The sequence below is a fragment of the Ambystoma mexicanum genome, chromosome 12 (assembly GCF_040938575.1).
Source record: "Ambystoma mexicanum isolate Mex_15411 chromosome 12, UKY_AmexF1_1, whole genome shotgun sequence".
NCBI classification, from domain to species: Eukaryota; Metazoa; Chordata; class Amphibia; order Caudata; family Ambystomatidae; genus Ambystoma; species Ambystoma mexicanum.
The window spans coordinates 31204578-31492935 of NC_090936.1; the positions used below are offsets into that span (position 1 = coordinate 31204578).

Consider the following 288358-nt stretch of genomic DNA (forward strand, 5'->3'; position numbering starts at 1 on the left):
CTGAATGTAAGAGGATGGCTGCAGGATCTACTACATGGAATGCAGGGGGGTGAGTTTATAAATACCTCACCCTCCCAGGAGAATATACACTAGATTCATTTAAAAAATCAAAACAACCATTGTTAAAATATATGTTGGGCTTTATTTTAGATTTTAATTAAACATAAATAATAAACATTACACATTGTAAAGTTGAGGTTGCAGCACATCGAGGGAAAATCCGCGGTATTGTCCACTGTCACTGGGGAAATGTTGTCTAATGGCAAGTACCGCACAGGCAGGTATTACTCTCCGAACGCGGTGTCCGAGCCTCCCGTGAAGCCACCAAGTGAAGCAACGATAGGCCACCAGCCTGTACCACCTGTGAAAAAAAAAGATGCAAACTGTATTAAACTGACCAAACTTTCTTATCAATGTCGATTCAGGTAACACATGTCATTTTTCTTAGAAAAAAATTATATCTAGAAAATGCACTATATGGAACAAATTTACATGCGTTCGAATGATATGTAAATGTAATTTTATATGTGGGAGACGACCATGAAATAGTGGTGGCATCACTGACATCACAAACAGAGTATACTTACTCGTTACTCGGATTACGCGGACGAACAGTGCCGCGAAGTTCGTGCATAAGCACCATCATCATCCTCAACACGGTCCGTGAGAGGCAGGCTTCCCTGAACTCTGGCAGCTCGGTGATGCATTGCGGACTTTGCTCGCCTTCCTGCAGACTTTGCTCGCTTTCCGAAATGTAGGCCAAGCACCCGGAATTTTCACGGCAGCAGCAGTTCTCCTCCTCAGTTGGCATTAGCTCGCACCGATTGCACGTGCACCAGGTGGAGACGCCGTCCATGCGACATGGTCCAGGCTCTTCATCCGTTGACTGGTCCTCCCAACTGCCGTCCGAATCCCCATCGTTTTCGCGTGCTTGACTTTCCAGTAGTTCTTCCTCGGTGTACTCGGGCTCGTACATATACGGCATTATTGTGGCCATTGTGCGGTAAAGATAGTAAAATAATTTACAGAGATGGTACAGGTGTTCACACGGGCTACAAGCGGCGAAGGTAGCTGACCAGAGCACTGAAATGAGTCACAGAATACTCAAAGTAACACAGAGAGAGGAATGGAATCGAAAATCTGCTGCTGTGTGTTGTGAAACGGTCTGTTTATACTTATTGGGGAAAGAGGCGTCCTGCCATTTCCATGGCAACACGTCAATAGCTGAGGCGCAGCGATTGTTGACACGAGACGTGCTTGAAATGGGCAGTACGCGTCTGCTGATGTCAGGCTCAGGGGCGGGGGATTTGATTTAGTGCCGCAAAGGCAGGTGAGCCAGGTCGATGCGGCGGAATGATAGGATTATCACAAAATGGAGGCTGATTTCGAGTGCGATAATGGGCGAAAAGTCGGGTAAGGTCCATAGGAAAGTTTCCTACGATCTACCGATTTATGCTTACAAACACATGGCCGACCCGTAGGGACAATAAAAAAAAAGTCCCGGAACTCTCCTTTAAGGTGTTTACACCCCTGTGCCCCCCCCAACATATTGTTTAATGATATGACAACCCAAAAAAAGATTTAGATGCTCTTGAAACAATCTTCATATAGGAATGCTGGCATGTGGAAAGGTTGCAAAAATACTTCTTATGAAATACAAAGTCTCCCTGATGCTCGGGAGGATAGCTCAGATGCACCGTGCTCCCCTTGGAAGCAAGACGACACAGAGCAACACAGGTTCGATCCCTGGGTCCACGCTTAAAAACCTCTGGGTATTAAGCGTGTTATAAATAACCCATCATATCATAAATTAATACTATGTTCTGCTTGATAAGCTATTTGAATGAATTTTACCGGCGGGGCCCTGCTAGCTCATGATGGCCAGAAAAGTAGGTTGGTCAACACAGATAGACAGCTAGATTGATCTTGAGAATCATAAGCATTTGGCCTCTGCACTGGCATATAAAAGCTTGCATTTGCTGCAGAAGAGCTCTCTCGCCCACCTAAGCTCCCTTTTACCCCACCTCCCAAAGAGTGCAGGCCCTGTGAAGAGAAATACCAATGGTAAATAGATTGTACCTATGGGGGAATCTAGTATTTTACAATGGGCCTTCGAGTATTTTGTGAAAAGTGTCTTAAAACATCATTAGCATACTAGAATGTGCTTGGTTCGCATGGACAGGGAACTGGTTGGTTCACTGCCAGTTTGGGCGAAATTATGCATAGAAATTACATATAAGATGACCCTAATGTATAGTGTGTACCTAAATTCTGCATGCTCGTGCACTGGTGCAACTCCCACAATATTTACCTTCAACTAAAGTATTCCCTGAAAAGATGGCAGTTTACTTGAGAGAGCTGTTTCATCAAAAATATGCCCTCTAGTAAGTTACAGGCAAAAGATCGGGTGAGCAGAAAAGGCAATTGATTATAGATCTATTGAACAAAATACCCTTGACTCCAACTCCCTGAATGTTAACTTTTTTTGGCAAAAGTAAGATTAGCCTCTGGCTAAAAATAAATGTTTATATGAATGATTTCCACCTTTTAAAATGGCCTCTTAGTATTCCAGGGAGCTTACAATAACCCTTGGCTCTTCAAATGTTGCCCGCAGGATCTGTTTTGGTGGTATAACGGAAATTATTTCATCTGGATCAGGGGATGCGTGCGCCCTATCGATCAGGTTTGAAATCTGCTCCTCATGGTCCTCATATAGAGTGCTAATGTGGAGTATTGGATGTGTCTGATTGCGGTTAAAATTAGACATTGCTTCTGATTTAGACTGATTCAGGATTGCAGTGGCCGCAGCGGCATTCTTGGCTACAAGACTGTGGTTGCACGTAAGGAACGTGACAGGAGACGGAATCGTTAGACAAGCCTCAGAGAGAGAAAGAATATCTTCATCAAGGTTCTTCCCAGGCAGGGAGGGATCTGCAAGAAAATATAATGTACGTTAAGAAGTTTCTCATCTGCTATGTGCCTAGTGATTTTGCTTCAATAGACTTTTCAAAATATCACTAATGGCAAAAAGTTCCCATGCTATACAATTTAAAACGATAACGCCAACTAAAATAAAAAAAAAACGCCTGATACATAACCAATACACATTGAAAACAAATATTTTAGTAGGGCAAAAACTTTCACCATCCTTTGGATTTCATAGCCTAAATTTTGCTCGAAGGGAGCTTAACTTTAGGTAAAGTTTTGAGACATGAGTAGATGATAGTGGAGGGCCTTCACAGGATCAACTTATATCGACGTTAAGACCAAGAGACTTGTACCAAAGCCATCCCGAATGACAGTGACCATCCAGTTAATTGAATTTCACATTTTGGATAGCAGGTTGTTATAATGCCGTAATAAGAGATTTTAGTTAAAACCACGAACAACAGTACCTTAAAAAGAGCACTTAGTGTTTAGGAAAATGTGATGAATACATTAATACAAGCTAATGGAAATCTCCAATCTCTTTAAACCAGCAGCATCAGAGTTTCTGTGGTGCTCAAAGTTAAAGTTGACAATACATAAAAATAGTCTATATAGAAAAGAGTGTAAATACTGGTGTTATCTAACTGGCATAGCTTATAAATAACATACAGTACAGACATGCAGCACTCTTACAACCAATGCAGCAGGATAGAGGATGCTATATAGTGGGTTAGGGGCCATCAGAGAGCTTATTCATGTAGAGTCCAGGGCAATGTGGCGGCATGGAATGAGGAGTATGATCAATCAGTGGTATGGTGGTTGCTATAAACTTATTTTAAAGCATCCGATGGACTCGTCACTGATTCCCCGGTGGTGACCTCCTCCCATGTGGCCAGGGGACGGCAGTCGCTACTGTGATGAATCCTGTGGTGTCATCACTGATCACCAGTCTGAGATCTTTCTCATGTGGCTAGGGGACGGCAGCTGCTACCTGATCCTGCCCATGGGGGTGATATTATGAGGGAGGATCACATGTGAAGAGATGGCGGTTGGGTAGAAGTGGTGACCACATGGCGAGGGATGTGGTATTCTTCGCTTCCATGTATGAAAACCCTATAATTCCTAGATTCCTGATGGCATGTTGTCATTATAGCAATCCTTCCAGTAGTACAATTCTAAGACCTCTTATTGCCAGACATCCTAGGCAGGAAACCATTCACACTTCAAATGTACATAATGCTCACTTAACATCTACTAGTTCTGACAGTCTTAATTTGAACAAAAATACAAAGCAATACAGCTTTACAAAGTCTAAAACTCCAATGGACTCCAACTCCCATAAAACCTACAGTACTGGGCCGACAAAGAGGAGAAAGGAGTTCATTTGGACTGGAAAATACACCACTCTAATTGTGCCGACTAGTTGTTGTAAAACAAATCAGCTGTGCAGGACATTTTTTTTAAAATATAATTTTATTGGTTTACTTACAAACCTTTAAAATGAAGCCATTCCTTATTACTCATTACATCTGTTTACAACGTGTTCAATTTCTCAACTCACAGATTTATCTTCTGTTATTAAGGTCTCAACGGACACTACTCTGAGGCGCAGATTAGCGTGCCTACAGCAGTCAAGAATATCTTAGCCCAGTAGCCGCTTTTCAATTATCGCCAAAAAGTATGTCAGAGGCAATATCAGTTTCATATCTGTCCCATTGAACATTTGTTGCCACCAATCTTCCGCGTTAAGAGACGGGTGAGATTCGCTCCAAGAGCCCAGGTATCGAGTTCTTTCTGTTTGCAAAATAGCACTAAATGTTTTAAAGTTTCAGTTTCTTGTGTGCACCAGCGACACATCGTATCCAAATCCACGTTAACCGACTATGCTCGTAAGCGTTCCTTTGTTTTGAACGTGTTAAGTCGGAAACACATGAATAACCGTCTAGCATTTGGTTTTGGAAATAGGTCAATGTATTTTTGCAAGCTGTTGAAGGCACGGGCCTCAGGTGGGATCTCGCTCAGTGAATTAGATGCGCCCCTTTTAGTGCAGGTCAGCTCCCCATCCATCCGCCAGATTTTCATTTTTGCTGCGTCTGGATTGCCATGAAGCAACTCTGGAGAAATATCGTATTCTGCCATCAAATTTTCACATCGTTTCAGCCACATTGCCATTACACCTAGAGCTGATGGAGTGGCGCTGTGAACGATTTCAAATTGCGGAATTTGTTCGCATGCTTTTGTTTTCCGATATAACGATAGCAAGTTCCAACAAACTCGTGCATGGATGGATATTAACGATAATTCATATAGAATGGAGGCGGTCGATATTCCCTTCAGTAAACCTAATACTTTGGTCCAGTAAATGTTCTCAAGCGTGGACCAGACCTCCCACAAGCAACCCAGGGCATTTTCAGCCCCGTACGTTAGTACTGGTATTACCTTTTGTTGATAAAATCGTAGCACAGCTTTTAGGGAGAACTTGCCAAATCTCTTTTTTAGCACTAGGGCCTGGATCGCCAGTTTGTGTTTTGTCGCCATTATCCATGGTTCATCATTAATACAAGAACTAATGGTCATCCCAAGGTATTTTACACTGGATGCTATCTGCAGCTTTTCATATCCCGTAGACCAAGATAGGCGCATTGACCGTCTTGACCTCCTCCCTTTGAGGTTTTCAAGGACAAGGATTTCAAATTTCTTTGTATTGATGAGCAGACGATTTTTAACGACATATTGATGAACTGCGTCGATTTTTCTTTGCAAACCAATTGGTGTCAAGTCCAGCAGTATGAGGTTGTCAGTGTAAAGTAGCCAACTCATGTGGGATCTATGCATTTTTGGGGGAAACGATTTTACTTCCTCGATGGTGATTCCAATGTCCGATATGAACAGACTAAATATCGCAGCTGCCAAAGGACAGCCCTGCTTAACTCCCTTGAATGTTTTGACCGGTGCTGACAGGGTGCCAGATTGATCCAAACGTATCCTGATAGAAGTTTCAGTGTGCAATTCGTTAATTGCCGCCATTAGATCTTCCGGGCAGCCCCACGTATGCATTTTGTTCCATAGTAATCCCCGATCAATAGTATCAAACGCATAGGAGAAGTCAATGAAGGCGAGATATATTGATTTTTCAGCTCTTATCGCCTCCATTTTCAATAGATTCAGCAGCAGCAGGTTCAGCGAACAACCAACCTGCTTAACAAATCCAGTCTGTCTGACATCTGCATGTTTTGAAATTGTGGCCCATTTTACTACTTTACATTGTAACATGGTTGCATAGATCTACCCTAAAACATCAAGTAACGCAACTGGACGGTAGTTTTTCGGGCAAGTTATGTCCCCTTTTTTAAACACTGGCACAATAACGGCAGATTTCCAAGACTTTGGTGTCTGACACTGGTCATTTACTCTTTGAAAAAGGGCCACACAGACATGCCCATAGTTCTGGCTGTTGCTTGATCGTGTAATTTGTTAAGCCGTCTGGACCAGGGGCACGTGAATCATTTGCTTTCATGATTATTCTTATGATCTCGTCTTTGGGAAAAGTTAAAGCCCATTTTTTGGTAGTTGGATCATACGAGTTTGTGGGCCTTGCGTTTTCTTTATATAGCTCATTAAAGTGAGCTATCCATGCTGTTTCCGATACCATAGATACTTGTAGAGCCGCTTGGGGGGCTTGTGTATCGTTAATAATATTCCAGAAGGCTCTAGTGTTCTTGTTTAGGAGACATTCTAACATTCGCTCTGAGTCTCTTTGTAACATTAAACTTTTGTGTGATCTGATCCAATTTGTGTATCTTTGTTTGGCTGCCTTTATTGTTAGTCCACATGTGTCTTTATCAGCAGACCGAGCATGGCGAATTGTCCGTCTCAACAGTCGTGTTTGAACTAATATGTCCAAATCAAAACAGTGAAGACGTTTCGTGTTCGCATGTTTGGATCCACCATTATTTGCTTTAAAGTCCGCCAATAAGTGTGCATATATTCGAGCGTGATTCCACCTCTACAATATTGGTTCGATATCTGAATTACCTTGTCTTCAGCTAGCCTCAGCCTCACTCTACTTTGATCTTCTGTGACCATTTTGCTTTAGCGTTTCCCACAATATTCATGAATTCCATGATCAACATGTCGTGGTCACTATTTTCCTTTTGGCACACTTTTAGTGTTTTCAAACGTTGATGGAGATCCGCCGATACAAAAATATAATGAATTGTGGATCCATGATTCTCACGATTCCATGTCAGAGCCGGTGGTATGTCTCCTAATGTACATCCATTTAGCATTTGTAAATTTCTTGCACTCATTTCCTTCATCCATTTTGACGATATTTAGTCTGAGGTGTCTTCAAGTTAAAATGATTGATATTCAAGTCACCGCAGAGTATTATATTGGAACCCTTTTGTTCTACAAGTAGGCAATCGATGATGGTTGAGACTGCATCGATAAACTCTTGTTGCTCCGCTCTTCCGTGGTTCCAACACACATTTATTATAGTCATTTGTTCTGTTATTTGGGACTTGTCGTTCAGTTTTACAGTCGCTGACTCTTGGATGAATGAAGAGTGATTTACTGAATTCAGGATGTCAAAACCTGTCGAGCTTCTTACCAAAGTTATCAAGCCCGCCATGGGGCACCCCTTTTCTGGGAGTATGGCTGGATTTACAGCAATCTGGAAGACTAATACTGTTGGAATTGCACTTAGCCAGGTCTCTTGTAGGCAAGCAATGGATAAGTCACCCAGCCACTCTCTGTTAAACAGATGACCAAAACCTTGCGTGTTCCAAGAACCTAAGGTAAGATAATGCGGGGCCTGTTCCTTCTGGCATTATTGTGGTTGATTGTTGTTTAACGTTACCACCAGCCATTGACAGTTTTTAGGTGTTTCTTGGGTGTTGTTGTTTAGCAGGGGCTTGACCATGGATCCATCTGTTTGTGTTTGGCCTTATATAGTAATACTTACTTTTTCAAACTCATCTACTATTTCTGGACTTTGATCTTTTGCAAATGAAACTTGTTTCTTTCTAGTGGTCATATAAGACTAATGGGGGGGATCCCAAAATCCCTTCCTTAAACGGAGTGGATACCTACCTTGGTTTTGGGAAAGACAAATAGTTACTATAGAGAAAGGTAGGAGAAAGGTTTTGGTCAACAGTTATACCCTATTACGACGAACTACATGCGTATTTTACAAAAATATATTTATTTTAATAATTTCAGCATAAAATGTCTCATAAAATAGAGAAAAATTCATTACATTCATCATCACACTCTAGAAATAGAATAGATTCTAACAGACAAAGCACATACATACAATAATTCTTAAAAAACAGATAAGCAGCAAATGTATATCTCTCATTGGTAAATAGATCGGTCTATAGGACAAATCCTATTAGGACTCAGTTTTAGATCATTTACAATCACTAGGTAGTTGTGAATAGTCTAGTATTAATTCTAGACTACAGACTTGACATGTTTCAGTCCTCTTGATGGTGGTGGGACTTTCTTCAGGAGTAGTCAATAGTGAATTTTTAGAGTAAATGCATTGCTGTTATAAAAAATCTTCTTTTAATGAGGCTTCACTCAGTATTAAGAAGGGTAACTGTTGACAAAAAACCCAAAAAAGAACAAGAATCAGCACTTGTGCTCGTATTCTTTAAACACTATGAATGTGTAAGGGAAAATTTCAGCGTTAAACCAAATTTACCTGAATTCCCATGTGTAGTAGAGTGTTAGGCGATCCTCTGCACACCGATCCACTGCACACCAGAACAACACCTCCCTCCAGGGTTCGAGGCTCATGTGATTTGGTTTTCCCAAAGGACCGAAAGCTCCGTACCAGGTACGATTTACGGGCTCGATTGCAGCCCTTCCTGCACTGACAGTTGCCATGGAGAATATACAGCAGAAAGGGCGGCGTTACACCTCCACGCCGATCGTTCACCTGCTCACGTGATCCAGAGTGGCGTTTCCCACGTGACCTTGGTGGACGTCACATGACCCCGAAACGCACAGTATATAAGGCTTGATGTGCGGAACACTCATTGCTTCTCAGCTGTCTTCAGACCCTGGTTGGCGCTACGTTTGGATTACACTACTGGTTTACCTTGATCTTGGAACTCTCTCTTGGACTCCTTCGGATTACCCTTTTGTACCTTTGCCTGGAACTGTTTACCTATTGCGGGATTTCTGACACGCCCCTAACCTGTCTTCGGATTGTCCCTTGGTACCTTGTTGAACTTCTACGCTATTTCTCTTTTTGGGATTCAAGTCACGGCTTCAGTTCTACAGGTGGTTTATCCTGCATCCACGCTTGCCCGCGGTCCTCTTGTTCTAGGGACCGCATCATCTGAGTCTCAAACCTCCTTCCTAGGTTTTCTGGGTTTCCCAAACACCAGATAGGTAAGACAATTCAGATCATTTGGTTATTGTGATATATTTATTGTAATTGCCTGGTCCTTAACCTCGTTCTTTTTGACAGCAGCATCGGTGTTCCAGAGATTCCGTGGATCCGGGAAGTAACATCTCCCACCTGTGGCCCCAAAGGTCGCACAGCGGGTTTCTTTTAGTTCCCCTGTGCGTCACTTGAGGACGGAGGTTTCATCGGTCTACACGACACTCAAGTCAGAACAGACTGAGAAGCCGTATAGTCGTGTTAGACAATGCAGGGATCCACGGAAGAACCCATAGCTGCTTTAGTTCAGGCGATTACAGTATTAAGGGCAGATATGGCCGCCGCTAATACGGTGATTCACCAAAGGTTAGATACCATACAGAGTGTTCAACATTCTCTTCCTGCAGACCCTGAATTCGGGGATGCTAGCACTTCAACCACACCTCCTCCATTGGCAAGTACCCCAGCTCCAACTTCGGTGGTCCTCCCAACCCCTTCCCCTTTGGCCGCTCCTGAACGTTATCAAGGTGACCCCAAGAAGTTCAGGACCTTCATCAATCAGTGCAAGTTACTTTTCTTGTGCAGACCTCTGGCCTTTCCTAATTCCACTGCTAAAGCCGCCTTTTCCCTTTCCCATCTGGCTGGGACAGCTGCCGCTTGGGCTAACCCTTTATTGGAGAACAATAGCCCGGTTCTCTATGATTTTGATTTTTTAGTTTTAGAGATGTCTCGAGTCTTCGATACCAGACATAAGGCACAGTCTAGGGACTTGGAGTTGTTAGAACTAACCCAGGGCAGAGGGACCTTGATAGAATACATCACACGGTTCAATCAATTGGTCGTCGAGACATCATGGCCAGAAAGCAAGCGGGCGGTTATATTTTATAGGGGGTTGAATAACGCAATGAAAGATGCCTTAGCAGTGATTCCTTCCATGCCCACTCAGTATCAGGAACTAGTGGATCTTGCCCTGCAGGTAGATGCACGTCGATCAGAGCGCAGAGCTGAGTTGGGGGTTTCTACCCATCCTACAGTTGTTAGTACCCCTGCTTCTTCTAGTACTGAAGAACCTATGCAAGTGGGAGGTTTGCGTAGTCCTATCACGACATCTGAGAGAAAACGTAGAAGGGTGGATAATGCATGCTTCTATTGTGGCACCACGGGACATTATGTGAAGGAATGCCCTCGACGTCCCAAGAAGTCTCAGGTTTTTCGGACAGCTCGACCTTAGATCCGGAGACCAGGTCGAGTGTTCAGTCTTCATCTCCGGGTTCCACTCTTGCTTTTGCTCGTGTCCAGCCCATCTTTGTACAGGCCACTCTTTGTCCCTCTACGGGTATCTCTCATGCAGTCACGATCATCATTGACTCAGGTGCCACTGGGAACTACATAGACATTGCTTTAGCCCATTCCCTCAATCTACCTTTAGTGGTAAAAACCCGACCTGAACCTGTTCAGGCTGTAGATGGCACTGCACTAGTCTCTGGTCCCGTTAGACATCAAACTGCTCCTCTATTATTGACCATACAAGATATACACACAGAGACGCTAAGTTTTGACTGGATCACCACACCTCAATTCAGTATCATATTAGGAATACCATGGTTACGTAAACACAATCCTTTGATTAATTGGCAATCAGGCACGGTGCTCTTTGAGTTTGATATTTGTCAGAATTATTGTCTCCCAACCCATCTAGCAACAGATACTCCTTCTCGGGCCTTGGGAGCTCTTGCTCAACTCACGCTGAATGATGATGGATCAGAGGTTGTGAATTCCCACACCGTTGGAGGGGTGGTTTCCGGGATTCCATCTGAGTATAGAGAATTTGAGTCAGTTTTCGATCGTGGTTCTTCCGAGGGACTTCCTCCACACAGACCATATGACTGCCCGATCGAATTAATCCCAAATGCTACCATTCCTTCGGGTAGGATTTATTCTCTGTCCCCCTCGGAAGAACAAGCATTGAAACAGTATGTACAGAATGCCCTACGATTAGGACATATCCGCCCCTCTACTTCACCAGCTGCAAGTCCCATATTCTTTGTACCTAAAAAAGAAGGGGGCTTACGTCCTTGTGTAGATTATCGGCGTCTTAATGCCATCACGAAAAAGGATAGATATCCAATTCCTTTGATCACACCTCTTCTGGACCACTTATCCCATGCCTCTGTTTTCACCATCTGGATCTTCGCGGCGCATGCAACCTAGTGCGCGTTCGCGAAGGCGATGAGTGGAAAACTGCCTTTTGCGCCCGTTATGGCCTGTATGAATACCCAGTCATGCCCTTCGGTCTATGCAACGCCCCGGCAACATTCCAGCGTTTTATGAATGACATATTCAGGGACATTCTGGATGTATACATGGTTGTTTATTTGGACGACATCTTGATCTTTTCACGGAATCTTGATGACCATATAAAGCATGTCCGGGAAGTCTTATCCCGTCTGAGGGAACATTCCCTATTTGCCAAACCCGAGAAATGTCAATTCCATAAAACGTCTGTTGAGTTTCTGGGCTTCCACATTACCCCTGGGGCACTATCCATGAACGAATCCAAGGTTAAGGCAGTCCTAGATTGGCCAGTTCCTCAGACACTCAAGTCCTTGCAGGCCTTTCTGGGCTTCGCCAACTTTTATAGACGCTTTATTTCATCCTTTTCCACGATTGTTGCCCCAGTTACGGCCCTGACCAGCCCTCAGGTACTCTATCGGTGGCAGAAGGAACATCAAGAATCCTTTGAGGCTTTGAAAACCGCTTTCACCACCGCACCGGTGCTCCAGCACCCCAATCCCGATCTTCCCTTCATAGTTGAGGCGGATGCCTCTTCTTTTGCCCTTGGTGCGGTGTTGTCTCAGACATGTCCTACAACAGGCAAGCTGCACCCGGTGGCATACCACTCTCGTAGGTTTTCCAATACTGAGACCCATTATACTGTAACGGAGAAGGAACTTCTGGCTGTCATGGACACCTTTCGTGTCTGGCGCCATCATCTTCTGGGGGCTAAACATCCAATCACTGTATACTCAGATCATCGAAATCTACAGGATCTGGCCTCCTTAAAGTGCATCAATAGCAGACAGGTCCGGTGACATCTTTTCTTTTCCGCTTTTGATTTCCACATTATGCATCGCCCTGGAAAATCTCATGGAAAGGCGGACGCCTTGTCATGTTCTCCTGGTGGGGTCGAGTTGCCAACCTTCCCCGATACTGTACGTTTATTGTGATGGTTTGCCTTTTGTACATGAGCGTCTGTTTCTTCCCACGCCTGACACTCATAACCTGGCCCTTGAGTGGTCTCATGATGCTCCCGTTAATGTCCATCCCGGCCAAGAGCGCGCTATGGATCTCCTGAAGCGCTGGTGTTGGTGGCCCTCTATGAAGCGCGATGTGGAATGCTATGTCAATTCATGCGCTGTTTGTGCTCAGGCCAAACATCGAAGAGGACGTCCGGTTGGGCTACTGCTCCCGCTTCTGGTACCTCCAAGACCTTGGCATACACTGACGATGGATTTCGTGACCGATCTCCCCAAGATACGAGGTTTTGACACCATCTGGGTTGTGGTAGACACGTTCACAAAGATGGCTCGTTTCGTTCCTTGTAAGGGAATCCCTTCAGCCCCAGTCTTGGCGGACTTGTTTTTTGAATATGTGTTCATGTTGTTTGGGCTTCCTTCGGTCATTATTTCCGATCGGGGGTCACAGTTTACCTCTCGTTTTTGGAGATCATTGACTAAATTACTTGGCATCGATACCAGGTATTCTTCGGCCTATCACCCTGAGACTGATGGGCAGACTGAAAGGACGAATCAATCTATGGAGCAGTATCTTCGGTGTCTTATCTTGCAGCAACAGGCCTCCTGGTTGAGTGCCTTACTACTTGCCGAGTTCGCATACAATAACGCGGCTCATTCTGCTACAGGTTTTTCTCCTTTTTACGCCCTCTATGGGCAACACCCCAAGGTCTTGCCTGTCCCTGACGCCTCTGTCTCTTTGAATCCTGCGGCCACGGCATGTCTTAGGGATCTGTCTGCTGTTCATGCTAGTACTTTAGTCCATCTTACCGAAGCAAAGGCTTCTATGAAAGCTTGTGTTGATGGCAAGCGCCTGGCTGCTTCTCCTCTTGTGGTGGGTTCTAGGGTGTGGTTGTCTTCCCGTCACCTTCGCCTGGTGGGTTGCCGGAAACTGCTGCCTCGTTTCGTTGGCCCGCATGTGATCTCTCAGGTTGTAAATCCGGTGGCTTTTCGTCTAGTTCTTCCGAGTTCTTGGCGAATCCACCCTGTCTTTCATGTCTCTCTCCTCAAGCCTTGTCCTGATTCTTCCCGCCTTCGGGCCCCAGCAGCCCCGGTGTCCTTGGCCTCCCCTGATGTTTTTGAAGTGTCGGCCATTTTGGGTTCCCGTTGGTTTAGGGGTAGGCTCCAGTATTTAGTGGATTGGAAGGGTTATGGACCAGAGGAGTGCTCCTGGGTTTCTGCTTTGGATCTTGACGCCCCTCGGTTGGTAGCCCGGTTCCATAAGGATCACCCGTCCTGCCCACGGGGTCGTGGGCCGTTGGGGGGGCTATGTTAGGCGATCCTCTGCACACCAGAACACTGCTCACATTTCCCCAACACCTCCCTCCAGGGTTCGAGGCTCATGTGATTCGGTTTTCCCAAAGGACCGAAAGCTCCGTACCAGGTACGATTTATGGGCTCGATTGCAGCCCTTCCTGCACTGGCAGTTGCCATGGAGAATATACAGCAGAAAAGGGCGGCGTTACACATCCACGCCGATCGTTCACCTGCTCACGTGATCCAGAGTGGCGTTTCCCACGTGACCTTGGTGGACGTCACATGACCCCGAAACGCACATTATATAAGGCTTGATGTGCGGAACACTCATTGCTTCTCAGCTGTCTTCAGACCCTGGTTGGCGCTACGTTTGGATTACACTACTGGTTTACCTTGATCTTGGAACTCTCTCTTGGACTCCTTCGGATTACCCTTTTGTACCTTTGCCTGGAACTGTTTACCTATTGCCGGATTTCTGACACGCCCCTAACCTGTCTTTGGATTGTCCATTGGTACCTTGTTGAACTTCTACGCTATTTCCCTTTTTGGGATTCAAGTCAGGGCTTCAGTTCTACAGGTGGTTTATCCTGCATCCACGCTTGCCCGCGGTCCTCTTGTTCTAGGGACCGCATCATCTGAGTCTCGAACCTCCTTCCTAGGTTTTCTGGCTTTCCCAAACACCAGATAGGTAAGACAATTCAGATCATTTGGTTATTGTGATATATTTATTGTAATTGTCTGGTACTTAACCTCGTTCTTTTTGACAGCAGCATCGGTGTTCCAGAGATTCCGTGGATCCAGGAAGTAACATCTCCCACCTGTGGCCCCAAAGGTCGCACAGCGGGTTTCTTTTATAGTTCCCATGTGCGTCACTTGAGGACGGAGGTTTCATCGGTCTACACGACACTCAAGTCAGAACATAGAGCCCTCTAAGGAAGGAGAAATGCCCACAATAGTTGGACAGTTTTCTAATAAGAAGACAATTTCTTCTATGGGTTCCTATGAAAAAATTCATAAAAATAGAAGGATCAGTGGAATTGGCCAGGTTATCCATATCAGTGCTCTGGAAATGCTCGATCATAGGTTCCCAATATATGACCATAAGTCAAATATATAAAGTGGCGGTTCTTTTTTTTTATAAAAACACTTTTGCTAAATAGGTTTACTTGTTGACTCTGCTAGATTGTTTGGAAACGTATTATTTCTTTTTGGGGCTAGAATTTCTTACCTCCGTATGATGAGTCTGGTAAATCTGGGTCTCTTTTGTTCAGTTGATTCAGGTATCTATTCTCGTAGTTACAGGTATTACTAGTGTAAATCTGTCAGTGAACAAATCATACATAGACTATGGTCAATGACTGTTTTTTAATGACAGTTTTTTGAAAAAACTGTTCAGAATTTTAAATATTTTTAAATAGTCCGGATGTATATATAATAATAATTCTACATCTCTGTAGTAGTTTGGAATGTTTTTTGTATATTATTGTCATCTCTCTTTGGCAATAATCTATGGCTTTTAAAACCTCTATCGGCATTTAGGTAAAGGCTCCCGCTTACCTGTGTTTTCAGCGCGGTCTCTTTTGAGTGTTTGCGGCAATATAGTTTCGCTCAGTTGGTCTTGTTTCCCGTTCTGAGCTTTCTGTTAGTGGGGCTCCTTTAGTGCCCGAACTAACCATTTCATTAGTATAGCGTAGATCTATTGGGTGGAAAGACAGATTTTTCATCTCGACTCAGGTGTATTCAGTTTTTTTGGACTATAAAAGTTCACACTTAAGTTGTTTATTAAGCACCTGAGCGGTTATTGACATTTTTTAAAATCTTAGTTCCGCGGACTTCAAATATTCTCTCATTTTGAGTCTCTCACTGGGCATACAACTCAGATTTTTAACCATTCTGTAGATTCATTTAGCCCTTCTTTATCACTTTTTGTCATAAAGATTAATCTTTGTTCTTTTTCGAATAATATTTTACTCTTAATGTTGTGGTTACTGCCTGTACTGCCAGGAGTACTCTCCATTTAATCAAAATGATGATTGTTTTCAATGAAATGTTTAACTAATGGAGCTGTTAGAACCTTGTTTTTTAAGCAACTCTTGTGTTCAAGCATTCTTACTTTTACCTTTCTGTTAGTTTTTCCTATGTAGTATTTATTACATGGGCATGTGATCATGTAGATCACGTATTCTGAGTTACAGTTTGTCATCTGTTTTTGTTGCCACGGTTTCAAAAGGCCTATGTTGACTTCTTTAGTTTTTTCTGTAAGTTTACATACTGCACAGTGCCCACATGGATAGTGTCCATTTATTGGTGCAAGGCCCCAGGAGCGGATCAGGCTGTTAATAGTTGGTATTTTTTCTATTAGTTTACTACTGCTTACCCAATTTCCGATGGTGATGGATTTTTTATAAGCAAACATAGGTATAGGTATTCCTGAATTTGAATCTTGAAAAATTGTCCAATGTTTTTTTACAATTTGGCTAATTCTCAGACTGAGGTTAGTAAATGTGTTCACACGTACTAATTGATCTCTTTGAGGCTGTTTGGTTTTCTCTTCTAGAAGTGCATCTCGATTATTATTGGCTGCTCCTTTTACTGATTTTTTAATCCGTTTTTTTGGGTAGCCCCTTTGTTTTAATTTGGATGTTAACATCTTTGCCTCTTCTTCAAATGCTGTTGTGCGACTGCTATTTCTCTTGAGGCGGAAAAATTGACCATAGGGTAAATTGTCTCTTAAATGTTCAACATGATGACTTTCATAATGTAGGAGAGAATTTTGTTCAGTTGTTTTATGGAATGGTTTCACTAGTAGCTTGCCATTATCATGAAAAATAGTTAGATCTAAGAAATCAATTGACAGTTTTTGAATATTCATAGTAAATTGAAGATGTTGATTACAATTATTAAGCCAAATTAGGAAGTCTTGTGCTTTTTCTGCTGTGCCTGTCCATAACATTAAGACGTCATCAATGTATCTCGCCCACGATAATATGTTGGGCGAGAACGGGTTCTGTGTGTAAATACATTTTTTCTCAAAATATTCAACAAATAAATTTGCTAAACTGGGTGCCATAGTGGCTCCCATGGCCGTTCCTTCGATTTGTTGAAAGAATGTGCCTGAGAATTCAAAGTAATTTCGACTCAGGGCTACTTCTATACACCACAGAATAAACAAGCTAGGAACTGGGTCGTTGTCTAGTCTGGTGAACAGTATCTCTTCGATAGTTTCCAAAGTCGCCTGTTGGGGAATGTTTGTATATAGGGAGACTATATCTAGGCCTATTAGGTAGGAGCTCTCTGGATCGTAAGGTAAGTTTTCATACTTCTTTATCACTTCTTTTGTGTCTTTTAGATAGGATTTCATATTAACCACACAGCCTTTTAAATAATGGTCAGCTGTGGGCACTAAGCAAGGGGTCTACCTCTGCCTTGCTCCTTTCATTGCCTGCTCAGGCCCTGCTGCCACAGCTTCCTGACAGCACACGCTTGCATCCTGGCCCCCAGGCAGGATCTTTCTCGCCAGCTTTCCTCATTGCAGGACGTCAACCCTCTCAGGCCTGTTTCTCCCAGCGTGGCGTCTCTTGCTGGATTCCCCTCTCATGCTTTTGGTCCACCCTTTATACACCTGTGTCCTGCTAACAGGTTGCAGGTGTGAGCCTCTGTGTAGAATTGCCTGACTATAATTAGTGTTGCTCTTGGGACATGCCTGACCCTCACAACAGTCTTCAGGCCTCTTCCTCACCTCACTACCAGAGTGGTGAAATGACATGTTGATGTGTAGTACTCCTAGTCGCCTCTTCCTCATCCCAGTACTATAGTGATATGAATTAGGGTAAATTAAGGGAAGTGATTGACAACAGCCTATGAAGACAGGGAAGGGGAAGGTTGGTTATCGCAAGGAAAAGGGGATACCATGTCTTGCCTGTGGATATCCTCCCCCCAATCCCCAAGGACTTTCCACCCAGGTGATCCTCCCTCGCATCTCCACCTCCAGGGTCAGGATCCAAAAGTGATGGCCTTTCCCTGGACACCTGAGAAGAGAATCCAAGGGGAGGAGATGTGAGGATACCCTCATATTTCTCACACTGGCCACCCGATAAGAAAATACCGGGGGGAAAGAAGTGAGGACGTCCTCAGGTTGCTCACATATCCTTCTACTATGCGGGTTGGACCTCAATGTTTCACAGGCAAACTCGCAGAAGTCGTCGATATTTCGCTGGTCTTGACCCTTTCAGTGTTCGACTGTAAAACAGTATGGCTGAAGGTCCAAGAACCATCGCATAGTTCCCAGGTTTGTCTCTTTGCGTTGGCTTATCTGTACTAGGGGGAATGATCGGTAACTAATCTGAATTTGCGTCCCAACAGGTAATATTTCAGATGGAGTATGGCCCACTTAATTGCCAGGGCCTCCAGTATGATAACTAAGTATTTATTTTCTCAGGGAAATTACTTTCTACTGATGTAGAGTATGGGGATGTTCCAGTCCATCATGATCTTGAGAGAGAACAGCTCATAATCTCATTAAAGAGGCATCTGTTTTCAGAAATCTGCTACCTTTAAAATGGGGCTCTGACAAAGTTTATTTTAATGTGGTATAACAATGTTGATCTTCCTCATCCCACTTGGCCTTTTGGGGCTCAGCGTTTTTCAATTTATCTGTGAGTCTTGCAGTTCTACTACAGAAATTGGGATGAATCGGTGATAGTAGCCGCTCAATCCAAAAAAGGCTCTGATGTCTTTCTTGCTTCTTGGTGTTTGGGTGTCAAGGCCGGCTTTAACTTTTTTCTGTTGGGGGTGTACAGTGCCATTACCCAAAAAAAAACCTAGATATTTAACTGTCGACTAAGCACAGTTTGAATTTTTGGGGATTTGCTGTTAAACCTACTTTTATCAATACTTGCATGACTGTGTAAAGAAGATAGAGGTGATCTTCCCAAGTTTTACATTGTATTACAATATCGTCTATATAGGCGTCACAAAAATTGAAATATGATTGTAGGATCTTATCCATCAACTGTTGGAATGTGGCGGGGGCTCCATGCAGTCCTATTGGTGTTGCTAAGGCAGTTTTTTCCTTGTCAGGACCGTATAACGGAACCTGCCAATAGCCTTTCGTAAGGTCTATGGTAGAGAGATAGACAGCATTACCCAGCTGGTAAATTAGGTCATAAATACGAGGCATTGGGTATGCATCACAAGCAGAGATGGCTTTGGCTTTCCTAAAGTCAATACAAAACCTCCAGCTCCCATTGGGCATTGCTACTAGCACGATGGGAGAGGACCAGGGGCTAGTAGATGGTTCAATAATATTAGCCTCAAGCATTTGATTGACTTGCTGGATGATGGTTGCCCTTTCTAGATTGAGGTAATCTGTATGGTTTTTAAGGTACCACTTTGCCTTCAGGAGTGCAGGTATGATGGTAGATATCCTTCACTCTCCCTGGTTACTCTCTAAATACATCAGGAAATTAGAGTATGAGGTCATGTAGATCTTGTTTCTGGTTATTACTAAGTTTGGGTGGAATTAGGACGTCGTTATCAGAGTTTTCAGGCAACAAACAGGATAGAATAGTGGCAGTAACCTCTGTAGGATTTCCTTCCATTCTTTTAAAAGATTCACATGATATACCTGGGTCTTTAATCGTCAGTCATGTTGGAAAATGTTGTAGTTAGTGTCCTGTTTGTTCTAATACCTCATATGGTCCACGCTACTTAGATATTAATTTATTTCCAGAAGTCGGCAGCAATACCAAGACCTTTTGGCCTATTAAAAATTATCTTAAAGTAACCTTTTTGTCATATGAGGTGTTCTGCTGTTGCTGGGCCTTTGCCAGGTGGGTTTGAAATGAGGATCTAACTACTTTCACGTGTTCTTTTAGTCGGTTTGTAGTTTGGTAGATTGGGATTGGGATTTCTTCCCTTTCTTCCCACGTTTCTCTCAACATATCCAGGATATCTCTAGGTTCCCGTCCATTAAGTAATTTGAGAATCCCGTAGAAGCCTGGGGAGTCTTGCTAACAGCAAAGGGAGCCCACAGTATCATTTGAACCAAATTCCTGCCATCCTGTTCCATTAGTTCATGCAACAAGGTTTTCGTGGTCTTGTTAAACCTTTCACCAAAGCCATCTGTATGTGGGTGATATATTGAGGTTCTTAAAAGTGATATGTAACAGTTCTTTCACTTCTCTCCTGAGTTTGATCATAAATGTAGAGCCCTGATCTGTCAAGATTTCTTTGGAAACCCCTAATCACGAAAAGAAAAGAAGGTGTTTCAAGATATGCTGGGTGGTGGTGTTAGCTCTAAGGGGAAAGGCCTCTGGATATCTGGTGGCATAATCAACTATTACTAAGATGTACTTGTTCCCTAATTTTGAGGTTTCTAGGGCCCCCACAATGTCCATGCCAATTCCTGAGAATGGAACTTCAAGGATTGGAAGTGGCTGTAAGGGGTCTCATGGTAGTATGTGTGTACTGGTCTTTTGGCAGATTTCACAAGACTGAACACAGATCCTAATGTCAGCATGAATTCCAGGCCAGTAAAACTTATACAGGATTTGGCCCTGAGTTTTTGTGTGTCCTAGATGACCTCCTGTCTGATTGGAGTGAACTATTTCTAGGACCACTTGCTTGTGATTTTAGGGATAACTAGTTGGGTGTATACTATGCCTTCTGGAGTAGTGTCTCCCCTATACATTAGCCCATGACTCAAAAAGAAAAAAGGTCCTCCTCTCTCACAGCCCTCTTGTTCAGGTACACTTTGCAAAAAGGCTTCATCCAAGAATGGGTCATTCCTTTGGGCTAAAGCTACGTTGAGAAGATATTGTTTCTTTGTCCTGGAATCTTCTGGGTTCAGGGTCTTGAGGGGTGTCTGTGAATCATCAGCCTCCCCGAAGCCTCAGGTACCTTGATCTTTCACCTCCTTCCTGGCCCCTTCCTTTACTCTAGGGAACACTGCCCAGTCAAGTACCCATTGTGCAATGTTATCCCCCTGATGGATCTCCAAGGAGTCTTTCCCATGATTCTTTAATAACTCTTTGATGTCACCCCAGATGTCTAGGTCTATAACCCCTGCTAGCACATCAATTACGAATGTCCATGCTAGTCCTTACTTGGGAGCCAATCTGATGTAGGTATTTGGGGGTGGAATCATAATCTGATCAGTGGGTATTAGTCTTCCTTCGCCTGTCGGAATAATCTCTTCCCTACTGCTGCAAATATCAAACCCAATAGAGCTCTTTGTGGCTACCGAGGAGTCTGATGCTCTGGGACTTAACTTCTCAAACTTTAGAGTTCCCCAACTTGTATCGGTACAGCCGAATCCCAAAACTGACACCATTTTCTAAGGCATCATGAGTCAAACACACACAACAGGTTAAAGTTTGTTTAACAATTTTATTTACTGAAAATGCAGGATGAAGTAATGCCTAACTTGCCCTATTATAAGGTGGGATTTCCCTACATAATGAAACCTAAGGATAGTCTGCATCAGGAAGTCCAAAATAATGATGTGTGTGTGTCCAAAACCTATGCTTGCCCGCACAACTTACTTCATTCAATGTGTAGGGATGTCAGCATCAAAATGAATAGTTTTCAAAATAAAGTTCAGAGCCGATTCCAAGATGGCAGCGCTGAGGTGAGCAGCACGTCTCCCGAGCTCCCACGCTGAAGTACTCACAACTGGCTCAGAAAGCAGCAGATCCAGCCGTCCCCAGGGGTCACTGCTTAGTATTTGCGGCACTATGATGAGGCGAGTCGGTGGGAGACAGCCTGGGCCATCCGGCTCCTCGAACGATCCGGCCCACGACCACTACGGAGAGCGGCGGCCCCTGCGTCCAGCCGGAAGGTTTCCTGGCGGGAAAACACCGACGGGCAAAAAAAACGGCATATTCCGCACAGCCTAAGCAGCGGGGCGGACCGGCACCCTGCTATTTTATTAATTTATTTTGCATTTTTAAAGCGCTCACGCAGCCCGGGGGCATCGAGGCGCTGTTACAGGACTATGTCTTAGTTGCGTATTTATAATGCGATTATTAACCAGAGGATTCCAAGCACAGACCTGGGAATCGAACCTGTGTTGCTTCATGTCTTCTTGTTTCCAAGGCGAGCACGTTGCTGCTGAGCTATCCCCCAGGACGAGAGGGAGGATAGCTCAGCTGTCCTGAATAGTGCCTGCTACAAGAGCAGGCACCATTCAAGACAGGCCTGGGACGGGTGGCGGTGCCGTGACCCTGGGCGGACCGCCGTTCGGAGCACAGCCCCTCGGCGAGGACAACACGCGGCGGTCTGGCGGGGCCGAAAAACAGGACTCGGTCCTCCTTACCCCAACGCTCCTGCGGGGGCACTCACTCGAAGCTTCAGTGTGACCACACATGGGAAGACTGGAGCGCCCTCCTCCCACCATCCCCTCCTCGCTGAAAGCACCATCAGGGGCAGAACAAAGTGGAGCTCGGGGAAGACCGGTGCCTCCCAGGCCAAGCGGCTGCAGACCATCCGCCGGGTGGCGGCCCGGCAAGGTTGAGATCCAGCTTCCCTGTGCGAGGGGACGTGTCGGGACCTCTTCTGTGTACTCGGTGGCCCCTCTGCGGGCAGGCACGCTAAGTGCACAGCTTTCCCTTCCATCTCTCACCCCTGCAGTTTACCGAAGGTGTCCAGGGGTTGTGGCGCTGCAGGTGTCAGCCCAGGCCTGGGGCGGCGACATGGAGGGGGCGCACCGCAGGAGAAACCAACCTTGCCTGAGCAGGCCACCACAATCCGCACTCAGGCGCAGCGGCATCTCCGACAGCAGGAGCTCCGGGCGACCCGATCCTGTGACTGTTTGCTCCCACACACCCCCCTGCTACCAGAAGCAGCAGACAGTGGCCCAACAGGGCGTAACACCCAGTCTTGACAGAGGCAATTGGAGGGCGACATCACTGGGCAAGCACCAGATATCTCCGGCCAGGGACCAGAAGACAATTTCCAGCAGCCCTGGGCTACCCAAGTAAGTGCAGTGAAGGGCCTCAGCAACCGGGGTTGGGGGCCTGGGAGGGGGCCCACCCTCAGCTGGTGAAGTAGCACCAGCCTAGTCCAGCTGAGCCCCTGGACCCCGCCTGGCCCGGGGAGAACTTGACTGAGCGCCCAGCGAGGCCCGGACCACCCCCGTGCCACTTCACCTCTTTCCCCCGAACTCCAAGGATCTGGGGGTGGGAGGAGCCGGGACCCGACTCACTGACTCTACATCGGCATCTGATGGTTGCTCACGGGCCCGTCGCAGCCGCTGCTATGCCTGGAAAGCCCTCTGGCATCCCTAAGGGGACCCACATCACTACCAGCGCCTCGGCGCAGTGCTCCACTCAGCTCCGGAACCACCTGGGGGGCCCCCTCTACACCACATATTCACAGGGGGTCATCCCTCCAACTGCTCATCAGCCTCCCACTCACCTGCCCACGGTAACGGAGGGGGCACCTAGAAGAACCAATTAGCAGACCAGACACAGCCCCCAAACAGGACCCCAATACAGGGTATGGCCCTAGGGAGACTCAGCAGCAGGGGTCCAGGATCAGACCACAATGATGTCCAGGAACAGAAACAGGGACAGCCCTGTCCCTCCAAAAATGGCAAAGAGGACCCAGGAGGGGACTCTCGCGCAGATCTGGGCCAAGGACACAGACACAGTAGAAGCCCATAACAAAACCGACTCGGGGGCAGAAGCCGCTACCGAGACCAGAGAAGAGGACCAGGAGAGGCCGGTCACATACGCCTCCCTCAAGGGCCTGCTGGGTGAAATAGTGGAGAAAATTAGGGATGCAGGGCAAAAACAAATGGACACCCTGAGAGAAGATCTGGCTGAAGGAATCCAAGAAATTAAAAGAGACATCATAAGGCCGAGGAAAGGGTGGACACTAATAGGAGGGCTATACAGGAACTAACTGAACATGCACACAAAGCAGATACCCTATTGGAAACCCTGGCCGTTGCCACCCACAACCTCGAACTCAGGTCCGAAGATCTCGAAAACAGGTCCAGGCACTCCAACATACGGGCCAAATGCCTGCCTGAATCTATCCCAGGCCAAGAGTTGACCCGAGTCATGCGGTCCATCTTTAGTGACCTGCTGGACACGGACCAGAGCGCGGACATCCGCTTTGACAGAATCCACAGGGTGGGCCCGAGGCATCAGGAACCAGGGGCAAGATCTTGATCGCGTTCCACAGCTACACCCTGAAGGAACAGATTCTGCAAAAGGCCAGGAAGGCAAACCAAATTGCATACAACGGCGCAGAGATCCACTTGTACCAAGACCTGTCCGAGTCCACACTGCTCAGAAGACGACGCATGGCCACGGTCTTGACGTTTCTACGGGCCCAACAGGTGGCAGAACCCATTTGCGCGGAGTTTCAGCTTGCAGGGGAAACAGCATAAAGTTACGACCTGCGAGGAAGGCGCAGCCATTCTGGGCATCAAAGAAGACACCCAAACTCTGCGCTCCCCACCACTAAGCCAGACGGGAGACCCTGGGAATGGACAACAGTAGAACCAAAAAAACAAGAATGGGGGGGCGTAAACCCACTTGTGGAGGCCCGGACTCCAATGCTCGCTCCCTCAAGCCAGGGCAGACAGAGTCGCAGAACGGATGACCTAAGATTGGAGGCGTGGACTTGACAATTCAGATAACCCTGGGAAGGGCATACATCGTTATGGTTTACCAGTTAGATCCACGTTGAAGGCAGTCCAAAGCACATGAGCAGGAGGGAGGGACGCATTGGAATGGGAATTCCTGCGTGGGGACACTCTGGGCATGTATCAAGGTCTAGCTCTTGTGATCTCACGAGGGAGGCTGGGTGCCAGCTAGACCAACCCAGTGAAGGGAAGCGGGGCTGGGGGGGAACAGAGCGGTCAGGTAGTCACAAAGATGTTAAGGATTTTGGGGGGCTTAATAGAGGAACAGGCAATAGAGTATGGCTCACCTCTAGGAAGCTCTGGGCCACTGACCTAGAAAATATGCATCACAGACACTGACAGTGCCACTACCTAATCGATAATAAGAATCCTATCGCTCAACCCTCACATAATCACACTGCAAGAGACACACATTCAGACGCGGGACACTCACAGGATTAAAGTCTGGGGGTACGGGAGAATCTTCCAGGCCACACAACCACGCAAAAAGGGGGGGGTGTTTATAGCACTGAGAGATGGGCTCAGACTAGATGTAACAGACACGGATAAGGACAACCAAGGTAGATACCTAGCAGTGGCAATAGAAGAAAGGGGGATGCTTACATGCTCGTAACATTCTACGCCCCGAACACGGGCAAAGACTCGTACATACAGAAAGCGCTCACACGTCTAGAAAGATTTGCAAAATCGCCCATCATTCTCACAGGAGACTTTAATATAGCTGGGAACCCCACTGCAGATAGAAGCACCCAAACTCAGTGCGCACCTGGACAGCCCTCCGTGGACCTCAAACGGAAAATACAGCAACTAGGCCTAGTGGACACCTGGAGGATGATGCAGAGGGGCCAAGAGGGGTACACCTTTACTCTGATGCCCATAGATCACACTCCAGGATCGATTATATCTGGCTGTCCAGCTCCCTGCTGGGCAAGGCCACTGATCTAACGCTAGGGGCAATGACCCTTTCTGACCATACACCGATGATCTTAGAGTTACAAAGACAGGGAGGGGGCACCAGGGATCTGGAAACAGAGATATCCAGCACACTTTTTCAAAGACACATCCCTAGTCCAAGAGGTGTCGGAGGAAATTGAAAGATTTGCCAAGACCAATACAATTGGAGACACCACCTGGCAAACTTGGTGAGACGCACTAAAAGCGACAAGATAATAGCTATCAAACCGAGGCGCTCATGGGAACTGAGGGGTAAAGAAGCCGACTTAGAAGCCAAACTAAATCTAACGAGCAAATTAGGAACAAAACAGATGGCAGATCTCAAAAGAGAATATAGGGTAATACGGGGGCAGCTAGGCACCATACAGACCAGAGTTGCGGAGCGCAACCTGCTTCGTCTTAGACAGAGGTTTTAAGTGAAAGCCAACAAATCGGACCATCTGCTAGCTAGAATGTTGAGGAGGGAAGAGAGCGATAGGACAATCCTGAAAATCAAGCTACATAAAGACCTAATCCTGCACCTTACCAACCTGTACAACCATATAGAGCAATCCAAAACACTGCCAAAACACTGCCGAGGTCAATGGAGGAGGCCAAAGTCATTTTAATCCCAAAAAAGGAGAAAGATCCGACCGAGTGCGGGTCGTACCGCCCCATCGCGTTAATAAACATTGACGCCAAAATACACACCAAAGTCCTGGCTAACAGACTAGATACGACCCTACCTAGGCTATTCCACGCGAACCAGTCAGGGTTTGTGAGGGGTAGACAGACAGGCAACAACATACGAAGGATAGCCCACCTGATTAAGAAAGCCCAGAGGAGAGACATCCCCGCTCTACCTCTAGCAGTGGACGCAGAAAAAGCCTTCGATAGAGTGGAGTGGGGATTCCTCTCTGGCTCTATGAGGAAGATGGGCTTCGGACCGACTTTCCTATGGAGAGTCGAAGCTAACTATTAGCGCCCTCTCCTGCGGCTAGAGATTAACAGGCACATTTCTGACCCGATTCAGGAAGAAAGGGGCACAAAGCAAGGCTGCCCACTGTCCCCCATCCTATATGCCCTGCATTTGGAACCCTTCTTGGCGGTTGTAAGGGAAAGCGAGAACATATAATAACATATTATTTTTATTATTTACTATTTGGGGAGGGTCCCTTATAAAATAGCTGCCTTCGTGGACGATATGATCATGTCCATCACGAAATCAGACACCTGATTAGGGGCATTGCAAAAAGAACTAGATCGATTTAGGGCAGTGGCAGGGCTAAAGGTCAATATAATTAAGTCAGAAATCCTTAACCTCAAACTACCTCCCCAGGTGGTGCTTAACCTTAAACACAAATTCCAATTTCAATGGGTAGACAAATCGATCAGGTACCTAGGGGTAAATTTGACTAGCACAGTGGGCGCCTTGAAGAAAGCCAACCTTCTGCCCCCATTAGAGGAACTCAAAACAAAGCAAGTAGACTGGGGACTACTGGCCATTTCCTGGCTGAGCCACATTAACGTTCTGAAAATGGCGGTCCTCCCACGGATCCTCTATCACTTCATTTCTCTCCCGGTCCTAGTACCACCCGTTTCTTCAAACGCCTCCACAAGACAATGGAGGAAGGGGGGCCTGGGAGTGCCAGACTTTAAAGCTTATTACATTGCTGCACAAATAAAGGTAATCAGAGACTGGCAAAAGGACAATAGGGGAAAAATATGGAGACCAATGGACGGGGCCGTTGTGGGAGAAGCACTGGAAGATGTTCTGTGGAAGCCAAGGTCAGACAGACAGACCAGCACAAATGTATACAAGCCCGATTACCGAAACGGTGGGTAGGGGCTGGGACTCTGCGGTCAAGAAAGCCTCTTTCCCTTCTCCCTACATGCCACTATTCAGAAATCCGCAGTTCTCCCTGGCCTCGACTCATCCACATTCCAAGCTTGGCAGCAAGAAGGCTGCTACAGGGTTAGAGACATGTTTGCGGGCCCCCAGACCAAATCCTTTGAGCAATGCAAAGCAGACTTGGGCCTGGAGGAGAACCAACGATTCCCCTACGTCCAATTGAGGCACTGGCTTTCCCATTCAGAACTAAAAATTGCAGCGAGCTGTGACCTTACACCATTCGAGAAATGTTTAAACACAGACCCAGGAAAGAAAAAAGTAGTAGCAAATATCTACAGACTCATTAAGGAGGGCTAACCTCAGCTGATCAGGAACTACACAGTAAAATGGGACGTCGAGACTCAGACAACATCATCGGCGGCTGAATGGACTAAATTATGGAGCCTGACAACGAGATTTACGAGATCAATTAAAATCCGAGACATCTGGATGAAACTACTGACTCAGTGGCACCTCAACCCGGTCAGGCTCCACAAGATATACCCAAAGGTCTCACAGGAATGTTGGAGGAAATGCGGCCAGACCGGCTCCTGGAGCCATATATGGTGGACCTGTCCGAAACTAGTCGAATTTTGGGGAACGATCCATGCAGCAATCGACCAGGTGTTGGGGATTAAAAGCCTGGGAAACTGGGGCCTAGCCATGATAGGCCTGAACGGGGTCCTGGAGGAAATGAGATCTAATTCCAATCGGAAACTCATGATGATGGCGCCCCTACCGCACAAAAGACCACAAATGGGTTGCAAAGATATGGTCTCTCTTCGCGATGGAATGGCTGACTTACTCATTCCAAGGAGACCATCTTAAGTTCGATGCAGAATGGTCAACCCTACTGCGCTACCTTAAGGACGCAGAGCATGGAGCCCGAGGGCTATGTTCCTCCTGGGGATAATACCCAATCAGGAGGATGACGATCTACTATGAGCACATAGTTCAAGGCCTTACCTCTCAGGATGGAGGGTTGATGTACAGATGGAACAGGCTGGACACATCGATAGAAACTCTTGTGAGCCGCTCTGCATTAAGGAGAGGGGGGGGGAGTAAGATGGAGGAGGGAAGGGTCGCGTGTTGATGTTGTGTTCTTATAAAATTTTTATAAAAATGTATTGAAAAAAAATAAATAAAGTTCAGAGCTTCTTCTGGCTCTTGGCTTGTAATCAATTTCCCCTCCCCAAGTTCAGAATAGTTCTTAAAGCACAGGGGTTCCCTTCCCCAAGAGGTCAAATCTTCCAGCTTTCAAAATAACACTTGACTTCAAAATCACCTAAAAGGTTATTGAAAAACACAAGCTACTTTATGGGTGTTTTCCGTGGCTTTTACATTCACGGGCCCCCCTGTTCTAGGAGCAGTTGTCATACCACACGGTCCACCCATTACAGGTCACGCAACTGGTACGCCATCTTGACTGCTTTTCCATCAACATCAGTCCACTGCTTTCCCTTAACAGTAATGCTTGCTTCATTCACATGTGTCACACTCTCCTGGGACTGTACTGTGGCTTGGTTGGCCACCATGCACTTGTTACACTTGCTTATGTTCTCTTGGCTCTTGCCAATTCTTGTTTCCTTATAACATATAGTTCCTTGAACTCTCTTGGCTTTGGTTAATGCTGGATTTCTCATATCGTACAACTCTTTAAGCTCTCTTGGCTTTGCCTCCACTTGTTTCTCAGGTAATAGGGTTCCCGTTCCTTGTAATTTGGCTATTGCCCATGCTTGGTTTCTTGTATAATGCAGTTTACTGTTACAGTACAGTTCACAAATTTCCTTTCATTAAGATTCACAATCTTCCTTTTACTCGTCTCAAGGTTAAAGAGTGTTCACAACTTGCTTTCATTTCGTTCGGTATTCAAATTGCTGTATACCTGCTTTCATTCAAATAGCAATACATGCTTTCATTTAAATCATTGTCCATTGCTTGGTTTCTATGTCTGCCTGCCAGCCCGGTGTTCCCCCTTCTGGTTGCACTCACAGGTCGGACTTACAGATTCTTACGAGGTCCTCTGGTGCCATTGGTTCCTTTCTCTCTGTGCGTTATCTCGTGTTTTCTCCCAGCGGTCCTCCGCAGCTCACGCTCACCCAACAGTGCTTCTTCTGTGACTCAGGACTCACACGATCGTTTCCCTCGGTCATGCCTGTCTCCTTCCTACGGCTTCCCACAAGCCTCAAGCATGCTGTACCATTGCTTCCTACTGCATAAACTCTGCACTTTCGAGCGCTCTTCCTGCTGCACCGCTACACTGGAGGGGTATTCCTGCACCCAGCAGTTTGTGGGCGTTCTCCCACAGCTGACACTGTTTCCATCTTGATACCAGCTGTTAAGGCTACCGCCTCCATGCTTATGTTACACTTCGGGCTTCCCTGCGGTCTTCCCTGCAGAATATGACTTCTTTACAAGCTCCTCTGTGGACCAGATACCGGTTGCCATGGCGCCTGTACAAACTACGACGGACTTCGTGTCAGCTGACACATCCTGTACGTGGAAGACGTACGGCAAGACACGCCCCCATACGGCTATAAAACCACTGTCTTGCAAGGGGCTCGTTGCTGCTAATTAGCGTTACAAGCTACAGTGGTTATGTCCGTTACTACTTCGTGTCTCCTTCACACAAATTTTCTCATCCGCGTTCCTGGTTTTGACCCTTGCCGACTTCTGGATTGGTTTGCCTCCTCCTTTATTCCTGCCGTGCTCGTCTGGCTTTTGACACGGAACATTATTGGATTCGGCTTCCTGCTGTCTCTTGCGGTACTACATTCCAGTTTGCCGCTCCTGGGCGCGGAACCATAAAACCTTCCTCGCAGAGGACTTGCTGTCAACAATTTGGAACTTTTTCGCTACTCTGGATGCGTGTGTGTTCAGGTACATACTTATCATTGATAAATCCTCTCTGCTATTATTCCTCTCCACGACCTTGTTTGGATATTTCTCTTTTGTTGGATTCTGGGACATCGAGTGACTATATTGTGAACTTGTCTTCAAGTGCATATAAATGCTCTGCTGAAACTGCACCAACCCGGAACTAGTGCGACCCTCGTGCCGTTCGGGGCTACTTCCCTATACTAACATTCCTGTTTGTTATTTTCCCCTTTCGTTGTCTCCTGTTTTATGGACTACTTTCCTCAAGATCTCCTTATTCAGGTTAGTTGTTATTTGTTCGATATTTAGGTGGATTGATACTTTAGGAAGGCTCTTTAGAATATTTCCACTCATTGTGTTTATTAATATTTTTTGTAGATCCACCCCGGGAAAGCTCCACTCCAATACTTATCTAGGTAGTTTCCCGTAAAATACAACTGTTCTCTTTTGGAGATGTTGAGTACAGAGCGGAGGGCATTGTTTTGGATTATCTGCATTTTATTGATGTTTTGTTGGGAGGTACCTGCAAAGAAGACATTACAATAGTCTAGTATGGCCCCAATTACAGCTCAAGCAATGGAAAGGCAGCTGGAAGGTATCAGGAATTGTCTGGCAGCATTGATCAACTTGGTTGTGCAGGCAGATGATGAGGCGATTGAGTTCACTTGCTGCGTGAGGGAGAGAGTGGTGTCCAGATGGAATCCAGGCATTTTCACTGCGATAGAAACCGGGATCAGATTTCCTACAATAGTGAAGGAAGTGAATTGAAAGTCTTAGTTACTTACGTGTAACTGTATTTCTCCAACATTGGTATCTTTCATAGATTCAGATGCCTGAATATTCCCCGTCGTCAGACTGGGAATCTTCGGTGATAAAAATAATTATTAAAAATGTTTTAAAATACATCCATTATTTAATAGAGAATGCATGTAAATTCTCCATTATGGCCTACGAGGCATTCCATTGTGTAGTCCCTCCAACTCACTTTGGTCCTTAATGGCCCCAACCAATGAGGTGGCAGGGCTTAAGCTCCGCCCAGTGAGCCATCTTCAGATTTTGAACCGTAGGAACTACAGTATGAGTGCCGAGTGTAGGAGCAGCCTCTCAGGGGAGGCGGGTGGGCGCATGTGAATAGAGGGGGCTCGTGAGGCCCTGATTATGTCCCAGCAATCTGCAGGGAGATTGAGATTCATCAGCTTACGCTGCGCAGGAACCAAGCCTTGAGGGAGAGGCTCGCTGGGTCTTGGTGAAGGACTTTGTGGTTCTGCTGCGTCAATAGATATTGATGGCTTTGAGGCGAATCGGAGGACATCGGGATAGGTGCTGTAGAGTCGAGTACCAGATCTGCCGTGCCCAGTCCAGCGCTATTAGGATCATTGAGCAATCCTGTTCGTTCAGTCCGCGTAGAATTCTCACTATGAGGGAAATGGGGGGGAAAGGCATATAGGAATTTCCCTGTCCACTCCACCGAGAAAGCATCTCCTACTGACTGATGCTCCAGGTTCCTTGAGGCGAATTCTTGGCTTTTTTTGTTGGCTCTGGTGGCAAAGAGGTCGATCTGAGAATGGCCCCATACGGCGGAAATCCACTGAACTTCCTTCTCGTTTAGCTTCCGTTCGTGAGTGGACGTGTACTCCCTGCTCAGTTTGTCCGCTAGGACATTGTCCACTCCCGGGAGATGTTCCGCCTTGATTTGGACTCTGTGGTGCAAGGCCCATGCCCATAGCAGCTGAGCTTCTTGTGACAAGATCTCTGATCTCGTGCCTCCTTGTTTGTTTGTGTAGTGCATGGAGGTTGTATTGTCGATCTGGACGGTCAGTACCTGTCCAGCTACTACTGGAAGGAAGGCTTTCAGAGCCCACCGTATCGCCCTGAGCTCTAGAACATTGATGTGGAGCTGGGATCCCTGGGCTGACCAAGTCCCTTTGGTTTGGAGGTCCGCTAGGTGAGCTCCCCAGCCCGACAGTGACAAATCTGTCCTTAATAGAAGAGCAGATGTTGGTGTCTGGGATGGCATTCCTTGTAGCAGATTCTGCGGAGTATTCCACTACCGAAGTGCCTTGTGTATTGTCGTCGGTATCTGGACTAGATCCTCCCATGAACCTATAAGCCTGCTTCCATTGGCGGTCCAGGGCCTCCTGAACTGGTCTCATGCAAAGTCTGCAATTTGCTATGAGAAATATACATGAGGACATCATGGCCAGGAGGGATTTGAAAGAGCGTAACGTGGTTGTCCCCTTTTATAGGAACCATGAGGTCGAGCGATGGATAGCTGTTACTCTGCCTGCTGATGGTCTTACCCTGGGAATGCTGGTGTTGAACTCGGCCCCCAGGAAGAGAACCGTATTGCTGGGTACTGGGCAGGATTTTATGTTGTTTATCAAAAAACGTAACCCTTTTAGGAGGTTTACAGTTTTCAAAACCATCACAGGAGCGTGACTGGAGGAGCTCGCCCTCATTAACCAGGCGTCCAAATATGGAAAGACTTCCGTTCCCATCCTTCTGAGCTTTGCTGCTACGGGCGCCAGACATTTGGTAAACACTCTTGGTGCTGACTTTAGCCCGAACGGGAGCACCGGGAATTGGAAATACAGGACTCCTACAGCAAATCTGAGGAACTGTCTGTGGGCAGGATGGATTGGAATGTGAAAATATGCGTCCTCCAAGTCCAGAGTGGCTATGAAATTGTCTCTGTTTAGCCACGGTAGGTCGCCTTGCAGGGATATCATCTTGAATTTGATGCGTTTGATGTATTTGTTGAGCGCTCTCAAATCCAATATGGGTCTCCACTGGCCATTTTTCTTCTTGATCAGAAAGAAACGGCAGTAGAAACCTCTTCCCTTCTGAGGGTAAGAAACTGGCTCTTTCGCTGCTTTCTGCAGCAATTTTTGAACTTCGGACATGACGTGCCTTAACATATGCACTTTGCGAGGGGTGGGAGCAAGGGATGGAGGTTGGTGTAGGAATTCTATGGTGTGACCCTCGCGGACCACCTGTAACACCCACTTGTCCGATGTTATCGAATGCCAGCGTTTAAAAAATTGGCTTCCCCTTCCCCCCACAGGAGTGTGACGTAGAGGGGGAAGACCCGATCTGTCAATTTTGTTTGTTCTGGGCTTTACCTTGGGCTGAGCCACGCCTTCCTCTCTGGGAATACTTGTTGGAGGATTAGTATTTGTTGTCCTGGAATGTGCTTCCTTGCGTTTTTTGACCATAGGAATAACGATTATATCCTCTGTATTTCGAGGATGAGCCTTGAAAGGGGCGAAAAGACCTACATTCTTTATCTTTATCTTTTAAGGAACTGATGGCTCGAGCTGTGTCCGTGTCCGTCTTTATTCCTTTTAGGTGGTCAACGATTTTCTTACCAAATAACTCTTCCCCATCAAAGGGCCTGTCCAATATTTGCGCTTGGACCTCAGGTCTGAAATTCGTAGCCTTCATCCAGGCAGGTCTCCTTAGTACAGTGCCGTGGGCCAACTGCCTGAATCCTGACTCAGTCATATCAATTGCCGCATCGATCATGTGATCTGAAGTAGCCTCTCCGTCTGCTATGATTGACCTGGCTTCTTCCTGAAGCTCCGCAGGCAGATGTTTGGTCAGCTTGGACATATGAAGCCATAGCTCACGGTCAAACCTAGCTGTCATAGTTAGTGCGTTGCCCGCTCTAATAGTGAGAGATCCTGAGGAAGATACCTTTCTGTCCACGGCCTCCAATTTACGACCTTCCTTGTCTGGTGGTGCTGACAGTGGTGATGAAGGGTTGGCTAGCTTCTTTCTGGCTGCTACTGTGATGACAGAATCTGGTTTAGTATGACCCCTTAGACAAAGCGGTGCTGTATCTGGTGCCTTGTATTTCTCCTCAGGTCTTGAACTAAAGCAGGAGTGGTAAATGGTGTGGCCAGTATCTTTGACCCAGACTGCCATATGGTGTCGAGAAGAGGAATGGTGGTAACCGTTCTTCTACGCTTGTCCCTGTGCTCATAGAGCACTGACTTATTTTCTTCCGATGTAACTTGTAATTTGAACAAGTCTGCAGCTTTGCCAATAGTAGTATGAAACAATACTAAATCGTCCGGTGGTGAAGAATCACCTGGAGAGTCTTTCCTTCTGAGCTTCTCAACAATATAATCGTCCCATTCACTAGGCGCACCAGGCTCCTGTGTGTTCTCACCTTCCTTAGGGTCTAAGAAATCCCTGAAAGGGTCCTCTTGCCAATCTGAGACTGACACAGACGATGGAACCATAGTCGGATCTCGAAAAGGAGATTGTGGTCTATGTGACGATGCTGGAGACGGGACCCTTGTCAGTGACGCACTGAGTGTCGTGCTCCTGGATCTGCGTAGAGGCTCAAGTGATCATGCTCTTTTCTGTAGTCTGCTCCTGGAAGGAGAATGTCTTGGCGTGCTATGCCGAGGTGAGATGTCCCTCTGGGGGGATCTTGACTCCTTCCGTACAGATTACCTATTCTTTTCTTTTTGACGTCTGTTGAATTCATCGATGATCCTTTGCATCGATTCCATGAGCGCAGGGTCATAAGGATCAGCAATGACCTCTGTAGTTGGCTGCCAGGGAGGGCTGTGTTCTTTGGGGGTTAGAAAAGGTTGCTCACCAACAAATTCTGTGTCCGAGAGCTCCTCTTGAAGAATGATGTCAGGGAGTTCTGTCATCTCTCTTAAAGTTGATAATTGTACTCCCACTGGTTCAGGGGCTTCTGAAGCAGGAGGCGTTGTTCCGATTGGCTTGGGGAGATTGCTCTCATTGGATGGTCTATCCGTGGCGTTTTGGGTCCTATTTCTTCCGCATACGAAGAAGCCTGCGGTGTCGTTGACAAAGCTTTTGTTGACGGTGGCTTCGTGGACGAAGGCTTTGTCAATGGTGGCTTTGTGAACGATGACTTTGAAGATGGTTGCCGGTCCTTATCCGTCGACGAGAGCTTTGTGGACGAGTGATGAGCTTGCTTTGTGGATGTTTGCTTCAACGACGAGGATTTGGTCGTGGACAATGAGGTTTTCGTCGATGGCTTGGTTGTCGATGGACCTCTATCTTTGCTGTCGCTCGTAGAGGGCTTCTCCGTGGACGACTGACCCCCCCACCCTCCCACCCCTCCCCACAGTTTTTTTAAACCACCTCCTTACCTTTGGAGGTTTTTTCTTCAGGATGCCGCATCTTGTGGTCTCCAAAGCCCAAGTGAGGCATGGAAGAAGTGGTTTCTAGCTTCCTCTTTGAGTGGGAGAGGAACTCCTTTCCACTGAAGAGGCACTTCTCTAAGAAGTTTGTCTCTTAGATGGTTTGCTAGAAAGTACAGGAGCTATTTTGGCAGACTCCTCGTCAGAGGACAGACCATTGGCTTCTAGATGCAACAGAAGTCTCCTGTGTCCGTCTTGCAGGGTTTTGGTGGAAAAAGACCTGCTAATGTCACATTTATTGATGTCATGTGGGTATAGGCAGTAGATGCAGTGGTCATGTGGCTCTTTCACGTAGACCAGTTTCTTCCTGCCCCTCGTGCAATCCCTGAATAGTGAAAGCTTCTTGGCAGCTTGAAGTTCAGCCAGGCTGAGGAGAAATTCACTCGACGAATTTGGGGTAAGAAAAAAGATTTTCAGAGCCCAAAAGTTCAGAGTAGAAAACCCCTATGCAGGGGAAAACAGTAGAATATATTTTGAGAATATTAACTACCTAAAAAAGGAGAATAATATTCGGAAGCTCAGAGAGCTGTAGGATTCCCTCTGTCTGTTAGACTGCGGTGAAAAATCTGAAGATGGCTGACTGGTGCGGAGCTTAAGCCCTGCCACCTCGTTGGTTGTGGCCATTAAGGACCAAACTTAAGTGGAGGGACTACACAATGGAATGGCTCATAGGTCATAATGGGGTATTTACATGCATTCTCTATGGAATAATGGAGGTATATTAAAAAAAAAAAAAAATCTTTTATCACCGAGGATTCCCAGTCTGACAACGGGGAATATTCAAGCATCTGAATCTATGAAAGATCCAATGCTGGAGAAGTTGAGTTTCCTCAGTGTTGCTGGTGATCCTACCAGTAGGATCTCTGTCTTGTCGTCATTGAGGCCTAATTGGTTTATGGCCATCCACGCCTGGACTGTTGAGTACATTTTGTTGATAGTGATGGAGTCATTGGGCCTCATTACGGGTGGGGCGGTCCGGAATCAACAGTGGCGGTAAACCCGCCGCCACTGTTAAATTTCCGGACCGCCCGATCCCGAGTCCTGCAGGCGGGAGGTAATCTTCCCGCCAGGTCAGCACCTCCCGCCTGCAGGCGGAAGTGGAAACACCAGCTTCATCACAAGATGGTGCCAGTATTTCCACTTCCCCATTCCCATTGAGTCCTGGGAATGGGGATTAACACCATTCCGCCTCCGTGACTCCCGGGACACCGGGGCTGTAATGCCCTGGTAATACGGGGAGTCACGGAGGCGGAATGGTAATACGAGTCCGGCGGTAACCAGGCGGTTTTACCACTGCGGTTACCGCCAGACTCGTAATGAGGCCCTTTGTCATAAATGCCGGTCAAGGGAAGAAGGATCTCGGTATCGTCAGCATCATTTGTGTACGAGATGCCAGTCGAGTCCAGGAGGTCGAAGAGGGGTTTGGTGAAAATGTTGTATAGGGTGGGGGAGACGCAGTACCCTTGGAGGATCCCACAGAGAATGGGAGCGGGAGGGGTGCTGACTATGTCTGAGAAGACTTTCATTGATCTTCCTTTAAGAAAAGGGGCAACCCAGGTGGAGGCTTCTTGGGAGAAGTTGGCAGCTGCTGTAAGGTGGTTGCAGAGTATATTACGGTCCAAAGCAGCCAACAGGTCAAGGAGGAGAAGTGCAGGTTTTCCCTCGTATGTAAAATTGTCAAGTTGGTTTTTCAGGTCTAGTAGGGCTGATTCAGTGCCATGTCTTGGCCTAAAACCTGATTGTCATGAACCTAGGATGTGGTTGGTCTCCAGGAAGTATTGTATTTGAATGTAGGCTGCCCTGTCCAATAGCTTTAGTTTAGCAGGAATGGGACTGTGGTGACTGGGTGGTAGTTATTAGGCAGTGCAGTATCTAGTGATGGTTTATTCAGTAGTGGGAGGACTCAGGATTCTTTAAGGTTAGCAGGAACCATGCTAGAAGTGAAGGAGGCGTTGATGTATCTTGTGATGAAAGGTACTAGGGTTTCGGCGCAGTCTTTGACAATAGTAGGTGGACAGATGTCACCCTTGCATCTTGATATTTTCCTGCTCGAGAGTTATTTTCTTCTTTAGCGTGGTATTCCACCAGGCCGTGGTGTGTGACTGGATGCCGTTATTGATACAAGGCACAATTATTTTTTAGATTATTTTAATTACATTTTATTTTCCTTGTATACCCTTTGAGCAGAGGGTGCCTGGCATCACTTACTCGCCGCAGCTTGCTCGGCGGTCTACTTGCCTCATTCAAAGGCATACATGCACTCCTGTGCCGTAGTCTTTTTTTCACTGACTTCTCACAGCTTGTTGAGACCGCCCATTCACAGGGCTTATCTTTTCGGTCCTCTGTGTCTCAAGCGGATTTGTCAGGTAGGCAGTTGCCCCCTAGGCATTTTCTTTTACTTTATATTGCTTTACTGCACGTTTATTTATTTACCTTGCAGGCCTCGGCTGACTACACCGGGCTGAGGCATGTGACTGGACATAGTTATTGATACAAGTCACGATTATTTGTTTAGATTGTTAATTTAATTACACTTTACTTTCTTTGTATGCTCTTTGAGCAGATGATGCCTGGCCTCACGTACCCGCCGCAGCTCGCTAGGTGGTCTACTTGAGTCATTCAAAGGCATACGTACACTCCTGTGCTGTTGTCTTTTTTTGCTGACTTCTCGCAGGTTATTGGGACCAACCTTGGTTATAACAGAACCCTTGGCCCGGAAGCGCAGCAAACTAGCACAGTGGGCACGTAGTGGTCGTGGCAAATTTAAGCCCGTCTGCGCTCGTTGCAGGACGGGCCACGAGCCCCTGATTATCAGCAAGAGTCATTTGTTACCTATTCACGTGATGATCTCCTGTCTCTAACCCCCCTCTGGTACGGTCTGCACCACAGCGGATTGCCCCTCGATTCCTGCTATGCTCCAACCCTCAGGTAACATTAAAGGGCTATTGATTAATGCTCGATCATTGGTAGCTCACATAGCTTCTTGCAAGGATCTCCTGGTTGATCTCAAGCTAGATTTCCTGTGCATCACGGGAACTTGGCTGACTGAGTCATCTGGACCATCTGTGGTTCTGCTACTTCCGGGAAATTATGATATTTTTTCGAGCTGACCGTTTGCCAGCTCGCCATGGGGGGGAAGTACTGCAGTGATCTTTAACACTACCCTTCCTACGGTCCTCATCCTTTTTACTCATGTGCTTAGAATGGAGGCCCTTTTAGTTAGAAGCTCCCCTTTGGCCTCCTTCAGTTTTCATCTTTTTACTGTCTATCGGCCCCCGGGATCTGATGCATGTTTTTACGATCGTTTCTGGTGCTAACTGCAAGCTTGCATTTAAAGTTTGCTAACTTAGTAGTCATCAGAGATTTTAATATTAAATGTAACTCTCCATGCCCACCCTCATCGCAGTTCATCGAGACTATGGTTGACCTTGGCTTTATTCAGTTGATCTCTGACCCTACAAACTTACTAGGCAATACATTGGACCTAGTCTTTGCGATTAAAGCCCTGATTATCACATTCCCTCCCTTTCCAGTTCTATGGTCAGACCTAGCCATCCCGTTTACAATAAATGCTGAAACCTCTTCTCCCTCTCAGGCTCCACAAAGAATATGGAAACGTTGTTGGAATAGAGTATCCCGGGAAGAATTGACATCACTGATACAGAAAAAATGTCTTGGTCTAGATACAGTGGACCTTTCTTCTTTATCACGGGTTTGTATTTCAGCGGCCGATATGGTGGGCCCATTAAAACTTTGCAAGGTTACCGGCCGACCTTCCCGGCCTTGGTTCAGCGATGATGTGAAGCTGCTACGCCAAAAGCGTTCAGCAGAAAGAAAATGGCGCTCCTCCTATTCCTTGGTGGGCAGAATAAGGTTCATGCTCACCACTAAGCTTTCTCATTTGGCCAGTCAGAAAGCAAATACTTCTTTCTATACACTTAGAGTGGAAAGTGCTCTAAACCAGCCCAAAGAACTGCTCTCTGTGGTGCGGGCTCTTTCTCCCTGTAACCAGCCCGCTGGGGGAAGGGCCCACACGAAGGCCCTCTGCGATGCCCTCTCAGACCTTTTCATCGATAAGCTCAGCAACATGCGCGACCGAATCAGATTATCTGACCAAGGGGCCTGCCCGATAGTATTGGGCCCCGCCCACTTATCTACTTCTACCACCTCATAGCCAGTCTTTCCTATTTTTTCAGTGGATGACATCTTGGCAGCTACTAAGCGGCTTAAGTCCACCTCTCCGTCTGATGCCATTCCTCTTGGGCTCCTGAAAGAGATTATGCTGGTAATTTCTCTGCAGGTCACCCAAGCAGTTAACACTTCATGCTCCCTGGACTCGATCCCTGAGGAGCTCACGCGATCAGTGGTCATTCCCCACTGGAAAAAGCCCACGCTTGATCCTTCTGTTCTTGCCAATTTCCGGTCTATTTCGGTTCTTCCTTTCTTCATGAAAATACTTGAATCAATAATCTCTCCTTTGCTCACTTCTTTCCTAGAGCACTGTAACTTCTTTCAGTTTTTGACAATCTAATTTGCATAGTTCCAGGGTGGAGTGGGGGCTTTGATCCTTCTGGATCTATCAGCAACATTTCACACGGTAGATCACTCTGTGCTGCTGACCGCTCACCCTGGCAGGCCTCTCTGGACAGTTTGTGATGCTGGAAATGCATTCGAGGGACAGGGCCTCCATGTCCTTGTCCAGGACTCCTTTTTATCGTGTGTGTTCTGTTATTTTATGCACAGGAGTCCATGTAGGTCTCCTGGCAGTGCAGCTCCTCCTCTTTTTGGTTGTGGTGAACAGGCCCCTATGGCACCCATGGGTGGGGGTACAACCCTGTACCCCTAGTGTATGTTTTGGGCACCTATGTGTGACCCAGAGAGCTAGGTATGGGCTGTTGGCAGCTCCATGCTGAACTGAATTTGACAGGTGCTCCGAGTATCCTCCATTTTGGGATACCCGGGCCCTGCCATTGGAATCAGTTGATTTCTGATAGGAGACAAGATGGCCCCTGTGGCATCTTGCTTTCTATTGCCTGTTACCTTGTTTTCCCAACTGTCCTGGGAAGCCCTGACTCTGTCCCTTCGCCAGACTGGCTGTTGGGTGGAAGTTCCATATTTGGTATTGTGGAGATGTCCAGGCCCGACAGGCTGGAGCCTTCCCAGTGACTGTATGTTGTGGGTAAACCCTTGGGGTGGGACCTGGGTGAATGGAGTGTGTGACCAATATACATTTCATGTTATGGGTTTCTGGTGTGTAACACAATGACTGAGACAACCCTGTCCGAAAATGGTATGAATGCAGTCTGGAGTGCTGAATGGCTGGGTACTTGTCCCAATCCACATTCCTTGTTGTGAGTGTCTGGATGGAGAAGAATGGCCTGAATGCACTGTGAGCCTGATTGGCTGCCTGCCTGCATGAATGCCGTTCTGAATGATTTGCTGCTGAGCTTGTCCCAGCAGTGTGAATGAGAGACAGAACACTCTATCTGGGGACCTCTCACTTACTGGAATTGTTCAGAAGCTGTAGTCGAATCTTGATGCTTGATCTCGAAACCGAGCCGGAAGAAGGAGGTTTACTGCTGTTTCCCTTTGACGCAATATGAAAGCTGCCGTGCCTTCAAGAAACTGATCCAAAAGAGGACCTGTTTAGGAGACCTCTTCCCGAGCTACGAGCGACCACTGTGCACCAGCTAACCTTCACCAAGGCTCCTGGAAGTCAGTCCTCGAAAGGCTGCTGACCAGAGACCGGGACCGCCAAGGAATCTGAAGTGAAGCACTAGGACATCGAGGCCATCGACGACCGCCACTGTCGACCGAGGTTCGGAAGAACGCTGTAACCTTGTCGACCGGAGCCGCAATGCTCCATTGCCTAACACGCTTGAATCAAGGACTCCTTTGCTCATCACCGTCGACTGCTTTCTCCCGCTGGAGAAAGTCAAGGATGCTGACGAACTGAGGAGTATCCGCCGGTGGGTTTCCCACCACCCGAAGTCCTCAAAGACGCAGACGAAGATCCGAAAGCCAGCCGTGGTCGAGTCCCGATTGGCGACGCCAAACACTGACGACCTGACGCCCTTGCTGGGCCACGTTCTTCATTCACTCTTTGCAGCCACTATCATCGTCAAGGTGCATTTATCATTATAGTATTGCCTGAGCACAAAGTGTGTATATAACTTGAACCGTTTTTATATAAATAACTGTCTTATCACTAACATAGTGTGTGGACATTCCTTCTTTGTGGGGGCTTGGGGACTACAGTGTACTGAAGAGCCAGCCTGCATCCCCTCCTGAGATCTTAAGCCTTGATTGCTCGTCCAACGTTACCAAATAGAGAATCTTGGATGGGGTGCTCTGTGCTTCTGCTCTGCCGTATAGAGAGCAGGAGTACAGATACCCCGTCCAGTCTTTACACAGGTCCTATCTTGGTTTACATCTTTCATCACAGCCCAAAGCCAGACACTCACCCTTTTGTATTTCTCTTCAGTGTTTACCCTTTTTTCTTGTGGGGTCCCTGAGGACTCCACCTTGTCTCCAGCTTTATTTTTAACATCTATATTCAGCCTCTTATACTGCTCATCCGTGCCCACAGCTTCCGCTGCTACTCCTATGCTGATGATACACAAATCATTGTCCAGCTGGACTCTGTCCAGTCAGACACAGTGTTTCAGCGGAGGAGTTGGATGGCGGCAGTGGGTAATTGGATGTGCTGCAATTGGCTGAAATTGAACCGAGGTCATGGTTGTTGGCCCCTCGCACACTTTGCATTCTAGTGTGTTTTCTTCGATCTCTGCTTGGTGGCCAGTTTTCTGGCCCCCTGAGCTGGGTCCTCGTCCGCTCCCAGTGCTGGAGGTGAAAAATCTGGGATTTAGATTTCAATCTCCTCTATTCACCTCAGTACAGGCCAGCACTATTTGCAAGGTCGTTTCTTCTAGCTCAGGCTTCTACGCAAGGTCCTTCCTTTCCTCCCTGTCCTCCCTGATCAGCTGCATCCTCTGGTGGTGGCTTCTCTTATTCTTAGTCGGCTGGACTACTGTTATGTTAAGTTAAAGGTACTTATATAGCGCACCGTCACCAACGGAATTGGTCCCCAGGCGCTCTGGTGGATCTATAAACAAGAAGGAGGGCGGGTAGGGTTAGTCAGGTGGAGGGAGAGTAGGAGAGTGGTGTGCTGTTGCAGCTTCAGTTCGGTACACACTGTGTGCTGAGCTTTGGTGAGAGTATTGGATCGGGCGAGACCTTGTGTGCTGCAGGTGCGGTTTATGTGTTGCTTGTTTGTTGTTGATGCAGTGTGGTAAAGTGCGTGCAGGTTGCTGGGTGACAGATGGTCGTTTGAGTTTTGGGTGGGTTGAGTTTGCAGAGATTTGAAAGTTGAGTTAATGGGGTCTGTATCCTGGTTCTAATACGTCTTGTTCCGTTTGACTGCTGTAACTCTTTATTCCTTGACCAGCCTCTTTATCTGACTCGTCGCTTACAGCAGCTACTCAAAAATGTAGCTGCCCGGCTGGCCACTGCGACCGCACATGATCTTCATGTTTTGCCTGTTCTTCGCTCTATCCATTGGCTGCCTGTCTTGCAACGAGTCTGCTTTAAGTCTCTGTGCACTGTACATAGGGCAGTCTATTCCCAAGGGCTAAGTATCTGCAGGAAAAGTTCTGTCCATATGTACCTAACGGGACCCTTCCGTCTTTAGATGCCTGTCTTCTTCCTCTCCCACGCTATCGGCTGGAAAGGGTTGGCAGTCACTTGTTCTCTCTCTGGTGGCCGCCAAGCTTTGGAACTCAATTAATTTCCCTCTGCGAGCCACGAAAGAACATTTGGCCTTCCGCCGCGCTCTGAAAACCCACCTTTTTTATTCTTGTCCTGTCCAATCCCCTAGCGCTAAAATGCAGTTGATGTGTGCACGCTTTATAAAAAAAGTTGACATAACATTCACAACACACAGAAAACATCATCTATTTCTGACATTTCTGTATGTGATGTTTCTGACCAACATCGTTTGGGGAATTCAATTGCATTCATGGACTTCAGCTCCCATAATGTCTCAAAATACTGAGAAGAAGAAGAGGAGGAGTGAAGAATTAATGCAGATTAAGCAAAGTCCAAAGACCAACGCGCAGACTAGTTGTTCAATTCAAACTAAATTGTCCAGGAACTTGAAAAATGGCCACTGCAGCATTCAGAAGAGCATTATGTGAGAGAACTGTAGAAGGGAAGACTGGCACATTTATGCGGCGGCTGAGCTGCGGCTCGGGAACGTGAGTTACAGACACCAGCACAGCGCGAAAGAGGATGAAGCGCAGCAGGCCTACCCGAAGGACTGCAGGAGCACCAAGAAGCACAGTTGAGGTCATGGAGGTACAGTCGAGTTGGAAAGCGCCATCCTCCGGTCCTGTCCACAGAAGGAAGCCGGCCAGTACACATGGAGCTGCAAGGAACACTGAAGAGACTCCCGCATTGCCTGGGAAACCAACACACTGCAGAGGCACGCTACAAGTTGGGGATGCCACAAACCACCACTGAGTCGGCCCAGAGCCACTGGGGACCTCAGGACATACTGACAAACAGGCAAGCAAGTGAATGAAGTTTGTGAGATTTAGGATAATACGTAAAGACGATTTGAATGTAAACAAAACCTAATGTTAAATAAAAGTTGAAAGGAAAGAAGATTTGAAAAATGACAAGAACAAGTGCAACGAGATCTGAATAATTATATATGCCTGAGATGTCATTGTGGGGGAGAACTGAAACAAGTGTTACCCTGAGAAAATTTAAATCGTCTTTACGTATTATCCTATACGTTGGTATCTTTAATGGATTCGCATGCTGTGAATATTTCCTGTCGTCAAGCTGGGAAACCTCAGTAACTTTAACATAGCAGTTTTCCTATGGAAAACTTTGACACTGAGTGTCCTATTGTGTCATGCACCAGCCCTGGATGTTTGTTCACCATTGGAAGTGAAGTACTACTAACATGGCTGCCGGTTCCAAGTCAACGGTCTAGTTTATTTCAAAAAGCCAGACGGAACCTATAACATGCAAACCAGACCAGCGCTCTGCGCGTTGTATCGTTTCACGTTACGTGCGCTGCCAGTCTCTCATAGCGACTAGCCTTTCAGCGTATCTCCCTTTTCCCATCTTTTTTCTTCTTTCCGCTATCCTTACACTTGTGGTGCCTCTAGGTTTTCAGGTAAGGTGACCAGGATCCTTCTTACTGTACTTTCAGTCACAACACGTTACTTTCCAGCAACTATGCATCTTCCGTGTGTATGTCCATCTCGGCTACCTCTCTCAGCCTAAGCGATTGGCATTAATGTACGCCTTCGTAGTTTGTTGGTTTCTTTGATCTGTACTTACCTGTTTTTTCCCAATACCTCCGTTTCCTTTTCTGTGCTGTTTACCTGTTATCTTGATCGGAACATCTCTCCTTCATTCCGTTGGGTCACTCTATTCCTAATTTCCTGTTTGTGGTTCTACACGGAAGACTGTGAGACCGCACTAACACTTAAGGTCTTAATTCCTCCCTTTCTATCTTACTGGAGGAACAATTAGAACAAGTTGCCGGTTTTGATCCACACGTCTTCTGCAGCAGTGGGAATCGTCAATCCAGATCATCTTCAAGCAGCAGGACTCCTTTCCAAAGACGGACTGAATTCAGATGGGGTTTTTTGCCTGTTGGCTTTTTCCCCGCTTTAGGGCGTGCTCCTCGGGTATCCCCCGGGTCTGCAGTTATTTCAGATCACGGAGGCCACCATAGGGAGCGCGTCCCTACCTACGTAAAAAAAAAGAAGATACCAGGTGAAGGAGTAAAGATCAAGAAGAAGGGTGCAGCCAGGTTGGAGGAAGTACCTGAAGAGACAGGTGAGGAGGAGTTAGGGGAGGAGGAGATTCAGTCTCATATATGACAATGCATTACTTACTGTAAAAGCATTTCTGATGGTTGTATCTGCTTAGATTCACATGCTGTGCATAGGTCCGACATCCAGTGGTCACTGCGGAGTATTGCATTTTGTTTTTCGTAGTCGAAAAGGGGACGTCGACAAGGCGTGTCTGTAACACTATCCCTATAGTGACGTGCGTTGTACCCACAATCCCTCACGCGTCGAGGTCCCTCTGTTTGTATTTTTCTGCCCTGAGGGAGCCTTCTAGACGTGAGTGAGTACAGAAAAGAGAGAAATATAGAAGATGTCTATGTTCCTTCCATCCGAGCGGGGAGGAAGGGTGGGCGCATGTGAATCTAAGCAGATACAACCATCAGAAATGCTTTTACGGTAAGTAATGCATTGTCTTCTGATGTTTGTTAATCTGCTTAGAATCACATGCTGTGCATAGACTAGCGAGCAGTACCCGGAGTTGGCGGTGGGTTATGAGAAGGAACAGTAGAGAAAAGATGTCTTAATACTGCCTGTCCCACCTGGGAGTCAGATCTAGAGTGTGCATGTAGACAGTAGTGTTTTGTAAAGGTGTGCACAGAACTCCAGGTAGCCGCTTTGCAGATGGACTCAAGGGGAACATTTGCAATGAATGCTATGGACGCCCCCGTGCCTCGAGTAGAATGTGCTCTTGGCCTAAAGGGCAGTTCTCTCTTAGCAAGAGTATAGCAGAGAGTGGTGCATTGGACAATCCATCTAGAAATAGTGGACTTTGAAACTGCATCCCCTTCTCTTCCTGCTGCCACCGAGACGAAGAACTGATTAGTCTTCCTCAGTGATCTGGTTCTTTCCATGTAGAACATGACCGCTCTACGCACATCTAGTGTGTGCAGAGTCCTTTCTCCCAAGTTGGAAGGATTTTGAAAGAACGCTGGTAGTTCTATAGACTGGTTTACATGGAATTTTGAGATGAATTTTGGAGCAAACCTTGGGTGAGTGCGTAGAACCACTTTATCTTTGTGAACTGTAACAAAGGGGTCTAGAATAGAAAGAGCCTGTAGTTCACTTACTCTCCTGATGGAGGTGATAGCTATTAGGAAAGCAGTCTTGAGAGTGAGGTCTTTAAGAGTTGCTTTGTGCATGGGTTCAAAGGGTGATCCCATGAGTTTTGTAAGTACCACGTTAAGGTCCCATCCGGGAGCTGGGTCAGCTATCGGGGGGTGTATTCTTTTTACTCCCTCCATGAAGGCCTTTATAACAGGGATCTTCCACCACGACACTTTGAGTTGGGAAGTGGTGTATGCAGAAAGTGCCGCTAGGTGGACTTTAATGGAATTGAACACTAGACCTGAATCTAATAAATGGGTCAGGTATAGAACAATATGTGTGGGAGAGCAGTCAATTGGGTTGATGCTCTTTCCTCTGCACCAGATGACAAATCTCTTCCATTTGCTAGAATAGCAGTGGCGAGTGTTAGGTTTTCTGGCTTCCCTGAGGATGTCCATGCATTTCTGCGGGAGCTGTAGGTGTCCAAATTCTACGACCTCAGGAGCCAGGCTGCTAAGTTCATGTTCTGGGGGCATGGATGCAGCGTCCTGCCCCTGTCTTGTGACAGCATGTTGTACGGGCAGGGGAGTTTCACTGGGAGAGATAGAGACATCTCCATCAAGTGAGCGAACCATGGCTGTCGGGCCCACATTGGGGCCACCAGTATCATGGTTACTTGTTCCTGGTGCATCTTGTGCACCACCTTGTTGAGAAGGGGAGTTGGGGGAAAAGCGTAAACAAATTTCCCTGACCATCGAATCGACAGACCGTTCCCCTTGGATTGGTTTTGGGGGTACCTGGAGGCGTAGCTTTGGCATTGTGAGTTCTCCAGGGTTGCGAACAGGTCTATTTCTGGGAATCCCCATTGCGTGAAGACGTCGAAGACGATGTCTTCGTGCAGTCGCCATTCGTACTCTTCGGGCAGGGGGAAATCTCTGCTGAGTTTGTCTGCCAGCAGATTGAGTTCCCCTGGTACATGTTGTGACAGGAGGAACATATTCTGTTTGAGAGCCCACTTCCATATGTTCTGGGCCAGTTTGGACAGGCCTGGAGAGTGGGTTCCCCCCTGCTTGTTGATGTAATACATGGCTGTGGTGCTGTCTGTAAGGACCATCACTGTCTTGCCTTGTAGGTGTTCCTGGAAGGCTTTTAGCGCCTTGAACACCGCTAGTAGCTCCAGAAGATTGATGTGTTTGGATGCTACGCTCGGAGTCCACTCTCCGTGAGCAGTCTGATGGGAAGGTGAGCCCCCCATCCTGTGAGGGATGCGTCTGTGGTTAGAGTGGCTTCCGCCGCGGGTGTGGCAAAAGGTTTCCCCTTTTCTAGGTTTTCTTTTGTCCACCACCGTAGCGAGAGAACTAAGGCCTGAGAGACCACTAATAGATCGTCCCATAGTCCGCTGGCCTGACACCACTGGCTGTTGAGCCACTCCTGCATTGGGCGCATGCACAGGCGCGCGTGAGGTACCAAATAAATACACAACGCCATCATGCCTAGCAAGCGCATTGCTTTGCGTACCGTCACCTCTCGACCGGACACATATTGAGGGATCTGAAACAACATGTTTTGGACCCTCTCTTTGGAGGGGAAGACAAGGCCGTCCTTTGTTTGAATTAGAGCCCCTAGGAATTGTTTGATTTGGCTGGGGTCTAGGCTGGACTTCTTTTCGTTGATGGAGAAGCCCAACTGGAACAAAAGGTCTACCGTCTTCTGGGTATTGGAGAAGCATGTTTCGTAAGAATCCCCTGTTATGAGCCAGTCGTCGAGGTAAGGGTAAACTGGGATGGACAACCTGCGCAGGTGGGCCGCTGCCACTGCCAGTACCTTCGTGAATACCCTCGGTGCTGATGCTATGCCGAAGGGTAGCACTCTGAACTGGTAGTGTTTGCCCTCTATCATGAACCGGAGGTACTTTCTGTGCGCTGGCAACATTAAAATATGAAAGTATGCATCTTTCATGTCCAATGTTGTCATGTAATCGCCCTGAGATAGCAGTGGGATCACTTCCTGTAGGGTCACCATACGAAACTTTTGGGGTTTGATAAACTTGTTCGCTGGGCGCAGATCTAATACAGGGCGCATGGTTAGATCCTTTTTGGGTACAAGGAAGTACACTGAATAAATACCTTCCGTTACCTGAGATAGAGGCACGACCTCTATGGCTCCCTTCTCCAGCAGTTGCTGTACTCCTTGTAGAAGGATGGCAAGATGTTCCGGTGACATGCGTCGTCTCCTCGGGGGTCTGTATGTAGGGGAACTGTTGAATTCGATGCAGTATCCGTGGGCTACGGTGGAAAGTACCCAGCGGTCTGACGTTATACCCTCCCATGCTGGAAGAAAGGAAGTTATCCGGCCCCCGACCGGCGTTGCATGGGAGGGGACGCGAATCTTCGCGTCACTTGGTGTTGTTAGGGGCTTGGGAACCTCTGGGGGTGGACCCTCGCCCTCTTCCTTTGCCCCGACGCTGTCCTCTTTGACTGTACTGGCCACTACTGATCTGGAAGTTGGTGGCAGGGTACTGTTGCTGCTGGTTTTGTTGTTGGCGTTGGCCACGAAAAAAGCGTTTATTGCCATATCCGCGCCTGGTAGCAGGCTTAGAGATTTGGTCGAGTTTTGATTGTATCGAACTCTTTTTTAGCCATCTCCAGAGCCTCATCCACCGCCTTCCCGAAGAGGTTGGAGTCTTCAACAGGTTTATTTATTAAAGACGCCTGTGTCTCCGGTTTGAACCCTGAGTTGCGCAGCCATACGTGTCGTTTAAGGACTATTCCCTGAACTAGGGAACGTCCCGCCGTTTCTGCCGCATCCAGAGAGCTCTTCACAATACTCTGGTTGACCTGGGTTCCTTCGCCAATAGTTGAAAGCAGGCGTGTACGTAATGGTTCCGGCGCTTCTTCGGCGTCTTTGCGCAGTTTAGCCCACTGCGCGTCCGCATAGCTTGCGAGCAAAGAATTGTTGTTGGCAATTCTTGCCGAAAAGGCGGCCGAGGATGTAATTCTCTTAGCAAGGGCATATAACCGCTTGCCCTCCTTGTCAGGTGGTGCCTCACTGGTGGAGAGTGGTACCCCTGCCCTCTTTCTTGTGTTGGTTACTACCAGGGAATCCGGAATGGAATGTCCCCTGATGTACAGCGGGTCTGAGGGTGAAGGAGTGAAAAGTTTTTCAATTCTAGGATTGACCCCTCTGATTAGTGCGGGTGTGGACAGCGAAGGGATGATTCTTCTCCTCACCGAAGCGAGGAGGGGAATTGTCTGACTGACCGGGGGTTTCTCCTTAATTACCCTTTCTACAAAGTCTAATTCAGGAGAGAGCTCCCCAGTGTCTAGTTCGAAGTGTGCTGCTGCTCTGCGCAACAGGGCATTAAATGTGGGTTGATCGTCGATGGGAGACGTGTTTCTAACCGGTGAAATGTCAGGAGGATTTAGATTCAGGACATCAGTGTCGGAATATATTGATGGTGATTGCCAGGGGTGAGAAGGTCCTTCTTCTGGATTTTCTCCGAGGCCTTCTCCTACCGAGTCTGGGCTGTCGTCCAGACCTTCCTCCTGGTTCCGACCGTCTTCCTCGTCCATAAAATCATCCTCTTCCTCAAAATAATGTTCTTCCCCAGTGAGGTCATACACACTGTGGAAGTCTGAGGCTGTGTCCTGGTGGGGATTGAATAATCTTGGAATTTTGGCCCTGGGGTCCTCCTGAGGCCCTTCTCTTATTCTCTTTGGAGTGGGAGGGTTTTGGGCATTCATAAACCTCTCCATCCTTTCCATGCAGAGATGGAGCCTTTCCATGGTTTCATGGGGTACCCCTGAGCGGTCTAGCGGGGGAAAATTGGTGTCTTGTAGCTGAACACGGCTCGACCTCTCCCATAGCGTCGAGGACAGTGTCCCGTCGCCTTCCGAAAAGCCTTCCGGTGTGTCTTTCGACCTTTGCGTAGCGCTCGACGTGTCTTTCGGCGTACGCTTTTGGGCGTCGGCTACCACGATCCTCGCCAAGCTCTCAGCGACTCGTTTGTCCGCGGGGAGCTGTGGTTTCGACGTTATGGGTGTCGAACGCTCTACGGCGGCATGCGCTTTCTGCTGATGCGCTCCGGCCGATGATTTGGGGGCGGCGCCCTTCTTTGCCGAAAGCCCAGTCGCTGGTCGCGGCTGCGAGGGGCTTCGAACCCGAACGGTCCGAGGAGGCCGCCGGTGAAACCTGCGTCTCCTTGGGCGCTGATGCTCTCTTTGCCTTCGGCAAAGAAGAGCCATGGGTTGTGTGCTTATGTGTGGTCTTGTGTGCGTCAGTGTCGCCGGGGTGTTCATCCCCATAAGCAGGGCGTGAGCCGAGCCCGTCGGGGCCGGGGACAGACGACGAAGCGCGTGTGCGCTCTCTAGGGGGGTTTTCGACTTCCGTAGCGGAGATCGTGGTATCACGTTCCTCGTCACTGTCGGAGGTAGCGACTGTGGGTGGGGCGTCGGCCTTCGACATAGCGTAGGCCGCCCACCTTTTGACCCTATGGTCTTTTAGAGTCTTCGGCTTAAGAAGCCGACAAGCCGTGCAACCCTCCTCCTTGTGATCGAGGGGCAAGCAGCGGTTACACCGTGAATGCTTGTCCTTCCAAGTAAACTTGCCCTTGCAAAGCGGGCAAAACCTAAAGGGTGTCCTCTCCATAGCTGAGGCAATAAAACGTGATAACCACCCCAAAGGAAAGGAAGGGGAAAAGGAAAGGAATTCTCAGAAAAGAATTAGAGATGTCCCACGACCCCCACTCTCCCTACTGTATTTGGCCTGCGAGGCCAGGCCACGTGTTCGGCAACGCCGAAGGATCTCCTCCGCTCGTCCCCTCCGTCGAAGATCTTGCTCGGCGGAGAAGCTTCCAACAGCGTCGAGGGGAGGATTGATATGTTTTATATTATATAGGAAAAACGACCAAAGGTCGAGGAGATGAAATCTGCAATGTCTCTCTTTAAGCTGCACCAATAGGATGTCCAGTATAAATAGCCCCACCCCGCGGCTTTCCTTCAGATTTTAACCTCACCAAACTGAGGGAACTCGAATAGTCAGTTTGCCTGAAGGGGAGGGCCGGAGGGCGCATGTGAATCCATGAAAGATACCAATGCTGGAGAAATGGAGTTATAGGTAAGAAACTACTCCCAGCAATTGATCTTTCATGGATTCACATGCGGTGAATAGACTACATATCAAGGCGGACAGCTGCAGGACAAAACACAATACCACCAACCATTTGTGCTACAGCAGTAGGCTCGAGGAATTGAAACCAGAGCTCACTCAAATGGTCTCAGGATTCAATCACTAAAAGGAAGTCTTAGTTACTTACCTGTAACTGTATTTCTCGAGCATTGGTATCTCTCATAGATTCACATGCTTGAATATTCCCCGTCGTCAGACTGGGAATCCTCCGTGATAAAAATGAATTATTAAAATGTTTCAATATACATCCCTTCACTCCTAGAGAATACATGTAGATACTCCATTGTGGATAATGAGCCACTCCATTTTGTAGTCCCTCCACCTCACTTTGGTCGTTTATGGCCCCAACTAATGAGGTGGCAGGGCTTAAGCTCCGCCCCAGGCAGCCATCTTCAGATTTTGAACCGTAGGCACTACAGTATGATGGGTGCTGAGCATAGGAGCAGCCTCTCAGGGGAGGCGGGTGGGCGCATGTGAATCTATGAAAGATGCCAATGCTGGAGAAATACAGTTTCAGGTAAGTAACTAAGACTTCTCCAGCACTGGATCTTTCAGAACCCCTGCATGAAACGCTACTGATGCCGCTCTTTCTCTGGTGGAGTGTGCTGAAGGCGGTTTGGAGAGGGGGTCGCCCTTCAATTGATGACAACGGGTAATGCATAACGTGACCCATCTTGCCAGACTTTGTTTGGAGATATGTTGTCCTTTCATGCGACCCACAAAGGCAATGAACAGTCTGTTAGATAATCGGAACGCTTTAGTTCTCTTCAAGTAACATTTCAAAACCCTAGTCACATCTAGGGAATGTAAAGCTCTTTCCGTCTCAGAGTTATGGTTCCGGAAGAACAATGGTAGAACAATGCACTCTGAGTGTCATTTCTGATAAAACCATGGGCAGAAATTTTGGGTGTGTCCTCAAAATGACATGGTCTTGCTGAAACAAAGTAAAAAGAGGTTCTGAAGATGAGGCTTGTAATTCACTGATCCTCCTGGACAAAGTCATGGCTACCAGGAAAGCGGTTTTCCAAGATAAGAATTTTATTTCACATCTGTGAATGGGTTCGAAAGGGGGTTGCATGAGAGCCGTTAGCACAGTATTCAGGCTCCAGGAAGGAACTGATGAGGGCGTAGAAGGAAAAGTACGCATCAACCCTTTCAGAAAGATCTTGATGGCTGGAAGAGAGAGCAATGACTGCGCTTCTGCAGTCGTGTATGCTGATATGGCCGACAGGTGAACTTTGATGGAGGATAGGGAGAGACCTGCCTTAGCCAAATGTATTAAGTAAGGTAGTATCTGTTCTACCGATGCTGCAAGTGGATTAATTGCCGATGTTTCACACCACCTAGAAAAACGGGTCCATTTTCGCACATAGGTGATCCTTGTTGAGGGGGCTCTAGAGGCCCCGATTATGTCCCAGCAGTCCACCGGAAGATTCAAGTTCATGAATTTGCACTGCTCAGGAACCAGGCTTTGAGGGAGAGGCTCACTGGGTCGTGGTGGAGGACTTTGTGGTTCTGTTGAGTCAAGAGGTATTGATGAGCCTGGAGGTGAATTGGAGGCCACAAGGATAGATGTTGCAGAGTCGGGTATCAGATCTGTCGTGCCCAGTCCGGCGCTATTCGGTTCATGGAGTAATCCTGCTTCTTCATTCTGGACAGAACTCTGGCTATCAGTGGAATTGGGGGAAAGGCATAAAGGAACATCCCTGTCCAGTCCACCGAGAATGCATCTCCTGCTGATTGATGTTCCGGGTACCTTGAGGAGAATGCTTGACATTTCCTGTTGATCCTGGAGGCAAAGAGGTTGAACTTCCTTTTCGTCTAGCTCCCATTCATGGGATGAAGCGTCCTCCGTGCTCAGTTTGTCTGCTAAGACATTGTCCACTCCCGGAAGATGTTCCGCCTGGATGTGGACTTTGTGGTGCAAGGCCTCTGACCATAGAAGTTGAGCTTCCTGAGATAAGATCTCTGACTTCGTGCCTCCTTGCTTGTTTGCGTAGTGCATGGAGGTTGTATTGTCTGTCTGGATGGTTAAGACTTGACCCACCACTACTGGAAAGAAAGCTTTTAGAGCCCATCTCATTGCCCTGAGCTCTAGGACATTGACGTGGAGCTGTGATTCTTGGTATGACCAAGCCCCTTTTGTCTGAAGGTCCGCCAAGTGTGCCCCCATCCCGAAAGGGACGCGCCTGTCCTTAAGAGAAGAGTGGATGTTGGTGCCTGGAATGGCATCCCTTGGGAGCAGGTTCCGCGGCGTGTTCCATCATTGAAGCGCCTTGTACACTGCCGTCGGTATCTGGACTGCATCTTCCCATGAACCATTGGCTTGTTTCATTGGTGGTCCAGGGCCTCCTGGATCGGTCTCATGAGAAGTATGCAGTTTGGTATGAGAAATATACATGAGGACATCATGCCCAGGAGGGATTTGAAGGATCGTACCATGGTCGTCTCTTTTTCTAGGAACAATGATGTCGAGCGGAGGATGGCTGTTACTCTGTCTGCCGATGGTCTTATCCTGGGAATGGTGGTGTTGAACTCGGCTCCCAGAAAAATAACCTTCTTGCTGGGTACTGGGCAGGATTCTACGTTGTTTATCGAAAAACCTTACCCTTTTAGTAGTTTTATCGTTTTCGATACTGCCAATTGAGCTTGACTGTACTGCCAATTGAGCTTGACTGTAGGAGCTTGCCCTTATCAACCGGTCGTCCAAATATGGAAAGATCTCCGTTCCCAACCTTCTGAGGTTCGCTGCTACGGGTGCCAGACACCTGGTGAATAAGTTTATATGATTTTAGCCCAAACGGGAGTACCCGAAATTGGAAATATCAGTCTCCTATAGCGAACCTGAGGAACTATCTGTGGGCAGGATAAATTGGAATGTGGAAGTATGCATATTCTAAGTCCAGAGTGGCTAGGAAGTCGTTTCTTTCAGCCACGGTAAAACGCCTTGCAGGGATATCATTTTGAATTTGATTCGTTTGATGTATTTGTTGAGTGCGCTTAAGTCCAATATGGGCCTCCATTGACCGTTTTTCTTTTTGATTAGAAAGAAGCGGGAGTAGAAACCTTTTCCTTTCTGGGAATATGGGACTGGCTCTATAGCTGCTTTGTGCAGTAACTTTTGAACATCTGCCATGACGTTCTGCAGCATGTGAACTTTGTGAGGGGTGGGGGCAAGGGATGTAGGATGGTCTAGGAATTATATGGTGTGTCCCCTGCGAACCACTTGTAATACCCACTTGTCTGACGTTACCGAATTCCAGCGTTGAAATGGTCAGTTCTGTTTCTTCTGGGACTTTCCTTGGGAAGAGCTGCGCCTTCCTCTCTGGGAATACCTGTTGGCGGATTGATATCTGTTGCCTTGAAATGTGTTACCTTGCGACTTCTGACCATAGGATGAACGTGTGTATCCTCTGTCTTTTGACACTGCACCTCGAAAGGGCCAAAAGGATCTGCGGTCTTTATATTTATCCTTCAAGGAACTGATGGCTCAAGCTGTATCTGTGTCCGTTTGAATTCCTTTAAGGTGGTCATCTATCTTCTTGCCAAATAAGTCTTGCCCATCGAAGGGCATGTCCAAAATGTGCGCCTGCACCTCAGGCCTGAAATTCGTGCCTTTCATCCATGCCTGTCTCCTTAACACTGTCCCGTGGGCCATTTGTCTGAAACCTGATTCAGACACATCGAAAGCCACGTTGATTCTGTGGTCTGAAGTGGCTTCTCTGTCCGCAATGATGGATCTGGCTTCCGCCTGTAAATCTGCTGGTAGATGTTTGGTCAGCTTGGACATGCGAAGCCAAAGCTCGCGGTCAAACATGGCTGTCATGGCTAATGCGTTGCCCGCTCTGATAGTGAGAGATGCTGAGGAAGACACCTTTCTACCCATGGCTTCCAGCTTACGGCCTTCCTTGTCTGGTGGTGCTGACAGTGGTGATGATGGGTTGGCCAATTTCTTTCTAGCCGCTACTGTGATGACTGAATCTGGCTTCGTATGACCCCCTTAAACAAAGCGGAGCCAAGTCAGGTTTTTTGAACTTCTTTTCAGGCCTTGAGACTAAAGCAGGTGTGGATAAGGGTGTGGCCAGTATCTTCGACCCAGACTCCAATATGGTGTTGAGAAGCGGAATAGTGGTAACCGTTCTTCTGCGTTTGTCCCTGTGCTCATAGAGCACCGACGACTAGAAACTTGTATTTTGAACAAGTCTGCAGCTTTACCAATTATAATATGAAACGATACCAAAACGTCTGGAGGTGACGCATCACCTGGTGAGTCCTCCTTCCTGGGTTTTGACAATATAATCATCCCATTCACTGGGAGCATTTGGTTCCTGCGTGATCTCTCCTTCCTCTGCATCTGAAAAATCCCTGAACGGGTCCTCTTGCCAATCAGATACTGACACAGATGAAGGTACCGTAGTTGGGTCTCAAATTGGTAATCGAGATCTATGAGGAGATGCTGTAGAGGGGACTCTTGTCGGTGAAGCACTGAGTGTTCTGCTCCTGGATCTACATGGAGGCTCAGGTGATCTTGCTCTTTTCTGCAGTCTATTCCTGGAAGGGGATTGTCTGGGTGTGCTATGCTGAGGTGAAGCATCCCTCAGGGGGTTTCCTTAGGTACAGAAGACCTATTCTGCCGCTCTTGGCACCTGTTAAACTCCTCGTTGATTCTTTGCATCGATGCCATGAGCATCGGGTCATAAGGATCAGCCATGTCCTCTGAATCCGACTGCCAAGGAGGGCTGTTTTCCTTAGGAACGAGGAAAGGCTGCTCACCAGGCATTTCCGTGTCCGAGAACTCCTCCTGAAGAATGACGTCAGGAAGTTTCGGCACCTCTTTTAAAGGGGACAGTTGTGCTCCAACTGGCTCAGGTGTAACTGGAAATGGAGACGCTGGTCCCAAACACTTGTGAAGACTGCTCACATTGGATGATTTATCCGCGATGTCCGCGAATGGTGTTGTGTGTTCTATTTCTTCAGAAGACACCACATTTTTTGGAATCGTCAACGGTTTTTTCCTTGACGGTGGTTTCGCCGACGATGGCTTCGCTGACGATGGCTTCGTCGACGACGGTTTCGTCGACGGTGGTTCCATGGACGAAGACTTTGAAGATGGTTGACGCTTCGACGAGTGATGTGCTTCCTTCGACGAAGACTGCTTTCTGGATGATTACTTAGTCGACGAGGATTTTGTCGTGGACGATGAGGTTTGAGTGTTGTTGTCATTGACGGTGGCTTCGTCGACGGCTTGGTCAACGGCGCGTGCCTGATTTTGCTGCCGCTCGTGGACGGCTTCCCCCCACCACCCCCTGTTTTTTTTAATCACTTCCTTACCTTTGGAGGTGATCTTTTCTTCGGGATGACGTGTTTTGTGGGTCCTGGGTCCAAGGGAGGCATAGAAGTGGCTTCCAACTTTCTTTTAGCCTTATGAGAGGGAGAGGAACTCCTTTCCACTGAAGAGGCCCTTCTTTTAGAAGTTTGTCCCTCAGATGGCTTGGTAGACGATACAGGAGCTGTTGTGGCAAACTCCTCGTCAGAGGACAGACTTTTAGCTTCTAGGTGTAACAGAAGTCTCCTGTGTCTGTCCTGCAGGGTTTTGGGGGCGAAAGTCCTGCAAATGTCACATTTGTTGATATCATGTGGATATAGGCAATAAATACAGTGGTCACGTGGATCCTTCATGTAGACCAGTTTTTTCTGCACCTCGTGCAGTCCCTGAACAGGGAAGGCTTCTTGGCAGGATGAAGCTTAGCCATGCTGAGCAGAACTTTCACTCGATGAAAAAGTACCAACAAAAATGTTTCTCAGAGTCCAAAGACGCAGAAAAGCAAGCCCCTAAGGAGGGGAAAACAGTAGAATATATTAGCAAATATATACTACACACCAAATATGAAAAGGATTTTGAAAGCTCAGAGAGCTGGAGGATTCCTTCTGTCTGACAGACTGCAGTGAAAAATCTGAAGATGGTAGCCTGGGGTGCTTAAGCCCTGCCACCTCATTGGTTGGGGCCATAAAGGACCAAAGTGAGGTGGAGGGACTACACAATGGAGTGGCTCATAAGCCACAATGGAGTATCGACATGTATTCTCTAGGAGTGAAGATGTATATTGAAAATTTTTAATAATTAATTTTTATCACCGAGGATTCCCAGTCTGACGACGGCGAATATTCACGCATCGGAATCTATGAAAGATCCAATGCTGGAGAATAGAAACACCCCCCAGATCTGAGCAACCGCCAGATCCATCACTCAAAAAAGGGTTAAAACATCGATTCATCTCGTCCATTGAACCACACCCGTCCTGATGAAGGCCTATTAGAAACCACACTTGGCATGGTCGCTTGGATGTACGTACCATTACTGTGAAAGGCCGAAACACCCCTTGTCGATGCATCTACCAAAAAGTAACATCCGAACAATAAAAACTGAACTAAGTACATTTGAAGGAGACCACCAGGTGGTACTAAGGTTTATGTTTTGCAAACAGAATTGAAGAAAACAGACTGCAGCAAATATAGGGTAAAGTGAGATTGAAAAGTCTTCCCACTAGACCTGAAATACCAACCTTGGTTGTGGAACCGCCACCTTCAAAAACATTGTGCGGAATATTGGAAATTGATACGTCATTCCTCCATAGGGCAGGTAGATTGGATTTAGATGGATAAGAGATGTTGGGGGCTGTAATCGTGTCTAATTCCTGAAATGTTGGGAATTTAATCAACGGCGCTTCCTCCACGAATTCCAGCTCTCAGTCTAATTGTATTGGTGAGCTGGTTTGGATAAAACATTTTCAATCTATATTTGGGGAATCTAATCCAATCAATTGCAAGTTGGAAAATGGTCAGAAGTGACTATTATCCATGGATAAAAAACAGAAATTGAGAGCATCTGGCCCTAATGGTCTGACTAATGAGATCTTATGCAAGTCAGCTGGATTGTGGTCTTCCATTCTACAAGCCCTGTTTAATAACATCCTGGGTTCTTGTAAAGCACCACCTTCCTGGAATAATGCAATAATCATTCCAATCTTTAAAAAGGGGGAGCGATCCAATCCAACCAACTACAGGCCGATAGCTTTAATGGATGTGGACAGTGCAATCTTTGCCAGATTGGTTCTTAAAGACTTGGAAAACTGAGCCGACCAAGCCAATATAATATCGAAACATCAAACCGGCTTCCGCAGGGGTCTTTCTGCCTCATTAAATGGCACAATATTGAAAATCTTGTGTACAAAAAATGTAAGATAGACGTGTCTGTATGTGGCGTGGATGGATCTCTCTTGTGCATTTGATACTATCAATAGAGGCAAACTATGGTGAAAATTGAAGAAATGGGGCATACCACATGGGCTCTTAGCCATAGTCATCCATCTGCATGAAGCTACCTCCATCCAGGTCCGCCTGAACTTGGGTCGAGACTTGTCCTCAAAAATAGCAACAACTAAAGGCATAAGACAGGAGTGCATAGTGGAGCCCCGTTTGTTCCTTTTGTTTTTGGCAGACCTGTGGAACTACCATATGGGCCTGGCATTTGCTCCCCCATGGATGGGAGACCAAAAGATGTGAAGCTACACTCAGCTTCAGACCCACAAATCTCCCTAGCTATCCCTGCTGAGTACACCCTCGTCAGAGCAGACTGTTCAACTGCCATAGGCGATGGAGTGGCCAACATCCACACAAATCACATTACAATTCAGGGAATATAAAATGGAACCCCTCACTGGCTATGAAGTCCTCGCTCTCAAATTAGCCACCAGCCCCAATGCAACAATTAACTTCCTAATTCTATATAGTGCACCAAACACCTCCAACAACCCAGACATTGAACTTCCACTATTAATCACACCGCTCCTTAAACCCAAAACAAAGGACATGGTCCTAGGAGACTTTAACCTAGGTTACAATGACCCCATAGATAGCAAAGCAACGACCTACCATAATGCCTTCCAAGAGATGCAGTTCACTCAAATGGTGAATACCCCCATACATTCTAAAGGCAGAATTCTTGTTTGGATACTCACCCACAACATTGATGTAACCATATCAGACATTCTCAAGATGCACTGGACTGATCACTTTCAAATTAATTTCAACATTAACCTCAATACAGTTGTAAAAGACAAAAAAAGTAGCAATGTACCCATCCATGTCAGAAATACACGCAAACTCACCCCAGAAAAAAGTACCCCATTGCTCAACAACCTTCTCTACGCCAAGCCACGAGACAACACTAATACAGAGAATCTCTGCTCATTACCACCAATGCCTGCAAACCAAATAGATGAAGTAGCCCCCCTCAAAACTAAACTGCCCAAACCCAAAGATAGCTCCCCTTGGTTTAACGACGAACTCCTAGAACTCAGAAGGGAAAAAAGAGCATTAGAACATTATGTAGAAGAAAACACTCTCCTGAACACCAAATCAAACTACAACAATTATCCAAAGCTTATAAACAAAACATACTTACCAATAAAGCTATATCATTCAATGAACGCATCTCCAATGAAGCCTCCAATACCAAAGAGCTTTTCACCATTATCCGAGAACTAGAATCCCCCATTACACCCACTAGCCCCATTAATACTAGTAATGATTGGTGCACCACCATACAGAATGCCTTAGCTTCCAAAGTGAACACCCTACAAAGGAAAATAGCCACACAGAAAAACCTCCTAGAGCGCAGTTAACCCCTCACACCCCTTAGATAATACTGCAAGATCCAACATACCAGAATTCCACTTCGCTCAAGTCTCCAACGACTTAGTTCTGAACACTATTGCAGTCCTCAAACCCTCCAATTGTAAAGGCGATAGTTTTCCCACTTAAGTAGTCAAAGATTGTGCCAGCACCCTAGCACCCATCATCACCAAATTTGTTAATGAATCTTTCAACTCAAGCGAAATACCAGCATCCATTAAAGTAGCATGGGTCAGACCCCTACTCAAGAAACCTTCACTAGACCCAGCCATCCCCACAAACTATAAGCCCATCACAACAGTGCCATTCCTCCTCAAAATCATTGATAAAATAGCTTACACGCAAGTACAAACACACCTAGAACAGAATCACCTATTAGGAGATAGACAATCAGGATTCCGCCCCAATCACAGTACTGAGACTGCATTATTGGACCTAGAAAACCAGATGGACACCATCAGAGACTCTGGTAAATTGTGCATCCTACTATTACTAGACCTCTCTGCGGCCTTCGACTTAGTTGACCACGACAAACTATGCCAAACTCTATCCACCAATTTCCACTTCTCTAGGAAAGCCACCACTTGGATACAAACCTTCCTCTCTGACCGTACCTCTAGAGTCACCCTAGGGGAAGAAGCAGCTGATCCTATTTCTGGACCCCTGGGAGTACCGCAAGGATCCTGCCTATCCCCAACGCTGTATAATGCCTATACTAAATTACTCTTCGCAGCCCTCGATGCGATGGGTGTAATTTATACCAATTTTGCAGATGACACGCAAATACTTATTGCCATCACATGTAACCTCGAACAAGACACGACTGCTATTAATAAAAATCTATTCCTCATTTAAAGCTGGATGGCGAACAATAGTCCCTGCCTCAATGGAGAAAAAACTGAGATCCTTATAGTTGGCTCCCTAGCTAGACTCAGCAAACTCCATCCTGACTAAACCTCCATAGTAATAGATGGTACCACCATCCCCATATTCCATAAAGTCAAAACCCTAGGAGTTCACCTTGATTCTAACCTCACCATGAATTTATTTATTTATAGAGCGCCTTACACCTAGGCGCTGTACAGTGGAACAACATAATACAAGATAACAACAACAAAATAACAGTGGGAGCAAAATTACATCATGAATCATTCGACAAAACAGTGCAAAGAGCAATTAACTGAAGGTGGGGGGAAGGGAGTGGGATTAGGTGTGGGGGTGGAGATGGGTTGGACGAGGGTAATGGAAGGGAGAGAGAGGAGGAGGAGGAGGAGGAGAGGAGAGCGAGACATCAGAGGGAAGGGAGAGGGGGAGGTGAAGTAATGAGGGCAGAGGGGGAGTTTTCAAGGAGGACAGTGGAGGAGGAGGGATTTAAGGGAAGTGCGAAATGAGGTGAAGGTTGTGGTAGAGCGGATTGTGAGGGAGTGAGTTCCCATATGAATAACCATATCAACGCCCTTGCCTCTTCCACAGCATACACAGCCAAGCTCATTACATTAAGCAGACCCTTCCTCTCGGCGGATAATTGCCCGACACTCGCTAGAGCACTGATCCTCACCAAGATTGATTACTGCAATGTCCTACTATTAGGTACCTCCAAAAGAAACCTAAATAAATTACAACTCCTCCAAAACAAAGCCCTTCGAGCAGCTTGGGGTATCAACAGAAGAGAGCATATCTGGCAACACAGAAGAGACGTTCACTGGCTCCCCGTACAAGCGAGAATCCTTCTCAAAACCCTCACCATCACTCATAAATGTATCTCTGACACCGCCCCATCTATCTCAGCCGAAGCATTGCTCTCAAAAACAGAACCAAAATACTCAGATCCAGTGCTAACACCCACCTCCATATTTCACGCTTCTCAACTTCCAGAAGAGGTAACGCCAACTTCCCCAAAGCAGCTCCCCGTATCTGGAACTCCCTCCCCTCGCACCTTAGTAACAAACCGTCTTTCCTTAAATTCAAGAAACAGTTAAAAACTTGGCTATTCAATAAATTCCAATAGCACTGGACCCATAGAGACTGTCACCTATATAGAATACTGCTGCCAGTCCTGCAACTACCCTGCTCTCCTTAGTGTGTTCCATCGCACCTGTGTAACTAATGTGCTCCTGTCATTTCGGGGTAACGAAGTAGCATTATTATATTAATGTGATTCACTCAAGACGTCATTTCTGCAAAATGCCCTGTTATGTGTAACCTATTATGTACTGTAATACCCAACTATGTATGATGCCTACAAACAAGTAACCTACGCCGTGGTACCTATGGGTTTGGGTGTGTAACCAAATGAAATAAAGAAATGGGATCGAACTGGAATCCTCGATCACAAACAACTGGACTCGACTGGAGGGGGGATTGTGAAAAAAGTTCTAAACCTGCCACCCTCCCTATAGATGCCACAGTTGAAGTATGAGCCGGGCATCCAATCGCTACCTTCTCAAGCTGAATGGAAAAGAATTGCCCTATTTAGGCTCATCATAGTTCCAAAACAAAATTCTCTGTATGACAACATTAAGCGTCTTTTGGACCTAAATACCAACGGTTTCTTAAATTATCTAAAAAAGGACGCGACAGCTCATACTATGTAACTCGTCAGAAAGGGAGTTTATTGAAAGCCAGTAAAAGTTTTAAAAAAATGCTTCCGGAAAGCGATTGGATTTGTGGATATGTTACCTCTTGATAGACCTTTGGGTAAGTTACTGAAGTATTTGATAACATTTCCAAATAATTACTGGAGAACCAACTATTTGAGATTCAGAATGAATTTGGTAACAACAAGAGAAACCCTCAGCATAAGAAAGAAAGCTGTGGAGAGTGAGGGTATATGTAACCTATGTGACTAGGGGCAAAAACAAATATTGAAACATCTGTTGATGGAATGCACAGGTACTCCGAGAGTTACATTTTCTGTGCAATTCGTCCACGATTCTAATTGGTTGATAGCTGAGGAATATTGGGAAAGATTATGGGAAGGGAATGAGGTCTTCTTAGCGCTGAAGTAGTGAGATTCTTAAAGGAGATTGAAACCTTGGTTAAGACCCGAAGGCCTACAGGTCTATTGCATTTGAAAAAGAAGTTTGAGTCTTCCCAAAGAAATAGACATCCTAATGAATTTTGTATGTCGAGTTATTAAACCCATGTAGTAGGGGTGTATACGGATAAATATGTTGAAATTTCCTTAGTCCCATCCCCTCTGCCTTTTTATTAAATTCTAAATTTTTACTAGAAAATGAAGGTAATTGATTTTAGTGTTGTATTTTATGATTGATTGGCCATAAGATTATGTTATTATCTGTTTCTGTTTTTTTTTCTTTTTTGTGTGTTTTGTAAATTGATGATTTTTTCGTGTTTTGCCGTTTGTGGAAAAAGTCTAATTTTGACTCACACATTTAAAAAAAATAATAATAAAATATGTTGTTTGCAGCAATAGCACTTTTTGAATACTAACCCCCACATGAAAGGACAACAGTCTGAATCCATACGGGGTGAAGAAAATGATGTTAAATGTTTGTAATGTTTGTTATGAATCATAAATATTGAGATGGTATGCTTTAATGTGGAAAATGTTCAACAAGCAGAAATAAAGTTATCTTGGAGCTTAAAGAAAAGGAACAAAAAGGCATAGTGCATTTTTAATATTATATATGCATTAGAAATGGAGGTTTGACTACAACTGGAGATCCGAGGGAGGGGTAGCTTTCCACTTAACTCATTTTAATATAGACTACATAGCAGTAAGAGACCCTGGAGGTGCATAACCGGCAAACAAGACCCCTGCCCCAGGTAATTCTGAACCAACAATAGAAAAACACGCATGTACAGTTATTAAGACCGAAAGCATTAGTAAAACCAACCCCCGGAAGCTGCAGTGTTTACCTTATTGGAACAGCCGTTGGAGGACCGCACATTCTACCTGCACATTCTCTGCATGCTGTTGCCCCAGACAGAAGTGTCTGGTGAAGGTGTGCGGCACCGCCCATGTTGCCGCTTGGAAAAAAACACTGAGCGGTATGTCTGCCCACAGCGCCGCCAACGACGCAGTGGACCTCGTAGAATGGGCCCTTGGAGTCGACTGCAACGGCTTGCCTCCTTCTCGTGGCAAAAGAAAATCGTAGATGACACGCAACGAGAAAGGCCCTCCTTCGAAAATGGCTTTCCCTTTTTGGAGGGGCCAAAAGCCTCAAACAGTTGTCTCGATGTCCTGAAGGACTGAGTCCTGTCCAGATAAAATTTCAAAGCCCTCTTGACATCCAAGGAATTCAGTGTTTTCTCCACTGGAGTGGAAGCCTTTGAAAAAAGGTGAGCGAGGCTAACATAGTGTTCTTATGAAACTCCAACGGAATCTTAGGCATAACATGAGTATTTATAGATAGGAGAACCGTGTCTCTCATGAAATGCAAATACGGCGGGTCGATTACCAGAGCCTGAAGCTCGGAAAACCCGCCTGTCAGACGTTATGGCCACCAGAAAAGCAACCTTCCCCGTGAGAAACTTCACTGCAGTCGTGAACATGGGTTCAAACGGCGGTTCCATGAGGGCCGAGAGGACCAAGCTTAGACTCCAGACTGGAGAAACTTATTCAGGGGGAAGTCCTGAAAAGGCCCTTGAGGAAATGTTTAATCAATCTGTCGCTGAACAGGGGAGTAGAGTTGTGCTGCCTTGTGAACCTGGAGATGGCAGCCAAGTGGATCCTGATCTAAGACAACGCCAGACCCCTCTTTGCCAACAGCAGAAGATAAGGCAGGAGTTGTGGGGGCGAAACCTGCAACGGCTGCAAGTTCGTTTGCTGCAAGCATCAGGCACAGACACGTTTCCACTTTTGGCAGTAAGAGACGTTGGTAGATGGCGCCCTTGCGGCCACCAAGATGCAGCGACAGGCTTGTGGAATTCTTAGGTGTCCAAATTCGGAGTGGTCAGGAGCCACGCTGCAAGGCTAAGGGAGCCGGTGTAGTGATGCCACACCTTTCCTTTGTCCTGTGACATAAGATCTGGCTCTGACCCCAGATGATGAGGGTCGTCCAGTGCTCGGTGAAAAAGGTCCAAGAACCAGGTCTGCCGGGGCCAGATCAGGGCTACCAGGATCAACCTGCACGGAACCTTGCGCACCACTTGGATCCTTTTCTGGATCAGAGGAAACGGAGGGAACGCATACGCGAACAGGCCTGTCCATGGGAATGAGAATGCGTCCCCCCTCGAGTCCGGATGAGCTACCCTGCTGGCGAAGAGACTGCACTGCCTGTTCTCCGGGCTGGCGAATAAGTCCAGCGGAGGAGTCCCCCATTTCCTGAAAATCCTCGCCACCTGGTCATCTTTCAACTGCCATTCGTGCATCTGAACAGAGTGTCTGATGAGAGCATCTGCCTGCACGTTTTGAAGCCCTGTCAAATAGTAAGCCACTAGTTGAATCTTGTGCGCTATGGCCCAGTGCCAGACAGCCTGAGCCTCTCCGGATAGGGACCGAGAATGCGTACCTCCCTGTTTGCGGAGATAAAACATAGTTGTGGTGTTGTCTGTCAGAACCAGCACCACTGAGCCCTGAATGAGGGACAGAAAAGACTTCAGTGCCCAGTGTACTGCTCTGAACTCCAGAACGTTGATGTGCAACAAAGCCTCCTTGGGGACCATAGGCCATGGACCTGAAACTGGTCGAGGTGAGCTCCCCAACCCACCAGGGGAGCATCTGGCACAATCCTATGCTTAAAATCCGGCTCCACCAGGGGCATACCCCTCACAATGTTGTCAGAGCGAGTCCACGACTGCAGGGCATCTACCAGCGCCCGGGACATGAGAACCTTTCACTCAACTTAAATTTAATTTCCTCTGTCTCGTCTTTAAATCTCTTTGTGACAGAGAGGCAGACAGGCTGGTTGCTGAAGAAAACAAAGTAGTCTTTATTTCGACTTGAAGGTCAAGAAAAAGAGTAATATTCTTTTTACATACATCTTTTCAATTAGAGTCCTTTGCTCTTAGTGTCCTCCTTCTATTTCTGCATAGGGACATAGTACGGACCTCTGGATCTTCTTTTAGTCTTAATCCTCGTAGGCCCACAGGCTTCCCACAGCTCCCGTCTCGACGTCCAGCTGGTTCTGCAAGTAAAACAAGAATGAACACACCATCCTTTCTTCCCAGGTGGTTTAAATACATTCTGGTTAATTAGCCAATTAGGCTCAGGTTTACGCTTCAGGTGATAAAAACCCTTGCAAGCACCTCACCCTTTTCTGAAGGCAACGAGGATGATGGCATCCCCTTCTCTGCTCGACCTGACTCTCTGGCTGGGACTAACAAATTCAGGTGAGCGGCGCTTTTAAACCCAGTTTGTGGCTCTTCCCGCTTGGTTCTATCCCGTGTCCCCGAGGGTGCTCCATCCTTCACACCCTTGCCTGTGTAAAAGTTCAGGCTGGGCGGTTTGGCATCCAGCCGTCTCTCGGCACGTCTGTTCCCTCGCAGCGCCTCATGAGGGGAGAGAATGCCGACATGCAGCGGCTTCCCAGCCTTTTCGCCGTGCAGCGCCTCATATATGATATGGCATTTTTAACGCGCCTATACACAAGTGTTTCAAAGCGCGAAAGGGAGGGAGAACGCCAACATGCAGCGGCTCCCCAGCCTGATCTCCCCGCGGCTCTCCGCTCCCGCCGCCTCCACCCGTCTCAGATGCTTTCTCATTTAGCCTGGAGATTGCACGGTCAAAACTGTGCAGGGGGCCCATGACTTCGTCTCCGGGTTTTGTCCCGTTTCCGTCCCCGTCCACCTCACTCATGGCCGCATTTCCAACATTTGGCCTCGTGCCGGCACTGCGACACGCAAGGTTCACCATTGCACCCCGTTCCCCGCTGTGGTCCCACCACACTCCCAGGTTGAATTATGCAGGTGCTATGGCATTTTCTGCCGTAGTGAGTTCTTTTTGACCCTTACACTCTTCATGACCTCACCCCCCCTATCTCTCTTCTCTCCTTTCTTTCTACATCCCTTCCTGCTCCCTTCGATCCGCTGATCTCTTCCTTCTCACCGTCACCCCTTCCCCTTGTGCCTCTTCCCGTTTCCGCTCCTTTCAGCTCCTAGCCCCCCTGAACTGGAACTCCCTCCCTTTCTCTATCCGCTCCATCACCACCTTTTCCACCTTCCGTACTTCCTTGAAATCTCTCCTTCTACATTCCCGCCCCGATACCCTTACCCCCCTCTCACTTCTCTCTCTCCTCCCTCATATCTTCTACAACTCACCTTCCCTACCCGCTCCTCTCCCTCCTTACATCCTCACCCTAATGCCCTTTGTCTCCCTCCTCCTTCCCTTTCTCATCCCCCTCCTTCCCTTACTAATCCTCACAGGTTAATTGCTCTACCTACTGTTTTATTGGTTTGATTTATGTCTTGTAAATTGCTTCTACTGTTATATTTTTCTATGTAACTTGTTGTTATAATGTAAAGCGCTTTGGATTAAAGCGCTATTTAAATACAATAACTACAAATACCTGGTCGGACCAGGAACCGAGGACCTGTGACCATCTTGAAGCGAGAAACTCCTGCACTGGCCGCATTAAGAGCAAACAATTCAGGATGAGTGGGATGCAGGACACCATGGAGCCGAGAAGAGACATGAATATGCGGACCATGACCGATGTGCTTGGTACAAAGGACCCTGCCAGGAATAACAGCTTCTCTAACCTTTCTAACAATGGCTTCACCAGATTGAGCTGTGTATGAAAATAAGTCCCCAGAAAAAAATCAAGTCCCTGGAGGGTGTCAGACAAGGTTTGAAGGTTTGGCGAAGTTGAATGGAATGCCCAGACGCTGTAACAGATGCATAGTCGCTTGGAGAGACTCAGACGCCCGCTGACGCGTCACCCCCTGAAAAACCAGTCATCCAGGTACAGATAAACATGGTGCCCCTCCCTGCGGAGGTAAGCTGCCACCAGAGCCAGGCACTTGGTGAACATCCTAGGAGCCAACTTGAGGGCAAAGGGGAGAACCCAAAACTGGTAATGCTCGTCCCCGACCACAAACTGTAGAAACATGCAGTGTTTGGGGTGCATGGGGATGTGGAAATAAGCATCTTCTAGATCCAACGACACTAGAAACTCCCCCGGCTGCACCGCTCGTATAACCTCTTGCAACATTAGCATCCTGAACTTTTGGCGTTTCACATTTTTGTTTAGTGACCTTAGGTCGAGAATGGGGCGCCATTTTCCATTCGTTTTTTTTATGACGAAAAACCAGGAGTATGTTTCCTTGTACTCTTTCCGACTCCGGGCCCCTTTCTATAGCTCCCTTCTGCAGCATCAGGCGCACCTCCTGTCGGAAGACCTGTAGATGCGGCTGCAAAACCTTCACCGATGGAATAGGCAGTGGTGGATGCCGGAACTCCAATGAGTTTCCGTATTGAGTTGCATCCAGCACCCATCAGTCTGTTGTAATCAACCGCCACTCGTCGAAATGTTGTGCCACTCTCCCCCAAAGTCGACTGCCCTTGTGGCAGTCATTGTTGAGGCTTGGACTGGCGGCCTATAGTAGCGGAGGATGAACCCCTTTTTCGCTGACTTTGATAGTGCTTGTTCCGCTGAGCTGACCGATAAGAGCGACAAAACCCCTGGGAGGAAAAGCAGGAGCGACCGTAGCTTGCGTCTTGAGATCCTGCAAACCTCGGTTTCCCCCGAGGCTCCCTGAAATGAGCGAAAGGGACGAAACAAACGCCTACCCTGCAGCAGCGCCAGAGACCTCACCGTATCCAAGTCCTCCTTCATATTCTTCAGAGCCTCGTCAGTTTTCTCCCCCAACAGCTGCTGCTCACCTTCGCAAGGCATGCCCACCACCTTGTGCTGCACTTCAGGTTGAAAAATTGGTACAGCACAACCAGGCCTGCCGCCGGAGGATGACCACATTATTTATCTGTTTAAACCCGGATTCTGCCAGGTCCACCGCAATATTAATGCTTTGATTGGAGGCTTCCTCCCCCACACGACCCAGAAGCATTGCCTTTCTCCGCTGTTGCTCAGGCAGATGGTCCAGCAGCAGCGCCAATCTGTGCCACATTTCTCTGTCGTAGCACACTATGATGGTCAATGAGTTGGCTGCCTTCACCGTTGCCGCCCCCACCGTCAGCACATTCTTGCCTAAAGCATCCAGCTTACAGTGCTCATTGTCCAGGGGAGTCGCACACTTATGCTGGCTACGCGCTATCATACTGGCTTCCGCCGACACCAGAGTGGGCTGCGATGTGAGGTACTTTGGAGTGGACTCCGGCGCATTGAAATTTTTCTCCAAGCTGCTCTTGACAGCAGGCTCCATGAAAGGACGGCATATTGTGCGAAGCCCTTCCTGCCACATGTGGTCCAAGATGGGGATAGAGAAGACTGCCTTCCGCCTTTTCCCCATATGATCAAACAAAAAATAGTCTTTCCTTTCCTCTTCTGGAGCCAGGCAAAACTCCTGGCAAGCCTTGGCTATCATGGCATGAAAGGCACCCACATAGTCTGGTGGCCAAGGCTGGGCCGGGCTGCTTGCGGGATCCACCTCTCGGTCCGTATCGCAGGTATCCGCCCGCCCGAGCGATGACAAAACCGTCGAGAGCGTGTCTTGCGGAACGCTATCAAGTTCAGACTCCACCAGCTCCCCTTCTTCCCGATCCCTACGAGGAGGGGTGCATCCCCTAGGCGATGGAACAGGCGGCCGAACCTGGGGAGACTCCCGTGGTTGATCTTGGCGAGGGTCCTCCACCCCATCCTTCTGTCTGGGAACTGCTGGTAAATTCTGCCCCAAGGGCCCCACTGGGGTTTGGTGTACCAGGAGCCGGGCATCCAGCTGTCCGAGGAGCGACTGCAGCGTAGTCAGCACCTGCATTGATAGGGAATGCGGGTTGACCAGTGGATACTGAGGCGGAACAGTGCCCAGGCCGCCCAACGTAGATGGAACCGCCGGCTGTAGGGCCAACGCCGCAGGATAGAGAAACTGAGGATCCTCCTCCTCTGGGCTCGATGCAAAGTCGTAGGTCGAGGGATCTTGCTGGAGAATCTCCATCGGGAGGAAAGCCGGTCCCAGACTGCCACGGCACTTCCCCCGAAGGCAGTGTCCCCCCTTCGGTCCCCAGCAGAACTGAAGTATGTCCACTCTGCCGAAACAGCCAGCGATGGGGCAGTCGTCGTGGTCGCCAGCAAGGCCGTAGCCAGGGTCGTCGTCGGCATGGTGGACGAAGGAATCGTCTGCAGCAAAGTCGTCGTAGATGGTATTACCATCGTCGACGAGCCCGTCGTCGTCGGAATAGAGGCCCCAGCCGGTGGCCTGGCGTTCTGCGGCAAAGACGACTGATTGGACGCAGAGCTGGAATGAGGTCTGGAAGACTCTTTGCCAGACGACGAATGATGCCAGTCCTGCGAAGACAATTTCTTCATCAACGAGAAGGACGAATGTGACCGCGACTGCACCTTGTCTGAAGATGAGGGCCTCTGCATGGATCCGCAGGCTTATCCGGCCTGCCACTCGAATTCTTTCGACTTCTCAATCTGCGGTGCTGGCGTGCCTGGAGCAGGGACCCCGTGAGTTTTCGCACCTGCTTAGCCACCGAAGACTCACTGCCCTTTCCGAAATCCAAAGCCGAGCCTGTCCCCGTGCGCTGTTTCTTTGGCGCTGACTCCGCCGACTGCGTCATCTGGTTCGAAGGAGACCTCTTCGCCAAAAAAGTAGAAGACTTGCCCCCATGGGCCGAACCAACCTCCGATCCAGGATAGGTCCCCTCGTTCAACCAGCAAATCAGCCACCAGTTAGGGTCTTTAAGCGTCATCTGGGAGAACCCCTGGCTAATCTCACAGTTCTCCACGGAGTGATTGGAGTACAGGCAGTACAGACAGTCCGAATGACCGTCCGCTTCATAAACATTTTTGAGGCCACAGGTCTCGCATGGCCGGAACGACTTCTTCGGGCCCACAGATGATATGATGGGCCTTGACCACACCGGAGCCATGAAGCCGAGTAGAAAAGACGAAGAGCAAAAATTCTCAAGAGACAACACAAGGTGATCCCAACAGTTTGGAGACGGTTGAAATCTTAAGGAAGCCGCAGTGGTGGGGCTATTTATACTGGACGTCCTATTGGTGCAGCCTCAAGCACCCATAAAGACGTCGATAGGACAATCAAAGTGTCGAAGTTTTCCATAGGAAAACTGCTATATTAAAGTTTACAAGGTTACCCAGCCTGACAACGGGAAATCTTCACAGCATGTGAAGACATGAAAGATCCAATGCTGGAGATGGAAGTTTACCAGGGAACCTTGATAGTACACCAGCCAAATCTTTAAATTTAAAAGAACAAGAACTTTGTGAATCCAATATAAAGACAATGTTGTTCAAGAGAAACACTTTTTTTTACAAAGGCATTGATGGAGGTTTTGGAAGATATTGTGTGAACAAGAACTTTCTGAATCCAATGTAAAATCCTTAAGTAATTATTGGAGAAAGACTTTTGGGATACAAAGAAACAGTTGTTTAAACGAGACACTTTTGCCATGCTGCTTAGAAGCTCAGGGGAAGGGAACTATTGTCTGATTTCACCTTGAAAAATAGTTTTCTATTATCAGAGACATTTCCCTGCACTCTTAGTTGTTTGTTTCTAGTGGTTTAGAGGGTTTTGGACACAAGGACGGTTTCTGAGTTACTAACTACTTCTTAGGTAGGGTATCTCCTTTCTTAGGATAGAGCTGGAGAGGCTTTTTTTCAAACTCATGTCTTTTAAATAAAATGTTGGACAATGAGAATACTACAATTTTGTGTCAGCCTCTCATTTCTGACTACTCGCAACTACCTACAAGAAACGAAAACTCTGGCAGTCAGGAAGTCCATGCAGTCCAAATCAAAATTTCTCTTTCCTAGTCCAAACTCCTATTCTATCCCGAACACTTATACACAAATCGTAATCTCAAAAAGAGTTCTTCTAAAACCCAGGAGAATGACTCCCTTCTCCTAGATATGAGTTTCTTTAGGTGCAGCTCAGGAAATATTCCATGGTTCACAAGCGAAGGACAAGTTCCCAATTTCAAAAAGAAACAAAGTTCCATGATTTCCAGGTGGGGCTAGGAGAATGACTCCCTTCTACGAGCGTCCTCCCCAGTTCTCCTAGCCACCTGGTTTTAGCACTTTACAAACAACAGATTGTTGATCTCGTGATACTTTTTATCCACAAAGTTTACTGTTTCTTCCCTCCAGGGAATTACTCCCTTCCACCTGGATCATTAGTTTGATCCTCTGTACAAGTTTGGCTACCAGGAGAATGACTCCCTTCTCCCAGTTTCCTTGGCTTGCTTTTGACAATTTACCACACCAGGAGTAATGACTCCCTTCCCCGGGTCTTTCTCAGACTTAGCTTCACAGTTCACAACACTTTGTTTCACTTTGGTTCACAACACCAGGGGGAATACCTCCCTTGACCTGGCACTTCTTACACTTTGATTCACAGTTCACAGCACCGGGGGAAGGTCTCCCTTTCCCTGGTCTTTCTCAAGCATCTTATCACAGTTCACAATGCCAGGGGAATGTCTTCTTTCTCCTGGCCTTTCTTATACATTTAGGTTCACTTTGTAAAACACCAGGGGGAATGTTTCCCTTCGCCTGGGATTTCTCAGGATTTTTATCACAGTTCACAATGCCAGGGGGAATGTCTCCCTTCCTCTAGCCTTTCTCATATTTGCTTTCAAAGTTCAATAACACCAGGGGGAATGGCTCCCTTGCCCTGGATTTGCTTATCACTTTGTCTTTTGGGCCTGCTTGGTTCACTCTCCTGCCAAGCCTGGCCCCAAAGAAACAACATTAAAGTTTCCCTGGTTTTACAAGTGGGTTCCCAGCACTGTATTCTTCTTGTGAATCGCCCAGACTTCTCTCTATTCTGCCAAGTACTGCCACGAAGAAGCTGCTTCGTTCCACTCTCTTTACATGGTTCAGGGTCCTCGACACTTCCCTGGTGGCTAGTGGTATTAATGACCTCACAAGGTCCTTAAGTACCCTCTATGTACTCAGCCTACCTTTACTCACGTCCAGTCAGTGTGGGTCAGGACTCCCGTTATTTATTTTGGAAGATGGGGCTACCAGGAATTGCATGGTGTCGGCTCAGCTCCGTGACCTGGATTACAGCGTTCGCTTCTCGCCTTGCAGATCTCACTGGAGACTGCCACAGCAGTTTACGGTTGCCCCCTTTCTCCGGCAGTGGCCTTTCCCGCTTCTGCACTGGGTCAGCCACATTACTCCAGCTTCCACTCCTGCTTCCCTCATCAGCTCCAGCTGTTGTCGGTTTGCCCCCTCCGGGCAGGGCTTCTTACTGGTTCCCGTCAGCATCCTCTGTTCTCAGGATTTCAATTTCCTGCTTCTTCGCTCTCTGTCGCTCACCAGCCGGGTTCTCTCACATTAATTCAGTCCTTCGTCGATTTTTATTATAATGAACACGCATGACTAAAATGCTTGTTCTAGTCCTTGCAGTTGCTCTTTATTACTCCTAAGGGCGTCCTCGTCTCAGTAGTTCTCTGTTGGTCATCTTCAAGGCTCTGTGCCTATTTTTCATGTAAGTACTTCCAAAAGGTATGGAACCAACAGTACACTAGCACATAGAGATGCTAGAAAGAGCAATAGAAAAGGAGGATTGAAGTGGGTGTGGGTGAGGTTGAACAGTGTTGTATTGATTGTGTCCCAGATGGCAGTCCTTGTCCGTAGAGGGGGGTGGAGGGTATCTCCCCATGGATTTGTCAAAGTATCCTCTGGCTCAGAGGCACATGCCCCAGAAGCTGGCAGTTTCCGGGCTGTACACCAGGATAATACTGTTCTTACCAATGATGCTCTCGAAGACCCCTGGGTCCGGAATCTCCTCGAGGACGCCTTCCAAAGAATCTGCATCATTGATGTTTGGGGGCAAATGTTTTAGCACCAGCCCAGGGTTCAAAGTAAGTCTCTTTTGTATATGCTTTGGTTTTCAATTCCAAATCCGGCTGCTCACTCCAGGACTTTCTTCATTTCCCGTTACCTGTTCTGGTTGGGGACTGTTTCACCGGTTCTGCCTGGGCGTTCTGCCTGGGGCTATTCTGTGAGGTTTTCTTTCTTCCTTCTTCTCTCGTTGGGGCCTGCGGCTATAGGCAGTTCCGGCATTCAGTGCAACCCTTCCAGGTATTGTATTGCTCACACTTCTGGCTGTTTGTCCTGTAATCGCCTATGCGGCTCGGCAGTAGGCTAGTGCTGGGGGTTTCAGCATCGTTCCCAGATCGTACGGTCTATCCATTATAGGTCACGTCACCACCACACTTTCTTTTGGTTTCAATTATGCTTGCTCTCGTCGACTATCAAGATACTCTCTGGGCGTCCCATTCTCAGTCGTTTCCACTTTACTCAACCTTTTTTAGATAGATTCACCTTTGTATTTCCCGGTCTCTCTCTCCCGGGCTGGTAGGATGTTGGACCGATTTAGACTTTCCTCGATCTCTCGCTCGCCCTCCAGTTTCCATCTTCTTCTTCTACTACTATAGACATACTGCCGACTTGCAAGAGGGTCTCTCCACTTTCTACTGCTGCCACTGCCAACACTCTACCAACCTCTCCTATGCGCTTGGGTGTTCCGACAAAGAACACCGTTCACATTGGTCTCCTTCTCTGGACCCTCTCGTCTGCTTCCGAACCTACCCAAGTTCTTCTTTGCTGTTTGCTTAAATAGTGGGGACTGCCACAGTGTAAAGTCAGTTCGATTGGAAACAGCTGGTTGAGCACTGTTTCTACTTGATAGTAACGTGCTCGGGTTTTTCTTCGTCGCTGTACTCATTAGTGAGACTGACAGTTTACAATAACACGTGGTTTCAGACTGTATGCTTGGTAGAAAAGGTTTGTGTGTTGTTATTACCCGTGTTCCAAACTCACGTCCTTATCCCCAGGAGGGGTCCCCATGAGGTCCTCCTGCATTTTACCACTCTAGGGGGACTATTGGTTAGCGGCCGCACCTTCCTACCCTCATGGAAAGGGGCTCCCCTCCTGTTCCATCCCCACATAAAGCCCACTTCCGGAGGCCTCAAGAGGGAGCCAACTATAATTCAGGGTACACATCTCTGATTTTGTCAGGGCCACGAACCCTGGTCTGAACCCAGTCCAAAACGTAGTAAATCTTCTCCACTATTGCAAATTAGTAGTTCATCAACCTAAACCATCCCCTCCCGACACTTTAACTGCACCTCATATCTTCATTCTGCATTTTTCGCTTGTGGTCGGAGGATTCTGTATTCTAGCTTCTATTGTAGCATTAAGCCCGCGTTCCAAGGGCTGGAACGGGGGGTAACAGCTCGGCAGCCCAAGTTAACAGCCTGACTGAAGCGAGGGCCATTAACGAGGGCTCTGGACCATTAACCCCAGTTCCAGGCCTCGGAACGGTGGCTTAAGGCCATTAGCACTGCAGGCTACTGAAGCGGTAACCTGGGCTGCAAAAATAAAAGCATTTTCAGTTACTGAACGGGGCGCCTCCAGCATCCAGTTCAAAGACTGGAAATACTATCTTAAGATGGCCGCCATGGAAAGGGACGGCAGGGCTTGGTATGGATCCCCTTGTTCCTTTCCATAACATCCGTCGCGAGCAGAGCGGAAGGTTCGGCTGAAATAAGGCAAGTGGGGGGGATAAAAAATAAAAATAAGGGGACGGAGGGTGGGGAAAAGATGGCGGAAGAGGGAGCTGGCTGTCAGGCAACATGGAACGCAAGCTTTCACCGCCGGTTCAAGCCAGCGTTCCTAACCACCTGATTGGCTAGCTCCCCCCTCCAGGGTGCTAATGAATAATAATGATTCTGTTTTCTTTTGCAATAAAATCACCAGGTGTTGCGTTTAAATTGATCAGGAAGAGAGAGAAGTAGGTTATTGCTTGATTACTTAGTCACAGTCCTTGCGATTCCACCATTCCATGTTCAATGCGGATATTGAACTATCAAGCACTCTTTAGCATCTAAAATGGAAGTTTCTTTTGGACAAACAAACATCTTTGAAAATAACCTACATTTTGTTTACATTATTTTCTATGAACACAGACAAGAAATCTAACCCCTAGTGGGTAACACAGGTGTGCGGCCTACACAGATGGCTAAATAGCCTACGTCCTTTTTTCTCTCCCAAAAAAAGAGAACTACTCATTGTGGGTTCCCCTTTTGGTGTCAGCAAGCTTGCCTCTGCCAACTCCTATTTTTCCATTGATAGCACCTCCACCCCTATCCTTAGACAAGTCAAAACCCTGTGGGTTTACTTGGACACTGAACTGAACATGACTAAGCACATCAATGTCATTGGATCCTCTACAGCCTACACCATGAAACTCATCTCTGCCAATACACCATAGTGATCGAGCAGGGCACTCTACATGTAACTGCAAGGATCATAGTCGTTGCAACAAATAACAAGGACGCAGGTGTTTTCTATTTCCACAGAGATTAATTAATTTGTTTCGAGTACACTGCTAAACGGTTTAAAAGATAATGGAAACAACATTGACCTGCAATGCAACAGATGAAGGGTTTTTGTGATCACATAAAATGCAATCCTCAATTCAGCAGTGCATATGTGGTAAGTCTATATGTCACAAATATGCATTTGATTGAAATAGCAAACACTTCTGCAAGAACAATAGTTGGACATTCTCATTTTAGCAGAGGCACTAAAATAACGTTGAGTGGTTCTGTCTCTTGTCCTCTTAATCATAATAACGTGTGCTACGGTACGAATGAAAAGCGAAAATAATGACGTCCTTTATATTTGTGTTTAATTAAAAAAGGGGTTAAGTTGTTTGGGCCCCCTTCAAATTGGCAATGGGACACAGCATGAGTTTTCTTTTAACTTAAACTCATACAACTTTGCTTTGTTTCAAATCATATTACTTCAATTAGATGCAGCTTTCGTGATCATAAGAGAATCATTTGTTTTATCTATAGTAGCTGGTGACAGATGTATGAATCAAAACCACCTGAAGTTTAACTTAGGAAATTGTGTGCTCTGGGCAAGAATCCGATGTATGACTTGTGTTTCGGCCCTCAATATTGAGCACACCTGTCCCCCACCCGTGCCCGAGTACGAAATCCGGGCAGATCAATAGTTGACAATGATTTGAGAAATTGCTAAAATTGTAAAATCTTCCTTCAGCTTGACTTCATTAGAAGAACAAATTATTTATTGTGGGGAGTCATGCAGATCCCTCACCAAAACCCTGCCTAAAGTCTCCCAGATGGCCACGAGAGGGCAGACGCTTCCTGATTCCAATCCTGGGGGTGGTCTACTGTGGGAGGATCCCGTGGGTGGAGACAAGGCCAAGGGTAGAGGGGAGAGTCCGTGGGATAAGGCACAGTATTTTTCCTCTGAGAGGGATATTAGTGCTACTAGATCAGAGAATATTGATATTTTATTTCTATCACACTCGTACACAAGTGCATGGGAGAGAGGGAGGGGAAAAGTGCATGGAAGGGGGGAGAAGTGGAAAGTACGAAGCAAAAGGAGAAACAAATAATAAAGGGAGTGCCGGGTAGAGTCCAGTCTGCTCTGTGAAGAACCCACTTCAAGTGAGCCTATGTATGTGCAACCCCACGGCTCGCGTAGCTCGTTTGACTGCGCGCTTAAAATCTGACTTCAAAATGCTAAAAGAGCGGTTGAAAAAGTTTTTTGCTAAGACATCTAGCAATATTTCGCGGACGCCATCATACGATAAACAACAAGAGCTGTCATTATTGTAGAAGCACAGCATGGTGCTAAAAAACACCTTCAAAGACTGAACGAGCATGCCACAAAGGTAATTAGTTCCTCATATGCCACTGATTGCAAAGAAAAACATGCCTCAAACGACACCAGCTGGCGGCAAGCCCAAAGAGAACGGTGTCTTACAACATGAAGCACAAAACTCAAATCAACTGACACCAGAGACTAACAGAATTATCAATACAGCAACTGAAACACCACTCGAGACGGAAAATGGAAACAGCATCAAAAGTAATCTACCTAAATCGGCAGGTTTACAAATACATAATAATTAGCCGCTACATCAATTGCACTTATTCCTTTTATGAAAAATACAAAGGGTCGCTGATTGGAAATTTATTCACAAAACTCTCGACTATAGAAAGTGTTAATTCACAGTTGTAACAGTGCCTAGATAATGAAGCAGAAGTATCTCCAAAATGGCAAAATCGTCTAAGTGTCCTTCCAAGGAAAGAACTAGCCGAGAAATCGGACCTGATAGAGGTGGTTTTAGAGTGCACCAAATGGATGCAGTATATATAATATAAACAAACATTCTGTCGTCTGCATTGGTGCTCCCTTGCAAAAACAGCTGCCACTGCGAGGCAAAATCCGCAATAGCTTCACAGCCCTTGAAGAATGGCAATCCAGCTCCCTTAGTCACAAAAGGCCAACAATTGGATGTGGCGGGCATAAACTTTCATGGCACTGCGTCGGTCTCTCAGCTGCCTCTCGGAACTTTGGCCGTAGATAATGGTCGAGATGAACGAAGACCTGTAATCCCTTCTGCCTGAACGAAGACCTGTAATCCCTTCTGCCTCAAACGCCTATAGCAAATTTCAACAAATGAAATCTACAATGATAGTCACATTGCAGACCCCTGGTTTAACCATATGCACGATCCCGGAGAGTGGTTTTCCTCAAACTGATGACATCAGCCACAATCAAGTTTCCAATACAATGCCTATTGTGAAGAAAATTACATAATTTGGGATCTTTTCTGGAACCGCCAAAACAATGGCGACCAATGTTAACGTACCTGCCCTCGACCAACGAAAAAAACAGCTAAAAATAAGAAAAGACAAACCGAATGGTGGTCTGAGTGGCGGAACAAACAATTAAAAAAATGTATGAGGACCTTGTCAACTCCACCTAAAATTGGGCTCTTTGAGCACACTGCAAAGGCACCATCTAAGGCAAAAATGAAATCCAATATCAAATTAAGAGTACCAATCGAGAGCAGCCAGTAGAGGCGGAGTCTAATAACCCAAATAAACGCCCAAGAGTTGAGCTGGAGGACTACTTGGACAGCCCTTCTGCCTCCATCAATCTATGTGATTTATCTACTTATTCAGTGGATGAAGAGGATTTGTCAGCTGAAGCAAACATTACTGCAGACATCTCAATTGTCTCTAGCAGTCAATCATCAGTGATTGTGAGAAACCCGACCTTAACAATGAGAGCCGCCATCAAATCCTCAGCAGATCTTAGCAAGACTTGCCAAGTTCGCGAACAAGAGATCTTTACTGGCGAAACTATTGATACAGAAAATATTGTATATACCGAAAGGCAGACAAGCTGATAGCATTCCCTGTAATCTAAACTCAAAGTTGACCTCAAAAAACAATTCAAATGCCTAGCAAATAGGACGTCTCAGCGAAAAAATGAATCAGTTACCAACATCTGGAAATTACAACTAGTAAACATTTTGAGTGACAAGAATGAGGTAAATCTCAATCGAGGAAATGTCATGAAATTATTCCATTGCATCTGAAGATATCATCATATATGTTACAGAAAAATCACTCAGATTGGGTGATGCATATAAAATCTCAAATAATTAGGAAAACCTTATTAACAGCAAAAGATGAACTTCTCTTTTGCGCTTTGATCTGTCATCAGTAAATGACAGAAATTAAATTTGCGAGGTGAGATCAATCCAAGATCTGGAGATCCCTATTGCGGAACATGATAAAATCAAAGTCTCCGAAAAAAATATCTGCAGGTCACCGTTCTACTCAAACTAATAGAGCCATGGCCGCCCCTACAAGGCAACAAAATCGCCATTATTATCTTTTAAACTTGAAAACAATTTTGCGATCTGCCTCCAGGAAACATGGCTTCACGAAGTACCAGACGTGTAATTCTACTAAATCCTGCCAGCAAAAATCATAAAGGCCGCTCCCATTCCGGTCTAGTGACGATGTTAAACATCAACAATGTGTGGAAAGTGATCAAAAATGAAAATCCAAATTTATTTGCGCAAGGCACAATATTGCAATCTGTCCAAGATGATTCTCAGAGGAGTAAACAGATCCTGATAATAAATACCTACTGGAATCCAGTGATGATATCTTCCAGTAATTACATATCATCTGTGATATCTATAATTGATGAATGTATGGTTGAAATCATAGATCCGATAGTCATCATTTGTGGAGACCTGAATTTTTTCTGGTTTGAAAATGTCAGACTGCCATCGACTCGCATTCCAAACTTGATGATACAGAAGTCAACTAGATGCCAACGCTGGAAAGCAGAACTTGAAATGAGGAATTTTCAAATGCTAAATGGAAACGTCAGAGGAGACATTCCTGCAAGCCATACTTGGCATCGGAATCAGTCTCACAAAACTCTAGATTATGGGCCTCATCACGACCTCGGCGGTAACGCTGGCGGTATTAGCGCAGGGGCTATTAGTGCGACCGCCATAGCCCCCGGCGCTAATAGCGCGGGATCACGAGTTGGGCGGACTTGGAAGTCCCCATTCCCCATTGAGCCCATTCGGGAATGTCCCATTCCCCATTGGGCTCAATGGGGAAATTTCGCGCTCGTACCGTCGGCGGATTTCCCGCTGGCGGTATGAGCGCGAATTCTCGGCGGATTTCACACCAGTCAGAGCTGGGTTGAAATCCGCTGTGGCCCTGATTCGGCAGACCCTTAAATCCGGGGGTAATAGCGCTACCGCCGGATTTAAGGGTTACAGCCGAGGTCGCGATGAGGCCCTATATCTGGACAACAAGGAACTTGCTATGTAAAATCGATGAGCTAACGATCTTAAAAACAGCTAGAAGTGACCACGCCGTGCTTTAGGTAACATGACAGATGCGCTGTGAGATTCCATCAACAAGATATCTTGAGAACCTAGCGATTAATCATGGTGCGAATAGACTACAGATCAACAAGAACCAGATTAACGCTTTAAATACCAATATCTTGTCGAATGCGGCATCACTGAGTAGTCAAATGAACTACACCCCTTTGCTTTTACAATTTAAAGTCAAAGAACATGGAAAGAAAATTTCCCAAATGAATAAACATGTATATAGTGCTACAGTCAGTGAAACAAAAAGGGCTCTTCATAAAGACATCAAAATTCTGAAAAAACCCTGGGTGGCAAGTCAATCAAAAAAAGGAGACAGAAATATCGAAATTGGCTCAAGTCCTTTGCGCTAATTCGAGACCAAGAAAGAGCTGAAGAGATTTTGTGACTTATTATGAAATAACACAAGACTGATTTGGGCAATCTTAAATCAAAGATCGTTAACTCAGAACGTAATGATGGCAAATGGGGTCAGTTCAAACATGTGGGAGACGCATTTTGCATCAGTATTTAAAAAACCATCTACAGTTTCACTAATAGCTGAATCAGTGAACAATATCCTGTGGAATGTCTGCGAATCAGTAGAGGATATCTCGCTAGCAATTCAAAGATTAAACAACTCAAGGGCTGCAGGCCCAGATGGCCTCAAGAACTAAGGTCTCAATTTATAGAAGTGCTCTATTAAACATATTAAAATTGGAGGCCCTACAAAAGACGAAAAAGCTTTTCCTCGCATTTGTGGTTTTGCGGCAAGCTTTCGGCAACATCAATCGAGGCTTGCTGTGGAAGAAATTACAGAAATTGTCCTGTCCGGCAGAGCTTCTTCACCCAGTGATGGCACTTCATGTAAACACAAGAATCAGAGTTTGCATCAATGAACAGGGAGATCTCACAAACAATATTGTGATGGAAAAAGGAGTAAAACAGGGATGCAGGAAACAAAGTCCTTTCCTTCGAAAATAAATGGGCAGCAAATTAGTTCGCCCATCTATGCGAACGACCTGGTGTTGATGGACACAACCCAGATCGAGATGCAAAGACTATTAAGCTAATTGCAACAATATCTTCCAAAAAACGATCTTGAAGTAAATATAAATAAGACAAAAATAATGACCTTTGGCCCACAGGTGGGACAAAGGGGGTAATTCCGAGGTTGGAGGTAAGGGAAAAACGATGCCGGTAAAGGATTACCAGCATCGCTTACTGCTCCGGGCTATTCCGACCTGCCAACGCGCTATTAGCGGCACCGTAAATAACGGTGCCTCTAATAGCGGCATGGGCGTGGGCACGCGGCCCATCATACCGGCAATAGTGGCATGCCACTAAAGGGAGTAAATCACAAGTCATGCGGACAAGCAAATACCGGCATAATGAAGGCGCAAATAGTGGATACCGTCATGCCGAAAATACCAGCATCGAGAACCAACCGTAAAATGCTATGTGCAGTGTTCCCAACTGCCACAGGTGCACACTATCAGCACAGATGAAGGCAATGGAGTCTGGGACTGTACAAAAGGAGCACACCCACACACAGCACCCCTTCCCACACCAAGAGGATTCCAATAGAAGTAGCAATACTGGAGCTGGAGGACATGCTTGCATTGCAACACCAGCAACAACAGCGGCACCACAGAGAAGACGCAGCAGGAGAAGGAGGGTGAGACAGGCCCAGCATGCCCCACCAGTGCAGCCAGCGTAACCACGCAGGCAGCCCCCAATCCCTCACATCAGAGCCAGTCCTTTCAAACGAACCCCTGAGCAAATCCACACCCTATACCGTCTGGACCGGGACACCATCACCACCATCGTGGACATGATACACAACGACATAGTCAGCCTCATTGAAAAATGAACCGTCATCCCCCCTTTACTGAAGGTAGTGTCTGTGCTCCACCTCTTCTCCACAGACACCTACCAGCACACAGTGGGGCACATGCATGGCATATCACAAACCTTATTTTCTCGCATTCTGAAGCAAGTGCTGGATGCCCTCCTCAAGCACAGAAGGGACTACATATCCCCCCTACCAAGGACTCCCCAGGAGAATTGTGAAACAAAAGTTGGCTTCCATGCACGCCAAATTGTATAAGTGCCCTCGACTGCACCCATGTGGAGTTGGTGGTCCCGCATGCCATGGAAGTGGTATACTGCAACCGCAAGTAATACCACTCCATCAAAGTGCAGATGGTATGCAACGCCAGCAAGAGCATCACAAATTGTTGTGCCCGATATCTCGGATCAACTCATGACTCAATGGTCCTGCGGAACCCCACGCTACCACGCTTCTCGGAGCGACATGCTGTACGACGTGCCTGGCTGCTTGGTAAATTGCATGATTGGCACATGGCAGTGAAATGGGGGAGAGATGCACACACCATCATGTTGTCAATGTTTATGTGACAGCACAATGTGAACATCGCTAAACACTGTGCCCCAAAGCATCCCAAACAGAACATGACACCCAAATCCCATAGGAATGAAGTAAGGACGACACCTATCACAACATGACTAACAGTAAACCACACCACATCCCACAACATGTGCACCACTCATCAGCGGACCTCACCTTCTGTAACCCCATTCAGCAACATGCAGTGTATATGCACTATGTTGCTGTCTTCAGCGAATCACCACACAGGACAAGCATCCATGGGAGAACATTGGACTGAACCACCAAGGGAATCCACTGTCTGTCACAGGGCCGCCACAACCACAGGAACGCTGCATGTCACCATGGGAAACATCAGCGCTGAATGCCTAATATTGCAGAGCCTACTGCCAATGCTCCCAATCAGGAAATCCTACAGAACACAACACATCACTAAATTGACACGGACACAGCTGTATGCGTACACAATGCATGAGCCACAAGACGGCAGAGTACACTGTGTATCATCTTGAAGTTGCAACCCACACCATTATTCCATGGCACAGGACACATTGAGGGCCTAAAAATGGCATGCATACAACCAGGGACATGTGCATGTGACCAACGATAATCTGCCGGCATGTGTGACTAGTGCAGCTGTCCATCATCAATCGACTGACATATACCTTTTTTGCCTCCCATGCAGGTGACAGTGGCTATCCCTTGTTGCCGTTGCTCCTCACCCCTGTCCGATGACCCAGAGAACAGGCACGAGGAGGACTACTATCGATCCCACACCCGTGCCCGTGTGTTCATTGAGCAGACCTTTGGCCTGTTGAAGGCATGGTTTTGCTGCCTTACCCCATTGGTCGGGCACTCCTCTACAGGCATGAGAAGGTGGCCAAGATCATCATGGCATGTGTCTCCACCACACACCCTCACCCCCTCACAACTCCCCCACACATGTCCGAACAAGTGTCTAAAGCCTTCATCAGGCTGGCTAGTCTACTTTTTTGCACACCCTGGACCTGGTGGCGGCATATCCGGCCAGCGCAGGTTGCACGATGACCTGCGGAGTGGGCTGGTCTGGGTTGAGCTGGAGGACGATGGTGTGGCCGCCTGCTCCATCTGGGGTGCCGGACGTTCTGCCTCCATAGCATCGGCGATGCGGCTGAGGACCTGCCGCAGGGCGGATACCTCCTCACACAGTCGGCTTGTATTGTCTGCAAAAATCTTGTCCAGAGAGGCGATGTTTTCACGCCACTCCTGCCTTGCCTGGGCATTGTCATTCACAAACTGACGCACAAGGGCACTCGGCTCCTCATGACGCTGCGGCCCCGCCGGTACACCTGTGGAGGGGGCTTGGTTGTCATGTTGGACTTGGATGGGCTCCACTATGGGACTCATGGCCCCTTGGTAATACTCCCCCCTAGACTGCTCTGGGGTGGTGGCGTGGTCTGACTCCAAAGATGTGATCTGGGGGGGGATGGTGCTGGACTTGTTGTGCAGGGCTGTTCTGAGGATTCGTCCTCCACAGGCACCCACACCTCTTCCTGCACCTCCTCCTGAGCCAGGGGTGCTGTGGCTGCTACCTCCCTGACTGAGCTGGACTCTGCTGAGTGTGGAGCATCAGCTGTGTCCTGTGGCAGTGGGACAGGGGTTGCGGCTTCCGTCTCGACTGCCCTTGGCGGCTCCAGTGCTCTGGCATCTGTAGGTGGTTTCCTTGGTGGTGCATGGTGGGCCTTGGGTTGGGCCTTTGAGGTGGAAGGCCTGTTGGCCTCATCCCGGGCCCTCTTCCTGGGTGTGGTTGGCTGTGGGGGTGAGTCCCGCGCCTCGCTGTCATGGTCTGAGCCTGTGGGGGTCGAAGAGAGGGACGGCATGAGTGTTGGTTTGAGAAGCATCATGCATACATTTGTATAATTGCTCATCTACACATTAGAGGGTAATAGGCAGTTGAGTTTGGACGATCACGTTGCTTGCTACATGGGTGGGTAATGCAGACCTCCGTCAGTGGTCACTCATGTTGGGGCAGACGTATGGTATGTGACATGCATATTTCTTGGGGCCTGCATGCAGTGTGACTCATGCCATTGACATCTTAAGTGTGGTTTGTGTACAGTATGGCATTGCCTTGCTGCAGGCATCTGCATGTGTCTGTGCTGCGTACCACAACTTTGCTGGGAATGTGTGTGTATTGGGCCATGGCTTGCCACTTTAGACAGACATATTGGTGGACTATCATCAGACTCTGCATTACAGTGCTTTCTTAGGACACTAACCTCCGTGGCGCAACACTCCATGTCTCCGACACCTTCTATTGACTCCATGCCAATCAGGCTAGCACATATGTCCTCCCACCGGGACAGCTTTATGGGGGAGCTTGCTCCTCCGCCTGTCTCCTGGTAGCAGAGAGTATGTTGCGGACTCGCAGCCGCAAGTCTTCCCACCACTTCCTGCAGTCTTTGATAGTGCGGGGGGTGTTACCGACCGCGCTTACTTTCTGCGCCACAAGTGCCCAGATCGCCTTCTTGCGTATTATGGCCTCCCTCTTCATGCTCTGGGCAAACACGACGTCAGCATGTTCTTGCAGGGTATCAGCTAGCATGGCCAGCTCATCTTCATTGAAGCGCTCCTTGCGCTGGCGGGAGGCGCCCTTCTTCACAGCCTTAGGCATTGTGGTATGGTAGAGAATTACATTTCACAAACAGCAGTATCATACAGGTCCTGGCTGCTGAGGATGGCAATGGATTGTGTTTTTAAAGATGGCCGCTGTGCTCCTTCCCGTTCCTGTGCGATGACGCTACTTCCGGTTCCGCTTATTTACGGTGACCGTTATTAGCGGTGGCCGCTAATGCCGCATTGGTTCATGCCGGTAGTGCAATCTGCGCTTTACATGATGCCGCTAAGGGCCTTTTTCGGGCCTTTTACGGCATGGGGGTGATGCCATTAACAGCATAGTGCAAAGCTCGTGCCCGCGAAGTCGTAATAGCCCTCTATTAGCGGGCTCTTGACTACACGGACACAGTATTTGCTCCATGCCGGTAAGGACAGTTACTTACCTCAAAACTCGGAATGACCCCCAAAGGGACAAAAACTTCATATGGACAGTTGCGGGTGAATGTATCGAAACCACATCCTCTATACGACATTTAGGAGTCCTATTTAATAAATCCATTTGTGAATGGGACTGGCCTCAAGACCTGATTTGTCATATGCGAATGATGTCCCTACAAGGACATCACCTACAAGGACACGCTGAATACGGGAAATTTTCCTTAATCCCAATTCTGACGTTTTACTCACAAAAAGTTAGACCAACTATAACCTTTGGGAGCAAAGCTGGTTGGAACCTAAGCAAAGATATCTGGTAGCTTCTAGAGGGAATTTTTTGGCAGAAAATACTAAAACTACCTTCGAATATTTCAGTAACAGCATTTCGATATGAACTACGTCTAGACTCACTATATGGAACTGTCCTTTGGAGATCTGTAGCGGCATTGAGGAAAATGCAACTAAGTCAACCGTCTCCTCCGTATCGTATACTGGCCCCAACTAAAGAGACCCCTTATTCTGGTCTTATAAAGAGCTGGGCAGATAAAATCATAACTATTCTTAACCATGCTGACACCAAATGGAAACAGTTGTGACCCATCCGCAAAGAAAAAGTTAAAGAGGTGAAATTGGATCCAAAACGGCGGAAAACGGAACAACTTAGCTTCTTCACTTATGGACCTGCTTTAAATGGAATTGACTAAATACCAAAATATTTAAAAATATTCCCCTCATGATATCGTGACCAGTTTTTAAGGCTATGACTTAATTTGTACAAAACAAAAGAAATGCTGTTTCTGAAACGAGACAAAGGAACTAGAAATAACTTGTGCAGATTTTGTAATGCCGATATTGAATCCTCCAAACATTTGATTATTGGATGTACGGAATTAAAAGTGCAAAGGTCTCTCTTCCTAAAGCAAATTCACCCCCCCTAACTGCAAATATGGAAGAGTGGTGGTTCATGATATTGGCAGGCAATAATGCCAATTTAACCTGTGCAGTAATCGATTATATGGACAAGATTCTTACAACTGCATAAAATGTGATGAATCACCGAAACAACTAAGAGGCGCTGGTTTGAAGGGGGGTGGTGACGATCAGTGAAGAGTTATAACGATTAAGTATTCATCCTAACAGACATGGAGTGAAATGTGTAGAAATGTAATAAAAGTTTGTTTAAACTATGTTACCATAAAAGAAAATAATAAAAAAAAATAAAAGGGAGGTTTTGGCTTATTGCCACTTTAATATATACCAAACTCCTAGTTAGAATGAGCTGCTAAGTTCAAAGGTTGTAACTCCCCAACCTATTATATCAACTGAATAGGTCTTTTGTATCCCTGAAAATAAACAGTGTTGTCAATACCAAAAGTACACTACTAGGAATGGTGAAAGTGGTGCCTTTTCTCTACCATCTGTCTCTAATAAGGTAAAACTCCACAATCCCTTTTCAAAAAATATTAAGGGAATTAAAATCACCCTTAAAAGTGTTAAAAAAGGTGGCCACCAGGGGGTGCAGACGATGTGAAGTCTATGTGTCCCGTCTCCTCGACTCACGGGCCCAAAAGCGGGTTGAGCACCCCCAGATAGCTCTTATACGGACACACAACCCCCCCCCCTCCCCCTATCGTGGCTGAAGTGTTGAGGCACCCCCGGTCCTGTTTCGGTCTTTCTAGACCCCAGGGAAGAGGAAAAATTTGTGAAGGCAGCAGAGGCAGTGTGTGGTGGCCTCAGTGGGCGGTTCTAGAATGCCGGAGAACAGGGGAAAATGACGGCGGCCCAGCAGTGGGAAGAACAGCGCTGCACAGTGAGCAGCAACCTAGCGGAGCGTGTGGTGGCCAGCGTCCCTGCTGCCCTTTACCACCGACCCCTCCGGCAGGAGAAGAAGGCACCGACCAGGAGTTGGAAGGGTTACACGACCTCGGAGGTGAGATTGCACAGGAGACGGTGACGCCGGTGGAGTCGGAAGGGGCAGAGGCCGCAGCAGGCCCTTTTCAACATAGAAGACGAGGTGAGGACTCCTCCACACTGAGTCGGGGCAGGGCCACCCCGACTTTTGGAAGAGATCCCTCCAGGAACACGGCAGCAATACCAGTGTGGGAGAACCCGGGGCTGCACCCCCTCCCCATGAGAGTAAGTGGGAACACCTGCTGGGGTAGACCAGCGGGACTCAGAAGGGGGAAGGAGGAAGACTCGGAGACCCACGCGGGGCTCTCCAGGTTAGCAGTTACAGGTGTGGGGACCACCCATAGGAGCTTGTTGGAGGGACTATAGCCCCTCATGGCAGAGGAGCCTGATCAAAGTGAATAGTGGGGCAGTGGCCCAAGGCATAAAGTGCAAGACTTTAGATAATTGATCCATCCATGCTCTGCCTGCATAGACCGCAGCCCCACATGCTACACACAACACCAGGGGAGTGACTCTCAGCACTGAGCCCAGCCCGGGTCCTGAGGGGTCGCCCAACATTGCCCCTTTATAGATCTTGGATACAACACCACAGAGTGGTACTAAGGGACCAAGAGACAGCAGCAATAAGGAGGAAGAGAAGCAGAAGGGAGAAACAAACAACCTGACCAGCCAGGAGAGGCGGTCACGGCGAGTGGGACTGGAGTGGCTTGGGGAGGGGCACTATTGGATGTGGGGGCCGTTGGGGAGCGTTCCGGGCCCGACTCCTACAACTGCCCCAGGGACAAGCGCAGATCAGGCTGACTGAGCCTCCCGTGAGCCACGATCCACCACCAGTCCGGGAGAAGGTCAAGGGGACACCGTACCAACTGAGACCGACTCGAGAGGACAATACCCACGCAGAGGCAGAGTGACCCCCTACCACACCCGGATTGTGGGGCGATGGACTAAAGAATAAGGAGACATGCGTCCCTGGGGAAAAAGCAGCGAAAGACTGTGCAGAGAGCTAGCTAATCAACGGAACACAGAAAGGAGCGAACGAGAGGGGGGTTGAGTGGCCCCCATTGGCGCAGGCCGTTCAGGACATCACTGGACTAAGTGGGGTGAGAGCTCCACCCTCTCTTACTCTTGATGGGTGAAGCGTCCTTCCCTGCCTGCCCTCACAAAAGAAAGTTATCAACAACCGTTGGGACGAATTTGAATGAGCTAGAGGGAGACACTCCAGGAATTCCGCTACCAGGAGGCCGCAGAGAGCAGAGGCAGACCAAACTCCAGCAGAATGACTGACTGAGCAACAGACCAGGCAGGGGACTCCATGTCCACTAAAAGAGACACAGCAGCCATATTGCAGGAAATTAGAGACATGTGAGCGGACATTGGTCATAGGCTCGAAAAGATAGATCAGAGACTGGGTAAAATGGAAGATCGGCTACAGGGTCTGGAGGCCAACCAATCGTTGGCCAGCATCTTAGAAGCATAGATCGACACCAGATTGTGCGCCCTGGAAAAGAAGGATGAGGACAGGGCCCTGCAAATGGATGATTTCAAAAACAGGGAAAGAAGAAAAAATCTGCGGTTTTTCTGCGTTCCCGAGGCAGAGGGGGAAACGGAGAGGGACATATGCCGAGCTGTCAAAGATGTGATCTGCTTTCTGTTTGGCAATGATGCAACAACTGACCCCACCATTGACAGGGCGCATAGGGCAGGTGGTCGAGCTGGGGGCCATCGCTCTATCCTCATCCGCTTCCACTATTAGGCAGAAAAGTTGAAAATCTAGGAGGAAGCTAGGAAAGCCTCTGCCATTACATATAACAATGTGACAATTACGATTTTCCAGTATCATTCAGCTTTCACCCTGGCCAGACAGAGGATGTGTGGACCCCTGACACAATGCCTACATGAGAAGGGAATTAGATATCAAAGTGGTTATCCTTTCTCGCTCTCATTCGAATATATGGGCCAACGATCAAGACTGGTCACCGAAGAAGACATTAAAGGAGCAATCAGAGAGTACGTGGAAACCGCAGAAGATCAGAGGCAGCCCACCCCCGGGGGTGGGGGGGGGGAGCTGCAGAAGGAAAAAGGGGGAGAGGGAAACACTCTGCCTCACAACGACGGGCCATGAGGTGCAGATGGTCAGGGCCCGGCCCGGACCGGACACTTGCATATACAGCAGTGAACGCACCAGGACCTGGTCTGCCCACCCCTGCCAACAGTGAGTAGGGGGCCAGGGGGAGTTGTACCAACTTGCAAAGTGCTATACTGAACACAAGGGAATCAACAGAGGGAGCAAACTGAAGGGGGGTGCAGAAGGGGGGATGTTTTAGGAGTATCGGGGGAACGATAGGGGGAGCTCGACCCAAGAGGTATCTATAAGGATGGGCCCAGGAGAATCAGCAATCTGGTGAGCCAGTCAAGTACCAGGAATGGTCATACTTTTTGGGTGGGCACCGGGGAAGGGGGGGGTCCAGGGGGATGGGTACGGGTATGGTATTCAGAATGGGGGAGCAGTTGGGAAGAGGCTCTTCCCGTTGAAGGGGGGGGAATTTATAGGGGCTAGGGGGGAGGGGGTATGTGGTTTCAGGTACACAGAAAGCCTGGCAACAGGGCAACAGCAGGTTCAAAATAGACCCGGTGACACTCGTGGGGCACCAATTGAAGTTGAGGACAGAGAAACATCCAAACAACCAAATGGCTGAGCTATTGCCCGTTCTGGAGATAGCTTCGCTGAATGCCAGGGGAGTTATCTCTCCCACAAAGAGATCCCTCCTAGTCAGCGAATTTAGACGAGCCAGACTAGACTTACTCTTTCTCCAGGAAACACACTGAGTGAGGAGAAAGGAACCAGACATTCGGGGTGGGGTATAGGGGAGGTGTACCATGCTTCCTACAGGACCAAAAAGAGGGGAGTGGCGATTGTCATGGCCCATGACCTGGCCTTCAAGATGGAGGCATTGATTAGGGATCCCGAGGGCCGATATCCATTTGTTAGAGGTACATTATAGGGGACACACCTCACATTAGGTGTGATACATTGCCCGAATGAAGGTCAGGTGCCTTTCTGGGACAGGGTCAGGTACAAATTGGGATTATTTGTGGAGGGCACGCTTATAGTGGGAGGCGATTTTAATATGGTGCTGGATCCCACTAGAGTCAGGAAAAGAATGAAGTCACTAAGAGCCTTGCCGTTAGACGACTCTACAACGCAGAATTTCCATTGGATCAACCATGAACTGGGCTTAGCAGATATGCTTCCTAGCACGACCCCGGGGGATCCCACTTAAACGTATTACTCAAAAACTCACGAAACAGTTTCAGGGATTGACCCTATTCTGGTGGAGATCCTGTTACTAGCTTACACACAAAATCTGCGGGTAGATCCGGTCCTGTGGTCGGACCACAACCTGGTTCGGGTCACACTGTGGGGGTGGCTGGGGACGCCGGAGTAGGGGAGGTGGACATGCAATGACGCACTCTTGAAGGATAAAGTAACAGCCCAAACGGTACTTGAATATATAGTAGAATATTTCAAACTTAATGATAATGGAGACGTCGGTCCCCACACCCTGTGGGATGCATTTAAAGCCACCATTTGAGGCGTTCTGATAAAAATAGGGGCACAAAAAAAGGGAAAGGGAAAGCCAGACGGAAGCTCTCCGTGAAAAAATAGCACAAATACAACCGGGATGGGTGCCCAGCAGCTCCATCTCCCCAGACCAGGTTGCAACCCTTGAACACCATAAAACCCATCTTAGAGACCTGCTGCTGAACCTTCTATTCCTTAAGCAAAAATCCTATGAAAAAGGGGATAGGGCAGATAAGATACTGGCGTGGAAGCTGAGGGAGGCCCAAAAAAACAAAATGGTCAAGGCCATAAAAACTGGGGAGGGGATAATAAGACACGATACCCCAGGCATAGGAGGTGCCTTTAAGCAATACTATGAGCAATTATATACATCAGAGTTTAACAGAGATGACACCCTTATAGAAGACTTCCTAGCACAGCTCCCCATACCAGGTTTAATGGGTGACATTGCTGGGGAACTGGAGGCTCCGGTGTCGGAGGAAGAAATTGTCCAGGCAATTAAAGCAATGAAGGGAGGCACAACGCCAGTGGAAGACGGGTTCTCAGTGAGTTTTTATAAGCAATACTGGTCCACTCTGTCCCCACACCTAACACGTGTCTTTAACGCAGTCCTCAAAGGGGGCATGCACCCCGAGACGATGATGCGAGCCATTATATAGGTATTACCGAAGGAGGGTAAGGATCCGACAGAGTGCTCTTCCTACCGCCCAACCTCCCTACTGAATACGGATGTTAAGATCTTGGCGAAAGTGCTAGGTAGGAGACTTGAGGGGATCAGGCCAACCCTGGTCCAAGGGGACCAGGTGTGATTTAATAAAGGGCAGCAGGAGTCGGACAACATCCGGAAGACAGTTAACTTAATGCACTATGCACAAGGGACTGACTTCAACGCATGTCTGCATTCCCTTGATTCAGAGAAGGCCTTCGGTAGGGTGGAATGGAGGTACATGGCCATTCTCCTACAGAAAATGGGAGCTGACGGCCCCCTTCCACTTAACAAGAGGTACGAGAAAGGGTTCCTCCCTATCCCCTCTGTTATATGCCCTCACAATGGAACCCATGGCGATAGCGGTAAGGACCCATCAGAGGATACAGGATATTTGAAGGGGACGGATTGAATTTAAACTCTCTCTGTTTGTGGATGATATCCTGGGGTACCTTGTGGACGCCCCATCTACACTCCCAAACCTGCTTTCACTAATTGATGTTTTTGGGGCCTTCTCGGGTCTACGAATCAATAAGTCCAAATCCATGCTGCTGCTGCTTCGAGCAGTCGCCCCGGACCTAGACTCATTGAACCTGCTCTTAGGGGTCAAAGTTGAAAAAACAGCAATCAAATACTTGGGGGTGAAATTGACCAGCAATTTAGCGATGCTGGCAGCGGCTAACTTCAACCCATTAATGACAGCCAACAAATAATGATTTTATCATGGTATCGTCGTATGACAGCGGTAAAAATGAATGTCCTGCCAAGGCTCTTGTACCTGTTCACGGCCCTCCCCACAAAGGTACCAGAATCAATTTTTAGAGAGATTTGGATTTGTGGTACAAAACTTTGTGTGGCAGGGCAAGGCCCCAAAGACCAAGCGATCTACACTTACCCTCCTCAAGGAAGAAGGGGGCTTCGGCCTCCCCGACTTCCAGTTAAATTCCAAAGAGGCCCAACTAAGAGTGATCCTGGAACACATGCAAGATGATCTGGGAACATACTGGAGACACATCCAGCCAAAGTGACAGACCTGTTATGGGCCCAAAGTAAAGATTTACTGAGCAGACTGCTCGACCACCCGACCCTTGGGGTGCTATCGTCCCTATGGAGGAAGGGTAAACATACAGAGAACCTGTCCACGTGGCCCTACCCGATTACCTCTCTCTGGGGCCCTGGTATAAGTTTGGCAGATAGGGGATTCACAACTCTCAAGAATGGTCGGACATAGGGCTGGAGAGGGTGGAACAGTTGTTCCAAGAAGGAGAGTTCCTATCCTCTGAGGCAGTGACAGAGGTTCGGGGAGCGGGCAAGATCACAGTCAGTATCTCCATCTGAAAGGACTCCTAACAGATCACAAATGAGGAGAGAAACTAAGGCGAATGCTCATCCCATTTGAGAAAATACTTAACTCAGCTTACACGAGGAAAGGGATGGTGTCCAAAGTTTATAAGGTTATGAACGTCTGGGACATGCAGTACTGTTGGTTTCAACAGTACTGGAATAAGCTAGCGGGTGAAGACCTCACAGAAGAGGCATGGGGAAAGATATATAAGATAGCATTTCACGGGAACCTCTTTACAGCAGATATGGAACACAATTTCAAGATACTTCAGGGGTGGCATAGAGATCCCCTCAAGATTTCTAGAATGTTTGCGGGAGGAGTCCCCACTATGTCCGAAGGGATGTGGCTAGGTGGGTTCGAGAGCACACATGTGGTGGTGCTGTCCACAGATTCAGACTTATTGGAAGAACCTACAGTGGTGGATGGTGGAATCATAGGGGAGTCACTCCCTCTCGACCCGCTGCAAATGTTACCGCGCATCCCACCAAAAGATTCAGAGACATACAGGTACCCCAGAGCGTGGTAGTCAATGCTGCGGGCGTGGGAGTGACACTGGCCCAGAAGTGGAAGAGCTCTTAAACCCCAAATAAAAATGATTGGCTGAAAAAACATAAAAATATATGTTTGTGAGGTACAAGCTCATGGCGATGGTGAATGACGAATTGGGCACATTTGGGGAGGCCTGGGACGGGGTCAGGCAGAAATGTGAATGGGATGTACATTAAGATGAGGGGCCCAGAGATGGAAAGAAAAAGGAAGGGGGGATCCGGATTGAGAAGGGAATGGACTGTCTGGCCAGATAACTGCAATCTGCGGTGGACAGATCACTGCAATAATAAACTAATGTCCTGAAGGGTTGCAAGCCCAGTGAGAACTATTAAACTGGAAGGACCGACTACGAATGAGGAGACTACACAGAACAAGCTGAAAGGTTGTACAAGAAACAACGTATGTTTGTTTGACAGGGGAGGGAGGTGCGAGGACAGGAGGGGAATTTATTTACTGTCAATTGATAGAGCTCTGAATTGGTATGTAAACATGGTTTTCGTTATGAAATGTTGATTGTTAAAATGCCAATAAAAAGTCAAGTTAAAAAAAAAGTGTTTAAGTAGTAGAAAAAACACATTTCCTTAAATTGAACTACGTGTCCCAGAATAACTCAGGGAATGTGAGGGAGAAGAGGGCTGAGGAGGCGTGCAGAAGGAAAGGACAGGCAAGTAGGCCTAACAGCCTTTGCCAAGGTCAGACAATTAACACTAAGGGCCTGTACGTGAAGTAAATTGTCCCACCTAAGAGGCATAAAAGGCTGCACCAGGAAGGAGCAGTAGGAAGGAGCTGGAAGGTTGGCAGTAGTAGCAGAAGGAGAAGAGCACGAGGCTGGCAGTTCACAAGGAAGTGTGACCACGTAAAGGACAGCGGAACAAGAGAGAAGCAGATTGCACCTGCTGGTTCTGAGTTTGTCCTGTGCTCACAAACCCTGTCTGGCTGTGCCTGCACTGGAAGAGACTGGGAGAAGTGAACGGTTTCCCCAGGTGCGCCCAATAGCTGTGACTACAGAGCTGAGGTTGTGCAGATACCCGAGTCCCGTGTGCAGAAGCAAGCCAAGGGAAGTAGGAGAGACAGAGACTCTCTGTGGTCGAGGTCGGATCAAGGACATCCGTGCTGCAGAGGGGTGTGTGGTCCGAAGAGTGCCTGAAACATGTAGCAGGAAGAAAAGTCAGGAAGTGGAAGCCGCCGGCAACCGCAGTGTTTGGAGCCGGTGGGTGAAGTTCCATACTCCAATTCATTATGAACTCTTTGCCAGTAATTTTAACAAGATCTAATTGAACTAACGTAGCAGAAGAACTAGTTACTTACCAACTGGTAACGTTCTTCCGACTGGATGTTCCTCCAACGTGTTCGACATTCTTGCGTCGGTGGCTTTGGGTCGATGTCCCTTGAAGGCCTCCGTCGAGAGTGACGTCACCGGATGTTATAAAATAGTTATTGTTTTTTCCCCTCATAACGTGTACCATGCTCGTACCCAATGACTGCTTGACTGCACATAGCCTTGCTTGAACGCACGCTGCAATAGCATAGGAAATTCTTCAGGCTGGGAGGGTGATATGGAATACGTTGGGAGGAACATCCAGTCGAAAGAACGTTACCAGTTGGTAAGTAACGTGTTCTTCGAATGGATTGTGTCCTCCAACATATTCCACATCTTTGACAGACTCCCAAAGCAGTCTCGGAATGGATGAGGGAAAAGAATTTTATAGTTTTATAATACCCAATCAGATGGCAGAATAAAGCACCACTTTACCAAAGGCCATATCGTGACCTTGGAGCGTATCCAGGGAGTAATGCTTGACAAAGGTGTGGGTGGAAGACCACATTGCTGCATCACAAATATTCTTAATAAGAACTCTCCGCTAAAGGGCTGTGGATGTAGCCAAGCCCTTAGTGGAGTGAGCTCACAACCCCTCAGGATGGTCCTTGCCTGCCAATCTGTAACATTCAGTAATAGTAAGGATAATCCACCTGGACAAGGTCTGTTTAGTAACAGCCTGACCCAATCGGTGTCCAATGTATCCCACAAAAAGCTGGTCGTCCACTCTGACCCTGGACATCCTAGAGACATAAAAGCTCAGGTCTCTCCTAGGGTCCAAACTATGAAGTCTCTCCTTATCCTTACAAGGATGAGGAGGAGGATAGAAAGCAGGAAGTACCACTTTCTGGCTCAGATGAAACTCAGACACTACCTTAGATAGGAAGGACGGACGTACCCTCAGTACAACCCTGTCTTTGTGGAACACAGTAAAGGGTGGCTTAGATGAAAGTGCCTGCAATTCACTCTGCAAGCAGATGTAACTGGAACCAAGAAAACCGTCTTGAAAGATAGCAGTCTCAAAGGACAAGAGTGCAGCGGTTCAAACGGAGCACCCATCAGGAATTTCAAGACCAAATTCAGATCCCAAACCGGCACCTGAAACGGGGACGGCGGGAACACATTTGTGAGCCCTTTTAGAGATTGGGAAATCAAAGGAATCTTAAAATAAGAACATTCTTCAGACGAGTGCTTGAAAATAGACAGAGCGGCTAGGTAACCTTTAATGGTACCCACTTGAAGACCCCTCTGGGCCAAAGAAAGCAAGAAAGAAAGGACCATCGGAATGGAAAACTGAAAAGGATCCACATTGTTATCCCTGCCCCAGTCGCAAAGCTTACGCCAACGGTACAGGGATTTGGTTGCCAGCTGCCTGGCCGAAAGCAACACCTCCATCACGTCATCCGGGAGATCCCAATCCTTATTTCTCAACCTTTCAGAAACCAAGCGTGAAGGTTGAGAGTCTTGACCTCTGATGGAGAACTCGACCCCCCTCACGGGAGAGAAGATCCTCTCTGTGGGGTAGATGGCGTAGAGGGCAGATGGACATTTCACGCTCTCCTGGCCCAATCCGGAGCAATGAGGATCATGTGGGATCTGAACCTCCGCAACCTCCTTAGCACCTGAAGAATGACGGGGACCGGAGGAAACGCGTACAGAAGTGGGAATGACCAACCCACGATGAATGTGTCCCCTAAGACTCCTCTCGGAGGAAATTCCCTTGAGCAAAAACTCTCGCACTTCCGACTGGCACCGGTCGCAAACAGATCCACTTGAGGAGTTCCCCAAAAATCTCCTGAATGACTTCCTGAGCCAACTCCCACTCGTGGGAGACCCGGCTCTGCCTGCTCAGAGCGTCCTCCGCCGTATTCTCCTCTCCGGCTAGGTGAACTGTCGAGAGTGAGACTCCTTGCTGTATCGCCCAGAACCAGAGCTGCATCGCCTCTCTGCACAGCGGGAGTGACCAGACCCTCCCTTTTCTGTTGATGTAATGCATGGCCACTGTGTTGTCCGCCATGATCAGTACACTCTTCCCAAGCACAGACGGCAGAAAAGCCTTCGGGCCAGCCTGATGGCCCTCAGCTCCAAAAGGTTTATGTGGAGTTTGGACTCCAACGGAGACCAATGACAGCTAGCGGTCAGACCGTTGGCATGAGCTCCCTAACCTGTGAGGGAAGTGTCCGTCACCACCGTCACATTCGGCCATGGCAGACAAAACGGCTCCCCCTTCATCAGATTCTCTTCTGTGGTCCACCACAGAAGATCCTACGAGAGTGGAATCTGAACGGGATCCGACTTATTGCCTGAAAATTGCCACCACTGCCTCTTGAGAACCCATTGAAGGGACCTCATCCTCAGTCTGGCCTCTGGCACCAGAAAAATGCAGGATGCCATGAGGCCAAGGAACCTTAAGAATTCGAAAGCCGGAAGACTCTGGGCACGTTGAAATTTGTTGACCATCTGTACAATGTGATGAGAACTCACCTTGGGAGGAGATCACTTTCCCAAGGATGCGTCCAACACAGCCCTGATGTACTGGAGCTGCTGGGAAGGTGTCATATGCGACTTCTTGAAGTTTAGGGAGAAGCCCAGCTTGTGAAGGGAGTGGCAGGTGAGGTTGAGATGATCCAAGGCATGTTCGGGAGAACGCGCTCGGATCAGCCAGTCGTCCAGATAGGGGTAGACGTGAACCCCCCCTCTCCTGAGATACGCTGCCACCACCACCATTAGCTTGGTGAAGACCCTCGGGCGGAGGTCAATCCGAATGGCAGGACCCGAAACTGAAAGTGCAAGTTGCCTGCCGCAAACCTCAGGTATTTTGTGTGCTTTGGATGAATCGGCACATAAAAATAAGCATCTTGTAGGTCCAGAGACACCAACCAACCCTGAAGTCGAAGGGCCTGAAGGACCTGAGAAAGAATGACCATCTTGAACTTGTCCTTCCTGAGGAACTTGTTCAACCAACGCAAGTCCAAAATGGGTCTCAGTGCCCCCTCTTTCTTTGGAAAGAAATAATATGGGGAATACCATCCCCTGTTTCTCTCCGCCACAGGCACAAGTTCAATAGCACCTTTCTCCAGCAGGGTCAAGATTTCTTGCACAAGGAGCGGATCTGCAAGCTTCAAAGAGAGGTTACCCGGTGGATTGTCGGGAGGCGCTTTAGGAAGGGGAGGCAGTAGCCGTGGGCTATTGTTTCTAGAACCCACCCATCTGAAGTAATGGCTCGCCATTCTTCGAGATGCTGAGACAGTTTGCCCCCAACTGGCGAACAATGGAACATGGCCTCAGCTGTTTTGGAGCGGCTGTTGCAGCACCTGAAGGCAAATAGGCAGCTGCCCGAGTGGCTTTGGTACCTCTATTTCCCTATCCACCACGGGTACCTTTTCGGTGGCCCCTTTGATTAGTGGCCCCTCTCGTTCTACCAAAAGAGGAATACTAACGAAAGGAACCCCCCCTCCACTGTTGACCCTTAGGACGAAAAGGCAGAGGTTGACGCACAGCTGCGCCCAAAGATTAAGCAGCAGCTTTGGAGGTCTGCAATCTCTCAAAGCTCTCGTCAGCCTTGCTGCCGAACAAATGAGAGCCATCAAAGGGCATGTTCAGAAGACGGGCTTGCACATCAGGAGCAAAATCTGACTTCCAACAACCACGCAAACCTGCATATCACGGTGCTCGCAACCATGCACCGGCTAACACTATCAGCCGTGACAAACCCAGACTGAAGGGATTGACACATGGCATCCTTGCCATCCTGCACAAGAGCAAGGAACCCATCCCTTTCTTCCCCCTCGGGGATATGCTCAGCCGCTAGAGTGACAATTCCACAGAGTGTGTGAAAACCTAACCAAGGCACAAGTGGAGATGGCCGACTTCAGTGCCATACTCCAAGCAGAAAATACCTTGCATGCCCAACCATCGAAGCGCTTGTCGTCCCCATCAGGAAGGATGGTAGGTTACGCTGCCTGCCTCAAGGTGGCTGTAGTCGCCTGAAGCACCAAACTCGGGAGTGGGGTGAGTGGATAGGTAGCTGGGGTCGCTACTGGATGGGTGGTATTTCTTAGTTAACGACCTGTTGACCGCCGGGGTCTGCCAAGTAGCCGCAACCCATTTTTGTAATGCCCAATGAACAGGCAACACTGGGTCAGTGGACGGACCCTGATCCAAAATATCAGTCAGGTCATCCTGATCAAACGCAACCAGAGGACCGGACCACCCGAGATACTCTGTAACTCGAGACATTAACCTCCTATAGGAGGATTCAGCATGAGCCCCCGCTCTGGCGTACTAAACTCCACCTCAGGAGATGTGTCAAGGCCACTGGCATCATGTAATAACTGACGCAACTCCTCCAACTGATTGTCCTCAGAAAAAACCATGTCAGGAGCCTCCCGAGTTTCAACCGGCTCAAGCTCCATATCTGACCTCTCCTCATAAATTTCATGCAGAGAATGAAAGAACTCCTTCCTAGGGACAGGAGCGGCCCTGGAGTCCACAACAGGCCTCACAGTCTTGGATAAAGCCTTTCTCAGAGGATCCACAGTACCAGGGGCCTCCACTGGCAAATTCCAGCCAAATAGCACCGAAGGCGTCAAGGGCGCCGATGGCTTCAGCATCGACACCGAAGGCTCCAAAGGCTGGATCGAAGGTAAAGCTCCGACAGCCGCACTCGACAGACACGATGCCGACCTCAAGCCCTTTCCAGATTTCGGTGGTTTCGCTGGGGACGAAGACCAAGACCTGGATCTGGCACGTCTCAGACGATCTACCGGAGCCTTGTCCGAACGGGACCTCAACGGTTCCCGATGTTTATCGCGCCGAGTGCCTGGGCCCGAAGGTGCACGAGCATCGGGTCGAGACCGTTCCCTGCCGGCTTCTTCCGAAGGAGCGGACGGAAGGTGCTGGGATTGAAAAATTGCCAGCATTTGCTCCCTGAATGACTCCCATTCCTCAGGAGTTGAGGATTTAGTGGAACAAGCCACTTTCCTCACTGAGCCGGTGGTGGAAATACCCGTAGCTTTTCGGGATTTTCGAGGTTTAGAAACCCGGCCCACACTTCCCCTTACGCTCCCGCAAGGCCTTGGCAGTCAACGACAGGCACTTCGTGCAGTCGTCGGTAGCATGACTTTCGCCCAGACACCACAAGCAGATGCGGTGAGGGTTCGTTATCGACATTTTGGACTTACAGTCCCGGCATGTCTTAAACCAAGAACGCGGAGTCGGAGGGGTAGAAGATGAAGACATTTTCTTCAAAGAAGATCACACGAGGAGCACCAAGTTCTCAAAGCAAACATGTTTGCGGAAAAAACAGAACTGAGGCTACAGGCGCCGTGCGTCCTATTTATAACATCCAGTGATGTCACCCTTGACGGAGGCCTTCGAGGGACATCGACCCGACACCACTGACGCAGGACGCCTTCTGCCGAAAGAATTTCTGAAGCAGCACAGCTGTGGACATTACATGTCAAAGATGTGGAATATGTTGGAGGACACAATCCATTCAAAGAAGCAAGTAAACGTTTGTTACTGTGGGAAGTCGTTATAACAAAGGAAATGTATCACACACGTTTAACACAAGTCAAAGTGCTCGCGTGTAAAAAAAAATATTATTTTCCATTGATACATTAAATTAGTATACCGGAGTGGTCGCGTGTCTCCAATTAGGAGGGAGAACGTTGTTGGTAATCACTCGTACGGTAGCAGCAGACTTTCCTGAATTGTTACAAGAACATTACATCAAAGAAAGGTCACGTCTGAATGGTTGCAATTCCGATCAACGTTAAAGCAGCATTCTATGCAAATAAAAGGGAATGGAAGTCTTTAAAGTACTTTGAAGTGGAATTCTTTATCAAAGAGTGGTCACGTGTACCTAATTCTGTTTTTTTTAAGAAACCTGAATCTTGTAACATCTAGAACAAAGTACTTTTTAACTGTAGAAGTTGCGAAAGTAACAAGAACAACAAGCATTGCCCAGGCCAGTAGGCAAAATCCTTTCTAATGTGAAACCAGCCTTATTAAGATCGAATCATCTATATTTTGTAGTTGTCGAAGTTGTTACAAATCCAGTGTTCTCTGATACAAGTGTGACACGTTTATCCAAAGCTGGAAGAGTGACAAGACAGCTTTGGGGAAACTGCTGGAAGCAAGATGGTGTACATAAAGCTGGGGAAGGGACCTGGGTGCATGTTAAAAGAGCTAATCAACAATCTATAGAGCTTAGGCTGTTGAAACAGAGCAGAGAAAAGAAGTGCCTAGACGCCAAGACAGATTCTAGTGGTAGCTGTAAGACAGACACAAGAGGCAAAGAGCCTGTCCCTTTCTTATTGCCTATGAAGGAAAAGTGCCTTGCCTACCTGTGGAGGTTGAAGAGTCTCGTCTATAAATTGCCTGATAACTTAAAATTCCAAGTTGTAGCAGAAGTTACAGAACTGTGGTTGTCTATAAAATTGTCAAATTATAAAATGGTGGTTGAAACAGTAGTACACTGTGAAGGAAAGGAACCTGCTTACCATTAGCAGAAGGGAGTTGGCATGAGCAAAGCAACCCCTTTAGAAGAAGCATTCCGCCAAGTTACATCAAAGACGCTGCAGAGGACAGTTATTGAAGCAGAAGTGGTACTTTTGTTTGAACTTTGTCCAGCTTATCCTCGAAGGAGGCTATCCAGGATTACAATTTGTGCTGTTTCCTTTGTGGAAATTGGAAAAGGAACTTTTCAACAAACGGAGAAAGAACCGTTACCAGTGGATTGTAGCTTGGGTGAACCTTTTCTTTTGGAACTTTCAAGAACTGATTCAAGACTTTCCTTTTCTTTGGGAGAGATTGACTTTGGACAGTCCTGGCAAAGGTATCCATCCATGTCAAGTGGAAGTTTTACCAGGTTACTCACCCTAGTGACCACCTTACTCCTAGTCCATAGTCCCCTTTCCTCCATACTTATGGGACATTCCTCCGTCTTGTGGGACGGTAACAGAGCACTTTGTAAAAGCATCAAAATTTTGCTAAAATGTGTCCTTCCTATTTTACGCGGGGTACTGCCAATCTTAGCTCCGCCCCGGGCATCGCCCATCAGTCCTTTTCTATCGCCAGGTCAGAGACCTTTAAGCAATAATAGAGGAACCTTATTAGAGGGGACGGCGGGCGGGCATATGGAGGAATGGGGACTATGGACAAGGAGTAAGGTGGTCACTACGGTGAGTAACCTGGTTATACTCCTACGTCCTGTCCCCCTTCCTCCATACTTATGGGAGATTCCCAAGCACTCCTCACAGGAAATACGGGTGGATGGAAAACCCCTTACTGAAAAAGGTTCTTCAGCACAGCCTGGCCGAACTGAGCATCAGATCTGGAGCTCAGGTCCAAACAATGTTTGCAAAACGCCGATGGGGAGGCCCAGGTAGCCGCATTTTTGACGGTCTCCCAGGGGACATATTTTTGAAAGGCAACCGCAGCTGTCTTGCCCCGTACCAGGTGTGCGTGAATCCCTTTAGGAGGCTGTAGAGCCTGGACAGTGTAAGACTCCGTAATACAGGCAGCGATCCATCTGGAGATAGTCGCCTTAGAGGTCTGTTTACCCTGTGGATTACTAAAAGTCACCAATAGTTGAGAAGAACGCCTACATTCAGATGTTCTGTCTAGATAAAACTTAAGAGCTCTTCTAACATCCAAGCAATGCAAAACACTCTCCGCTTCTGAAGCTGGGTTTGGAAAGAAGACGGGCAGGGAGATTGACTGATTCAGATGGAAATCAGACACCACCTTTGGCAGGAAAGAAGGATTTGTCCGAAGGACCACCTTATACTTGTGGAAAACCAAGAAGGGATGCTCCACCGACAGAGCTTGGAGCTCACTCACACACCTTGCTGAAGTAACGACGACCAAAAAAGACACCTTCCACGAAAGGTGCTTAAGATTCACTGTGGCCATTGGTTCGAACGGCTTATGACACAACGCAGTAAGGACCACATTCAGATCCCATGTCAGGTGCGGCTTGCGAACCGGAAGGGTAAAGACGCGTCAGACCCGCAAAGTGCCTCCTAATCACTGGATTCGACAAATAAGAGCACTGGTCCGTGGACAGATAAGCCGTTACAGCCGAAAGATAAGCTCTGCATGACAGAACATGAATGCCCGACTCTGCTAGGTGAGACACGAAAGACAACACAGTGTCAATCGTAGCCACCCTGGGGGCCAGCTGTTTGTCTAAGCACCAATGACAGAACCAAAGCCATTTTCTTCTATACTGAGACCTTGTCGAGGGGTTCCTGACTGCCTGGATAATGCGCATGTCAGCAGACAGATTGAGATGCTCTAAAGATCTGAACTCATGCACCATGCCGCCAAGCTGAACGATTGAGGGGAGGGGTGCCACAGCTGTCGATCCTTCTAGTGAAGCACATCGGGAACCGACGGGAAACTGATCGGTGCACACACCAATAGGTGCTGAAGCTCTGAGAACCAGAATCTGGCTGGCACCACAGGGCTATGAGCAGAAGAGAACAGTTCACCGTGTTCCTCAGCTTGCAAATCGTCCGATGAATCAGAGGCAGAGGCGGGAAAGCATAGGCCCTCATGTTGTGCCAAGGAATCTCGAGAGAATTCCCCAGAGAGGAGGCTCCGAGCCCATTTCTGGAGGCATAATGAGGAAGTTTCTTTTTTGCCGATGTTGCGAAGAGGTCCACTTCCGGAGTGCCCCAACACAGGAATATCCGTGAGAGGATCTCCGCCTTCAATTCCCATTCGTAGCTGACCATTGTCCGCCGACTGAGGGCATCTGCCATGATATTCAGCTGGCCCGGGATGTGTACTGCTACCAGCCAGACACCACGCCCAACTGCCCATTCCCAAATCTGGATGGCCAGCTCCACAAGAGGAGGAGACTTTGTTCCCCCAGCTTGTTGATGTAAAACATTGACACCACATTCTGTGGACACAAACTACTTTGTTGGCAATAACCGGCCTGAACGCCTTGAGCGCTAGGAAAATCACCAGAAGCTCCAGATGATTTATGTGAAGGAGCTTGTCTTGGGGCAACCAAAGGTCTGAGACCTGAAGAAGATCCAACGTCGCACCACACCCCAGAAGGGAGGAGTTTGTTGTGATCGTCACCATCGGAGCGGCATCCTGAAACCCCGCGCCCACAGGCAGGTTGCTGAGAGACGACCACCACACCAGGTCCGCTCTCATAAAAGCCGGAATCGATACCATCTTGGAGTCTGGATCCAAAGTTTGACGCCAAGAACTCTGAAGAGCCATTTGCGTCTGCCTCATCTTGAGCCGAGCCAGAGAAAGAGCCAATACGCAAGAGGCCATGAGCCCCAGAAGCCTCTGGAACCACCACGCCGACATAATTTCTGACTGCGCAAACATCTAACACGTGGTCAACAGATCTGCCATTCTGTCCCCGGTCAGGTAAACTCTGCAGTCGATTGTGTTCCAACGAAAACCCAGGAAAGGCAAGTCCTGAGAGACCGTCATGGAAGATTTCCACCAGTTCACCGACAGCCCAAGGTGGAACAGGAGCTCGAGGAGAGACTGAAGATTGCGTGCGGCTTTCAGCGGGCAAGGGCTGCGTAACAGCCAATTGCATGGTTGGAATTGGGCACTGTAAACATCAGGGAGTAGAAGCCCTCCCCTCGCTCCCCTAGAGGAACGGGTTCCACCGCCCTGAGATCCAGTAACTTCTGAATCTCGGCTCCGAGGGAGGACGACCCCGACTGCTGGAAGGGAGGATTGATGGGTGGGTAGGGGAAAAGGGTAAGCGGAAGCCCGCCCGAGCGACTGACAAGATCCACCAGTCCTCGGTGATGGTCTGCCACCCCTCCCAATGAGACGCAATGCGTCCTCCCACCGGGGTCTCGTGCAAACACAGAAAACCCTCATTGTTTTCTCTGGTTTCTCGGTGGCGGCACCAACTGAACATGAGGAGGAGGCTTAAGAGCTGGAGAAAAACCGACTCGTTGCTGCCTTCGGCGGGAATTTCCCAAAGGGGTGTCAACCCTGCGGGATTTCCGTTCCAGAAAACCCCTGAAGCCAGAGGAGGGCCGGGGTTGTGACAACAGTCTCTGGGCCTCATTACGCGGTATGCGGTAAGTAACGGTCCTTACCGGCATGGAGCAAAAAACGTGTCCGTGTAGTAACCAGCCCGCTAATTGCGTGGCATCACGAGTACGCGGGCACAAGCTTTACGCCATGCCAGTAAGGACACTACCGCCATGCCGTTAAAGACCCCAAAAAGTCCCTTAACGGCATCAAGTAAAGCTCTGAGAGCACCAGCGCCATCCTTGATACCGGCATTAGTGGGAACCGCTAAAAGCGGTGACCGCTACAAACAGTGACCGATAATAGCGGTGAACATAAATAAGTGGAACCGGAAGTAGCGTCATCGCACAGGAACGGGAAAGAGCACGGCAGCCATCATTAAAAACACAATCCATTGACATCCTCATCCCCCAGGACCTGCAGCAACACCACAGCTGTCCAAACCTCATCGAACAACACTTGACAATGCCCAAGGCCCTAAAGAAAGGTGCAGCGCGCCAGCGCAAAACGTTTCTCTAATGAGGAACTATCCATGCTTGCAGACACACTAGCTGCAAATGCAGAAGTTGTGTTTGCTCTGGACATGCGGCGCCCCGCCCAGATAAAAAAAAAAGAGATCTGGCCCGAGGTGGCACGGAAAGTCAGTGCGGTGGGCACCACCCCCCGCACTGTAAAGGATGTCTCCAAGCGCTGGGACGACCTACGCCTCCGTGTCCGGAGCATACTTGCCGCCAACAGGAGCCTGGCCACGGGTGCAGGAGGCGGAGGAGGATCCCCAATCGAGATGCAAGTGTGGGAGGAGACATGTGCCAGCACCATTGGCATCGAATCAATCGAAGGAGTGGGGGACATGGAGCGCGGCATGCCGTCATCAGCAGATGGAGGTGAGTGTCCACACAAAACACTGCAATGCAAAGCATGAAGTTCTCCCCCAAATGTGACCTTGTAACTAGCTAATGCATGGCCCATCACACACACACACACATTTACACAACCATGCCCATATGCTGTGCACATCCCCACACAACCCCATGCATGCAGCACCTCAGGCATGTGACACCCAGACTCATGCCTGTATGACACACCCATATGGCAAGCAACCTGCATGTCCGATATCGAAGTCAAAATGCACAGAACTGCAGCAATAACAACATATGCATGATGCACGTTGACCCATCACCGATGCCATCTCTCTCTTGGTCCCCCACAGGCTCACAATCTGACAGCAAGGAGCAGAACTCTGCGGCACAGGCCCCAACACCAAAGAAGAAGGCCAAGGGCATGGAGGAAGGCACCAGGCCTACTACATCGAGGGGCACAGGGAAACCTGGACTGCCGCAGAAGGAGTGGCCGACAATGTCGTAGCACCCACACCCGCCACTCCCACCACACAGGAGCCAGTGGCAGAAGGCTCTCTGTCTGCCGCCAACAGCTCGATTGGCGAAGCTGCTGCGACGGCCCCCCTGTCTGATGTCGAGGAACCATGCATTACAACCGTGGGACACCGCACACCCAGCTCGCAGCTGTCAGCCCTGCACAGCCCACACCCCACATCCAATGCCAGCAGCCATGAGCTGTCTGGTGGTGACTCCTCAGCAGGGAGATGGGAGTCCCATGGAGTTCTCACCTGATGGCGGACACATGCCGCAAGCCGCGTCAAAAACCACCAAACGCAGGCCCAGAGACCAGGGAATCCACATCATATGACAGCGCCAGGAGGAGCTCACTGCGCTGGTTGGCCAGCACGTGAGCGAGGGTACCCTGGCTAGGGAGGAGTGCCGGGAATATGCCAAGGGAATAAAACAAGCCATAGAATCCAGCACTGCGTGCATTTGCGACAAGTTGGCAGCTGTGAGGCAGGTCCTCACCTGCATCGCAGATGCAATGGAGTGCCAGCATCCCGCACAGGGACAGGACCAACCAAGCACCTCCTCCTCTGCCAGCTCCAGGCAGACCAGCCCCCTGCGCCGGTCCGCGCGGACCATGCGGCGCCCAGACTTGCAACCCCCCAATGCTGGTAGAGGAGGTGGGAAGTAGGGGCAGCCTGATGTTGGTGACTCTTGAACACTAATGCTGCACTGAAGTGCATGCCATGTTTGGGGCATTTGTGGGGGCAGGGGGGATAGGGTGTTTGGGGTGAAGGGTCAGTGCACTTCAAAATCACATTATGCTTAATACACCCGTTGTGTCAGGAACAATCACGAGTGGATTCTTTATTGTGTATGTGTGCTTTATTGTTGAACAGTGCACAGTGTTCATTTACCCACAACACCCAGTGCCCTGAGTCCCACATCCATTGCACCCTCTTCATCTATGTGTGTTATAAACATTGGTCTATCAGATGCTGGCGCATAGCACATCCCTCCCGTGCATCGCCACCGGCATGACGTGCTGCCCCATCTTCTCCCTCCTCCTCCTCCTCCTCACCAGGTGGTTGCTGTTCAATGTCAGGGGGCATAGGCACGTTCCGTCTGATGCACATATTGTACAGTATGACACATGCCATGATGATCTTGCCCACCTTCTCATACCTGTACAGGAGTGCCCCACCGGACCTGCTGAGGCAGCGAAAAACGTGTCTTTAAAAGGCCAAATGTCTGCTCGATCACCACACGGGTAAGGGTATGTGCACGATTGTAGTCCTCTTCGTGCCTGTTCTGTGGGTTCTGGACAGCGGTAAGAAGCCACCTCTTCAAGGGATAGCCAGCATCACCTGCATGGGCGCAACAATGGTTATGTGTAAGTGATTTCATCAAATGGAACCTGTACCTATCACACACAAGCCACCATTGTTTCCTTGATCACATCCATATATCCCTGCATGCATGGAGGTAATCTGAGTAACTGCAATGTGTGAAGGTGTCCTATTCCTTGCGAGTGTTCATGCACTGTGCATGCCTACAGCAGTTGTTGCCATGATCTGGGTGTTGTGTAGTCATTCGTGTCCTTTGGTCCTGTATGTTAGGGAGAATTCTCTGTATAGGCTAATTTCCTAAACCTAGTGAGTCCCTCAGCAGCTTTGCTGGATTTCTGGGGTTTATTTTTTTCTCCTGCTAAGAGTGAGACTCTTTTTCTTCCACTCTTAGACATGATTTGAGATATCCTTTGACTTTGTAATGTGTTTTATGGGCTATGGGGTCTTTTACTCCATAGGGTTTCATGTGGGTTTGGTAAGTGTGTTACACAGCACGCTCAGTGCAGTAACACAGGGGTGTCATAGTGACCCCCAAATATAGACTCCACACCTTGAGACTGACTACTTTCTCCCAGGGCATGTAAAGTCACCATTGACTTTACTAGTCTTAAATTGTGAACAGAACCAGTACAAACCATCATATTGTGGAAGTACTGGTAGGGGTAATTAGATTGCCCCTGGGTCTGTTTTTCGAGGGGGCACTGTGCAGTCCCCCCTCGTCGAGTTTCTGGCTGGTGGCAGTGGTTACCACGCAAAATAATCCACCAGAATATTTCCTATGGGATTTTCCCATTCATTTTAAACGCACCACTTTTTTTGGTGCAATGTTAAAGATACCGCCGGGTTATTTATTTAATATTTATTCCCCGGTTGGGTCTTTTTGCCAGGACTCAGTTTTAAAATGGCGTTTGTGTTCGCCTCTGTAACTCCAACCCAAGTCGAGCCCTTTGTTCCACTTTTTGGCAGGCTTGTCCACAGAAGCTTCCAAAAGTGGTGCCACTCTGTCTGGGTCTACAGGATGTGTGGGAGGGGGGTTTAGGCACCCTTGACTGAGTTGCCTCGGCAACTCAAGTCGCACTCTTGTGTGATTGGCCCAGTGGTGAGCCGCCCGGCTCACCACTTAGCATGTTTGTGTGACAGCTAGGACTGATGAATGGGGGTTTTCTGCATAAAAGCAGGGCTTTGGGGACTGGAACTTGAGAGGTCGCAACAGGACCAGAGAATCCGAAGAGGGAGAAGCTGAGCTGACCTGCAACGACGACACCACCGGTGGAGCCCTGCTGAACCGTCTCACCACTTCCCAACGACAGAGAAGATCTTCATCCCGGAGAGTCTTCTTACTCTGAACTGGTGGGGATAACCAGTTTGCCCTCTTTTTCGCCTTCCTGGATCGTCTCGAGGTCGAATCGCCCGTGCCAAGCACCCCGGAGGCCGGATAGCCACGCTTCACCACTACCGCGCATAAAAGGGTAGTACCTTTTAACTGGGAAACTCTGCGGCTGGTTTCTTCCCTGGCAGTGCAACGACCTCCAGCTTTCCTCCACTTCGAGATCTCCTCTTTCCCTGGACGAAGCACCGACTTGCACCCGCTGCCAGGAACAACTGCCCCCGCTGGAGCTTTCTCACCATTTCAGGTACTGTGCCCCGCCTGGTCTCCCTCGCAACAGACTGTTCAAGGTGTCCCGTAAATCCTTGACTTTCTATCCTGGGGTGACTTGGGACCTGCTAACTAACTTTTCCTGACTTGATCCAACCCTTTTTAACTAACTGCAAAGACTCTTTAAAGAACTATTCAACTGTGTGATCTTGGACACATTCCGCCTTGCTCTCTCCAAGAGTGGGCCTGGCCTATGACTTTCTTGCTCCTCAGTAGACTCTGCCTTTTCTGACATGCTCTGGTTCTCTTAAAGTGTTGGTATTGTGTATTTTCCTAATTCTGCCATTTTCCCTCCCTTTTTAACTAACTTATTGGAGTGCCATCTTAGGTTAAGCGATCACCTCTGTCTGTAAATAAGTGGTGTTTTAACTAAGACTTGTTCAATAAGTAATCAGGGATGTATATATATTAATAGTGACTGTGTTTGAACTAGCTTGCCATGTTAGTGTATATTACAAAGTGTGTTTTAAAATAAATAATTATATACTTCTATACCCAAGCTTTGGTCAGTGTTTGCTTGTGCTACTGTATTTTAGTACCTATCTTGTATACTCTATATACTGCCTAACTCTTCTTGAGAGAAGTCTGGGTGCTCAGCCACAGCTACCAGGTAAATCTGAGTGGGACAGACTGCTACCAATTGGGTTTACTGCCAACACCTGTAGTCCTAAGCCTTTTGCAGTGGTCCCTAAGGGAACTGCACAGGTTTCTGCCTAACACTGTCACCGTTGGAACCAGACTCTTAGTGATCTGCCATTCCACGCTTGATGTTCCCATGCTGGCATGATGCACTTCTGTGGTGGTGTACGAGTGAGAATCCGTATATTAGCTTAATGTGATTCCTTAGTAGTCACTCACGGATGCATTTCCGTTGGGATGCTGTTCAGCGGTCATTTGCATTGGCCAAATTGGAAGCATGTCGCTGCATTTTGTTGTAGAGGGTACGGTCTGATGATGTGCAGTGTACATGTGGATGGATATGGCATGGTTGCAGTAATGGCTTGTTTTCATTGTTGTGCAGCTTACGTCTTACGTATGGTTTTCATGTGTCAGGTTCAGTCTGGCCTGCTCTGGGGGACGGTGTATTGCAGTATGGGCATTGTTCAGTCTCTCAACTGATCTCACCCAGTTGGAGTATGCATCTCTCCCCCCTCCCAATCTCACCCAGTTGGAGTGTGCATCTCTCCCCCCCAGTCTACTCCCCACATCACACTGCCATATGCTTGCCATGCAACTCACCGAGTAGCCAGGAACGTTGTCCAGCATGTCGCTCTATGTAGCGTGGTATCGCTGAGTTCCGCAGGACCATTGAATCATGGGTTGATCCGGGATATCGGGCACAACAATGTGTGATGATCTTGTTTTGAGTCAATTACCATTTGCACGTTGGTGGAGTGCTATTGTTTTCGGTTTCGGTACACTACCTCCATGGCATGTGGGACCACCAATTCCACATGGGTGCAGTCGAGGGTACCGATGCAACTTGGGATGCCTGCCAGTGAATGGAAGCCAACTTTGGTGTTGGAGATCTCCTGGGCAGTTCGTGGTAGGGATATGTGTTCACTTGTGTGCTTCAGGAGGGCATCAAGCACTTGGTTTAGCGTGCGTGAAAATAATGGTTGTGAAATGCCATGCATCTGCCCTACCGTGTGCTGGTAGGTGCCTGTGGCCAGGAAGTGGAGCAGTGACACCACCTTCAGTAAAGGGGGGATGGCGGTACAGATGTCTATGAGGCTGACAATGTCGTTGTGTATCATGTCCACAATGGTGGTGATGGTATCCCGGTCCAGACGGTACAGGGTGTGGATCTGCTCAGGGGTTAGGTTGAATGGACTGGCTCTGATTCTAGGGATTGGGGGCTGCCTCTGTGGTACAACTGCCTGCACTGGTGGGGCATGCTGTGCCTGTCTCACCCTCCTTCTCCTCCTGCGTCTCCTCTGTGCTGCCCGTTGTTGTTGTTGCAGTTGCAATGCAAGCATGTCCTCCAGCCCCAGGATTGCTACTAGTATTGGAATCATTTTGGTGTGTGAATGGGTGTGGGAAGGGTGTGGTGTGCTCCTTTTGTGCTGGCCCAGTCTACTGCCTCCACCTGTGCTGATTGTGTGCACATGTGGCAGTTGAGGACACTGCACATGGCCGTTTACGGGTGGTTCACAATGGCGGTATTTCCGCCATGCCGGTATCCACTTTTTACGCCTGATTCATGGCGCTATTTGCATGTCCGCCTGACTTGTGATCTACTCCTATTTCCGCCATGCCGCTATTGCCGACATGTAGGGTCGCGTGCCCGCACCCATGCCGCTGTTAGAGGCGCCGTTCTTTGCGGCGGGTAGGCGGGTTGTGATAGGCCGGAGCGGTAAGCGATGCCGGTAATCCCTTACCAGCATCGGTTTTCCATTACCGCATACCGCGTAATGAGGCCCTCTGTGTCCTAAAAGGTGGTTTTACCAGGACAGATAAGAAGGGAATAGTTTCTTACCTGTAACTCCATTTCTCCAGCATTGGTATCTTTCATGGATTCACATGCTTAGAATATTCCCCGTCGTAGACTGGGACCCCTTGGTACACATATATAGCCTTTTCCTATAGGAAAACTTCCGACACTTTTGTGTCCTATCTACGTCCTTTTAGGACCCGCCTACGCATGCTCCGCAGGCCGTCCCCGTATAAGAGGCCCGCCCCCGCGGTTCCCCTTCAGATTTCGGCCCCTTTAAAGTAGGAAGGGTTAAACTTATCCATCACATACATTGCAGTCCCGGGGAGGCTTGGCGGGCGCATGTGAATCCATGAAAGATACCAATGCTGGAGAAATGGAGTTACAGGTAAGAAACTATTCCCTTCTCCAGCATTGGATCTTTCATGGATTCACATGCTTAGAATAGATTGTATAGCAGTAACACTTGAGACGGTGGTGAGAATGCAATGTAACGTACCCTCACCCTACTACTCAACACATATGCGCAGCAGTAATAAGTTTACTCATATAACCTTTCCCACCGAAAGTATACTGTCATCAAAGGTAGAAAACACACTCTCCACAACGTGCAGCTTACCTTACTGAAACAGATGGTGCAGGACAGCTCTTCCCATCTGCGCTTCATCCGCATGCTGCCTGGCAAGGCAGTAGTGGCGGGTAAACGTGTGGGGCACTGACCATGCCGCAGCTTGGCATATGTCCGTCAGCGGAATTCCGGCCCATAACGCTGTTGAGGATGACATCGACCTTGTAGAATGGGCTCTAGGATGTCTTTGCAGTGGCCTTCCGACCTTAGTGACAAAAAGCAATCGTCGACGAGACCCATCTGGCCAATCCCTGTTTCGAGATTGCTTTACCTCTCGTCGACGGACCATATGCGATGGACAGTTGCCGAGTAGCCCTGATGTCTTGTGTGCGATGTAGGTAGAATTTCAGAGCCCTCTTAACGTCCAGGGTATGAAGAGTTTTTTCTGCTGCCGACGATGGAGTGGCGAAGAAAGTAGGCAGAACCACGGATGAGTGTTTGTGATATACCGTCGGAACCTTAGGGACGAACGTAGGGTTAGTCGCCAGGGCTACCTTGTCCTTAAAGAATCTTAGGTAGGGCGGGTCCACGACCAGCGCTTGTAGTTCCGAGATACGTCTGGCTGACGTGATAGCTATCAGGAATGCCAACTTCCACGAAATGAATTTCATGTCGGACGTGGCCATAGGCTCGAAAGGAGGTTTCATAAAGCCTGCCAACACTGTGTTGAGGCTCCACGCCGGGGGAAAACGTTTCACCGGGGGAAAAGCTTGAAATAAACCCTGCATGAAGTGTTTCACCAGTCTGTCACTGAATAGAGGAGGCGACTGCCTCTTCCTTGTGAACCTCGAGATGGCTGCCAGGTGTACCTTTATCGATGAGGGGGACAGTCCCTTTTTTGCTAAGAGGAGCAGGTAAGGTAGAACTTGTTCCGGCGTCACCGACAATGGTTGTAGGTCCCGCTGTCTTCTACACCATTCACAGAATCTCCGCCACTTATAGGAGTAGGATTTGTTAGTGGAAGGGGCTCTAGCCGCCTGCAGAATTTCTTGGCACTCCTCTGAAATGTCTAAAGCCCCGAATTCTGAGAAGTCAGGAGCCAGGACGTGAGGTTGAGACTGTCTGGGTCGTGATGCCACACCGTGCCTCTGTCCCGGGATAGAAGGTACGGGACTTTCGGAAACGCTATGGGATGTTCCAGCGATAGATGGAGGAGGTCTGAAAACCACGGTTGCCTCGGCCAGTATGGTGTCACTAGAATCACCCGGCAATTGTATCTGCGTATCCACTGTATTGTTTTCCGTATGAGGGGAAACGGGGGAAAAGCATAGAGGAACATGTCCGTCCATGGGAAGGAGAACGCCCCCCCCCACCGAACCCTCTTGGGGCCACCTGCTTGCAAATTTCTCGCATTTCTTGTTCTCTTTGGTCGCGAAGGCGTCCAGAGGGGGGTGGCCCCATTTCTCGAACACTTTCTTCAAGTGACCCGTGTCCATTTCCCACTCGTTTATCTGGGCCATGTTTCTGCTGAGGGAGTCGGCTTGGCAGTTCTTCACTCCTGGAAGGTGATGAGCCACGAGGGAGATTTCGTGCTTCGATGCCCAATGTCATGTTTTCTGGGCTTCTATGGAGAGAGTCCTTGATCGTGTCCCTCCTCAGATAAAACATGGCTGTTGTATTGTCGGTCAGTATTCGCACTCGCGACCTCTTGATGTGTGGTAGGAACGCTTTCAAGGCCCATCGTACCGCTCTGAGTTCCAGTACGTTTATGTGTCGGAGTGACTCCGTTGGAGACCAGCGACCTTGCGTTTGGAGAGCACCCATGTGCGCTCCCCATCCGGTTAGGGACGCATCCGTAACTATGGTGCTCTGGAACTCCGGCTCCTGTAGGGGCACACCTTTGTTCAGATTGTGGGAACTCTGCCACCACTCAAGGGTCCGAAGTAGCTTGTCGTCGTCGATGGTTATCCTGTCCGACCACCATCCCTGAGCCTGTGTCCATCGGTCTGCGAGGAATTCTTGGACTGGCCTCATGAAAAGTTGACAGTTTCTCACCAGATGGATGCAGGATGCCATGGCCCCTAGGACCGAAACATACTTTCTCACTGAGATCCTGGTGTTTCGCCGTAGCCGGGCCGCCTGTTGAATGAGTCTCGAGGTCCTGTCGAGAGAAGGTTTCACCAGCCCTAGCTGAGTCTCGAACTGTGCCCCCAAGAATACCAGCGTTCTCGATGGCCGCAGAGAGGATTTCTCGAAGTTTATGGCGAATCCTAGCCGTTGTAGAAGCTGCATGGTGGCTTGTAGACTTGTGTTGGTCGACGCTGGGGAGGATCCCCTTACCAGCCAGTCGTCGAGGTATGGGTATACATGGTGGCCTTGCTTCCTTAGCCAGGCAGCCACTGGAGCCAGGCATTTTGTGAACGTTCTGGGGGAGGTTTTGAGCCCGAAAGGAAGAACCGTGAATTGGTAGTGGGTTCGCCCTATTACAAAACGTAGGAATTTCCTGTGTTTCCGACACATTGGAATATGGAAATATGCGTCCTGTAAATCCAGGGACGCCAGGAAATCTCCCTTTTGAACTGCTCGGATCACTTCCTGCAGAGTGAGCATCTTGAATTTCAGGCTCTTTAAGGACTTGTTGAGATCGCGTAAGTCTAGAATGGGACGCCATTTGCCGTTCGGCTTTTTTACGACGAAGTATCTTGAGTAGACTCCTTGGCCTCTCTGTGATGTTGGAACTAATTCTATCACTCCCTTCGCTAACATGAGTGTAACCTCTTGTTGCAGTGCCTTCATATGGGACTGAGCGGTGAACGCAGGTGGAATTTGCGGAGGGCTGTGTTTGAATTGAAGAGAGTGTCTATGTCTTATAGTGTCTAACACCCATTGGTCCGTCATTATCCTTTCCCATTCGTCGACATACGCTGAAACCCTTCCCCCCAGAACGGGTTGTGGAACGTCACTGCTGATCTTTAGTTTGCTTGTCTCTCGCCGACGATGGGTATGATGGTCGTTTTCTGGAAGACTGGAAGTTTCGTTGACGGTTAGCCGATTGTGAGGCACGTCGGTACCCCTGGAGGGGTAAGCCGATCTGGCAAAGGATCTGTCTCCAGAAGAGAATCTTGAATTTCCTAAAGCCCCTCTAAAGGGGCGAAAGGACTTGTAGCTCCTGCCACTCTGGAGGTCACCCAAAGAACGTGCCGTGTCCGAATCTTCTTTCATCCCTTTTAGGGCCTTGTCCACCTTCTCACAGAAGAGAAGGTCTCCCTCAAAGGGCATATCTAAGACCTTGTATTGTACCTCTGGCCTGAAGTAGGTACACTTCAGCCATGACTGTCGACGTAATACAACCCCATTATTGACTTGCTTGAAGCCAGACTCAGCAAGATCCACCGCAATGTTTATTGCGTGATTTGAGGCTTCCTCACCCTCTCGGACCAGTAGCATCGCCGCCTTCCTCTGTTCTTCTGGAAGATGATCAAGCAGCGGAGTCAGCCTGTGCCACATCTCCCTATCGTATCTGGCCACAATTGCCAGAGAGTTTGCAGCCTTTACTGTGGTCGCTCCCACGGAGAGCACTTTCTTGCCAAAGGCATCTTGGCGTCTCGCTTCATTCTCGGGTGGAGTCGTGCACTTGTGCTGTGCCTTTGCCTTCCTCGCTGCCGCCGCCGACACCACTGAGTCTAGTGTTGGTTGAGAGGATAAACACTTGGGTGTAGACTCTGGAGCCTTAAACTTTTTTTCTAGGCGTCCTTTCACTGCTGGTTCTGGGAATGGGTGTCTCATTGTCTGCAACCCCTCTTTCCATACATGATCAAGTATCGGTATCGAGAACACCGACCTCCTTCTCTTGCCCATGTGGTCGAACAAAAAACAGTCCTTTTTCTGTTCTTCCTGGGACAGACCAAATTCTTTGCATGCCTTCTCCATCATCGAATGGAATGACGCAATGTCGTCCGGAGGGGACGGGTGAGCTGGGCTTCTGGGGTTTTCTAACTCCGCCTCTGACTCCCAGGTAGGATCCCTGGAGGGGGATAAAGAGACCTCTGACATGGTTCCCCTGTCCGACTCCGAATCTGGCAGCTCACCTTCCTCCTGCGCCAGTGTTGATTGGCATGCGTGGGTGCGGCGGTTGACGGGACGGGCCCGGCTCGTCGACGGGTGACTGTGGAAGGCTGACCTGGGGAAGTCGCTGGTCCAACGACCGTAGCAAGGACTGAAGCGAGGACAGAATATCCAACGACAAAACCGATTGAGGATTGAGGAGAGGGGCAGGTACCGGTGTAACGGATGCCCTCGTCGACGACTTGGCAGCCGCTCGTAGCCCTAGGTCTGCTGGGCCAGCCACTCTCTCGCTCTCGTCCTCCGAGGACAGCAACATAGCTTGCTCTTGTAGCAAAGCCTCTGGGGGGGTTAGGGTCGAGGACTTCAGGCCTCCAGGCCTCCTGTAGGACCCCCGTCGATGAGGCTCTCGTCGACGCCATTGTCGACGGGACGGAGGATGCCCCTTGCGCTAGTGGCGGGAAGGCGGCCGGTGACTGGATCGCCGTCGACGACGCAGGCTTCGCAGGTGGTTTTGGCAGTCCCGCCTTCTCCACACTGTGCCCGCTTTTACTCGACTCTCGACTCGTGGTCGATCTGTGATGATCGCCCGAGGAGGATTTCCTTTCCTTCTCATGCTTTTTTGATGAGGATGATTTCTTTGACGAGGAGTCTGTAGTGGAGTGAGTTCCAGACGACTCTTTTTCCCACAATCTAGATTTCTTCGCCGGTGGTTCCGACGAGGCCGCGCGGCGTGATGTTTTCGCCGACTGTGTGGCGCCTACCTCCGAGGGGGGGTATGCCCCCGCACCCTCATTCAGCCATGTCACCAGGCGTCGGTTCCGGTCTTTGAGGGTTTTTTGAGAAAACCCCTTGCATATGTCGCAGGCATCCGCCGAATGGTGAGGGTGGAGGCAATATATACAAAGCATATGTCCGCCCCCCTCGTAAACCTTTTTCAAGCCGCACGTCGCGCATGGACGGAACAGCGCTTTTCCTGATACAGAGGACATATCGTACTCGAAATCCAATAAGGCAACCTAGTACAAAATAGTAAGACAACACGAGGAGATCCCACTACTTTGGAGACGGTTGAAATCTGAAGGGGAACCGCGGGGGCGGGCCTCTTATACGGGGACGGCCTGCGGAGCATGCGTAGGCGGGTCCTAAAAGGACGTAGATAGGACACAAAAGTGTTGGACGTTTTCCTATAGGAAAAGGCTATATATGTGTATAGTCCCCCAGTCTGACGACGGGGAATATTCTAAGCATGTGAATCCATGAAAGATCCAATGCTGGAGAACTTGGCAGTCTGAGTGCTGTCCTTCATTTTGGTCAGCTCCACGTCCGTTGAGGAATGAAAGAGCTCATTGCCGTCAAAGGGCAGGTCCAAAACCTTGTCCTGCACCTCCTTAGAGCCTGGCGAGAAGTATCCAAGCCAAGCATAAGGCCCCGGGCACAAGTGTCGACATGATGCGTCGCAGCCTCCAGCAGATCCTGTGCCAGGACCCTGGCATCCAACAATCCCACCTTGAAATCCTGAAGCTTTTCAGCGGGGATAAACTCCTTAAACTCCAACAGACCTTTCCACATTTTTATATTCGCCCCCGCTAACACCAGTTCCGCATTGGCTTGACACAATTGCAGGGCTAAGTTAGCAAAAATCTTCCTCCCTGTGGAGTCAAGAAGCTTATCCTCTTTGCCCAGAACCTGTGTAGCCATCGTAGAAGAGGATGCCACAGGCCTGGATTGTAAAGTGGCTGCAGCCACTACCGTGGAGGAGGGGGGCGGACATGACGCTAAGGCCACCTCTTCCGAAGAATGGAGCCTGTCTAACAGACACATAATGTCCAGCACCTGGTCGTGAAAGGCTCTGATAGAGCGGGGCTTGTCTTCGCTGTCCTGATCGTCATCCGACAGGTCCGGATCAGGCTGAACCGTATCAGGCACCACAATTACCTTGTCCACCGGGGACAATGGAGGCAAGGGTGGAAGCGTAGGGGGAGGCCCCGCAGGCAAAGGCGGCATTGGCGGAACCACTGGAACCACAGGTGGAACCGGCGGCGCAGGCGGGCATATCTCCCTGAACAAGCCTCGAAAGTACTCCTTCATGGGGTTGGAACGCATATGTTTTTCAAACTTGCCGAAGAAGGCGTCCTCCGCCAACTATTTCGGAGCGACCGGAGGAGGCCTCTCATAGGGGGAGTAATTCCAGGGACACAAGGGAGAGGGTTGCCAAGAGGGCAAATCCCCAGAGGTGTCCACATAAATCAAGGGTGCCGATGCCGCAGGCAGCGAGAGTGTGCGGAAGGGGTATCCGAGTGTTCCAGTCATTAACTGGACGAAACGGATGTGCACAAGGAAACCGATGTTCACCTACAGAACCAACCCCTACACCTAAGGCCGATGGCGTAGTTGCAAGGGATGTATCCAAAATGGCCGCCGTGGTCTTGGTGGGAATGCCTGCCATTTTGTCAGCACCTGAGGAGAACTGTGACACGTGTGGAAGTGAAGCAGGGGTCCCCACAGGTGGGTCAGGGGTCTTCATTTTAGCCTTAACACAAGGAACCTCGGCCGAGCCGGTACTGTGTGGCTTAGGATTTTTTTTTTTGTGACATGCTAATAGCCAAACTAGTCCTCTCAGGAAGGGCCTCGGCACTGCCGGTAAAGGAGGAATTACGGTTCGAAACCTCACTCCTTGCCCCCTCAACAGTTTTGGAGTCACCGCAAGAGCGGGAACGATGAGAAACACCTTTCACCGACAAGGCCTTAACAGGCCTCTCAGAACTGTTGGTCACCTTAGCCTCTGAACGAGGGACCTCGGACCAGAGTCCGGTAAAATCCTCTTCACGCCGGGCCTCGAACTTCGTTCGGTATCAACAACCTCAACCGAGGCCTCGGGGCCCACACCAGTGCTTTTAAAGGGAAGCTCCAACAAGGAGGCCTCGGAGCGAGCTCCGGTACCCCACGACTCAGTAGAACCGGGTCTACAAACAGCCCCCACAGGAGGGGCCTCGGAATGTAATCCGGTGTCAACAGGCCCCTTACGGAGACCCTCGGAGAAAACTCAGATACACGTTTTAGGCCCAGATGGCACCTTAGGGCAAGCCCCGGTAACAGAGCTTTTGATGCTCCTCCCAGACCGGAAGACCCCGGAAAGGAGTCCCCGAGTCAGGGTGCCCTAAAAAGTAAAGAACTCACCGGGCGTTTCTTCTTCTCGTCAATGAAGGATTGGAAATGCGTAGGGGGAGTGGGCTGAAACACCTCCTCCCACCGCTCTGAACGACGTTGAAGCACCCGGACCGAAAGGGAATCGTAATAAAAACATGAGTCCCACCGGTGGTCAGGACCCAAACACTCTAAACAAAGAGGATGGGGATCCGCCCTAGCAAAGCATCGCAGACAGGAAGAACAATTCTGGAAGTCTAGCTGAAACGGCATAGACGGACTATCACGCGATCGCCAGCGAGAGCCAGAGGGGAGGAAAACGGAAGAAGAAACCTTCCACAGATGCAAGTGCGTCCAGTCTCGAACGAGCAGAGAAAAAGACTGATGGGCGATGCGGAGCTAAAATGGGCAGGGTTACAGCTGCGTGCGGTACCCCGCGTAAAAGAGAGGAAGGACAAATATTTGCAACATTTTGATGCTTTTACAAAGTGCTCCGGTCCCGTCTCACAGGACCGAGGAATGTCCCATAAGTATGGAGGAAAGGGGACGGGACGTAGGAGTAATCCAAGTTTATTTGGTAATTATTTATTTATGTTGTTTATGATTTATGTTGACTGTTTTGTTGTTTAGTGTGAGGGCCAGTTTTGTGTATGCTAGGAGATTGCCCCTTAGAACCTAGACTAGGTAGGGAAGTCCCTAGTAGAGTAGGCTTAGTTAGGTTTTCTTTGCATTTTCTTTTATTAATAAAATGTCAAATACTGGGAAATCTACAAGTAGTTGTTCCCCTCACATTACCTCTCGGTAATGTTCTTTCTGATGGACGTTCCTCCCACTGATTCCTCACCTATGATATCCCTATCCTAACGCATCTGTTCTCTGGAAACCTTTCTGCTGACAGGGGGCAAAACTTCACCCAATGCCTATATGCGCTGTGGCGACAAGGAATGAAGCGACTGACCAAGTGGTGCAATAGTGTTTGCTATCTATAGACCCTTTATTAAATGAAAACCAAACCTATCCATCACTAACTCTAAGGGGGTTTCCCCTACCTAAAATATGGGTGCTCGTCAGGAAGTCTGTGTGAGTCAAAACAAAAATGCACCGCCCCGGCCAGAAAGGCTCCTACTCTATCCCCTTCACTACAACAAAATACCATAAAGTCCAGCTACTACTCGTGATCCAGGAGAATGACTTCATTCTCCTTGATCTAAAGCACCCAAATGCCTCTCAGGATGTTCAAAGCAAAAGTTCCACAAAAGTTCTGGGTTCTCCATAACCCAACAGAAAATAGATCATAGGGCTACTAGGAGAATGATTCCCTTCTCCTAGCTGGTTCCCCTATGTCTTTCACAGTTCTTAATAAGATTTTTTGCTCCCTGATTGAGGTTTTCACAACCTCTCGGTTTTGTACAAATATCGATTTGCCCAACTGGGACGATGAAGCTGTTCCTCAGAGTCCCTTCTGACTCTCCAGCACCACACTCCTGTGGAACTAGACAGGGAATTGTATAACAAATAGGCTTGCTTTCTTTATAGTTTACAGTCTCAAAGAGTTTTCTATTTTCCTGGCTTTTTATGACAGTGTTAACGGTTTTCTTCTTATCTTTGAGGAAGGCATGGTTAAGGTCATGAGGTGAAAAGACAGACTCTTGTCAGGATCTGGTGTAGACCAATCAGCAATGGGTAACAGTGGTGTTGACAGAAGATGATTGGGGTTCGGCTCCATGGACCAGCCCTAGACGATTCTGGGGTGTGTACAGTGATTTTCTCCTTTGGAAGGGGTTTCCCCAGCTATTTGTTGTTTTGATAGAGAAGGACAGCATATACCATCCCCGGGCCTCCAATCCTTTTAGGCTCCTGTGTTGTACTTTCTAGGGTTGATAAGATGACCCCCTTTTATGGTATTCAGGGAGTTGGGGTCTCAGGTTCACGGACAGCGTATCTTCTCAATTGCTGAGGTAGGTGTTCTTAGTTCATATTATTCACTGTTCTCCATTGTTGCCTTAAGTTTCATAGAATATCTAAAATGTTTCTTAAACAGCTTGTTCGCGCACTCACAGACTTTCGTTTACTCCCGTATTGGGAGTAGGAGGCTTCACTGCGTCGATAGAATTTCGGATGACACGTCAGCCTTGCACTGCTCATTTATCTGATATCGGTAGTGGTTTTGTCCATCCTTCACATATAGGCCCAGTTGCCACCAGCACTCTGTTGTTTTCCCTGGCTTGCTCTCCCTTCTCTGTAGCAGGCCTGGGGTAGTAGTCTCGGCATAGTTGTCGGATCAGATGGTCCACCCACTACAGGTCACACCCGCCGTACACTCTGTCTTTCTGTTGGGCCCTCTGCCGGCCCTCTAAGAAGACGCTTTCCGCTCGTCAGGGGAATTTGCTTTGCCGGGACAAAAGGCCTTTTGTTCTTGGTTGCGATCTTATTTTTCACTTGTGTGAGGGGTCAGAAATGTGTTGGACAACTTTTGGATGATTTTTCAAAATATGCCATTTTATTAAATCATAAATGTTATCAAACGCCATATTATCCCTACTCTGACGAGGATTTCCCTGCCTATCAAAACTAAAAGAAAACACTAACAGGATATCTGGCCCTCACACTTAAACATCAAATGCACAAATAAATATATGGCAGTTCATAGTAACATCAACAATGATATTCACAGTCTTTCCCGATAACCTGGGTGAACTCCCATTCCCAGGTTTCAAGGTAAATTCAACTCCAATGTTCAACAAAAAGAAACAAGGAAATCCATGTGTGTAATACCATCTCAGTTCAGTTCTTGGCTCCTTCAATGTCAAAATAAAGACCTGTTAACCGAAGTTCCAACAACAGAAAAGCTTCTCTTCTTGGTGAAATAAAGACATTCCACTTAATCAAAATAGCATCAGCGTCATTCCCAGCCACGATGCTTTGCCACAAATTCCAGTTGCCCAAAAAGAAATACCACAGTTCTTTGCAATGTTAAAGTAAATATAACTTCTGGAAATGTTAATGAAACACAGTTCTTGGTTAACACTTAGTACATCTTTCTTTACAAGATTAAGAGTCACGGCAGTTGTACTTCCTCTTCAGCAACTTTCAACTGTGAGCAACCTCTACAAGAGTTCACCATGAGGGTTGTGAGGCAGGCATGGTATCAAGAGAGACAAAGACTCAAAAGTAACAGTTTGAAAACCTTTACTATCAAACTTTGTGGGCTTGTTGTAATACCTACCTGGCGCTAACTCTAAGGGGATTTTCCCTCAACTGGTGTTTCTAAGGGCTGTTGATGTCTGAAAGTCCAAAACCAAAATCCATCTGTGCCTAAACCAATGCTTGCCTGCACTCTTTGACAAAATGGGATAGGAAGTCTTCTCAAAGAAAAATAGTGGTAAAAAAAGGAAATGTAAACCACAGCTGGTTTCAGGTAGTCTTACCAACAGGTGTAGTTCTGCCAGTTCAAAATAGTTCAACTCAAAAGGGTTGCCCTTGGAACCTTCCCCATAGGGCTCTTGCAGTAAGTCAAAATGTCTCTTGGGTTTCCCTTCCCCAAGCTTCGATCCTTCTAGTTCCAAACAAAAAGACACAGTTCCAGTTAGGCCTCTCAGGGTTCCCTTCCCCAAGTCTAGGCCTCTCTTCACAAAGATAAACAATGTCTTTAGCGGGCCTCTTAGGGTTATCTTCCCCAAGCCTAGGCCACTCTTTACGAAGTTCATCAATGCCTCTTGTGGGCTTCTCCGGGTTCCCTCCCCCAAGCCTAGAACCCTCTGGTCTCAAACAAAATGTTACAGTTCTTTCCAGACATCTCAGGGTTCCCTTTCCCAAGTCTAGGCATCTCTGGTGTTAGGGAGAATTCTCTGTAAAGGCTAATTTCCCAAACCTAGCGAGTCCCCCAGCAGCTTTGCTGGATTTTTGGGGTTTATTTTTTCTCCTGCTAAGAGTGAGACTCTTTTCCTCCAACTCTTAGACATGATTTGAGGTGTTCCTTTGAATTTGTATGTATTCTATGGGCTCCTTTACCCCATAGGGCTTCATGTGGTTTTGGTAAGTGTGTTACACAGCACGCTCAGTGCAGTAACACAGGGGTGTCATAGTGACCCCCAAATATAGACTCCATACCCTGGGACTGACTACTGTCTCCCAGGGCATGTAAAGTCACCATTGGCTTTACTAGTCTCAAATTGTGAACAGAACCAGTACAAACCATCATATTGTGGACGTACTGGTCGGGGCAATTCGATTGCCCCGGGGTCTGTTGTTCGAGGGGGCACTGTCCAGTCCCCCCCCGACCAAGTTTTGGCTGGTGGCAGTCGATAGTACTTTTTATATTCGACCGCGAATATATTCCTATGGAATTTTCCCATTGTTCGAGGCTACCACTTTCTAAAATAGCCTTGAACATACCGCTGGTTTATTAAATTAATATAAATTCACCGGTTGGTATTTTTTGCCGAAACTTGGTTCCAAAATGGCGTTTGTGTTCGCTTCTGTGACTCCAACCCAAGTCGAGTCCTTTGTTCCACTTTTTGGCGGGCTTCTCCACAGAAGCCTCCAAAAGTGGTGCCACTCTGTCTGGGTACCACAGGGGGTGTGGGAGGGGGTTTAGGCACCCTGGACTGAGTTGCCTCTGCAACTCAAGTCGCACTCTTGTGTGATTGGCCCAAGTGGTGAGCCGCCCGGCTCACCACTTAGCATGTTTGAGTGACAGCTAGGCTGAATGAATGGGGGTTTTCTGCATAAAAGCAGGGCTTTGGGAACTGAAACTTCAGAAGTCGCCACTGGACCTAAAGAATCCGAGGAGGGAGAAGCCGAGCCGACCTACAACGACGACACCACCAGTGGAGCCCTGCTGAACCGTCTCACCACTTTTCCTGACGACAGAGGAGATCTCCAGCCCGGAGAGTCTTCTTCCTTTGACTGGTGGGGATAACCAGTTTGCCCGTCTTTTTGCCTTCCTGGACCATCTCGTGGCCGCCTTGCCCATGCCAAGCACCGCGGCAACCGGAATACCACCGTTTACCACTAGCGTGAAGAAAAGGGTGGTACCTTGTAACCGGGAAACTCTGTGGCTGATTTCTTCCCTGGCAGTGCAACGTCCTTCAGCTTTCCTCCACGTCGAGACCTCCTCTGGACGGAACAGCGACTTGCACCCACTGCCAGGAACAACTGCCCCCGCTGGAGCGTTCTTCCCATTTTCAAGTACAGTGTCCCGCCTGGCTTCCCTTGAGACAGATCGTTCGTGGTGACAGTAAATCCTCGACTTTCTAACCTGGGTTAGCCTGGGGCCTGTTAACTAACTTTTCCTGACTTGATCTCAATCTTTTGTGAACTATTTACAAGGACTCTTTGGGCATAACCCCACTGTGTGATCCTGGACAGATTTCGCTTGCTCTCTCTAAGAGTGGGCCTGGCATTTGAACTTCCTTGCTCTCCAGTAGACTTTGCCTAACCTGCCTCACTGTGGTTCTTTGAAAAGTATTGAGATTTGTGTGCTTTCATAACTCTGACTTTTTCCCTCCCTTTTTAAAGAACTTATTAGAGTGCCATCTTATGTTAAGTGCTCACCTCTGTCTGAAAATAAGTGGTGTTTCTCATTAAACTTGTCTAATAAGTAATCGGGGTGGTATGTCTTAGTTACTTACCTGTAATTGTATTTCTCCAGCATTGGTATCTTTCATGGATTCAGATGCTTGAATATTCCCCGTCGTCAGACTGGGAATCCTCGGTGATAAATTAAATAATAATAATAATTTATTTTTTTTAAATATATATATATGTATAAATATACACTGCCACCTAGCAGTGCATGTACATAGCCCATTATAGCCTATGAGCCACTTTATTATGTAGTCCCTCCACCTCACTTTGGTCCTTTATGGCCCCAGCCAATGAGGTGGCAGGGCTTAAGCTCCGCCCCCGGCAGCCAGCTTCAGATTTTGAACCGTAGAGATTACAGTATGATGGATGCTGAGCATAGGAGCAGCCTCTCAGGGGAGGCGGGTGGGCGCATGTGAATCCATGAAAGATACCAATGCTGGAGAAATACAGTTACAGGTAAGTAACTAAGACTTCTCCAGCATTGGACCTTTCATAGATTCAGATGCTTGAATAGAATACCAAGCAGTTAAAACATGCCACCATTATAAACAGATATGCATAATTACAGAAAAACATATTTCTGATCAAACCTTTACCATGCAGCAACACAACGGTTACATACTTCGGGAAAGGTGGGAAAGGAGGCTGGTCCTACCTTATACAAAGAGATGGCGGAGCACTGCCTGTCCAACTGCAGTTTCTTTGTTGGTATCTTCAGTCAGGCAGTAGTGTTTCGCGAAAGTATGCAGAGTGCTCCACGTGGCAGCTCTGCATATGTCTTTCAAGGCCACCCCTGCGTGGAATGCTGTTGACGCCGCCCTTCCTCTGGTGGAGTGCGCAGACGGCGGTCTAGTTAAAGGGTCGCCTTTCAACTGATGACAGTGGGTGATGCAGGACGATACCCAGCGTGCCAGGCTTTGTTTGGATATATGTTGGCCCTTGGTACGGCCAGAGAAGGAAATGAATAGCCGGTTTGAGGAGCGGAACTCCTTGGTTCTTTGCAAGTAAAACTTCAACACCCTAGAAACGTCTAGAGAGTGTAATGTCCTTTCCGCTTCCGAAGCGTGATTCTGGAAGAAGGTTGGTAAAACAATGCGCTCAGTGAAGGACATCTCCGAAAGTACCTTGGGGAGGAACTTCGGGTGAGGCCTTAAGATGACGCGGTCCTTCTGGAACAAGGTAAACGGAGGTTCCGAAGACAAAGCTTGCAACTCACTGATCCTTCTGGCCGATGTGATGGCTACCAGGAAGGATGTCTTCCAGGACAAGAATTTCATATCACATCTATGTATGGGCTCGAAGGGAGGTTGCATGAGGGCTGTTAAGACGGTGTTGAGGCTCCAGTCCGGAACTGGTGTAGGTGGATAAGTACGCATCAGTCCTTTCAGGAAGATCTTGATCGCTGGTAAGGAGAGTAAGGCTTGCGTCTCCGCGGTTACTGTGTAGGCCGCTATGGCTGACAGATGGACCTTGATAGAGGACAGTGAGAGCCCTGATTTAGCCAGGTGCAACAAGTAAGGCGGAATTTGATCAATCGAGGCCGTGAGGGGATCGATCGCAGAGGTCTCGCACCATTTGGAAAACCTGGTCCATTTTCTGGTGTAGGTGAGTTGCGTGGACGGGGCTCTAGCGGCCCTGATGATATCCCAGCATTCTGATGGTAACTTTAGGTGCATCAGTTTACGCTGCTCAGGAACCATGCTTTGAGAGACAGGCTCCTCGGGTCGTGGTGGAGGACCTTGCGGTTCTGTTGTGTCAGTAGATATTGATGTGATTTGAGACGAATCGGGGTTTTGCAGGATAGATGTCTCAGCGTCGGGTACCAGACTTGCCGTGCCCAATCGGGTGCAATAAGAATCAAGGAACAATCCTGTTCTTTCACCCTGCGAAGTACCCTCGACATGAGGGGAATGGGTGGGAAGGCGTAGAGGAACTTTCCCGACCAATCCACTGAGAACGGGTCTCCCAGCGATTGGTGCTCGGGGTATCTTGACGCAAATATCTTGCATTTTTTGTTGTTCCTGGTGGCAAAAAGGTCGATCTGCGGATGGCCCCATAAGGCAAATATCCGTCGGGTTTCTCTGTCGTCCAACTCCCACTCGTGTGACGCTGTGTATTCTCTGCTTAATTTGTCCGCTAGGACATTGTCCACTCCTGGAAGGTGCTCTGCCCTGATCTGAATCCTGTAGCGCAAGGCCCATGCCCATAGCTGTTGGGCTTCTTGCGACAGAATCTGGAGCCTCGTGCCTCCCTGCTTGTTTGTATAGTGCATGGAGGTCGTGTTGTCTGTCTGGACTGTAAGAACTTGACCAGCTATAAACGGTAGGAAGGCTTTCAGCGCCAACCTTACGGCCCTGAGCTCCAACACGTTGATGTGGAGCTGGGACTCTTGTGCCGACCAAGATCCCTTGGTTTGGAGGTCCGCAAGATGAGCGCCCCAGCCTGATAAGGAAGCGTCCGTCCGCAGCAGGAGGGTCGATGTCGGTGCTTGAAAAGGCATTCCCTGTAGAAGATTCCTCGGAGCGTTCCACCATCGAAGGGCCTTGTGCAACGTCGATGGAATCTGGACAATGTCCTCCCAGCATCCGAAAGCTTGTTTCCATTGGTGGTCCAGAGCTTCCTGAACCGGCCTCATGCGAAGCCTGCAGTTCGGTATGAGGAATATGCATGATGACATCATGCCCAAAAGGGATTTGTAAGAGCGTACAGATGTTGTCTCTTTCTGTAGGAAGTTCGAAGTTAAGCGTAGAATCGCTGCTATTCTCTCTGTGGATGGTCTCACTCTGGGAATGCTGGAGTCGAGCTCGGCTCCCAGGAAGAGAGCTACCTTGCTGGGAACGAGGCAGGACTTCGTCTGGTTGATGGAGAAACCTAACTCTTTTAGGAGGTTGACCGTCCTCGACACTGCCGAACGAGCCTTTGCAGCTGAACTTGCCTTTATCAGCCAATCGTCCAGGTATGGAAAAACGTCCGTTCCTGCTCTCCTGAGACTTGCCGCTACCGGTTCCAGGCATTTCGTGAAAACTCTTGGTGCCGATTTTAGACCGAACGGAAGCACTTGAAACTGAAAGTGGAGCCCTCCCACTGTGAACCTGAGGAACTGCCTGTGTGCTGGATGGATCGGAATGTGGAAGTATGCATCCTCCAAGTCTAAAGTGGCCAAGAAGTTGTGCTTGTTTAACCAAGGTAGCACCCCTTGTAGCACCCATCTTGAAAGTTATGCGCTTGATGAACTTGTTGAGAGCCCTCAGGTCCAAGATGGGCCTCCATTGACCGTTTTTCTTTCTGACGAGGAAGAATCGGGAGTAGAAACCTTTTCCCCTCTGAGAATAGGGTACTGGTTCTACTGCTGCCTTCTGGAGCAGTTTTTTCACTTCGGACATGACCTGTCTTAGCATATGCACTCTACGGGGAGTTGGAGGCAGGGAAGGAGGTTGGTCCAGAAATTCCAAGGTGTGACCCTTTCGGATCACCTGTAACACCCATTTGTCCGATGTAATTGACCGCCAGTGCTGGAAAAACTGGCTCACCCTTCCCCCACCGGGGCGTGGCGAAGGGGGGGGGGATTGGTCGTCAGTTCTGCTTGCCTTGCGACTTCCCTTGGGCGGAGCCACATCTGCCTCTATGGGCGTATCTGTTGGATGACTGATATTTATTGTCTTGGTACGTGCCGCCTTGTGCTTTTTGACCATAGGAGGAACGACTGTATCCCCTGAACTTGGAAGATGAACCTCTAAAGGGACGAAAAGACCGATGGTCCTTACTTTTGTCCTTTAAAGAACTGATGGCTCTGGCTGTGTCAGTGTCTGTCTTGATTGCCTTCAAATGGTCGTCTATCATTTTCCCAAAGAGATCTTGGCCGTCAAATGGCATGTCTAGTATCTGCGCCTGAACTTCAGGTCTAAAGTTAGTAGCCTTCATTCAGGCCTGCCTTCTGAGCACTGTGCCGTGCGCCATCTGCCTGAAGCCTGATTCGGCCACATCAACTGCTGCGTCGATCATGTGATCCGATGTTGCTTCACCATCCGCGATTATGGATTTTGCCTCCTCCTGGAGCTCCGGTGGTAATTGTTTCGCCAAGTTAGACATGCGGAGCCAAAGCTCGCGATCGAATCTTGCGGTCATGGCCAGTGCATTACCCGCTCTGATTGTAAGTGATGCAGAAGATGATACTTTCCTGCCCATGGCTTCCAATTTACGTCCGTCCTTATCCGGTGGTGCCGACAACGGTGAGGAGGGGTTGGCGAGTTTCTTTCTGGCCGCCACTGTAATAACTGAGTCCGGTTTCGTATGACCCCTTAAACAAAGCGGTGCCGAATCCGGAGCTTTATATTTCTTTTCTGGCCTGGACACCAACGCCGGAGTCGATAAGGGCGTAGATAGGATCTTGGATCCGGAATCCCAGATGGTATCGAGGAGGGGAATTGTGGTCACTGTCCTCCTTCGTTTGTCCCTGTGCTCATAGAGCACTGATTGCCTTTCCTCCGAAGAAACCTGAATTTTAAACAGTTCTGCGGCTTTACCTATTATGGTGTGGAAAGAGACGAGATCATCCGGTGGTGAGGCCTTGCCCGGCGAGTCTCTCCTCCTGGGCTTCTCGACGACGTAGTCATCCCAATCACTGGGTGCGTCTGGCTCCTGAGTTATTTCTCCTTCTTCTGGTTCCGAAAATTCACCAAAAGGATCCTCCTGCCAGTCTGATACCGAGATGGTGGACGGTACCATGGGTGACGGGACTCTTGTAGGTGAAGCACTGTGGGTGCTGCTCCTTGGTCTTCGAGCAGGTGATCTCATCGGTTTTTGCGGTCTACTCCTGTAAGGAGAGCAACCCGATGTGCCTGGAATCGGGGATGACTCTCTAGGAATGGGATTAATCGGAATTTGCTTCTCCCTTTGCCGTTTGTAAAATTCTTCTACAATCCTCTGCACGGATAACATGAGCACCGGGTCATGAGGATATTCGGATTCACCCGTGGACGGGTGCCAAGGAGGGCTGTATTGTTTCGGTAAGGGACCGATGGACTCTTCCACCACTTCCGCATCAGAGAATTCTTCCTGAAGAATTATATCCGGAAGTTCTGCCATGTGCCCCAAAGGTGAAAATTGCTGCACCAGAGGTTCAGTTACAGTATTGTTCTCAATGATATTGCTTGTAATGACAGGAGCTTCAAGAGTGAGAGGCAGTAATTCCTCTGTAACTGCCGAAATTTGCGGTGCCTCTGAAGGCGTTATGGATGATGTTATCCTCGTCGACGACTGAGATTTTCCCGTCGACGAGGGCTTCGCCGCCGACTGAGATTTTCCCGTCGACGACTGAGATTGTCCCGTCGACGAAGGCTTCGCTGTCGACTGAGATTTTCCCGTCGACGACTGAGATTTTCCAGTCGACGACTGACATTTTCCCGTCGACGAGGGCTTCGTTGACGAATGTGGAGTGTGTTCCGTGGACGACTGCGTCATGGATGATTGCTTCGTGGACGAGTGGCGTTTCTTGCTCGTCGACGATTGCTTTGCGGTCGACATGTCCGATGACGATGATCTAACTGTCGACGATGTCTTAAGCGTCGTTATCGTCGATGCTGGTTTCGTCGACGGTATGGCCGATGACGGGCCTTTACCTTTCCCTTCATTCATGGGCGGATTACCCGCCGACGACTGCCCCCCCCCCCGTTTTTTGCAAACTCCTCCTTACCTCTGGAGGCAGATTTTGCTGACTTTTTCTGGCTTGATAGGTCAACTGGAGGCAGAAAGGGTATCAATTCCAGCTTCCTCTTTTTGGATTTGGGAGAGGAACTCCTTTCCACTGAAGAGGCCCTTCTCTTTGAAGTTTGCCTCTCAGATGGAGTGCTGGATTGGACAGGAGCTGTTCTGACAGACTCTTCGTCCGAAGATTGATCCCTGGATTCCAGGTATGAAAGGAGTCTTCTATGCCTGTCATGAAGGGTCTTGGTGGAAAAAGTTTTACAAATCTCGCATTTTTTTATGTCATGTGGGTACAGACAATACATGCAATGCTCGTGGGGGTCCTTGTAGTAAACCAATTTCTTCTTGCACCTCGTGCAGTCCCTGAACAGGGAAGGCTTCCTGACAGCCTGAGGTGCCTCCATTTCTGAAGAGAAGTTCAGTCGACGATTTTGAGATGAAAACAACAAGTTTTGCCACCAAGGTTAATTTGGAAAGAAAGCCCTTAAGAAGGGGAACAAGATGGAATATATTTTACAAATATATTCCACACAAAAGTAGAAAGAATTTGAAAAAGCTCAGAGAGCTTGAGGATTCCCTGTGTCTGATAGACTGCGGTGAAAAATCTGAAGATGGCTGCCGGGGGCGGAGCTTAAGCCCTGCCACCTCATTGGCTGGGGCCATAAAGGACCAAAGTGAGGTGGAGGGACTACATAATAAAGTGGCTCATAGGCTATAATGGGCTATGTACATGCACTGCTAGGTGGCAGTGTATATTTATACATATATATATATATTTAAAAAAAAATATATATTATTATTATTTAATTTATCACCGAGGATTCCCAGTCTGACGACGGGGAATATTCAAGCATCTGAATCCATGAAAGATCCAATGCTGGAGAAATATATATATAATAGTGACTGTGTGTTGAATTTACTTACCTCTTTTTGTGCTAGTGTAATTTACAAGTGTGTCTTTAAATAAATAATTATATACTTTTATACCAAAGCTCTGGTCAGTGTTTGCTTGTGCTACTGTATCTCTGTACCTATTGTGTATACTCTATATACTGCCTAACTCATCTTGAGAGAAGTCTGACTGCTCAGCCACAGCTACCAGGTAAATCTGGTTGGTACAGACTGCTACCAATTGGGTTTACTGACAACCACCTGTAGTCTTAAATCTTTTGCAGTGGTCCCTAAGGGAACTGCACAGGTTTCTGCCTAACATCTGGGTCAAAAGATTCACAGCTTCCTACCTTACAACTTAACTGAGGATTCACAGTTCCATTCAAGACTCACAGGGTTTCCTTCCACAGGTCTAGGCCTCGCCTGTAAAGTTCACAATGTCCTTGTGGGCCTCTCAGGGTTCTCTTCCCCAAGCGTAGGTTCCTTTCGTCTTCAAACAAACAAAGTTCTCCTTGTCAGGATGTACCTTTTCACTGTACAGTTCTGTCACAGGGGTAGTATCAGAGACTTTCGAGAATGCCGGGCTCTTTGCTCCTTCCAGGAGCGACCACTCTGACATCCAACCCCCCTCCTTATCCTATGGGACCTTTTCCTCTTCTGTGCCTCTTTCACCAAGTCCTTTTCCACTTTACTGTGCCTCCTGCACACCTTCTTTTTCTGTTGGGCACACTAGCATTTCTTTTCACCTTTCTGTGCCTCTTGCTCACTTCTCTTTGCTTTTCACTGTCCTCTCTTGCACCTTCAGTTTCTCACTGTGCTCACTTGCACCTTCATTTTCTCTTTAACATGCCTCTTGCACTCTCTGTATTTCTTTTGGGTCGCTTGCACCCTCTTTCTCACTTTCGGGTTGCTTCACCCTCTCTTGTCCATTTATCTTCTCACTGTCTCTTTGCTGTATCTCTCAGTTTCAGGTCGCTGGTGTCCCTCTCCCTACTTGCAGGTCCCTCGCAGCCACTCTTGGCTGTTTCCAAGCCACCAATACACTTTGCAGTCTTTCATTACTTCCGCGCCTGTAGCGCACGTTTTCTGTCATTCTGCTTGGCTTTCTTTCACCACTTTCCAGCTTTCGCTTTTACCTATCTCTTGCTTTGCTTTCTTCTCACTGCTTTCCAGCTTTAGCTTGTTCTGCTTTGCTTTTACCTTTCTCTTGCTTTGCTTTCTTTCACCCTTTTCCCTCACCGGACTCTTCTTTCCACAACACTCCTGCTCCAGCCACCGGCACACTACTGAGTTTCTCTGTGTCTCATAAACCTCACAAACTGTAGCGCGCGCGGGCGAGCAGGTCAAATGGGTTTGGGTCGAGGTCAGGGTCTCACCACCTGCGCCTCAGACACCCCTGGGACCCGCACATGTCTCAGGGGAATAAGCACTGGCCTAAACAAGGCCGATAGAGTGCCTTCCGTCCCGCTCCAGCTTCCCGGAAACATGGCCCCCTCGCCAAGCTGCAGCACCTCCCACACCGGGCCAGCGTCTCAGCATCCCACACTCCACCGGTGCTTCTGGACTCCTCTCCCTGAAGCCTTCTGCTCCTTGGCCTCCTGGTTCCATCCAGCTACCAACCCCTGCTCGCTCAAGGATTCTGGCAGAACCACCCTTTTTATACTGCAGGTGAGTCAATTGGAGTCAGGTGTGCAAAGTTGGGGAAAAGTGCCCGACTCTATTAGCGGAACAATTCAAAGGTGTTAGATGGTAAACCTCGCTTTGTATCCCTATGTTGATTCTAGGGTAATCCTCATTACTCCCGATTTCCTCTTCCTCGTCCCAGTACTTATTAGAAATGTGGAGGGGGGATGGAGTGTGATTGCAAATACCCCATTAAGGCAGAGGGAGAGTGGGTTGGTGTATAATTGGGAAAGGGGGAATACCATATCTCGCCCTTAGGTATTCTCCTCCCAGTCCTCATGACCCAGGATCAGGATCCAAAAGCGATGGCCCTTCCCTGGCCACCTGAATGGAAGATCTCGGGGAAGTAAGTGGGAGAACGCCATCAGGTTTCTCACATGGTCTACTCCTCTGCATCATAGTTTCGCAACTTCAATTGTGCTACTCAAGCATCAAATCTACTGAAAACCAAATACACCACCACCGCTTCAGTACTTTGTGACTGTAAACAGTTTTCAGTTATGACAAGATTCACTTTAGAATACTTCAACACCTTCAAGTAAGCAAGGCACTCTTCATCTGAATATTCCTTTTCCAGACTGGCAGCCTATCTGCCTCTCTTGTCTGTCTTCAACAACGACAACCCAGAACGCTTCTCTTTTCTTCTTATTGGCTTTGGCAATGTAGGTGGTATCAACTTCAGAGAACAATTATAAGTAGAAAGTTCCCCTTCCCCAACATTGCCTTTATCCCTCTGTATTCTGTAAGCCAATATAATTAACCAGAAGGTTTGTTCGACTCTCTTAGCTTCAGGTAACGATTGCAGACTCTTGTCTTAGGCAATGCTGATGTTCTATTTGGCTCACAATAATATTTAAACCGTTCTCTGGCTCTGGGAAAGGCTGGTTTAAGTCTTAATTGGGGAAATACCTTGTTCACCCTTGGCTTGGGAAATGCTAGCTCTTCCAACTAAAAAGAACAATGTTTAAACATGTGGCTTCTCTTGTTAGAATTGTTGACTGCTTCTATAAAGATTCAGAGGTCACTCTTCCTCCTAGAGTCTTTATTAGGCACAAGCGACCACTCCTTTGTGTGCTTTTACACGTTTTTAAGTTCAACAATTGATTTTCGCTGCGTATTCTCTCTATGTGAGTGAAAGAGAGAATACCAGATGTCAGAGACCTGAGTGTTCTCACTCCTAAACCCTTTGGATCCTGCGTGCAGGTGGCCAGGGAAAGGCCATCGCTTTTGGATCCTGACCCTGGGGCCGGAGAAGCGAGGTAGGATCACCTGGGTGGAGGGGCCTTGAGGACTGGGAGAGGGATGATCTCAGGTGAGACATGGTATCCCCCTTTTCCTAATGAGGACCTACCTAACCCTCCCTGACCTTCATGGGCTATTGCAAGTCAGCTCCCTTCAATTCAACATGTGGGACACTTGGCAGTACTGAGACAAGGAAGAGGCAACTGAGAGTAATGAACACCATGCATTCACACCACTTTGGTACTGGGACGAAGAAGATGCATACAAAGTGGTGTGAAGGTCAGGCATGTCCTCCTAATCAGGGTCAGGCAAGGCTGATTGAGAAACCACACCTGCAACCTTTTAGAGAGTTGCAGGTGTATAAACTGAGGAGGAAAAGCAACATAGGGAGGAGCAGCAGAAGGGAGACTGATGTGACAAACACAGAACCTTGTTGGAAGAGAAGCAAGCCACTGAAGGGAACTGTCATGAGAAGTTCCGAGGTGCACAGCACACCACAACACTGATGACTGCAGGGAGAGGTGACCTGAGAAAGCCCAGCATGGGAGTACGAGCTCCGTGGAACGGACATACAGAACATGTGCTCCTGTCTCTGCTTCTACTTCTCCCAACACTGGAGCGGTCTGCCGGGTGTCCTCAAGCGTTCTCCTGAACCACACCCTCCACGCCCCTTTCTTAGGCCGTCCTGTTCTTCCATCTGAGATAGGCTTGGCCTTGATTGCCAAGCCCTTCTCTTTCTTTCTCACTGTCTTGACCTCAGCCTCCTCCTCTGTAGCCGTTCTCTTCCACAAATCGGTCTCTCCAGCCTCGACTTGCACTTCGCCTTCCTCCTTCCTGCTCTCTTCCTCCGGTTCTCTTTCTTGTACTCTCTCCAGTTCATTCCAGGTACCTTTTCATTTTAGTTTGTTTCCGACGCCCTGATATAGAAGTGTCTGCCCTGACGGAACGTCCATTCCATTGACTGCAGCTGTACTGGCGTTTTTCCCGCTTGTTTGTAGCGTTCTTGGGAGCTTCTAGATCTCAGTTCCTAAATCATATGGGTAGTTTGATGTTTTGCAGTAAGACAAGGTTTTAGACATGAGATTAGACCCATAAGGTTCAGATCCTATTGTCAGCCTACTGGGCTGGAGTTTAAAGGGAATGTGCCTCCCACTGTCTGGTCCAAGGTACCTCATAGGGTTGTGCACAGAGTGCAGAGGTGTTTTTCTGGTTAAAGGTGGTGATTTTGAAGATATCGTTTTACTGTTGGTCAGGCCTTAACTGCTTCCATTCAGAAACAGGAGAGTTTCCCAAGCCAAGATGGTGGAGGGCAGCTGAGAGTTGATTGGCTGAGTTTGGAACCTGGGTACTCAGCCGGAATTGTAAATTGCCTTTTATTAAACCTAGTCAAGCAGGAAGGTCCACTTTCCAGAAGCTCCAATGAATTTCAAGCCTGGACTGTGAAGAAATAAGAATTAGACCTCAGGAACAGTTACAGGTTGCAGGTTTTGGAGTGCACAATGTGTTGAGTTTAAAAGACTTTCTGAAAAAAGCAGGCTCTGTTTTTTCCTGGAGCCGTTTTCACCAAATCTGTAAATATTATAGTAAATAAGAATTCCCTAAGGGGAAAAAGAGTCTGAGACTTGTCCTAATGATGAATCTACGTTTGAAATAGACATTTGTTATGCGAAGAGGAAGACGCCAAGCTTTCCTTTCAAGCCTGTACGCATATTCTGTGCAAGAAACGGTTGCCAGAAGTGATACTTTCTAATGCGCAGGCCCCAATGAAAGCTTATTCGTTCATGGGGAGTTTAAGCTCATGTTTGCTTAAGTGTCTTCGCTAGTATCGCCAGCATGCATGATCATCAAGGTGAAGAGTCCTCATTCAAATAACTCAGTGCGCATGAGATTAAAGGAAAAGTGTACTCGCTGTATTAAGTCAATGCGCATGAACATGGAAGAGTGTCTCTTTGGGAAAAAGTCTCAGTGCACGTACAGAAATAGCATTTAGGCTTCTTCGCAGTTCTGTTAGGAGTGAGTGTCTCTGTAGAAATCAAGTGAGGCTCAAAGTCACACATTTCAAGCACCAGGTGGCATCCATTTTGTGAAATGGATGAGCCTCCTGTGCTTGTGTTAATCTCTGCCCTTGCGGTACTAATGAAGCAAAAGCCTGCCAGCTGTACTAAATAAAGGCTACCAGCAGGTGGCTTTTGCTTCATTATTGGCGGAGAGCAACGATTAACACAAGCTGCTGCTGGTAAGTGCTTTAAATTTCATTCTTTTTCAAAGAACTGCAAAATAAATGCTGCGGTTTTCTTTCTAACTTTCTAAAGAAAATCGCAGCATTTATAACGTTGTATTTATGTTTGCTGTGGCTTCAGCTTTGAGTCTCCTGGGCTCCACCGACCCAGGGAGCCCGGAAAACATAGAAAGAAAACTGCAGCATTTTCAAATACAACAACGTTGTATTTCTGACTACTGCGGCTTTCGCTTTGAGTCTCCTGGGCTCCTCCGATACGGGGGAGCCCAGGAGACAAAGCGAAAGCTGCTGCAGTCAAAAATACAACGTTGTATTTATGATTTCCGTGATTTTCTAACTACAGCAATCACAAATACAACAACGCATTTATAATTGCTGTGCCCTTGCCTTTCATTTGATGCTTTCTGTGCTTGGGGAGCACCGAAAAAGTAAAATGAAAGTGAAGGCAGCCTCCTCCATGTACGGCTGTGCCCTGGCTGCAGTAAGCAAAAGCTCCCAGTAGGGGGCTTTTGCTGCTTGTTTAATGCCGCCAGGGCAGAGCTTAACATGAGCTGAGGAGGCTGTCTGAAATGACAAAATGGATGCTCCCATGTAAACGCTTTGAGCATCGTAATGTACGTTTTTGATTATTGCCCATCTTTTGGGACAATAATATTTTTGAGCGCACTATTCCTTTAAAGGAACCCTTGTTTCCTCCTACAATAGGAGGTCAGTTCTGGCTCTTGGTGAACTCAAAAACAGTTTATATGTAGTTAGTTAGGATAATACAAACTAAAAAAGGCAAGAGTAAACCTTAAATTGAGTCCAGTAGTCTGGTGAAGAAGAAAAGGCCTAGAGGAAGGGTCTGAACGTTTTTATAACTCAAGGTTTCTCCCTTTGCACAATTTATTTACTGTCCTCTGGGCATTCTGGATAGGAGAAGAGGTAACTAAGGGCTCTTGGAAGTGGCAATGGGAGGGTGGTGTATATATATATTTATATTTAAGATTACACTTGTTTATTTTCTGGCCCCCTGCAGATCTTCACTCAGCTGTGAAGTTTGGATGTCTGTTTTTTATTTTATCCACTTTCCCTTTCCCCCTGGGGTGTGTCAGATTTAGCTGTTATCAGTCAGCTGAAATTGGAATGCTCTGGGTGCGGATCAAGTTCCCTGTACCCGACACCCAATCCCATCCTTATCCCCAGGAGAGGAGTCCCTCCCCATGAGATCCTCACGCATGTTACCGCCCCTAAGGGGACTATTGGTAAGCAATCTCACCTCCCTAGCTTCATGGGAAGCTATTCTCCCCTAAGGAGAAGTGACACCATCTGAAGTATTGTCACAGTGCCCCCCCCCTCGCCCCCCAACATGGCGTTGGGGCCAGTATACCTAGCGGTGCTGCGCCCATTGACATAAGTTTCACCCTTTTTCCCTGGCACTCTGAAGCGGAGGGACCATAAGACCTTTGGTGTACTAGCTATCCGACTCGAGGGACAGGTACATAGGGCGATGAGAAATTTGTGGGAGGAACATCTAATCAGAAAGAACATTACCAAGAGGTAAGTAGTTTGTTCTTCTAATGGATTCTTTCCTCCCAAGGATTCCTCATCTATGATAGACTCTTTAATCAGTGCATAAATCTAGAAGACTGAGGACACAAGGACACCACCTAAACCAGAAAACTCTGGAAAATGGTCCTACCAAAATGGGCATCCTGGTCAGTAAGGCAATCCAAGCAGTAATGCTTTGCAGACATATGCAAAGGAGCCCACGTTGCAGCGTGGCAGATGTCCAGGAGAGGAACACCTCTCTGCAGGGCAGAGGTTGCAGCCACTCCTCTGGTAGAATGTGCTGAGATCCACAGGGACATCCTTTCCAACCAATCATAGCATTCCGAAATGCAGAGAATGATCCACCTGGAAAGGGTCTGTTTGGTAACAGCCCTGCCAGCACAAGCCCCACCGTAACCCCCGAAAAGCTGGTCATCTCTCCTCGTCTCTCTAGTACAAGAGATGTAGAACTTAAGAGCCTGCACCGGGTCAAGCCAATGGAATTAGAAGGGTGAGGCAGAGAAAGAAACACAGGAAGATGGATCTTCCGGGAGAGATGGAAACCCATGACCACTTGGAGGGCTTCACTCTTAACGTCATCTTTTCTTTGGAAAAAAATTAATATAGAGGTAAAACAGGCAACACATGGAGCTCACTCCCCTATCTCGCAGAAGTGAAGGCAACTAGGAAAATCACTTTAGGGTGAGATATCTAGTAGAACAGGAATTAATGGGCTCAAATGGAGCATCCATAAGAAATGGTAATATTAAATTTAAATCCCACGCCAGAACCATAAACTTGGGGAGGAAACTGGTTACACAAGCATCGCAAGAACTGCATTACAGTGAGGATTGTGAAACACAAGCCCTATTCGGCCAACCTCTTCAACACCGAAATAGTGGCGAGGTAAGCCTTTACAGTGCCAATCCACAGGCCTGCTTAGGCAAAGGATAGCAGAAAATCCAAAACGGGAGATAGCGGACAGGATAAAGGATGCAGATCTCTCTCCTGGTACCAGATCGGAAATGTATGCCATTTGCAGGCATAAATGTATTTCGTAATGTGTCTCCTAGCTGAAAGGAGCTTATCGAGGAAGTCATCCGGCAAGTCCCTTGTATCTCAGCCTTTCAGCAGCCAAGCATGAAGGTTCAGGCTGCTGAGGTTCGGATGGAGGACTCCCCCTCCTATTGGGAGAGTAAGTCGACTCTCCTCAGAAGGTGCCAAGGAAGGCAGATGGACATGTCCAGCAACTCCAGATACCACGTTCTCCCAGTGCAGTCCAGAGTGATCAAGATCATCATGGTTCCGAACAGGTGCCGTCTCCTGAGAACCAGCAAGGACCCCACACCACCTCGATTGTTGAGGTAGTGCACGATGTGCTGAACCAGAAGGAGGACTCGGACTACTGATTAACATTTTATTAGGATCTTTACTTAAAAGTAAAAGAGAACTCCTAAATTGCCCTATTTCTATGAAGGAAGTTCCCTACCTACAACAAATGGTGCTGGTCAGAAAAACCATTCCTTGGTCCAAAATCCTATCCAACTACTCTGGCCCTACCACATAGGAAAACTGAGCTAACAATAGAGGCTGGAGTAATGACCTCTTTCTTCAGTGTCTGTGTGGCCCAATCACTTGAGTGTTTAGTTGATAGTTCAAAGTTTGTTATTATGAAGAAAAAAAAAAAGAATTCACAGCTGTCTCGCAGAATTTGACAGTCCAAATAAAAAAATCCTTCTTGTGGTTCCCTCTTCCTCGGGAAAACACTGATTCTTCTCAAGACCTCTCCTAGGTCCCTTTTACCCGAATTCTCTTTATAATGTTTTTTCTGCCTCCAGGATTCCAAACCGTCCTACGGAATTCTAACAGACTTGTGTTCTCTCAATTTACATAATTCACACAAGGAACTTGCCCACTCAGGATTTCTTAAGCTCCTGCAACTTCTTTAGTTTTCCCAACCTTGACTCACAATGTACCTATATCTTTCACCCTGGTTCACACTGTGTGCTTGCCCACTCGGGTTTCTCAGGCTCTCATAACCCCCAGTCTGGATTTGAAGTATTCGTGCCTCTGAGATGCTTGGGGCGCATGCCTGCTCAGGTTCCTGTAACCTCCCCGGCTCTCACAACCTGGATTTGCATTATTCGAAGCTCTTCGTGGTAATCTCTTCATGAGAGCGGTTGCATCCCAGTTGCTGCAGGTTGTTGCAACTAATGTCCTTCAGGCATAGAGCTCAGGGGTTTGGGTGCTCACCAGCAAGCTAGTATAAGCGGTGGTTACTGGGCTCAGAACCCATGACGGCCTGTCTGTGGTCGTGGCACAGGAAGAAACAGGATCCTCTTAGTTTCCACCTCATTCCCGGACCATGAAGTTCATGGTCATAGAAAATGCCAGCCTTCTGGCATCCGGCTAGCATTGGCCTCATTCTCCACGCTCCAGCGGGCTCCACCCATTCAGGATGTCTTCTCCAGCAGGCTCACCTATGCGTAGGGTTTACACACTCCCCTCCGTAGGAGCTTCCTTCTCTCCATTCACAGTTGGTTAAGTATGTCATCACGAACAATGAAGGTGTGTCCTTCTTCCATGTCTTTGGCGCTCAGATGAAATCCAGCATTGCCATAAGCTAACAGGATGGCAGGGTTGGAATGGGTTGGATTAGTCAGAGCAGGAATAAAAGTAGACTGCACAATTCCCATGTAGGCAGACAATGTATTCCGGTCTGAGAGGTCCCAATTAAACTGAGTCCTAGTCCCCAAGGGAGGAGTCCCTCCCAGTGAGGTCCCCCTTGCCCAAATCCGTAGGGAGGGTTTTATGGAGCGGGTTCATCTCCCTAGCCTCACTGTGGGTGGCTCCCCTCTGGGGAGAAGGGACGAATTGAGCAGATTCGTCACATACCCCACCTGTTAAATGTAAGGCTCCAACAGTGGGAAGACACTTAGAAAGTCCACATTGCCTTGCTCTTTTCCTTTTCAATGTTCTACCAAGAAACAAAATGGTTAGCGATTAAAAAACCATCTCACAACTCAGGCATTGGAGTCATTCCTCCGACTCATCCAACTCAGTGGAGAGTGATCAGTCATGAGACGGAACATTCTTCCTGTCAAATGATACTGTCGATTTACGATGGCCCATTTGATGGTTACGGCCTCCAGTTCAACAGTGGCATAATACTGTTGTGTCTGGGAAATAACATCTGACTTGTGTACAATATAGGGTGTTCCAGACCATAGTATTCTTGTGACAGCACAGCTCCCAATCTGACCTTGGAGATATTGGTCTGCAGAATGAACTCCCGATTAAAATCAGGCATCTTTAATATTGATTAATGGCACAAGCTTTGCTTTAGGCTCTCAAAGCTTCCTTGGTCCGTCCTCTTTCCTCCAGAAAAGCTTTTGGGGATGTGAGTTCTTCAGCTTGTCAGTTAGATTGGTGGCCAAGGTGGAATAGTTTGGTATAAAACTCCTATAGTAGCTGGTCAATTAAGGGAAAGCTCGAAGGTCCCTCTTGGTTTTTGGCACTGAGTGTGAGGAGCCAGGAATGAGACTCGGACAAAAGGGAGTCATTGTTTTGGTCAACGACTTTTATTAAAATAAAAAGGGGTGGAGAAATGCTTCTCTGTCCCTGCTCTAACATGTTTCCCTACCTAAACCAAAACTAAGGGTCTGCCAATGTCAGAATGTCCTAAGCGAAATCGTCTCATGTCCCAAGTAATATTCTGGCCCTCGCATTCAAAATTAACTCTAAGGTGAAAAGGATACATTGGCCATGAGTGGTGTATAAATGTTCAAAAAGGAGAAATACGTAACTCCAACACAAAAGTTCTAGAAGGATAGAGTTCCTTGTTCCAGATGGTGATTGCCTTCCCCTGGATTTCTCTTCACTCTGTTATATATTCAAAAATATCAGCTCCTTCAGTTTCACTTGATCAACAACACACCGGATACACAAAACAACTTGGCTCTTTGTCTTTATCTTGTTAGGATACCTGGTGTACGCTCTTGCAAGGTTTTCACTCCTCTTCTCTTGACCAGCACAGCCTTTTGCTAGTCTTGATATATCTTTCTCAGGTGATGTATTTCCTATACACTGTTCACAGTGTCTTTGTCTGTTGTGCTTCCCTACCAGGGTGTTCTTATATAAAACACACTTGCAACTGCCTGGTATAGTCTCCTGCTAGTTCTTTCCTATATGCCGATACTTGCAACTGCCTAGTATATTCTCCTGCCAGAACTTTCTTATATGCACACACTTGCAACTTTCTTATATTTATTTTCCTTGCAGCCTTAATTTGCCTGGTATACGTCATAATCCTGTATGCTTGCTTTATCTGGTATTGTATCTGTATGGTATATTATCCTGCCAGGGCTTTTCTTATATATGTATTGCATAAACTCACAAACTTGAAGGTTTCATACTTATGTTCCTTTCTCCCTTTCAAAGAAATCCTCAGTGGCTCTTTCTCTCTCATGTGCTTCATTTACTTCGTTAACAATTATTTGAGTTTGGCATGGCTGGCTATACACCCCGGTGTCTCTGATTCCCATGGGTGGATCACCTGCTCTTGCTAGCAAACTCTTGTTTCTCCCATGGCAAGCTGGTGGCGGTTGTTCGGCGTTTCCTTCTTTCGCGTCGCCCCCTTTCTCAGCTTCTCTGCCTCATGCGGTTCCTGCTGGGTTCTTCTGCTTCGGGTTGGGCTTCGGTAAAGCAAACGCTGTCTCTCAGCATCTACAAACGCCCAGGAGACCTCAGTCGGCTTCCGGCATTCCCGCAGCTTATTCTCTTTCGCAGTCAGCTTTCCTTTTCCTGGTCCTCAAGCCGTTTGGCTCCACCGAACTCTCTGCAGCCCCACAGTCTCTTGGTCGGCACCGAGAAAAGCAGCTTTTCCCATCAGCAGCGCGCTTCGGTCAGATGCTTTGCTCGTTTAAATATCACAGCCACAGGTCTTGGCTTGCAACAACTAGAGCGCAGCTTGTGCTCTTGGCCTCCCTGAATCTGCATTACTCGGCTCATCTTCCGCGTCACAGTATTCTTGTAGTTATGGCAATGGAAGTACGTTCTTGATGATTTGGATGTAAAGTCTGGATAATTGTTTGCAGCGATCTGTAAGGGCAAGTCAGCTCTGGATGACTTGTAGGTAGATTCTGAGAAGGTGTTTTCATAAGTCTTAAAAGGTAAGTCAGATTTTGATGGCTTACATACATATCTTGTGAAAAGCTCTTCCGTAGCCTTCCTAGGTGGATGAGGGGAGGCATAACAATGTTGCATTAATGCATTGGGCATAGATGGGGTATCCACAAAAGAAAAAGGGGGAAACCAGGTCTCGTCTGATGGTGCTACAATATTCTCCCAGAGGCTGGCTTCCCTACATCTGATTATCCCTCATATAGACGCCCTCAGGATCAGGACCAGGTAGCGGCTGCCGTACCTTGGCCACATGGGGAGAGGTTAACGCTTGGAAAGGACTAATGACACCATCGGATTCATCACAAGTGTTTCTTGTACCACTTTTGCTTTCTCCACCTGGGGTTTAATCAGTCAGTTTCCCACGCAGTAACCCAGGTACTTAACAGCTGCCTGGGCCAGATGACACTTCTTGAGTTAGCTGTTGACCAGCTCTAATGTTAGCTCTTGTGATCGCATAGAGATGGTGCATGTGTTCGGGCCAGGTCTTACTATGAATTATGATGTCATCTATGCTCCTGAGAAGCGAGCGATGGGTCATAGAATTTTGTCCGTTAACGTCTGAAAGGTGGCAGGAGCCCCATGTAAACCAAAGGGAAGAACCCTGAATTGGAAGACTCCCTGCGGGGTGGAGAATGCAGATTTCTCCTTTTCCCTGTGTGGGAGTGTGGGATGGGAGAGTTTCAGGGGTACCTGCCAGTATCCTTTGGTTAAGCCCAAGGTGGAAATGTATTTGGACAACCCTAACTTTTCAATGAGTTTGTCAATACATGGCATAGGGTAGTTATTGAACGAAGAGATGGAGTTCAACTTTCTCAAGTCAATGCAGAACCTCCAACTCTTGACCGGTTTTGCCACTAACACTATGGGGAGGAAGATATTAGCCTTGAGCATTTCCTGGAACTCTGCCTCAATGATCTTTCTTCTTGCCTCCGGGATCCGGTATGGTTTTAAATTTACCATTTGCTCGGTCAGTGTCCTAATATAATTAAATAAATTCTGTACTCTCCGAGGTTGTTCCGAGAAGACCTGTGGGAATTGATCCAGGACATCTTGCAGATCTTCTTGTTGGGAGAATGGCAAATGTCGAAGGACCAACTGATGTTCTAGGTCTTGCTCTGTAAGGAGAGTGGCTATTGTTACAGTATTCTCCCCTACCGGGTCACCCTTCCATTCTTTTAACAAGTTGACAAGATACATTTGGGTTTTCTGGCACCTGTTGGGTTGTGATACAGCATAGTACAAAGGCCCTTTTTCTCAAGAACTTTATAGGGACCGTACCATTTCGAGATCATTTTGTTCTCAGAAGTGGGAAGGAGAACTAAAATAGAGTTGACAATGGAAAATGATCAGGCTACCGCTGTTCAGCCATGTAGGGTCTTTTGATGTTGTTGAGCCCTACCTAACTGTATCTTTACAATTTCCCTAACATCAGATATATGAGATTTTAGTTTCTGAGCTGTTTGGGAAATGGGTAGAAAGGCCTCCTCTCTCTCTCTCTTGAAATGTTTAGTTCTGCGAAAAAAACTCGAAGAAATCCCTCGGGACTCTTATGGGAAAACCTCAAATATGATTTAGAGATCCAGGCCTGAATGTAAAGTATGTTTCTTGCCTTTATTTTACATGAATATCAGAGAAAAATGTATAATTCATAACAATCAATACATGTAAATCACAGATTGAAGTTGAATCCAATTTTTTCATTTTCAATCAAACTACAGTATGTTGAAACATTTTGAATGACCCCTGAAAATGGATACATTGGATTTCTACAAATACTGATATAACATTCATAAACTAACTACGAAAGTATGAAACCATGCAGGGGTTTTCCTTACTGTGTAAACTGGATGAATTGTGTATAAAATTCTCCGTTGCCACTATTTTTGGGAATCAAATCCTCCCTTCTTCAGGTGGGTACTGTAGAAACCTGAAGGTGTCTCACTTGCTAGTCCCCGGGGATCTGTCATCCAGGTGACTAGGACACGGCCATCGCTATTGGATCCAGTTCCTGGGGGTGGACCAATGCGGGAGGATCACCTGGGTGAGGGGTAGTAGGGGAGTGGAAGGAACAAGTTACTTACCTGTAACTGTTGTTCTCCAGCATGGGTCTGGCATGGATTCACATGCTCATGAATATTCCCCGTCGTCAGGCTGGGAATCCTCGGTAAAGAAAAAACCAGTATCAGTTTCGTTTCCGATCTGTCTTTCGTAGTAATAACCAATCACTGATCTCTGCGTCATACTGACCACAGCCAATGACTGCCCTCTACCTAAGCCCCGCCTCTGGCAGCCATCTTCAGATTTGGAAGCACGTGAAGTGGCAGTATGACCAAGTGAAGAGCCGCAGAGGGGTAGGCGGGAGGGTTCGCATGTGAATCCATGCCAGACCCATGCTGGAGAACAACAGTTACAGGTAAGTAACTTGTTCCTTCTCCAGCATGGGGTCTGGCATGGATTCACATGCTCATGAATAAAGAATACATAGCAGTACACACATGCACAACCACGGGAGGTGGCAAAGGCTCAACATTAAGCATTACATCAAACTCAACATTAAGCATCTTACCTCCTCACCAGGCTCACCTCAGGCGAACAGGTTGCGCAGCACTGCTTGGCCGACCCTGGACTCCTCCCTGGAATCCCGGTCGACGCAGTAGAATTTCGTGAAGGCGTGCGTCGACCTCCACGTAGCAGCCCTGCATATGTCCAGCAGGGGCACACCAGATAGGAACGCTGTGGTAGCTGCGATCGCTCTGGTGGAATGGGCTCTCGGACGGCCAGGCAGCGGTCGGTTTGCCAACCGGTGACAGTTCATGATAAAGCCGGAGAGCCATCTGGAAATGGAAGCCTTCGAGAGAGCCTTCCCCTGATTGACAGGTCCAAAGTTCACAAAGAGTTGTGACGTCTTCCGAAAACACTTTGTGGGGTCTACGTAGAACTTCAGCGCTCTAGCCACATCCAGCGAGTGCAAAGTCCTCTCAGCCAGCGACGAAGGCGACGGGAAGAACACAGGCAACACCAAGGGTTCGTTGAGATGGAAGTCCGACGGTACCTTGGGCATGAAGGAGGGGTGCGTCCTGAGCACTACCATCGTGTCGTGAAAAGTCAAGTACGGGGCCTTGCAGGAAAGGGCCTGGATCTCTCCCACTCGTCGTGCGGAGGTGATGGCCACAAGAAACGCTGTTTTCCACGACAGAAATTTCAACGGAGCCGAGTGCAGAGGCTCGAACGGAGGTCCCATGAGCTTGGTCAGCACCACGTTGAGCTCCCACGCCGGGGCCGGAGCCTTCACCGGCGGGAACGATCTGAACAGTCCCTTCATGAACTCTTTCACCAGACGATGAGACCACAAGGACGTCCGCCCCGTGGTTCTGGTGTATCGGGAGATCGCAGCAAGATGAATCTTGATGGACGCGTGTGCCAGTCCAGCTTTGGCCAGCGTCAGCAGGTACGGCAGTACTTGGGGAGCCGTAATCCGTAGAGGGTTAATCTTCTGTGCGTGGCACCAGACAGAGAACCTCTTCCATTTGTGTCCATAGCATTTAAGAGTCGAGGACGCCCTGGCCTTTGCAAGAACCTCTGCAGTCGGCCGGTATGTCGTATCCTCCAAACTCTAGCGCTGCAGGAGCCAGGCCTGCAAGTTCAGCGATTTCGGGTCGTGGTGGAGGATGGCGCCTCCTTCCCTGGAGAGTAGATCCGCGTCCACCGGCAGCTTGATTGGCGGGGACGCTGACAAGTCCAGAAGGTCCGGGAACCATATCTGCCTCGGCCACGCAGGTGCGACGAGGATCATCCTGCACCATGACCTCTTGAGCTGGTTGACGAGCCGGATTAGCAGTGGCAAAGGAGGGAACGCGTAGAGGAACAGGCCCTCCCAGGGGAACGAGAAAGCATCGCCCATGCTCCTCGCCTGGGGAAACCTGCTGGCGAACCTCAGGCACTTGGAGTTCGTCGCCGTCGCGAACAGGTCGATCTGGGGTGTGCCCCACCGTCGGAAGAGGCGATCCACTAGATCCTGCCGTAGCTCCCACTCGTGGCACGAGCGCAGCTCCCTGCTGAGTGAGTCGGCGATGGTGTTTTTTATCCCTGCCAGATGAAACGGCGCCAGAAACATCCTTTGGGCGACGGCCCAATGCCACAGGTCCTGCGCCTCCTTGGACAGTGCTGGGGACCTGGTTCCGCCCTGTTTCCTGATGTAAAACATGGTGGTGGTGTTGTCGGTGAAGATCCTCACCACCTTGCCCTTGAGGGACGGAAGGAAGGACCTGAGGGCCCAAAACACTGCACGGAGCTCCAGGACGTTGATATGTAGGGATTTCTCCGTCGGGAGCCAAAGGCCTCTTGCGTGCAGATTTTCGGTGTGCGCTCCCCACCCTTCCAGGGAGGCATCCGTGGTCACTGTCTCCTGGTGGGCTGGGGTCTGGAAGTCCATGCCCGCCGTCAGATGCGCGCGGGTGCCCCACCACCGGATCGCTCGTCGGAAACTCTCGTCGAGTGTGATCCTTTCCTCGAAGCTGCCCGTCTTTTGGATCCAGCGCGCGTCCAGGAACTCCTGCAACGGGCGCATCCGGAGCCTGCACATGGGAATGAGGTAGATGCAGGAAGACATCATTCCGAGGAGGGACTTGATGGACCTCACCTTGGCCGCGTCGGCCACCAACATCCGCTGCACCTTGCCCAGGATGGTCCCGGTCCTCTCCTCCGACGGGGAGGCCAGAAGGGACACTGTGTTGAGCCTCGCTCCCAGAAACAGAGCGTCTTGCGCGGGTACCAGGTGGGATTTGGCGTAGTTCACGGAGAATCCCAGGTCCGTGAGAAGTTGGACGGTCCTTGCCGTGTGAACCACGGCGAGCTCCCTCGTCTTGGCTCGGATGAGCCAGTCGTCCAGGTAGGGGTAGACGTGGATCCCCTCGCGGCGCAGCTGTGCCGCCACCGATGCAAGGCACTTGGTGAACACCCTGGGTGCCGACCGTAGTCCGAAGGGGAGGGCTTTGAACTGGTAATGACGCCCTTGGACCACAAACCTGAGGAATTTTCGGTGCCCCTTTAGGATGGGAATATGGAAGTAGGCATCCTCCAAATCCAACGACGACAGGAAGTCTCCTTCCTCCAGCTGACCCAGGACGTGCTGGAGGGTGACCATCCGGAACTTCTGCGCCTTGATGAACTTGTTCAGACGTCGCAGGTCCAGGATGGGGCGCCATCCCCCCCGTCTTCTTCTTCACGAGGAAGTATCTCGAGTAAACTCCGGAGCCCCGAAACCTCTTTGGGACGAGTTCGATGGCGCCCTTCCTGAGCATCGCCTTTATCTCCAGGAGAAGTTGAGGGACGTGAAGTTCTTTCCTGGCCACGGGGGGGATGCGCGGACACCTTCTTTGAAACTCGAGCGCGTGGCCCCGGGCCAAGGCGTCCAGCACCCAACGGTCGGTGGAGATGGACTCCCACACGCTGACGAAGCTTGCCAGCCGGCCTCCCACCGGGGTGCCTCGGTGGGGGCCCGACCCTACGGCCGGTTCAATCCTGCTTCGACGAGGCTTTGCCGCCTTGACCTCCTTGGCGACGACGGCGGGGTCCGCCAGACTTGCCTCGTCCTCTGTAGGCCTCCTGAGACGACGAGCGGGCCGCTTGACGGTAGGTGGAGAAACCGCCGCCGGAACCTTTGGAGGCGCCCTTGCCTCCGCTGCTCCGAAAGGGCGTCCGTCGTTGTTGCAGAACTCCAAGGGCCCGGGCCGTCTCGGTGTCCGCTTTAATGGCCTGAAGGGAATCGTCCACTGTTTTCCCAAACAGGTTGTTCCCATCGAAGGGCATGTCCAGGACTCTGGTCTGAACGTCTTGACGGAAGTCCGTAGCCTTGAGCCATCCACGCCGCCTAAGGCAAACGCCGTTGCCCAACTGGCGGAACCCAGTGTCGGCGATGTCCGTCGCAACGGTAATGGCGTGGTCCGAAGCCACCTCACCTTCCTGCAGGATCTCCAGGGCCTCTGCCCTCTTGTCGTCCGGCAAGAAGTCCAGCAGGGGAGCCAGTTTGTACCAGAGCTCCCTGTCGTAGCGGGCCACGATAGCCAAGGCGTTGGACGCTTTAATCGTTGTCGCTGCAGACGAGATGACTCTGCGTCCCATAGGGTCCAATTTCTTTCCCTCGCCGTCCGGTGGGGAAGTCGATGTGGAGGCCGCACCCCCCCCGCTTTCTTCCTGGCCGCCGCGGAGACGAAGGAGTCCGGGGTCGGCTGCGCCCGGAGGCACAGGGGGGCCGTGTCCGGGACCCGGTACTTCTTCTCGTACCGGTCTCTTCTAGCTGGCGTCATGGAAGGGTTCTTGAGGAGGGTGAGGCCCTCATCCCAAATGTCGTCCAATAGAGGCACTGCGAGGACCGTCTTCCTCTTGGCCTCGCGCCGCTGATAAAGGAAACCTTCCTTCTTCTTCTCCTCAGGGCAGAGTTGGAAAAGCTCGGATGCCCTGGTGATCATGGAGTGGAACGATCCAATCTCGTCGGGCGGAGAAGCCCTGGTGGGAGGCGACGACGGTACATCCTCGTCGTATACCTCGTCGTCCGTACCCGTCGCTGCCGTGTCAGTCCCCGTATCATCCCCTCGGGTGGACGGGGAGGAGGGCTGGAAGGGGCGCGACGGCTGAAAAGGAGGTGGAGGGTGGATCCTTCTTTTCTTGGTAGGGGGAACACCAGAAGGTCCCGGTTCTGGGTCCCCCGACGGGAGAGGTTCCGTCGGCAACGGTAGTCTCGTCCTTATCTCTGAGCATAAGGACTGTATAGCCAACAAAATGGCCGCCGAGTTGTCTCGCGGCGCTGGCAGAGGGGAATCCGACGGGCGATCAGGGGCCCCGTCGGTACCCTCGACGATGTCGTCGTCACCTGCGTCGGGATCCATCCCGACGGGCCGGTCTTCTTCCACGCCGAGGCCGTGGCTTAAGACCTCGACCAGCTCCTCCTCCGAGGTTGAGGCCGAATCTACGACGACGCCCTGCCCCCCCCTTTTTCTTCCCCACGGGGGATTTCACGGGGGTCCTATCGATGGGCACAAAAGAGGACTCCCTCCGAGGTGGCAGGGAGACTCTGAGCCCCGAGGTCGCCACCACTGGTGTAGCCTCCACAGGCTGAGCCAGGGCCGCCGCGACAGTTTCGATAGAGGGCTTGGCCGGATGGATTAAGGCCTTCACCACCTTAGGTGCGCTCACCGCCTTATCCTTGAGGGGGGGGGACACTGCCTCGCTCCCCCTCCGCCTTCGAGCTCGACCGGGGCCTCTCCAGGAGCTTCGCCGGGTGCTCGGCCTTCCTCTTACCCGACCCAGAGCGTTGGCTCGTGGTTGATGGTGCCGGGGAGGGTGCGCCCTGCCTGGCGCCCGTAGAGCCCGACCGTTCGGCGCTCCCGGTGCCAGCGGACTCGCGGTGCTTGGCCTTATGTTGGACCCCCGTCGCAGGGGCGTCCTCAAAGGTCTTAGAAGACCGCTCGGATTTCTTCCTCTTCTTCTCGCCGGACGGGCTCTTCCCTTCTAGCCAGTTGGCGAGACGTTGATGGCGGTCCTTCATGGTCCGCTCCGACATGTTGCCGCAAAACGCACAGTCCTTCTCCACGTGCGTCTTGTCCTCATGTAAGCAGTAGAGACAAAAGGAGTGTTCGTCCTCCTTAAAGACGTTCTGCAGCTGGCATCCAGGGCAGACCCTGAACAGCTTTCCGGGCGTCGAGCTTCCCTTCTCCTGGGCCATGACCGGGCCTGAGAAACTTCTGGAGTCCTCCAAAAGCGTAGCTCGACGAAATCTTCACCCTTGAGGGGCGCAGACGAATCCGACACGGGTCCCCGTTGATCGGATGGAGAGTCGGTGGAGCTTGAGGCTCTTTTGACCGAAAAAACGAAGTTTTTGAGAAAAAACGTGAAAAAAATAGCACTAACGCTCGAGAGCAATAGCATGAGGATCCCAACACATGAACGTGCGGTAAAAATCTGCAGATGGCTGCCAGAGGCGGGGCTTAGGTAGAGGGCAGTCATTGGCTGTGGTTAGTATGACGCAGAGATCAGTGATTGGTTATTACTACGAAAGAGAGATCAGAAACGAAACTGATACTGGTTTTTTCTTTACCGAGGATTCCCAGCCTGACGACGGGGAATATTCATGAGCATGTGAATCCATGCCAGACCCCATGCTGGAGAAGTGGGAAACCGAAAGGCGAGACGTGGTACCCCCTTCCTTATGACACCTTTTCCCCAGCCTACCCCGTAAGATATCTAGAAACTCAACCCCCCCCCCTTCTTGACACAAACACTTTCTCACAGACCGATTACCATGAAAGATAACGGACTAACACAAGAGCTGTTTACCTGACATGTCCCAACACAAGGGTCAGGCAATTGCCGATAATTACACACACCTGACTTGACTTCCCTTCCCCCATAGAGATAAAAGGCAGAGCATAAAAGCACACTCAGAGCAAGGGCAAACGCATGAAGAAGCAGCTATTCAAGGACGGCAGTTCAAACGGAGGAGAAAGGCGGCGAGGCCTGAAAGGACGATGAGGAGGGAATTGTCCTTGCCCTTTTCAACCCAGACCTGTGGAACCTCAGAGAAGGGAACCGTAAGACCGTGACTTCCAGCTGGCGAATGGTTTGAAGGATGTCAGCGGTACATGGAACCCTCCCGCACTAATAGTCAGGGCGGGGAGAAGCGGTTGCCATCGTGGTACCATTCTTGACTCCAGGGGCAAGAGACGCCAACAGAGTTCGGCACCGCCATTGAGTCGGAAAGAGCTGATAATATACTGGACTGTGTTGGGCTCAACAATGCAAAGAACAACATTGTATGAAGAAAGAAGACTAAACCACAAGGGTCTTTTGTGAATACAATTGGCATCAGAGTTAGAGTGGTCCGGCGTCACGTGGGCGCTCACTAGAAGGACTAACTGGTGCCCACTCCTGAACAAGGAGAATGTGTTGAACAGAGGAATCGAAGTGGTCCTGCCGCAGGTTAGGTTAAATCCTATGCATAGTCAAAAGTCTTCGGTTGTTGAAGAAACTACAAGTACCAAGAGGCTTTAGGGGAGGCCGACGGGAAGTGTCAAAGTGGTCATACAAGGGTCAAGTCAAAACCCTTTGTACAGTCGAAAGTCTTTGGCATGTTGTGTGTGGGGGCAAATGTGAACCTGACTGAGAGATGCCTGAGAATTAGGGTGAGCAGTAATACACCCGTGAACATTGGGATGACAAGTATGAACCCGACTGAGGGATGTCCGCAGTGAGTAGTTGGTCTGAGCCGACTTTGAGAGGCTGACATTGTGAGAGGGATCGGATAGTTTGTGATGCATCAGGCCCTCTGAAGCAAGAGACTTTGCATACAGAGACTTGGGCACAGAAGGCCCTGATAGGAGGAAAAGTAACTGTAACCTCGGGCCGGAGAAGTCCTAGATGTGTGCTGTGCTCGAAAGTCCTACCTTGTCATGCGCTTCAAACGTGGGGAAGGGAGACACCGGCTATAACATCCTGACTTATCCTTATGAGAACACTTCTTTCCTTGTGAACATTATCCCACACTATTTAGTATTCAGAGGTAAGGACTGGCAATAGGCTTTTCTTAGTAGACCCTTTTTATTTGACTAGACTTCACTAGAACTGTATTATTTGATGGTCTTGGCTTGCTACCATCTTAGATTTAGGTTTAGATTAGACGTTTATCTCACACATTTTTACAGTTTAATAAACACCCTTGAACTGTGATCACTTGTGTCTGTCTTGTTTTAATACCATGTCTACCTTACATCCCAGATGAGTCAGTCTTCATATGTTTATACTCTGATCTCTTATGATTTGATCTACAGAACTGATACAATATTATCTCTAAGACAGAATGTACCCACCTGAAGGGAGAATATGATTCCCGAAATGGCTAGTGACAGCAGGAGAATTACACACAATACATCTTGGTTACACACTGCATGGTTTCATAGTGTTGTAGTTAGTTTATGAATGTGTTATCAGTATTTGTAGAAATCAAATTTATCAATTTTCACGGGTCATTACAAATAATGTTTCAACATAGTTTGATTGGAAATGAAACATTTTATTCAACTTCAATCTGTGATTTACATGTATTGATTCTTATGAATTATAAATGTTTCTCTTATGTGCATGTAAAATAAATGCAAGAAACATACTTTACATTCAGGCCTGTATCTTTAAATCATATTTGTTTTTTTCCGTAAGAGCGCCAAGGGATTCCTTTGAGTTGTTTTTTGAAGAACTATACATTTCTAGTTTCTGTGTACCTTTTAGCCAGGGATACTTACCTCGGGAACCTGCTATATAAATTACCTTACTCAATTTATTCAAACAGAACATTAACCAATAGTGTGTCCCAGATACAATTTTTTTGCTCCTCTCTCTTCCTATGTCTCTTTTAACATATCCAACACGTCTCGAGGTTCTCACTCTTATAAAAATTCAAAAAGGGGAATACCCTAGAGATGCATGAGGTGTTTTTCTTACCGCAAGGCGATCACACTGAATCACAACATCCCAATTCCTACCATCTGCCTCTACTCATTTGTGGAGAACTCTCTTTAAAGTTTGGTTAAACCTCTCCACAAAGCCATCTGTTTGGGGGTGGTACAGATATCTAACACCTCTCATTCGTAAAGGTGCATTATTTCATTCCAATCCATCAGAGCATTCATGTGCAAAAACATTGATTCTATGGGTTTTGAAAGGGAGGATTAAACCACAATTGGATACTTTACTGCTAAATCTAAACAGGCTTGCCAGGCTAGAGAAGAGGGCAGCAATCTGAGAGGAGACCTAAGAGATACACCAGGGTATTTGGACACGTTTTGTGGAATTAAGTCAGCTGAAAAATGACAATTTGAAATTATCACCACCAACTCGCCTTCTCACACCTTCCCTCACCTGTTCTCATTTTCCTTTGGACTATCAACCCTTTTTGCTTAATCTTCACCTTTCTATCTTTCCATCTCCCTGCAAAAAATTGATCATAACTTGCGTGGAACTTAAGGTATTGTCATTGCATCGACGAATGAGTTGTAATATTGCTTTATTGATGGCATTTCGACTACATATTGTCAAATTTAATTTATAACCCTCAATAAAACCAATATGAAAACAAGTCAAATTGGGCTGGGTTTTCTTAACGTCATTAAATATCCATAAATCTAATATTTCATGGCCCATTACATATTACAGTTGGAGAATGCCATGTTTGCTCAATATTAGGTTGGTTTTAGGTGCACTCTTTTACTCTAGATCATGAACTCTTGTAAAACAATAGGAACTGACTGTGGTAGGAAATAAAGACCCTGAACTTCGTTTTGCCACAATATATATCCTATGTTCTTGAAAGAGCTTGCTGTAGCTTTACCATATGTAATGTCAAGAAACAGACACATGATACTCAAACAAAATTGTTGTTTGAGTTACATGGAAAAAGGCAAACAATATACATATGCAATCACTCTGGGAAAAGGCACAGAATACTATACCTTTGAGAGACGCTGAAACGTGAACAATGATGTTTTCTTTTTGGTCTCTGAAAACGCTCTGCTGATTTTCCAGAGTTGGAATTGGTGCACTCTTGTGGATTTCTGCCTTAGGCTTCTTATTGCTTAGGATATATGGATGCACATCTAAGGAAAAATGACGGCCATGCTTTTTGTCAGAGCCACCAGAGGAGGTGACGGTTGTCTCACTCTTATGAGGCAGTGTCTGTGGAGATGACTTGGAGTTGGATTCCAGCAGAGGAGCAATAAGACTGTCTGTTGCTGTTTTCCGCCCAATGGGCTTCGGCTTCTCAGGCTTGCTGTTCTCTGTCTTCATTATGGCTATCTGCTCCTTGAAAGGCTGAGGAAGGGTGTTGGTACTCGGCATCCATTTCATTTTCTTTCTAGGTCTTTTTATGATGAGCTGCTCATTGACATTATTATCTGCTGGGTCAACACTGGGATCGACAGTCTGTGTGCCAGTGTCACGCATGGTTGGTGTAGCATCATTGTTCGACTGAGCCAGTGCGGCAAGCAGCTGGCGAACAACATTATCGTACATCAAATCACTTTCATTGGTTATAAAATCCAAGCGGTTCAGCGATTTAATATGGTCCCTATTTTCATTGCAAAACATTGCAAGAATGTTAATGTCACAAAACTGAGACTTTTGCCATTGCTTCTTTGTCTTTATGCCCACTTTGTTCAGTTTATCAAAAATAAAGTTGGACTTGCGAAATATGAAAAGATGAATTAGGTTTATGAGGATGATTAGGTTCATGAAGCAGAGAAGACCAATATCTACTGCACTGATGATCCGCTGCAGCTGAACCGAAGGCAACTTACAGTTCATTTTGATGTGCATCTTGGAGCTGCTTATTTTGTCTGGTGGCTCTCCCAGAGCACATGTAAATTCGTTTTGCTTCTGTGTTGCATAATAGGTGCTCAAATAGGAAATTGGAAAGATGCTTAAAAACACAATAAAAAGGTGCCTAGCAAGATAAAGCTTGGCCAAGAAGTTGCTACTCCCTCTTCTTTCCAGGTACTTCTCAAACAGGTTTTGTTCCGGGCTTTTCTCCTTTTCGGCATTCTCGATTATCTCTCGCTTCTCCCTCTCTGTGATTCCTGGTCCCTTTGACTGAATCTGCTTTTCAATCTTTGGTGCGCGGCCCTCAGCTGCTCGGTGATAGCAGTTGTCAATCTCCTGAAGTAGAAAATTGAGCTCTGATGTCAGCCTGGTGGAGGCCAGGAATTCCCAGCCCAGAGCAGGGATGTACATGATCCCTGTGAAGGCAAGCAGGGCATAGGGAAGGAACTTGTGCTCAAACAACGAGGGCCAGCGGCTGCCGTCCAATCCAGGCAAGGCATCCTTAAGCTCGGTCCAACAGTAGCCTCTGGCATACAAGGCTTGGTCTCGGGTGAAGTTGTGCGGTGTGTAACAGTATATTGGTTCCTCTGCATAACAGAGAGAAAAGTCACTGATGTAGATCTGCCCTACACAAGATCTCTGCGAAATAAACATTTTCAATTACTGACATTTTCCATTCATGTCTCGTTAAATAGAAACGCTGACTCTTACACATCCTTTTTATAGCATTTGTTAATCAGCAAAACAGCAAACTTGAGAAGTCAAGTCAAGTGAACTGAAATGGTCAACAACAATTGCACATGTGGTTTGAGATTGCCAATGACACATATAGAATGCACATATCTCAAGCTTGTTCACCTGTATTTAATTAACGCAGAACGTCAGTTGGTCAACCATACACTTGAATAGGGGACAATGGAAGCTTGAAGAAACACTTATATGTGGCAGCAAGGATTTTTCAACATTGCTCACAGATTTGTCATGGGACACATTGCAAGATCCGAAAATGAAAGTGTAAAATGCTTTATGACCATGATGGGTATATTTAATCTGCAGAACTTGCCTAAAACCATGTAATAATTCCTAGCTCTAAGGTCAACACGGTAGAATGGAGCACATAAAAAATAAAAGCACTCAATCTCCGTGTCAGTACATGATATTAAGCACAGCATATGTGACCCCTCCTCATTTGCCTTGGGGCCCGTCACTGGTGTCATGGTCAGGGGATCAACAACAACTTGAGACTCTGATATTGGGGTTACAGATCTCCAAGGTGGTCCCTTCCACATGTAAGGGTTCAAGGGGCCCTGTGGTTTATTGGTCCAGCTTCCAAAGTCTGAGCAGAACAATGCCATCCCTCCGTAGGCCTGTGGAGAAAGGGGCACAGGTGGCGTAGCACCTTTGGCAGATCCAGTACTGGTAGGCTTTCCTGTGACCTCAAGGCTATCCTGGTTTTCCCACCCCCTGACTCTCTGCCCTATCCACAGGTAGTAACTTCTCTTCACACACCTCCTCGATGCCCCAGAAACCTTGTGACCCCTTTACATCTTCTCTTAACTTTTCACCTTCTCTCTTTCCTTAAACCAGTCTCTCTTTTTCACCCCCCTTCCCAGTTGTCTCTCTGTCAATAGTTCTGTGGCATCCTCATTCCCTCTCTCCAATCCTTTCCCTTATCTCTCTAGATGTTGCTTGTTTGTTGCCCTTCTCCACTCCCTGTTTCAGGTTTCTCTTTCCTCCTACAACCTCTTGAAAAACATGAGCACTGAGGTTTGGTCCACTAAATTCAAACTGTTCCTTCTTGCCATTTGTGATTGGTCGGCACTGATGCATGGACCAAACCTTCAATAGGCCCATCTGCCATTTTGGTAGTTCAGGTGATTTCCCATTTTTAATCTATTTTTATAATAGTTGTCATTCTGTGGATTTTACTCTAAGTGATCTGCTCAAAGCCTTATCTTGATTCTGGTAAAAGTAATTAATGCTGGACAATTCTTGGTGGGGATTTTAATACTAAAATGGGCCCTGGATCGGATGACTCATTTTTTGACAGTACAAAAGATGGCTTTTTTAAAGTGTCTAACCCTGTCAGGGTCGATCCGAAGATGTTTACCCTATTACTTGAGTACTGTTTGCAGAGACCAAATGGTGGATTTAGCTCTGATCGCCCAGGGGCCTATACGTTTGGAGGCCATCAAAGCTCAATCTCTCTTAATAGATGGCCTTCAATTATGGATTTCAGTGTACTTAAAAAGATTATATGATAATATATTTCCACATTTAGGGGATTTCTCGATCGCTGGTGTAAGTAAGAACATTAGGTGAGACCTGACAAAAGAAAATTAGTTTAATCAGTGCATTATATCTAATAATCTGTTATTAACAGAAAATATTCTTGTGTATCCCGTGGTTTCAACTACAGTAATTACTTTGAAGTAATTTACTTCTAAATGACTTTAAACTCTGAAGTAAATTACTGTAGTTGAAATTACATGGAAACTTTGAAAGATCCTAACTTGAATAGATCTTCTATAGTTAAGGCACATTCTGAATATAAAAAATCAATTGTCCAATGGAAAAAGTATTTGGACATTTAGGCTTGGAAACAGCTTCTTGAAAAAGTATTTGATATTTAGGCTTGGAAACAGCTTCTTGAAAAAGTATTTGGACATTTAGGCTTGGAAACAGCTTCTTGAAGCAGCCATTAATGTGTCCCTAAACATTTGGCAGCTGGTGAATAATGGTCCCAGACACTCTACTAGAGATCACTTGATAGAAACTACTGTTTGGGACGTGGTTCGGGTTCATCATTTCTCATCATCATATGCCGTTAACAACAACAGCCCTACTGTTTTGGATCCTGACATGCTTACACTTACTAGTAGTCGTGGGCAGCACACCTGGTTATCCCTATTCAATTTTCTATAGAGGAGTTATGCATTGCGACAAGGAAACAATCATTTAATAAGAGTGCGGGCCAGATGGTATTCCTGCAGATACATTTCCTGGTCCCCTCTATTGACAGTTGGCTTTAATTCAATGTTGGCTATTGGTACTTTTCCTGATTCTTGGAACAACACACATATATGCCCACTTTATTGTTAATCTCGTGAATTTTGTATTTCATGTATTATTATTAAAGGTTGAATGATTTAACCATATAATAAAATAATTTAAACAATTATAAATTGGCTCAAGCTCCAGACTTGGGGCATTCTCTGTGGTCTCCTCAGACTAATTGTTGGACTTTACACTGATAACATACAAGTTCACCTTAATCATACCGGTGGCCTTTCTAGAACCATCTGTATTGCTCGTGGCGTTAGGCAGGGGTGCGTGCTGGCCTCCTACCTATTTAATTTATATCTAGCAAACACAGATGACAGCTTAAAATCAGCCACATTTACCTCACCCAAATTGTGTCATCTAAGACCATGTACTCTAGCATATGCAGATTACTTTTTACTGTTTGACTGCACTGCAGTTGGTCTACAACACCTCATAACACAATTTGTCAGTTACATCGAAGATCATTCCTTGAAAGTCAATCCCGAGAAGACCAAGGTGATACAGTTCACTAAACGCAAAATCAAGAACACATATTGCCGGAAGATCTGAGATGCAAAAATGAGTTCAGACACCTCCATGATTTATTTAGGTTTTGTCGTTAACTCAAAGCCCTGTATAGGAAACCTAAAATAATGGTATAAGCATCGTGTTCATGCTCTTTCTTCCCAACTAATAAGGGTTGAACAGAAATATTGTAAATTCTCCCTGAAACCTGCAATCACATTCTAAGAGTGCAAAATTGTGCCTATGTTACTTTATGGCATTGAAGTGTATCCCACTAGTGTGACAAATTTCCTGTCAACTCTTGTCCAATTGAGGGATCCGTGTTTGTAGATCTAAACACATTTCTACAAGATCAGGGGTGTGCCTGGATTAGCACCATGTCAAAAGGATGTACTGCTGCCCATCAACTGTTCATTTGAACACTTTATGCGCAATCCATTGAAGGTAAAAGCATCTCTGTATAACCATGACTGGATCAAAACTATGTATTCTATGTATTCTTATTCTTCTCCGACTCATCTATGAACTGATTATAAGATAAGAGGTTGTGCATCTTAGCACCTCTTTTAAGTATCTATCCAGATAAATTAACAAGGGCACATTTCTACGGTTTCGATGGAACCTACTGTTCACTAAACATATTCTTGCAAGATATGACACCATATCCGCTGAACAGGTGACATGTCGATATTGCAACATATCAGATTCAAGTGAATCTCTTAGGCACGGTGTCACGAAATGCTTATCGTTGGGGAGTGCACGATTGCTTTGGTTTAAGAGATTTTTGCAGAAAAGTTCCACAATTGACATAAATATTTATGGGAATCCTGTTCGGCGGGGAGGACCACCTCAATTGTAATTGCTGTAGTTAGTTTCATAAAATATTTGAACCTACACAATAACACTGAACAATGATCCCCATGATGACAAACCTTTATAAATGTGTATGTTAAATTTCGATGATGAATTACATAATGAGCGAGAGAGGGTATGCCCAGACGTGGGTCCCTTGCTCGCTGCACCATAGGGAAGCAAGCAGCACCTCACTGTGGAGGCCCAACAAGGCCGAAACATATCTGGGGTTGCTTGTGTTTCCGTGCAGAGGGGACCTGGCCTAGCATTTCTGGCTGAGCTGCTACCTATGGTGGCAGTATCTGACTGATTGGCATATGGCTGGACCCCTTTTGCAATAGTGCAGACGGGCTAAAAAACAAGGTGGTGTGGAAGGTTGCCCAGAGCAATGCAGTGGTTCAGATTCATTCAAAACCTTCCACCCATTATTTTTGTGGTTATAGTTTGTCTCACTATGTGAGAGAGGGTATGCCCAGATGTGGGCCCCTTACTCGCTGCGCCATAGGGAACCAAGCGGCACCTCACTGAGGAGGCCAACAAGGCCAAAACATGTCTGGGGTTGCTTGTGTTTCCATTTAGAGGGGACCTGGCCTAGCAGTTCGGGCTGGGCTGCTACCATTGGTGGCAGTACCGGACTGATTTCCATATGGCTGGACCCCTTTTGCAATGGGGCAGACGGGCTAAAAAACAGTGGTGTGGAAGGTTGCCCAGAGCAAAGTCAGTGATTTAGATTAATTCAGAACCTTCCACCCTTCACTTTTGTGGTTATAATTTTATAATGGTCCTTTTAAAGATGATTTGATGATTAACTTTTATGATGATTTTAGTTGTGAAATGTTTGATAATGAGTTTCAAATATGAATTTGACAATGACCCTCCGATTTGATGTGTATTAACTCTTATATAAAGATGCCAACTTACTCACTCAATTTAATATTTGTTTTGAGATTTTTTGATAGTGTATAATCTGTATTATATTGTTAATGTCATATGAATTGTTTATTCCATGTATTATTATTAAAGCTTGAATGATTTAAACATAATAAAAATAAAAAAAATATGCCCACTTTACAAAAAAGGTCCAAGTAATCTGCCAATTTCGTACCGTCAAATTTTTTGATGGACTCTGGCAGGGCAATCTTGGCAACGTTGCAAGATTGGGTAGAAGCTAATAATATACGGGCACATAGTCAGCTTTAGAGAAAGTTTAGGAACCCTTGATCAGGCACTCAACCTGTACCTCGTAATTTCAAATGCTATTTATCTCAAGAAAGAGTAACTGTACATAACATTCATGGATGTTAGATCTGCAATCAACAGGGTCAACAGGTCTAAACTATGGTACATCTTAGTTACCATGGGTTATCCTGTGGAGCTAGTTGGTGTTTTGTTCACAATGCGTGCTAATAATGAGGCCTGTGTGAGATCTGATCTAAAGGCCACTGTACTTCATAGTTTGTGCTGGAGTGCGGCAGGGAAGCATTGTTGCGCCTTTACTATTTTCATTGTATTGTGTTTGTGCTATGGAGGGAGTGGTTTCCAGCCACCTGCAAGAAAAATTAAGTATGAAAAATACAAGTACCAGAATCCTTAGAGTCAATTAACTTGCCACGCCTGAAAAAGCAAAGAACCACAGCCTCCCTCAAGATTGGAGTCATGAAAACGTGCGTTTGGAGGAGAAGCTAATGCAGGAAAACTTGACTGGCAACAGAGCGGCTGCCTTGTCACCAATTGTTAAATATTTTCATTGTATGTTAACCTTTTCAACCATCTGGTTGAGTCCAACGTAGACGTAACAACATTAGGTAGCATGTCTTTACAGTTCCTAATGTATGTAGACAATACGGTGGTGCTGGTAAGAACACTATCAATTCAATATTAAAAGTGAGTGCTCATTGATAACCAGGGCAAGACGCAAGATTTAACTTTTTAGCACTAAGGGAGGTGTGTGAGAAACCAGAAGGTGTCTCACCCCCTAGTCCCCGGAGATCTGTCACTCAGGTGGCCAGGACAAGGCCATCGCTTTTGGATCCAGTTGCTGGGGGTGTACCAGTGCGGGAGGATCACCTGCGTGCGGGGTCTTCGCGGAGTGGGACACCGGATGGTGAGACGAGGTATCCCCTTCCCTATAACACCTTTACCCCATCCTACCAAGTAGGATATTTAGGAACTCTACCCCCCACACTCCGTTTACGGCACAAACACTTTCTCACTGACAGTCGGCTATGAGAGAAAACAGACTAATACCCGAGCCTTATAATTGACATGTCCCAATACAATGGTCAGGCAAGGTCATGCAATTACTGACCATCACACACACCTGACTTCCATTAAGCTTCCCCACATGGACAAAAGGCGTAGCACGAGAACACACTCTTAGCGAGGCAAACCACACGAGAAAACAGCAGTTCCAAGATGGTGTTAGGCAAGGTTTGAATGCAGTGCCGTTTGGGAACACTACAAGCAACTATGACTACAGGTATAGGCAACCCAACCTTTGGTATAAGCTTGTACTACACAGTTTTGGTAGTGTATTGAGCAAGAGGGGAAACGTGAGCTGTAGTGGAGTTACACAAAGATTCACAGTTACAGGTATTCAAATAAACTCTTACACTCAAGGTTTCTTGCATAAACAATTAATAATTTATTTAGTCAGTTATAAAGCCTTCTTCAGAAGGGAGCAATAGAATAGTAACACACAAATATACTTCAATACTGTGAGTTTCTGAATCAGACAAGACCCTTTTGGGATTGCCCACAGACACAACCTACACCCACAAGTGACTTCAGTAACAAGGTTGCTGGGGACATTAATATCTTACTGTTGGCATTCAGAACACTCTTAAAAAGTTGGTAAAAGGCAAAGGTTACAGGTACACAAGAAATTACAAATATCCATAAGCAGGGAAAATACTTTCAGAGTCCACTAGAATAGTCATTCAATTCAATAGGCTAAGGCTAATCCAAAGCCAATGGGCAAACGTCTTGGATAGGATAAAGCACTTCTGTTAAGTAATTGAAAAGTATTTGCACAAGTTCTTAGGAGCCTTTGAAGAAAAGAAGACTCAATTGTAGGGCCATAAGCTGATTAGACTTGTGAGTTGTGGAAGTTAAAAGCACTTCTACAGTAAGAAGTAAGTTCTCTTAGACTTGTTTCACAGGACCTTGGTAAAGAAGAAAAGATGCAGCTGAAGACGTCTGTTCCTGTGCAGCTCTGCAGGTCTCACTGTTCCTGGGCCTCAGTCGTGGGGACAAGAGGGAGGACGTCGGGGACTCCTGCACTGCACTGTCAAAACTGGCAACCAGCAAACTTTACTTTCAGTGGCTGTTTCGCGCTTCAGTTCCTTGCGGTACAACAAATAGCAATAAGCGTTGTTCCTGGCTGTCAAGGTGGACTTTCTTCACGTCTGAGGTCCCGCACTCGACTGAGGGGGTTCAGGCTTGGTCAGTCCTGCTTTGTGGGAGTCCGGAGCATCTTTCAAAAGCTTTAGGCCATCTTACAAGCAACACACACAATCTGGTGTCCCTCTCTCCTTGGCTCTTCAGTTTCCTGCAGCAACTCTGAGGAAATTCAACCAGCTCCGAGATGGGTGTCCAGGTGGCTTACTTGGGAGTTGATTGGTCCCACCAACTCAAAGGGAGACATCGTCCTTGCAGGGATTCTCTGTCAATGCGAACTTGGCAAGTAGTTACTGCAGCAGGGCTTCTCCGGACAATCCAACGGTCCAGGAGTTTCAGCAGGCGCCCTCTTAAAGCTCTTCTTCGGTTCCTTCATCGAGTGGTCGACTCTGCCTTCCAAGCCAAAAGACTTACCTTTTATTCAGTTCTCTCCCATTCATTCCAGTCCAGCTGTCACTCACCCAGCAGGGTGGCTGTCCTTGCCGGACAGTCAGCCAGCCAATCACCACAGAGTGCATTTGGGTGTCCTAGGAGACTAAGCATAGGGAGTTTCGGTCACCTTCCACACTTCCTGCCTAACCTAGACACTCTGGAGCCAGAGGCGGGTTTCACTCCTGAAGCCCACCAAAGGCGAAGGAACAAAGAGACCAAACCTGGTTTGGCGCGCAGAGAGAAACTCGAGAAGGACCTTTCCACAAAGAAATGGCGAAAAAAGAAGACCGGGGACCATTTTAACAAAGGCTCAGCACCATTTTGAAAAACATGGCTCCTGCGATTTTACGTTGCCGGAGTTGCGAACAGTTCGCGGTTGGGGTAGATCATGGTAGTTCATTACAAAACCATTGTGACCAGCCATTCTGAGAGGAAAGGGTAACATAAATGCTACATGAGTAACTAGACACAGGGGATACTAAGTAACCCTTCCAGCACTCTATTGTAAAATAGGGTGTGCTGGGTCTAGAATTTTACAGGACTAAGTGAAGTCATTTTCACTCCACTGCTCTGGGAAACAGTAGTTGATCCCAGGGAAGTTATTTAAACCTTGGGAAATCTGGAAGACTTACATGTGGCACTGCACTGAAGGTGCTTTGTGACACAATTGTAAAAGATGATGCCTATGGAGTTGGTTAGACTCCACAACCAAAAGGAAACAGTGTATAAAATTGCATTAAAATACATGAGAGAGTGGGAAAAAAGGGTCACACTCTCTCCAGGTAAAAAAATCAAGTCCTAGAAATCCAGCAAAGTTGCTGGGGGTCTCTAAGGTGGAGGGAATTAACACATTTTTGAGAATTCTCCTTAACAGATGGGAGTTTAACGAAAGAAGAAAGACGGCAAAACTGAAAGGGATCTAAGGAGGGAAGTTCCCTTAAACTTTTCGACAAGGAACTGTTGCTTTCATGAGACCTTGAGATTGGAAAGCGTAAGACCTGGAAAACAGGCTGAAGAATCCTACATTGTGTGTCGGAGACACCCAGAACCCTCCCACATCAATAATCTAGGTAGGGAGAATCACCAGCCGCTGTGGTACTGTCCTTGGCTGCAACAACAAAGCACCGTCAGTGAAATCAGCAAAGCCGGTGAGTTGGGGAGACCGATACAAGACTGGTCTCGGTTGAAGCCAAGGTTGCAAGCGGCAACTTTGTATGGCGAACGCTGCAACAAACATTGTCTGAAATACGTGTGATAAAAGAAGTAAGTAGAGTTGAACTGCTGATGAGCGATTGAACTTTGAATCCAAGATACAATACCTTTGACAGAGTGGTCCGGCAGCACGGGAGTGCTCAATCGAAGTTTTCTGTAAGGAATCCGGCTGAAAAGTGAAAGAGTTGTAGAGAATTGTGAATTGAAGTGGTCCTGCAACAGGTCAAACTAAATCCTGCGCACAGTCGAAAGTCTTCGATGTTGATACAGTAAAGAAAGTGTGTGGCAAAGTAGATAAAGTTAGTCCGAGCTCGGCAGAGGTAGACGAATTAAAAGCTTTGTGTTAAAAGTGGGTCCGAGCTCGGCAGAGGGAGATAAATTAAAAGCTTTGTGTTAAAGTGGGTCTGAGCCTGCTAGATGGGGACCCGGGCTGAACAGAAAATCACCCGAGAAGTTGTACATGTGAAATCCTAAGAAGAAAGGAACTATGATGTTTGTTGTGTTGCATCAGGCGCTCTGAAAAAGAGACTTTGAATGGCAAAGAGACTTTGGCACAGAAGGCCATGATGTTGAAGTTTTGTACTCCACCCTCTTGCTAGAGAAGCCAGAGACTGTGCCAAGCTGGAGTGTGCTGCCTTGTCCCGTGCTGAAAACGTGGGAAGGGAAGCCAACGGCTTGACTATCCTGACTTATCATTTCTTGAACACTTTTCTTTTGCATAACATTGTTTCCCACACTATTCGTATTTAGAAGTAAGGATGGGCAATAGGTTTATTAGTATAGACCCTTTTATTTGACAAGACACCACTAGGACTGCGTTATTATTTGATGGTTGTACCTTGCTCCCATCTTTAGATTTAGGATTAGTTAGGTGTTTTTCAAGCCCAGTTGAAGTTCAATAAAGACTCTTGAACTGTGATCACTTGTGTCTGTCTTACTGTTTGATACCATGCCTTCCATACATATGGTGGATGCGACTCAATTGAGACAAATTGGGTAACTCTACAATTCCAGAAGCTTAGTCACAGAGCCTCATATCCCTCTATCGCCATGAAAGAATCCATGGTCTTTAATATATGTAGCAGCAGAGAAGCTACTATCACTCCAGGGAAAAGAGGAATGATTCCCACAGACTTAGTCTTCATACACCCCCTCCTGGGTGTTATGTAAGATTGGCTCCAAAATCTGGCCTGGCAGTTCGGACTGGGTGTCGTAGCAGGCGCCCTAGATCCCAACTTCCGGGGTGACAAAGTTCTCCTATAGAACCATGGTGAAATTCCATTTGAAATACATTGTGGGGCCAAAATTGCACAGGGAATTATTGAAAGGGCTCTATTTCTATGTTTTATAGTGAGTGAACCAGAAGAAACTGAGCGAGGTACCTTAGGCTTTGGGGAAGCTGATGAACCATCTGTCGCAGTGGCAAAAATGGAAGACAAACCTGAAATCCTTCCCGGCCTAGCCTGCGCCCAGCGAAATGAACCAGCACTCGCAGAGGATTTCTTACAGGGGATTCCTGAAGGGGAAGGATTAGAGAAGGGAAATCCTTTTTTCTTCCTAAGACAAGGATTACTGCACAGAAAGGAAACCTCCACAGAAGGCCTAAGTAAAACTCTGTTAGTAATCCCCAAAACACATACCTAGATCAGGTTGCACTACATTGGTGCACAGAGGAGCAGAGAGAATGGCTTGGCCGCCAATTGACATAGGAGGAGGTGCTGAGTGCTATTAAACCCCTACCATCCAGAAAATCTACAGGGCCCGATGGGTTTATGTAAACACTATGCTAATACACTTGCTCCCCACCTGTCACAAATCTATCGGCAGAGCCTAGAGGACGAGCAGCTGCCGGAATCCCTGAGGGAGGCAATGGTAGTGATACTACTAAAGCCAGACAACCCTGTGAATGAATGTTCCTCCTACCGCCCAATATCACTCAACCTTGACAACAAAAAGTTAGCGAAAATCCTTGCATTCCGATTGTCACCCCTGATGCAAACAATGGTGAGAGTAGATCAGTCGAGTTTGCTACCGAGGCGCTCCACCTCGTATGGGCTGAGGAGGATGTTTGGGTTTGTCACGGTGGTGCAGCAGGAGGATTCCGTGGTGGCGGCCCTGTTGGACGCCACCAAGGCATTCGATTCAGTCGAGTGGCCATTCCTGTTCTCTGTGCTGCACCGCATGGGATTGGGAGAGTAGTTCATAGCCTTGGTATCCTTATACACGAGCCCAGTGGCCAAGATAAGGGTAAATGATCAACTAACACCGACAATAGTGCTAGGACACGACAGTGGTGCCCACTCTCCCCCTTGCTGTTTGCCCTGGCAATAGAACCGCTAGCTGAAAGGATAAGAGAAGTACCCCTCCATCGCAGAGTTCAACTGTATACTCATAGGGTAGTGATATCTCTGTACGCAGATGATATGGTGCTGTTTACCAGGGATCCTGATACCAACCTGGACCCAGTTCATGCGTGATGTTCAGCGATGTGGGGAACTTTCAGCTTGAAAGTGAATACCACTAAGTCAGTCCTCTTCCCATTGACAGATAAGGTGGAACAGTACCAGGACGGGTGGAGGTTCCGTTGCTACCAAACTGAGAGCCTTGTTCAGGGTGTTCTGTGCCTTTACCCTACCATATAGAGGTACAGATGTACACCTCCAGTCTTTATACTGGTGGTATAGCGGTGGGATCACTGGTTTTAAGACACCGTGTTTAACCTAGCTACTACAAAATATCCACACTTCTTTATTAATTTAGAGTTCTATTAGTGCATAGTGATAACTACACTATAAACAATGGAAACTATTGCAAATGGCAAATTGGCCGGGATGAGCTTAGAGGCTATCCGGAGTGCCTTGAAGTGAGAGAAATAGATTTTGAAGATAAGTCTAGGGCAGAGCTTATAACTGCCCTTGTGGATTTCCAGGCAGATTGTGACACTCATGATGAAAATTAGGGGGGCTCTGATGGGGTCCGTGCCCCTGGTGAAGTCACAGATGTTGCCACTGCGATTGCCAACTCTTCTGCCACTTCAAATCCAATACCCAGCATTGTTTCTCCAGGGAATGCCTTGGAACTTGAGTTATTAAGGATGAAATTGGCCTTTCAATACAAAGGGTTACAGGCTGAAGCCGAGTTGAAAAAAGGAGTGGGCACAGCAAGTTATACTCAAAGAGAGATCTTGAACTCAAAAACAGGGATCTTGAACTCAAACAGAGACACTGAATATCAGAGAATCCAGCTAGCGAAAGCTAGAGTGAAGACTTCAGCCAAACCATTTTGGAGCGTCAGGTCCCCTGCCACCAGGGTTATGAAAGATTTGGTTGGTTGGTGTATATATGGAGGGTTCTGACATCCTCCACTGAACAGAAGCATTTGAAATGGCTTGTGGAATCCATGATGTTGATAATAGAGATTGGGCTAAATGTTTGTTAAGCAGAGTACCTCTGAGAGATTATGACTGTATTCTCAAACTGAGTGTGGAGCAAAGTGGCCAGTATGAGTGCATGAAAGCTGCTTTGATTGCCAAGTTTGGCAGGACACCTTAAAATGTTCAGGGATTATAAGAAGAGAGAATATTTCTTGAGTTGTTTGGGTGAGTGCTGCACATATGAATACGATGGGATGGGTTGATGGTTACAAAGCCAAGCCTTTTATTGAATTATCTCACCTCCTGTTCTTTTAAGGATTTTCTGAAGCGTGTTCACCAGAGCTGTGTCAGTACATTGCTGACGAGAATATCTTGGATCTCTTTAAGGTGGCTAAGATAGCTGATAAGTGCTTCTCCCACAGGGTGTCCCTGAAGGATCCCAGTGGGAAGGACAGGGATAAAGAGAAAGGGACTCCTGAGGAGTCCAAGAAGTAGCCACATCCGAACAAACCTAAACATTCTCCCTCTAAGGTCTAAACATCTAGTGGCGAGAAGTCTCCTGGTGCTTGGAGTAAGAGAAGTGGTGCTCCTGCTGCAAAGCAGGCTCCACTGGACCCAGTTCAGTCCCTCACATTCCTGGCACCTTGGATCACAGAACCCCCCCCCCCCCCCCCCCCCCCCAAGTATAAATGTAAGGCACTTGGTGTCCAGGTTGTCGGCCTGATCTACCCTTACTCTATGCCTGAGGTGGAGGCCACTGTCCTCCCCTCCTCTCCAGGAATCTCCTTTGTAGAGATTTCATTAGTGCCCCTTGGGGCTTGGAAACAGTACTCAGACATACTGGTTACTATCCCACAAAATACTAGAAGATTTGTGAGAAGTGTCCTCATAAATGGCCAGCCTTACACTAGTTTGAGAGACATTGGGGCTAGCATTACAGTGGTGGACATGACCCTACTCAGGCCAGAGGACCATGTAGGTGCTCCTCCAAGAACCACTAAGTTAGCTGTTGGGCCTCTCATATCTCCTGTAGCCCTAGTCACCATTCAGATTGATGACAAGACAGCAAAGCTTCCTGTCCTGGTTCAGGACAATGTGCCTGCCAGCATTCTGTTGGGGAATGACTTGGTTGAGATGGGGTTAATTTCAGATGGGGGGACCCCTGACTATTACTGCAGTGACCAGGCCACAGGTACAACAGGGTCTGATAGTCACCCAAGCCAAAGGGAAACTCCAAGGCTGAGATAAAGAGTAAGAAGGGCACCTCTGTGAAGAGGGCTCCTTCACTTCCTGCTGTTTCTTCAGCACCTGCTGTAGACCCAGCTCCTGAGGGACTAGGCCCGGTGGGGACCCTTTGTACCCTCCTCAGGGAGACGTACTCACCCCAGAGGATCACCCAAACCTCCAGTGCTCGTTAGCTGAGGGTGGGCCCTCTAGGGTGGATTTCTGTAAGGGTCAAATAGAGTGTCGCTCTCTTGGTGAAATGCCTAGGACATTTAAGATTTATTGGGCGGGTGAGCTCCTTTAAAGTGAGCCCACTCAGTCTGAACCTGGTGCAGTCAAGGGGTTGGTTGTACCCCAGGTATACAGGCCCTTCCTTTTGTAGATGGCACATAAGGTGCCCTTAGCTGCTCATTTTGGCACCAAGATGACCAGGAAAAGGCTCTTAGCCCACTTTTATTGGCCCAGAATGGGAGTAGAAGTGGAAGCTCACTGCAAGACCTGTCCCACTTGTCAGTTGGCTGGCAAGACTTGAGGCAGTTGAAGAGGGGTAACGTAATGAAACATAGAGGGGCACTCCTTTTAACGCCTTATACTTAAGTGATGTTGTTAAGTGATACTTGGTGTTCATGTAAACCAATTGTGAACTACTTCTGGTGCAATGGGTATTGTCTCCTGGACCTTGGAGAACAGACTCAAACAAAATACCCATAAAACCCGTTGGTACTTACAGGCAACCCCTTTGCACTCTATTGGGGTTTAAAACCTCCTATATTTTAATAAATGTTAATAATACATACAATCACTCTACACAAAGTTTTTATGTTGAACACTTCTTCTACTTATCTTTTCACCACAGATCTCTTATCATTGTACAGATCAAAGACACCGCACAACAATTTTCAAATTTTAATAAAACAATTTTTACTAGAAACTCAAAAACACATGTAAAGCAACATGTAAAGAAATTTTGCAAACATTACAATCAGTTTTCATAGTTCCAATTTCAACATAAACAACCTTTTAACCAAGTTTGTATGAACCAATAGTTTCTCATCAAACCGATATTTGCTTATATTTGTACATTAAACCAACAAGTTTCTTTCCTACATACAGTTGTGTGACCCATTCAGGTCTTTGTCAGTGTTCTAACATTCAGTTTCTGGCCTATGTGTTTCAGATGTTAAATCCTTCATCAGGGCCTGTTCAACACTGACGTTCAATTGTTGCTACCATTCTGTTTGATCTGCAATTCTGATTATCTGTAATTAATGAAAGTAGCCACTTTTAGTACAAATTCTAAATAGTTTTTCTCTCAACCCTTATTTCTTTAATTGTTACCTAAAAGACTGACATTCAAGGCTTCTTGTTTGTTGGGAAGTGTAAGATAATTCTGCAATCCCTGTTCAAAATTCTCTTCATTTTCACAATCCCGTATTTCCTACATAAAACCAATGAAACAAATCATCATCACTTAGGGGAATTACCCAAATGTATATCCCTCTCAATGGGCCTTCATGAATTATGCAAAGTATATCTACCTGGACGTAATTATATCAATGTCCAGTCTGTGGTGTTCCACTTTCGATGCGCAACCTTAGAATCGGATTGTAGCACTAGTCCCACGTTTCACGATACAGGAACAACCTGTAAATCATAGATCATATTCCTTGGGATATGGAGATAGAGCTGCGTTGTTATATACTAACACGTTTAATCTCACTTATATTAGATGTTAAGATATACACAAACGTGTATATCTGGATGTTCTCTTTCTATCACTGAGGCAGCACTGTATCAGGACGTGCCGCGTTTTCCTCCCCCTCCTGTAAACAACAGCGATTCGCGAATCCACTCAATCGCAATTCTAACAGTTCCCTGTTCACCCGATTCTTGCACGTAAAATGTGCCTCGAGGGTGCTTACCTGATGCAAGGTTCTCGCAGGCACGCATCCACATTCCGAACTGGACATTCCAAACCATTCCGTCTCGAATCGTTCTCAGTTATGCTACACGTTGCCATGGACGCCACGTGCATGCGCACACGGGTCCATGACTCGGCCGATCGGCCATCTTTCTTGCGGAATCGTAAAATCCTTGCCTTTGTGTCTCAATTGGTGTTAGGTTGCTCTATCCGGACATGCGTATCCATATTACGGGAGATGGCGGGGTGCCAAGCGTAGACAGTCACCAAGCACGTCCTCTGGAGACTGGAGGCGCTGTCATTGCCCCACTGCAGCCTTTGCCAGTGGTTCGGCACACCATTTGAGAGGGTGGGCATCGACATTGTTTGTCCCCTTGACCTTCCCGCATCAGGTGGACACAGGTTCACCCTGGTGCTGGTAGATCATGCCACCAGGTAACCTGAGGCTATACCCCTTCGGACCATAACTGCCAAGGTGGTTGTCAGGGCTCTCCTGGCCATTTTTACTAGAGCTGGATTTCCTAAATCGGTGATCTCTGACAGAGAACCAGCTTCATGTCTAGTTACATGCAAGCTATTTGGAAAGAATGTGGTGTAATCTACAAGTTCTCTACCTCCTACCATCCTCAGACCAATGGTCTGGTTGAGAGATTTAATAACGCAAGTGCCAGCAAGGAGCGTTGTTTGGACTTCTACAGATTTGTCAGAGCGCAGATACTCATTGGGAGTTTTTCTAAAAAATGGTGTGTTAGGCTGTAGGACTTGTGACTTGTCATCCTAGCCTATCCCTGTTCTATATCCAGGATTCAGTTTGGACTTTGATTGGACTTTGGTATTATATATACTTACCGATACTGATTACCTTATTTTGGATTTAATAGATCTGTGGAGTCTCTGCCTCCTCACATGGTTGTTGAGGCACAGGCATGCGCCCCAGTGCACACGCCCCCGGAAGTGCCTACACAAGTGGCAGCAAGGAGCATGTTTGCTTGTTCGCCGGCTTTGCAGGCGAGTATGCGTTGGGCTTCTCAAAGCACTTTTACGCTCTAAATAGAGGAATAGGGGCAATACTTAATTCCAACTCTATTTCTACGTCCAGTCATTTTTGGGGCAGAAATGAAAAACACCAAGTTCACCAACACCCGTAAGGGGCCTAAAACAAGTAAGGAAACCAAGACGGGGGCGTGGATGTACGATGACATTCTGTCCGCGCCTCTCGTCTTTACTCCTGTCAAGGGCACCATGAAGATGGCCTTTAAAATGCTGCTTTATCCTTCGCCCTCGTCCTCTGTGAATAAGGCTATGCTAAACTTAACTTATCAGAGGAAGTCCGTCCCTTGTCAGACTCCCTGTGTACTAATACTGAAAGCGGGTCTACTTCCCATAATACTCGGATAACTCTCTTTTGGCGCTGTCTCAGTATACTGTGGATGGGGAGGCGGAGTGGGAGTTAACGCCGGATCAGAAGTAGCAACAGGAATCTGTGGACAACCGGAGGGAGGGGCTCTCTGGGAATGTAAATGCTCATATTTTATCTGAACTCCAATTTAATTAATCTCTCCTAAAAAATCTAATTGAATCAGCTGATAAGCAAAGATGTACCCAAGAAGCTTGTGAGGAGTTTAAATCCATATCTCGTGGCACCAACACTGCACCAGTTAAGGGTTCGGGGGAGGAAGTACTCGCTCACAGTGGAGAGTCCCAATTATTTTCATCCCCACTAGCTAAAACGAGAACACCTAAAAGGAAAGATAGTGTAGCGGTAAAAACTCCTCAGAGGAATAGTAAAGGAGTACTGAAACACCCCTCTTCACCAAGTTGTAAAGAGATCCCTTAAAAAAAAATAACCTTATTAAAGAAGATCTGGTTGGTACGGAGAGAATATCCAATCTGGGCATCTCAGGGGAGGAGGATGTTCCGTGTAAATGAGATTGGGGTACTCTTGCAACAACCACTATTACAGACACTTTAAAAAAAAAGGGACAAACCAAAAGTCATAAGGGGAAGTCCAAAGCATTGATTTGTGAACATAACAAAAATCAGGCACAAGGTAGCTTGTTTGACTTCTTCCCTAAAAAGTCAGTGGTGGATTTAACGGGCAATTCCACCAGCCCCTTGGCAGCTGCTAACACCCTTGGTACCAAAACAACTAACGATATAGCGGTCGAGGGTTTAGAAAAGCCTATAGTTGACAATGTTAAAGGGATGGTCTAGTAAAAAGTTTTATTTAAAAAATATATAGGCAACATAAAAAAAATACTAACATTCTCCGTTTTAAAACTTCCTATGTAACATTTTGAGCTATTCAAGCTCAAAATTCGCAAAAGCAAGCACATGGGCGCATCCATTTTGTGAAATGGAGGCCCTCCAGGGCCCGGAAAACTTAGAAATAAAACTGCTGCTTTAAAAACGTTGTATTTATGTTTGCGGTCGCTTTTGAAGCGACCGCAAACATAAATACAACGTTGTGTTGGAAAACGCTGCGGTTTTTCTTTCCAAGTTTCTCAGGCTCCTCCAGCCCGGAAAACTTAGAAAAAAAAACGCAGCTAGTGCTTATTTTTAAAAAAAAAATAAATAGCACTTACCGAGATTCAGCTGCAGCTTTCCTGCTCTGGTCTCCGGTCCCCGTCCTCCACCTACAGCACTAATGAAGGGAAAGCCACCCAGCGGTAGCCTTTGTTTACTACAGCTGGCTGGCTTTTCCTTCATTAGTGCCGCAAAAGCCAGCACAGGAGGGCCTCCATTTCACAAAATGGATGCGCCCATGTGCTTGCTTTTGCGAATTTTGAGCTTGAATAGCTAAAAATTTTACATAGGAAGTTTTAAAACGGAGAATGCTAGTATTTTTTTTTATGTTGCCTATCTATTTTTTAAATAAAAATTTTTACTAGACCATCCCTTTAAGGGGAAGGGAACGATTCCTGAAATAGGATCTATAATAATTATTCCTCCTCAAAAACGCGTTGACTTTATAAGTCTCTCTCCTGTTTCCTACGCCCAGATTTTTGGTGGTAGACCAAACCCGCACTCGGGTGTAGTGGGGGAAGTAAATGCCGAAAGGGTAGCTCCTGGTCTTGAGACGCAAGGCAGTCAAGTTTTGAAGCCAAAGATAGCCCTCCTAAGGAAAATTAATGGACTGTCCTCTAAACAGTCTGAGACGGTAGGGGGAGATTATTCGGCATTGAGTCTATTGTCAGGAAAGTTGTGGAACAATTGTTGATTGAGCAGTCGGTTGAGTTAAAGCCACCCCAAGCACAGAGGAATGTTTGATCTCCAGCTACAGAAGGGACAGAAATGCCTAAAGTGCAAAGTCGGGCCGACATACCACTGCAAAGCTCACTAATCGAAAGGAAGGGGGCCCCTCTTGGTAACGTATCTGGCATAAACCCTGATCTGGGGAAGAGCGTGGGAAACAAATATCACCACGACTTAAATCAATTGCAGAGGAATAATCCTCCAAGAATTATAAATTCAAACCATCCAGTGATACAGTGTCCCGATTCACCCAAAACGGTAGAGAGGAGTTTCCTGAATCAGGTGCAATGGAGAAAACCATGTCACCTGGATCATCCAAGCATATTACTGTATTACCTGTTTGATTATGGGGGCCCAGACTCGCTTAATAGATGGTGGGTCTTGGCCCTTATGAATGAAATTCCAGCCCTGAGGATGTATTCCTCTGCAGATATTAAATTGGTCGACTTCATCCATCCGGAGCGGCTTGATCCCGTCCGCCTGGTGTTTCAATCAAGATCAGTTTATGATGTATTTTTGCAGCAAGTGAACTCATTCATTAAGATGGGCTACGATGTTCGCTCCTTCTCTGCTGGTTTCTTTGAAACAAAACAAGTAATACCACCCATGAAAGAAAGCGGGGTAATTCAGAGAGTAGGGTAAATCCGGCTCAGAATGCTATACAGGGAAAAGGGGAAGAAGAAGCAAGTTGGAGGTGGTTGGCCATGACTCTTAGAGATTCCATACACCAGCTAAAGGATTTGAAGGCCAATCTTTAAAAATGAGAATATTACGATTTTGTCCTGGAACACCAGGGACCATGTACACTTGAAGAACTCTGTGGAATTGTGTGATCATCTAACGCAATACTCTCTTTTATGCTTACAAGAAACCTGGTTGAAACGATCTTACAAAACTGATGGTTATGACGGTGGGCAGACATAATGTCGACAGTCAAAATGTCGACAGTCAAAATTTCTAAAAATAAATGTCGAAAAAATAATGTCGACAAACAATAATGTCGACATTTTTTCGAAATTTTGTATTTATTGTATGAATAAATAAATAAATAAATATAACTAAGATATGTTGAGTATGAGGGGTGGGGGTGTGGGGGGTGGCAGGGGGTCTTGGGTGAGAGGGGTTGGGGGGACATCCCCATAGTAAATGATACTCTTTTTATTTATTTAATTATTGAATAAATAAATATATAATTACTATGTGTTGAGAATGAGGGTGAGAGGGTGGTTGGGGGGGGGGGTGTGGCGGGTGTTGGGCGAGGGGGGGTTGGGGGGACCCCCATAGTAAAATAAACTCTTTTTGGTTATTTATTTATTGAAAAATAAATAAATAAATATATAATTAGAATGTGTTGAGTATGAGGGGTGAGAGGGTGGTTGTTGGGTGAGGGGGGGTTGGGGGGACCCCCCCAATAGTAAATGATACTCTTTTTGGTTATTTATTTATCGAATAAATACATAAATATATAATTAGAATGTGTTGAGTATGAGGGGTGGGAGGGTGGTGGTGGGGGTGTGGGGGGGTGTCAGGGGGGTGTTGGGTGAGGTGTTGATAGTTCTAAGTGACATTTTTTTGTCGACATTTTTTTTTCTAAAAAATGACTTTTTACATTATAAGTATAGGATGTCGACATTTTTGTTTTCAAATTTTTTTTTCGACATTTTTGTTTGTCGACATTTTTTTTTCGACATTATGACTATAAACCGGTAATGACTGTTATCGCGAGTCAGCTATACAGGGTACCCTGGGAGGCCCGGCTGGTGGCTTCTTAATAGCTGTACAAAATGGTATGGACATTAGCAATGTGAAATGTACTAGTGTGGCGCAAGGAATCTTGGTGGTGTTGTTGGTAATTAAACATGATATAGGCAATGTTTTCATGTTACTGATCAATATATACTGGTCTCCCAAAAACAACCTGCAAGAAGCCTTAGATAAATTGAATATGTTTATATCAGAGCAATTGGTTAAATACATTGGTTTGCAAGTTGTTGTGGTGGGAGACTTAAACGTCGACATTACACATGCTTTTGACACTACTACCGTCCAACACAATGGGAAAATTGGTATGAATGTTATCTCTGAGAATAGGGTGGAGGCATCCTTGGAGTGCGGCAACAAAGGAGGAAGGAAAAAGGTCCAAGGTAAACTATGGTCTACATTCTTTTGTAACTGGGGTTTATCCTCGGTAGAGGAGGTTGGTGAAGGTTATGGTTATCTTCCGACTTGGACGGATGGAACCTATACGTCTGTCATTGACTAGATCTTCATGTCACAATATCTAATAAAGGAAGCTCTCTCATTTAAAATTCTGCAGACAAAGTTTAGTGACCACAGTATGCTAGAAGTAGCCTGGGACATGAGGACCGATTTAAAAAGCCGGCCAAGGTATGCAGATACATTGATGGTAAATTAATCCAAAACCAGACTTAAGTGGCATGGTGGGAATATAATGAAAGTAAACAAGCTGTTTCTAAAGGAAAATTTAGAAACAACAATACACGAAAAGCTAATTCTATATAGCCAAAATTCATTTGTGCAGCATATAGGTAAAAAATGTAAGTCGATAGCAGCCAGAAGGATAAATAATGAGCTGCATGGCGTGAAACAAACACAAATGTACGATAGTCTTGTAAGGCGTGAGAAAAATGAATGTAATAAAGAGAGCAGGGATTTAAAAAACTCTGGCTTAAGTGGTGAAGCCATTAAGACTGGGATAAAGAAGTTAATTAAAACAAATGCAAAATAATTGGCTGAAAGGTCATAGAATACCCCGGAGCTATGCTGGAAGCTATTAAAGATGGTACCAGTAGGAACTTCTGGAAGCTAATAAATAGGCTTGAATCATCCCAAGATATCGTCCAATCGAACACAATCATCAAACTAGGGGTGTCACGGTATTAGTTTTACGACGGTACAATAACCTTCTTGCCAAATGATGGTATATTATGGTTATCGCGGTATAGCTAACTAATCTTAACAAATATTTTCTAAAAAGTCATAAATTGTCAGATTTATCATCACAAACAAAACCAGGCATCCAGGGCCAGAATTGGGCTTTTCAACATACTTTCCACTGAAATGCCACCCCTTGCTTCCACCAAACACAAACATGTGTGGAGAAGAGGAGGTGGGTGGCGGGGGGTGCCCTGCTGCGACTGGCAAAGCAAACTGAATAGTTTTTCTTAAGTGGTCATTTAGGCTTTTAGCTCCCCCACTGGCCACTGGTGAAGATGAACATGTTGCCATCTTGATAACCTGCATGCCACAGATCAATGGAGTCTGATGGTAGTATACGCTTGTGCGCATACACACACGCACACGCACTCTCTCTTTACGTTACAGCCTTTAGTTTACTTGCGGGCCAAAAGGTGTTCAGTAATCACGGACATGTTACCCTTTGGTATGGCAGCAGGGAATACCCACAGAGAGGAGTAAATTTTGCAGTGTGACTTATTATATGTAAATTCAATGATAGAACCAGGGAAATCCCCCATTGTCATATGTTTAGAAAACATCCATTATAAATATATAAACCCCAAAGCCGCCAACCCAAAGTAAACCCTTTTCCTTCTTGGCACTGTATTTATTCTTCCTATTGCTAACATAGTGATTTTGTGTCAGGCATGTGTGGTTTATGGAATGGCATTAAAAACTGCTCCAAATGAAACTACTTGGCAGACGGCACATCCAACAGTGAAAGACCAAGACTGTGCAGCACTTGCTTACTGCAGCCTTTCCAAATCAGATTGAAAAGCACACTTAACGGTATGAACGGTATACCGGTATAAACAATGTGACGGTTATTATTGTTCAATTAAGTGGTTCACGGTATCTTTAACGGTATACCGTAATACCGTTACATCCCTACATCAAACAGACTTGGTGTGCCTATTTCAGACAAATCTATGAGTCCAAAGTTTATCCTGTCAAATGCTCTCTTCAAAAGTGACTCCGGTCTTTGGGCTAAAGTTTTATACTTTCTATTTGAAGAAGATATTCTTAGAATCAAAAACTTACCTGTTTCCTGGCACTTTTCTTACATAATCGCCATCTACAAAAAAGGGGATAGAAAACTTCCTAAAAACTATCACCCAGTAGTTATCTTGGGTGTTGACCACAAAATCTTTGCCGGTCTCCTGTTAAATAAATTCACAGAGTGGCTACAACAAAACCCGAAATTATCAGCACAACAGTATGGCTTTAGGAAGAACACTCGGTGGGTGGAGTTCTGTTCACAATTTTACAACAAAGAGCTTGCAAGGCAGGTGCAAGTCCAATCTATTTAGCGGCCATCGATCTATCCATGGAATTTGACTCAGTGGATAGGGGTACATTATGGGGCAAATTAAAAGCTTTGGAAATGCCAGGCAATATTCTATCTTCCTATACAGAAGCAAATCATCTATGCATCAATGCCACTAAAACAGTCATGAAGCTCTACAATCATAAAAAAGGGAAGGGATATGAGTGGTTCATAAACAATGGAAAATTGGAAGTAAAAAGTATGATGAAATATCTGGGTTTTCCAATTTTGATCAGTTTAAAAAATATCAATACTGAGTATTTAAAACAAAGAATAAGCCTTCAAACCACCCAAATGAGAAAGGTTGAGCATAAGTTTGGCAAATACAAATGTTATTACACCATGAAGGTTGTACCAAAAAAAGTCTACGGTCTCGAAATCTTTCCGCAGGGTGCAATCTCGGAATTCCCCAAATTGGAAGTAAAGGTATGGAAAACCATAATGTATTGGCTTCCTAAATCGGTTCCAATTGAGGCTTTTCGATACAAGTTGAGCATGTTATCATGGGACTATTGGGTCCTATGGCGTAAACTATCGCTTTACAGAAGACTGGTGTATGATTCAGGGGATAATATTTATAGAAGGGGAACTCCAAGATTGAAACATTGTTTAAGATACAGAGGTTATGCTTTTATACTTTGGAAAATTCTGGGTCTCTCAGTTATAGTTCTCATAGAAAATCCACTGTGCGTAAAGAAATTGCTTCAATTTGCAGATTGGCCGCAACCATGGGTAAATTCGCTTCCACCAAGTTGTTTGCTCAACTGGTTACACAACAGAAGCAATTGGGCCAACCAGAAACATACTTAAGCAGATTTCCAAACAAAGCTTGGCGGAACAAATTTATGAGATTTCGGTTTAACGTTTTCCCCACAGGAGAAATTCTAGAAATAAGATCTATCAGAAAATCGTCCAAAATATTGAGCCCCATGTTTGCGTGCAGATTCTGTTGTCATCCTACTTAAAGGAAAACGTTAAGACACCTCCTGTTAGAATGTAAGGCTCTATTGGTGGACCGTATAAAGTTCTTTAACCCCTTAAGTGCCAAGGGCGAGGTATCTCGTCCTTGGAATTGCATACGCAGTGCCAAGGACGAGATAGCTCGTCCTTTTTGGCGCTTTGTTTTGTGTGATCCCTGCAAAAGGATCACACAAAACATTAATCCAACCCCGGGCTATGTGAGGGGGAGGTCCCCGTCCCTGCCAGGGGGCTGGATTACCTTCAGTTTCAAGTCGGCGTGCGTAAAGTAAAGCCATTTCGGGCTGCTGCAGTGAAAATAAAAAGGTGAGTGTTCACCTCTCTCCCCCTCGATCTCCGGCTGTATTTCAAGCCAGAGATTGAGGGAGGTGTCGTTGGAAAGGGGAGATTCTCCCCTTTCCAACGACACCCTGTGTGACAGCATTGCTGCCCGCGGATCGGGCTCAGGGTGCTCGATGTGCGGGCAGCAATGCCCACTGGACTACCAGGGAAACGTTTGTGACATGGGGGGAGGCGGGCTGCTTACAGTAAGCAGCCCTCTCCCCCTGGCCCCCAAAGCATGGGGGAACATATATAATGACCCCTGGGGGAAGACAGGTGACCATCTGCCCCCAGGGGTGGGGGCATAAAAAAAATATAAAATACATGATGGGAAGGGGGAGGGGATTAGGGGGCCCTAGCCACCAGGGATTTATTTTGGAAATGGTGTCCTTGGAAAGGGGAGATTCTCCCCTTTCCAAGGACACCCTGTGTGACAGCATTGTTGCCTGCGGATCAGGCGCAGGGCGCTCGATGCACGAGCAGCAATGGCCACTAGACACCAGGGATGTCTTTGAATGTGGGGGGGTGGTGGGGGCTGCTTACAGTAAGCAGCCCTCGCCCCCCAAAACATGGGGGCACATATGTGTACAACCCTGGGGGCAGATGGCTGATCATCTGCCCCCAGGGAAGGGGGCAAAAGAAAAAACAGAAAGCAACGGGAATGGGGGTGGGTGTGGGGGGGCCTGGGATTTTTTTGCCCCCTGAAATGGTGGTGGCCCTCCTCCTCCAACACCAAGTGGAAAGGGGGGCCACCCCTTGTAGCCCTCCCTGGGGGCAGATTTATGCCCCTAGGCAGGGGTGCATGAGGTGGCCCCCATCCTTTGGGGGTGGGAGGGTGGTGCACCAGGAAGAAGTGTGCAGGCCCCCCAAAGGATGGGGCCTGCAGGTTAGGGGGGGGGGAATAAAAAAAATAAAATAAGGGAATTTTGGGAGGGAATGGGCACTAGCCACCAGGGATATATTTTACAGAAAAGGGGGGTGGCCCTCTCCCCCTCACCCCAAAGAGAAATGGGGCACCCCTTGTAGCCCTCCCTGGGGGCAGATATCTGCTCCTAGGAAGGGGCATCTGACACCGGGAGTGCTGCATGAGATGCCCCCCTCTTATCTGCTCCCAGGGATGGCTGATTGAGATGCCCCCTGCATTTGGTGTGGGGGGGTAGAGGGCCACCCCCCATTACATTAGAAAATTACCTGGCGGTTTAGGGTGCCCCTCAGCCTGCCCTAAAGTGTAGTGTACCATTTTCAATTTTTTTCTCTGTTTACGAAACTTGCCTTGGCGCAGATGGGCACATTGGTGAGCCAATCTGGCCCCAGGGTGCCCATGCCTTACTGCCCCACCCACTGGGGGCCTGTCCCACACATTTTTGGTGGCCCTCTGCCCCACACCCCAAATGGAGGGGGGTGTACCTCACACAGCCGTTTGTAGGAGGCCCAGGGAGGCCTGCATGAGGTGCCCCCGCCACCCATTTCGGGTGAGGGGGAAGAGGGCCATCAAACATTGTGGGACAGGCCCCCCAGTGAGTTGGGTTACCAAAGGAAAAAAGTGAAAATGGTGGAACACTTTTTAGGGGGGGCTGTGGGACACCCCAAAGGGACAGGGAATTTTCTAATGGGATGGGGCGTTGACCCCCTCCACCCCCAACGGAGTGGGTGCCATGTCATGCAGCTCTCCCTGGGACCAGATATCTGCTCCTAGGAAAGGATGCCTGAGCCCAGGGAGGAGTGCAGGACAGCCCCCCCTTATCTGCCCCCATGGAGGGCTACATGTGATGCGCCGCCCCTCCAATTGGGGTGGAGGTGGAGAGGTGCACCCCCCCTTCACATTATATAATTCCACAGCGGTGTAGGGGGCTAACTCAACCCCCGCTAACATTTTGAATTATTTTCTTTGTTTACAATACCTGCCTTAGCGCAGAGGGGCACATTGGTGTGCCAATCTGGCGCCAGGGTGCCCAAACCTTACTGCCCCACTCACTGGGGGGCCTGTCCCACCATTTTTGGGGGCCCTCTCCCCCCACCCCAAATTGGGGCGGGGGGTGTACCTCACGCAGCAGTTTGTAGGAGGCCCAGGGAGGCCTGAATGAGGTGCCCCTGCCACCCATTTAGGGTGAGGGGGGAGATGGCCCCTAAAAATGGTGGGACAGGCCCCCCAGTGGGTGGGGCGGTAAGGTTTGGGCACCCCAATGTGCCCCTCTGCACCAAGGGAAGTTGGGTTACCAAAGGAAAAAAGGGAAAATGGTGGAACGCATTTTAGGGGGGCTGTGGGGCACCCCAAAGGGAAAGGGAATTTTCTAATGGGATGGGGCGTTGACCTCCCCACCCCCACCCGCAATGGAGTGGGTGCCATGTCATGCAGCCCTTCCTGGGACCAGATATCTGCTCCTAAGAAGGGACGCCTGAGGCAGGGAGGAGTGCAGGACAGCCCCCCCCTCCCTCATCTGCCCCCAGGGAGAGCTACATTTTGCTGGTGTGACTGTAGGTAACACATGTTTTTTGTTTTGTTTACAGCTTTTTCTACGCGAGCAGCTGCAACATTATGCAGGTACTGTTTTTATTCTATGGTTAGGGCCCACTGTCAGTGGGGTGGGTGAGACTGGGGCTGGATTGTTGGCGGTGTGGGTGGGAATGGCCCGTCAAGGCAGATATATTGGTGGGATGGGACGGACACAATTGCAGGGGCAGGCCACAAATTGCCCCCAGATCATTGGTGTTTCCCTGGGAGCGGATCCCTCCCATGTGGGTTGTCCGTCTGCAAGCCAGGCTCCACCTCTGGCTGTGCTACGTTACAGATGTCACCTTCGGGGAGGAATGGGGATCCTGCTGGGGCTCCCTGGAGCTGCTGCTGTGTTTAGGGGACGGTACACCCACATGGTACATGGATGTCCAAGGCCAGGGACATCACCTCCAACTGCCCTGGAGTTGCGGCTGGGCTGCATTACAGCTTTTCCCTTTGGGGAGGTAATGGCACACTGCTGAGACTCACTGGTGGGGAGAAGCTGTAACGCAGGGCAGCCAGGGCTCCAGCAAAGTCGGCGGTAATATCCCTGGCCGTGGGCACCCTTCTCCCATGTGGGTCTTTACCGGGGGTTCTGGGTAATAAATTCTGGGTCGATTTGCGTAAGTCAGACCTCTGTGGATTCCCACGGGTGTCCTCTTTTGGGAAATGCATAGAGTTCCCTGTTTTCCTTGCTGGCTTCGACACCCTAGGCCCAAATCTGTAGGTTGCCCACATGAATAAAATGGGCTGTGCTGAAAGGCTTGGGGTTACCAGTGGGTTACCCTTTTCCTTTTGCACCCCCAGTAGGTGCACCCACACATGTGAGGCACCGTTTTCATCGGGACACGTGTGGGGACGCGGGAAGATAGGCCAGGTGTTATTGGCGGTGTGTTTGGGTGGGTGGCCAGAGCGAAATGTCCAAGAATTGTCTTAATTTCCAGCCAATTTCAGAGACATTTCTCTGTGTCCACTCCCCGAAACACATTGCCAACAACAGATGTCATACCTTCTCGCGTTCCCACAGGTGTCCCGTCAAAAACGGTACCTCACATGTGTGGGTGCCCCTAACGGGGGTGCAAAAGGAAAAGGGTAACCCGCTGGTAACCCCAAGCCTTTCGCCACAACACAATTCAAGGCATAAATTAAGTTTTCAAAAATTGATTAGCAGAGTTTGCTAATTAAATGTTTCTTGGTTAGCAAACAAACCCACTTGATTAGCCATTTTGTACTAATGTTTTTAATGCCACCTGAAGATAACCGTACCCAAGATATAAAATGGGCAACAATACGCAGTTTTGCATACCATTGAAGTAAGACATAAGTGAGATATGTCAGGCATTGCAAATTCCTTCTGTAAAATGGTGCCTGTCACCACAGACCCGCTTTAGGTTGGCACACTGCTGCCACCCAGAGGCCAGCCATGCACAGTGAAACCTTTATCTGACATTTACTGCAAAAAAAGTAAAGTTTAAATAAAAGTTTCCAGCATCCCCGGCAAATGGTACTGGCCCTTCTTAAAATCTACTTGATTATGCGAGGGTGCGAAAATACTTTGCAAGCCCTGGATGAGTGTCTGCGAAAAGGTTAGCTGCAAGAATGGACACAAATAAATAGATATGATAAAAAAAGGCTCTTAAACAGTTTGGCCAGCTCTCTCTACTGCAAGTGCAAAGATATACTGCAATCATAATCATAGAGCAAAGTGAGCTCTGGAGGCCAACTACAGTGTACAGTTTTGCAGTAGGTCTGTAGATTTACAGACTGGATGAGACTATTGATCGCTACTTTAAGTAAATATCAAGTTAGCTTTGTGTATTAATTATGTAAAAGACTAAGCAGAGTGGATGGCATAGCAGGCAGAGAACTGGGAAACTAGGCAGAATATTGTAGTTTGTAGCCATCTCACTTTCAGGGTAGCAGGTATAAAATAGCAGGCAGAGAACTGGGAAACTAGGCAGAATATTGTAGTTTGTAGCCATCTCACTTTCAGGGTAGCAGGTATAAACCAACATGGTAAGATAGAATGTCAAGGAGTACAGGATCAGTTCATGGGTTGACCACCAGTTGCAAGCAGTATGTAACCAGCAAGCCACAGGACTAGGTTTGCCATCAAAGCATTTGGCCGCGTGGTCATGTACATTTTCAAAAGTGTCCTCTTGTCGATATGATGCATCTTTCCCAACAAAATGAAATCTAGTTGACACTGAGATTTGGATACACTTCACTGTAAAGCATGGAGACAATGCAGTGTTTTACAATAGCAAAACTGTAATTATGCATTAATTGAAATTGAAAGCATTAAAAAAAAATAATTAACATACTGGTCTTTGGCAGACAGGATCCAGTTAGCTTAATAACAGTGTTATCCCAATTATTTCTGGTTTGCAATTATTTGAAAAATAAAACGTGCGTAGCACTCCAACACAGGCCTTTTGGCACATGAGTGAAGGGGATGATTACTGCTGCACTCTCTCTCCATTAGCCCCTTTGAACTTGCAGTGAACAGAGAAAAGAGGATGGAGAGAGCTCTGAAGGCAAGTGGAATGCAGGGTTACCTTAAATAGCTAACTTTGCTACACAAGTGCCAATTTAATTAGCAAACCTACAGAATTGCATAGCAAATTGCTCCGCGACCCTGCTTATTTTATGCCTTGCAATTTGTTCATGTGGGCAACCTACAGATTTGGGCCTAGGGTGTCGAAGCCAGCAAGGAAAACAGGGAACCCCATGCATTTCCCAAAAGAGAACACCCGTGGGAATGCACAGAGGTCTGACTTGCGCGAAGCGACCCAGAATCTATTACCCAGAACCCCAGACAAAGGGCCTCATTACATGGTAGGCTACAAAACCATTATATTAAAAAAAGACAGTCACAAGGGGGCACGGATGGGGTGGTGTTCAAACACAGTTAGGATATTAGCTATTAGGATATTCGGATATTAGCACCTTGGTCCATGCCGGTAAAATACCGGCACCGCCTTGGTGGAAAGGGGAATTACCGCCCTATTCCAAGGTTGGCGGGGTGGTAATTCCCCCTTCCACCATTGCCCTTCCCCATTCCCATTTTTGCCCCATAGGGCATAATGGGAATGGGGAAGGTGTTAATTACGGTACCGCAAATTTGCGGTGCCGTAATTAGCACCAAGGTCCCTTAGCGGGTTGGTTTTTAACGCCAACCTGCTAAAAGCAGGCGTTAAAGTACCAACCCGCTAAGGGACCTCGCAGTAAGGCGGTATGGGTTAACAGTCACCGGTACCATTACCGGTGACCGTTAACCTTTACCGCCTACCGTGTAATGAGACCCAAAGTGAACATTGTGTTTTTTCCCCACCAAATATCACACTTTGTCGGGGATTGTGGCTAATAAAAACTGGGGCAATTTGCGCAAGGCAGATCTCTGTGGATTCTCACGGGTGTCCTCTTTTGGGAAATGCATGGGGTTCCCCGTTTTCCTTGCTGGCTTCGACACCTTAGGGCCAAATCTGTAGGTTGCCCACATGAACAAAATGGGCAGTGGCGAAAGGCTTGGGGTTACCAGTGGGTTACCCTTTTCCTTTTGCGCCCCCGGTAGGTGCATCCACACATGTGAGGTACCGTTTTCATCTGGACACGTGTGGGGACGCGGGAAGGTAGGCCAGGTGTTACTGGCGGTGTGTTTCGGTGGGTGGCCAGAGCGAAATGTCTGAGAATTGTCTTCCTTTTCAGCCAATTTCAGAGACATTTCCCTGTGTCCACTCACCGAAACACGTCGCCAACAACAGATGTCATACCTTCTCGCTTTCCCACAGGTGTCCCAACGAAAACAGTACCTCACATGTGTGGGTGCACCTACCGGGGGAGCAAAAGGAAAAGGTAAACCGCTGGTAACCCCAAGCCTTTCGCCACAACACAATTTGTTCATGTGGGCAACCTACAGATTTGGGCCTAGAGTGTCGAAGCCAGCAAGGAAAACAGGGAACCCAATGCATTTCCCAAAAGATGACAACCGTGGGAATGCACAGAGGTCTGACTTGCGCGAAGCAGTCTAGAATTTATTACCGAGAACCTCAGACAAAGTGAACATTGTGTTTTTTCCCCACCAAATATCACACGTTGTCAGGGATTGTGGCTGATAAAAATTGGGGCAATTTGCGCAAGGCAGACCTCTGTGGATTCCCACGGGCGTCTTCTTTTGGGAAATGCATGGGGTTCCCTGTTTTCCTTGCTGGCTTTGACAAGAAAAGAGTGGGAATCCACAGAGGTCAAATTGCGCGAAGCGGGCCAGAATGTTTTACCCCGAACCCCCCGACAAAGTGAAAAATGTGGGTTATTTGGCCACATTTCAGACTTTGCCGGGGCTTCTGGGTAATACATTCTGGGCCGATTTGCGCAAGTCATACCTCTGCGGATTCCCACGGGTGTCCTCTTTTCGGAAATGCATGGGGTTCCCTGTTTTCCTTGGAGGCTTGGACACCCGAGGGCCATATCTGTATGGTGTGCCCGTCTGCAGAGTGTGAGAAATTGGGGTTACTTGTTTTAGGCTTTCCCCTTGGCGCCCAGGTAGGTGCACCCACAGATGTGAGGTACCATTTTCTTCAGGACACCGGTGGGAACGCGGGACGGTAGGCCCTGTGTTGTTGGTAGCGTGTTTCGATGGGTGAGCCGAGTGAACTGTGCGGAAAATGCATTTTTTCCCCCACATTCCGGACTTTGCAGAGGTGTCTGTGTAATAAATTCTGGGCCGATTTGCGCAAATCAGACCTCTGCGGATTCCCACGGGTGTCTTCTTTTCGGAAATGCATGGGGTTTACTGTTTTCCTTGGTGGCTTGGACACCCTAGGCCCATATCTGTATGTTGTGCTTGTCTGGAGAAAGTGTCAAATTCAGGTGTCGAAACAGACTTGGGGTTACCTGTGTTTTAGGCTTTCCCCTTGGCGCCCAGGTAGGTGCATGTTAGGGAGAATTCTCTGTTTAGGCTGAATTTCCCTACCTAGTGAGTCCCCCAGCAGCTTTGCTGGATTTCTGGGGTTTAATTTTTTTCTCCTGCCAAGAGTGAGACTCTTTTACCCTCACTCTTGGACATGTTGAAGTGTGTTTTCTTGGTTAAACCTTGTGTTGAATGGGCTATGGGGTCTTTTACTCCATAGGGCCTCATGTATTTTTTGTGATGTGGGTCACACAGCACCCTCTGTGCCGTGACCCAGGGGTGTCCTAGGGACTCCCCAACATAGACTCCATACCCTGGGACTGACTACTGTCTCCCAGGGCATGTAAAGTCACCAAAGACTTTGCTAGTCTTGAATCCTGAACAGAACCAGTACAAACCATCATATTGTGGACGTACTGGCTGGGGCAATTCGATTGCCCCAGGGTCTGTTAGTCGAGGGGGCACGTCTCCGTCCCCCCTGATCGAGTTTTGGCTGGTGGCAGTGGAAACTACTTTTTATATTCGACCGCGAATATTTCCCTATGGGATTTCCCATTGTTTTAGGCTAACACATTTAATTATTTATTTACGGTAGCCTTAAACATACCGCCGGTTTATATATTTATTTTTATAACTCCGGTTGGGACTTTTTGCCAAAACTTGATTCTAAAATGGCGTTGGTGTTCGCCTCTGTAACTCTGACCCAAAGTGGAGCCCTTTGTTCCCCTTTTGGCGGGCTTCTCCACAGAAGCCCTCCAAAGTGGTGCCACTCTGTCTGGGGTACTTAGGAGGGGTGGAGGGGGATTTAGGCACCCTGGACTGAGTTACCTTGGTAACTCAAGTCGCACTCCGTCCTGATTGGCCCAAGTGGTGAGCCGCCCGGCTCACCACTTAGCATGTTTGAGTGACAGCTAGGCTGGGTGAATGGGGGCTTGCTGCATAAAAGCAGGGCTTTGGGGACTGGGACTTCAGAAGTCGCCACAGGACCAAGAATCCGACGAGGAAAGAGCTGAGCCGACCTGCTTCGACGACACCACCCGGTGGAGCCCTGCTGAACCGTCTCACCACTTTTTCCCGACGACCGAGGAGAACTCTTAACGGAGTGGCTCCTTCCCTTGACTGGTGGGGACAACCAGTTTTCGCCTTCTTTCCGTTCTTTGAGGTATCTCGTGGCCGCCTTGCCTGTGCCAAGCACCCCGGCAACCGGAATACCACACTTTACCCCCATACCGCGAAAGTCGGTACCAACCCTTTAACCGGAGGACTCCGCGGCTGGTTTCTTCCCGGGCAGTGCAACGACCCTCTTCTTCTGCTCTTCAGCGAGAACTTCTTCTCCCCTGACCGACGTCGAGCCCTGCTGCCACTGCCTGGAACAACTGCCACCGCTGGAGGATCCTTTCCGCTTAAGGTACTGTGTTCCGCCTGGCTTCCCTTGCCACCGACTGTACGGGGTAGATTTAGTCCCCGGCTTTCGAACCTGGGAGTGCCTGGGACACTTTTGCTAAACTTTCTGAGCCACTCTAAACTCTTTTTGACTCTTTGCAAGACTTTGAATCTCTAACTAACAGTGTGATCTTGGGCACATTTTCGCTCCGGCTACTCTAAGAGTGGGCCCTGCCTAGTGACTTTTGCTCACCTGTGACTTTATTCTTCTTTGAGCCTATTGCAAGTGTTCTGGACCTTAGAGTGGTGTGTCTAACCTATTTCTGCTTTTTCTCCCCCTTTCTTGGAAACTACTAGAGTGTCATCTAACGTTAAGCACTCACCTCTGTTTTAATTAAGTGGGGTTAACCTAGAGTTGTCTAGATAGGAGAAAGGATTGAATTTACTTTCAGTATAACTGTGTTGAAGTGCTTTTACTATATTTTTGCTAGAGTGTTTTTAACTTATGTGTATTTTAAATAAATAACTATATACTTTTGAAACCAAGCTCTGGTCAGTGTTTGCTTGTGCTATTGTGTTTTGGTACATATTGTGTATACTTTACATACTGCCTAACTCTTCTTGAGAGAAGTCTGACTGCTCAGCCACAGCTACCAGGTAAATCTGGGTGGTACAGACTGCTACCAAAGGGGTTTACTGCTCTACCTGTAGTCTTAAATCTTTTGCAGTGTTCCCCAAGGGAACTGCACAGGTTTCTGCCTAACACTGGTGTACAGCGGTGGGATTTGTATTGAGTATACATTTTATTGTGCTTTAGATACCTTAGTGCAACTAACCACAAAGCTTAGCACTGAAAAAGTAAAACCTCTAACATGTCAGTTATAGAAAGCTATAGTCAAGAGTCCCTGGCAGCCAAAACTGCTGATTGTTTAAGAATGCTCTGTAAACATAAGGATCTCCTGACTAAGGGCAAGAAAATGGAGCTGATTGAAAGATTGTTAGCTAACCAAAGTCTGGGTGATGGTTCAGAGGAACCTACCACTCCAGCAACTGTAGATGACAGTGTTGAAGTTAACATGGAGCAAAATGTTGATGTTTCTGAGGAAGAGTCAGAAGAGGAGGGTGAGGCTGTTGTAACTGTCCCCCCTAGGCCTCTGCCTGCTCTACCTGCTGTACCTACTGGACCTTTACCAGGTCCCACATTTAGTCCTCAGTACTTTGAACTGGAGAAAATGAAGCTAGAATTGGAGTATAAGAAACTTAATGCTCAAACTGACAAAGAACTAAGGCTAAGGGAAATGGAGCTCAAGTATGACTTAGAAATGAAGAAATTATCTGTTGAGAATGTTTCTCTCTCTGGCTCCTCTAGAAGTTCCAGTCCTAAAAGACCCCGGATGCCTAAAGAATTGGTTGGTATGTATGAGCCTAAGTTGGATGTGTTGGATTGGTTGTCTCTGTTTGAATATAATCATGGGCTCCAGAACATCACAGGAAATGACTTACTCACCTGGTTGTTCTCTAGGCTTCCCCCTGTTGCAACTGATGTGGTAATGGAGATGGGGGAGGAGGATAGGAAGGACTATGAATGTGTGAAACTAGCTTTGATAGCTAGGTTTGGGAAGACCCCTTCCCAGTATCTTAAGAGGTTTAGGAACCTCAAAAAGCATGATGGTACCCCTTGGGCTACCTGGGTGAGTGAATGTTTGAAAAACTTAGAGGGATGGATTAAGGGTTACAAGGTGAACACTTATGAGGGGATGAGAAATCTCTTTATGTTGGAGTCAATTTATGATGCCTGCTCTCCTGAGCTCAGACAGCACTTGGCTGATTCACAGGAATTGGATCCTAGGAAGCTAGCTAAGGCTGCTGACTTGTGGGTTGCCAACAGGGCCACTCACAAGGATTCTGGGGTAACTCAGAGGAAGGATGGGGAGAAACAGCCTAAAAAGGACTCCAAAGAGAATTCTAATACCTCCCATACCCAAGAGGGCCACAAACAACCAAATAACCAGGGTAAGCCCCAGGGTAAACCGAATCAGGCTAGTGTACCTTCTGGCCACAAGCCAGAAGGAGGTCAGAACAAGCCACCCTTCCAGAGAGCATTTGGACAATGCTATGTCTGTCAGGGTACTGACCATATCAAAGGAGATCCCAAGTGCAAGGGTAAACCTGCAGGGATCAGCACAGTCTCCTTAGCCTTCACTCCTGAGGATGAAGTACAGATGACTAGTGCCCACTTTGAACTCTTTGCTGAAGAACCCTTGGGTCTTCAAGCAACTGTAAACTTAGAGCCTATGGGTCTGGTTAGTCCCCAGAATAGGGTTGTGTATAACTCCCTACCTGTTAACTCTAAGGTGTATTATGTGGACAGTGTTCTTGTCAATGGCCAGGATACTCCTGCCAGGAGAGACACTGGGGCCAGCAGAACAGTAGTGGATGAAAGCTTCTTTCAACCTGAGGATGTGGCCAAAGCACCCAAAGGTCCCACTAAGATGTCTGGAGGCCCTGCCCAAATGGTTCCTATTCTACCAGCCCTCATTCAGTGTAACAACATGACAGTGAGGATCCCTGTCAGTGTTCAGACTGAGGTACCTGGGAAGGTCCTGTTGGGGAATGACCTAAGAACTCTAGGAGTAGTGTCACATACCCCCAGGCCTCCCAGGATGGAGAAGCAGAACTTAACCAAATTGGCTAGAAAGGCTACCTTGAAGGACCCTTCTAAGCCTGTGGGACCCTCTACTGAGAACCCCACTACAAGCCCTGGTTTTAGTAAGTTGACCTCTAACCCAGGCACAGTTCAGGATAGTATGCTAGGAACATGGGAGCCCCAACCAAGCTCCACCCTTGTTCCCCTAGTTTCAGAGTCTCTGACCCCCCCTGCTTCTGAGGAAGAGGTGGATAGACCAACTAGGCCCCTATCTGAACCTGAGAGAACTGGTCATTCTCAGTGCTGGTGGAAAACCAGAAAAGAAAAGTCTAAGGCCAAAAACCTTCAGACTGTTGGACCTTCTACTGAAGACCCCAACTCAAATCCTAATATTAGGGGGGAAACTCCTAAAATAGGTAAGGGTAGATCTAAGAGGAAGGGGAAGCAGGTACATTGCCTAACCCCAACCCCTCCAACCAAGAGGCCTAAGACCCAACCTGCTCCCACAAGAGAGGTGGTGAGGAACCTTGGAGGCCCCTCTAGATCTAAGGGAATCCTTTATAAGGACCCCTTGAAAAAGCCTGACATAGGTTCAGAAGTTGTACCAACTTCTGAGGGACTGGTCAACCAGACCCCCTATAACAAAAAGACTGATGTTCCTCAAAGGGTCTGTAGGTCCGTTAGCTTGCAAAAGAAAACCTTTGAGTTCTCCATTGAACATAGGTCAAGGTGTCACCATCAAAATGCTGATGGACTCTCTAGGATGTATATCATCGACTAGAGGTATGAGGTTCATCCAGGAGTGGATTAAATCCTCCTGTCCCTTAGTCTGGGGGGGGGCGAGTGTTAGGGAGAATTCTCTGTTTAGGCTGAATTTCCCTACCTAGTGAGTCCCCCAGCAGCTTTGCTGGATTTCTGGGGTTTAATTTTTTTCTCCTGCCAAGAGTGAGACTCTTTTACCCTCACTCTTGGACATGTTGAAGTGTGTTTTCTTGGTTAAACCTTGTGTTGAATGGGCTATGGGGTCTTTTACTCCATAGGGCCTCATGTATTTTTTGTGATGTGGGTCACACAGCACCCTCTGTGCCGTGACCCAGGGGTGTCCTAGGGACTCCCCAACATAGACTCCATACCCTGGGACTGACTACTGTCTCCCAGGGCATGTAAAGTCACCAAAGACTTTGCTAGTCTTGAATCCTGAACAGAACCAGTACAAACCATCATATTGTGGACGTACTGGCTGGGGCAATTCGATTGCCCCAGGGTCTGTTAGTCGAGGGGGCACGTCTCCGTCCCCCCTGATCGAGTTTTGGCTGGTGGCAGTGGAAACTACTTTTTATATTCGACCGCGAATATTTCCCTATGGGATTTCCCATTGTTTTAGGCTAACACATTTAATTATTTATTTACGGTAGCCTTAAACATACCGCCGGTTTATATATTTATTTTTATAACTCCGGTTGGGACTTTTTGCCAAAACTTGATTCTAAAATGGCGTTGGTGTTCGCCTCTGTAACTCTGACCCAAAGTGGAGCCCTTTGTTCCCCTTTTGGCGGGCTTCTCCACAGAAGCCCTCCAAAGTGGTGCCACTCTGTCTGGGGTACTTAGGAGGGGTGGAGGGGGATTTAGGCACCCTGGACTGAGTTACCTTGGTAACTCAAGTCGCACTCCGTCCTGATTGGCCCAAGTGGTGAGCCGCCCGGCTCACCACTTAGCATGTTTGAGTGACAGCTAGGCTGGGTGAATGGGGGCTTGCTGCATAAAAGCAGGGCTTTGGGGACTGGGACTTCAGAAGTCGCCACAGGACCAAGAATCCGACGAGGGAAGAGCTGAGCCGACCTGCTTCGACGACACCACCCGGTGGAGCCCTGCTGAACCGTCTCACCACTTTTTCCCGACGACCGAGGAGAACTCTTAACGGAGTGGCTCCTTCCCTTGACTGGTGGGGACAACCAGTTTTCGCCTTCTTTCCGTTCTTTGAGGTATCTCGTGGCCGCCTTGCCTGTGCCAAGCACCCCGGCAACCGGAATACCACACTTTACCCCCATACCGCGAAAGTCGGTACCAACCCTTTAACCGGAGGACTCCGCGGCTGGTTTCTTCCCGGGCAGTGCAACGACCCTCTTCTTCTGCTCTTCAGCGAGAACTTCTTCTCCCCTGACCGACGTCGAGCCCTGCTGCCACTGCCTGGAACAACTGCCACCGCTGGAGGATCCTTTCCGCTTAAGGTACTGTGTTCCGCCTGGCTTCCCTTGCCACCGACTGTACGGGGTAGATTTAGTCCCCGGCTTTCGAACCTGGGAGTGCCTGGGACACTTTTGCTAAACTTTCTGAGCCACTCTAAACTCTTTTTGACTCTTTGCAAGACTTTGAATCTCTAACTAACAGTGTGATCTTGGGCACATTTTCGCTCCGGCTACTCTAAGAGTGGGCCCTGCCTAGTGACTTTTGCTCACCTGTGACTTTATTCTTCTTTGAGCCTATTGCAAGTGTTCTGGACCTTAGAGTGGTGTGTCTAACCTATTTCTGCTTTTTCTCCCCCTTTCTTGGAAACTACTAGAGTGTCATCTAACGTTAAGCACTCACCTCTGTTTTAATTAAGTGGGGTTAACCTAGAGTTGTCTAGATAGGAGAAAGGATTGAATTTACTTTCAGTATAACTGTGTTGAAGTGCTTTTACTATATTTTTGCTAGAGTGTTTTTAACTTATGTGTATTTTAAATAAATAACTATATACTTTTGAAACCAAGCTCTGGTCAGTGTTTGCTTGTGCTATTGTGTTTTGGTACATATTGTGTATACTTTACATACTGCCTAACTCTTCTTGAGAGAAGTCTGACTGCTCAGCCACAGCTACCAGGTAAATCTGGGTGGTACAGACTGCTACCAAAGGGGTTTACTGCTCTACCTGTAGTCTTAAATCTTTTGCAGTGTTCCCCAAGGGAACTGCACAGGTTTCTGCCTAACAGTGCACGCAAACATGTGAGGTACCGTTTTCATCGGGACACCTGTGGGAACGCGGGATGGTAGGCCATGAGTTGTTGGCGGCGCGTTTCGATGGGTGAGCCGAGTGAAATGTGCGGAAAATGCGTTTTTTTCCCCCACATTTCAGACTTTGCGAGGGTGTCTGGGTAATAAATGCTGGGCCGATTTGCGCAAATCATACCTCTGTGGATTCCCACGGGTGTCCTCTTTTCGCAAATGCATGGGGTTCCCCGTTTTCCATGGTGGCTTGGATACCCATATCTGTATGTTGTGCTTGTCTGGAGAAAGTGTCAAATTCAGGTGTCGAAACAGACTTGGGGTTACTCGTGTTTTAGGCTTCCCCCTTGGCGCCCAGGTAGGTGCACCCACACATGTGAGGTACCGTTTTCATCGGGACACCTGTGGGAACGCAGGAAGGTATAACATTTGTTGTGTTTGTGTGGTTTTGATAAGGTTTTGACCCATTTGCTGGTGTCCTTTGTCACACAACCCTTTCATTTCCCAAATGTGACGTACATTTAGTCGCTGCTTGAGGGACCATACACTTTTGTAACCTGCACACGTCACCTACCCTTGAAAAGGTCTGCCTGTGTTCTTTCAAAAAATGTATGGTTGACGTTCCTCAACACATTGGTTTTCCTGATTTACACATGCTAAGTGCGTCTGTTCAGGCCGTGAGCATAAAACTCCTGTGTACCATGGCTCATTGTTTGGCTTGTGGTATTGCTCGTTTTGTAAAACACTACAAAAAATGTGTGCTTTCCTAAATGCAAGAGTCGGGGGAATGTAGCGGAGCATTGTTCTCTCAAAATTCCTAGAAGCCATTGCCGTACCAAGCCAACCATGTACAACACACCTTTTTTTCAGTCATTTTCCCGCTTTCCCCCCAATCTATGGCATTTTCCCCTACCTAGTTGTTGCCCGACCTACGCAAATCACCCCTTTCTAAACTTGGAATTTTGTCTACTTTTCAGAAATATATGCCTTTCTGTACTCTAATTCAGCTTTCCTACCCTTTTCTTCCATTCCGTCCATGCATGTCCAATTGGCAAAAATGGTCAAAATTGCCTACCTCTCACAAAACGGTTGATAACCACATCAAAATAATGTTTTTTCGTTTCCACTCAACCTGTTCTTGAAGGCCCGGGAATTGGGGAATTCAGCACAGCAAACCATTTGTTCCTAGCTCTTACAAGGAAAAAACCACAGGCTTCTTTGTACATCATTTTATTCACATTTTTAGAAAAAACACAACATTTTCGCCCTTTTTTGGTTATTTTCTCTCACCCCCCTAAAGCAACCTAAGATTCCTGGGTGGCGTTACGACTGCCTAAAAGCGGCAAAACAAGGAGCCAAATTTGGCCGAGATATCTCATGTAACAAAAAAGTTACAAGCCATTGAATGGCCACATACCAAAATCAACAAAAAGGTCCTTGGCACTGGGGGGGAATACCCATGGCACTTAAAGGGTTAAACAATGTATTTATAATATGGAATGGGTGTATTCTGATCGATTGTGGGGGGGAATGATGCATGGGTCATCTGTGTCCCTCACGATACAGTGGTGCGTTTTTTTATCATCGGTATGTGGAATCTTATCAACGGAACAGATAAAAGGTGCTACTTTGGAGGATATGGCACTAGATGAAAATCCACTTGAGTGTTAATCTCTTGCCATGATATAGTAATGGTGTACTGCTTTGGGGCAAAACTTGGTCTGGTCTTACTGGTTATAGTGGAATCAGTCATGACCAGGTTAAAAAAGTATACAACCACATTCTGGTAAAGAAGCACTTTAGGAAGAAAAAAGAAACAATGGGCTGGTGACCTCATAATAACGCTTGCCATGTTGATTCTAGAAAGTGTGTGATAAATCTCTTAACCTGGGGGGTTTAAGTAATGAAGTTTTTAGTAATGTATTGTTGACTCTAGAGTGAACTGTGAGAGGCTGATCAGGGAGGCCTTTTTATTTTTTTCATGTACGCAGGAATTGCCTATATTCTTTTAAGAACTAATGAAACAGTAGCTGCTTGAGTTCCACATTTGTGAACAATAACAAAGTTTATGCACTAAACTGTACTTTTATAACGTGCTGTAAATGAAATGATCTGTTTTATTCTTTTTTTTTTTATAAAGGTTTGTTTACAAACCACAGACAAATAAAATTAAAAAATAAAATATGTAAGACTCTCAAGAGCATGTTGGGTGCTTTGGAAGAGCCCTTAAGGAGGAAATGGGAGCTCCTCCTACCATGCCTGCTGTTTGCTTACAGAGAGGTGCCTCAAGAGGGTGTTGGTTCAGCCCCTTTCAGCCCCTCTTTGGACATCCAGTGAGGGGGCCCATTGCCTCGCATGTGGATTTGACTCCTGGTCAAGAGATCCTTGTGATGGAGCCTACCAAGCCTTGAGTTTTGGCAGATAAGTGGACTGGACCCTTCAGGATAATCTCCAAGATGGGTCAAGTCAACTATCTGGTTGACATGGGTGTTCCTGAGGTAGCCCCTCTAGTCTTCCATGTCAACAGGCTCAAGCCTTTCCACAGGAGAGGAGGAGTCTCATGCGTCTTGCTAGCTTCAGAGCAAGAAGATGAGAGTGACCCCCTTCCTGATTTGCTGCATAGTAACCATCAGGATGGCTCAGTGAGGGTGTGCAACTCTCTCCAGATCTGACACCAGAGCAGCAGAGGACCTGCAGGGCTTTGCTCCAGCAGTATGCTCCTATGTTCTCACTGACACCAGTCCTCATCCCATTGTGTAGGCATGATATTGACACTGGTGACAGTGTACCTGTCAAAAACAGATGCTACAGGATGTCAGACACTGTAAATAATCACATCTGGGCAGAGGTGGCCAAGATGTTGTACATGGTTATCATTGAACCATCAACCGACCCCTGGTCCAGCCCAGTGGCCCTTCCCTTTCCTAGCCATTCCACTGGTAGGTGTGTTTCCTATAGTTTTGTATTTATTAAGTTTATATAGCACTTTACGCCACAGCGCTTTACATTACCACATGAATACATGGAATAAAATAGAAGCATAAAATTACAAGACATGAAACAAACCATGTACTGATCATTGCATTTTTCCATAACCTGTTCTGTTTCCCTTGCACCTACCTGGGGACCAGGTGCTGTTGTTCCAGCCACCTGTGGCCCCAATAGTCGGTCAGCTAGTGATAACTTATCTCCCTGACTGGTACTTGGGGACGGAGGTATTCTAGTCTACGCGGTAGCCCACGTCTTGACACTGATGCCCGTGACACTGTAATTGGAGCTGTCTTGTCTCAGTTAGACGACAAAGGGAGAGATCACCCCATAATGTTCATCAGTAGACAACTCAAGGGTAGGGAATGTAGGCGGGGCCACTGTTGAAAAGGAATGTTTTAGTATTATTTGGGCCCTTAGGCGTTTTAGACCTTACCTTACAGGGTCTGCCTTTAAGGTCCAAACTGACTATATGCCCTTAAAGTGGCTTATGCAGATGAAGGGTGAAATCCCCAAACTGCTCAGGTGGTCCATTAGCCTGCAAAGGCTAGACTTCACCATTGAGCATAGGCCAGGGAACAGTCATGATAATGGAGATGGCCTTTCTAGAAGGTATGTTGACATCTAGATGAGGGTAACAATCTTGTGGGAGATCAGTTGCCCTAACCTCGGTCTTGGTGAGGCGCATGTGATGCTGGAAATGCCTTATGGAGGGACAGGGCTTCCTGTCCTTGTCCTATCACTTATCTGAGTGTGTTTTCTCTATGTTTTCTGCCGCTGAGGCCCAGCCTGGGCCTCTTTGGCAGTGCAGCTCTTCATTTTATCTTTTGGTGAACACCACCCATGGAATACCCTTACGGCACCCCTGGGTGCGGTACACCCTTGTACCTCTTATGTGTATTTCTGGGCACTTGTGTGTTGCCCACAGAGCAGGGTGTGGGCTGGTGGTAGCTACATGCTGACCTGGCAGTGGTTCTGAGTGTTCTCCATTTTTTGGGACACCCAGGGCCTGCAATAGGAATCAATAGATTCCTGAAAGAAGGCAAGATGGCCCCTGTGGCCTCTTGGTTTCTATTGCCTGTTGTCCTTGTTTCCCAAAGATCTGGAAAGCCCTGACTCTGTTCATTCCTCCTGAATGGCTGTTGAGGGGGAAACACCATATATGTCTCTGTTCCCTTTTCTTGCTGACTGGATGTTGGGTGGAAATACCATATGTGGCTCTGGGGCTGTCAGACTGACTGGAGCCTTCCCAGGGGCTATGTGTTGTGGGTACGCCCTAGGGGTGGGACCTGTGTGAATGGAGTCTGTAGTGAACTCACATTCTGTGTTGTGGGTGTCTGGTTTCTGTGTGTGTGTGAGACAATGAATGAGACAGCCCTGACTGATGCTGACATGAATGCAGTGTAGTGTGCTGAAAGGATGGGTACTTGCCCTAATCCACATTCTTTGTTACGGGTGTCTGGGTGGAGTGTATGGCCTGAATGCCTGCCTGCCTGCATGAATGCCTTTCTGCACGATTGGCTGGCTGAGTCTGCCTTAGAGTGAATGAGGGACAGATGTGTATATCTGATGACCCCTCACTTACCAATGTGTTCAGAAGCTGAAATCAAAGCTGAAGCAAGAAGAAGCTGTTCCTTCAAGCCCAGCTGGAAGAGAAGTTTGCTGCTGCATTTCTTCAATGTAATCTGAAAGCTGTTGTGTCTCCCAAGGACTGATCCAGAAAGGACATGCGAAGGAGACCTCTCCCCAAGCTACAAGGGACCATCATGCAAACCTGCTAGACTTCATTCAAAATGCCCTGGAAGCCAGTCCTGCGCGCCTGCCGTCCGGCGAAGGGGTCTTTGTGAGTACTGCAGAGGAGTGCACGGACATCTCGAGCCAAAAGTCCATTGGTGTCACCCAGGGTCCGGAGGTGCGTTTCGTAACCGCTGGAAGCCATTGCTGTCTACCACGCAGAAGAGGGCGTACCCTGGCTTAGTGCTGCTGGACTGATACAACACTGCAGGGATAATAGGTATCAGAGAGGGGGGAGTGAACCAGATATGAAGATATCTAACTTTAGAAAACTAACCCCCTGTCTCTTAAGGTCAGGTAAGGTAAGGTAACTTATTAGACTTGTAGGGGATAGATCACTTATGCGCCCTTAACACCGTATACTCTCGTGTGCATGGAAAATTCAACCAGGTCACACTTAAATTGATCATAAACCTTAATTATTTTAACACATACTTATAAAAAACAATTTTAGTAAAACTTCATAAAAAACAATTAAAATCTCCTAAAGTAACATGTGCATAAACAACCTTATAATGGTAGAAACCTCCACGGGTTTTACCTGTCCAAAGTGCAAAGGAAATGCAAATAGCAAAGTAGGTAAAGAAGCATCTATTTTACAACACACTCAAGGTACAAATAGTTTAATACAACAATATTGTTTGTTAAAGCAAAATCCTAGTAACCGCATTTAAAAACCACATACATAAAGAGCAAAAGGAAACCAGAATGTAGAGTACTAGAAAATTCAAGTTACTCTATGGTTGGTACTTTTGTTTTGTACTGTTCTTATTGACAACTTTTGAGGGTATTAGTCCCATTCAAAACACTGCATATTAATGTTGGCATGGACCCAGTTCTGCTGGACACCTGGAGCTGTGAAAGTTCCAAACTGCCTAAGAACATTTGAAAGGACATCCTTGTCATCATAACTGACTACTTTTTCACACCGGAGAGAGTCCAGAGTCGCTGGGTGCAGTGGAAGGTCCACTGGTGGCACGAAGACGTTCCGAGGGTCCAGACTTGGTGAGGGTCCGAGGTCCACTCCAGTGGTCATGTCCAGGTCACCAGAAGGCCCCCAGAGGTCTGTGCTGTGGCTGCAGCAGTGAAGAACCGAAAGTCAGAAAACCGCGATATTCCAAAACCCGACATCAAAAGTGACCTATGAACACGTCGTCGCCCGAAGTCATCAAAGGGTCCCACAGGTCTTACTTTCATCCGCCAAGCCTTTAAGGAGCCCACAGCAAGTTTCCTTTTCACAGGACTTCTGCAGTCAGAGAAAATGTCGACCGAAGGAGAGCACTGCAAAGAGCCAAACTGCTGCACTTCAGAAAGACGTTGGTTACATTTTTCTTCTTGGTCTCACATCCCAGTTACTCCTTCTTCCAAAGGGGGGCCATCCTCTGAGGGAATCGTCGAGTGGAACTGAGAAACTCTGCCACTTCACCTGCCAAGGCATCAAAGGAACTGTGACGAGGAAGAGCATCTTCTAGCCTCAGAAGTCGTCAAGGGTCCCAGTCTCGCCTTGGTTCCTGTTCTCCTGTGGCCTCTCAGGTGCTTTGGCGTGGTAGAACCTTAAAGAAAGTACAAGGTTATTGAACACTAATGGATTGGGCTGTAAAAGACAGAAAAGTATTCTGCCATTGTTCACAACTAACCTGCCTTTCTTCCCTATTCTTTGCTGCTGCACCTCACTTAAGAATCCACCTGCCTTTTAAAAACTTGTCTGCATCTATTACTGGATTTAAGTAATGTGTGGTACCATACAGAGTGTATATATTTCCCATTCTTTGAATAAGTATTCCAAGTACATAGTGTTATTATTTATACGTGTGTATATTCCTGAACCCTTATTTTATTTAAAGAAACTGTGTTATCACCTGACATAGTGTGTGGACACTCCTTTGTGGGGGCTTTGTGAAAACACTGTACTTAAGAACCTGCCTGCATCACCTCCTGAAAGCTCAAGCCTGGCTACTCGTCCATTGCTACCAAATTGAGAGCCTTGCTGCGGGTGTTCTGTGACTTTAACCTACCATATAGAGGGCAGAAGTACAGATACACCCTTCCAGTCTTTACAGGGGTCATGATCGCAGTTACTAACAGCTTAGCTATCACAGAGAGATTTGTTATGGGCACCGTTCCCCACCATATTGAGATGGAGGGATGTAACACTTTCTTTGCACTTTTTCTTTCTCAGAGCAGGCGTCAAATACTCACAAACTGGAGCCATTTAGTTAATGTATTATTTTAAAAATAGAAGTTAAGTTGCCTGAGTTAAATGTCTTTTCGTTATCCAGTGATTTAAAATATTGATTAAAAAAAATAAATATATATATATATATATATGGGATACATTACTCACCGTAATCGTATTTCTGATGCTTGTATCTGCTTAGATTCACATGCTGTGCATAGGCCGACATCTAGTGGAAGCTGCGGAGTATTACAGTTTGTTTTTCGAAAGTCGAAAATGGGCGTCGACACAGGCGTGCCAGTAATACTATCCCTAGTGTGACGTCCACTGTACCCAAGATCCCTCACGCGTGTAGGATCCTCAGATTGTATTTTTTCTGACATGAGGAAGCATGAGGAGTAGCGTGAGTACAGATAATCCAAGCAGATAGACAGAAAGGTAAGACTACAAGCAATCATGCGCCTTCTCTCGGAGGGGAGGAAGGGTGGGTCGCATGTGAATCTAAGCAGATACAAGCATCAGAAATACGATTACGGTGAGTAATGTATCCCTTCTGAGGCTTGTGGAATCTGCTTAGATCACATGCTGTGCATAGATTAGCGAGCAGTACCAGAAGAAGGAGGTGGGATGTGAGAAGGGTCATGAGCAAACAGGTGTCTTAGAACCGCTTGTCCCACTTGTGTATCTGTCTTGGAATGAGTGTCAATGCAGTAATGCTGAGTAAAAGTGTGAATAGAGCTCCAAGTAGCCGCTTTGCAAATGGTGTCGAGGGGAACATTTGCAATGAAAGCCAGAGTGGCACCAATGCCTCTAGTAGAGTGGGCCCTTGGCGTAAAAGGCAGAGTCTTTTCAGAAAGAGAGTAACACAGCTGTATACAGTTGATAATCCACTTCGAGATAGCGCCCTTAGAGACGCGATCCCCCTCTCTGCCTGTAGCTACGGAGACAAACAGTTGATCTGTTTTCCTTAGCGGTCTGGTTTTATTTACATAGTATAGGACCGCCCTACGCACATCTAGGGTGTGTAGTTTCACCTCAGCCGAGCTTTGCGGGTTTTGGAAGAAAGCCGGAAGCTCGATGGACTGGTTTACATGGAACTTGGATATGAATTTAGGTGAGAACCTAGGGTGTGTGCGTAAAACCAGTTTGTCCTTGTGGATAGTAAAGAAAGGATCTTGCACTGACAGAGCCTGAATTTCACTGACCCTTCTTATGGAGGTAATGGCTACTAAGAAGGCCGTTTTATAAGTCAGGTGTTTGAGACTACTTTTATGCATGGGTTTGAATGGGGGTCCCATGAGCTTAGCTAGCACCACGTTGAGGTCCCATCCTGGCGGTGGGTTCGAAATAGGAGGGTGAAGTCTCTTTACTCCTTCCATGAAGGCTTTAACCACTGGTACTTTCCACCACGAGACCTTGTTATGGGATGTGGTGTAAGCCGAGAGGGCTGCCAGGTGTACTTTCAGAGAGTTAAAAACCAACCCTGCATCCAGCAGGTGGAGCATGTATGTCACAACGTTGGAAGGAGTGCAATCAACCGGGTTGATTTGTTTATTCTGGCACCAGATAACGAATCTTTTCCACTTATCAAAGTAACAGTGCCTTGTATTTGGTTTCCTGGACTCCTTTAGAATGTCCATACACCTCTGTGGTAATTTGAGATGTCCAAACTCTATGACTTCAGGAGCCATGCTGCTAGGTTCATAGAGTTGGGTTCCTGATGCACTGTTTGACCCTGTTGCTGGGACAGTAGGTTGTACCAGGCTGGGAGTCTGATGGGCTCGCACACCGCCATCCTGCGTAGGTGTGGAAACCATGGTTGTCTCGCCCACATGGGAGCAACTAGGATGAGCGTCATCGATTCCTTGTTCATCTTGTACACCACCTTCCTGATGAGAGGAGTTGGTGGAAAAGCGTACGCAAACATCCCTGACCAGTTCATCCACAGGGCTTTCCCTTGGGAGTCCGGCTGGGGGAACCTGGATGCAAATCCTGGGCATTGTTTGTTTTCGCTTGTGGCGAATAGGTCTATAGTGGGGAAACCCCACTGAGAGAAGAGATCTTCTACCACGTCTCTGTGAAGGACCCATTCGTGTTCTTCTGGGAGGGAGTCTCTGCTTAGAGCATCCGCTAGGGAATTGAGCTCCCCTGGAACATGTTGCGATGACAGGAAGATGTTCCGTCTGAGTGCCCATATCCAGATTTTCTGGGCAAGCTTGGACAGATTTGGCGAACGAGTCCCCCCTTGCTTGTTCAGATAGAACATGGCTGTCGTGCTGTCCGTCCTGATCTGCACCGACAAGTTTAGTAGATGGGGCTCGAACGCCTTTAGCGCTCGGAATACTGCCAGAAGCTCTAGCAGATTGATGTGGTTCTTGGCTACTGAGTGAGACCATAGACCCTGAGCTGTGTGGTGGAGATGGTGAGCTCCCCACCCAGTCAGGCATGCATCTGTAGTCACCACGGCTTGTACTTCGGGATCGTAAAAGGGTTTCCCCTTTGCGAGATTCTCTCTTGTCCACCAGTGTAGGCTCTGTACGAGTGTTGGCGAAACGACCACTAGATCGTCCCAATGACCACTTGCCTGAGACCACTGTTTCGCCAACCATTCCTGCATGGGACGCATGCGCAGACGCGCGTGGGGGACCAGGTAAATGCATGACGCCATCATGCCCAGTAACCGCATAGCTTTGCGTACTGTTATCTGTTGACCTGACTGATAATGCGGAATTTGCAGAAGTATATTCCGAATTCTCTCTTCCGAAGGGAAGGTCAATCCTTTCTGAGTATCTAGGATAGCTCCTAGAAACTGTTTTGAGGTGCTTGGCACCAGACTTGACTTTTTCTCGTTGATAGAGAAGCCTAATTCGTGGAGGAGGTCGATAGTCCTCTGAATGTTTGACCTGCAAATTCCTGGGGTTTCCCCCGTTATGAGCCAGTCGTCCAGATAAGGGTACACCGGGATTGCCTCCCTGCGTAGGTGTGCAGCCGCCACCGCCAGTACCTTGGTGAATACCCTTGGTGCTGAAGCTATCCCGAAGGGCAGTACCTTGAATTGGTAGTGGCGACTGTCCACCTTGAAGCGCAAGTACTTTCTGTGCGCTGGGAGCATGGAAATATGAAAATAAGCATCTTTCATATCCAAGGTTGCCATGTAATCCCCCTTTTTTAGGAGGGGGATTACCTCTTGTAGCGTGGTCATACGGAATTTTTGGGGCTTGACATACTTGTTGGCAGGCCGTAAGTCCAATACTGGGCGCATTGTCAAATCTTTCTTTGGCACAAGGAAGTAAGTTGAATAGATACCCTTGTTTATCTGGAGTCCTGGGACGAGTTCTATCGCGTCCTTTTCTAGCAGAATGGCGATCTCCTCGAGAAGGATCCTTTGATGCTCTAGGGAGTGCACTCTTTGTCGTGGAGGATGGTTCCGGGGACGCTGCAGTAGTTCTATACAATATCCTGCGGATACTGTTGACAGCACCCATCTGTCTGAGGTGATCCCTTCCCAAGCCTGGGTGAAGGTGGAAATGCGTCCCCCTACTGGGGTTGCGTGACAAGGGACCCTGAACTGAGCGTCACTGTTTTGGTGGAGGCGTGCCACCTCCCTTGTTGGGGCTGCCTCTGCCTCTTCCACGACCTCTCTTGTTACCCCTGCCGTAACTCTGGGTAGACTGCTGGTTGTTATTCCATTGTGTACCCTGTCCCTGGGCATAGTTGCCTCTTTGTGAATTTTGGCCGCGTGGGCGACGAAAATTACTGTTCCCCCTCTGGTTAGGGGGTTTGTTGGTAAGCTGGCCAAGGGATTTGAGAGTGTCATATTTATTTTTGGCATTTTTAAGTGCGTCTTCGACCGCTTTCCCAAACAATAGGTCGGGTTCCACTGCTTGTCTATTAAAGAAGCCTGGGTTTCTGTCTTGAATCCCGACTGCCGTAACCACGCATGTCTCTTGATAACAGTACCTTCTGCTATCAATCTCCCTGCGTTGTCAGCGGCGTCGAAAGTTGCTTTTAAAATGCAACCAGACACGGCTCTCCCCTCTGCCGAGATCCGAGCCAGCTGGCCCTTTAACGGTTCTGGAGCAGAGGCAATGAGCGCCGCGACTTCTTCCCATTGATGGCAATTGTAACTAGCCAACAGGGTGGTGGAATTCGCAATCCTTGCTTGGTAGGCGGACGTTGAGGCTACCTTCCTGCCAAACCCGTAAAGTTTTTTGCTCTCCTTGTCGGGAGGAGCTTCTGATGAAGATAAGGGCGTGCCAGCCCTCTTTCTAGTGTTGGTAACCACTAGGGAATCTGGTTTAAGATGTCCCCTTATATACAGAGGGTCAGACTGGGCTGCCCGGAAAATCTTTTCAATTCTGGGGTTGACAGCTCTGGTGAGGTTCGGATTCACCAGGGAAGGATCTATTCTTCGTTGGATGGATTTGAGGATAGGGATGGTCTGAGCGACCGGTCTTCTCTCTCCTACAAACTCCTCCGCGAAGTCCCTTTCCTCCTGTACACCGTGGGTGTCGATGTGGAAGTGTTCCGCTGCTCGAGCGAGAACCTCGTTAAGGAGGGGCTGGTTATCAACTGGAGAGTCAGTAACTGGGGCTTCGCTTTGTACTGGGGAATCTACTCTGTAAATTTCCTGCTCATCTTCTCCCTCCTCCAGGTCCTCATCCTCCGCATAGTAATCTGTCCCGGTTTGTTCTTCCATAATGTCAAACTCCTGGTCCTCTTCAGGGAAAACTTGTCCCTGGTAACTGGGGAGTGGAGTAGAATATGGAGTGGAGTAAGGCTGAACCTCGAAGGGTTCAGGTCTTTCGAACCGGGGCTTTTTACTTAGCGGGATAGGATCGGAGGAGCCTGAGGGTGTGGCCCCTTGAGGGTTATATGAAAGAAAGTGTTCTGGGTTCTTATCATAAAAATCAGCTAAGGAAGACATCCTAGACATAACCCTGTCTATGTCTTCACTGGACCATTCCCTGGAACAGGGTATTACTTTAGCAGGTGATTTATGGGACTTTTCAAGGGTAGACTTGTGTTTGCTTGTCTGCCTAGGGTGAGAGGATGGCTTTACAGGGGTGGAAGGCTGTGCTTTCCGCTGTTTCCCCCCCTCCCCGTGCGTGGAAAAATGTTTTCCCTGTCCCTTGGAGGCCCCAGAGACTTTCGACGCCTGGCGCCGAGGGTCTGGAGAGGTATCTGTGTGCTTCGGGCGTGGGGCGCCTCACTGGTGTTAACCGCGGTCTCGGTATCTTGGAGCGCGGCCTGGGGGTGGAAGTCGTCTTCGTCTCCCGACGATCGAACTTCCGTTAATGTGTGTAGCGAGGCACTCTTGGCAAGAGTGGATGATTGCCTTGCGTCGTAAGGCGATCTCGATCGAGAGCGCCCAGAGGACACCGAGTCGGACCGTTCTTTTTGTGCCTCTTTCCGGGAAGTCGACGTCGTCGAGGTCCGGTTGGTCTTAGTGTGTTTAGTGTGTGTTAGGTGTGTAGCGCTTGCGTCGCCGGGGGTCTTCCCCATAGCCGCCCTGCCGGACGACCTTCCGAGGTCGGGGACCTGCGCTCGTTGGCTGTCTTTCGACGCCGTAATGCCCTCGCCGTCCGAAAGTACGGCGTCGCTGCCATCGCTGAAGGCGCCCTCCGCTGCCATGGCCTCCTGCCTGGCGTGGTGGGCCCAACGCTTTGTCGAACGGTCCTTAAGTGTCTTAGGTTTAAACCTACTACACGCTCTGCAGTTCGCTTCGGGGTGATCCCTCGGCAAGCAGAGATTGCACATGGCGTGCCTGTCGACCCAAGGGTATTTGCGATTGCACTTGGGGCAGAATTGAAAAGGGGTACCCTCCATACGCACCTTAAGGCAGCGGGCTGCTAAGTGTAGGAATATATAAATGTAACTATATATCAAGAGTGAAGAGTATGTACCACCCCCCACTCTCCCTACTTGTAAGGGCCGAGGCCAGCGGCCTACTAGGCCCGGGCCGAGGCCAGCGGCCTTCCGAGGCCCAGATCCGTCGTGCAGCAGTCGACGGTCGATGACTTCTCCAGCCGTCGTCGAGGTTGAGGGTCGACGTTGGGGTGGGGAAGGGAATGAATAAGAATTATAATTATAATAACAGCAAAAGTATGGCTAAGGCCAGGGAACTCCGCAAGATGCTTCCGACCAGTATGGCGGAAAAAAACAATCTGAGGATCCTACACGCGTGAGGGATCTTGGGTACAGTGGACGTCACACTAGGGATAGTATTACTGGCACGCCTGTGTCGACGCCCATTTTCGACTTTCGAAAAACAAACTGTAATACTCCGCAGCTTCCACTAGATGTCGGCCTATGCACAGCATGTGATCTAAGCAGATTCCACAAGCCTCAGAAATATATATATGACAATGCATTACTTACCGTAAAAGCATTTCTGGTGGTTGTATCTGCTTAGATTCACATGCTGTGCATAGGTCCGACATCCAGTGGTCACTGCGGAGTATTGCATTTTGTTTTTCGTCGTCGAAAAGGGGACGTCGACAAGGCGTGTCTGTAACACTATCCCTATAGTGACGTGCGTTGTACCCATAATCCCTCACGCGTCGAGGTCCCTCTGTTTGTATTTTTCTGCCCTGAGGGAGCCTTCTAGACGTGAGTGAGTACAGAAAAGAGATATAGAAAAGGATGTCTATGTTCCTTCCATCCGAGCGGGGAGGAAGGGTGGGCGCATGTAAATCTAAGCAGATACAACCATCAGAAATGCTTTTACGGTAAGTAATGCATTGTCTTCTGATGTTTGTTAATCTGCTTAGAATCACATGCTGTGCATAGACTAGCGAGCAGTACCCGGAGTTGGAGGTGGGTTGTGAGAAGGAACAATAGAGAAAAGATGTCTTAATACTGCTTGTCCCACCTGGGAATCAGATCTAGAGTGGGCATCTAGACAGTAATGTTTTGTAAAGATGTGTACAGAACTCCAGGTTGCCGCTTTGCAGATGGACTCAAGGGGAACATTTGCAATGAATGCTATGGATGCCCCAGTGCCTCGAGTAGAGTGTGCTCTTGGCTTGAAGGGTAGTTCCCTCTTAGCAAGAGTGTAACAGAGAGTGATGCATTGAACAATCCATCTAGATATAGTGGACTTTGAGACTGCATCTCCTTCTCTTCCTGCTGCCACTGAGACAAAGAACTGGTTAGTCTTTCTCAGTGATCTGGTTCTTTCCATGTAGAACATGACAGCTCTGCGTACATCTAGTGTATGCAGACGTTTTTCTCCCAAGCTGGAAGGGTTTGGAAAGAACGTTGGTAGTTCTATTGACTGGTTTACATGAAATTTCGAGATGAATTTTGGTGCAAACCTTGGGTGTGTGCGTAGAACCACCTTATCCTTGTGAACTGTTACGAAGGGGTCTAGTACAGAAAGAGCCTGTAGTTCACTTACTCTTCTAATGGAGGTGATAGCTATTAGGAAAGCAGTCTTAAGAGTGAGGTATTTAAGAGTTGCCTTGTGCATGGGTTCGAAAGGAGCGCCCATGAGTCTAGAAAGTACCACGTTTAAGTCCCATCCGGGAGCTGGGTTAGCTATCGGAGGGTGTATTCTCTTTACTTCCTCCATGAAGGCCTTGATAACTGGTATCTTCCACCACGACACTTTAAGTTGGGAAGTGGTGTATGCAGAATGTGCCGCTAGGTGGACTTTAATGGAATTAAACACTAGACCTGAATCCAGTAAATGGGTCAAGTACAGAACAATGTTAGTGGGAGAGCAGTCAACCGGGTTGATGTTCTTACCTCTACACCAGATGACAAATCTTTTCCACTTGCTAGAATAGCAGTGGCGAGTATTAGGTTTTCTGGCTTCCCTGAGGATGTCCATACATCTCTGCGGGAGTTGTAAATGTCCAAATTCTATGATCTCAGGAGCCAGGCTGCCAAGTTCATGGTCTGAGGGCATGGATGCAGTGTCCTGCCCTTGTCCTGTGACAGCATGTTGTACGGGCAGGGAAGTTTCATTGGGGGGGATAGGGACATCTCCATCAAGTGAGCGAACCATGGCTGCCGGGCCCACATTGGGGCCACTAGTATCATGGTAACCTGCTCCTGGTGCATCTTGTGCACCACCTTGTTGAGGAGGGGAGTCGGGGGGGAAAGGCGTAAACAAATTTCCCTGACCATTGAATCGATACACCGTTCCCCTTGGACTGGTTCTGGGGGTACCTGGAGGCGTAACTTTGGCATTGTGAGTTCTCCAGGGTTGCGAACAGGTCTATTTCCGGGAATCCCCATTGCGTGAAGACGTCTAAGACGATGTCTTCGTGCAATTGCCATTCGTACTCTTCGGGCAGGGGGAAGTCTCTGCTGAGTTTGTCTGCTAGCAGATTGAGTTCCCCTGGTACATGTTGTGATAGTAGGAACATGTTGTGTTTGAGAGCCCACTTCCATAAATTCTGGGACAGCTTGGACAGTCCTGGAGAGTGAGTGCCCCCTTGCTTGTTGAGGTAGTACATGGCTGTGGTGCTGTCTGTGAGGACCATCACTGTCTTTCCTTGTAAGTGTTCCTGAAAGGCTTTCAGTGCTTTGAACACCGCTAGTAGTTCCAGCAGGTTTATATGCTTGGATGCTAAGCTCGGAGTCCACACTCCTTGAGCAGTCTGATGGGATAGGTGAGCCCCCCATCCTGTAAGGGATGCGTCTGTGGTTAGAGTGGCTTCCACTGCGGGTGTGGCAAAAGTTTTCCCTAATAACAGGTTTTCTTTTGTCCACCACCGTAGCGAGAGAACCAAGGCCTGCGAGACCACCACTAGATCGTCCCATTGTCCGCTGGCCTGACACCACTGGCTGTAGAGCCACTCTTGCATTGGGCGCATGCGCAGGCGCGCGTGAGGTACCAAATAAATACATGACGCCATCATCCCTAGCAAGCGCATTGCTTTGCGTACCGTCACCTCTCGACCTGCCACATACTGGGGGATCTGAAACAGCATGTTTTGGACCCTCTCGTTGGAGGGGAAGACGAGGCCGTCCTTTGTTCGAAATAGAGCCCCTAGGAACTGTTTGATTTGGCTGGGCTCTAAGCTGGACTTCTTTTCGTTGATGGAGAAGCCCAGTTGGGACAAAAGGTCTACGGTCTTTTGGGTATTGGAGAAGCATGTTTCGTAAGAATCCCCTGTTATGAGCCAATCGTCGAGGTAAGGGTATACCGGGATTGATAACCTGCGCAGGTGGGCCGCTGCCACTGCCAGTACTTTCGTGAATACCCTTGGTGCAGATGCTATCCCGAAGGGTGGTACTCTGAACTGGTAGTGTTTGTTCTCTATCTTGAATCTGAGGTATTTTCTGTGCGCTGGCAACATTAAAATATGAAAGTATGCATCTTTCATGTCCAGTGTTGTCATGTAATCCCCCTGTGATAACAGTGGGATTACTTCCTGCAAGGTCACCATACGAAACTTTTGGGGTTTGACAAACTTGTTTGCTGGGCGCAGATCTAATACAGGGCGCATGGTTAAGTCCTTTTTGGGTACAAGGAAGTACACTGAATAAATACCTTCTGTTACCTGAGATAGGGGGACAGCCTCTATCGCTTCTTTTTTCAGTAGCTCTTCTACTTCTTGAAGAAGAATAGTGAGGTGTTCCGGTGACATGCGTCGGTCCCGTGGGGGTCTGTACTTCGGGGAACCGTTGAATTCGATGCAGTATCCGTGGGCTATGGTGGATAATACCCAGCGGTCTGACGATATTCCCTCCCATGCTGAAAGGAACGATGTTAGCCGGCCCCCGACCGGTGATGCATGGGAGAGGACCCGAATCTTCGGGTCATTTGTTGGTATTGGGTGTGGAACCTTTGGGGCTGGAGCCGCGACCTCTTCCTTTGCCACGCCGTTGGCCTCTTTGACTGAACTGGGTGTTGATACCCTGGTTAGAGGGCCAGTTGGTAGCAGAGTAAAATTGCTGTTGGTTTTGCTGCTGGCGTTGGCCACAAAAGGAGCGTCTATTGCCATAGCTGCGTCTGTTAGGGGGCCTAGAAATTTGGTCAAGAGTCTTGATGGTATCAAACTCTTTCTTCGCATGTTCTAGGGCTTCATCAACTGCTTTCCTAAACAGATGTGTTTGTTCTATGGGCTTATTTATCAGGGAAGCCTGGGTTTCCGGCTTAAATCCCGAATTGCGCAGCCAGACATGGCGATTGAGAAGTATTCCCTGAACCAGGGAACGGCCAGCCGTCTCTGCAGCATCTAAGGAGTTCTTTACGATGCCCTGGTTTACAAGAGTTCCCTCTGAGACTATAGCTAACAGGCGTGAACGCAGGGGTTCTGGTGTGTCCTCTGCTTCGCTGCGCAGCTTGCTCCACTGTGCATCTGCGTAGCTAGCTAGTAGGGAATTGTTATTCGCAATCCTAGTAGAGAAGGCGGCGGAGGTCGTGATTCTCTTCCCAAGTGCGTAGAGCTTCTTGCCCTCCTTGTCAGGTGGTGCATCACTAGTGGATAGTGGTACCCCCGCCCTCTTTCTTGTATTAGTAACTACGAGGGTGTCCGGAATAGAATGTCCTCCGATGTACAAAGGGTCAGAGGACGAAGGGCTGAAGAGCTTTTCTATCCGAGGGTTGACTCCTCTGACTAAGGCCGGATTGGAAAGGGAAGGGGTTATTCTTCTCTTTATAGAAGCCAGGAGCGGAATAGACTGACTAACAGGGGCTTTTTCTTTAATAACTCTCTACAAAGTCTATGTCAGGAAGAGTCTCCCCTGTGTCTATTTCAAAATGCGCTGCTGCCTTGCGCAATAGTGCATTAAGTGAAGGTTGGTCATCTATGGGAGAGGTGTTTCCAATGGGTGAATCTTTGGGAGGAGAAGGGTGAAAGACATCAGGGTCTGAATGCACTGATGGGGATTGCCAAGGCTGTACTGATGGGGATTGCCAGGGCTGCGAGGTAGCTATATCTTCTTCAAAAGCTCCTGCACTAGTGTAAGGATCTTCTTCAAACCCCTCCTCCTCATGTTCTTCCTCTCCACCCAAACACTCCTCATCTTCCTGGAGGTATTGCTCCTCTTCAGTGAGGTCATATGCGTCTGTAGAAGGGGGAAACAGCCTAGGAATCTTGACCCTAGGGTCATCCTGGGGCCATTCTGTTGGTCTTTTGGGTGTGGGTGGGTTTTGGCTTCCCAAAAACCTTTCCATCTTCTCCATACAAGAGTGGAGTCTTTCAAGGGTCTCATGAGGGACCCCTGAATAGTCTAGAGGGAGGAAATCAGTGTCTTCACCTTCAAAACGCTTGGAACGCTCCCACAACGTTGAAGAAATGTTTCCGTCGCCTTCTGAAAAGCCCTCCGGTAGTTCAGAAGTGCCCTTAGATGAAGGGGGCAGTTCCTGGCTACTTTTGCGCTTTTTCGGCGTTTCCATAGCTTTTTGTGTGGTATTCGACGTTTGTTTCGTCGTCTGCTTACGCTTGTCTTCAGAAACAATTCTCGCCAGGCTCTCGACAACGAGTTCGTCAGTAGAGGGCTCTGGTGTCGACGTTGCCTGCGTTACACGTTGTTCCTCGACGGCCGCTCTATGGAGCGTTACGTCGGATGATTTTGAGGTAGCGCCTGTGTTCGATGAAAGCCCAATCGCTGGTCGCGGCTGCGTTTGCGGGTGGGGCTTGAGACCCTTACGGTCTAAGGTAGACGCCAGAGTGCCCTGCGTCCCCTTCGGCGCCGATGGATCCTTCGTCTTCGACGAAGAGCCGTGGGTTGTGTGCTTAGGCCTGTGGGGTCTATGTGCGTCCTTGTCGCCGGGGTGTTCATCCCCAGAAGCAGGGCGTGAGCCGAGCCCGTCGGGGCCGGGGACGGACGTCGAGGAGCGCAAGCGCTGCTTCTGGGGGTTAATGACTTCCGTAACGGACGTCGAGTTATCACCCTCCTCGTCACTTTCTGTAACAGCGGCGGCGGGTGAGGAAACTGACTTCGACATAGCGTAGTCCGCCCACCTCTTAACTTTCCGTTCTTTAAGAGTTCTTGGTTTCAAGAGCTTACAGGCCGCGCAGCTGTCCTCTTTATGATCGAGGGGCAAGCAACGATTACAGAGCTTGTGTTTGTCCTTCCAAGTGTATTTGCCCCTACAGCGTGGGCAAAACTTAAAAGGTGTCCTCTCCATAGCTGAGGCAATAAAAACTGGTGATAACAACCCCAAGGGAAAGATAGGGGAGAAAGAAAGACATTCTCGACGAGAAGATAAAAGTTCGAACCCCCACTCTCCCTACTGCATGTTGGCCGGCGAGGCCTGGCCACGTGTTCGGCAGCGCCGAAGGATCTCCTCCGTCTCTTCCCCTCCGTCGAAACTTGCTCGGCGGAGAAACAGCTTCACAGCTAACGTCGAGGGGAGGGATCTTTAACAATAAGTATAAATTAAGGACCGAGGTCCGTAGTAAGTGTTTTGCAATGTTTCTCTAGGAGCTCCGCGTAAGGCGACCATAAGCTGGGCGGAAAAAAACCAATCTGAGGGACCTCGACGCGTGAGGGATTGTGGGTACAACGCACGTCACTATAGGGATAGTGTTACAGACACGCCTTGTCGACATCCCCTTTTCGACTACGAAAAACAAAATGCAATACTCCGCAGTGACCACTGGATGTCGGACGTATGCACAGCATGTGATTCTAAGCAGATTAACAAACATCAGAAATATATATATATGGGTGTGTGATAAGGGTTTAAAACAGGTGGGGAAGGTGTTGGGGCGGGGTTAATAGCATAGGGAAACAAGGGGTTTGGGGGGACCCCCACAAATAAAGAAATTTGATATTATTTCATTATAAATGTTTAGTTAAAAAATGATTCTCTGAAAAAGAGTTTGAAAAAAATCACATAGAACTGTGTTTTCTTGTCCCTAATCACACAAGATGATTTAGGAATTCTCCATACTAAGTACCATGAACGATAGCAAAGTAATCATTTTACAAATTCTTGCTGCACTCCATACCCGGCACCGGATTCACGTTAAGGCTCCAATCTAGTGAGCAATTATTGTTGTTCAAGGAGGAATCTATGGGAGGAAGCTGTGGATGCAGCCCACTTCCCCCATACAAGCCGAGGCACAAAACGGGATGCCACATACATGGCAAAGGAGTATAAGGCGCAGATACATATTTCTGCTGTGTAGCAGCCCAGCATTCATTTAGAGTGCAACTTCTTCAACAGTGTGGAGCCAGGTTTCTCTCTCTACTTTCATCTATTTTGACCTTCCAAAAGCTGTTATATATAAGGATTTTCAAATGTCAGGGCTACACAGTCATCAACACTCTCCTTGCTGCTCAACTCTGTCAAGGGAACCCGTCAGCCCATGAAAATATTCCAAGGATGCCATGCCCTTTGGTATTAAACCAATGGGTATGTCACATTTAAGCTCTTGCGGTGCCAAGATGATTTCTTAAGCAGAGGAACATCAACCATAGCCAATGCAATGGGAGCTGCCTTAGGTGGTAGTTCTGGCCATATTTCCTTCTGGAGATGGCCCGAGAAATTAGACCCTCTAAAACCCTCCTGGGCCAACTGTAGAGCCAGCTGTGTGTGCTATAATAACTGTAGATGATGCAGTAGTAACCCCTCCCATTGGCGAGTCAGGATCTCTAGCTAATCAGCTTATCCTCCCCATCTGTACAGAGTCTCTCTCTCTCTTGAGGATGACTGATAGTTTCTCCTAACTGCACTGGAGTTGCCTCATTGTGGCAGGTAAGGCAATAGCCAGCTTATTAGAAATATTCCAGCTAGTTATCTGAGGGGGCCTTACTAATAGTTGACTCAGGTTGTCTGTGGAAGAATTGGCCTCCTTGCACCAGATCCAGCAGCCCTAGTGCATGGCCGTGAGCTCACCAGTTTAAAGTTGTTGCATAAAAAAGGAATCCCTAGGGAGCTTGGCGCAGTTGGCAACAGGTGCGGCTGTGCCGTTCGGGAAGGCTCCTAGTCTCACATGCTATGTAGTTCTAGAGAACCGCAGGGAGTGGAAAGTGCTTGGACATGGGGAGTAACACGCTGATAATGTAGTGAGCAGCAGGGCCCTCATTAAATCCTGTTGTATCGATCAGAAAACCAAATAAGCCCTGTGAGGCAGGCCACCTGCCCCGCTGCCAAGACAGAACCGGTGCCCATGACTTTGACACTCTTTGTGGAAACAGGTCCAACGATTCAGAACAAGGAACAAAAGGAACAGAAGGTAATTTATGATCTTGATCAAGCATGTAAGCACTAGAGGTGGTGGAGTTGTGGTGAGAGATGCTCTTGGGACAGTCAAGATTCACATGCTGGCTCAGATGAACGCCTGTTCTGACCAGGACCACGGGCAGTGAGTCTGGTGCTATATGTGGGAGTCTTGTGATTGCTGAGGAGTCTGGGATTTGGAGAGCACCATCTCTGGAATGTGGCTGATCTAGTGGGCAGTGAACCTACAGAGACCTGCCTCTCGCCCAACCCCTAACCCCAGCGAGGTCTGGGTGAAGGGAATAGGCTGGGATCCACTATTTTCATAAGCAGTGGCGTCACTAGGGTGGGGCCCGGGCCCTCCTCTGAAATCTTGTTCCCCCCTTCCGACTCCCCTCGCCCTACAGTGGCGTACCGAGCAGGGGGTGGGGGACAGGGAGGCAAAGACCGCTGGCAGCAGGACACCTTACCCTTTCAGAACTAGAGAGGTGTCCCGCTGCCAGGACAATGTCCCAATGTCCCAAGGAGCTTCGGGCAGAGGCTCTCACGTCTCTGTGTCAACAGAAGAGCATTTCAATGTGAGCCATTAGGCAATGATAAGAAGGGGGAGAAGGGGAGGGACTATTAGCAGGGACTTCTGTCCCTTTAGAAATGTGAATGAGAGGGAGTGATCAGAAGTGAGAAGGGTGCACAATGTTGCATGCTTTATGAAATTACTGTGGCTTTCAAACCCAAGGGGGATTTGTTAGGCTCACATTAATCTACACGAGGCTATTGTGACTTTGCATGCAGGATGGGGAGAATAGAATTAAAGCCCTACTCTTATTACTCAACATATTTCTATGACAATGTACATAGTGTATAGTTAGTTTACAACGAAAAGATAGCTTATTATGTAATGTGGTTTGCTTCCATGGCATTGCTTTAAAGTATTATTTAAGCACATGAAATGCAAACCAAAACCTTAATAAATATCTATATCAACTATACCTGGGAAGATGTGCTGAGTTACTTAAATTGTCCATGTCCCGGTTTCACCATTTAACCAAAGTGTGTGATGCTAGGCAAATCATTTAATCGGACTGTGTCTTATCTGCAGCTCTGTAAGTGATTCACTTCATAGCTTTTGTTAATATATCATATTGACTAATGACTATAGAGTTGCTCAATATATATTAATAGTGCAGTTTAGCTATTTTGCCTCACAAAGTTATTTGGCACTTGGCTTACTTATGGCAACTTATTCGAAAAGTCACTTCCATGGTGCCTCCCAGTATCAAAGACTAATGATGCTCCTTGCGATGTCCATTTCCGTGAAGTCATTTATATTGGTGCAACCCATGTGATAATTAGGAGGTTTGCATGTATTCTGCCCCAGAGCGGCTGGATAGAGCTCCAATAGATGAGTTTCCTGGATATGTAATTATTATAGAGCTTGATTTTTTTGGTTGTGTTAAAATGCCATCTGCCATTAATGTTACCAAAAAAGAAGATTGGGGCAGGGGTGGGATGTTTGGGGGCAAGAACGAGACCTGATGGAATTGCGCACACTGCATTTGAAGGAAAAGTATCAGGACATTTCCTGGCACCCCCCCTCTCACAATGCTGGATACTCCCATGCCCTCCAACCTGGGCTAGTCTCTCTGCAGTGCTGCCTGTGGCCAACCCGCACAGCATACAAATAGGGCCACAATACACAGGGCCACACGGCTGCAGCCGGGGCTTGCTACGGCACGGCAAATGCAGTGAAGAATGCACCATAAAGGTGCACACAGAAAAGCGGCACGGGGTGATGGTTAGCAGTCGTAGTCCTGGGCTAGCCATTGCTACTGCATGCGTGTGCACACATGCGCAGCTACATGAAAAGGCAAGCCCTGCCCTGCCTGTGAGAGTACAGTGAAAAAAGACCCCAATTTGAATTTGAATAATCAGGCCTTCCCGGAAGCCAATTGTTGAAACTCAAATTGGGAACTTGGCAGGTAGCTCGGCCCTGGCAAGGGTTTCCGGCCAAGCCAGCAGCTTCACCAAGGGAAGCAGGGGGCTCAGTTATCTACTCTGCTGTCCTCCTTTCTTCAGTCATCACTTGCACGTTTGCGGGCATTTTGCTCAGCCTGTTTTCTTTCTTCTGACCTGAAAGGGACACACTGCCCTCGAGACATCAGAGTGGCTCCATCCCTGCCGAAGACAATGCTTTAAAGGATCATATGTTGTCACTGGTTGACTGCTGTTATAGCGCGCACACTGACACACAATATGCTCCTCTAGTTCACATGCCCCCTCTGGATATTCCCAGTGCTCTTGCTACATTTGCACTATGAAATGTCCACAAAAAGACATTGCTGCCAAAGGAACACACAGCCCCAATTGCGATCTGCACAGACCTTCCAGAAAAGCAGCCGCAGCCAAATGCGAGATGCACAAAAGGCATGAACTGTGGGTATTAATAGCACACTTGTGAAAGGCCCCTATAGCAGATGCGACCGGGACACAATGTGGACACTGTATCATTTCAAAGTGCATACAAATGGAAGGTGTCCATTACCAGCCAATGCCCACAGGCAACAACTGAACAAATTGCCCATGAAGGCCTGAAACCAGGAGTGAACTTAACTGGTGCATTGTGTGTGCGGGGTGATATGAGTTTTGGAGATATACTGATATTTATTTTCAATATCGATATAGGATGAGACAATATCTTTAACATCATCTGAATTGCTTGCTGTATAAGACATGCATTACTTACCGTAATAGCATTTCTGATTATTGTATCTGCTTAGATTCACATGCTGTGCATATAGTCCAACATCTAGTGGTAACCATGGAGTATTGCGTCTTGTCTTTAGAGAATCGAAAGGGGACGTCGGCATACGCGTGTCTGTAACACTATCTCTAATGTGACATGTAGTGTACCCAGAAATCCTCATGCGTCGAGGTCCCTCTGATTGCATTTTCTTCTGCCGTGAGGGAGCCTTATAACTATCATGCGCGAGTACAGAAAGAGAGAAGTAGTAAGACGTCTATGTTCCATCCATCCGAGCCGGTAGGAAGGGTGGGTGCATGTGAATTTAAGCAGATACAATCATCGGAAATGCTATTACGGCAAGTAATGTATGTCTTCTGATGCTTGTTAATCTGCTTAGAATCACATGCTGTGCATAGACTAGCGAGCAGTACCCGGACGGAGTTAGAGGAGGAATGTGAGAAGGAACAGTAGTGAAAAGATGTCTTATTACTGCTTGTCCCACCTGAGAATCAGACCTAGAGTGAGTGTCTAGGCAATAGTGTTTTGTAAAGGCGTGTACAGAACTCCAGGGTGCCACTTTGCAAATGGACTAGAGAGGAACATTTGCAATGAATGCAATGGCCCCCGTGCCCCGAGTAGAGTATGCTCTAGGCTTGAAGGACAGTTCTCTCTTGGCAAGTTTGTAGCAGAGTGTGATGCAGTTGACAATCCATTTAGAGATAGATGATTTAGGGACAGGGTCCCCTTCTCTAAAGCTGCCCAGGGTCAGATTGGCCCTGAAGCCTTTCGCCCCGTGGCCAGGCCGATATCGTCCCTGGGGAGTGGGAGCCGTTTCTGGCGATGCCTGGGCCGGTTTGGAGGACAATAAAATAGAGGAAAAAAAGGTTTTTTCATCCTTCTTGGGTCAATAAATGAGTACCAACACAGGTTGGGTGATATTGTATGCATATTTGTTCTATAAAAAAGAGCTTAAGCGTAAGTGCTATACAATAACATTATCATTTGGCCTTGGACGTCAGTTTGGATTCACAGAAATTTAGTGTACTTATGAACAATGCTATTTGATGCCACTTCCTGTTTTGTCAAGGGGTGAAAGGTTGTGTTTCATCACTTCCCGGGATGTCACTTTGGGGTGGGGTCAAATGACATCACTTCTGGTTATGTCATCAGAGATCAAGGGTCGAGAGGTGGCCCACTTTTTTGAGGCGAGAAGTGGGCCACTTTTATTTGGGTGACCGAGCCTATTTCTTGTCCCAGTACGACCCGGCAGCTGCCACTGAAACGAAAAACTGGTTTGTTTTCCATAGTGGTTTAGTTCTTTCCAGATAGTACATAGCTGCCCTACACACATCTAGTGTGTGTAGGCTTCATTCTGCCATGTTGGTAGGGTTCTGGAAGAATGTAAGTAGTTCTACAGACTGGTTCACATGGAACTTTGAAATTAATTTAGGCGCAAACCTTGGATGAGTGCGCAGAACTACCATATCTCTGTGAATTGTGACAAAAGGGTCTAGAATGGAAAGGGTTCACTAACTCTACGTATGGAAGTGACTGCCACTAGGAAGGCTGTCTTGTAAGTGAGTGCTTTTAGGCTTGCTTTGTGCATAGGTTCAAAGGGAGACCACATCAGTCTGGTTCACACAACATTATGGTCCCATCCGGGAGCTGTGTTGGAAATGGGAGGATACATTCTCTTAACCCCTTCCATAAAAGCTTTAACAACTGGGATTTTCCACCAAGACACTTTCTGCTGGGACGTAGTGTAAGATGAAAATGCAGCAAAGTGAACCTTTCAGGGAGTTGAATACAAAACCTGAGTCCAGCAGGTGAGTCAGGTATAACACAATATGTGTAGAGAACAGTCAATGGGATTGATGTCCTTGGTATTACACCATATGACAAAATGTTTCCATTTATTGGAGTAGCAATGTCTGGTGTTAGGTTTCCTTGCCTCTCTGAATATATCCATGCATCTCCGAGGAAGATGGAGATGCCCAAATTCTAATATTTCAGGAGCCAGGCCGCAAAGTTGACAGTTTGCGGGCATGGCTGGAGTGTTTCCCCCCTGTCCTGAGACAACATTTTTTAAGGGCAAGGCAGTTTCTTAGGAGGAAAGAGGGATATTTCCATCAGATGAGGAAACCAGGGTTGGCGTGCCCATAGTGGGGCCACCAAAATCATGGTAACTGGTTCCTGGTGAATCTTGTGCACAGTCTTGTTGAGTAGGGCAGTTGGGGGAAAAGTGCAAACAAATCTCCCAGACCAAGTTATCCAGAGACTGTTCCACTTGGATTGGTTCTGAGGTTACCTGGAGGCGTAATCTGGGCATTGTGAGTTTTCCAGAGTTGCGAACAAGTCGATCTCTGGCAAACCCCATTCTGCTAAAAGGCTGGAGAGGATGTCTTTGTGTATTCTCCATTAGTACTCTAAGGGCAGTGGGAGGACTCGGTTCAGCATGTCTGCCAGAAGATTGAGTTGGACTGGAACGTGTTGAGACAATAGAAACATCTTGTGTTTTAAAGCCCACTTCCAAATGTTTTGAGATAGTTTGGACAGCCCTGGAGAATGAGTGCCTCCCTGCTTGTTCAGGTAGTAAATGGCTGTCCGTGAAGACCAGTACCATCTTTCCCTGTAGCTGCGTCTGAAAGGCTTTCAGTGCTTTGAACACTGCTAGTAGCTCCAACAGGTTTATGTGGTTGGAAGCTACCGCTGGCGGAAAACCCTGTGCACCGCCTGTTGAAGAAGGTGAGCCATGCACCCCGTGAGGGATACGTCTGTTGTGAGAGTGGCTTCTACTGCGGGGGTGGTGAAGGTTTTCCCCTTCAAGAGGTTTTCCCTCGACCACCGCCTCAGAGAGAGAACGGGGGCTACAGAGACAACCACTAGATCGTCCCATAGTCTGGTGGACTGACACCATGAGCTGTTTAGCCACTCTTGCATGGGGCGCATGCGCAAACGCACGTGAGGGCCAAGTAAATGCAGGACGCCAACGTACCTAGCAGCCACATGGCCTTGCGTATCATTACCTCGCGACAGGCTACATACTGAGGGATTTGAAACAGCATGTTTTGAACCCTTTCGTTGGAGGGGAAAACAAGCATGTCTTCTGTCCGAATAAGAGTCCCTAGAAATTGCTTGACTTGGCTGGGATCGAGGCTGGATTTCTTCTTGTTTATGGAGAATCCCAGACTGAATAAAAGGTCGACCGTCCTTTGAGTGTTTGTAAGCCATGTTTCGTAGGAGTCCCCCGTTATGAGCCAGTCGTCGAGGTAAGGATGAACTGGGATGGATTGCCTGCGCAGGTGAGCCACTGCCAGTACCTTTGTAAATACCCTTGGGGCGGAGGCTATGCCGAAGGGAAGGACCTTGAACCGATAGTGCTTGCCCTCCATCATTAACCTTAGGTACTTTTTGTGTGCCGACAACATTGAAATGCGAAAGTATGCATCTTTCATGTCCAATGTTGCCATGTAATCCCCCTTCATGAGAAGAGGAATTACTTCTTGCAGCGTCCCCATACAAAACTTTTGGGGTTTGCCAAACTTGTTCACTGTGCGCAGGTCTAAAACAGGGCGCATGGTTAGATCCTTTTTGGATGCAAGGAAGTACACTGAATAACTACCCTTGTTTACCTGTAGAACGGGGACAACTTCGATAGCGCCCTTTTCCTGCAGGATCTTGACCTTATAGCAGGATCTGGAGGTGTTCCAGTGTTAGGCGCCTGGATCTTGGGGGGTCTGTACCGAGGTGGCCGGCTGAACTCTATACAGTACCCATGGGTGATGGTCTTGAGAACCCACTGGTCCGATGTGATCCACTATTATGCATGCAGGAATGATGTTAATCATCCCCCGACAGGGGAGGCATGGGAGGGGACCCGGATTCGAGAGTCATTTTTGGCCAGAGGCCGGGGAGTCTCTAGGGGTGGAATTGCGACCCTTTCCCTTTCCCCAACGTCCTCTGGGAGGGTAAGTAGTGGGGGTGTTAGAACATTGTCCCGAAGACCAATTGTTCCCTGAGCCATATTGATTATGTGGGGAACGGAGACTCGAGAACTACCCTCTCTTTGTTGAAAAGGTCTTTGAGTAATCTGGTTCAAAGACTTGAGGGTCTCATGTTCCTTTTTGGCGGTCCCCAGTGCCTCGTCCACCACTTTTCCAAACAGATTGGAATCTGCCACGGGTTTGCTAATCAATGATGCCCGAGTCTCGGGTTTAAACCCGGAGTTCCTCAGCCAGGCAGGGCACTTTAAAAGGTTACCTTGTGCCAGGGAGTGACCAGCTGTTTCAGCAGCATCCAAGGTATTCTTGAGGATGTTGTGATTGACTTGTTTGCCCTCCGACACAATTGCTAGTGGGCGGGTGCGTGCTGGTTCTGCGACTTCATGCAGACCCTCCTGCAGTAGGTTCCAATGGACATCTGAATAACTGGCCAATAGGGTAATATTATTGGCTATGCGTGTGGATTAGGCTGCAGCAGAGGTGATTCTTTTTCCCAAAGCATATAACCTTTTACACTCTTTGTCTAGTGGCGACTCACCTGTAGACAAAGGGACCCCTGCCCCTTTTCTCGTAGTTGTGACCACCAGAGAGTCTGGCGTAGCATGACCTCTGATATATAGGTGATCGGTTGGGGAGGGCTGAAATAGTTTCTCCACTCTGGGATTAACAGCTCTAGTCTGAGAGGGTGTCAATAAAGAGGGGGCTATATGCCTCTTGATGGAGTTGAGAAGGGGAATAGCTTGGCTAGCCGGAGGCTTCTCTTTTAAAATGTCCTCCACAAAATCTGAGTCTACCACAGCCTCCTGTGTGGCTATCTGGAAGTGCTTTGCCGCCTTCCTAAGAATGGCATTAAAAGCCATTTAGTCGTCCACAGGAGGGGCCTGATGCAGAGGGGGAGACGATAGAGAGTCAAGTCCAATGGCATCCTGGTCCGGGGTTGAAGTCGGGGATAGCCACGGTGGGTTCTCACCAACGGGTTGGTCATCTCCCCAATTTGGGGTGTGATCACGAGGATCATCAAAAAGAACACCCCACCTATGCATAAGGGTCATGTGTATAAGGGTCAGGAGGAACCTCTTCAGGGTCTAAATGATTGAAGACCTCCTCATGGAGAGGGTCTGAGGTCCTCTGGTATTTAGTTATTGTGAGTACAACATAATGGATCTCCTCACAAGGCCTTTTTGGGGTAAACCTCTCTGAAAAATCTACAAATGTTTCTAGCCTGTTCATACACCTCTCAAATGTCTCCCTAGTCCATTTAGATAACCCAGGTGTCTAAAGGGTGAAAAGGACTCCTCTAGAGGATCATGTAGTTTAGAACTACAGCTTGAGCTTTTTCACTGAGAGTATTAGACAAAGACTGGGCACTCTCTGTAAAGTCATGTCGCTCTTTCGGGTGTTCTGGCACCTCTTTTGGCGTACTTTTGGGCCTATTCCGCCCTCCCGGGCTTCCAGACACGTCTGTCGATGTATCTTTGCGTTTACTAGCCGCTCAGACAATCTTTGGGAGGCTTTTGCTGATGATCAGCGTTACGGGAAGGTGTTAAGGCTGAGAGGGCAGCTGCATCAAGACTTTTGGCGCGGGCAGAGTTTTCTTAAGCAACGGCACGCTCTTAGAATGCGCATCGACATGGGATTTGGTGCTAGTGCCCTTAGTTACAGAGTGCCCGGACGCATGCCACTGACAGGGTTGCGGGGAGGGCTGCCGATCCTGCAAATTGGCAGGTGTTGCTGAGGAACCCAACGCACCCGTTGGCGCCTTGGTTTGCTTCGCCCGAGAGATCGAAGTGGTACCGGGGGTTGTGTGTTTAGTCCCATGTGATGTGGGTGCGTCCTCGTCGCCGGGGTGTAACTTCCCCATAGCAGGACTTGTGTCGTGCCTATCGGGGCCGGGGACCGACGGCTTGGAGTGAGTATGCGCCATTGTCAAGTCAATGGCGTTCATGTCAGAGCCATGGTTGTCACTATGGGCCTCATCTCTTTCACCGGCTGTGGCGGCGGGGGAGCTACCCTCGGCCTGCAACATTGCATAGGCTGCCCATCGTTTTGCACAACGCTTCTTTATGGTCTTTATGGACCGGAACGCCAGCCGTCGAAGTCCGTTGTTCTGTCTTTGGCGGCGGTTCAGTAATAGTCGAAGGGGGGACGAATGTTGTATAAAAGGTTGGGATTTTTACCAATTTGCAATTTTAGATAGAGCTTTGCATAAGGCGACCAGCTAGCTGGGTGGAAAAAAAACTAAAAAACAATCTGAGGGACCGCAACGCGTGAGGATTTCTGGGTACAATACATGTCAAGGTAGGGATAGTGTTACAGACACGCCTATGCCGACACCCTTTTCGATTCTTGAAAGACAAGCTGCAATACTGCCCAGTTACCACTAGATGTCAGACTATATGCACGGCATGTGATTCTAAGCGGGTTAAGGAGCATAAGAAAAGCACGATTTTTACCTCCCCCCGACTACTTTGGACTGCTTTGCCCATGACAATTTGGGAAAAGCATACACATTGCCCTTTTCTAGGCACCCCCCCTACTTTTGTCTGTGGCTCCCTCTTTGCCCCCCACTAAATTTGATTCCTGGAGAGGCGACTGCACTTGATAGGGCCAATGTTGGGGTGAGGGGTTCTTATCATGGCAGGTGAACCACCTGGAGGTCTAGCAGTCTCAGTTAGCTTTTAAAGATTGTGCCATTGACATTCTTTGCTAAACTCTTGCCAGTGACCCCCACCCCAAGGTCATTGCTAACCTAAGGCTGACAGCGCTTTCATCTCGGTCCCTCATCATGCTCTTTGCATTCTCTGACGGCCACCTCTGCTTTACCCAAAGAGGTGACAAAAACCTAAACAAATGAGAGATCTATATCACTGTTATGATCAGGGACGTCATTTGGGTGTTGCCAGGGGTCAGAACTGCGACCCCTGAGGCCACAGTTGCAACCCCTGGGAGACTCCCTTGCGACCCCAACTTTAAAAAAAAAACACCCCGAAATTTAGTTTTTTGGTTTAGCCAAAAAGAAACTGCTGTTCCTGGTGTAGCGGGCCCTCCGGCGTCATGGGACGGACGCCACATGAGGACTGGTGGGACCCCGACCCAGTCCTTAACCATCAGGATGAAGACTGGGCCGGGGAGACACTCAGTAGGGGTTGGAGCTGGCCAGTGACATGTGGCACATGTCACGTGCCACGTTCAGCTCCAACCCCTTCTGCTTTGGCTTCCTTGCAGCTCACATACATGAACCAAGAAGTTCTCGCTGCTTCCTGTTTCTGAGTAGCACGGAGGAGCCAAGGGGACCTGGAAGGAGGGTCCAACGCTGCAAAAGAAAGTTAAGAACACATTTTTGTAATATGATGTGTGTTCTGAATGTGTGAAGTGCGTCTCAGATGTATGTATGTGAATGGTGGGTGAATGAGAAGTGATGTGCGTTTTTGAATGTTCTGGGTGGGCTGGGTGTGCGCAGGGAATGTAATGATAGGGTGTAAGAGAAGTTGTGAGTGACTGGTGGGTGAATTAGAAGTGAAGTGATGTGTGTTTTTGAATGTTCTGGGTGGGTGTGTGCCTGTGTAGAAAATGCAATGTGTGGAGGTAAGAAAAGGTGTATGATTGGGTGACTGGTGGGCGAACGAGTATGAATGTGTAAATGTTATGGGTGGTTGGGTGTGTGCCTGTGTAGAGAATGCAATTAGTGGATGTAAGAGTGTGTGTGTGTGAGTGACTGGTGGGTGAATGAGCATACAGGGATCACTGGAGCATGTTTGCCACACCCTTAATTGACTTTGCATGTTTTGCTGGTATTTTCTGGCAGAGCCAAGTTCATGTGTGCCATTCCCTGGCTAGACTGGCATTTCGGTGCAGTCAGTCTAGACATCATGCTTGCTTTTTTAAAGATGCCGAGTAATAAATGTCATAAGCAATATGACTTTATTACTCGGCATCTTTAAAAAAGCAAGCATGATAAGCAGAGTTACCTCACTAGACTGATGTTTTGGCGTAGCGGCCTGTATATTCTTCACTGTAGCATGACTTTTTATTAACTGAGCATCCGTGATGCATCAAGCAAGATAATCGTTCTTATGGGTCTAGACTGGCTTACATTGGAACCAGTTTGGACAGGTTATCCTTTTGTGACATGTCACTTTTAATGGCCAAACCAACAGGAGTATGTACTTACATGGGAGTGCTGGCATATATTGCCAGAGCCAGTAATGATACTATAGAAAAATGTCTTAAAGCGAACATAAGTATGGTCTTAAATGGGAATACTAGCATATGTTGGTGGAGCTAGCATGGAAGTGGGCACAACCAGCATACAAATGTTTTTATACTGGCATATATTGCAGGCATCGGCATGATAATGTATTAGGAAATGCCCTGTGCACTTTTGGTGACTTGCATCTATTGTACTTTTTACCCTACACCCTCCAAAAACGATTGTTGGCCTTTTACCCAGGTTTTCCCAGAACGTGTGTTTTGTAATGCACCATTTTAACCCATTATTCAAAACATTTACTCTGAGGAAGGAGAAGAAACCCCCACACCTCCCCCCAACCCATTTTCATTCATTCCGGCTCCCTTGCTATGCTCAGTCGCAATCCCATACTTGTGGCAAATATTTCACCCTCCAAAAAAAACAACTCACCAGCCGCCAGTGGTGGCTGGTATATTTGTGGACCAGGCACCGCCCCCTTCTCTCTATGTTATGTTAAAGGTTTGATTGAAAAACATATTTAATTGTTTCACATGCCGTAGTGCATGCCCCTGCAGCTGTATAATCATCATGGACATTCTGCACACGTGGTGGTCTGGAATGGGCCGGGGTGTGGTGTACCCTATGCTTTGTTCAGGAGCTTGGGGGGGGGGCCCACAGCATGGCTCGCAGGGGAGCTGACAAATTGTGTGCTAAGCCATTGAGCACCACTGGGTCTGACAAAGGGGTAGTGTGCAGTGCGCGCCTTGAAGTCTGCCAGTGAGTCCCTGGGTGAGAAGCAACTTGTGGGTGTTTTCAATTTTAACTAACTGTGTGGTGCAATGAATGTATGTGTGCAGCAATGATATTACATTAAATGGTGTTTTTTTTTTAAGTCCTCTGGCACCCTGTATTACGCTTAGATAATAAAAACTATGGGGGTCTTGGGTATATTGAAAGAAACTTTCCCAGGTATTATACTCCAGCAAAGATAACATTATCAGTAGCTGAATCATATATACATTTCTAACCAGGGAATTTTGTTGACACTAAATACTGGTCAATGCTTTATTTTTGAGGCCCTGCTCGTGCAACATTTTTCTCCTGGTTAAACAGCAGCGCACGCCTCCCCAGGTCAATGCTTTTTTTGCTTGCTTAACACTGCAACGCCACAGATGTCCATTGATCTATAGATGTTTCATACACTAGCTGTAGCCTGCGTTACAGATTTCAGTTACCCTGTTAGAAATACTGCATTATGATTGTTTTCCATATAGACCCCACGTCGAATCTGGAAACTCCCTCTGTGCCTCGATTCTTATATATGGCTGAAATGAGAGCACCTGGAAACACAGGTGCTAGATGCATCTAAAATAATCGGAAGGTTGTCTACCATCACTTCCTGTGATGTCATGGGAGGGGGGTTCAAGGGACGCGAATGTCACTTCCGCTACCCCAGGCATTTTGGTGAAATTACGTCCCTGGTTACGATATGTAAATAGTTGTGCAGTAGTTGAACCCCACTGTTTAGGAAGTGGACTTTGGGGCAGCAAAGTGGTCTGATGTGTATATGCACCATGGTTGCTTTCTTCACAGTGTTGAACCGCTTTTGGTACACACAATGTTTAGGGGTAGTCAGGGTAGATGTGTCGGTGGGGGTATGGGGAGTGACTAATACACTCCTTGTGTTGCTAAGGTGACTAAGCAAAAAGAACATACGAATAGAAACTTTTGAAGCCTCTTTTGAGTGACATCTTTTTTGGTTATATTTGTCAAGAAACTCTAGAAGTCCTCTACGTAGAACAGTACAACGGACTACACCAAGAGATACGTATATGATTGACAAACTACCGTGTCTAAAATAACTTCTGTACATATTTTATGCATCTCCTTGGATGGACTACAATGCAATATATATAGATATATGGACTCTGCATGCTCAACTTGACTGAAAATCATAAGAACAGAAATTGTCTTACCTGCAAAGTTTTTGGTGAAGACCAAAGTGACTAGCAGTATGGGGATGATAACCGTGCCAATGGTGACCACCCGGTCGAAAGGCAACTCCAGCTTGATCTGCACCATTAAAGCAGCTAAGGCGCCCGCCCGGTCATCCTGCTGCCCGGGCATAATGAGCTCCTTCAGTTTCTCGCCAGCCAGCAGGGCAGTCGCCATGTCGGTGTGGCTGTCAATGATATGTTGCATAAGCGACTAAGGTGCACACACAAGGCTTCTGCGCCTCGATTCTTTTAAAAAAAATGTTTTATCACAGTTGGAGGGGCTTGGGTGTACTCCAGTCTGCTGAAAGAAAAAAATGGGCAAGCGCATTTAGAGAACGTAAAGTGCCAGTGTGAAACCAGTACACCTGCAGCAGTTAAAACTAGGGAGATGTCCCCCTCATCTTAGAGGGAGATAACATATACGTGTAAATATATAGGTGTTTTGCTGTACCGATCAGGGGGACACAATTCCGATGCCACTGATAATGTTACAGCAACTTATGCATGAATGTGCTGGCACATTTCACTACCGTGACAAACACACCACCAGGAAAGCTGTCAGCGGGTAACACTGCGGTTTTAAGAATGCTGCAGTTCAGCACACACTGAGAAACGGGAGGGCAAAGGACGGGGAGAGATGAGAGATTACCTGGTTTCTCCTCTTCCCCACTTTCCGAGGGTTGATAACGTGAAAGAATCGCGCTCTGGAAACCTATATGCGATGTGCCCACCTTCTGCCAGAGAGACAGCGCTTCGGGGAGGCTTCGCGGAGCGATGCGGTCACTGTGTCTGGAGCCAGACTCCTGCTGCTGGCGAAAGATGCTGGGCGGAATTTTCCATGCGCCAAAAGCCTGCAGAGTTGGGCTGCATCATTCTCGGATGCTGAGCGTAGAGATAAAGGACCGAGAGGAGGGCTGAGGACGGGGGCTGGGGGGAGAGGGACGCGCCCGCCGGCCGGCACGGGGGTGAAGGGGCACGCGTGGCCCCGCTGGCGCCGGCTTCCTGGCTGCCTGCGCGCCGCTGCAGCTCGGGACGCCCGCGTGCATTTCGGAGCCTCCCAGGCGCAGAGTGAGATGGGCCAGCCCATCCATCGATCCAGCCAGCCAGCGGAGGCCGCAGCCGCGCGCGCCGCGGTGTCGCCGCAGAGCTGATTGGACGCGGCAGAGACCCGCTGTCTCCATGTGCTTCGGCGCGACGTCACCCGCGTGACGCAGTGACGGAGCTGGAACCAGTCCCTTCCGGACCAGGGGCAGCCAGGGCCGCTGCAGCTTTCAGGTTCCAATCCCTGGCGTCTCCAATAACGCGCCGTTATCTGCCGCTCCTCTTTCACCTCACAGGAGCTAGCTAGGGCAGGTGTGCTGTGTTGCCCTCTTAAGATCACGCGTCATGACTTAATAAATGGGGCCTCTGCCTGCGCGTGTGGGCACTGCAGCAGCGACCCTGAGCGCGGCAACCCTGTGTCAATTGTTATTGTGTGCCCGCCTTGTGACCACGGCCTGTGTTAGATCCTTGGCCTGTGCGACCACAGAGCCGAGGGTCCCTCACGCTGGGTGATCCCAGAGGCTGACCGACGGCCTGTGTTAGATCCTTGGCCTGTGCGACCACAGAGCCGAGGGTCCCTCACGCTGGGTGATCCCAGAGGCTGACCGGCCCCCGCAGGGGGCGCTAGAGGGACAGCCTACATAGCGGGCGGTCCCCTCTGGCCACCCCCTTCCGGTTGCTGGGCATGCCACTCCTCTTCCTCCCACCTCAGCGAGGCGGAAGAGGTGTCCCCGGGGACCTGGCTTCCGGTCAGATCTCCCCGGGGACACTTATAAGGGCGGGAGCGGAAGGCCATCAGTCTTTTGCCCTGCAGCTCCCGCCTAGTGTTAATCCCCACCCACCCACGCCTGATAGTAAAGTCTTGGGGCAAACGAGTTGAAGGTCGGTAAGATTTGGAGTGTAACCAAAAGCGCTGTCAGCCTGTGCCAGTGGCATATATGGGACAGTGTCCTACTGGTAGTAATCAGTGTTCTCCTGGTAGTAACCAGAAGCGTTGTCAGCTTGTGCCAGTGGCATATATGGGACAGTGTCCTACTGGTAGTAACTGGGAGTTAATACGTGCAGACCGGTAGTAGAGTAGGATCAGGGTGAGGCTTTCGCATCATCAATAGGAGTGATAAGGTGAACAGAGTTAATTAGTGATAAGATAAGTTTAGTGTGTTGTATGAGTTCCTAATTCTCTTCTCTTGTTACAGGCGGAGTATCGGGGTGGTCCTAGCCAATGAGGGACTTCACGCTGCAGCGGCTCGGGATTGGCTGGGCTCGAGCCGATCCCTCGACGGGCACTGACTCCCTTACTTAGGCCTTTAGGCCAACAATCTCCTGGTCAGTGCCCCTGAGTGTCCTGCTGGTAGTACCAGTGTAGCTGGAATAACCAGCAGTTTTTGTCAGTTTGGCCAGTGGCTAAAGAGGTGACATGGTTCACCCGTATCTGAGGTGACATGGTCCACCCGTATCTGACTGTTTTTTGTGATGTGGCTGGGACCGTCCCAAGTTGTCTTGCTCCAAATAAACTGTGACCTTGTGTTTTCCAAAGAACTTTAAAAAAGTGGTCTGTGTATTCATTTCAATGTACTATTATTCTGACCTAAGGAGGTGGGGGTGTCCAATGGGGATCTCCCCGCTAAGTGTTGCGTTGGTATCCTGTCGGGTGACACCGACCCTCGCAGGGTGATCTCTGCTGGGTGACACCGACCCTCGCAGGGTGATCTCTGCCGAGTGATAAAATGCGTGCCCAGATGGCTCCTTTTCCACTTTGCTTGAGCAATGGTATTGGATTGGCGACTGCGACAAGGGAGATGGCTCCAATTCCACTCTGCTTTAGCAGTGTTATTCAAATGGCCACTGTGACAATGGCGGGCGAACGCGCCAGCGAAGGTGGCATGGCGGGCGCCGCCCCTTAGTGGGGGTTGCCCAGCCGACCTCCCCCCACTCCTCATACGGGTCAAGGGGGCAGGGATGGGGGAGGAACACGAGAACCCGCCCCCGGAAGCGGACGAGAGCCCGCGAAACGTGGGAGCGGGGCAGGAAGCCGAGGGAGGGACCGGCCCCATAAAGGGACAGGTTACAAGTACCAGCACATTCTCCCTCGCCGGTTCGTGGATTTCGTTGTGTTCCTGCCTCCAGAAGGAAGATGGGTTTGCGTCCAGTGTTCCGGTCCTGAGAGTGCAGCGTTCCAGCAGTCCTGCGAATCCAAGTTCCAGTACTGCGAGTCTAGCGTTCCAGTCCTGCGAGTCTGGCCAAAGTAGAAGAGAAAGAAGGTGAGCGGGCCCAAAGGTGGCGAGTCGTCGGGCGTTACGGGGAGGCACTGCGCTGTATAGGGGTATGGGTTGAGGGGGATGTTGTGAGGCCGGTACACGGCATGCGTGTAAGGTGGGGGTCTGAGTAGTGGCAAGCGAGGGGCAGGGGGAGCACGGCAGCAGAGAGGCCAAGCATTAGCATGGGCGGCCGCGTGGCATGCCAACGAGGCAGGGAAAAGACTGCGGGCAGGAGAGGTGCAATGTAAGGAAATGAGGCGGGAATAATGTGCAGCCTTGCATCATGCGAGGTAAGTTTAAATATGTTAACAAGACTTGGGGGGCGGGGGGGAAGGGGAGTGCAAAAGAGGGATGCGACTCGTTGCAGAGATAGCATTGCTGATGTGTTGGGCAGGGACCCCTGCAGAGCCGAGGAGCATTCATTGTCATGCGTGTAGCTGGAGATCAGGTGTGATTGGGAGCGGATCAACAGTTCTCCATGACAAAGGGCCGGGGTGCTGGACTCTGCCAGCTCTAATCCCGGCCCCTTTCACCTCCTGGCCCCAGGGTCTGATGAAAGCACCTGGGAGAGAATTGCAGGGTGGGTCAGCACAAGGGTATGCTGACTGTTTCTCTTCGGGACATAAGGTTCGCCGGGGGGGGGGGGATTTAACAGCACGTCACCAGCGCTACGCTGGTGGGGGCAGAAGAGAGATGCGGGTCGGGCCGCTGGGAGGTAGGAAGGCCCTTGTCTGTTGTGGGAGCATTTTAGGCATTGCGAGGAGTGGCTTGTTCGCTTGCGTGGCGTGGGGGCAGGAGAAAGGGGGTGGAGTGGTTTCATGGAACGAGCCGAAGGCACGGTGATGATTTGTGCATTTGGGGCAAGGAGCGAACTGGGGAAGCGGGGGAGTAGTAGCCGGGGGGTTTTCAACTTTAATGGCTTTGCACCACGTGCTGCATCCACCGGGTCGCCGTGGGCTTTTGAGGCGAAGCGTAATGTTAGATTAGTAGTTTTGTTATTGATTGAGGTTAATTTTATGGGTTTTACACATCGAGATTATATGAAAGCAGTAATTGGGGACTTCCTAATAATTTTGCAGGTTTGAACGTTTGTTTTGATGGCCTCCTATTTGAGCGAACAGTCACTGTTTTTACGGCTTTAATTTTCATTGGGGCACGGTAGTAGCTGGGGGTTCAGGATTAGTGCGCGGGCGGGAGACAGGGAAATGGGAGTAGGGGTGTTGAGGGAAGGGCACGAGCGACACGGTCTTGACCATTTACATGTTGGTCAGCGGGTGCGAATTAGCAGTACAGGGTGGAAGGTTATATGGGCAAATAAGCAGGGTTGGCGGGGGAGTACATGCGCGGGGGGCGAGGGTCAACAGTCCCATGCGAGGGAGGGGCAGGAACGCTTGCAGCCATTAGCGAAGCACAGCATCTACATGGTCCGTTAAGGAGCGGTGGGGGTCAATACAAAAAAAAAAATTAAAAAAATGGGGGGATTCATCAACAAACCCGATGGGAAGTGACGCGGCTAAAAATTAGCATATCAAGGTGAACATTCACATTTCATCAAATTGCCTGCGCATAACCACCCAAATTGCTCAGGAATGGCATTTGCCTTTCATCGAATTAAAACCCACACAAAACCAAGTAGGGTTATTTTATTTGAATAGTGTTTTGAAAACGTCAAAAGTTGTGCATGTTTCAAACTCCATGAACCACTACACATGTTTCCCTAGAACTTGCAGTACATGGGACATTCAACTTCAGTTGTTGTCTTTCATGAGGTTATATAGTGCAGTGGCGAAGTGTCTGGCCGGCACGTCTAACGACTGTGGTTCAATCTCCGAGGTTGGCTTTAATTAAGAAATTCAAAGGGGACATTTAATGTTTCGCATTTTAGCTGGGGGGGGGGGGGCTGAGCCCACCATCTGGAAAAGTGGGGGGACTCCGTCCAACCCAACTGCGCGTATCCTCGACTTTACCCCTAAGGAGCAGGTTAAGGGCGGCAATGTTACTGGTTGATGGTAGCCCAGCCAGCTTGGTTGGCCTTTACGATGGAAGCCGCGTGTGCAGCTTAGTTGTGCATGGAATTTCATGGAGCTTCAGTCTGAGATTAACACATGTCCAGACATTTTCCTGCTCCGGTTCCTTAGGGTTAACAAAGGTGGGACTGGGAACCAAGAGATGCCCAAACCCTTTCCTATGAGAACATTTAGAAATATAATGGGTTATAGCACAAAAGATGTCCGTGATGCAGAGGCTCACCGGCGATTGTCCAGAGTCCTCTATAGGGCCAGTCCAGTCCACATCCGATGGTTACAGCATACAGCACGAGTTGTTTCCTCTAACGCCATTTTGGGAATTTTAAAAGCATCCAGTGTGCTCCCCAAAGGGATGGAACTGCAATGCGGTGCTGGGCAGGTAATGCATGTTGATGAACAGGGGGCTTTACTGTTGGGGCGGGCAGATCAAAAGCATGTGTGCCAGGGCATTTCTCAAGGTTTTGGTGGCTGGTGACAGGGAAATCATTACCACCTTGCGCAACACCCCCCGGAATGCCTGGCTTTCAAAACATTGTCAGGTTTGGAAATGGGATAGGGGCACGAGGTAAAACGACGGAGGGGGGAAGGGGGTTACGGGTACATTACTGGAAGCAAGACCACACGGAGCACCACACATTTGTTTCGAGCCCCCTCATCCCAAGCGGAGAGTGCTGGGGAGTGGGGTGCTTGGTCCGGGGCAGTGGGGGGCAAAGGGTACAGAACCGGGCACTGCAAATTGGGGTTGCAAGGGTCAGGGCAAAAATAACATAGGTAAGTGTGTCCGGTATGGTGCGCACAGTCCGAATAAAACAACAAATTAATTAGGTATCACAATTTAACGCTACCGTAAGGGTAAGCAAGGTGCAATGCACCAACAAATTAATTATTTATCACAAAGCAACGCTACCGTACGTGGAAGTGTGGTTTAATAGCTAATAAAACAACAAGTTAAGTATCATAAGGTACCGCTGCTGCAGGCACAAAGTGCTGATCCATGAAATATGGCAGAATGGCAGCTAAAGTCACCAGGGTATGGGTTGGGGGTCACTCCTTCGTGGTCAGGGCAGCTGCCAGAGCACGGACGGCGTTTTGGTACAGTAACTTGGGCCCCCGGAATACACAGATCAGTTGGATCACCAAGGGAGGTTTAAAAGGAAAAAAAAAAAACGCTCTTATGGGATACATGGGAACATGCAGCTCAGCAACACCCTCCTCCCGAAATTCTTTTGATACACATCGGGGGCAATGGCATTGTGACAAAAGGGAGGAAGGATTTGACAGAGCTATTAAGAACTTTACTAACCAGAATAGGGGGGGCATTTAGGGAGTGCGAGGTGATGTGGTCCGAGATATCCCAAGGCAGGAAGGGAGGGGGGCTCTACGACACGGGGGCAATTCCCCGTACCCCCTTACCCCCTACCCGCTTCCCTCCCCACCCCCAAACACCCACATGCCAGAGCAGAAGTGGAGGCGCGATGGCATGCTAGAGCAAAACGAATACTAAGAGTGGAGTGCCCTGTGCAGGCTGGGGGGGAACTCCGCCGCCGGCAGCCAGCAGAGAGTCTTGGAGGTGTCACAGGTCAATCCCTTTAGCGAAGCACTGGCAGACCCATAGGGGAATGATCAGCCAACAAGATTAGATTTACGGCGCCCCAGGAGTACTAGGCTCGGTGAAGGCCCTGGGAAAAAGGGGAGGGATGCAGGGGATTTGGGAGCCAATTCCAAGCCCAAAATTGCGCGCAGAGGGGGGGGGGGGTAAACGAATAACAAACTCACAAACAAAACCATCAAGGGAAGTCGGTCGGGGGGGAGCAAGAGGAGAATACGGGGGGCTCAGGTAACAGTGACAAAATAACAGCAAGGGGAAGTCTTCACGGAAGGAGGGGGGCATGAGGGGAGGAAGGTGGGGGATCCAAGATAGGGCGGCAAGGGAATAGAGGGAACAGGGGGGAGGAAGCCAGCCCCAAGGAATAAGGGGGGGGCAAGGACCAAAAGCTGGGGGACAGGAGACGGGGTATGGAAGAATAGGGCTGGGAAGTCTGCCCCTGGGGGGAAATGGAGCTAGGATAGGGAGGGGCGGGGAGGTCTGGCGGGACCCGGAAAACGGGGGACCTGGTGAGTGGAGGAGCAAGCGAGGGAAGGAAGGAAGGAGAAGGTAGAGGGTACATGCTGGCAGGGGGCACCGGGCCAGACTCCACAGGGAGGCCTGGGGGGGGAGAGGGAACTGGGAGGATTTAGGGGCTCGGCAAGACGGAAGGGAGACCTGGGGGGTGGCATAGATAGGATAGGGCTTCCGGTACAAGCAGCACTTGGGGAACGGAGGGGGGGACAGAGTAGAGTAGAAAGGACTCAAACTAGACGGGCATTGCAAAGCGATGACCATATAGGCAGGCAGAAAGTTGTGGGCCGGCACCGGAGGGCGGTGTCGGCCTTAAATGTACGGATGTGGGATGTGTAGCGTTGGGGCACTTGTGGTGGTGCCGGTATAGGAATCTGAACACTAGCGAGGCACCACGTGGCTGCCGGTTTTTACCTAGACCCAAAACCAGGACACAGTGCAAGTGTCAGGGGAGGGGGGGCAGGGGATTCCCAACAAAGACCTAGAGCAAAAGGGGGGGCCTGGGGCAAAAAATGTCGGTCATGGGAAATCTTCAAACGGCCAGGGGTAGAGAGGGGTGAATAGCAAGGGCCGGGCTCAACCTGAGGCGTCCACCGGACGAGGACGGTAAGGGAGAGGGGGGGGGGGCTAGGGATACCTAGGTAGCTGCACACAGAGTAGAATACCTGTGGTGGTGAATTACGGATCGTCTGTAAGATAACTCCAAGACTTTATGCAAAATAAAGATGCTGAGGCATTGCACTCTTCCAACTTTACAAGGTGTCTGTGTTGTTTCTTTTTCAACATGTAATGTATGACATATGCCGGTTTGCGTGGGGGTGGGGGGGAGAGGGGCCATGGGGCCAGGTCATGGAGGAGGGGGGAAGGACGAGGCACTGGGGTGCCCACGCTAGGGAGATAACTCATGATGCCCTGTTTGAATTGGGCCTTTTTCCAGAGCCCACATGGTCTTCCCGCAGTACCTCAGGGACACGGCTCAGGATCTTCATGAGGTTGCAGGGACCTCTCCTCCTTCTTGATTCCTGTGCAGCTCTGCAGTAGGCTGGTGGTCTCGTTTCTGGGCCCAACAATCGACCTTTCTGCACTCACGCCACCAAGTGAGTCGGCTTCCTGCCGACTCCTAGCACACTCCAGCAACGTCCTGTTTTTCTTGTCCCTCTCCAGGAGAGGCGCAACTGCTTCTGCGGCAGCTTTCCAAGTTTGAACTTCCCAGGCTTCATTCGCATACTGCAGGATTCCACAGTGAGCTCTCCTTAGTCCCATCTTGCTTTCTTCTTTATACTGTTAACTCTGCCTTGGCGTAACGTCAACACCATCTTGTAAAGTCTCTTTGGCACCCTCATGCCTCCAGTGAGCCACCTTATTTGTGGTATTTGGCTGGCTCTGCATATGATTATTCCACATGCTTCTCATGTTCTTCTTCATCCCAGTGTGTTTTATATTTGTCAAAGTCATGGATTTTCAATTACACATGGTTTCACTATCAATGGTGAAAGAAAAAAGTGACCATGAGGGTAGGGGGTTATATGACACATTTTTAAGGAGGCTTTTCCCCAAGTGGATGTCCTTAACCCCAGGAGGGGAGTCCCCTCCCTATGAGATCCTCCTGTATTTATTACCACCCCTAGCAGGACTATTGGGTAGCGGCCTAACCTCTCTAGCCTCATAGAAAAGGGCTCCCCTCTGTGGACAAGTGACAAGACCTAGTGAATTGTCACAGCATGCACCCGCCGAATCGCAATACAGCAGTAATTCTGCGGGACAACACTGTCATGCCTGCGCCATGGGCGCCTACATTGGTGATCAAGATGGACAAATTGGTATTCATTTATCTGTGGTAAACTGATATTCACTTCTTGGACTTTATTTCCCATTTGCGAAACTACACTTACCACAATGCACTTGACTACAACCATCTATTCCTGGCCCTTCCTGTTCATCATCTTCGGAACTACAATCCCCAGAAGCCTTAGGGATTTGCTCTGCTTCCACCTGCTCAGGAATAGAGAGGGAGGTGGCCGATTGTCTGCAGGTGTGCTTAGCCAGGTGCGACCAATTAGCCTGCCCCTGTGCTGGGCTGGGCAGTATAAAAGCTGCTGCCTGCAGGGGCTCAGTCTCTTGCATTGAGAGTCCTTCCTGCTCCTTTTTGCTTCGAGCTTTGTATCCTTGTATGCGATTCATCTGCATAGCAGCCGATCACGCTCCGCTGCTACCTTCCGCCATTGCCTTCCAGGATTCAGCCTAGCAGCCGATCACGGTCCGCTGCTACCTTCCGCCATTGCCTTCCAGGATTCAGCCTTGCAGCCGATCACGCTCTGCTGCTACCTTCCGCCATTGCCTTCCAGGAGTCAGCCTTGCAGCCGATCACGCTCCGCTGCTACCTTCCGCCATTGCCTTCCAGGATTCAGACTTGCAGCCGATCATGCTCCGCTGCTACCTTCCGTCCTTGCCTTCCAGCCAAGCAGCCGATCCGATCACGCTCCGCTGCTACCTTCCGCCATAGCCTTCCAGCCAAGCAGCCGATCACGCTCCGCTGCTACCTTCTGCCATTGCCTTCCAAGCTCCAGCCAAGCAGCCGATCACGCTCTGCTGCTACCTTCCGCCATTCCCTCTGGGCTTCCTTCCTTACAGCCCTGCTCCATTTGGGCTCACTCCTTGCTGCGCGGTCCTTCTGGGCTCTTTGCCGTGCAGTCTGTTTCACTCTGCTGCCCTAAGCCCTATCCTTTGGGGCTTCCTTCCTTACAGCCCTGCTCCTTTTGGGCTTGCCCATTGTTTTCCCCGCTTTTCTGAGTTTCTACCTTGTACCCTACCATTCCCTGCTATCCACATCAGTTTACATTATTTACTCTCAGTTATCACAGTTCCTCTGTTTCCGGACTGCTATTCCCTTGCTTTCTTCCTTGTTTTCAACCCTCAGTACTTTCTTCCTATCCAATCTTGCTATACGGCTTCCCTTCATTTTCCTTCTGCTAGTTTGCTATTCGACTTCCTTTTCCCTGGATTTATCTGTAGGGTCTTCTCTTGTACTGTTTGTAAACCCTTTGTACAGAGCTTGTGTGATGCTGGAAATGCATCTGAGGGACAGGGCCTCTGAATCCTTGTCCTTTTTCTGTTTTTACCGTGTGTTCTGTTATGTTTTCCGCCCCGGAGTCCATGTGGGACTCCTGGCAGTGCAGCTCTCTCTTTTGGTTTGGTGAACAGACCCATGGGATACCCTTATGGCACCCATGGGTAGGGGTACAACCCTGTGCCCCTAGTGTATGTTTTTGGGTACCTGTGGGTGACCCCAGAGGAGGGTATGGGCTGGTGGCAGCTCGGCGCTGAATGTGACAGGTGCTCCGGGTGTCCTCCATTTTGGGATACCCCGGCCCTGCCATTGGGATCTGTTGATTCCTGATAGGAAACAAGATGGCCCCTGTGGCCTCTTGCTTTCTATGGCCTGTTATCTTGTTTTCCCAAAGTCCTGGGAAGCCCTGTCTCTGTCCCTTCCCCCTGACTGGCTGTTGGGTGGAAGTTCCATGTATGGTATTGTTGTGAAGGCCCAGCTAGACTGACTGGAGCCTTCCCAGTGACTGTATGTTGTGGGTACCTCCTGTGGGTGGGACCTGGGTGAATGGAGTGTGTGACCAATATATACTTCTTGTTGTGGTTGTCTGGTTTCTGGCATGAGAGACAAAGACTGAGACAGCCCTGCCCGAAACTGGCCTGAATGCAGTATGTAGTGTTGAATGGCTGGGTACTTGTCCCAATCCACATTTCTTGTTGTGAGTGTCTGGAAGGGAGGAGTGTGGCCTGAATGCACTGTGTGCCTGATTGGCTGACTGACTGCATGAATGCCCTGCAGTATGATTGGCTGCTGAGTGTGTGCCAGCAGCGTGGATGAGAGAGAGGATAGTATATCTGGGGACCTCTCACCACTGGAAAAGTGTTCAGAAGGGACCTTTGGTTGAGAAGCGACCATTGTGCTCCTAAAGCAGCCAGGGAGCTGAGTCTCCACTCTACGAGTAACTCTACTAGTGTTTTGACGTTTTCAAAACACTATTCAAATAAAATAACCCTACTTGGGGTTGGAACTGCTGATCCTCGACGTCCAGCTGGAAGAAGAAGACTTGCTGTGGCATTTGCTTCGACCGATCTGAAGGCTGACGAGATCGTCGAGGGCTGACCCGAGAGAGGACCTGGTAAGGCGCCCTCTTCCCGTGCTCCGAGGGACCATCGAGCACCGCTCCATCTTCGCCGAAGCGCCCTGGTAGACAGACCCTCGAAAGGCTGTCGACCCGAGATGGGACCGCTGAGGAGATCGAAGTGAAGCACCCGGACATCGACGCCGTCGAAGTCCATTGCCGTCGACCAGGGTGCGCAGGTTTGTGTAACCACTGGAGGCCCGAAGTTGTGTTGCCCAGCCGTGGGAACCACTTGACGCCGTGCCGCCGGCGACTGGAGCCGCCCGCTCCTTTGCCTAAGAACATTCAATCGAAGGACTCTCTCGACCGCATCGTCGACCGCTTATCCTGCCGGATGTTAGGCAGAAACCTGTGCAGTTCCCTTGGGGAACACTGCAAAAGATTTAAGACTACAGGTAGAGCAGTAAACCCCTTTGGTAGCAGTCTGTACCACCCAGATTTACCTGGTAGCTGTGGCTGAGCAGTCAGACTTCTCTCAAGAAGAGTTAGGCAGTATGCAAAGTATACACAATATGTACCAAAACACAATAGCACAAGCAAACACTGACCAGAGCTTGGTTTCAAAAGAATATAGTTATTTATTTAAAAACACACATAAGTAAAAAAAACACTCTAGCAACGAATATGGTAAAAACACTTCAACACAGTTATAATGAAAGTAAATTCAATCCTTTCTCCTATCTAGACAACTCTAGGTTAACACCACTTAATTAAAACAGAGGTGAGTGCTTAACGTTAGATGACACTCTAGTAGTTTCCAAGAAAGGGAGAGAAAAAGCAGAAATAGGTTAGACACACCACTCTAAGGTCCAGAACACTTGCAATAGGCTTAAAGAAGAATAAAGTCACAGGTGAGCAAAAGTCACTAGGCCGGGCCCACTCTTAGAGTAGCCGGAGCGAAAATGTGCCCAAGATCACACTGTTAGTTAGAGATTCAAAGTCTTGCAAAGAGTCAAAAAGAGTTTAGAGTGGCTCAGAAAGTTTAGCCAAAGTGTCCCAGGCACTCCCAGGTTCGAAAGCCGGGGACTAAATCTACCCCGTACAGTCGGTGGCAAGGGAAGCCAGGCGGAACACAGTACCTTAAGCGGAAAGGATCCTCCAGCGGGGGCAGTTGTTCCAGGCAGTGACAGCAAGGCTCGACGTCGGTCAGGGGAGAAGAATATCTCGCTGAAGAGCAGAAGAGAAAGGTCGTAGCACTGCCCGGGAAGAAACCAGCCGCGGAGTCCTCCGGTTAAAGGGTTGGTACCGACTTTCGCGGTATGGGGGTAAAGTGTGGTATTCCGGATGCCGGGGTGCTTGGCACAGGCAAGGCGGCCACGAGATACCTCAAAAGAACGGAAAGAAGGCGAAAACTGGTTGTCCCCACCAGTCAAGGGAAGGAGCCACTCCGTTAAGAGTTCTCCTCGGTCGTCGGGAAAAAGTGGTGAGACGGTTCAGCAGGGCTCCACCGGGTGGTGTCGTCGAAGCAGGTCGGCTCAGCTCTTCCCTCGTCGGATTCTTGGTCCTGTGGCGACTTCTGAAGTCCCAGTCCCCAAAGCCCTGCTTTTATGCAACAAGCCCCCATTCACCCAGCCTAGCTGTCACTCAAACATGCTAAGTGGTGAGCCGGGCGGCTCACCACTTGGGCCAATCAGGACGGAGTGCGACTTGAGTTACCAAGGTAACTCAGTCCAGGGTGCCTAAATCCCCCTCCACCCCTCCTAAGTACCCCAGACAGAGTGGCACCACTTTGGAGGGCTTCTGTGGAGAAGCCCGCCAAAAGTGGAACAAAGGGCTCCACTTTGGGTCAGAGTTACAGAGGCGAACACCAACGCCATTTTAGAATCAAGTTTTGGCAAAAAGTCCCAACCGGAGTTATAAAAATAAATATATAAACCGGCGGTATGTTTAAGGCTACCGTAAATAAATAATTAAATGTGTTAGCCTAAAACAATGGGAAATCCCATAGGAAAATATTCGCGGTCGAATATAAAAAGTAGTTTCCACTGCCACCAGCCAAAACTCGATCAGGGGGGACGGAGACGTGCCCCCCTCGACTAACAGACCCTGGGGCAATCGAATTGCCCCAGCCAGTACGTCCACAATATGATGGTTTGTACTGGTTCTGTTCAGGATTCAAGACTAGCAAAGTCTTTGGTGACTTTACATGCCCTGGGAGACAGTAGTCAGTCCCAGGGTATGGAGTCTATGTTGGGGAGTCCCTAGGACACCCCTGGGTCACGGCACAGAGGGTGCTGTGTGACCCACATCACAAAAATACATGAGGCCCTATGGAGTAAAAGACCCCATAGCCCATTCAACACAAGGTTTAACCAAGAAAACACACTTCAACATGTCCAAGAGTGAGGGTAAAAGAGTCTCACTCTTGGCAGGAGAAAAAAATTAAACCCCAGAAATCCAGCAAAGCTGCTGGGGGACTCACTAGGTAGGGAAATTCAGCCTAAACAGAGAATTCTCCCTAACACCGGAGAAAGTCGAGGCTGACCAACGCGCCGAGGAGAAACCTGCCGGTGGGTTTCCCGCCACCCGACGACCTCAAAGACTCGGACGACTCGACGCCCTTGCTGGGCTTCCGTCTCTACAATCTTTGCGGTCCAGAACTATTGTCATCGAGGTGCCCCGCACACCTCCGCCTTGCAGGACGCCGACGCCCCGACGAGCACCACTCGGACGAAGCTGCCGCCTCTTCGACATCGTTCTACCTCGTTTGTCGACGGACGTTCGACGCCCGGTGCCTCCCGCTTGAAAGGGAAGGCATTCAAGAAGGGCCGTCGATTCCCCGTCGCCGAACAGCGAGTCCCTCGACGTTTGTCGACGCCTTCGAGGAGCTCGACTCCACCAGGTACATTGGGGGGGTAAAAACATTATAGGAGAGAATAAGACTTGCAGAGCAATATATGGACTGGGCTGGTACTATATCTTTCTTTACAGGTTGCCCAGGTGGGGGGATCTCTCAACCCTCTTGTTTTCTCTCCTTCCTCTATTGCTGGTTTCACTCTATTGGTCTGTGTGACATTGTACAGTATTGTTCATGCACTTCAATGAGGTCTAGGGTGGTACCACTTTAGGATTGTAAATATTTGTCATTGTAGATTTTGCCAGAGTACAAAGTGAGTTATGATAAATGTACATAACCTTAACTTTTGATTATATAAAGACTGTGTTCTAACCAATACAGAGTGTGGATATTCCTTTGTGGGGGCTTGGGGGATAGACTGTACTTAAGAACCAGCCTGCATCACCTCCTGAGAAGCTAGGCCTTGATTGCTCGACCATTGCTACCGAATAGAGAATCTTGGCTGGGGTCTCCTGTGCCTCTCCTCCACCATATAGGGAGCGGAAGTACAGACACCCCCCACCGGTCGTTGAGGCCCGTCTCTCACACTGGTGGCAAGCGGTGGGATGCTTATGGTTTTAAGAATCAGTGTATAACCGTGCCACTTACAAAGGATATTTGCCCTTTATTAAATTAAGGTTTAGTTGTGTACAAGGTAACTGCATTACAAACAATGGAGTCTATTGCGAATGGCAAATTAACTCGGATGAGCTTGGAGGCTCTCCAGAGTGCTTGTGAAGCCAGGGAGTTAGACTTTGTGGATAAGTCTAGGGCTGAGCTGATAGCTGCCCTGGTGGACTACCAGACTGATAGTGAAACTCTTGATGAGGGGGGGAATGCAACCAATGAGGACTCTGCCCCTGGGGTTTCTGCTGAATCTGTTTCTGGGAATGCCGCCATTCCTGCTGCCTCTGTTCCAAACTCCAGCAATTCCTTAGAGCTTGAGTTATTAAGGATGAAATTGGCCTTTGAATACCGCAAGTTGGAAATAGATGCTGAGCTTAAGAAAGAGGAGTTGGCTCAACAAGTGGAGCTCAAAAATAAGGACCTTGAACTCAAGAGCCAGGACACTGAATGTCAGAGGATCCAGCTAGAGAAAGCTAGAGTGGAGACTTCAGCTAGATCCAGTGAGAGTGTCAGGTCCCCAGCCACCAAGTTTATGAAGGATTTGGTTGGTGTATTTGTGGAGGGTTCAGATATCCTCCAATGGATTGAAGCGTTTGAAATGGCTTGTGAGATTCATGATGTGGATAAAAGAGATTGGGCGAAGTGTTTGTTAAGCAGAGTGCCTCAAACCGGGTATGACTGTATTCTGAAGCTGAGTGTGGAAGAAAGGGGTCAGTACGAGTGTATGAAGTCTGCTTTGATTGCCAAGTTCGGCAAGACACCTACCCAATACCTTAGAAGGTTCAGGGATTTTAAGAAAAAGGAGAATATGTCTTGGGTTGACTGGGAGAGTGCTGCGCACATGAACATGATGGGGTGGATCGATGGATACAAGGTTAAGACTTTTGTTGAATTGTCCCACCTCTTGTTTTTTGAGCATTTCTCTGAAGCCTGTTCACCAGAGCTGTGTCAGTATGTGGCTGACCAGAACATTTTGGACCCCTTTAAGCTGGCTAGGTTGGCTGACAAGTGGGTCTCCCACCGGGTGTCCCCTAAGGACTCCAGTGGGAAGGACAAGGACAAAGAGAAGGGGGCCTCTCAGAAAGCTGAGGAGTCCCCCAAGCAATCACAGTCGGGTAAACCAAAACCTTCCTCTCCTAAGACCCAAAAATCTAGTGGGGATAAGTCATCTGGGGGTGGGAATAAGAGTAGTGGTCCACCTGCTGCAAAGCAGGCTCCCAGTGGTTCCAGTACCGTACCCCGCACTCCTGGCGCTTGTTGGGACTGTGGGGCTCTGGATCACAAAAGGGGTGACCCCAAGTGTAAAGGTAAGGCACTTGGAGTACAGGCTGTCAGCCTGACCTACCCTTACCCCGTGTCTGAGGTGGAGGCCACTGTCCTCCCCTCCTCTGCCGGTATCACATTTGGTGCTCCGGTGGAGATTTCCTTAGTGTCCCTTGGGGCCTGGGACCAGTACGCGGAAGTGCTGGCGACTATCCCACAGAACACCCGTAGGTTTTTGAGAAGTGTCCTCTTGAATGGCCAGCCTTCTACTGGTTTGAGAGACACTGGGGCAAGCATGACAGTGGTGGACAGGACCCTGCTCAGGCCAGAGGACTATGAAGGTGCTCCTCTGCAAACCACCAGGTTAGCTGGTGGGCCTCCCAAATTATCCCCTTTAGCCTTAGTCACACTCATGATTGGAGACAAGACAGCGAAGCTTCCTGTCCTGGTTCAGGACAATGTCCCTGCTAACATTTTGTTAGGGAATGATCTAGTAGAGTTGGGGTTGATCTCGGATGGTCTTCCCATGACTGCTGCTGCAGTCACTAGGTCACAGGTGACACCGGGTCTGGCTGTGAGTCAGGTACCCGAGCCAAAGGCGAGGCCTAAGGCAAGAAGAAGGAAGACCAAGAAGGCCACCTCTGTGGAGGAAGCACCTTCTCTTCCTGCTGTTCCGACAGCACCCATTGGGATCCATGCTCCGGACGGGCTGGGTCCGGTGGAAAACCCAAACTCGACTCCTTTGGGAGAAGAGACAGAAGACTCTCCTGTGGGAGAGGTTCTCAACCCAGAGGATCATCCCGACCTTCAATGCTTGTTAGCTGAAGGGGGACCCTCCCGGGCGGACTTCTGTAAGGGGCAGAGAGAGTGCCACTCTCTCGAGGGACTGAGGAAACAGGCCCTGGCCCAGGCACAAGGAGAGGTGCCTAGGAATTTCCGGATTTATTGGGAGGGTGAGCTCCTTGTTAGTGAGCCCACTAAGCCTGAACCTGGTGCCCGCAAGAGGTTGGTGGTACCCCAGGTTTACAGGCCCTTCCTACTGCAGTTGGCGCATGAGGTGCCCTTAGCTGGTCATCTTGGGACCAAGAAGACTAAGCAGAGGCTCTCTGCCCATTTCTACTGGCCACGGATGGGAGTAGAGGTGGAGTCCCACTGCAGGACCTGCCCAACTTGTCAGTTGTCTGGCAAGACTGGAGGCAGTGTCATTGCCCCACTGCAGCCGTTGCCAGTGGTTGGCACCCCATTTGAGAGGGTGGGCATCGACATCATCGTCCCCTTGACCCTCCCACTTAAGGTGGACATCGGTTCATCCTGGTCCTGGTAGATCATGCCACCAGGTACCCTGAGGCGATACCCCTTCGGACTGTTACGGCCAAGGTGGTTGCCCGGGCTCTCCTGGGCATTTTCACCCGTGTTGGATTCCCCAAGGAGGTTGTCTCTGACAGAGGATCCAACTTCATGTCGAGTTACATGAAAACCATGTGGAAAGAGTGCGGGGTAACCTACAAGTTCTCCACCTCTTACCACCCCCAGACCAATGGTCTGGTTGAGAGATTTAATAAAACTCTCAAGGGCATGTTAGGGGCTTTGGAAGAACCCCTAAGGAGGAAATGGGATCTCCTCCTGCCATGCCTACTGTTTGCTTACAGGGAGGTACCTCAAGAGGGTGTTGGTTTCAGCCCCTTTGAGTTACTCTTTGGACATCCCGTAAGGGGGCCCCTCGCCTTGATCAGAGAAGGCCTGGAAGCCACCCCTCCGGGTCCCGCCAAGCAAGTGGGGGACTATGTGTTGGGCCTCAGACGGAGGATGACACAGATGATGGGTCAGGCAACAGCAAATCTCAAGGCCAGCCAGGAATTGAATAAGTACTGGCATGACCTTAAAGCCTCGCAAGTGGATTGGACTCCGGGACAGGAAATCCTTGTGATGGAGCCTACCAAGCCTAGGGCTTTGGCAGACAAGTGGACTGGACCCTTCAGGATCATCTCCAAGATGGGCGAAGTCAATTATCTGGTTGACATGGGAGCCCCTGGGGTAGCCCCTCAGCTATTCCATGTCAACAGGCTTAAGCCTTTCCACATGCGAGCGGAAGTCTCATGTCTCTTGCTAGCTTCCGGGCAAGAAGAGGATGAGAGTGAGCCCCTTCCTGATTTGCTGCATAGCAACCCTCAGGATGGCTTAGTGGAGGGAGTACAGCTCTCTTCAGATTTGACAACAGAGCAACAGAGGGCCTGTAGGGCTTTGCTCCAACAGTACGCCTCTCTGTTTTCACTGTGGTGTAAGCACGAAATTGACACTGGTGACAGTGTGCCTGTCAAAAGCAGGTGCTACCGTATGTCAGATACCGTTAAGAACCACATCCAGGCTGAGGTCGCCAAGATGTTGGATCTGGGTGTTATTGAACCCTCAACCAGTCCCTGGTCCAGTCCAGTGGTCCTTGTCCCCAAGGCAAGTTCCCAGGCGGGTACCAAGGATTGGAGGTTCTATGTGGACTACCGAGGAGTCAATGCCGTCACCAAGACTGACGCGCACCCATTGCCCAGGGCTGATGAGCTCGTGGACACCATAGGTGCTGCCAAGTTTGTGAGCACCTTTGACCTTACCTCAGGCTATTGGCAAATAGCTCTGACGGACCATGCCAAGGAAAAGACGGCCTTCTCAACCCCTGAGGGACTCTACCAGTTTAGGGTCATGCCTTTTGGGTTGAAGAATGCCCCTGCCACCTTCCAGAGATTGGTCAACCATGCGCTCAGTGGGCTGGAAGCCTTTTGTGTGGCTTACTTAGACGACATTGCCGTCTACAGTTCCACCTGGGAAGAGTATTGGACGCATCTGGGTAGGGTGTTGCAGGCCTTGAAAAGGGCTAACCTCACTATCAAGGCCACCAAGTGCCAGATAGCTCAGGGGAAAGTTACCTATCTTGGTCATGAGGTAGGAGGGGGTCAAATCCAACCTCTCTCCAGTAAAGTACAGGATGTACAGAACTGGGAGACCCCCACTACTCAAACCCAGGTGCGGGCCTTTTTGGGCCTGACTGGGTACTATCGCAATTTCATGGCAGACTATGGGACCATAGCTGCACCTCTGACAGCTCTAACGTCACCCAAGCAGCCTAGGAAGGTTACTTGGACCGAAGACTGTCAGAGGGCCTTTGATGGCTTGAAAGAAAGTCTGTGTAGGGCACCTGTGTTGAGTGCGCCTGACTACAGCCGGCCCTTTATCGTCCAGACGGATGCCTGCGACACCGGAATTGGAGCCGTCTTGTCCCAGTTAGATGAAAAAGGGAGAGAACACCCTATCATATTCATCAGTAGACAACTCAAGGGTAGAGAACTTAGGTGGGCTACTGTTGAAAAGGAGTGTTTTAGCATAGTTTGGAGCCTTAGGCGTTTTAGGCCCTACCTTACGGGGTCTACCTTCAAGGTCCAAACAGATCATAAGCCCCTGAAGTGGCTTATGCAGATGAAGGGTGAGAACCCGAAATTGCTCAGGTGGTCCATTAGCCTGCAAGGGCTAGACTTCACCATAGAGCACAGACCAGGGAAGAGTCACGATAATGCAGATGGCCTTTCCAGAAGGTATGTTGACCGTCTGGATGAGGGTGTCTATCCCGTGGGAGATTAGACACCCTCCACCTCAGTCTGGGGGGGGGCGACTGTGATGCTGGAAATGCATCTGAGGGACAGGGCCTCTGAATCCTTTTCCTTTTTCTGTTTTTACCGTGTGTTCTGTTATGTTTTCCGCCCCGGAGTCCATGTGGGACTCCTGGCAGTGCAGCTCTCTCTTTTGGTTTGGTGAACAGACCCATGGGATACCCTTATGGCACCCATGGGTAGGGGTACAACCCTGTGCCCCTAGTGTATGTTTTTGGGTACCTGTGGGTGACCCCAGAGCAGGGTATGGGCTGGTGGCAGCTCCGCGCTGAATGTGACAGGTGCTCCGGGTGTCCTCCATTTTGGGATACCCCGGCCCTGCCATTGGGATCTGTTGATTCCCGATAGGAAACAAGATGGCCCCTGTGGCCTCTTGCTTTCTATGGCCTGTTATCTTGTTTTCCCAAAGTCCTGGGAAGCCCTGTCTCTGTCCCTTCCCCCTGACTGACTGTTGGGTGGAAGTTCCATGTATGGTATTTTTGTGAAGGCCCAGCTAGACTGACTGGAGCCTTCCCAGTGACTGTATGTTGTGGGTACCTCCTGTGGGTGGGACCTGGGTGAATGGAGTGTGTGACCAATATACACTTCTTGTTGTGGTTGTCTGGTTTCTGGCATGAGAGACAAAGACTGAGACAGCCCTGCCCGAAACTGGCCTGAATGCAGTATGTAGTGTTGAATGGCTGGGTACTTGTCCCAATCCACATTTCTTGTTGTGAGTGTCTGGAAGGGAGGAGTGTGGCCTGAATGCACTGTGTGCCTGATTGGCTGACTGACTGCATGAATGCCCTGCAGTATGATTGGCTGCTGAGTGTGTGCCAGCAGCGTGGATGAGAGAGAGGATAGTATATCTGGGGACCTCTCACCACTGGAAAAGTGTTCAGAAGGGACCTTTGGTTGAGAAGCGACCATTGTGCTCCTAAAGCAGCCAGGGAGCTGAGTCTCCACTCTACGAGTAACTGGAACTGCTGATCCTCGACGTCCAGCTGGAAGAAGAAGACTTGCTGTGGCATTTGCTTCGACCGATCTGAAGGCTGACGAGATCGTCGAGGGCTGACCCGAGAGAGGACCTGGTAAGGCGCCCTCTTCCCGTGCTCTTAGGGACCATCGAGCACCGCTCTATCTTCGCCGAAGCGCCCTGGTAGACAGACCCTCGAAAGGCTGTCGACCCGAGACGGGACCGCTGAGGAGATCGAAGTGAAGCACCCGGACATCGACGCCGTCGAAGTCCATTGCCGTCGACCAGGGTGCGCAGGTTTGTGTAACCACTCGAGGCCCGTCGAAGTTGTGTTGCCCAGCCGTGGGAACCACTTGACGCCGTGCCGCCGACGACTGGAGCCGTCCGCTCCTTTGCCTAAGAACATTCAATCGAAGGACTCTCTCGACCGCATCGTCGACCGCTTATCCTGCCGGAGAAAGTCGAGGCCGACCAACGCGCCGAGGAGAAACCTGCCGGTGGGTTTCCCGCCACCCGACGACCTCAAAGACTCGGACGACTCGACGCCCTTGCTGGGCTTCCGTCTCTACAATCTTTGCGGTCCAGAACTATTGTCATCGAGGTGCCCCGCACACCTCCGCCTTGCAGGACGCCGACGCCCCGACGAGCACCGCTCGGACGAAGCTGCCGCCTCTTCGACATCGTTCTACCTCGTTTGTCGACGGACGTTCGACGCCCGGTGCCTCCCGCTTGAAAGGGAAGGCATTCAAGAAGGGCCGTCGATTCCCCGTCGCCGAACAGCGAGTCCCTCGACGTTTGTCAACGCCTTCGAGGAGCTCGACTCCACCAGGTACATTGGGGGGGTAAAAACATAATAGGAGAGAATAAGACTTGCAGAGCAATATATGGACTGGGCTGGTACTATATCTTTCTTTACAGGTTGCCCAGGTGGGGGGATCTCCACACAGAACTGTGCCCAGTGGTAGGGGCCAGTATTCTGCCTATTGCTCAACCCTCTTGTTTTCTCTCCTTCCTCTATTGCTGGTTTCACTCTATTGGTCTGTGTGACATTGTACAGTATTGTTCATGCACTTCAATGAGGTCTAGGGTGGTACCACTTTAGGATTGTAAATATTTGTCATTGTAGATTTTGCCAGAGTACAAAGTGAGTTGTCATGATAAATGTACATAACCTTAACTTTTGATTATATAAAGACTGTGTTCTAACCAATACAGAGTGTGGATATTCCTTTGTGGGGGCTTGGGGGATACACTGTACTTAAAAACCAGCCTGCATCACCTCCTGAAAAGGTAGGCCTTGATTGCTCGACCATTGCTACCGAATAGAGAATCTTGGCTGGGGTCTCCTGTGCCTCTCCTCCACCATATAGGGAGCGGAAGTACAGACACCCCCCACCGGTCGTTGAGGCCCGTCTCTCACAGCTTGTCTGTTGGTTTCCGTCAGGCAACCTCTGCCCTTTCCCTTGTCTAGTTTCTACGTTACAGACACCCATAGCTGTTGTTCCAAACCATGAGCAAACAGTGTGGGCCTCTGTTATAGCAAACTGTGCAGAAGGTTAGAGTTTTCCTAAGGTTCTTGGAATACTCTTTTCCTATATCTGCGTACACCCCTAGAGGGAATATATCCTGTACCTTTTTCCTTATTACACTTGCCTACTCTTTGCTCTCCTTTCTTTCAGCTGTGTGTGAACTTTTCTGTCCACTTTACTTTGGCACAACCACCCAATTCCTTCCTGGGTGTCCAGTGCCACTCTTAATAGAGTGCCATTATTGACAGAATGCAAGAGCAAAAAATGTCTTGTTCCATTGGCAGGAAAGGCACACACAGACCAAAGATGCTTTCTTTTCGGGTTAAGAAACCCTTACAAAAATCTATAGGTTCCCTAAGGTCAGCAAACAAGAATATTAGTTTAAAAGACAGTCTCGCCTTAGTTAACAAAGATTTACAAGCACAGTACTATACTCACTGGCTAGCTCACCCTTCTTCCATGTATAATTATTATGACATTGGCAACTATGATCCGCAGTACTTATCTGTTGAAGAGCTACAACAAGATAATGAATTCTTACAGATCTTGTTAGCCCGAACAGTGAAAGACACTTCTGCGTCTTCTGACATTTCTTCTAACACTGCTTCAGCCAGGGATATAGCACTCATTGTGAGAGACTCTAAACCAGAGTACGCTGTTGCTAGAGTGATATGTTCAAGATCAGCTTGGCAAGCTTCCCAGACAGCTGGAAACCCTCATTTAACAGGACACGGCATTAAGTATACTGAGGTTAGTCCACCTGGTTCTGGGTACACAAGACCAATACTGACCATCGGTTGTCTTAATACTTCCCCAGTATCTACTAACCATAATAACCATAAGGTTAGTCTTCCTATTGCTACAACCAAATTTTCTGCTACATCAGATTCTGAAGCTTTAGATCAGGCTAATGGAAAATACCTGCTTCAAGAACAACTCCTACGCCTTAGAAGACAGGCCGAAGATCTCTATGATGAATTTTGCTATTTACATAGTAAAAATTTAATGAAGGGACACAACATTCCAGATCTTCTGACACTATGTCCTACATCCGATATTCTGTCTCTAGAGATCGATATGATAAGGCTTGAAATTGCCACGCAGAAAATGATACAGACTTATACCAAGCAGATGGAAGACCTAAATTTAGCATATGCATCCCTTCTAAAGTCTGACACAGCTCTTTCACCTTCCAGCCACAGTACCTCAGGTTGTTGTACACCAGACCACGATTCTAATTCTGAACAATACCCAGAACCTGTCCGGAATACATCTTTTCCATCAGTCAAAACCCCAGAGCCCCTTAGAAATCTGAGCACACCAGACTTTGAAGATCAGCCTTCAGAACACCAATTCTATCCTGACCCCACAGCTATCATACTGCCTGTTTCTTTATCTGCTAACCCAATCTCTGATGCTCCTCCTTCTAAATCTGCTACTGTTGCAGCATCTCACATCACCCTTTCTGCAGTAGAAGCACCCCCTTCCTTTCTGCTTGCAAGGACAGAACCGGTTACTAAGTCAGATAACCTTTCTTTTAAGACTACAGCTCCGGTTATTCCTGCTGGTGCCTCTGTCGCACTTAAACTACCAGACTCTATTCTATCAGTCTCAGGTGCATCCCTGCCCGCTGGTTCTCCTATGGCACCTACTCTCCCAGTTGCTACAGCACCAGAGCTACCTACTGCCATTCATGATCTCCCTGCTGATGTGGCTTCTGAACTTCCTGCAACTCAATGAGAACCCGCCGCTGTGACTCCTGAAGTCTCTGCAGCAAATCTTGACTTTGCCATTGCGGCTTCTGACACCTTGGAAAACCTTCCTAGAGCAACCAATTCAGCTGTATCTCTGGTTCCACCTCTCAGTACTGTACCGCTGCCAGCCCTAAGGAAGACCACTACTTTCAAAGCAATATTTGCCATGGAGCCTGCAGTAGATCTTCCCAGTTCCTCTGTTTTTGAACGCACTGTTGGGTTTTGTGCTCCAAAGACTTTATCTTTTCTGGATTCTACCTCAAAGGTTCAGAACATTGGTAATGTCTCCTCCCTTCAAGACTCTCACCTTTCAGCCTTAAACAGTTTTTGGTGCTTCATGATGTGCCTTTTTGGTATGAGACTCTTTCACGGTATGACGGACATTCCTCTTGTAGGTCGGTCTTCAGGGAGCCTGGCGAGGGGCCTGGAGGGGGGCATACGGTGATGCCTGCGCCATGGGTGCCTACATTGGCGATCAAGATGGACAAATTGGTATTCATTTATTTGTGGTAAACTGATATTCACTTCTTGGACTTTATTTCCCATTTGCGAAAGGAACAAGTTACTTACCTGTAACTGTTGTTCTCCAGCATGGGTCTGGCATGGATTCACATGCTCATGAATATTCCCCGTCGTCAGGCCGGGAATCCTCGGTATAGAAAAAATCATTATCAGTTTCGTTTCTGATCTGTCTTTCTCAGTAGTAACCAATCACTGGTCTCTGGGTCATACTGCCCCCAGTCAATGACTGCCCTCTCCCTAAGCCCCTCCCCTGGCAGCCATCTTCAGATTTGGTAGCACGTGAAGTGGCAGTATGACCAAGTGAAGAGCCGCAGAGGGGTAGGCGGGAGGGTTCGCATGTGAATCCATGCCAGACCCATGCTGGAGAACAACAGTTAGAGGTAAGTAACTTGTTATTTCTCCAGCACGGGGTCTGGCATGGATTCACATGCTCATGAATATAAGAATACATAGCAGTATACACATGCACAACCACGGGAGGTGGCACAAGGCTCAATATCAAGCAATACAACAACTCAACATTAAGCAACTCGTACCTCCTCACCAGGCTCACCTTAGGCGAACAGGTTGCGCAGCACTGCCTGGCCGACTCTGGACTCCTCCCTGGAATCCCAGTCGACGCAATAGAATCTCCTGAAGGTGTGCGTCAACGTCCACGTAGCAGCCCTGCAGATGTCGAGCAGGGGCACACCAGACAGGAACGCCATAGTAGCAGCGATCGCTCTGGTCGAATGGGCTCTCGGACGGCCTGGCAGTGGTCGGTTAGCCAACCGGTGGCAGTGCATGATGCAGCCGGAGAGACATCTGGAAATGGAAGTCTTCGAGAGAGCCTTCCCTTGATTCACAGGTCCAAAGTTCACAAACAGCTGTGATGTCTTCCGGAAACTCTTTGTGCGGTCCACGTAGAACTTCAGCGCTCCTGCCTCATCTAGCGAGTGCAGAGTCCTCTCAGCCGGCGACGAAGGCGACGGGAAGAAAACTGGCAACACCAGGGGCTCGTTGAGGTGGAAGTCCGATTGCACCTTGGGCATGAAGAAGGGGTGCGTCCTCAGCACCACCCTTGTGTCGTGAAAAGTCAAGTATGGAGGCTTGCAAGACAGGGCCTGGATCTCTCCCACTCGTCGTGCAGAGGTGATGGCCACGAGGAATGCTGTCTTCCACGACAGAAACTTCAACGGCACTGAATGCATACGCTTGAATGGGGCCCCCATGACCCTAGTTAGTACCACGTTGAGCTCCCACGCCGGGGCAGGGGCCTTCACCGGCGGGAATGATCGGAACAGTCCTTTCATAAATTCCTTCACCAGACGATGAGACCACAAGGACGCCCGTCCTGTAGTTCTGGTGTAACCTGAGACGGCAGCCAGATGTACCTTGATGGAGGCGTGAGATAGGCCAGCCTTGGCCAAAGACAGTAGGTACGGCAATACTTGAGGGGCCGTAATCCGCAGAGGGTTAATTTTCTGTGGTCGGCACCAGACAGAGAACCTCTTCCATTTGTGTCCGTAGCACTTGAGAGTTGAGGATGCCCTGGCCTTTGCAAGAACCTCTCTGCAGTCGGCTGGGATGTCGTATCCTCCACACTCTAGTGCTGCAGGAGCCAGGCCTGCAAGTTCAGCGACTCTGGTTTGTGATGAAGAATGGCGCCTCCTTCTCTGGAGGGAAGATCCGCGTCTGTCGGTAGCTTGACTGGTGTGGACGCTGACAAGTCCAGAAGGTCCGGGAACCAGATCTGCCCCGGCCACACCGGTGCGACGAGGATCATCCTGCACCGGGACCTCTTGAGCTGGTTGACGAGCCAGAGTAGCAACGGCAGGAATGCATAAAGGAACAGGCCGTCCCCAGGGAACGAGAAAGCATCGCCCATGCTCCTCGGTTGGGGAAACCTGCTGGCGAACCTCTGGCACTCGGAGTTCGCCGCCGTCGCGAACACATCGATCTGGGGCTCGCCCCATCGTCGGAAGAGTCGGTCCACTTGATCCTGGCGCAGTTCCCACTCGTGGCACGAGCACATCTCCCTGCTGAGTGAGTCGGCAATGGTGTTTTTTATCCCTGCCAGATGAAAGGGTACCAGAAACATCCCTTGTGCGATGGCCCAATGCCACAGATCCTGGGCTTCCTTGGACAGGGCAGGGGATCTGGTTCCGCCCGGTTTCCGAATGTAAAACATCGTGATGGTGTTGTCGGTGAAGATCCTCACCACCTTGCCCTTGAGGGATGGAAGGAAGGACCTGAGGGCCCAGAACACTGCACGGAGCTCCAAGATGTTGATGTGGAGATTCTTCTCCTCCGAGCACCAAAGGCCTCTCGCGTGGAGGCCCCGGGTGTGCGCTCCCCAACCTTCCAGGGAGGCATCCGTCGTCACCGTCACCTGGTGGGCCAGGGCTAGGAAGCCTGTTCCCGCTGTCAGATGAGCGCGGACACCCCACCATTGTATCGCCTGACGGAACGTTTCGTCGAGCGAGATCCTGTCCTCGAAGCTGCCCGTCGTCTGGATCCAGTGGGCGTCGAGGAATTCTTGCAAGGGCCGCATCCGAAGTCTGCAACGGGGCACCAGATAAATGCAGGAGGACATCATTCTGGAGGAGAGACTTGATAGACCTCACTTTGGCCACGTCCGTGGCCAGTAGACGTTGCACCTTTCCTAGGATGATCCTTATCCTTTCCTCCGACGGTGAGGTCTGCCGCGCCACTGTGTCGAGCTGTGCTCCCAGAAACAGGGCGACTTGTGACGGGACCAGGTGGGATTTTGGAAAGTTGATGGAGAACCCCAGGTCCGTTAGCAGCTGGACGGACTTCGCAGTGTGTTCCAAGGCGAGCTACCTTGTCCTTGCCCGTATGAGCCAGTCGTCCAGGTAGGGGTAGACGTGGATCCCCTGCAGGCGCAGCCGCGCCGCCACCGGTGCCAGGCACTTGGTGAACACCCTGGGCGCCGATTTTAATCCGAACGGGAGGGCCTTGAACTGGTAGTGCCGCCCTTTGACCACGAACCTGAGGAACTTTCGGTGCCTCTTTAGAATAGGGATGTGGAAGTAACCATCCTCCAAATCCAACGACGACAGGAAATCGCCCCCCTCCAGCTGTCCCAGCACGTGCTGGAGGGTGACCATCCGGAACTTCTGTGCCTTGATGTATTTGTTTAGTCGTCGCAGGTCCAGGATGGGACGCCATCCTCCTGTCTTCTTCCTCACGAGGAAGTATCTTGAGTAAACTCCGGAGCCCCGAAGCCTCTTCGGGACGAGCTCGATGGCACCTTTCCTGAGCATCGCCCGTACTTCCAACAGCAGTTGAGGGACATGCTTTTCCTTCCTGGCCACGGGAGGAATGCGGGGGCACCTCTTCTGGAACTCGAGGGCGTGCCCCAGGGCCAGGGCGTCCAGCACCCAAAGGTCGGTGGAGATGGACTCCCACACACCGACGAACTTCGTTAGCCGGCCTCCCACCGGGGTGCTTCGGCGGGAGCCCGACCCGACGGACGGTTCAATCCTGCTTGGAGGCCGCTTTGCCTCCTTGACCACCTTGGCGACGACGGCGGGATCCACCTGACTTGCCGCATCCCCTGTAGGCCTCCTGCGACGAAGACCTTGCCGCTTGACGGTAAGTAGAGGAGCTGCTGCCGGCTCCCTAGGAGGCACCTGTCTGCCTCCGGAGCTCTGAAAGGACGGCCGTCGCTGTTGCAGCACCCCCAGTGCACAGGCCGTCTCCGTGTCCGTCTTGATCGCCTGAAGGGATTCATCAACCGCCTTGCCAAAAAGTTTGTTCCCATCGAAGGGCATGTCCAAAACCTTGGTCTGAACGTCCTGGCGGAAATCCGTCGCCCTGAGCCATCCTCGTCGTCTCAGGCAAACGCCGTTGCCCAACTGACGGAAACCGGTGTTTCCGTCAGCCCTCAGCCCTCTTGGCATCCGGAAGGAAGTCCAACAGAGGGGCGATCTTAAACCACAACTCCCTGTCGTAGCGGGCTACGATGGCCAGGGCGTTGGCCGCCTTGATGGTCGTCGCTGCAGATGAGATGACCCGTCGTCCCATCGCGTCCAGCTTCCTACCCTCGCCGTCCGGAGGGGAGGCTGAAGTCGAGGCCGATGCTCCCCCCGCTTTCTTCTTGGCCGCCGCCGAGATGACCGAGTCCGGGGTAGGTTGCGCTCTAAGGCACAAGGGGGCCGTGTCAGGGACCCGGTACTTCTTCTCGTACCGGTCCCTCTTCGCAGGAGCCGTGGCAGGGTTCTTGAGGAGGGCGAGCCCCTCATCCCAGATGTCATCAAGAAGCGGTACAGCGAGGACCATCTTCCTTTTAGCCTTGCGCCGCTGGTAAAGGAACCCCTCCTTCTTCTTTTCCTCGGGGCAGAGCTGGAAGAGCTCGGATGCCCTGGAGATCATTGCATGGAAGGATCCAATCTCGTCGGGCGGGGACGACGGGGGACACGTTCCGTCGTCGCCTCCGTCGCCATCCGTACCTGTCGTAGTCGTGTCCATGCCTATATCATCCCCGTGGGTAGTGGACCGGGGGGAAGGCAGAGAAAGCCACAGAGGCGGGAGAGGAAGCCTAGGATGCGTCGTCCTCCTCTTAGGCGGTGGGCTCCCCGAAGGTCCTGGCTCCGGATCCTCCGTCGGGTCTGGCTCAGGCTCCTCCGTCGGGGGAAGGGGCAACCTAGTCCTTATCTCCGAGCATAAGGACTGGATGGCTGACAAAATGGCTGCCGAGGTGTCCTGCGGCGCCGGAAACGACGGGCGTGAGGGCTCTTGAGGAGCCTCGTCTGCGTCACCGTCGCCCTCGTCGGGATCCCTCCCTATGGGCTGCGTCTCCTCCACGACTTGGATGAGCTCCTCTTCAGGGGTCGTGTCCGTATCCACGACGGCCACCACCCCCTCACCCTCTTTTTCCAACGAGGACTTCGTGGGGGTCTTCTCGATGGGTCTGAAAGACTCCCTCCGCGGTGGCAGGGAGACTCTGGTACCTGAGGGCGCCTCCACTGGTGTAGCCTCCACAGGCTGAGCCAGGGCCGCGGCGACATCCTCAATCGAGGTCCTAGCAGGGTGAATCACGGCCAACGTCACCTTCTGTACGCCCGGGGCCTTCACCTTCGGGGGAGGGTCCGAGCCTCGCTCCCCCTCTGCTGGAGTCTTCGAGTTCGACCTGGGCCTCTCCAGAAGCTTCGCCGGGTTCTCAGACTTCCTCTTACCCGAGCCAGAGCGTTGGCTCGTGGTTGATGGCACCGGGGAGGGTGCGCCCTGCCTGGCAGCCAAGGAGCCCGACCGTTCGGCGCTCCCGGTGCCCGCGGACTTGCGGTGCTTAGCCTTTTGTTGGGCCCCCGTCGCTGGAGCATCCTCACAGGACTTAGAAGACCGCTCAGACTTCTTCTTCTTCTTCTCGCCTGGCGGGCTCTTACCTTCCAGCTGTTAAAGATGGCGTCTCTTGGGCGCTGAGTACCTGGGCTTCCGGTAGTTGTTCTTGGTGAGGTCGCCAGGCTGTCCGACAGGTGATTGAAGAATATGAAACGCGAGAAACCAGCACACCCCTTCCCCTAGAGTCAACAGGGTTAGAGGTGGACCAGCTCCCAACGCCACAAAAGTGCACCTTCCTGGTTCTTGCAGTGTTGGAGCAGTGTAGGAAGATAGAATTGCGGACGGAATGCTGTGGTGTTTCCAGAGGATGCAAAAAGACTGGAGGAGGCAGGCAGGTCTTGGAAGGCAAGGTAGAAGAGCAAGACCGTAGCGGGCACAACAGTAGAACAAGGCTGGAGAAGGCTGGAGCAGGCAAGGACTGAAGGGCAGGCTGGAGCAGGTGAGGACTGAAGGGCAGGCTGGAGCAGGCAAGGACTGAAGGGCAGGCTGGAGCAGGCAAGGACTGAAGGGCAGGCTGGAGCAGGTGAGGACCGAAGGGCAGGCTGGAGCAGGCGAGGACAGGAGAGCAAGCTGGAGCTGGCAAGGACTGGAGCTGAAGCAACGAGGCTTCAGGAGCGAAGACACGATCCGTGAAACAAACCGCATTGAGACGCGGTGAGCTTCAGGATCATGCGCCTTAAATAAGACCGGCAGCACTCGGGAGGCTTGGAACGCAAGCCGTGTTATCCCCGAGTGCTGCCGCGTCCGAAACGAGGCTTGGGAAGCAAGCTTGTGGCTTCCCAAGCGCCTCGAGGACTGCGCATGCGCGAAGACCAAGACGCGGTCTTCCGCGCATGCGCAGGCCCCGGGACACAGAAACCCCGGAAGCGCCGGGTGTCGCGGACAACCGCGGACCCCCCAACCGGTATCGGGGATAACAGCACCAGGATGGGGCGCGTCGGAACCCATAACCGCGCCCCCTCCGACAGGTAAGTGAGGTGGAGGTGGTGACACTATGCCCCCTCCCAGAAAGCCCAGGAGCCCCAGGTTTCCACGGAAAGCGGCGATAGAAATCACGGATCAGGCGGGGGGCATGCACATAACTGCGTGGTTCCCAAGTTCTATCACAGGCTGGGTAGCCCTTCCAGTCCACCAAATACTGGAGTACCCCTCGCCTGATGCGAGAATCGCAAATTTCCTGTACCTCGAATTCGGGAGACCCCAGGACAACAACAGGTGCGGGACGAGGGGCAGAACGGCCAAACGTGTCCACCACATATGGCTTCAACAGGGAGATGTGAAAAACCGGATGCACCCGCCAAGTTTGAGGCAATTGCAAACAGAAAGCCACAGAAGACAGGCGTTTAGTGATCCTGAAAGGGCCAAAGTATCGGGGAGCCAATTTGGTGGGTAAATTACGAATGGGGAGATGTTTGGAGGACAACCAAACTAGATCCCCAACCTGGAAAACAGGTTCAGGTGTCCTTCCCTTATCAGCCTGTAGCTTCATCCGTGCCTGCACCTCCGCCAAAGTACTGTGAGCCAAGGAGTGTTGATCCTGAATGGAAGTGATGAGCCAATCAGCGGAGGGAACCGTACTAGATGGTACAGGACAAAAGGGCACCAATTTAGGATGTAAACCAGACAAACAGAAAAACGGACTCAGGCCCGTAGCTGAATGAACAGTGTTGTTATAGGAGACCTCAGCAAAAACCAGATGGGACTTCCAGTTGGATTGAGTGGCATTGGCAAAACAGCGAAGATATTGTTCCAGAGTCTGGTTAGTCCTCTCAGTCTGGCCGTTGGTATGAGGATGATAACCAGAACTGAGTGCACGATGGATGCCGAGATGAATGCACAATTGACGCCAGAAAGATGACAGGAATTGAGACCCTCGGTCGGATATGATCTTTTGCGGCAGTCCGTGTAACCTGTATATCTCCAGAAGAAATGCCGATGCCATCTGAGTAGCGGTTGGTATTTTAAGGAACGGAACAAAATGTGCTGCTTTGGAAAAGCAGTCCACAACAACCATAATGCAGGTATATTCTTCAGACGGAGGGAGTTCTACGATGAAATCAACTGCCATGGTGTGCCAATGGTAAGGAGGAATCTCGGTGGGATGAAGCAACCCTAGGGGCCTCTTCCTAGGAATCTTCACCTGGGCACACACAGGACAACTCTTTACGTAACGTTCAACATCATGGGCCCAACCTGGCCACCAGAACTGTCTGGATATTATTTCTCGAGTTGCTCCGATACCACGATGGCCACCAACTCGGGAGTCGTGAAACCCCTGAAGCACAAGAGCTCGAAGAGAAGTTGTGGGAACATATAGCCTGTTCCGGAAGAAAAGTAGTCCATTCTCTTCAGTAACCTGAGGATTCCTCATGAGGCCTTCCCGATCAGGATCGGTAATAGTGTCTTGTAGAATCTTCTGGAGATAGGGTGATAAGGTGTATATGAAATGCCTTGGAGATATAATTGGCTCCTCCCTGTACTGCTTTCTTGCTTCTACCTCCAAGGATCGGGAGACAAGGCGTCGGCCTTTAAATTGCGAGCACTGGGGATGTATGTGATATGGAAGTCATAGTGGGAGAAAAAAAAAGCCCATCGGGCTTGGCGAGAGGTACGGCACTGAAGAGACTTTAAGTACTGCAAATTTCGGTGGTCTGTACGTACTTCCACAGAATGCCGGCCTCCTAAGAGATGATGTCTCCACTCTTCGAATGCAGTTTTTATTGCCAAGAGTTCTTTCTCGATTACTGCATAATTTTGTTCGCTAGGCGTGAGCTTGCGGGAAAAGTATGCCACAGGGAGTTCCACACCGGTTTCTGGTTCCATCTGTAAAAGGACTGCACCCACGGCTAGATCGGACGCGTCGGCTTCTACTATGTATGGCACTTCGTCATTAGGATGACGCAAAATTGGAGCAGTACTAAAGGCTTGTTTCAAGATGTTGAAAGCCTCGGTTGCTTGTGTATTCCAGAAAAAGGGCGTTTTACTGCTAGTTAGTTGAGTTAAGGGAGCCGTGAGTTGAGAAAAATGGGGTATAAATTGCCGATAAAAATTAGCAAACCCCAAAAATCGTTGTAGGGACTTTATATCAGAAGGTTGAGTCCAAACTTGAATGGCATTACCCGGTATTCGTAATGCCCAAAAGGAGTCTTAAAGGCCGTCTTCCATTCGTCTCCCTCTTTGATTCGTATTAAATGATAAGCGCCTCGTAGATCCAACTTAGTAAACACCTGGGCAGTTCGAAGGGACTCCATGATGCTTCGAATCAGTGGCAATGGATACCTATCTTTTCTTGTAATGTCATTCAATTGACGGTAGTCAATACAGGGTCGTAAGGTTCCTTCCTTCTTCTTCACAAAGAATAGCGGGAATCCAGCTGGTGATTTCGAGGGAGTGATATAACCCTTCCTAATACAGTCTGACAAGTATTCTTGAAGAACTGCCTTCTCAGTAAGGGACAAGGCGTATACCTTCCCATGAGGTATTACTGAACCAGGTACCATTTCGATAGTACAGTCAAATGTTCGATGAGGTGGCAGTGGTATGTCTTCGGGTTCAGAAAATACTGGCTGGAATTCGGCATATTCCTGAGGGACAGACAACAGAGCACAAAGTTCAGGAGAGCCAGTACCCCTCGTGAGGGGTATGTTTGAAATCTCTTTTCCTGACACACCGGCCAAACAGCAATCCTGGAGACAGAGAGCGGAGGTGAAATTCAAAAGGCGAGCTCCCCAATTGATGGTAGGATTATGGTGAAGAAGCCAAGGTAAACCCAAGACCACGGGATAAGAGGGTGATTTGATAACATCCAGGGCGATCTCTTCCCCATGTTCTTTAATCTGCATATGAAGACACATGGTTTGTTGACGGATTGGACCGGAAGATAAAGGGGTTCCATCGATGACCTCGACTGGCAAGACACTTCTCCGGGGTAACAAGGGTATTCTTTGGCTAATTGCAAATGTCTCGTCTATATAGTTCCCAGATGTTCCACAATCTAGTAAGCCCAGCACCTCTGTCTTCTTGTTTAACCATGACAACTTGATCCTCACCACCAGTAAAACAGCCGGTTGCATGGGCTGGAATGAAAAGGCGGAACTGGAAAGGACTGAATACGAATCTGGACCTGTCGTTGCCCTTCCAACTGACGACAGGCCAACTAGTTTTCCGGCTTTCTTTGTGGGCGTAAAGGACAAGTACCCAAGAAATGCCCAGCAGCCCCACAGTATAGGCAAAGTCTTAGATTCCGTCTACGTTTCCGTTCAGCTTCCGAGAGCGGACCCCTAACGGCTCCCAACTGCATGGGTTCGGGGCCGGAATCCAAAAGTCCGGAATTTCCAGTTTGAACGTTGGGTGGTCTTGTGAACAGCCGTTCAGCTCGTCGTCTCTCACCCTTCCGATCCGCCAATCTATGGTCTATTCGCAACACTTATTCAATTAATTGTTGCAAGGTATCAGGTTCAGGGATGTGTAGCAATTCATCTTTGTACTCCTCTCTTAGACCTCTTCGGAACAAAGTCTTTTGAGTTATCTCAGGCCACTGGGAGTCAGTTGCCAACTGACGGAAACGGCCGATGTAAGCTATAATATCCATAACACCCTGTTCTAGTTCCATCAACTGATTCTGAGCTGCAGAGGCTAGATTTGGTGACTGAAAGACCTCCAGAAATGCCTTTTCAAAAGCTGCAAAGTCATTGAGTATGGGGCTGTTGGCAGACACTAATGGAGCGGCCCAGGCCAGGGCGTTTCCAGTCAGATTCCCCAGGATATATCCTATCTTGGCTTTATCGGAATTGAAATGAGAGGCTCTGAACAGGAAATGTATTCTGCAATGGTTGCAAAACTCTGCCACTCGTCTCGGGTCGCCGTCGAACTTGATGGGCGTAGTCTGGGACATAGCCCCTTCTCCTTGGGACGCTACCCCAGAGGCTTGTGACACCATCTGTCTTAGACCAATGTTCTCTTGACGGAGTGCTGTCATTTCAGCCCGAAGAACACGCATCTCTTCCCGGAGATCTTGAGCCTCGTCCATCTCGAAGTCGGAAGGTAGGCGTCTCAATCTGTTAAAGATGGCGTCTCTTGGGCGCTGAGTACCTGGGCTTCCGGTAGTTGTTCTTGGTGAGGTCGCCAGGCTGTCCGACAGGTGATTGAAGAATATGAAACGCGAGAAACCAGCACACCCCTTCCCCTAGAGTCAACAGGGTTAGAGGTGGACCAGCTCCCAACGCCACAAAAGTGCACCTTCCTGGTTCTTGCAGTGTTGGAGCAGTGTAGGAAGATAGAATTGCGGACGGAATGCTGTGGTGTTTCCAGAGGATGCAAAAAGACTGGAGGAGGCAGGCAGGTCTTGGAAGGCAAGGTAGAAGAGCAAGACCGTAGCGGGCACAACAGTAGAACAAGGCTGGAGCAGGCAAGGACTGAAGGGCAGGCTGGAGCAGGTGAGGACTGAAGGGCAGGCTGGAGCAGGCAAGGACTGAAGGGCAGGCTGGAGCAGGCAAGGACTGAAGGGCAGGCTGGAGCAGGTGAGGACCGAAGGGCAGGCTGGAGCAGGCGAGGACAGGAGAGCAAGCTGGAGCTGGCAAGGACTGGAGCTGAAGCAACGAGGCTTCAGGAGCGAAGACACGATCCGTGAAACAAACCGCATTGAGACGCGGTGAGCTTCAGGATCATGCGCCTTAAATAAGACCGGCAGCACTCGGGAGGCTTGGAACGCAAGCCGTGTTATCCCCGAGTGCTGCCGCGTCCGAAACGAGGCTTGGGAAGCAAGCTTGTGGCTTCCCAAGCGCCTCGAGGACTGCGCATGCGCGAAGACCAAGACGCGGTCTTCCGCGCATGCGCAGGCCCCGGGACACAGAAACCCCGGAAGCGCCGGGTGTCGCGGACAACCGCGGACCCCCCAACCGGTATCGGGGATAACAGCACCAGGATGGGGCGCGTCGGAACCCATAACCGCGCCCCCTCCGACAGGTAAGTGAGGTGGAGGTGGTGACACCAGCCAGTTGGAAAGACGGAGGTGGCGATCCTTCATGGTCCGCTCCGACATGTTTCCACAAAACGCGCAGTCCTTTTCCTTGTGCGTCTTGTCCTCATGGAGACAGTAGAGGCATAACAAATGCTCGTCCTCCTTGAAAACATTCTGAAGCTGGCATCCAGGGCAGTCCTGAATAGCTTCCCGGGCGTCGAGCTCCCTTTCTCCTGGGCCATGTCCGGGGTAGGCCTCGGAACTTCTGGAATCCTCCAAAAGCGTAACTCGACGAAATCTTCACCCTTGAGGGGCATAGAAAACTCCGAAACGGATCCCCGTTGATCGGAAGTAGAAACGGTGGCACTTGAGGCTCTTTTAACCGAAAAAATGAGAAAAATCTCCTGAAAAAAGCGCGAAAACGCAGTAAAAGTTCGAGAGCTAAGCACGAGGACTCCCAACACTTGAACGTGCGGTAAAAATCTGAAGATGGCTGCCAGGGGTGGGGCTTAGGGAGAGGGCAGTCATTGGCTGGGGGCAGTATGACCCAGAGACCAGTGATTGGTTACTACTGAGAAAGACAGATCAGAAACCAAACTGATTTTTTCTATACCGAGGATTCCCGGCCTGACGGGGAATATTCATGAGCATGTGAATCCATGCCAGACCCCATGCTGGAGAACTACACTTACCACAATGCACTTAACTACAACCATCTATTCCTGGCCCTTCCTATTCATCATCTTCGGAACTACAATTCCCAGAAGCCTTAGGGATTTGCTCTGCTTCCACCAGCTCAGGAACAGAGAGGGAGGTGGCAGATTGTCTGCAGGTGTGCTTAGCCAGGTGCAACCAATTAGCCTGCCCCTGTGCTGGGCTGGGCAGTATAAAAGCTGCTGCCTGCAGGGGCTCAGTCTCTTGCATTGAGAGTCCTTCCTGCTCCTTTTTGCTTGGAGCTTCGTATCCTTGTATGCGATTCCTCTGCATAGCAGCCGATCACGCTCCGCTGCTACCTTCCACCATTACCTTCCAGGATTCAGCCTAGCAGCCGATCACGCTCTGCTGCTACCTTCCACCATTGCCTTCCAGGATCCAGCCTAGCAGCCGATCATGGTCCGCTGCTACCTTCCGCCATTGCCTTCCAGGATTCAGCCTTGCAGCCGATCACGCTCCGCTACTACCTTCCGCCATTGCCTTCTAGGATTCAGCCTTGCAGCCGATCACGGTCCGCTGCTACCTTCCACCTTTGCCTTCCAGGATTCAGCCTTGCAGCCGATCACGCTCCGCTGTTACCTTCCGTCCTTGCCTTCCAGCCAAGCAGCCAATCTGATCACGCTCCGCTGCTACCTTCCGCCATAGCCTTCCAGCCAAGCAGCCGATCACGCTCCGCTGCTACCTTCCGCCATTGCCTTCCAAGCTCCAGCCAAGCAGCCGATCACGCTCCGCTGCTACCTTCCGCTATTCCCTCTGGGCTTCCTTCCTTACAGCCCAGATCCATTTGGGCTCACTCCTTGCTGCACGGTCCTTCTGGGCTCTTTGCCGTGCAGTCTGTTTCACTCCGCTGCCCTAAGCCCTATCTCCTTTGGGGCTTCCTCCCTTACAGCCCTGCTCCTTTTGGGCTTGCCCATTGTTTTCCCCGCTTTTCTGAGTTTCTACCTTGTACCCTACCATTACCTGCTATCCACATCAGTTTACATTCATTATTTACTCTCAGTTATCACAGTTGCTCTGTTTCCTGACTGCTATTCCCTTGCTTTCTTCATTGTTTTCAACCCTCAGTACTTTCTTCCTATCCAATCTTGCTATACGGCTTCCCTTCATTTTCTTTCTGCTAGTTTGCTATTCGACTTCCTTTTCCCTGGAGTTATCTGTTAGTGTCTTCTCTTGTACTGTTTGTAAGCCCTTTGTACAGAGCTTGTCTGTTGGTTTCCGTCAGGCAACCTCTGCCCTTTCCCTTGTCTAGTTTCTACGTTACAGACACCCATAGCTGTTGTTCCAAGCCATGAGCAAACAGTGTGGGCCTCGGTTATAGCAAACTGTGCAGAAGGTTAGAGTTTTCCTAAGGTTCGTGGAATACTCTTTTCCTATATCTGCGTACAGCCCCCTAGAGGGAATATATCCTGTACCTTTTTCCTTATTATACTTGCCTACTCTTCGCTCTCCTTTCTTTCAGCTGTGTGTGAACTTTTCTGTCCACTTTACTTTGGCACAACCACCCAATTCCTTCCTGGGTGTCCAGTGCCACTCTTAATAGAGTGCCATCATTGACAACCACATTGGTAATTCCAATGAGGTGGCATTACCGCCGTATTCCCGTCCAACTCATGATGAGCTCCAAAGTACTGACATAGGGCCTCATTACGAGTCCAGCGGTAGCCGTGCCGGTTAAACCGGCAGGCTGCCACCAGACCCGTAGTGAATTACCGGCACCGGAGTTGCCGGAATTACTGGGGCATTACAGCCCCGGCGGTCCGGTAAATCTGGCGCCGACAATTCTGTTAATCCCCATTCCTGTGGAGTCCCTTAGGACTTCATGGGAAGGGGGACAGCGGAAACACCAGCACCATGTCGTAATGGTGCCGGTGTTTCTGTGCATCTCTGCACGCGTGTTCAGTTCCGCCCGCCAGACCTGGCGGGTGGTACCGCACCCCCCCGCAGAACTCATAGTTTGTGGGTCGGGGAAACGGTGGCAGTAAGGTTCTACCGGCACAGTTAATTCCAGACCAGCAAACGTGTAATGAGGCCCTAGACTTTTTAGCTGTTTAGAGCAAATACACAAGTCTATGCAGATACACTACATTGAATTTAGGGCCCATTTGGTATTGTGATTTAAGTTCCCCAAAAGAAGGTAGGTGAGCTCAGGTACGGGAAATACAGTGCCTGTTCTTGAGTGCTGTAATATCAACCAATGCGCAATGATGCACTGTTTGCCCCATGCGAAACCGTTGGTCTTGTTGAGTGACCTCTGCTTGATGCATGCATGGCAACCCTCCCGATTTGGCCGGGAGACTCACGATTTTTCAATAAAAAATATCGCTATTTTTCCCTTTCTCCCACCTAATATAATTCACCCTAATGCAAGCCTGCGGGAACATTCCTTTCTCCCGCTTTCCGTTACAAAACCTCCCACCCAGGTGCTTCCTGTGGGCTCCCTCCACCACAGGCTTCCTGAGTGGGGGAATGAAACTAGTGATGGGTCGGTAAGCCCTACTGTTTAAGATATCCTAATCTGGTGGTGCGGGCCAAAATACAGAGGCCTTAGCTATCTTTTTTAAAATGAGTGATATGTTGAACTTCAACCTAAAAGACGATACAAATTACTTTCAATACATAATTGATCACATACATTATAAAATTATCTCTTAATATTTTCCATTCTCATATAGTATACACTTAAAACAATAAACCATATACTACCTTCAAATCCTGTAAATTAGAGAGAAAAAATAAAAACTCACTCTGATCTATATACAATTACAACACAAATAAATATATAGGTATTGAATCACTTATTTGCTCAAGATCCTTTTCCATATATTATGAGCAGAGTTGGATAGTACAACCAACTGACCAGATGACATATATGACCAAAACGGATCCTCTTTAATCGACCACACAGCATTTACACATTTCCTGAATTGCACTTCATAGTCACATTCAAGAATGCAACTAATGTTAACAAATGCCGAGTTGTTTCTATATAACTGAAGCACAATCTGCACATCCTCGCATGATACGGAATATCGCGCCACGCTCCATATATCACTCATGAGGGCAGGCAGTTAAATCGTAACTACATTATAAATCGTTGCAAATCTTTATTCTGTATAACTTTTGCATCATTTTGTAGCGATAAAAACGATTGCCTTGCATATTCTGATAGCATTTTTAACGTGGCCAGGTGGCTGATATTTTGTGACCAATCGCATTCAAGAGCTTCTTTACAGAGCACCTTTATATTTACCCAAGAATTGTTTTCCAAATTAGGAAACAACTTTATTTGCTGCTGGAATTCGTTACAGGACTTAACTAAATCACTTAAGGCTTTTGACATCTTCAAAAAGCCATTATTTAATAATATATGAACATCTCCCAATATGGAGTTTTCCTCAGCAGTCATCAGTCTTAATAACCTTAAGTTTCATTTGATTATATAATTAATATATAACAAAGGCAATCCCAACTGCAATCTTATTGCCTCAACTGGGACACCATTGCTCAAGCCTAATATTCTGCGCTACAAATTGCCCTCTAAGACCTTTAACCAACATAGCTCTTTCCCTGTGTATATTTCGAGTGCATAAATATACTAGGTACAATACAACTCGTGCAAAGTTTTATTGCGCCCGTTAATTATCACTTGCCATTTTGATAAAATGATTATTCGACAATAGGGTATTATTAAGCTTCCTTGTAACAAAATCTCTCAATGATTAAGTGCGGTTGTGGGAGCACAACAAAGTCCCTAAGTAATGTAATGTAATATGGCATTTGTATAGCGCCTTTTCTCATTGGTATGGCCTCAAAGTGCTGTAGGCAAACGGCCTCAGAGGACCGAAGTCCGATGTATGAGAGATTGGTCAGAGAAATGTAAATGCATGTGTGCATTATAGCCAGTAAAAAAGGTAGGTATGGGTGGCTAAGTCCCTGCTGGCAACCCATGTAGAGCTGGCTTGTGGATGGGTGCTGTGAGGGATGTCAGGAGAGTATGCGAGTTAAGGAGACTGATTATATGTTCAGCAAGACCATATTTTAATCATGGGATTTAGCTGCATTCTAGTGGCAGAGATGTTGTGAAATGTGTCTTCAAGATGTGGATGATTGTAGATGTGTGTGGGTGGCTGGCAGATGTCGAGCAGGGGCACGCCAGAGAGAAACACTGTCATTGCTGCGATCGCTCTGGTGGAGTGGGCTCTCGGCCAGCTTGGCAGCGGCCTGCTCGCCTGTCGATGACAGTGCATGGTGCAGTCGTAGAGCCACCTGGAGATGGAAGCCTTCAACAAGGCCTTTCCTTGATTTACAGGTGCAAAGTTGACGAACAACTGATAAGTCTTCCAAGTTCGTGCCACATAGAACCTCAAGGAATGAGCAACGTCCAGTGACTGCAACGCCCTTTCCGCTGGCGACGACTGATTCAGAAAGAAGACTGGTAACACCAATGGTTCGTTGAGGTGGAATTACAATGGTACCTTTGGCATAAAGGGTGGGATGTGGGGTGTGCACAGTGTGTTATTGTGCTTCTTCTGCTACTGCTGGAGGTTCCCTTTTTGCCATGCTGTTGGAAGGATTTGAATCTGTCTACCCTTTTATCCTACAACATGACCTGCTGCTTAAATCACCTTCACAGCGTGGAGCACGCGGTGTGCACAGTATGTTATTATGCTGCTACTGCTGGAGGTTCCCTTGTTGCCGTGCTGTTGGAAGGATTTGAATCTGTCTACCCTTTTATCCTACAACATGACCTGCTGCTTAAATCACCTTCAAAGTGTGGAGCGCGCATTGTGTTATTGTGTTACTGCGGGCAGCAGACTCCAGGAGTGGGTTTCATGAACAGTGAGTAAACGAAGGCTGGTGCTTACGGCTGGTGCATTATTGCTTTTTATGTTTTGATCGGTCCTACGACCTGTAAATAAATCCCTCCTCTAACAATGTTGCCGCTTCAATGGTGTTTGTTAAATAGGCGTTACTGTTGTGCTGTATTCCCCCCACCCCACCTTTTTTCCATGGATATGAGGAGTGGCGTGAAACCCCTCCCGACTCCGTAATCAGAGGAGGTGGACGCCTCGTCAGCGATCCAGTTTGCAATAAACCTACCGCTCCCTACTTCACCCGTAAAAGAGCTACCATCCTTTGCTGTAGACAAACATGTGTCTAATATTAACAACTCCGAGGAGGGGGGATTGGGTGGCAAACGGAAAGACAACTTTAAGGCAAGGGACACGATAAGCTCATACTTTTCAAAGCATGCGAAACAGAATTCGCTTCACTCCCATGAACCTTCCCCCCAGGGCTAATGAAAGTTCTTAGGGCCCACCAAGATCTGCGCACAACAATTGGTGTCAAAAATTGGCATCGATTTGACGTCTTCAGACGAGATGGAAGCGACAAATCTAGGCCAAGAAAAAGACTTCTTCCTTCATACCCCACCTATTTTTTCTGAAGCACAGGACTCAGACCAGGATTCCTCTATTAAGTCCACTGTTGCTCCCGCGACCCTCGACCCCACCGTTGCAGGGGCTTCAGACTCGATGATAACTGAGCTAAATCAGGTCCCGAGTGCGTCACTCTCTCTCGTAAGGTTCAACATCTACCAGACTCCATCACAATAGGGAAGCATTTAACAGGCGACCACAAGTTCTCTCCCCCCGAGAAACCCCAGGCTGGTTCGGCTCCTGGAGCCACAATCAAAGTGCAGTCTATTTCGACCAGACAAGTTTCTCATCCAGCTGAAGCTTTCAAGGCCAAAGACCGGGGTCAATCTGCAATGCTCAGTAAAGCACAGAGTGTTATCACGACACAAGCGAAATGTAAGAGTAACATTTCTTCAAAAGAATCACAGAACAATGAACCCACAAACATTCTGAACTCCATTTCCAAAGCTTTTTTTCAAGTCGGTCTCTCTACCCGTGGGGAGGCCCTCGATAAATAAACATCCCTCTAATATTGTGTACATTGCGACCCAAGTGGACCCTCCATGTTTGGTCTCGGTAGATTCTACTATTGGAGCCTCGCGGGGAAGTACTCTGCTGATATCCATCGAGTCGCTGTACCTGCTAAAGCGGAACTGCCCACACCTGGCTTAATAGACAGACAATCACAGTGTGACCTACCCCCGTTCTCTTCAGATGTCCTTCAGAAGGGGGTTGGGGGAGCACCACAAGACCATAAGTTGCTATTTCGCCATCCCGGCTTACTCCCAAAGTCAGGTGGCTACTCTTCTCCACCCCTGGGCAGTGAGGTATGTGTGGGGGGGTTCAGGGAAATCGTTTCAGTACATCACACAGGAGGGGGTGGAGGGGTTGAACAATTGCTCTACTTAGATCAAGCGGCCTGCACAGTTCTCTGCATTAACTGAAAGAAGAGGGGAGGCAGCATGCGGGGAGCCCCCTCCCAACTTAGACCAGTGGAGGCAAGCAAGGGTGGCAGAGACCAAAATTTCGCAGGAGGGTCCCGCCTTATTGCCACCCTATTAATCTCATCCAACACAAGGCAATGGGACAAAAGTATTTTGTGCAGACAAGGGTCCCAAAAAGTCAACCAATTTAAAATTGAGGGTCTCTTGCGCAGCGTATGAAAAGAGATTTTTTAGTTTGAACCGTAGTGGAATTTTAAAGTTACCCTACCTAGTCCCAAGCATGAACATGAAGACTATCTCATCAAGAGACAGAGAAAAAAATGTCTGCCATAAAGGAAGAACGGATGTAGTTGTACTAACATGTTTCAAAAATGGCATGTGATTTGGTATTTGGTGAAATTGAATCGTTGCTTCATCTAGGATTAGAATGTTTCATTGACATTAGCAGAAGGAGGCCAGTCCACCCTGAACATCCACTGGTACAACGAGGGGTAAATCACCCAACGTTTTCTGGGTATGCTTATGGATCAACGGGTCTAGCGTCAACTAGACAGAGAGCGGGAGGGGAACATTTGAACTAGATCAGAGGGATTGAATTTGGCATTCCAAAGCACTTCACGACTCAAATAACTCGAGGCACAGTTACGGGTACTGAAAAATTCAATGTTCTTTCCTGGAATAGTTGTGGGCATACTCACTTATTTACAAATATAGAATTGAGATCATTCCTTCACAAACGCACTATCATTTACATCCAGGAAACACCTGTAGTTGATGGCTATATCACCTTTGCCTCCTCTGCCAATAAAGACCTCAGGGGAAGGCCATCTGGCGGTTAGTCACCCTTATAAAAAAAGATAGCATGGTTGAGCATTGATAAGGTGGTCATTGCGAATAAATGTTTATTGGGAATACAAATTACTATGTTGCTGGACGGAAAAAAACATAAGTTGCCATTGTTGAATATTTACTGGCATTACAAATGGACTACCGTCCAAGCTATCCTGGAGGAGGCCGTCAACCTCATTTCAAATTGGATTGATAGCTCCCAGAAGGGCTGGTGTATTTTGGGAGGTGATCTCAATTCTTTTTGTTTTTCGGAGTCAAACCCTTGTCCCGGCCCAGTCCAGTATCCCGCCTCCCAAAAGATCTAGCACGGAGAACGATGGCTGAAGTCCCTGAAGTCGTTGGGTCTTTCCCGTCTCCAACGGCTCGTTGCAGGGAGACTTACAGTGTCAGAGCACGTGGGCCAAGGGTTCGAAACAAGCTATTTTAGATGACCTCTATGCGAATGACCATCTGTACCACAAGTGCTGAAGTTTTAGGGTTAAATCCACTGAGCTCAGCGATCACAAGATGGTAATTGTGGAAGTCCGATTGGCCAGTGGGGAGAGAAAAGGGTCTCAACCTCTCCCCCTGTTCTGTTAATCAAGAGTCCAATCGAATTTGATGGAATTCCTACAAGGCTTCATTGGTGAATGGTAAAGCAGAGGCAATTGGCGTCCAGTAAATTGGAATGGAAAATGCATACCTTTAAGGTAAACCACTTCGATTCTTTTTTGTCAAACCTATCTGTGAGAGAAGTAAGGTCGCCCCTAGAACACATCTCCATCAATTCGATCAGGGCGTGTTTATGCATAAGAGGGAGATGAGGGCCAAAATAAGGGAAATCAAGAATAACCCCCTTGTCGACTCACATTCACAGTTAGGGGAGATCAAAAAAGAAAAACAATATTATCGCCAATGGTGTAGGCAGCATAAACGTTTGCTTTTCCAGAATGATGCAGAATGCCTGATGGACGCATTATGTCACACATCCTCCTCCTCCTCTTTCTGGCATATCATAATTCATGTAGGCAGAACACAGAACAATCTGCAGTGAAATCCCATTGGCGAACAGCATTGGGTCTCATATCAATGTAAATGTGGGTCCACTTAGACTCTTGATTCCCCTTGCCTCCTTCCTCAGGAGATTTGAACTGATGAGTGGAAATTTCCAATTAAATTTGATGAAATAGCCGAAATCATAAAGGGCAGTAGTAATTCTAGGCCCCCTGGGCCTAACAAGCTTTTGAATTTGCTCTTCCAGAACGATCTAGCTAAGTGGTCCATCATCTTGACTCTTTACTTCAGACAGATCATAAAAGACCAAATATTGCCAATGAGCTGGCAAACCGCCTATTTAATTCCGATTTACAAGTGTGGCAATCGGAACAACCCATGTAACCATCGACCCATCTCAGTGCTGGATGCCGATAGTAAAATCTTCACTTCAATGCTGCTTAAACATCTAGAAGCTTGGTCAGTTGAATCAGGCAGGATAAAAAAATGGCAGGTGGGCTTCTGCAAAAAACATAGTACGAACCTTAACAGCCTATTATTAAAATATGTCAAAGGCCTAGCCTTGAATGGGTATGCTTAGGCTTCTTATGTCGTTAGTTTCGATCTCAGCTCGGCATTCGACTCAGTGAACAGGGATCTCTTATGGAAGAAGCTGGCAGGGTGGAATATACTGATAGGTCTTCCTAGACTGATTATTACCCTCCACGATCAGTCCAAAATTAGGATCAGATTAAACAGGAGGGGGGACATAGCCTCACCTATTAACACCATTTCTGGAGTCAGGCAGGGGTCCATGGTGGCACCCTGCTTATTTAATTTATACATGTCCGATGCTGGCGAAAGCTTCGAGAAGGCTGCTTTTGCATCCCCCAGTTTGAATAACCAGCGGTTGAACTGGGTGTCTTACGCAGATGATTCCTCCTGTTTGACCTTACCCCGCACGGTCTGCAGAAATTGATCATTGCTTTTGCAAGCTACACAAGGGCAAATTATTTATTGATCAATTGCGCTAAGACAAAGGTTATGCCATTCGCAAAAAAAAAGAAAGCATCCTGACCAATAATGGTAGGTGGAGGGGCATACATTGGAAGTAGCAGATTCTCTGACTTTTCTGGGGTTCCGTTTTGGGTCCAAACCCACCAAGCAACTACATGTGGAAAAAATGCCAATAAGACCTCAGCCCTCTGCTCTCAGTTGAAAACAATTGATGAGAAGTATGGAATGTTTTTAGTGCTTTCAGCACTTAAATTCTATCTTGGGAAAATAGTGCCTAAACTCCTCCACAGAATCAAAATACAGGATATTGCAGTGTTGGATGTTCTCCATAAGCTTGATGCCTCTGTATGGAGGAAATTGTTTCAAACTTCTAACTCTCTACCACGGGTTATACTAAGATATGACCTGGAAATTCAGTCACTTAGATCAAAGGGAACATGGAGTTGTATTAATCTGTATTATAAATCTTACTGCATATGCTTTCACACTTTATGGAGATGTTTGGGCCTCTTTGTCTCAACTTCCCGTCATAGGCCCATTTAAGAGTAGTAAGATTTTCGATCATTGATGGGCTCCTCTCGTGAATAATTACTTGACCACAGCATACTAAACATCGACTGAGACTTTGGGACTGGGCCCAAATGGTTGATCTGTTGTATTCACTTCCATCTACCACCCTTTTGAGTGCTGATCATAAGAAATCTGGTGTTGTGGCACCCTTTCTGTCTGTTTACCCATGAAGGTCTAGGAACGAATTCTGCAGATTTCGGTGGAATCTTTTGCATACTAGGGAGACTTTGTTGAGATATGAAATGATCAAAACAGGGGATTCAAAATGCAGGCTTTGTGATGGCGTTTTGATTGAAACATCAAGCCATTTACTATTGGAATGTCATCCATACGCTATTCGACAAAAGTATTTCAGTAGACAATTTGTCAATAGGGTTTCCTCTTATGAATTGTAGGCGTGGAACAGATGTTTGAGTGGTCATGTAACTTCTGATATAACTTCAGGGGTCTTTTTTTCATTTTATTTTTTTATTATTGTTACAGTTGAAAAACAACCTTTCAATAAGATACCATTTTTTTAACATATAATTACAATGATTCTTTGCAAAATAATAAAATTGGAACAATAAAATGTACATAACATTGGATTAAATGAGAGGAAGTCGAACACTGATATGTGAAATGAGCAAAATAATACAGCACTATTTTCTAGTTCATATTAACTATTACAAAAAAATGAAAATGAAAAATAAAATTTAATCAGGAATATCAGTTCTTTCCTTTTTTAAATTACGGCTATTTCTAGAGTTTCCATTGATAATTCAACATTCTTCAAGTCCTAAATAAGAGATAAAGTTTGCAATTGCTACTTGTATCATTGGTAACGTAGTATGGAAAAATGACTTCCATAGATCTTCTGGAGTTAAAGATCAGAAATGTTAGAAATAAGGCTTAAACAATAAGATGTGTCTAGTTGACAAGGCTGTGCATTCGGTTAGTAAATGTTGTAAAGGCTCATGCTGATCTTGGTTGCAGCAAAATCTACAGAAATTCTCGCGTTCAGTAATTTGTTTTCGCCGAGCTTGAATTTTTTCATTTTCCACAAGTTCAGGCGATATCGTAATATAATACGTCGCTGTCTTGGGTTCGGAAACTTGAGTAAGTATGGCTCGATAGTACGGAATTTATTCTCAACAAATGGATTATCTTTAAAGACTCAATAGGTCTTGCACTGTTCTATCGTGCTTATCCAATCAGATAGCCATAGTTTGAGTTTGGCATTAGTTGGGTTTGAGATTAGCAAGTCTTCTTCGATTTCAGCTGCAGCCATTACAGTGATCAAATGGGTTCTCCATTTTCGTGGAAAGTCTGTTCAGAACTAAGCAGGGTAAAAAAAAAACCTCGACCCATCGGTCCCCGGGAACTACAGGCCTATCACTACTGTGCCCTTTATGCTAAAAATTCTGGACAAGACAGCTTACCTGCAAGTCCAAAAATTCATTGAAGATAACCACCTTCTTGGTCTTCAGCAGTCCGGCTTCCGGCCACGGCATGGCACTGAAATGGCTCTGTTTGACCTAAAGAATCAAATGGACGACCTCAGACGCAGGCAAACCTGCCCTCCTTCTCCTGGACCTTTCCGCAGCCTTTGATCTGGTGGATCACAAGACCCCCTGTCATCATCTCTCCACCACAGCTAACTTCTCCCCAAGGGCCTGTTCATGGATAACTTCCTTCCTATAGGAAAGAGTGATGAAGGTTTTCTCTGAATGTTCCTGTGCTAACCCTAGTCTCATTAAGTGTGGGGTCCCACAGGGTTCTTGCACAGCTCCCACCCTCTACAACCTCTTCATGAGGCCCCTGTTCAATATCATGGATGCCCTGGGCATCTCATACAAGAACTATGAAGATTACACCCAGGTGTTCATCCCCCTCTTGGGTGATTATTTGTCTGACCTGAACACCCTCAACTCCATCTACTCAACGATCCAATCTGGGATGGCAGAAAACTAGGTATGCCTCAACAGTGAGAAGACCGAACTTCTGTTAATTGGATCCCCGTCCACCTTGGGTAAATTGGACGAACAATACTGCTCCTTTACTGTTGATAACATCCCCATCGTTGTCTCCCAAGTCATTAAGACGCTGGGCGTTTCATCAAACCTGACTTAACCATGAATAGACAGGTTAATACGATAGAATCCTCCTCAGCGTACCATTCCAAACGTCCTAATGCAGCCAGACCTTTCCTATCCCAACAGAATTGCCTCACCATTGCCAATGCAATAATTGGGTCAAGGCTGGACTACTGTAATGCCCTCTTTGTAGGGACCTCCTGCAAAAATCTGGCCAAACTTCAACTAGCCCAAAATAACGCTTTGGGGGCTGCAACTGGCATCTCAAGAAGGGACCACATTTCTGAGGTCAGGAGGAATGTCCACTGGCTCCCCGTCAAGGAAAGGATTGTTTTCAAAACACTAGCCATGACGCACAAATGTCTTCACAGACTGGCTCCTCCCTACCTAGCTTAAAGAATTGCCCTCCACACTCCATCCAGACCCTCCAGAGATGCATATTCCAACAGAATCTCTGTACCCATTACTTGCAGAGTGCGTGCGGGTGGTATGGCTTCCACAGTCTGGAACTCCCTCTCCCCTCAGATAAGGTTCATTGACTCTCATGCAGCCTTCAGGAAAGCCATCAAAACTAGGCTCTTTGTTTGACAGTCCACTTGTTCTATCTGTGTGCTGCATTATTTATGCAACTAACCGGCCTGTACCAAATTATCCCTGTTGGGTGGCATTCTCGTCGAACCCTGAATGTTTCTATGTAAATGTAACTAAGGATACTGTATTAAGTAATTTCTGCTGGGCCGCATTCCTGTAATCCTGAATCAAGCCTTCTTACGTTCCTTCATAGCGCCTCAATGCCTTTGGTCTGTAGTGCGCTCTATAAATCTCAAAAATAAAATAAATATATTTTATTCAGAAGCAAACTAGAATCGGTTGCCATACAGAGCTTTCTATAGAGAGTTAAGATTTTCCATGAATATATTGCAAATAAAGATGGTAGACCCAGTTCAAACCTTAGCCCCCAAACTCTCTTCCAATAGTGACCCTCTATGTTTGTCCAAAATTGCTCGTCTCTGAAGGGCTTAGTTTCCGCTCCATATAAAACAATAACCGTAGCTTTTTGCATATAAAACGTAATGATGGTTGAACAAGAACATTTCCAAAACTTTCCTTCAATTATTAATGCCTGTGATGAGGCCGAACGAACTTTAGCTTGTAAATCCATTAAATACAAGTGATGTCTTGCATTATTATTGACATTGATTCCCACATATTTATATTGGTCTATGACTTCAAAGCTGCTTCCATTCAGCCACCACTTCATGTTAGATGCCTATCTCAGCTTTTTTGGATAACAGAGCTTTAGTCTTTTCTACATTGATTTCAAGTAAGTTTGTAGCAGCATATTTCTCGAGGGCAATCGATAACTTTTGGTGACCTATAGGTGTCTGATAAGAGGACCAGGTCATCTGCATACAGAAGCCAGGCAATTGGTGATTCACCAAATCGGGGAGGGTCAGATGGTATTGATGCAAAGATGTTTTCCATATCAGCTATAAAGAAATTGAAAATGGTAGATGCAAGAACACATCCCTGCTTTAACCCACAAAGGGTGTCGGTGCTGAAAGTTTCCCTTTTGTTGTTAATCTAACACAAATAGAAGAAGTGTTTGTATGCAACTGAGTGATTCAAGTTAGCATAGTTGGCAGGCAGGTGTCACAAAATAGTTTAGACAGCATCAAGGCTGAGTCAAAAGCAGATTTAAAATCTACATACGCCATGAAAATGGGTTGTTGAGATTTAGAAATTTGCTGCTGTATGGCTGTTATGACCGTCAAATTAATAGCTATTCCAATCCCTGGGATGAAGACTGTTTGGTGCGGATCGAATAACTTATTCCAGATAATCAATTTATTAAGATCTCTCAGGATTAATCTCGAAAAAAGTTTCCCTGGAAAATCAAGCAATGCTATAGGTCTGTAGCTATTGGAGAGCTGACGATTGCCCTTTTTGAAAATGGGCACTATTACTGACTTTCGCCAAGATGTTGACATTTCTTGAGAATCCATTAGTTATTGAAATATTAGATGTAATATTTGAGCGCGTGACTCAGGGTTGGCCTTGAGAATTTAATTTGTGAGGTTGTCAGGGCCTGGGGCTCTTAAATCAAAGTTCATAGATAGTTTGGCTTGCAAAAAGCCACTAATTTTGACGGCATCCTGATCCTTGCTGGAATAGAGTTTAGTGAAGTGGTCAATCCAGGTCTGCTCAGGGACAGGATTTATTTGCAGCGGCAACTGGGTGGTCAGCGTGACCCGCTTGAATAAATGCCATATGGTTCCTGAGTTTTTAGAGGCGAGCGCTCGCAACATGGCTTCTCCGTCTTGTTGGTACATGTGTGATTTTCTAGATTTTATCCAGTTTTTGTATTTTAACTTTAACCTTTTAACTTTTGTATGTTGTTCTAATGGGTTTGATATTTTAACGTGTCTTATGGATCTTCGAAGAAGAGTTTTTTTTGTTGTTTGAGATCTGGGTCAAATTGGTGTTTATGTTTGAAAATTGGTTTGTTTGTTCTTGTTTGTACCTCATTAAAAAGGTGACGGACTGCTACATACAGTCCATCTGATGGAGATTCTGGAGATTTATTCTAAGTGTTGGATTTTAGACAGTGGTAAAGATCAAGGAGATGGTCTGGAGTCCACTGCAACCGATTACGACCACTGATTATAGTTAATCGATTGGGTACGTATGTATCATGGTGAGTGAGCTCAGGTGATTTCCAGCGCAATGACAGAATTAACTGGTCATGGTTTTGGATGCTGAGGTTATCAATAAGAGAAAACATGTTACGATCGGTGTATAGGTAATCGATTGTAGCTTGCTGGTTCTGACGGCGCCAAGTGGGTTTAGCAGGTACATCACCTTCCAGAGCTCCATTAAGCATTAACAATTGCCTGTTTGCCATAAGACTGGACCACCTACTAACTAAATTCTTGTGGTTTTGATATTTGTTAGATAGACAATGTAAGTTCAGATTGCCTACAATAAAAATAGCTGTAACAGTTGAATCAGAGGTGATCAAGTCAAGCATTGATTTTTATATCAATGAAAAAAGAATCATCAGTGAAGCCAAGGTGGTTCCAGTAAATGTTTACTAAGGCTATAGAATTGAAGTGAATAGAGATTTTAACAAGCTGGATGAATTGGTTTGGTTCTTCCCATTTCATCAAACGTAGCCGAGACACGTTTTTAGTCGCTACAAGTAGGCCTGCCAATGGTCTTCCCCTAACTTGAGCTATCGAAGATATCGTCAAAATGGTGTAATCATTCCAGACAGGAATGTCTAGCAGCCAAGTTTCCTGTAGGGTATGATATCAAAGGTTGCAAGGTCATTGGATTTATTATTAATTAGATGACTGTGGCCACGAGTATTCCATGACATTAGTTTTAGTGTCTATGATTGTTCCTTTTGTAATGGCTATGAAATGTGTGTCATTCATGGACAATTGTTCTGTTTGTTATAATTGAAATTGGTCAAGATTGTTTGTAGGTAGAGTTTGTAAAACGAAATCTTCTAGAATCTTGTACTGGACCCTTAGTTTGAGGAGTATTTACAGGTTCTGATTACTTTTTAAAAATGGTGTTATATTTCTCGTATGATTCGTAGGAAAGAGTAAAGCCTAGATCAAAAATCGATTGTCTGGCCTGCCATATCAAGTTAAAGAGTGCGCCAGACCGAATCCATAATCTTGCGCAGGATAAGTTTGATTCATAAAGAAAATCAACTTGATCTATGCCGAAGGATGAAAGATCCTCCGAGCTCGGTGCATCAGCAAAACTATTAAGTACCTAGGTTCGATTGAGATCATATTTGTCATCAGAATCCAATTTGCATTGTATTATCAAAGTGTGAAACTGTAAAACAGTGTTGGGTCCATTGTTTTAGTAATTGAGGTTGTTTTGTTCAAAGGGCTGGACAATGGATACAACCTGTGTCTCCGAGGGTTTAGAAGCACGCGTAGAGTCAGAGAAATAATGGTTAACCGACTTTTCTATTTTGCGTATTATTTGCTCAAGAGTAGAGAGTTCTTTCATACGAGAGCAATGTTTTAAGTTTTGGGGTTGCATACCACCATTAAACTGAGAATCATTTTTAAGAGATTTAGAGGCTGTGTTTTCTGACTCTCAATTTCATTTAGAACTTCATCTAATGGCTCTTGTATGATTTCTACAACCGGCGTCTGTTTTTAATTTTTTTTTTAGATGTTTCTTTAGGTCTAGCGATCTTTGTATTTTTTTTGTGATGGCAGCACTCACATCCATAGATCGCTTTTTTTGGTTTAGTTACATTTTTTATAAATTGTTTAGATGGAGCCTGGTTTACCAGGAGGGTAGATTTGATATTCTTGCTTTCCTTTGCCTAGAGCAAAGAGACTGTTTTATTGCTAGAAGTTCTACTGGGCTTGCAAAAGATGATGAAATCCTCTCCATCCTTTGTTTGCTCTAAAGTTAGTTTTTTGGTCGTCTTCGAGATTTTGGTGCTAGATGGAGCTTTAGGAGGATCATGAGTATTATATGTACGATGGATGTCCCACCCACTGCCGTGCCGGAATACAAGGTATGTAATGGTTTCTTTATGACGCAAGGGCAAACGACATGATGTGGCAGCAAGAGAGGCTCACCTTCATGCTCTCGAGAGGGAGCACCATGGATGCGGGACAGAGCATCAGCTTTGGAATGTTTTACACCAGGTCGATACGTAATTTCGAAATGGTACATGAAGAATTCATGCCACCTAGCATGTCGGGCCGTAGTGCATTTCACGGACTGTAAGACAAGAAGGTTACGATGATCTGTGATAACTTATACGGGAGTCATAGTTTCCAAGAGATGATGCTGCAAGACCAAGAAAGCATTACGAACAGCCAACAATTCTTTTTCAGTGATGGTACAATTGACTTCGTACGAAGTCAGTTTTCTCGAATGGAAAGCAACTGGGTGCAGGTTTCCCGTATCCGCACATTCTTGTGACAAGATAGCCCCAACTGCCACGTCAGAAGCATCCGCTTCTACAATGAAGGTCAAAGCAGGATTAAAATGTAGTAAAACAGGTGGTGGTGTGAAAACGGATATTAGTAGATCAAAGGCCTCTTGAGCTGCCCTACTCCAGCCAAAAGCATTCTTGGAGCTGGTAAGAGATGTCAAAGGAGCCGCTAGAGTAGAGAATGCTTTAATACAGCGGTGATAGAAGTTTGCAAAACCGAGAAATGAATGCAGTTGTTTTCAAGGTAGCAGGAATAGGCCAGTCCAGAATAGCCCTGACCTTAGTCCTGCTCATGTGTATTCCCCCATCGGTAATATTATAACCCAGGAATTCCACGGAGTTGGCATGGAATATGCACTTCTCCAACTTGGCATACAATAGATTTTCTCTGAGTCGTTGCAAGACAGAGGAGACATGGGAAACATGCGATTCATAATCTGGGGAATAGAATATCATCTAGATAAACCACCACATAAGTGTCCAACATATCCTTAAACACATCGTTGATGAAATGTTGAAGTGGCAGGAGCATTGCATAGACCAAAGGGCATAACGCAGTACTCGAACAGACCGTACTTGGTCTTGAATGCTGTTTTCCATTCGTCACCAGAGCGCATATGCGCCAGATTGTAAGTGCCCCGTGAATCAAGTTTAGTGAAGATTTTGGAAGTACCTAATTGATCCAGTAAAACCGAGATCAGAGGTATTGGTTCCGGATGGTGGCTGCATTGAGCTCTCGATAATCAATACAAGGACGTAAGTCCCCTTCCTTCTTTGGGACAAAAAACATGGGTGAGGCTGCCGGAGAACGTGAAGGTCAGATGAACCCGGTACTGAGGGCTTTATCGATATATTGTTTAAAAATAACGTCCTCTTTAGTGGTTAATGAATAAATACAGCCGTTTGGCATTTTGGCCCCAGGAATGAGATCAATGGGGCAGTCATGGGGTCTATGAGGGGGAAGTCGCTCAGCTCCTTTGGGATCAAAAACATCTAGAAACGCTGTATATACTTGAGGCAGGGAGACTGAAGAGACCGCACCAACCATAGGGGCTGTACCCAGTAATGCCTTGCAAGGATACACAGCTGTAATCATGGATTGAATACAGTGATCTGTACAGTATGAGGAAACAAAGGTGAGTTTGCTTGATCTCCAATTGATAATGGGGTTGTGTAATTTTAGCCAAGGCAACTCTAGAATCATTCGGAACTGGGGTGCGGCAATAACATCAAATAACTCTGTATGCTCTGAATCAGTGGACATAACCAAAGGAACAGTTTGCTGGGTAACTAGACCAGACAAGGTGCTACCATCGACAGCGTTAACCATCTCTGGGCGATCTTTCAGAATGAGAGGGACGTTGTTCTTTTGAGCATATGAAAGGGCGATATAATTCCCTGTGGCTCCCGAATCCAACACAGGTTCACCTTGCCAGACATGCCCTGAAGGGAGCTGAAGAGAGACTTTCAACACAACCGGTACAACCATGGTGGAGTCGGAATGCATAAAACCTGGCAGCGGGACTCCCTCTGCTACCGAGTTTTCGCGTTTCCCGACTTTTTGGGTTTCTTCGGGCATACCTTGAAGATATGCTCCGAGGAGCCACAATAGAAACACAGATTCTTCACTCGTCTCCTCTCTTTCTCTCTCTCTCAGTAGGAATCAGAGGACCTCTCACAGCACCTATCTGCATGGGTTCAGAATGGTCAACCGAAGCAGTCGGTTGCGATGGAAATGCCAGCACCGAGGGACTCTTTTCCCCTTTTCTTTCTGCTGGTCGGGCATCGATTTGCAAAACAAGGTCCAGGAGCTCATGAAAAGCAGTAGGACCCACTGGTACTGTAGCGAGGGTGTCCTTGAGATGATTAGATAAGTCTTTATAGAATAAAGAGGCTTTCTTGTCCTCGGGCCATCCAGTCTCAGCAACAAGTTGGTTAAACTTGGCTACATAAACCAGAAGAGTAGTATCTCCTTGCTGTAACCCAAGTAATTCAAGCTCTGTAGCCTGGGTCTTATAACGGGTATCAAACACCTGACTTGTGACCTCTAGCAGGGCATCACAGTCAAACAGGAGAGGACTACCGGATTCCAGTAGAGGATTAGCCCAGGCAGCTGTGGTACCTGCTAGATGAGACAGAACAAAAGCAGCTTTCGTAGCAGAATCAGGGAAAGCATTGAGTCGACACAAAGTGTAAATGAAACTGATTAAAAAAGGTACGATAAACCCTTGGGTCTCCATGTAATCTTTCTGGCGGGGTTAGTGGAAACTGTGTCGCCATTAATTCTGGGGTTACAGCTGCAGGTTGAGGCGCAGGTTCGCCGGAACCAGAGGCCTCGGCAGGGGCAGGTCCTTGAGCGGCAGTCATTGCCTGTAATCCGTCTATGCGAGCCTGTGTGGATGCATGAGCTGCTTGCATGACAGAGCAGAGCTCAGCCATTAACTGCATAAGGGCAGCCAGGGTTTCGCTGGCGTCCATTTTTTTATATGGCTTCTGATTATGTCAGAATCCGGGGTAGTTAAACTCGTAGTGTAGTAGTAGAGTTCTTCCTAACAATGTACCCCTCTGGGTACCCAAGGTTAAACCCAGAGGAGTCAATTAGTCAAAAGATGGAACACCAGACGAAGGACTAGGCTCTGTAAGGGAACAATGGCACGTTATACTGCAAGTGCAAGGACAATCAACAGTGCAAGAAGTAGCAGGACATGAACTGATAGACAAGAACTGGTGACACACTAACCTAAAGTTAGATGAGTTTTTCTAATCTGGTTTAGGAGGTTTCAATCCACATCAGCGTTCGTCCTCAATGAAATCACTAAAGAAATCAAGATGCAAGATCAGTAACACTTCTAAAGTATCAAAGTAGAAGGATATGGTCAAGAACAATGACTTACCAGGATGACCTCTGTTAGACTTGGAAAACCCCGCGGTGCAACCAGTGTATTATTATCTAACCCGACGGCACAAGGACGATGGACGGAAATGAAAGTCTCTAGTCCCAGAACTATCCTGCCGGCACGAGGACGCCTAATGACCTCAGCCGCAAGTAGTTCCAGTCTCCAGTTCGTGACGCCTTGAGGAAATACATTGGTGCGGTGTGGAGAAGTTTCAATGTAGCCAATCCAAACAGGAGTGAAAAATGCAGCGTAGTCACAGGTAAGCTAATGTTCCAGTTGGTGAAATACACAGAAGAATTATCTGATGCGTTCCGGGTCTATTAATGTGTGGGCAGCGAGGTAGCAGTTCAGCAGGCAAAAGCAATTCCTTTACAACGGTCCGGGGTCTGTTAACCTGCAGGCAGCGAGGTAGCAGTTCAGCGGGCAAAAAGCAATTCCTTTACAACGGTCCGGGTCGGGGATGGGATATCGAGAAGGCAAGACAAGGTACAAAACACAAGAAATCAATATAGAGTACCAAAGAATAAGAAGCCGTGATTTTTGCAAAATCAGAAGTAGAGATCTGCGTAACCCGGAAGTTTTTATGGGTTGACATGGAAACATACTCCTCCCCTAAAACGTCACATGCTGAAACGGGAATGCATCGGACGCCAAAGTCGCCATGGCAACCTATGCATCAAGGCAATAGAGGACGACTTAAGCTGGTGGTGCCACAAGAGGGGTTGTTAAAGCAGCTTTCTTTCTGGCTGCAGCCCGTCCCGTAATTCGGCAAGTTTTCTTATTCTTTTGCCGTTGGTTAACAGGTGACGAGATCCTGATAGTTTGTTTGCCGGAGATCTTCTTCTCTGTGTCCCCTTGGGAAGGAAGACAAGCGCGAACGAAGATTGAAGGCTTGCGCGATAATGTTCTCGCGCACGCGTGCTGATGTGGGCGTCGCCCTGGGCGTTGGCCCGCGAGTTTGCAGGCCCTGTGTGCCTGCCAATTCCTCCAGGCAGTTCCCAGGATGCTGGGGCTGTATTGTCTGTAGGTCAAGTCTGGCTGGGGTGCGTGTCTTGCTCCCTGTGAGTTCCTTGTGCTTTCCACCTGCCGATGTTATCCTGCCACACCTAATGCACCTGCAATAAGGGCAGAGATGACGTCTGCTGCATGAGATAGCCCCCACCACTCCTGCCTTCACCCTGCGCAGCCCAGGTTTTGTAGCTTGCCTTATGACAATTCCTCGCAGACTCAATTATGCCCGCCACTCTCAACCTATTGAGTTCAACCCTCACGCCATTCCTGAGAGCCATCAGAAAGGGACAGAGTTTTGCTGCTACCGACTTACACCCCTTCTTCAAAATAGTTTTGTGCACCATTCCCCTTACGCACCCGATCTTTTTCACGAATACACTGGGAAAATCATCAACCACGCTCAGGCCTTTCGTCACATTCAGCACTTGTTCATGCGTCTTGGGATCAAGTTTATTCTTCAAACCCTTCTGTTCCTTCCATCCCAACAATGTCTCACCGCTTTTTGTGACATATACCTTTCCTTGCGTTTTTCTCTCTTTGAACTCGAAAGATGCCACGAAGTACCCTATGACGTCAATCCTTTCAGTTATAACCACCAGGTCTCTTATCTAATGGCGCTAAGTCCTCTATCTTGCCACCCACAACACCCTCATACACTTCGCCTGACATGAGCGACAG

General features: G+C 48.1%; 1 protein-coding gene across 3 annotated transcripts; it reads right to left on the reverse strand.

Moving 5' to 3' along the window:
• Window positions 1-1451: 1451 nt before the first annotated feature.
• Window positions 1452-231313, reverse strand: PANX2 (pannexin 2). Of its 3 annotated transcripts, none has more exons than XM_069627857.1 (4): window positions 230810-231313; window positions 230140-230461; window positions 156016-157467; window positions 1452-2931 (listed from the first exon to the last, which is right to left on the reverse strand). In XM_069627857.1, the coding sequence occupies exons 2-4, from the start codon at window positions 230363-230365 to the stop codon at window positions 2561-2563; spliced, it is 2049 nt and encodes a 682-aa protein (XP_069483958.1). In that variant the 5' UTR covers window positions 230366-230461; window positions 230810-231313; the 3' UTR covers window positions 1452-2560. The 3 variants fall into 3 exon arrangements, with proteins under 3 accessions (XP_069483958.1, XP_069483959.1, XP_069483960.1); XM_069627858.1 differs by having other exon boundaries at window positions 230140-230458; window positions 230810-231290; XM_069627859.1 differs by lacking the exon at window positions 230810-231313 and having other exon boundaries at window positions 156016-157519; window positions 230140-230275.
• Between the last annotated feature and the right edge of the window lie 57045 nt (window positions 231314-288358).

What these genes read in the sequence shown, in the direction of transcription:
- PANX2 (XM_069627857.1), bottom strand. Translation starts at nt 230,365, where the DNA reads ATGCAACATATCATTGACAGCCACACCGACATGGCGACTGCCCTGCTG. An exon ending in CTTCACCAAAAACTTTGCAG is followed by an intron (nt 157,468 to 230,139) that starts GTAAGACAATTT and finishes TCTGTTATGCAG; the next exon opens with AGGAACCAATATACTGTTAC. An exon ending in CGTTTCAGCGTCTCTCAAAG is followed by an intron (nt 2,932 to 156,015) that starts GTATAGTATTCT and finishes ATTTTCTTGCAG; the next exon opens with ATCCCTCCCTGCCTGGGAAG.